General features: G+C 39.6%; 7 protein-coding genes across 10 annotated transcripts; 4 read left to right on the forward strand and 3 right to left on the reverse strand.

Moving 5' to 3' along the window:
- Positions 1-586: 586 nt before the first annotated feature.
- Positions 587-96,196, forward strand: rngtt (RNA guanylyltransferase and 5'-phosphatase). Its single transcript, XM_034019290.3, has 16 exons — positions 587-1,116; positions 8,649-8,758; positions 9,390-9,493; positions 9,778-9,866; positions 15,139-15,214; positions 16,401-16,653; positions 17,014-17,123; positions 17,545-17,646; positions 34,043-34,178; positions 38,047-38,118; positions 51,479-51,643; positions 69,056-69,124; positions 78,088-78,188; positions 89,373-89,439; positions 95,250-95,373; positions 95,555-96,196. Exons 1-16 carry the CDS (start codon positions 1,053-1,055, stop codon positions 95,719-95,721), a joined length of 1,809 nt encoding a protein of 602 aa, XP_033875181.2. The 5' UTR covers positions 587-1,052; the 3' UTR covers positions 95,722-96,196.
- Positions 96,197-115,017: 18,821 nt separating this feature from the next.
- On the forward strand, positions 115,018-128,050 carry cnr1 (cannabinoid receptor 1). Of its 2 annotated transcripts, none has more exons than XM_034017826.3 (2): positions 115,018-115,507; positions 123,727-128,050. In XM_034017826.3, exon 2 carries the CDS (start codon positions 123,794-123,796, stop codon positions 125,219-125,221), a length of 1,428 nt encoding a protein of 475 aa, XP_033873717.3. In that variant the 5' UTR covers positions 115,018-115,507; positions 123,727-123,793; the 3' UTR covers positions 125,222-128,050. The 2 variants fall into 2 exon arrangements, with proteins under 2 accessions (XP_033873717.3, XP_058881831.1); XM_059025848.1 differs by lacking the exon at positions 115,018-115,507 and adding an exon at positions 119,834-120,103.
- A 682-nt stretch (positions 128,051-128,732) lies between these two features.
- On the reverse strand, positions 128,733-153,236 carry LOC117410472 (lymphocyte activation gene 3 protein-like). 2 transcript variants are annotated; one of them, XM_059025849.1, is made up of 9 exons: positions 152,720-153,236; positions 140,020-140,067; positions 139,096-139,134; positions 136,532-136,612; positions 135,767-135,868; positions 134,516-134,622; positions 133,755-133,890; positions 132,547-132,652; positions 128,733-132,124 (listed from the first exon to the last, which is right to left on the reverse strand). In XM_059025849.1, the coding sequence occupies exons 1-9, from the start codon at positions 152,820-152,822 to the stop codon at positions 131,671-131,673; spliced, it is 1,176 nt and encodes a 391-aa protein (XP_058881832.1). In that variant the 5' UTR covers positions 152,823-153,236; the 3' UTR covers positions 128,733-131,670. The 2 variants fall into 2 exon arrangements, with proteins under 2 accessions (XP_058881832.1, XP_058881833.1); XM_059025850.1 differs by lacking the exon at positions 135,767-135,868.
- A 459-nt stretch (positions 153,237-153,695) lies between these two features.
- Positions 153,696-170,092, forward strand: LOC117410417 (akirin-2-like). The gene is made up of 5 exons (XM_034016939.3): positions 153,696-154,267; positions 156,817-156,960; positions 167,675-167,824; positions 168,645-168,716; positions 169,431-170,092. Exons 1-5 carry the CDS (start codon positions 154,087-154,089, stop codon positions 169,439-169,441), a joined length of 558 nt encoding a protein of 185 aa, XP_033872830.1. The 5' UTR covers positions 153,696-154,086; the 3' UTR covers positions 169,442-170,092.
- Positions 170,093-173,143: 3,051 nt separating this feature from the next.
- Positions 173,144-203,580, reverse strand: orc3 (origin recognition complex, subunit 3). The gene is made up of 20 exons (XM_034017374.3): positions 203,439-203,580; positions 200,806-200,863; positions 199,255-199,352; positions 198,677-198,821; positions 194,443-194,547; positions 193,856-194,028; positions 193,202-193,341; positions 190,968-191,127; positions 189,974-190,087; positions 187,764-187,897; positions 187,190-187,253; positions 184,200-184,316; positions 183,749-183,828; positions 182,626-182,753; positions 182,139-182,236; positions 179,759-179,853; positions 179,015-179,156; positions 177,468-177,584; positions 176,737-176,816; positions 173,144-173,994 (listed from the first exon to the last, which is right to left on the reverse strand). Exons 1-20 carry the CDS (start codon positions 203,460-203,462, stop codon positions 173,889-173,891), a joined length of 2,178 nt encoding a protein of 725 aa, XP_033873265.3. The 5' UTR covers positions 203,463-203,580; the 3' UTR covers positions 173,144-173,888.
- A 73-nt stretch (positions 203,581-203,653) lies between these two features.
- Positions 203,654-228,123, forward strand: rars2 (arginyl-tRNA synthetase 2, mitochondrial). Of its 2 annotated transcripts, XM_059025851.1 has the most exons (20): positions 203,655-203,800; positions 204,413-204,486; positions 205,762-205,864; positions 206,321-206,404; positions 207,004-207,101; positions 209,119-209,174; positions 209,788-209,871; positions 211,016-211,092; positions 211,632-211,790; positions 214,567-214,673; positions 214,991-215,086; positions 215,232-215,292; positions 215,385-215,461; positions 216,155-216,279; positions 216,750-216,817; positions 219,921-220,030; positions 224,809-224,910; positions 225,340-225,414; positions 226,859-226,922; positions 227,791-228,123. In XM_059025851.1, exons 1-20 carry the CDS (start codon positions 203,759-203,761, stop codon positions 227,875-227,877), a joined length of 1,749 nt encoding a protein of 582 aa, XP_058881834.1. In that variant the 5' UTR covers positions 203,655-203,758; the 3' UTR covers positions 227,878-228,123. The 2 variants fall into 2 exon arrangements, with proteins under 2 accessions (XP_058881835.1, XP_058881834.1); XM_059025852.1 differs by lacking the exon at positions 226,859-226,922 and having other exon boundaries at positions 203,654-203,800.
- A 733-nt stretch (positions 228,124-228,856) lies between these two features.
- Positions 228,857-242,316, reverse strand: slc35a1 (solute carrier family 35 member A1). The gene is made up of 8 exons (XM_034017141.3): positions 242,045-242,316; positions 238,951-239,128; positions 235,864-236,023; positions 234,299-234,451; positions 234,009-234,075; positions 233,502-233,678; positions 231,318-231,452; positions 228,857-230,269 (listed from the first exon to the last, which is right to left on the reverse strand). Exons 1-8 carry the CDS (start codon positions 242,052-242,054, stop codon positions 230,139-230,141), a joined length of 1,011 nt encoding a protein of 336 aa, XP_033873032.3. The 5' UTR covers positions 242,055-242,316; the 3' UTR covers positions 228,857-230,138.
- Positions 242,317-250,613: the final 8,297 nt, after the last annotated feature.

The following is a 250,613-nucleotide window of genomic DNA, read 5'->3' on the forward strand; positions in this document are numbered from 1 at the left end:
TAAAATGGACACCGTACATGCTGAATAAGAGGCACTCAAATACAAATACGGCAACACAACTGATACATATGGCACAGAGTTTCTGATACTATATTGCAGCACTCCGGTTCTGATAAAGGCAACGTGGTACTGTCCTGGCTTCCCAGTGTGCGTTCATTCATACTGTAGGTATGAATGTGTTCAAGTATAAAACAATACATGGGTGGGCGCCTAGACAAAGCATTGCTACTCAATGATCCACTCACCTGACTTGGATGAAACTTTGCATGGACATTGTTAGGGGTGCACGAATGATTTCAAAGTGTTTAAATACACTCTACTTCAGAGAAAATACAGGGAAAAAAAATCCCAAACGACTGTTTTGTTGAGTTGATTAATCCTGTACTTATTTAACCTTTTAAACGTGTTCCTCCCTTCAGCTGGCGCTTGGGTTTGTACATAAGCTTAAAAAAACGTAATGTATAAACGGTCTCCTGTTATTTTTTGTGCATTTAACATATCAAATTAATTCTTTACCCAATGATGTACTAACTCAACGGCACTTATATTTACAAACCCAAGCGAGCGAGTCTGCACTTTTCTCGTGGGACGTCATCGCTTAGGGCACTTGCTCACGCAGCCTGAGCCAACTAGGGTTGTATTTATGATCACTGCGTTTGTTGTGGCAGTGGCGCAGTGTATTGTGGGGGAAATGTGGAGGATTTGATTGTTGTAGTTCATTCATGGATTGCGCAGCGACTGCCTGGCGAAACAGAAAACATTTCCGAAAGAGTTAAGATATTAAACTTTAACAACGGACTCTGTGGGAAATCGGGTTCGTTTGACTCTACTGGCCCGTCCGTACAGGGCAGAACATTCACGGATATCGTACAGCACTTTACAACCAGGTACAGGCCCGGAGCCGCGGATCAGTGGAGTGAAATAGCCCGTACTTGGAGGGCTGTTCTCCGGGAGAAACCCTCACCAATGCGGGGCTGACAACGCGGTCTTTGCTGTGAGGTTTGAAACGATTTATCTGGATAGTGGAACGTTTCCTAAATCTTGGAACAAACATGTCACATGGCGCAGTCCCGCCTAGATGGAGGAATTGTCCGAGAAGGGGACAACCTGTGGCAGGTAAGTCAAGCATCCATTGTAATTAAATTGTTACATACGCATCAATCAGAAAGGTGCTGGTTTAACTTCATTTTAATTCTCAAACAGGGCTGTCCTTCTTGCATCTGATAAAGTGTCGATTCTATCAAAAGCTGTGCATTTCATAGGCGGAGGATGTATATATATCACGTGTCTAAACACAGACTGCAATTGCCCTTTATTGTATAAAACCGGGTTAAAGGATTCTTCTTATAGAACTAATTTGTAACCATTGACAATAAGTATGTCAATATTGCACGTTGCCACTGAAAATCCCATTCGTGCTGCCTACATAGTGCTGGATCAAGTCCGCTGTAATTATAGTTTTTAAAGTGCAGTTAGCTTGAATGATGAAAGTGAACTGAGTTGTAATTTGTCAGTGCACTCCCTAGGTTTACAAAACGTGTGGTGCAGTGCTTCTACTATTTCACTCGTGTAACATGCACAAGTTTTGTCTGGCATGAAGCTTATCGGACGGCACGCATTGATCAAACTAGCAAGCAGATGCATGTTTCAGAAACTGATAAAACTGTAACGAAGCTATCTCATTTTCCACAACTAGGAAACTGTAAAAGTTGCATTGGATAAACAGTTCCTGTTTACAACATACATTACACATAGCTGTGTGCTCAGTTTACTATTATAGTTCTTGTATGACTAACCTTGAAACCATAACTGTTTTTAGAATAATGTTTATAGAATACTGTGCATTTTAGATAGGGGACTTGGACAGAATTCAACAAGAACATTGTGCCCTATAACTTAAAATGCAGTTAAACTTACTCGCCATGACAAGTCAAAATATGAACATAAAATAGTATAGTTAAATATTTGGACGTTTGCATCAATTTTCATCCACTGCAATGAGCATTCAGCAAGTGTTGGGTACACAGTTGCAGTTCTCTGTTACTATATCAAAGGATGCTGTGTATGAACAAGAGTATGAACTAACAGCAGACACTGTCCATACTGAGCAGCAGTTTGCTTTGACCAGTTTGTTTAGGTTTGAATAGCGACAAACAAGACCCACTGCTGGGAAACAGTATCCTGATCATGTTGATGCATTGGCAGGCTGCAGTAAAAGAATTCCTTGTATATATAATTAAAATATACAGCCAGTTTCTCCCAGTACAGTAGGTGCCAATTCTTGACAACCCACCACTGCTGTTTTTAATGTTAAATAAGTTGTTTTTTTATTTTTTTTTACTGTGCTTTTACTTTTTTCAACTCCTTGCCATTACTCAAATATGTTTTTAATTCAGTTCTTGATATACCCGTGTTACAGACCACCCTGCAAAGGTCACAAGAAATGCATTTTACCTTTGCTGTGTCATATGTTTGTATCACAGCAGAGAGTCAATTATCTGAACTAAATGGGACAGATACTAGTTTGCATAACTGATTTGTATGGGTAATCAAACAGGTATTAATAACAATTACTGTACCTTTAATGTGTAGAATAAAGTTTATTATTATTATTATTTATTTCTTAGCAGACACCCTTATCCAGGGCGACTTACAATTGTTACAAGATATCACATTATTTTTACATAGAATTACCCATTTATACAGTTGGGTTTTTACTGGAGCAATCTAGGTAAAGTACCTTGCTCAAGGGCACAGCAGCAGTGTCCCCCACCTGGGATTGAACCCACGACCCTCCGGTCAACAGTCCAGAACCCTAACCACTACTCCACACTGCTGCCATACACAAGTACTGTACTTAGTACAGAAGTACCTACTGATGATATATAGCTAGTAACCTGTCACATTACGCATACAAAATTACAAAGCTTTACAAATCATTAAATTAATGCAATTCAGTAAAACTAACATCTACAGTTAATGAAATACTGTAATTAAATGTACCATATAACAAACTTTGAAAATCATCAAAGAGTACGATTCAGTACAACTTTGACACAGTACAGAACTTTAGTAATCATTAAACTTCAAAAATTCAGTAAAATGTTTGTATACTTTGATGCTTGCTGTTAAGGCATTGTAACAACGTGCAATTTAAATTAATAAAATAAAAGTTCTTAGCTGTTCAATAACATAGACCGAATCTCCAGCCCTTACTGACGAAACAGAATAAAAATCAAGAACGAGGTGACTGTTTGTTTTAATTTGCTTAACTGCAACAATTTAAAGCACACAATGCTCTGTCTAAGGTTTTGGTGGTCTGAATAATGCTGTAACTTTCATTTGCCTCAGTCTGCTGGACCTTTTTTTGACAGCTAAATCTCTGAGTTGTTTTATTATTATTATTATTATTATTATTATTATTATTATTATTATTATTATTATTATTTCTCAGCAGATGCCCTTGTCCAGGGTGACTTACAGTCGTAAACAAAAATATATTTCAAGAATCACAGTACAAGAAATAATACAATTAAGAGCAAGATAAATACAATGACTTTGGTTTTAGCAAGTACAAGTATGACAAAATACGATTCAGTAACGGAGCAGATAAGTGTCAGTGATAGTTACATCAGGATATAATTAAATACAAAATACTACAGATTAAATAACACTTGACAGATTACAGTACTCTAAAGTACAGGATAAAATGCAGTAAAATAGGGGGCAGATAAGAGCAAGTAAAGCGCATTTAAGGAAGAGTGTCCATAGGGGAAAAAAAAGATGAGTTCTACAGGTGCTGTCTGAAGAGGTGAGTCCTGAGGAGGCGCCGGAAGGTGGTCAGGGACTGGGCAGTCCTGACATCTGTAGGAAGGTCATTCCACCACTGCTGGGCGAGGATGGAGAAGGAGCGGGCTGTGGAGGCAGGGGAGCGTAGAGGAAGTAGAGCCAGTCTTCTAGTGCAGGAGGAGCGGAGAGGTCGAGTGGGGGTGTAGGGAGAGATGAGGGTCTGGAGGTAGCTGGGTGCAGTCTGGTCAAGGCATCTGTAGGCTAGTACAAGAGTCTTGAACTGGATGCGAGTGGTGATCGGGAGCCAGTGGAGTGAGCGGAGCAGTGCAGTTGTGTGGGAGAAGCGAGGCAGAGAGAACACCAGGCGAGCAGTGGAGTTCTGGATGAGCTGGAGCGGATGGGTGGCGGACGCAGGGAGGCCAGCCAGGAGGGTGTTGCAGTAGTCTAGGCGGGAGACTACCAGGGTCTGGACCAGGAGGTGTAGTTGGTGAGGAAGGGTCGGATTCTTCGTATCTTGCTCAGGAGGAATCGGCAAGTGCGTGCCAGAGTGGAGATGTGCTGGGAATAAGAGAGGCAGGGGTCCAGGGTGACTCTGAGGTTCTTAGTTGAGGAGGAGGGAGAGAGTGTGGTAGATTCCTGAGGAACAGAGATAGAGAGATCAGAGGAAGGGAGGAGGGAAAAAAAGGAGGTCAGATTTAGAGAGGTTGAGTTTGAGGTGATACGAGTGCATCCAGGAGGAGATAGCAGACAGACAGGTAGAGATACGGGAGGGGATGGTGGAGTCAGAGGTGTGGAAGGAGAGGAAAATCTGAGCAGGAAGGGTAGGAGGGAGACAGGACGGTAGCTCTGGAGGGAGGTGGGGTCGAGGGTAGGTTTTTTGAGGAGGGGAGTGATAGAGGCTTGTTTGAAGGCAGAGGGAAAGAGACCAGAAAGGAGAGAGGTGTTGAGAAGGGAGGAGATGAAGGGAAGTAGAGCAGGAACAGCAGCTTGAAAGAGGTGGGGGGGTCCAGGGCACACACGGTGGGTTTGTGACCCTGGAGCAGGGAGGAGAGGTCAGAGTCTGAGAGGGGAGAGAAGGTGGAGAAAGATGGTGAGTTAGTAGAGGATGCAGTGGGTGAAGGGGTTGGAGCAGGAGGGGGTGCAGGGGAGGGAGAGGTGTTAAAGAGTTATCTGAGATTTTAGAAGAAAGAGGCAAAGTCATCAGAGGAGATAGAGGAGGGTTTAGGAGGGTTTAGGAGGGAGGAGAAGGTAGAGAATAGTTTACGTGGGTTGTTAGTGGAGGCTTGGATTACAGATTGGAAATAAGTACATTTAGTAGAGGAGAAGGAGGAGAGGAGAGTGCAGTAGAGGTCTAGGGCAGCAGGGAGTTTGGTTCTCTTCCATTTCTTTTTTTTTTAGCAGCAGAAGCTGTGTGCGTAATACACCACACGTAATTCATCATGTGGCTACAGGTGCGTTCGCTTGATTAGACAGTACAGTTTAGGGGTATGCAATTTTTGAAAAGACAAAATGCTATAAAAATGTACTTGTCCTTAAAAATCTACTTGCCCCGTCACACAAAACACATGTAAAAAATTAGAATAACTTGTAGGATTTTGGTTTTATTTAACAGTGAACACAATTAGTCAATTAGTGAATAACAGGGGTGGATCTAGCCTTGTAGCTTGACGGGTTCACTAAATTATTCAAGATACACAAAAGGTTCCCTATGACCCCGCCTCACCTCAACAAATGTATAACATACTTTAAGGAAGTGTTTCTTTCAGTGCACTTTGGAACACATTTGCTAGTACATTCAAGTAACATTCAAGTAACATACTAAGAGTACAACTATAAATGACTTTTAAAAAGGACTTGTGTCTAACCTGTCAAGTTTCTCTGCATTTAATACTGTTTTTCTACCAAAATACATGCAATATTTACAGTAGGCTCCATCAAATTCTGCAAACACAAAATATGTTTTTTCTTTTGTTTATTTCTATTATATACTTATTTTTTTAAACAGTGTACAACATTTTACAGCTGTTTTATCCCATGATGGCTACCTGGAACACTGCTGCAGCAGGATGATCCTGGTTTCATTTCTATCATTATAAACATATTTGACAATTTGACTTCATGTTTTTCTTTAAACATCCCAACAGGTACTGTACATGCTTGTCCACAATGTTTTCCTTTGCGACTGTGGTATTTTTTTTGTTGTAACTTTACTAGATTTGCTGCATTTAGATGTCCGGTTCATGCATTAAGAAAGCAGCATTACTTATTTGCTCATTTACAAAAAACGTAATAATAATACCTTCAGATTAAAAGATAAGTCTGTGCATTGCCAGAGGCTTTCTTGGCAGCCATTTCTGTTTTTATTGTAACCAATAGAAGATCAGCATTTCCCACAGCTAGCCAATCAGAAGTGCTAGAGGTGGGATGTAAACCATTTTTAAAATGTTTGTGTGTAGGTGCTAGACTTCTGCAATTCAGTTTTCAGAAACTTGCGTGGCTCTCTACAAATATACCCGGAGTGTCTTTCTAGCAACAGAACGAACATAGGAAAAATAAATAAATAAATAAATACTACTTGTCTGACAGGCAAAGTGTAACTGCAAAACTTGTTGTCCCTCATACAAATCTTATTGTCCGGGGCATCGGGCGATACGATTTCGTTTTAAATCAACTGGATAATACATTTCTGAAGTTAGTCAGGGAAAACAAATGTCTTTAAGGACCGCAGTGTACTCCAGACCAAGCCCCTTCATGCAGCAGTGCTTCATTTCTCTTCCCACACTATACTGCTGATTTCAATCGGAGCACCAGTAGTGTTGCAGGAGGGGGCATGAACTGGACACTCTGCAGTGTTTAGAAGAAAACATCTTTCTCTTGGTGAACGTTCCTGAGTTAATTACTGCAATACGGCCAACACAGGATACAGTGAAGGTACAGTAATGTGCTTCTTGTCAACACTGCAGGGTGTTCTATAACACTTTAAGGTACTTGGAATTGAGGAGCAGCCCTACAGTTGTTGTTGCCGGACTCTCTCTCACTGTAATCAGTCAATCTGTATTTCTTATATAGCGCCTTTCTTGATAAATCACCTCAAAGTGCTTTACATATAAACATAACAAAAATGAATAATATACAAAACAAGTCAAAGATAAGATGGCAAAATACAAACACCCCTTAAATTACAGTAAAATAAGTAATTTTAATTCTCGCTTTAAAAAGCAGTCAGGGTTAGAAATAAACAGTATTGAGGTACTAGTCCAAAGGACTGGTACCTTTTGAAACTAGTCCTGATGTGAAGTGCCTAAGTCGGAATCATCATCGACAGTTGACACAGATGACACAAATAAAATGTTTATTTTATTGTTCATTACATGTGTTGCTATTTATAAAAAAAGCTGGCTGGTTTGTGGAGTTGGCGGTTACAGCCTGTGAGCGATATGAAAGAACTACGAAGACTGCGAGTGCCAAACTTAAACGTACTGTTGTTTTATAGGTAAGAACTCAACTTTATTATGAATATATTGTATTTTAAACAACATATTACGTTAATGTTCATTATGGTAATTGTTTATTTTTTGACCTCATTAGTACAACCGGCCCCTTTTGCTAATGACATCTTCAGTCTTTTGTGGTGGGGGGGTCGCAACCTGGTAAAAATCTCCACGTTTTTGTAAAATTACTTCAAAGATGCAATGTGCTTCAGTAAAATCAAACGCCCAATAAACTTTGCATCCTGCGCAGAGGGAGAACACAAACGTAAACGCCATATTAAGTGAGGTTGGCAATGCAGGGGAGATGAAGGGAGGTTTCAGTTCTTTTCCAAGTGACTGTTTTGTAAGCATTATGAATGCAATTCACCACTGCTACACCCCGTTAGAAAATTGACTTCTGCATTTTTCAACGCAAGACTGAACGTGAGAGTATATGTGTACATTTGTTTTAAGTACTTGCCCAGAGGACTGCTGAGACACAGAGATCAACTTGTCCTCGCCAGATTTAATTCGCCTCGGGAGAGTGGGAGTTTCTTACCTTGAGCAGTGATACAATTTAGTATAAGAATAAAAATAATAAAAAAAAAAAAAAAAAAGTGTTAATAAAAAGTTTGTAAAATGTATAGCCTTGTAACTCAAACTAGATCAGCAAAGTGTCTGTATAGTTGTAAAAGACAGCGACATCTAGTGAACAGGCGTGCGCATATTGAAAGCAACACAAAAGGAAGCTTGATTCTTTAGACAGCGCTGACTGTTGAACTTAGATGTTATACAGTATCTAAGAATTCTACCATTTGAAGACTAACTCTAAATCATTTTGAAAGTCAACTCTGATAGTAATTTAATTGTTTGAGGATGGTAATATATCATACAGGACTTGTATAGAGGCATGGCTGCTATTGGAGTTTCTTTATTTTTATTAGTCTTGGTCGTTTCAGGGTTAGAAACTCCCACCAGTATTGCACACAAGCCTGGAACTGTGGATATCTATAAGCCAATAAGCTACATTTCTCATATTCGGTAGTTAATATTTTTCTTGCCGGATCTCATTCTTTCAAATCCAGCAACAGAATGTCAGATTCGCACTGCTCCAAGTTATGCAGCATTGCTAAGTAGGTGCAGAGCTTGATCTAATGAAAGTATCCAAAATCAGCTAGTTGCAGGACTAGTGTGAGTTTCTAAAACTTTGTTTTCAGTTATTCTTTTTGTAGACCTGATTGGAGTGTTGAAAGAGTAAATTAAATCAGGAAACTGAACGCCTGGCTGTCACTGCACAGCCTGCAGCACTGTAGTTAAACACCATGGTGGTTTGAGCACTGTACATTCACTGGCTTTGAATCTTGTTTTTTTGTCTTTTTGTTTTCTCAGGAACATTTTTGCCTATGAAGACAATGCTGGGGCCAAAATACGATGACCTGGTCCCGGCAGAGAACCGATTCCATCCCAGCATGCTCTCTAATTATCTAAAGAGTCTCAAGGTACATGATGTGCATTTTGTTTTATGTACATCATACTGAAACCGTTTCATGGTTCAAAACTGTTTTACCGGTGTGTGTGAGATCTTATTAGGGCATGTTTATGTGAGGACTGCTGTCATCAGAAAGCAATCGGCTCTTTCCTTTTCAAGTGGCGAGGTACACTGTGTGGTAATGTAACATCTGAAGTTTACATACATTGCATGCTAAAGAGTTAATTTTGATGCCATTGATTTCTGCCTTTTGCAGCTGCAGTGTTTCATCAAGTAAACAGTCAGTCAGGACTGCAGAATCCCCTTGCACATGGGAACTGTGTGTTCCTGAAGTGCGTCAAGTCCTGCGTAGTTAGACTCTTTATGTGCATTCAAGTGTGTAGCCGTGACAAATGTACTGCATAGTCCTAAAATATGAATCCTATTGCATTATTTAATCATTCTTATACCCAAATTTGATTTACAGTAACATTGTGCTGTTATAACATAAAAGCGTTATGTAGGGCACATTTGTGTAAGCAAACAGAAAACAGCAGTGATTGAATGGCCATTATTTAGATGCAGCTTGGTAATAACAGTTCATTTTTCCACATAGCAATCTATTGTGTGTAAAAGATTATGAATATTTTTTTTCTTTTCAGGTGAAAATGGGATTGCTAGTTGATTTGACCAACACAACACGATTTTACGATCGGAATGAGATCGAACAAGAAGGCATTACATATGTGAAACTTCAATGCAAAGGGTAGGTGTGTAATTGATTGATGTTTGTTCTGTTAACATTTTCAATGCTGTTTGTAGGACTGCCCCAATGTAGATGTTGGTTTTAATTGAAGGAGATCTGTGGTTGTAACTGGAGTTCTTGCTCTGACTAGGTAGCAAACATATTGCTTGTGGGAGTTTGAGATGAAACCTACACGTGTCTCACGTGGTATGGCATCTTTTCTTTACCTGGAATAACCTTTTTCCACATGAATAGCAAACAAGTGCCTCTGTAGTTTCAGTTCTCGGCTGTCTTTTCTGTCACAGGCATGGCGAATGCCCTTCGACAGAACACACTCAGATGTTTATCAGGCTGTGTGAGCACTTCATGGAAAAGACTCCTACTGCACTGATGGGTATGTATCTGTGTAGCGTGTATGTGTAGCAGCACAATGGGGTATGTCTTTGTGAGTTTAATGGCACTTGTTTGTCATCCAGTGTCAGGCCTCACAGGCTTTATCTCAGTAAAGATCCCTAACAAACCTAATATGGGAAATTATTCATGATCTACTGTTTTTATATTCACCATATTGTGTGAGTTAAGTCTCGTGCTAGTTGAAATTAACTTTACAGAGTGCAACAAAATCATGTCCACTTGGCATCCTTACTCAAATCAACCTTGATGTGTGTGCTAAAAATAATATAACTTGCATAGCACACTGATTCATCCTGATTTCAGACTGCTGAGACTGACTCCTGAGATAACATGTCTTGTTTCATGCTGCAGCATGGAGGATTTTTGCTGTTTTCTGGGCTATGCTGCCACCTTGTGGAAAAATTTTCAACCAAAATGATCTTTAATAAAAGTGCACCTTTATCCTGTGCATATGACTGGGTTAAAGTTGATGTTCCATAGTCTGTCATTAGAACATTAACAAGTTAGACAAAATGTTTTTCCAATAAAGTAAAATATGCAGGTGGATTATATTCCTGCAAGAGGAACACACATTATTTTATCGTGTGTCTTATTTTTAGTAATACAGCACAGTTTTGAGTTGGCATTCATCTAGTTTAACTTGGCTGTTATACTTGATCTTTGAGTGCATTGTGAACAGTTTGATATTTAATTAGGAGGTATGACTGTAGTTGTCACTGTGCTAAACCTTAGAAAGGTCAATTTGATTTATAAAGGTTAATTGGTTGCATGTCCCCATGACATGACGTGAATCTGAAAGTCCACTCATCTGCCTATTTGAACTGCACAAAGGACCTATTAATCAAACGAGCAGAAGACTGCACAATTTATCAAATCTAGAAGGGACAGACACTACAGCCTTACAGTTCAGTCTTTGTCATAAGGAGCTCTGGGTCTTCAAGGTGTCCATCAAATTGCCTTGCCAAACCCTTGCATATTTGTGTCTGCTTTGTTGCTGGCATTAGCACCGATAGATTTTCTGTTCTGTGACACATGCTGCCTAAGGTATGCACCTGGAAGCTCATTGTATTGTGATTGGATACACACATGGGCATCCCAGCAGAGAGCTGAGTAGAACTGTCCAATTCTAATGAGCATAGTTTCAGTTGAACCTGAAATCTATAGAGTACAATATACTGGCCAAAGTGACTTGATGTCAGTAACATTAATGCTAATAAAGCCTAAAGGCTGCTACCCACCAGACGCGATGCGACAAAATGAGTAGAACCTATACTTTTGATAAGTATCTTTCACACCACTGGTGATCGGGGGCGGCACTGGAGCGATGCAAAATAAATAGGATTGAATCCAATTTTTTGCGATGTGTCGTGCGACAACTAGGGAATTGAGCAATCAGAGAATAGCTTCAATGCACGTGGTTCAGCCAGGTGAAACAGTATCCAAAATGATGGAGGAAACAATAATACTTTCCCTGGAAAAAATATTCAGAGCTTTGACAAAGGGCATCACAGGTATAAAGATACAGATTTGAACGATAATATATGGGCATCCATTTCGAAGGGACTGGATAAGCCTGGTATGTATGATTTATTACTATGTGTGTTGAAATACCGTCAGAGAAGGCACTCATAATTACTACATCATGTTGACAAATATGTACCAGTCTTGATCATAGTTTTGTCAACAGCAATTTGTAATAGTTTTATAGATCTGGCAGTTTTCAAATCTGTCGCGTTGCCTCTGTGTATTTTCTGGTGTGTGTGGTCATGTTGCTGCGAAAGTGTCTTGTCGCCCAGTGAAAACTTGCATTGCGTCTGGTGTGGCATAAGTGTTACCCACAAATCTAGCAGAATAAAAATGGCAGAAATGCAGATAAATAAGCACATTTATACCCTTCACACTACCTACAGTAAATAAAGTAACTTGGCTTTGAAATTGTGTTTGTGTTAGCCACTAGGTGGACCCTTTGAGCTGTTCTATGTAATTTATGAAAGAATAATGGCTTAGAATTGATACTGAATGAATAATGCACCAGTGGTTACCACCTAATTATTCATATCTTGGCGTTGTGACTGAAGAGTGGAAGGGTTATGACGGTTTATTGGCATCAGATGTTATTCCTCTACGGTTTAGAATTCCCTGCTGCTGAAGTCTTGGATTAGCAGCACATTGAGAGGAAGCAAAATAACAGATTGGTGATCTTTTCAGTGCTCAAAATCTATGGTTGTCTGACACTAATTCATTTCATTTCATTACCCTGGTGTGTGGACATTCAGGAACAAGTGTCTTTTTTAAACTGACTCCTACAGTACTCCTACTTTTGTATTTGTCGTTAAGCCTCCTGGCCGATGCATATTCATCTTGGGTGGAAACCTAGACTGATGATTTATATCACACCCAGCATACCTAGATAGAGAACAACCTGGATTGCACATGCATGTGCATGCTCCAGAGTGTGTGAAATGAAAGGCTTTTAAAGGGTACATAAGGACCTTTTTATTTTATTGTGTTGCATGTTCCCATGTGTTGCTACAACTGTTTACTTAAGGTGTGTATGCATGGACCTCTCAGAACTACATTTCCCATCATCCTCCTGCTCACATATGTAACTGAGATGGATTTACCAGTAAGCAGGTGGATGATGGGAAATGTAGTTCTGAGAGGTCCATGGGGTACATGTGAAAACGTCTTGAGGCAGGGAATGCAATTTAAAAGTGGTCAAAATGTAAAAAAACAAAACAAAAAAAAATACACACGTAAACAGTTGTAACAACACATGGGAATATGTAACACAATAAAATAAACAGGTCCTTATGTAAACTTTAAGTAATACCACCACAGGAAATGCTAATTTGAGAAATGCATATGCACATTGGAAGACAATTGTAAAAGTCTTGCTTAGACAGCATCAGCTTGTTAAAAATAATGCTGAAACTCCTTTTTGTTACTCATGCTTCCTTATTTTAGCAGTGGCACTAAGAATCACTGAGGGAATAAGAGTTTTGCCGAGGAGTTGAGTCACTCCATATTCACCCATCACTCCCAGTCTATTGCTTCTTAACACCACTGCTCATACATAGATGGTTTTAGACACCCAAGGGCATGCTGTACCTGGGAATAACGAGCTTGCCATCTAATAGAGATGTGCTTTCGGGTAATTTTATGAATGTTTAAACTCTTTGCAATGTCAGCGTTTAAACCATATCTACAAACATACACACACACACATACTTTATATAACATTATGATACTGACAGCCCTGGTTAGGATTTTCTAAACAAATAAATCCTAAATCAAATAACGTTTTAACATCGCAAAGACTTAACTACAAAGTGAAAAAAAACATGTCTGCATCAAAGTATATATTGAAATGTTTATATTTATGGTTGTAATTAAAGTTGCTGGTGAAGATATAACTATATACATATTGAACACATTTTCGGATAGTATAATGTTTTTAGAATAGTGTGATTCTTAAAGGTTCATTTAACAACAACAAAACAGGAACCTGTTAGGTTTTTTTGTAGGGTTTTTTCTTGTATGTAACTTTGCCCAAAATTATATGGTTTAAAAAAAAAAAAATGTTAGATGATCATCACCCACTGTACAGCACGAAAGCGAGTTTTTACAATTTAAAAAAAGTAGGAAATGCTTTCACTTCTGGAAAAGGTAATTACCAGGGACAAAATAGCACAATACTTTGGAAATTTTAATATCAGTCACAGTGCTCTTTACAAAGTCTGCCTCAGAGATTTAAATGTTTGCGGTCTTTGACAGTAGCCGTGGGACTTTTGAGATCTATTGTTGTTCAAGACAAGTACTTGAGCATTACAATTTCCGAGTACTCGAATCAAACGCCATTCTCCTCTACATACTGAACTAGTGTACATAAACCTCCCAAACATTGCCACAAGTCCTATTTAAATGCCAAATTAACACACAATCAAGTAATATTAAGTAATTAATATAATGTTTGCCGCCTTGTGAAGTTAATTGTATATGGTCAAGTATTACTAAATAACATATTTAAAGTATTTAAATTCACGTATCCACATAACTTTACATTGTAAAGAGATGCCTGGCCTACCTGTTTGAAGTGTGTCACGGGGTCCTTTACTTTAGAGCAGTAGTTCCAACATACAAATAAAAACTGTACTAAACATAAACGACCGTTCGGTCCAAAAGCTTACAGAACAATTTCAAGTGAAAAAAGCCTTCCACCTGTGGGAAGATTGGGGAATGGGGTCCATGAGTGTGGTAATTTGCGACTTTTGAAAGTTTTGTATGAACAGCTGCAGCACGATTTTCTTTAAGTTTTTCCAGCCTCGCTTTTATGGTTTTATGTGTTGGCACAGTATAGTGATAATCTTACATCGATTTCAAAACTGCTGCATTCACGATTCACACACACTGTCCTCATAGGGGATAACGCCCTGTTCGGCCAAATCTATAGCAAATGTTATGGATTTTTGCTTTTTATTGCCATCAGTAACTCCATCCACAATAATTCTGAATGTTTTCATTTCAGACTGTGAAGCATTGAACGTGTGTTTTTGTGGTACGGCAATTTTGTTTACCATAATTATTTACATACCACGGTTTTCTTGTCTGTTTCTCAAAATACTTCCAAATGTGGCTTCCTTTGTTTAGAGATGCCATTTCAAATATAGAACACTCTCAGAAAAAAACGCTTGTCATTAACGTTATTTAACCCTGCCGTGGAATTGATACCATACCACGCCTACTACAGGCATAAACACACACAGTGCACCAATGAAGCGCCAGATCGACCGAGAATAAAACCCGCCCCAGTGTCAATCTTTCTGTTGCACCTTTTTTCTTTTTTTTTAATAATATCTGCGTTTACTGTGGCACTAGAGCAGTCTCATATACGAGGACTACTGATGATAAATTACTAAAATTAATGCATAAAAAAATATGCGTTCGGTGACATTTGTCACGTGACCGGTTATACGTCTAGCATATTAAACGTTTTACCACTTCTTTAGAGTTTATATGTTTAAACGTTTACAATTCCCATCCCTACCACTTAAATTATTGTTATTCAGATACTGTGTTCACACATTCGTCATTTAGCATCTTTCTTCTTGGATGCACAATTCTAAATAGAAAGTCAATAACTTGCCGTTTCATTTGTTAGTGTAGCTAAGTACTGTACCACTGCAATGAACTGGAATGTAGAAATCTCCTTGTTTTGGTTTGACTTTTGTAATATTGTTTTCCACATACAGGTGTCCACTGTACACACGGGTTCAATCGAACAGGCTTTCTAATCTGTGCCTATCTGATTGAGAAGATGGATTGGAGGTAACATTTATTTAAAAAAAAAAAAAAATAGGTTTGTTACTAGTCTTGCACCAATACCTGTATGTCATATTTGTATATGAGAGAAAAAACAGGTATCTGACTGCCCAAACTCTTGCCTCCTGATCATTTTCATTAGAAATCATGAAGGATAGTTCTGAAGAGCAGGAGTGGGTGCAGCACTAATGTGCATTTCTAACCATGTGACGGTCTGTTATTGTGGACTGTTGGTGAAGTATATCACTGTAACAGACACCAGACTACAAATTGATTCTGACTAAGAGAAGATTACTTACTTACAAATATTTTATAAATGTATGTGTTTTAATTGGGTAGAACTGTCTGTTATTATTACTACAGTCCCTTAGTTACAACCACTGTGACTACTGTACAGCAGCATTGAGCTGTACAAAACTTGAAACAGGTATAGGAGTGTTTGCAGATTGATGGCATTTTATTGTTAGGTTAAACAAAATTCCCCCATTTGAAAATGATCCTGGAATTTGAGGGACGCGCTGTCTTTATTTTCTCACCGATGAGACTGATTGATTTGTTTTTCACATGAAAATGCTAGATCAGAACTTCCCATTGGAAACAAGATTTCTTGGTTCAGGTTCCCAGAGCTGAGTTCGAACTTCCTCTCATGTTACTTCAGTGGCCTGAAGTGTAAGCGAGCCTTTTGGAGATAATAGAATAAAAGATAACTAAATAGCTTTGGCCGCTGGTTGAAAATTGGCAGAAGCAAATGCTAATTTTTCAATTGACACGTACAGTAATGCGCTGTTTATATCGTAGAGCACAGCCTACATGTTTTGTTAAATATTAAGAAGTGACCCCCTAGGAAAGAGGTTGTCTCTGCTGTTTCATTGTTGATGAACAGGGGTTACATGTCTCCCTGTGAGCAACTGGTGAGTAATGACTGCTAGTGCAGCTGAGACTGCAGATTGAGAAAAGGTCACTGAAATCGTGTGCATTGTAGGTAGAGAAGACATTTGCTGGAGCAAGGCTATTTTTTATTATCAGAGCTTAAGAAAAGGTCATCACAACAGTTTGCTTTTAAAATAGGTTAGTTCAGGGACAAACGCCCACATGCCTGTTCATTAATTGAGTTTGTTTTGAATGGCAGCTGGAGGTCAGAGTTCATGCAAAGGTAGGATTTATTGCTTGATTTTCTGTTTGTCATTGCTAGCATCGAAGCGGCTGTGGCTGCTTTTGCTCAGGCGAGACCACCAGGAATTTACAAAGGAGATTACCTGAAAGAGCTGTTCCGTCGCTATGGTGACGTGGAGGATGCCCCTCCTGCCCCCGCTCTGCCGGACTGGTGTTTTGAAGACGATGATGCTGATGATGTGGATGATGAGGGGAACACGATTGGTCAGGACTCGGGACCCAGCTCTTCAGGGTCATTGCCAGGCAAAAAGAAAAAGGAACGGCTCAAACTGGTAAGAACAAAAAGCTTGGAAATACTGTAAACCCTTCTCCCCTCAGCCCATATACTGAATGTTTTGGGAGCACATCTATCCTTTGTCCACAAGGTGGCAACATTGGGCATCCTAATGTTTCAGAGTCCAGTATCTTTACTGGCTTACCTAAAACAGGGTTCCACAATGTTAGGATCCAGGTCCATTCTTCTTAAATGCAGTTACCTAGCTGGGTGTATTAGGCTACATTAGAAGTCCACAAAGGAGAAGAAAAATAAATGTATTGCATGACTTCTTTTGAAAAAAATAGTTTCAAGCAAAAGTGGTTATTTTATAGCTTTTCTGTTTACATTGAAGGAAAGCAACTTGTTTGTTTTGTAGGGAGCTGTGTTCTTGGAAGGAATTCAAGTTAAAGGTGTAACACAAATTACAACACAACCAAAGCTTGGTGAAATCCAGAGGAAATGTCAGCAGTTCTCTGAATGGGAAAGGTAAGTATATCCATCTTTATCAAGACCTGTGTATTTTCAGAAGATGATGTAACTGCTGCTTGTTAACTTGTAAACTTGTTAATAAAGGCTTATTGGCACAGGCACTTATCGGCACAGTATTTTCATTGGTAGTACTTGCATTCAGTTTGCCTTCTGGATTTAGGACTCAAGTTAGCAAATATAATTAATTTAAAAGCTTTGAGGCAGTAATTTACGAAATTACATTGCAGAAATTGCCTTGGTAGAAATTGGTGGAGGGTGAATGGGTTTTTATTTTCATTGACAGTGTCGGTCTGTAAATTGAACTCGTGGTTGAAATGGCTGTGACTGAGGGGAAACCCTGTATCATGTCTGATTGACTTCTGATAGAAGTTTTTTAAAGTCTGACTGCGGTTTTGAAAGGAATGTTTGTAATTTTTAGGTCTGGGTTTCCTGGAGCACAGCCAGTATCCATGGATAGACAGAACCTAAAATTCCTGGAGCAAAAGGCATACAAAGTCAGCTGGAAAGCAGATGGCACTCGGTAAGTCCAAGGGCTTGTGGGGCTATTATGATGGCAAAGTCCCAACACAGTTCTGCATAGTGATCACACGTTGTAATCACAAATCTTAACTGTAAATACATACAAATTGGCATCCAATAAAAGAGGGAAGGTATATCGGAATACATAATTCAGTTCATCATGATCTGGGATGTAATAGTAATTTGTGATTTAGTGTCTCACAAAAGAGAATTGGGGCGGTGGGGTGGAATTTAATAATTTTTTTGAAGTAGAATTTCAAAGCAACTCTCAAGCACTCAGTAAACCAGAGTGTAATGTAACCAATAACCTGTTCCCCAGCAACACCCTTTGTGGATTGAAGAAATGCTTCATGTAAAGAAACAGCACATGAGCAATATAGTACTTCTACATCCACTAGCGGCTGAGCATTTCAGGGGAACATGTTTTGTTTTGTAACTAGTTTTTTTTATTTTAATTTCCCAAAAAACCCTGCATGTATTACTGTTGATGTGTGATCCAGTTTGAAAGTTCAGCTGGATGACACATCCCAGAAGGCCGTTTCCTGTAAAGTAATTTTACATTATGCAGAAACATGCCACAATGGTTCATTTGCTGGCAAATTACACAGAGAACCCATTCTGAGAACTAATGGACACATAACTGTGGGCACACGGCTTGTATCAAGTTGCAAAGCATTTTCTGCTGCTGTTCAAAGCTGTTTCAGAAACTGCTATGTGTTGTGCTTGGTTTAGTGTGTTAGGAATAGATTTAAAGTAACCTGAACACATAAATGCAACACATTTTTTAAAATGACCGAATGACTAAAAAGAAAAAGAGCTAATTTTCCTCTAAAGTAGTTGTCTAGTGTCTGCTTGAAGAAAAGTTTCTTGTTAAATGCCAATATGATTTATTTGCATGTTATTCTAATAGCTACAGTGCAGTGAAAAAGTATTTGCCCCCTGTCTGATTTTCAGCATTTTTGCATATTTTTGACAGTGAATGTTACCAGATCTTCAACCAAAACCTAATATTAGATAAAAGGGACCCTGAGTGAACAAAGAACAAATTTGATACATATTTCATTTATTTATTAAAGAAAGTTATGCAACACCCAATGCCCCCGTGTGAAAAAGTAATCACCCCCCTTAGACTCAATAACGCCACCTTTATTAGCAATAACTGCAACCAAACGCTTCCTGTAGTTATTGATTAGTCTCTCACAGTGCCGTGGAGGAATTTTGGCCCACTCCTCCATGCAGAACTGCTTCAACTCAGTGACGTTTGTGGGTTTTCGAGCATGAACTGCTCGTTTCAGGTCCTGCCACAACATCTCAATAGGGTTTAGGTCTGGACTTTGACTAGGCCATTCCAAAACTTTAAATTTCTTGTTCTTCAACCATTCTGATGTAGACTTGCTTTTGTGTTTCGGATCATTGTCTTGCTGCATGACCCAGCTGTGCTTCAGCTTCAGCTCACGGACGGATGGCCTGACATTCTCCTGTAAAATTCTCTGATACAGAGCAGAATTCATGGTTCCTTCAATGATGGCAAGACGTCCAGGTCCTGATGCAGCAAAGCATCCCCAAACCATGACACTACCACCACCATGCTTGACCGTTGGTATGAGGTTCTTACTGTGGAATGCAGTGTTTGGTTTTCGCCAGACATAACGGCCCATGTCGGCCAAAAAGTTCCACTTTTGACTCATCTGTCCATAGAACATTGTTCCAGAACTCTTGAGGATCATCCAGGTGCTTTTTGGCAAACTTGAGATGAGCATTCATGTTCTTCTTAGTGAGCAATGGTTTCTGCCTTGCTACTCTACCATGAATCCCATTTTTGCCCAGTGTCTTTCTGATGGTGGAGTCATGAACACTGACCTTAGCCGAGGCGAGAGAGGCCTGCAGATCCCTGGATGTTGTTGTAGGGTTCTTTGTGACTTCCTGGACGATTTTACGCCTTGCTCTTGGAGAGATTTTGGCAGGACGGCCACTCCTGGGAAGATTCACTACTGTCCCAAACTTTCTCCATTTGGACAATATGGCTCTGACTGTGGTTTGGTGGAGCCCCAGAGCCTTAGAAATGGCTTTGTAACCCTTTCTAGACTGATAGACATCAACAACTTTCTTTCCAGAGGTCTTCAGGAATTTCTTTTGTTCGTGGCATGATGTGCCTCTAGAACCTGTGTGCTGACAACTTCACTCTGATGGTAAGGGCCAAAGTTAGTCAGATTTATATTGGGCAGGGCTGGCCCAAATCAGGCCTGGTTGTTAACCAAAGTACTCAAACAGCTGACCCTAATTATCCTGTTAATTGGGTTGAGTTAACTAGGGGGGGGGGGGGGGGGGGCAATAACTTTTTCACACCTGAAGATTGCATGTTTGATTACCTTGCACACCAAACAAATGAAAGAAGCACCAAACTTTGGTGTCATTTTTTCTCTGACTCCCTCAATATACTACTACAACCCACAAAAAAATCTGACCAAATACAATGTGAAAAATGTGCAAAAATACAGAAAATCAGACTGGGCAAATACTTTTTCACGACACTGTAACCTTCAGTCTCTGTTGAGAATATAGGTTTCCTAATGATGTAATCATCAGTATGCCAACAAATACGTCTTGCCCTTTTGAATTGTTTACATTGCTATACAATCTTACATAGTGAAAAACAAAACATTCAACTGTCCTTGCCTTTTGCTCCTGTTTTGAGACATTAATCAGGGATAATTTTACACAAAAGACAGGGCATTCAACACAATAAGACAAGCGGTTATTATCCCCCACTTGGGGTAAGTGGTGGACATACATGTGTCACTCTTTAGAGTTCTGCATGCATCTAGAAAACCTCTTATTGTGATAAACCTTGCTAAGGATCTTTTTTCTTTTTTTTGTGTTGAACACCTATACATCAAACAGAACATTTGCAAACATACAGCACTGTACATTTTCCCATTTATGGTCCCCCCTCTATCAACCCCACAGGTGGAAAGGTTACATTCATTGTTGTTCAGCGATAATAAAAGTCCATGTGGCTTTGCACACTGAAAAGGGATGTATTCGTCCTGTAGCTGGGCCACGTCCGTCGTACATGACTTCTTTTGTCTAAAATGATTGTGTGAATTTGCAAGAGCATCTTTAATGTGTGGCTATTTATGAAGAAGCCTGTTGTTGACTTCTTTTAAATCATGCAGTGTTGGATTATTAGAAATGGAAGTAAATGAGTTATGATTCATTGAGAGTGATTTGAGAGGGAATAGACTCTACATGGAACGTACTTAGTTTCAGTAGCGTATGTTTGGAATTATGATGTTTGTGGAGATGTTTGGGTCGGGTATGCAGATATTTCAAAGGTCTCTGTCTCGGGTCATGTTTGAATTTGTTTGGTCGGGTCGTGTTTGGATTGGGTTTTAAATTAAAGCCCGAGTAGACCTCTAATACCCAGGTCCCACTCCCACACTATTTTGGCTCCAGTCAGGTTGGATTTTGAACTTTTACTGATGAAGCCTGGGGCATTTTCAGACCGCTCCCTAACAAACCTCTTAGGCAGTGACGTAGCTACAGGTACCTCCAGAAGTCAGTCCTAGGAATGTTGTATTTATTTTGTAATAATTCAAATGTGTCAACATTTCTTTCTGTGTATAAGTCTTTTATATAATGTATACCCCTTTTTTGCCAATTTCCCCAATTGACACTTTACTTCCTATCTTAATTCTAGGATTTTTCCATATAGGAGAGTCTTGATGCATTCCAGTTGACTCTTTGAAGAATACATGTGTCTGTGCCCAGCCTGAAACAGTATGAGCTATAACAGGATTAGAACGCATTTGCTCAGGCTGTTCCTGTTCCAAGCAATCAATTGGGGAAACGGATATTTGCATGTTCGCTTCAATATTTACCCAATCTGGTCTTTCATTCTCTGTCTTTCTCAAATAAGTTACTTAAGTTAGAGAAGTCAAAATGGTAAGATTTCAAGTTTGGCAATTTAAGACCCCCTTTTTTAACTGGACCTTGTAATTTACTGAACGCAGTAGGGATTCAAGGAAATGCATGCACGTGGATTAGGGAGTGGTTAACATGTAGAAAACAGAAAGTACTGATTAGAGGAGGTACCTCAAAATGGAGCGAGGTAACCAGTGTAGTACCACGGACATCAGTAGTAGGTCCTCTGCTCTTCCTAATCTACATTTAAATTATTACATTTGCAGACGACACAAAAATAGGAGTGGCAAACACTTGCAGCAGCAAAGGTCATTCAAAATTATTTAGACAGCATTCAGAACTGGGCAGACACATGGCAAATTACATTTATTAGAGAAAAGTGTAAGGTACTGGATGCAGGCAATAAAAATGTGTATTATAAATACCATATGGGAGGTACTGAAATTGAAGAATCTAGAAAGAATCTATGAAAAAGACCTAGGAGTTTGTTGACTTAGAAATGTCTGACTTAGAAATGTCTTAGAAATGACATTTCTTGTTGACTTAGAAATGTCTTCATCTAGACAATGAGGGGAAGCTATAAAAAAGGCCAACAAAATGCTTGGATCTATAGTGAAAAGTGTTGAATTTAAATCAAGGAAAGTAATGTTAAAACTTTACAATGCATTAGTAAGACCTCATCTAGAATATTGTGTTCAGTTCTGGTCACCTCGCTACAAAAAGGATATTGCTACTCTAGAAAGAGTGCAAAGAAGAGCGACCAGAATTAGTAAGGCATGTCATATGCAGACAGGCTAAAAGAATTGAATCTATTCAGTCTTGAACAAAGAATACTACACAGCGATCTGATTCAAGCGTTCAGAAATATAAAAGGTATTGATAATGTCGACCCAAGGGACTTTTTCGACCTGAAAAAAGAAACGAGGACCAGGGGTTACAAGTGGAGATTAGATAAAGGGGCATTCAGAACAGAAAATAGAAGGCACTTTTTTTTAACTTTTTTACACAGAGAATTGTGGGTCTGGAACCAACTCCCCAGTAATGTTGTTGAAGCTGACACCCTGGGATCCTTCAAGAAGCTGCTTGATAAAATAAAAAAAATAAATTGTATAATCTATATTTAGTAGAGAAATCTGCCTGTATCTTCTGCATTCCATAATGTCTCTTCCGGGCTTTGGTAGAAGTGTTATTTTTGCACTATTCATGCTAGTGGGTAACATCACTGTATCCCATGCTTCATTGTAAATCTCACACAGGGCTGGAGTAACAAGGTCTCCAGAGCCGCTTATAAAATTTGCCGCCTTCCCCTGGCACCTTTCCTGTTGACATTGATTTTATTGTCTCTATAATCTCCCCTCCTGTTGTTTTTTGTTCTACATTAAGTTTTGGTAATTCAATCTGGTAAAAAAAAAGGTATTATAATCTAGAGTTCCTGCTTTTGATTCTGATTGATATAATTTATGGCAGTATTCTTAAGGTGTTATTAATAGACTTGGTGTCTGTATGTAGCTGTCCAATCTCCTCTCTAATTGCTGGAATACTGGAGTTCATTTCTATGTTAATTTGGCGTGCTAGTAGTTTGCTTGCTTTTTCCATAATTCACAATGGGTTTGTTTTAATCTGTATCGTGGTTATTCTGCTTTTTTATTATAAATTTGAAGTGATCTAAAATTTAGCTTTTGTAAAATTGAATGATGTTTTTCTGCAGAAGGATTACTTCTGTATGTTGTGTGTACTAACTCCTTAATTTCTCTTTCAAGTTTGCGTACCTTTTGTAAATCTTTATTTGTGGATGTCCTTTTAATCAATTCACCCCTTTTTATATATGCTTTAAAAGCTTCCCATATCACTGAGCTGTATTGTGTCAATACTAAAGAATTCAATTTCCTTCTGAAGTCTGGCTGGTTGAGCTGAGTCCTGTAATATACTGGTATTTAATCGCCATTTCTGTTTTTTTTTTTTTTTTTCCTGGCTTCCTCACCACATCCATTATAAGATCGACATTCACTTGGTCAGATATTGCAATAACTCCTATATTACATTTACTGACACCCATAACAAGAGTTTTGGAGATAGTCCAAAAAATAGTCAATTCTAGGTGACACTTTGTGCACTGAGCAATAGAATGTATAATCCTTTTCTGTGGGGTGTATTAATCCTCATATATCTATCAGACTGAGCTCTCTGCTTAGTTCTGCCAGAGCTCATCTAGAGCTCTACATCCCCCCCTATAACAGGCAGGTCTCCCAACTCCAAAATAAGTTTCCCTACATTAGCAAAGAATCCTGGGTCCACCACTTTCGGCGCATATAAGTTTGCAAGAATTAAATGATGGTTGCTTACTGTTGCCAATAACATCAGCACTCTTCCTTTGTTGTTCCTTATTTCCTTAACAATTGCCACAGTTAATGGCTTTGCAAAAAATATTGATGCTCCATGTTTTTTAGACTCCTATGCAGTGCTCCAGATAAGGTTTTGAGTCTGCGAGTAACCTGCCCTCTGTTTTTAACACAGAGAGTAAAATGTATTTTCAGCAGGTTCCCTTGATGTCATGCACATTCTCGATAAATACTGTACAATCTTTAATGGTAATGAGGTAGGCATTGTCGTGCAACTACATGCTTTTTTTTTTTATTGGCAGATAGCAGAAATAGCCTTTCAACATTTTGACTTGAACTTAATGTAACTTAAAAGGTCTCCTTTTTTTCTTCTAGTTCCCCTCCAAAGCCTTGGAGCTGTGCTGATAGACAAACATTCAAATAATGATAAGAAAAGAAATAAATAACCTAAACAGTTTGCCTTCCTTTCAGTCATTTTTCTTTTTTTTTGTATTCTACTAGTATACAAATTTAACTTGCAATTACAAGACACATCCACCAGCAGAACTAGTTTCCAAAAAGATATTGAGTATTTACTGAACTTTCAAAATATTTATTTTAGGGCTGTCAGTTAAGCCTCAAAATTGCAATCGATTAATTGGCACACAAAATATACTGAGCATCAAAAGAAACTTGTCACTTATATTTGAGCATCAAAATAAATGTATCACTTATATTTGAGCATCAAAAGAAACGTATCAATTGTATTTGGATAAAATTCACTAAATGTGATCGAAAAATGACAAACTCTGTTTTAGAGCAGGTGCAGTGACTTTTCATTGTGCTGATTAACAATTGACATCACGAAGATGCTGCAAAATGATCTGTCGATCTTGGGCAGGTGTTGTGACTCTTGGTCTTCCAGATCGTGCCCTATCATTGACAGTGTGTGTCTGGTTATACCATCTTGCCAGGTTTGAAATTGCTGGCTGTGAGCACCCAAGACGACGAGCCACAGTACGCTGCCCTAGTCCAGTCTCCAACATGCCGATTGCACAAAAGCGCTGCTCTCTTGACAGACGTGGCATGTTGTTTTGTTTTTTTTTCTGTGATTTTCTTTATTGCTTTTATTCAAGCTTGCAATTCAACAGCTGAAATCACTCCATACCCAGTGTCCAATCAATTGTCTTACTAATTGGGTGATTAAGTGCATATGCATCAGTCATAGTCACTCAAGCGTGTCATGGTCAAGGATGAATGATCGAGTGATTAAAAAGAAACCAAAAATATTTTGTCAATGTCCATTTATAAATGGACATTGACAAAATATTTTTGGTTTATTTTAGTACTAGTAGAATACCTTACTTTTTTTTTTAAAATAAATGTGTTATAATAGTGATAAGTTTCTTTGGATGCTCGGGATATAATCGTTCGAATAAATATCGAAGATTGTATATCCCACATACATTTTCGCTCCATTCCTCTCACCCCAGCCCCCCCCCCCCCCCCCCCCCCGAAGTGATTATTTTAATATCATTGCAGTTAAGTAAAAGCTTGTGCACAACAATTGCATGCGAGGGGTAATTATTATTATTATTATTATTATTATTATTATTATTATTATTTTTATTTATTTCTTAGCAGACGCCCTTATCCAGGGCGACTTACAATTGTTACAAGATATCACATTATACATTATTTCACATTATACAGATATCACATCATTTTTACATACAATTACCCATTTATACAGTTGGGTTTTTTAACTGGAGCAATCTAGGTAAAGTACCTTGCTCAAGGGTACAGCAGCAGTGTCCCCCACCTGGGATTGAACCCACGACCCTCCGGTCAAGAGTCCAGAGCCCTAACCATTACTCCACACTGCTGCCCCACCACCAATTACACCTTGGTAGTGTCGCATTGCTCCGCTCTTTTACATATTCTTTCGGTTGTGATCTTTAATATTGCTGGGTACAGAGTAGCATATTTAAAGTTCCTTCCTCTGCAAAGCCTCTGAGCTTCATCAAACTTTCTCCTTTTTTCTGTAAGCTCCCACGATAGATCCTGAAAGATCCATGAATTTGTGTCCTCGCCACTTCAAGTTTCCCTTCTCCCTGGACATCTGCATTATTTTTTCTTTTTATATAAGCTTTAATATTTCACGAGTTCTGTAAGAAGGATAGCCAAGAAAGTGTAACACTGTATAGTTAAAATATTACATAAAAAATATTTTACGCTACTGGACGACTTTCATCCTCGTCACAACAGAGGAAATATGCAACATTTACAATCCACTTGGTATGAGTAACTTGTTTGTGTGATTTTACTCTAGTACTGTATGAGCAAGCTGTGATGTGTAATGTATTGAGTATTTGGGTGTTGGTTTTCGCTGATTCTGCAATTAAATTGCATGCACAATTTTTTTTATTGGCCCAGATGATTTGGTGTTGATTGAGAATTTGCCTGCCAATTAGCCTTTGTGGAGAATGACAATCAAGCAACTGTGACAAAGCACACGTTTTATTTCAATTGGAATGGCAGATTAGTGTAGTCAACACCATTGATACTTACCTGGGTGTTCATCTGATCACATGCTTTCTGTGGAGAGTTCAAACCAAATGGTTTGTATAGCACTATACGTCACATTGATCATTAAGAACTAAAGTTTGCCCCATAACAAAATAAAGAAAAATATTGTTAAAATCAACAAAGAATGTAACAGCCTTTTGGCTTTTTAAAATCCGGTTTTGTCTGTCAGTGGTATTCTGGTAGCATCAGTAGCATTGAGCTTTATTGCATTACATGTATTTCCTTTAGTTGTCCTTTGTATTCCTATTTGTATATAGATTTAAAACCATATATTGTATACATTTAAAACCAGTACACACGCATAGAGGGTCCTCATAATCAGTACCTGATTAAAATACTTAGTACCTGTTTAAAAATCAGTACCTGTTTAAAAATACTAGTGTAAAACCAAGGGCTTATCGGATTGTAGCCAAATGCAACCCAAGATGAATATAGGAGGCTAGGAGTGTATGACAAAAGTTTTGTGAAGATTGATACAAAATTTAATGCACCATGTAGTGTGACAGACAGACAGACAGACAGACGGACACGATCAGCGCATACGGGTCTCCACTTTTTGAACGAGGACCTAAAAGCATAATTCTAATAGATTAAGAAAATATTAACATTATCTATGACCAAAATTATTATTTTTAAATGTGTCCCTAAAAGCATAACATCTTCCCCTAATCCTTATGCTAATCACAATAGTAGAGGTCTGCTTCATCATTCTCTCACATTCCTGCCTAGAGAAGAAGACAATATGCTGGCAGTCCAAGAAGCATGTGTTTTAGTTTGGTGTAGAAATGTAATAACCCATACCCCAAACCCCAGTAGAACTGAACTATATGCTCAACCCCTGTCTTAATGATAGTGGCTACAGAAACATAAATTTCAACACAAGTTATTAAAACATCTTGAGTAGCTGTGCATGTTTCTAATATTCAGTATGCGTGGTATGAACTACAACAGACCATTTTAATTCTAGAACCATTATCCTACTCTAAACTGTTTCTGCTTGGAAGTTTCGTTCTTGGCCGTGCTACTTCTTCAGTGACACACTCCCATTGATCTTTGCTCTGTCGATGTGATGTCTAAGTGCAGGTGACACAACACGCTGTCTTTGCCTTTATGTAATTCAGTCAGCTGAGTTTTGTTTTTCCTTTAGGTGTTCATGCAGCTGCTCAGTGTTTATGTTCTTCATACAATGTTGCCCAACAGATGTATTTGTAATTCCCTTTGCTGTCTCTACGGGAAGAATCTGTTGATGGATATTTCTTTTAATGGAGACAGTTTGCAGACCTCTTAAGTGTGTTGGTCATGAAGTTAGTTGTCAAAGTTGGGATAATCTTGTCTTGGTTGTGATTTATGGTCTGAACTGGTATCCTCTGGGTGTGATGGTTTCCTGTGTTCTTGGAGTAATATCATTTTAAATTTTATGAGGCTGCAGTCAGCAGCAACTGTTGAGGTGCATTAACTGAAAACATCTGAGGAAAGTGTGTGTGCTGATGAGAATTATTTTTTAAATTGCACAGCCCCAACCTTTGTACAGTAACTATCCTTTTGAATGGAGGTGATAGGAATATTTTAAGATTTTTTGTAGTTTATTGGTAAACATGCTTTATCCACATTTCCTCTTGGTTTATCATGCATTTCCTTCAGTGCATCCTTCCTGATGCACACAAAATCAAATGGGACTCGTGCAAGTTTTCCACAAGAAAACATTTATTTGTGTTCTGTTTTTTTAAAATAGCAAAACTATGAAGTCAGTCAATGTTGGATCTAAAAAAAAAAAAAAAAAAAGTGAATATGCAGCGTGACGATTTATTATTAAACTAATATTGGATTATTTTATTTTTTTTAAAACCTTTTTCTTGCATAGTTTCAACATTTTTAAGGCTAAAAAAAACCCAAGCGGTTATGCACGTGTTCTGGAAGGTGAGGCGTGATGCTATGGGCATGATTAGGGAGATGTGTCAGTACAACCAATAAAGCCCTGCTGTGTGGTTTTGTCAATTTTTAAGATTTTAACAAAATGTGTTGTAATTTACAGGTCTTAAGTTTTTAATTTGAAATGGATCAACCAACGAATCACTGAACCAATTTTTTATTTGGATTTTAAATTTTATTTGGATCATTTGAATGGCTATTTGAAGCATATATTCTACCGAACTGTCACCTAGATCAAGAAGCAGCATGTAATTTCTTGTTTGCATTTGACAATGACTTCAGCATGTGTGAGATTACAAGTTTGATTAAGCAGCAGGTGCTGCATATTTAGGACACAATACGCTGAAGAGGCTACTTAATATGTTTATCTCTTAGGCTTTAGCTACTGTACTGAATAGTGATTATCTATAAAAAAGAATAAGCAGCTCACTTGTCTTGTAGCAAACAAATCTGAAATGAAACCTGTGACAGATGTTGAACTAATGAGCGGCTAGAGAAACTGGTCTGATTTTAAGATGCAATGCAATGATAAGATAACAGTTTGTACTGTAAGGTTCTGATAAATCTTTGTTAAAACAATATGCTATTTTTAATCTGCACATCATATTGTCTTATTTAAAGAGACCAGATTAATTGTACTAAAAGTGAAAAACACCTTGGAGAATTCCTTCTGCTGTATGTATTCTGATTAGGACTTTGTTGGGGGTATTATTTGTTTGGTAAGCAGTATTGATGTTTAGTAGTACAGTACATCAATTGCATTTGCCTTTCAAATCTGTGCAATTGCATTTGCCTGTTTTTAGACACCCCCCTTCTTTTCATGCAATTTAATAAACCCTCTAGAATGTGGAGATGCATTTATTAATTCATTATTCGTTTATTGATCACTATGGCCATTATTTTGCAAGCCTCAGTTAAACATTAATTAATCAAGTAATCGCCCTGGTATCCTATTTGGAGCTTCACGAAGCTTGAGTGCTTTCCTTGAGCATTGCTGACTAGCTTATCCATTTGAACTCGTTTGTGATGAGAACTGGTAGAATCTGCTTTTTCAAAAATACTATTTTATTCATGCATTTATTACATTACAGTTCAATAATATGCTTTTATTCAAAGTATTAACTGTTTTTTAAATACATAAATTATAAAACCAGGTGTAGCATTTTTAGGATGGGACAGATTACGACCAGTGCTCAAGGCTCTGAGCCTGCTGTATTTAAATATTTTAATTACAACCCATACAACATTGAAACTGCATAGAAATGATGGTATGTTTTCTGAATTTGATTGTCTCTGGTGGGCATCCATTTAAAGTGGTCTTGGTCAAAAAATGCAGGTGGTGGAATTTATTTTAGAATTTAGAGTCCAGTCTACTACAAATTCAATGAATATATTGTAGGTCGAGATACACAAGCAATTTTATTGTCAATTCAACTGAATTGCTGTTGTCAATTGTGTGGCACATTTAGCAATTATTTTAAGCAATTTTAAGAGGGCGTCTGTGTGCAGTAAACGTGTTTCAGCAGCTACTATAGTAATTGGAATAATTTTGAAAATTCGAGTTTGAACCAGAGTGGCTGTGCCGTACAAACTGAGTTCAGAGGTTCTTCACTTTGTTTTTTTACCTCCGCTGGTGATTTCCTGAAAATATTTGCTAATTCCTTAACACTTATATTGGTTGTGTTTTTTTTATTATTGTGGCTTTTATCTTACACACATCTAATATCCCATAAACATTTTCTATCCTGAAATAGATATTTTCTATTTAGCAAAATTGAGAGTGAAATTAGGCAATTTAGAAATTTCAATGTCATTGTCTGAACACAAACAGGCACATTAGAAAGATTGTCAACTGAATTTCAGTGGCCTAGAAAAATAGCTTAAATTGCTTGTGTATCTCCGGCCTAAGTGCTTGGAGCTAGGATGAGTGACACTTACAATTCATTTAAAAACTGTCACGCAGAGCTCTGACTAGGCTTCAGCACGATGTGGCCAACAAGCTTGATCATTCTGTAGGAAAGACAAGAGGCTCACTGTATCTGACCTGCGGGGTAATTTAAATGACTTTAACTGGATGTCGCTTGGGGGTCCCACCAATCCCACTGGCTCTGACACATGCACGGGTTCAGCAGTTGGTGCACTAGCCTAGAACAATGCCTGTCACTGAAGCTTCTGCTTTAAGGACAGGCTGGGGACTGGAGCTGCTGTCAGACATTAAAGATGTATCACAGAGAACGTGCACATGGTGGTTATCGGATACAATAATTCATAATGATTCATTACAAACCTCTACAGGTACATAAAAAAAGACCATGTGATATATGAGGCAATACTGCAAGTTCCTTCAGCATATCCAGGACAGTCAATGTGTCATTAAGCACTGCTATTGGTCGATATGGATGAAGGTGCTGTGCAAAACATGTCTGTCTGACTGTCTGCTTTGTATTTTTTTTTTTTTTTAAGTTATTAAATGTGTAATTAGCTATTTGCTTTAACAATATTAAACAACATTTTATTTAAACATTTAAAGTCTTGTCTATTTTATAGTACAATAAAAATAAACAAAACAAGGAGCTTGTGATATGTTATGTTAATGAAAATAGACAATATTTAATTATTATTATTATTATTGTTGTTATTATTATTTATTTCTTAGCAGACGCCCTTATCAGGGTGACTTACAATTATTACAAGATATTATTTTTACATACAATTACCCATTTATACAGTTGGGTTTTTACTGGAGCAATCTAGGTAAAGTACCTTGTTCAAGGGTACAGCAGCAGTGTCCTTCACCTGGGATTGAACCCACAACCCTCCGGTCAAGAGTCCAGAGCCCTAACCACTACTCCACACTGCTGCCCATTATTACGCCTTACTTATATTTAATATATATTTTAAAACCATGGATTTGATAACATTAGCTTTCATCTGCAATTATAACAACATGTTCTCTAAAATGACTGATTTAAAGACAGCTGTGAAATAAGTGTTTTGATTTGCAAACTTCAGAACTGAAATTCACGTGTTTGAATTTGGAATGGTAGAGCATCTAGCAGATGCTACCATTTTAGCTTTTTTAGCCATTATAACACTTGATGTTTTCGGTGTCTTGGAAACTCCTTGGTCAAAATCTAACAACCTTCCTTTAGACCCAAGAGGGTCACTAGATTGGGGTCATGTGGGGTTTTGCCCCAGTGCTTGGAGAGATTAGCTTCATACTCAAGACTGTGCTCTGTGGTGTTTGATCGAGGGTGTCATACAAGAAAAATGAACCCTTTCAAGCTAGTTCTTTAATAAAACCGCAGCCACCAAAGCCTCAGAGCCTTATATCTCAGAAACCATTTGAGATAGTGACTTCATATTTATATAGATCCTGCATGCTAAATATAATGCTGACCGTGACATTGAGACAATAAAGTTTTGAGTTATCTCACTTGAAGCACCATTTATCTGTCTCTTTTGTAAAATATTGTTTGGGATAGTGTCTTGTGTCCAAATTACTCCGGTACCCTTATTGTTGTATGATTAACAACCTTTGCCTTGTGGAACGATTACAATAAATAGGTCCTTGAGATGGAAGTCTGTTCCTATAGCACTGTAGTTTTACAAGGTCTTTGTCAGAATAATAAAATGGTTGTCTGAACTAGAAATTGTGTTTTGTGACAATGTCAGATTTCAGCTAATATGTGGACTTTGGTGTCTGGTTGTAACTAATTACTAGTCTAAAAGGATTGCAGTTTCTTTGTGTCTCCTTCTTTTTTGGTAGCCAAGGAGCAGCAGGTGCATGGGTTCACTGTAGTATACAGTTGGTCCCTAATGAGATGGAAGATTATAAAGCCAAACATGCAGGCTCAATCCTCCCTCACACTATGGGGAAGCAAAGTAATGTAAGATGTCGGCTGCTTCTGCATATGCATTGATTTACGGCCAAGCAAAGCTTATATGTTTTATCTTGAAAGCAGCACTTTTAGTGAAATGTGCATTTTGTGTTGGTTTTGGCGATTTTTGTTTTATACAGGGCTTGCCTGTTGGCTTGGAATTCCAAGTCGCAATCGGTATGTTTACACGCAGACTAATATTCCATTGCACTTCGTAATTCAGGCATTGCACTTGCCCAGTATATGTAGTATTCTGGATATTTATTATTTTTATGCATGTGAACATGGAACAATAGTGGAATATTCAATCGTAAACAGATTATTCACAATAAATATTTGGTGTGTTACTTATGAGTAATATTTGAGTGATTTATTTTTTGTGTTTGTTGGGTGAGTTCTGAAATGCGTTACATTATGAGGCAATATCCTATGTGAATTTAACGTGTTACACTAAGAATAATTGGGTCTATTAGCAGTTGTATGTGTTTGATGATTTGGAATAATTAACAAATGTGTGTGGAATAAGACAAATGGTTCTAGAACAAAAAAAATAGAATCTTGCATGTCATTTACGGGGGCTGATATAATTACATGTTACAGTAGACCTTTGATAAGATGGCTTCAGTTAGACCTCTTGATTTCAGACCTAGATAATGGTGTATCATTTTACTCTTCAAAGCTTTGGATCCAAGCCTAGTTATGTGGGGTAATCAAGGCCATTGAGAATATAATGATGGATTGTCTGACCCACAGTATTCAATCTACAGACACAGTTACCACAGAGTGTGGCAATTAGCAGAGGGGGTGTAATTGATGCTTCTTTAGTAGGAGAGATGGGATATCGTTCTCGACATTTGTTGACGAGTCCCTGATCTGGTTAATTAGTCATAATGGCCTTCACCCTCCACAGCTTTTAATGAGCTGCTCAAATACACTTCTACCCAACTTTGTTTCTATTTTGAAAGTATTCAGTTGATGTACAGATGTAGAGTAACATTATGTTTCAAGTTAGATACGTTGAAAAAGTAACAACAGCTGCTTATTGCCGCTGGTCACTGAGTGAAAGTCAAGCAACTTCCCTCAAAGATCTCTATCGAACCATCCAAACAAGAAAAGTGCACCCAGAGTGGGATTAGTGTTGTATTGATTTTGTTGTTTGTTCATTTCTTGCTGTAAGGCAGTAAGAACTGAAATCAGTCTATTTCTGTTATAAGACAGCAATCCCTTGAAGCAAGTCAGGAAATAAAAATTGAAGGTTTATAGATTTCTTTCCTATGCAGGCTGGACTGCTTTTTAAAAATATTTGTTAATAAAAAACACATTTTTCAAGATCTGAACATTTGAACAATAGGCAACCAAAAAAGTACCCTTTTAAAAAAAAAAAACATGTGCAGAGACATTAAATATTTTGAGTTTCCAGCTAGAAAGATAAGATAAGGGGCTTAGTTTTCGGCAGTGGAACTGGAGAAAAGTACTATTATGAACAGTCACATGGGAAACTCAAAAAAAAGAAAATTGGCAAGTTATAACATTTATTCATTTTTCTGTTGCTCTCTTATCTCAGTTCAGCAAATGAGAGCAAGTTGGTGGAATGCAAATGGAAAAGATTAAGTACTAATGTGCCAATCTGACACATTTTGGCTGTGCTGTAAATGTCTGTATTAAAAGTTGAATCCTTTGCTTTAGAACATACCACTGTATACTCCCTCTTTGATTTGTGAGAATTAACTTGAAGAAATGCTGTTTTGTTTTTCAGGTATATGATGCTGATTGACGGGAAAAATGAAGTCTATATGATTGACAGAGACAATTCAATATTTCACATAGCCAATTTGGAATTTCCCTTCCGGAAAGATCTCCGTGCCCACCTATCAAACACCCTGTTAGATGGGGTAAGAACCCTTTCCTGCCCAGTACAATGACCAGATATGGGCATAAATATGAATGCCCACAGAAAGGCCTTACGTAGTTGTTTCCAGTCTTTTGTTGTGTAATGTATTTAATTTTTTTCTATGAGCTGCACTCACCCAAAAATATATTTAAAACATTTATATTAATTAATAAAGCATATTTTTAAAAATTGCCAATTTCGACCCCTTTCTAAGTTGGATATAGAAAAAATATTACGATGTTAGTTGCAAAATGTTATGAGGATTTCAAATACAAATCCGATTTCAAATATCTTCTATCGTTGAGATGCTACAAGATTTTGTCCAAGCCAGCGTCTGTATGACAAAAGGCCCTATTTACAGGCGCTGTCAGCTATTTTATGAAAGTAGTCCAGATAAGCAAAATATCACAAAGTACATTGCCAAATCTTGTGTAAAACTTTTTAACCTTGAAATATATGAATAAATAAAAGTAAAAATGCATTTTTTTAAATTAAATTATTCAATAATTTTGCATCATAAAGAGAGAGTTCATATTTCTATACAATGTTATAGAATTCAATATAACCACGAATAGCTAGGGTCCTGCGTTTTATGCAACCTGTTTTTTTTCAATTGTAATTCAACTGCTGTTCCCTAGATGTCCCTGCAACCACTCCAGTTATAGTAATCGAATTCACAATTAATAAATCAACACATTACGCTTTGACCAATTAGAAAAATAAAGGCTAATTATGATGAGTATAAATGGTAATTGAATAAATTGATGCGTTAAAAGAAAAATCGAGAGACCTAAACATGGAGTCAAAGACATCGCAATCAAAAAGCATTTCATTGAGTGAACGCACGCAGCAATATCCACCTGGTGTTCTGTACACCGATGGGTAGAATTGATTTTGCACAACTTGCAATTTATCGTTGGACCACACTCGAAAGTCAGCAATAGACCGACATTTATCATCAGAAAAACACAGAAAACGAAAGGCTGAGATTGACAGCTATGAGGCGACATCCTCCAGAAAAAAAATGTAAGGGGAACGAAAATTATCACTGACGAGATGTTATTTTCGATTTGACAGAGGCATTTGTTTGTGCTAATATTCCCTTGGAAAAAAATTGATAATCCCAAACCATGTTCATGTCTGAACAAACATGTAATAAATGCGGGAGCAATTCCTACAGCAGGTCAACTGAGAAGGGAATATCTACCCCAAATTGCTGAGTTGCACAAGATGAAAATTGTACAACTGGTAAAGATGTCTGACAGTGTCTACAAATGCAAAAGATCAGTATGTTTTTTGCACATTTTGTTTGTTCTCCAAGGACTATCGAATACCTTTGAACTGAAAGTAATATTAGCCGATACAGTTAATCTGCCCTCTGTGAATTACTCATAGGTGGCACAGGGCGTTGTGAAATGTTTAAACGCATTTGAAGTTCATTTTAATAATGTGACTGGATTTGTCTCCGATAATGCCAGTTACATGATCAAGGCATAAAATGACATTCTTCAAGGTTTACTGCCAAATTCAGTACATTTGACTTGTAATGCCCACATAATAGCCCTTGCCAGCAATATCTGGGCAAATAATTTTCCGAAAGCGGACAAGCTGGTTGCAACCGTTAAATTGTTTAAACATTGCCCAAGCAGAAAACTACATTTTAAAGACCACCTGACAGAAGCAATCCAACAAGAAGGCTGTACTTTACCCATAAGGTTGCCACCTGAGCCATGCATAGCACTATGGGGCACTTGGTATTCTGCTGTTGAATATCATTCCAAATACATCCCTTTTTATGCAGGCTTCGTGGAAAAGGAAATGCACATTTCACCAAACACTGTAGTGTTAAAGGACCTCCAGAAATTGCTTGAAGATGTGCAAAGTTTAAAATGTCGACTCTCCCTAATTGCGACGCCAAGGGACTGGTGGATCTGATTCAGTGGTTTGGAAGCTGTGAAGTGAGAGTCCATCAAACATATTATGAAGTTGCAGAATTAATAAATACATACCGAGCAATGGTATGCACTGCAATAAACAAACTTATGTGTAAAAACCTTCCATGACGTTCCTGAAAAACTGACTAATTACTACAACCCAGATCAATGCAAAAAGAAACCACGTTTTTTTCAACCAGCTTATAACTTTCTGATGGCAGTAAGGATATTCGACCCACAACAAGTGTGTAGTTTGGATCTGGAAGCCCTCCCATTATATTCTATTCCAGGATTTGATGCTGACTGTAAATCAGAAATGGACAAATACCTACCATATGCAAAAGAAAATGGCAGTAGAATGACTTTAAATGAATTTTGGATTAAAGCTGAAGAATTATTTCCCAATTTAAAGCGAAAGGCTAAAATATATCTGTCAGTTGTTACCAATTCTGTAGATGCTGAAAGAAGCGTTTCTTCTTACGGCTAAGTTTTTACAGAACAACGTCAATCTATGAAAGAAGGCTGGGTTAACCCAACAGACGATGCTTTAGTTTAATAGCAACATTTAATGCATGGGACATTTTCTTTCATGAAACTGTAAGTGACACAATGTGCTGCTTGCAAACAACCTTGCATTATTATTATTATTATTCTTCTTCTTATTATTATTATTATTATTATTATTATTATTATTATTATTATTATTATTATTACATATATGTTACAGCATTGATGTTATGCGTTCAGTATTTTATATAAATTGTTCCGGGAATTGGTTTTGTTTTTATATTTTGTTGACAAATGATGTATCCCTACTAGTAAACTGAAACATTTAAATTATTTATTTACACATTCTAAGAAATAATATTGAATAAGACGTATTAGTAATAAAGGGGTGCATGACTAAATGTCTGTAGCTGCTGCTGCCGCCTAATCAATGCGCGTTAATAGAATGACTAATTGAAATGATTAAAGGAATCGGGAGATTATTAATAAAGTGGTTTAATTAAGCAGACTACATGACCACCTTGTGGTGGAAGGAATGAAGTGCAGCCTAAGAAAGCAGGTCGTGTAAAACGCAGGGCCCTACGAATAGCAAATAAAAAAGTCGATAGAAAAACAAACTATAACAACAAAAAGTAAGTGGTTAAGTGCCACAATTTTCCATATTTAAGGAATATGCCTACTGTATATGACAACCAATACACCTGGTGTGAGCATCATGTGTGGTACAGTCTGGTACAGTATAGCCACTGTGCACACTGTATCTACCCAAGTTCTTAGTTAATAGATGTGTTACAATTGCATCATCATGTGACACTGCAAAGTTTTTTGTGTCTTTGCATATACGCCATAGAACAGCACTATACAATCAGACTTGCTGGAGGAGCGCTACATACTGTATGTTTTACAATTTTTCAAGTTGCGTTGAATATTTAAAAAAAAACAAAAAAAAAAAACCCTTTTTGCACTACAGTGTATTCACAGTTTTAATTAATGCCCTAACATCAGAGCAATGCGCAAGGTAATTAAAATGTATGCAATATGCTTTACAAACTCCAGTGGAGCACTCTTGAGAGAAATGCTACACTTAAAATAGACCGTGTTTTAAATAGAGTAAGGTTAATTGTCTGCGGGGATGTTTCCACGGAAGGTGGTAGACTGTTCTATTCACTGCAGGAGACTGCCCTGTCTCGAAACACCGCTGGGAGTTGTGTGGCATTTATGAAGTAGGCAAGTGCTAATTAGTATCTTTATTGCCCTTCAAGCAGGAGAATTTTGAAAAACGTACTCTTCTAACACTTATCATCATATGTCCCCTTTGGTCACAGTTTTTAAAAAAAATGTTTTTAGACATTTTTAAAACTGTTTATGTGAACTTAGTGGAGTATGAAAAATTGCCCAGCCAAACTTAACCCATTTTTCTTTCTGTAGGAGATGATCATTGACAAGGTAAATGGACAGCCAGTGCCAAGGTATCTGATCTATGACATAGTGAAATTTAATGTAAGTACAAGCTATTTACTGTGTTTATACCATGTATTTATTTATTTTCAAAGGACAAGTGTCTATGATGGCAATTTTGCCTACGGCCAAAAATGAAATAGTCACTGTGCAAATTGTTTCCCCGTAGGGTATACAGTATATTGCCACGTATTTTTTCCATGTGTATCGAAATGGTATGTAAACCCACTTGTGCTAATTTTTTAGTCATTTTTCGTACTAGGCATGTCTTTTCATGAGTGCCATCTTTAAACAACTCTAGTTTTGTTGTCTAGCATTATGAACCATGATGAATATTAAAAGATGACATTGTTTATACTGTTTTTGATGCTCACATTACAAAAAAAATACGAGGAATGAAAAATGACCTTAATGAACATAACTGTACAAAACTGTTTTTCTGAAAATCTACCCTATGCTTGTTCCAATTAAAGGCGAAAAAACTTCCATAGGAAATGTCTTATTTTTGTTGTAGGCAACATTCCCTTGTGGCAATTTTCATGAAAAGATCAAAATTACCCCTTTTGTCATAGTAATTTTCTGAATCTTCCTCAAGCCTATATATTGGGTATTTTAGGAAATTACTTCATATTTGCAGGGTCTTATAGTGCATGGTATGTGCTTGCAGAGCTTCACATTGACAATATCACGTATGTAGAGACAGTACACTTCTTTCATATTGTCCTAATGTTTGGTACACAGCTCAATTCTGTGATTTTAATTGGTTCCATGACTAGTGCTCAGTCAACATGAAGATTTTTACTGCCTTATTGGTTCAACGTCTTGCACATAAAAAGGTTTTGAGATACAGTAGGGTGTTCACATTTGTTACATTGCTGTATTCTATGATTCTTTCTGTCAAGTCCCATTACCTCCTGGCTATATCGATCATACAGATCTGTTTCATGTATTCCTTTTCATTTGTGTTTACAAACCTCTTGATCAGAAAGGTCATTTCTCTTCCTTCATGGGACTGTTCGCAAAAAAAAAAAACATGCTCTACTTTAATTACCAGTAGCTGAAAATGTATAATATAGCACAGTAAACTACAGAAATAAATTAATAGTCTCTTTAAACGTTACATCTAAAACCAGGTGGCTGAGTCAGGTGCATTTTATTGATCTACTCAAATCTTGTTTATTACTAAACTATTCAATAAAAACGCTAATTACATTAATTCAGTAATACACTAATGGACCTACAGACGTGCTCAAATTTGTTGGTACCCCTCCACAAAAAACGAAGAATGCACAATTTTCTCTGAAATACTTTTGTCAGTTTCAAGTTAATTGGCATCCACCATTGTTTATTCCATATTTAATAGAAATCAGACTTTGCTTTTGATTTTTTATTCAACATAATTTTGTAAATAATAAAACAAATCAAAATGGCATGGACAAAAATGATGGGACCGCTAACCTAATATTTTGTTGCACAACCTTTAGAGGCAATCACTTCAATCAAACGTTTTCTGTAGCTCTCAATGAGACTTCTGCACCTGTTAACAGGTAGTTTGGCCCACTCTTCCTGAGCAAACTGCTCCAGCTGTCTCAGGTTTGATGGGTGCCTTCTCCAGACTGCAAGTTTCAGCTCTTTCCATAGATGTTCGATAGGATTCAGATCAGGACTCATAGAAGGCCACTTCAGAATAGTCCAATGTTTTGTTCTTATCCATTCTTGGGTGCTTTTAGCTGTGTGTTTTGGGTCATTATCCTGTTGGAGGACCCATGACCTGCGACTGAGACAGAGCTTTCTGACACTGGGCAGTACGTTTCGCTCCAGAATGCCTTGATAGTCTTGATTTCATTGTGCCCTGCACAATTTCAAGGCACCTTGTGCCAGGCGCAGCAAAGCAGCCCCAAAACATAACCAAGCCTCCTCCATGTTTCACTGTAGGTATGGTGTTCTTTTCTTTGAAAGCTTCATTTTTTCATCTGTGAACATAGAGCTGATGTGACTTGCCAAAAAGCTCCAGTTTTGACTCATCTGTCCAAAGGACATTCTCCCAGAAGGATTGTGGCTTGTCAATATGCATTTTAGCAAATTCCAGTCTGGCTTTTTTATGTTTTTCTTTCAAAAGTGGAGTCTTCCTGGGTCTTCTTCCATGGAGCCCACTTTCGCTCAAAAAGCGACGGATGGTGCGATCAGAAACTGACGTACCTTCACCTTGGAGTTCAGCTTGTATCTCTTTGGCAGTTATCCTTGGTTCTTTTTCTACCATTCGCACTATCCTTCTGTTCAATCTGAGGTCGATTTTCCTCTTGCGGCCGCGCCCAGGGAGGTTGGCTACAGTTCCATGGACCTTAAACTTCTTAATAATATTTGCAACTGTTGTCACAGGAACATCAAGCTGCTTGGAGATGGTCTTGTAGCCTTTACCTTTACCATGCTTGTCTATTATTTTCTTTCTGATCTCCTCAGACAACTCTCTCCTTTGCTTTCTCTGGCCCATGTTCAATGTGGTGCACACAATGATACCAAACAGCACAGTGACTACTTTTCTCCATTTAAATAGGCTGAATGACTGATTACAAGATTGGAGACATGTGTGATACTAATTAAAGAAACTAATTAGTTTGAAATATCACTATAATCCAATTATTTATGATCTTTTGTAAGGGGTACCAACAAATGTGTCCAGGCCATTTTAGAATATCTTTGTAGAATAAGCAATAATTAATCTCTTTTCACAGCTTCTTTGCTTTATTCTATGACATACCAAAGGCATGCAAGTATACATGATAAAATAGCTTTTAATGTCATCACTTTTGAGGAGGAATGAAGCATTATTTCAATGAGCTGTAAGGGTACCAACAAATTTGAGCACGTCTGTATATAATTAAATATCTGAAGCCCACTGCAAAGAAAGGGGGTGTCATTACTATGATATGGGTGCTACTTTTAGCAGTATTCAGATATCTGAATAAATGTGGTCTTAGTCTGTTTTACATTATGCATTCAATTGTTGCATAAAGTAATATATAACGGATTTAGTGAAATAGAAAAAAAAAGGCTGCTGAGCATTGCTGGAATGAGTACAATATATTAAACTGATTTAAAGTGCTTTGTTTGGCTGAAGAAGCTCAGGGAAACTTGTGTTTTTAATGCATTAGGTTTCTGAACCATTAAGTTGAAGCGGATTCATTAGTTTCAAGTTGTCATTCTGTGACCATTGCTCAAGAGCGTGGCATTTTACAGCTCTTCACTCAAGTTGCTTCAGCAAGTTCATCAGCCTCATGCAAGTTAAAACCTTCACTGTAAGCGAACACAAAAATTCTACACAAATGTTGTTAATCGGCACCTTTGAATATACTAAACCTATGATGTCTGCCAATCTACCGTATCCATCAACTTGTATTAATATTGTAAATGTTTAGCACTCGGTGGGTATCATTCTGTATTTGTCTATTGTAACATGGCCTGCTTATTATTTGTCCTCGTGTATAATCCATAGGGATAAAAGCTGAACAACATAGTGTTTTCAAACGAAAAAACAAAAGTAATCATTGGGTTTCTTGACTTCCATCTATTGACAACCCTCTGCTCTCTTTGACATTGGTAGAGCTATAGCTAGCCTAAATGTTGGTTGTGCGCCACCTGGAAAGGCTCTTCACACATTTCATGCTGTTAGTATCACAGCCTTCCTTTAGAACACTGCCCTCAAAGACTGCATGCTCCAATGTATTGCTTTCCAAACTAATTTAGCGAATTGGATCCTGCTGAATACTTGACTTGGTCTTTTGGTCTGGTTAGGAAATGGAAATCCTTTCGATTTTATGAACAAAAAACCTAGTCATTAAAAGCATTATCTACCATTCTGAAAGGGACAGATGCAACTTAATGGTACCCTCTTAAATGAAAGAAAGGCAGAGGAATACAGTGACACTTCCAGTGTTGGAGGGTGAGAAACTGCTTTTCTGTTCCTTCATGTTGTGAAAAGCAGTGGTGTACAATGAACTACATTTTTACTGTAAAAAATAAATAAATAAAATAATGATGATGGGGGTAAAATGGCAATTAAAACCTATTTTGCACTTCAGAAAGGCAATTGTAGGAAGTGACAAATACTTATGTAAGAAACTGTGTACTCATCTGTTTAAGGACCCTTTACTCATTTACAGCCCTCAGCATTTCTCGGTTTTCTTTAGTAAGTGCTAGTCAGATGGCGAGTGAATCATCCTGCTGTAATTTGTGCAGTCTTGGGTACAGAATCTGCCAACCGACCGCCAACTATCAGAGGCAGGCAGGCAGCTTCACCTTTTAATTGGATGATGTTGTGTTAAATCTGAGTAATCAGGGCCCAGAAGTTTCCAATAGACTATTTTTGACCATGTTCACAGTATGACGGTGTATCAGTGCTGTTTATCTCTCTGTCAATGAATTCTGTGCTTTGCAATTGGAACATTGATAAAGGCATTTCTATTAGGGACTAGAGATACTATTTTGTCCATTTGGGCTACTCTTGATATATGTTGCTGCTGTTGGCAAAAGCTTTACTTTGTATTTAGCCACATACTTTTTGTAATTCGTGTTGGGATGAACACTGGATTTTCATGTTCGGATATTCGCTCATAATTTAAATATTTGTTCGGATATTCGTTGGTTTATCAAAAAGTAATAAAGAACAGCAGTGTGGAGTAGTGGTTAGGGCTCTGGACTCTTGACCGGAGGGTTGTGGGTTCAATCCCCAGTGGGGGACACTGCTGTTGTACCCTTGAGCAAGGTACTTTACTTAGATTGCTCCAGTAAAAACCCAACTGTATAAATGGGTAATTGTATGTAAAATAATGTGATATCTGTATAATGTGAAATAATGTATAATGTGATATCTTGTAACAATTGTAAGTCGCCCTGGATAAGGGCGTCTGCTAAGAAATAAATAATAATAATAATAATAATAATAATAATAATAATAATAATAATAATAATAAAAGCCATTATATTGCTCTGAACGCAGGCAGAGACAGTGTAGCGGCAGGGGGCGTGGCCGTGGCCCCTGTGGGTGTGTCTTTATTTTACAGCAAGACCTTGCAATGTGTAACATGTTAAAATAGAAAAATATCCCAGGAATCAAGAATAAGTTGTGTAGGGCTTACTTTACCCAAGTGAATTAACTACAAAACAAAGGGTGCCAAGTAGCAGTTCAAGTTAAACATTGTTTTGTTTATTCAAGAAATAAGTAGTACATACAGTTGACAATAACATTTTATTTATTTTCATTCCTTGCCATTGCCGTTTCTTCACAGTAAACAGCGGCCATCGACACGTTTTCATAAAGTAATAACATGAGGTTTACTTGTGCCTTTTTGTAGCTGAATAAGCAAACGAAAACTGAAATTTAACTTTAAACACTTCAAATAAAACAAACGTGGAAATGGTGTTGTAAAGTGAAGGGAGAGAAAACTCACCGTTTTGGTTCTCGTTTATTACATTCCAATGACAGAAAGTCGCAACATAATATATATAATATATAGAGTCTATATAAAAATCACTGCACTACATTTTCAGGAAGTTGGGTACTGTTTAAGCGAGGAATTTCAGAATGACTGCTTTCCTTTTTTGTGTCTGATGAAATTTTGGCTCACTCTAAAGCAGCACAAGATTGCTTTCCATAGAGATCACTAAGGGTGCGTGCGCATAATCGTTTGTTTACTTTTTGCTGTCCTAAAACTTTTAAATAGAGGCTCAAGAGCTGCTGTGTTGATCCTGTGTTATATATATATATATATATATATATATATATATATATATATATATATATATATATATATATATATATATATATATATATATATATATTTATAAATGTATGTATTCATCGCACATATCACACAGAGCTCTTTTTCATTTGCCATTTTTTTTTAAACTGTTGCGCAAATTGTTTAGACGGTAAATAAGTGCAAGGTATTTTTGTCATTTGTAGCGAATATCAACATCCGATTTTTGTATCTGAATACATGTCAGATATGTTCGAATATTTGTCTGAGCACTATTTGTAATGTATATGTTTTGCAATTTATATTACAGATCTATTTAATTTTCAAAACCCTTTGCTTTAATGACTGGAAATGCATTAAATCTTCTTTTTTTCTTAATTGGTTGTAAAATAGTTACCGGTAATTAAATAGCCCATTATTTGCACAAGTCCTTTGTTATCAATTTTTAAGTTTGCTTTATTTTAGCACCAAAATAGAACAAAAGCATTTTGAGACACGAAAACAACGAAGCTGCTAAATTAGCTGAGGTTTAACATTCAAATAAGTGCATTTTATTGTGTTAATACATCATTGTGATGATTTATTTATTTATTTATTTATTATTCATAATGGTCTGTATTTGCAGATTGGGGAAAATGATATAAAATCTGTCTGTAGCTGTTTAATGTTCCATTGAATGATGTCTGAAATTGCATTTCTAAGCCTTTGTGCTAGGCTCCATTCCAAGTTTAATGAAACGTTAAAGATTGCTGATTTCTGCAGGGAAGATGTGACATCCTCCTAAGTGTTTTCATACAGCTGGAATTAAAGCGACGCAGAATATAGATTATAGATTACAGGGTTGCTCATAGGAAGTTGGACTGTTTTTTTTGTGAAAGAAGCTTTTTCTTGTTTTTTTTTTCTCTTTATTTGAACACAACAGGATCTTTATTTTGGGGGAAAATAATGTCTTCCTGTTCTAACCTAAATGCTGCACTGCAGTACAGTAGGATACAGTTATTGTCTCAATGGTCTTGTGTTCTCTCTCTCTCTCTCTCTCTCTCTCTCTCTCTCTCTCTCTCTCTCTCTCTTGCACTCTCTCTCTCGCTCTCCACTATTTAAATGGAATTGGAATTACAGGGTGTAGTTATGTTAGTTAGTTAGTTACATTTTTCTCATAAAGTACTTTTTATATAATCACACCTAAAGTGACATATGGCGATTTTTAAGTTTGAGTAAATAACACCACGCCAACCTCACTATCATTTATGCATATGACACATCCCACATTTCAAGAAGTGAAATGAAAACAAACACCAGCTCGCTTCGCCCACGACGCGCCACCAGCCTGTGTTGTCGTTGCATTTCTTTTCTAGGAATGTGATTATTGGCTCTAAAAGACCGTGTATCATCAAAATCTTAGCGGATCAAAATCTTTTAAAGTGGGCTCTTATGAAAAGCAACGTATGTTGTAAAGAGTATAGTCTCTTTGTAGGCAAGGCCCAATTTTTTATAACTTACACTACAGTGGCATGTTAGTCTCTCCACTGTTTATATCATTATAACACAATCTGTTAATTTGAAACCGTACAATGCAGTAGAGAAACCTTCAGCAAGGGCAGCAGAACTACCTCCAAGGCTGTGGCAGTCAAAAGCGCCAAGGCAAAAGATGGTAAAGGATTAGCTGCCAGCAATACCCTGTGAAAGAACTATTCAAAGAGTATAAACAGTGGGGTGGACCAGAGAGAATTCGAAATGTCACAGTGTAATACAAATAAAAAAAAAAAAATCTTCTCCGGGGAATATATATATTGTAGAGATCTCGATTTAACGCAGGCTGGCGCATCACACAAGGTGTGACAATCCACACACAGGCGGAGGGCGGGCGCAAACCCGGGACCTCTCGCACTAAAGCATAGCGCCGATACCGCTGTACAAAAGAGCTGGCTCCCTTGCAAGGAGTGTATATCAGGCTTATGTCTTCGTGTGTGATTACGTCACCTACCAGCCTTGCTGCTGCCTTCCCCCGTGCACGCTAATTATATATATATATATATATATATATAATATATATATATATATATATATATATATATATATATATATTTAGTGCCTTGCAAAAGTATTCAGACCCCTGACCAATTCATATTACTGAATTACAAATGGTACATTGAAATTTCGTTCTGTTTGATATTTTATTTTAAAACACTGAAACTCAAAATCAATTATTGTAAGGTGACATTGGTTTTATATTGGAAAATATTTAAGAAAAATAAAAAACTGAAATATCTTGCTTGCATAAGTTTTCAACCCCTGTGCTGTGGAAGCTCCTAGTTTACACAGATGAAAGAAATTGCCCTAACGAGGACACAATTACCTTACCATTGGCCTCCACCTGTGAACCATTAAAATTGCTGTCACATGTTCTGCATAAAAACCCCACATTCTACAGACATTAGAGATAAAGTAATACAAATGCATAGATTAGGGAAAGGGTACAAAATAATATCCCAAGTGTTTGGATATCCCAGTGAGCACAGTTGGATCAATAATCAGGAAGTGGAAGCTACATCACACCACCCAGGCACTGCCAAGAAAAGGCTGTCCCTCAAAACTCAGCGCTCAAACAAGAAGGAGACTTGTGAGAGAAGCCACAGAGAGGCCAACAATCACTTTGCAGGAGCTACAGAGTTCAGTGGCTGGGAGTGGAGTAATGGTGCACCAGTCAACCATATCAAGAGCTCTGCATAACACTGGCCTGTATGGGAGGGTGGCAAGAAAGAAGCTGTTACTCAAAAAGTACCATCTGAAAGCATGTCTAGAGTTTGCCAGAAAGCATGAGAGTGACCCAGCTGCGATGTGGGAAAAGGTTTTGTGGTCAGATGAGACCAAGATAGAGCTTTTTGGCCAAAACTCAAAGCGCTATGTGTGGCGCAAACCTAACACTACCCATGCCTCAAGACACACCATCCCTACAGTGAAGTATGGTGGTGGCAGCATCATGCTGTGGGGATGCTTCTCAGCAGGGACTGGGCTTCTTGTTAAAATTAAAGGAAGAATGGATGGAGCAAAATACAGGGAAATACTGCAAGAGAACCTGCTTCAGTCTGCTAAAAAACTGAAGCTTGGGAGAAAATTCACCTTTCAGCAGGACAATGATCCCAAGCACAAGGCCAAAGCAACATTGGAGTGGCTCAAGAACAAAAAGGTGAATGTCCTACAGTGGCCCAGTCAAAGTCCTGATCTCAATCCCATTGAGAATCTGTGGCACTACTTGAAAATTGCGGTCCACAAGCGTCGTCCAACCAACCTGAACAACCTGGCGCAAATCTGCCAAGAAGAATGGGCCAAAATCACTCCGACACTGTGTGTAAAGCTGGTACATACTTACCCCAAAAGACTTAAAGCTGTTGCAGCGAAAGGTGGCTCTACCAAATATTAGTGTGTGGGGGTTGAATACTTATGCAAGCAAGATATTTCAGTTTTTTATTTTTCTTAAATATTTCCCAACATAAAACCAATGTCACCTTACAATAATTGATTTTGAGTTTCAGTGTTTTAAAATAAAATATCAAACAGAACGAAATTTCAATGTACCATTTGTAATTCAGTAATATAAGCGAATTGGTCAGGGGTCTGAATACTTTTGCAAGGCACTGTATATTAAAATTATATATATAAAATAACACACACACACAGTCAAACCTGCTCATGCGACCACCTGGTCTAAGTGACCACTTTAAATTCCTCCCAATGATATTTCTGCTTTTATTTAACTGTATTAAGCGACCACGTGTCTAACACAACCAGCGACCACAATCCTCTTACCCAGCTACGGATCAGATCATTACTAACTCTAAATTTCAGGTGTCCTGAGTCACTGAGTGCTGTGGGATTGATCAAAACTGGCAAAACAAATGCGGTTTTTCGGTAACAGTTCTGTCACTGCTGTGAGCAGAAAACCAGTCCTCCTTTATTATTATTATTATTATTCTTTATTTCTTAGCAGACGCCCTTATCCAGGGCGACTTACAATTGTTACAAGATATCACATTATTTTTTTTACACATTATTTTTACATACAATTACCCATTTATACAGTTGGGTTTTTACTGGAGCAATTTAGGTAAAGTACCTTGCTCAAGGGTACAGCAGCAGTGTCCCCACCGGGGATTGAACCTACGACCATCCGGTCAAGAGTCCAGAGCCCTAACCACTACTCCACACTGCTGCCCCTTTAGTACTAGATTTTGCATTGACTGACAAGCTTGATGATAAATTAAAATCAAAGCCCTCCGAGCCATTCCCTTTGTTCAGAGCATTGTGAACAAGCCTGACGTGAGTAAAACAGCAGGTTGTAGTTCTACAGCGTGGCTTCCATAGAAACCATGCGTAACATATTTAAGCATAAAATGTGCTTGTACATTTTGTACTGCTTTGAACTACTGTGATGTTGCACATTAAAGGAGTTTTTAGATGAAGTTATTAAATATGTTGCCATGACTGCCAGTTGCCAGCACAATTAGATAGTCTGTAGAAAAGGTTATTGGTTACCCCATTAGACTTTTAAAACCATCTGTCAGTGATTATTAATTAAATCACAGGTTGCACAATGAATGAAACCCATGAGCAATGCATTCAGCATCCACAAGCATTAATATAGAGGGATCAGACAGACTGATGCTTTTTTGTATTTACATGAATCTTTTAACTCATTCAACACAGCAGACCTGTATACAGGTGTAGGTAAGATCAGCACATCTGTAAACTAATCTACTACACTTAATATCTATATCTATTGGTGCTGGGACAAATATCTGAATATTCAAACAAATAATTTCTGACATGTATTTGGATACAAAAACCAGATGTTTGTATTCGCTACAAATGACAAAAATAACGTGCACTTATTTACTGTCTCAATGAAAATAAATGCGATATGTGAGATATATACAGTACTGTGCAAAAGCTTTAGGCAGGTGTGAAAAAATGCTGTAAAGTAAGAATGCTTTCAAAAATAGACAATAGTTTATATTTATCAGTTAACAAAATGCAAAGTGAACAGAAGAAAAATCTATATCAAATCAATATTTGGTGTGACCACCCTTTGCCTTCAAAACAGCATCAATTCTTCTAGGTACACTTGCACACAGTTTTTGAAGGAACTCGGCAGGTAGGTTGGCCCAAACATCTTGGAGAACTAACCACAGTTCTTCTGTGGATTTAGGCAGCCTCAGTTGCTTCTCTCTCTTCATGTAATCCCAGACAGACTCGATGATGTTGAGATCAGGGCTCTGTGGGGGCCATACCATCACTTCCAGGACTCCTTCTTGTTCTTTACGCTGCAGATAGTTCTTAATGACTTTCGCTGTATGTTTGGGGTCGTTGTCATGCTGCAGAATAAATTTGGGGCCAATCAGATGCCTCCCTGATGGTATTGCATGATGGATAAGTATCTGCCTGTACTTCTCAGCATTGAGGAGACCATTAATTCTGACCAAATCCCCAACTCCATTTGCAGAAATGCAGCCCCAAACTTGCAAGGAACCTCCACCATGCTTCACTGTTGCCTGCAGGCAATCATTCGTGTACCGCTCTCCAGCTCTTTGGCGAACAAACTGCCTTCTGCTACAGCCAAATATTTCAAATTTTGACTCATCAGTCCAGAGCACCTGCTGCCATTTTTCTTCACCCCAGTTCCTGTGTTTTCGTGCATAGTTGAGTCGCTTGGCCTTGTATCCACGTCGGAGGTATGGCTTTTTGGCCGCAAGTCTTCCATGAAAGCCACATCTGACCAGACTTTTCCGGACAGTAGATGGGTGTACCAGGGTCCCACTGTTTTCTGCCAATTCTGTGCTGATGGCACTGCTGGACATATTCTGTTTGCGAAGAGAAGTAAGCATGATGTGTCTTTCATCTTCTGCAGTAAGTTTCCTTGGCCGACCACTGTGTCTACGGTCCTCAACGTTGCCCGTTTCTTTGTGCTTCTTCAAAAGAGCTTGGACAGCACATCTGGAAACCCCTGTCTGCCTTGAAATTTCTGCCTGGGAGAGACCTTGCTGATGCAGTATAACTACCTTGTGTCTTGTTGCTGTGCTCAGTCTTGCCATGGTGTATGACTTTTGACAGTAAACTGTCTTCAGCAACCTCACCTTGTTAGCTGAGTTTGGCTGTTCCTCACCCAGTTTTATTCCTCCTACACAGCTGTTTCTGTTTCAGTTAATGATTGTGTTTCAACCTACATATTGAATTGATGATCATTAGCACCTGTTTGGTATAATTGTTTAATCATACACCTGACTATATGCCTACAAAATCCCTGTGCAAGTGTACCTAGAAGAATTGATGCTGTTTTGAAGGCAAAGGGTGGTCACACCAAATATTGATTTGATGTAGATTTTTCATCTGTTCACTCACTTTGCATTTTGTTAATTGATAAATATAAACTATTAACATGTCTATTTTTGAAAGCATTCTTACTTTACAGCATTTTTAAACACCTGCCTAAAACTTTTGCACAGTACTGTGTGTGTGTGTGTATATATATATATATATATATATATATATATATGTGTATATATATATATATATATATATATATATATATATATATATATATATATATATATATATATATATATATGATTTATTTTGTGTATAAATAAGATTTATTTTGTATATCAAAGTATCTCAACCAGTCATTTAATTCTGCGAACATTTTAAAGCTTTTTAAACATTAAGCACTATCTATCCTCTGTGTTGCTCTTTATGTGCTATATTAGGAGATCATTGCAACATGTATTCTACTCATACGATTCTGAAACAGTTCAATAATAATAAAGTTAGTTTCTTTGGAAAGTGGAGTGATAAACCAGATATGCCCTTTAGCGTGTGTTTATATGGAATCCAGGGATGGAAATAAGACTCCCATTGCATAGCAGTTTGATCAATTCCTGGTGTTACTAATAGCTTATAAAGACACACCTGAGCTTGTTACCTATATACTGTGATTAATCAAGCTTGTAGTAAAACATGGAATGGATCAAACTGCTATGCAATAGGAGCCTCTATTTCCATCCCTGGAATCCCTCCAATCTTCATGTAGGTCGCATCAGTCTGTTTGGTGCTGGGCAGCAGGCTGTCTGTGTGGATCTCAGAAATGGCAAGGCAGGAAGAATCAGCTGGTGGAGCCCTGTTGTGCAAACACAGCAGTGTCATTCCAAGTCACTGACTGTGTGTTTGAGCAATTGTTGTGACTCATCATCTGTCTATTGTGGATTGCTTGCCAATTTGAATTAATTTAGGATACTTCAGATTTGACCATTGAACCTATCAGCAAAATCCTCGTTCCAAACATTTTAAAAAGGATTTCAAATGTTCCTGTTACCTTTCCCCAACAAAGGATTTCATAGCCTGCAAAAAAGGTTGCATTTGTGGTTAAAATCATATTAGGATTTGCTATATTTTATCAGTAGAACATTCGGCAGGTGGAGCATTGCTTTTTTTGTTTCATGTGTAGTATTGTACCTAACAAAGTACAAATATTTTAAAACAGTTTGTACATGTTTTAGTGACACTGTTTTCCATAGGAACTCGATCTTCTATGTGGAGGCAGATGTGCACTGTTTTTTACTTTACTTTTTTCTTTTTTTCTTTTTTTTTTATAGGGGCAGCCTGTTGGTCAGTGTGATTTCAATATTCGACTGATTTGTATAGAAAAGGAAATCATCTTTCCAAGGCTTGAAAAAATGAAGAATGGACAACTTGACAAAACAAAGGAACCTTTCAGCGTCAGAAATAAACCATTTTTTGACATTCATGCATCAAAAAAGGTAATTAAAATGCATTTAATACTGAAACACAATATGGGGTCAAACTGTATATTATTATTATTATTATTATTATTATTATTATTTATTTCTTAGACGCCCTTACCCAGGATGACTTACAATTGTTACAAGATATCACATTATTTTTACATACAATTAACAATTTATACAGTTGGGTTTTTGCTGGAGCAATCTAGGTAAAGTACCTTGCTCAAGAGTACAGCAGCAATGTCCCCCACCTGGGATCGAATCCACGACCCTCTGGTCAAGAGTCCCTAACCACTACTCCACACTGCTGCCCTGCAATATTTGCAAACTGCATCTTGTCCAAAAAAAGCAGAAAGCAACCTTATTTATATACAGTGCCTATAGAAAGTCTACACCCCCTTGAACTTTTTTCACATTTTGTTGTGTCGGTGCCTCAGAGTTTCATGCATTTAAATGAGGATTTTTTTTACACATCTAAACACCATACTCCACACTGTAAGGGGAAAAAACGTTTTTATTGAGAAAAAAAAATTATATCAAATACAAAACTGAAAAATCATAATTGGATGTCTCCACCTCCCTGAGTTAATACCTCTTGCAGCAATCCCTTTGGCAGCCATTACAGCTGTGAGTCTGTTGGGATAGGTCTCTACCAACTTTGCACACCTAGATTTGGCAATATTTGACCATTCGTCTTTACAAAACTGTTCAAGCTCTGTCAAGTTCCTTGGGGAGCGTTGATGGACAGCAATCTTTAAGTCATGCCACAAATTTTCGACAGGATTTAGGTCAGGGTGTTCCTTAGCTACTCCAGTGTAGCTTTGGCTGTGTGCTTTGGGTCGTTGTCATGCTGAAAGGTGAACTTCCATTCCAGTTTCAGCTTTCTTGCAGAGGGCAGCAGGTTTTCCTCAAGGACTTCTCTGTACTTTGCTCCATTCATTTTCCCTTCTATCCTGACCAGTGCCTCAGTCCCTGCCTGAGAAACATCCCCATAACATGATGCTGCCACCACCAGGGTTTCCCCTGGGTTCTAGATTTTTGTAGTCACTAGTAACTAATACTTTCTAAAAACATTAGTCACTGTATTGACCAAAACAATTATTGAATTAAACCATTTTAATAATGCTCTACAGTTTAAATAAATTGGTAATTTACAGCTGTTATGAATTACTTATACCATGTATGTCTTTTTACAATAATAAAAAAAAAAAAACATTGTTAGAGTATTAAATACAACCCATGGAAACAGAGTTTTGCAATAAGGCTGAAACTTTGCTGCTTGTTTTCTTTTTCTTTTATCTGACGCATGTGAGCTTAGTTTGTTCTTTTTTTCTGGTGTTCCGAATCCAAGTCTTCATCTTCTACAACTTGTTGTTCTGTTTGTTCTATTTCACTCTTGCTGAAAAAACGAGTGGATTTTCTTCTGCGACATTTTACAGTATTGGCTAACAGTTTTGTTTTTTAATTCGCGCGCACAAGTTTACCGCAATCATGTATTTATATTGATGATAAAGTTATAGAAAAGAAGGCAAAGAAAAGTTCACTATCCACGCATCTCTACAGCTGACCTCAATACGAAAACATATTACTGGCATTTTTAAATTATTGGTGACTAAAACGTACAGTACTGATGCTAATTAAAAAATAATAATAAAACGCTTACCTAGTATCAGTGTGATGGATGTCCCTGCTTGTTATCACACAAATCACTGATGATGGCAGGGAAATTGGAGAGAGCTTCAGTCGCAAGACATTTTTGGCGTTTTTAATCTTTGATGGTATTTCGTCTTGATCGCCCTTTGCTAGTAATGTACTAGTATTGAGCAAACAATCCACATTTTTTCACTGAATTGAAAGCTAAAAACTCTTAACTCTCACACCAGACGTAACGGCATGTCAAACTAGACCGCATGACAATACTGCGGTTTCTGACTGGCCATACATTCTGTATTTTGAAATGAACCAATAGTACTTAAGTTACAATAAACTTTAATCGAGTCATTGAAACCAATAAATATCGACTTGCAGGCATGAACGCACACAGGAAATAAAATGAGTTAAAGACTAGGCGTTTAGTTTTTTAAAATGTCTTTTTTGTATCCTACACAGACTGCAGTAACCACCCAACTGTTTATATTACATTTAAACAACAGGGCTTATTTAAAATGTACATATTTAATATGTAAATTAGTCGTGTGTGCACTGAACGCTCTGTCACAGCTCGTCAGTCTGGTGTTAGCGATTAAACGTAGCTTACATGACAAAAGTTTGCAATAGATTGGCAAGTGGTACTAAATAAAATGCGTTGTCTGCCATTTCAGAATTTTTCTCGAGTACCCCCAGGGGTACGTGTACCCCAGTTTGAAAACTGCTAGAAGAAACCACATTACCAACAGATACAGTTTAATAGTAGTCGTATTTAAATGCCGTTGTCCTGACTGGTAAATTCTTCCGGCTTCCCCTTTTATTTTGACAATTTCCATATAAAAAACGGCATTTTTATCTTGACATTTTTCATTCTTAGCCACCAAGTAAATATTTTGGACAGTTTTCAAAACAATTGTTGCTTTATTTTTACAACACATGTTGGTGTTGTTGATAAACGCGTATATCTGCTTCAGGTTAAACGATAGGCCCGTGTTACACAGAACACTACAAATAAAATGTCAAATATACAATAAGTATTTCGTTGGTTTTGTGGATTTGATATGTTTTTAACTTATTTTAATACTGCACATAATGATATGGTTTTGAAAATGCTACTTACCAAAACCATGCTGCACGTGAACTGTGTAACATAATAATTTCCTTTATTCCGATTCCAGTGGTGTTTTCTCAATGCAAGATGTATTGTAGGCATATATACAGTGCCGTATAAAACCACATACACTGTGTGTTTGTGTGTGTGTATATATACTCCAGCAGTGTGGAGTAGTGGTTAGGGCTCTGGACTCTTGACCGGAGGGTCGTGGGTTCAAATCCCAGTGGGGACACTGCTGCTGTACCCTTGAGCAAGGTACTTTACCTAGATTGCTCCAGTGAAAACCCAACTGTATAAATGGGTAATTGTATGTAGAAATAATGTGATATCTCGTAACAATTATAAGTCGCCCTGGATAAGGGCGTCAGCTAAGAAATAAATAATAATAATAATAATAATAATATATATATATATATATATATATATATATATATATATATATATATATATATATATATATATATATATAGATTTTTTCTTTGTCGTCACTTTCAAAAAACATTCGCAAATTACGAGAGTGACGAGCGACAGCGAAACCCCTTGCAACCACCATGCTTCACAGTAGGAATGGTGTTCTTCGGGTGATGTGCTGTGTTTTGTTTGCGCAAAACATTACGCTTTGCATTTGGGCCAAAAAGTTCACTTTTAGTTTCGTCAAACCACAAAACTTTTTGCCACATGGCTACAGAATGTTTTTTTGCATACTTCAAATGGGATTCTTGCTGGGCTTTCTTGAGTAATGGCTTCCTTCTTGTCCCCCTACCATACAGGCCAGATTTGTGGAGTGCTTGGGATATTGTTGTCACATGCACGCTTTGACCAGTATTGGCCATAAAAGCCTGTAGATCTTGCAAAGTTGCCATTGGCCTCTTGGTAGCCTCTCTGATCAGTCTCCTTCTCGCTCGGTCATCCAGTTTGGAGGGACGGCCTGATATAGGCAGGGTCTTGGTGGTGCCATACACCTTCCACTTCTTAATAATCGTCTTGACCGTGCTCCAAGGGATATTCAAGGCCTTTGATATTTTTTTTATATTTTATCCACTGATCTGTGCCTTTCAACAACTTTGTCCCGAAGTTCTTTTGAAAGCGCCTTGGTGCTCATGGTTGAGTCTTTGCTTTGAAATGCACTACCCAGCAGAGGGAACCTACAGGAACTGCTGAATTTATCCTGAAATCATGTGAATCACTACAATTTAACACAGGTGGAGGCCACTTAACTTAGTGTATGATTTTGAAGGCGATTGGTTACACCTGAGCTAATTTAGGATTGCTATTACAATTTTTTATGAATTTTCTACAAATTTCTAGAATATTTTTTCACTTGGAAGTTGTGGGGTAGGATGTGTAGATAAATGAAAAAAAAACAGATTTTAATGCATTTTAATTCCAGGCTATAAGGCAACAAAAGGTGAACATTTTGAAAGGGGGTGTAGACTTTCTATAGGCACTGTAAACTGTTCCCTTGCCCAGGCATTAAGAAGTCCAGTAATAGGTTCTGTTTATGCAGAATAAATGTAGTTGGGATACACTTTCTATGCATCGCTTCTTTAAAATAAACACCTAGAAGTTGGTATGAAATTGACTTCTATCCCTGCATTCATGATGGCACACAGACCACAAGAGATTCATTTGAAATGTAAATGCTGTATTTAAACCTGATTTAACTTTGGATGCATTGCTTTCCTGACTTGTGATCAAGAATAATGTTGGACCAAGCTACTACAACTGTATTAGGGGTGATGTTATGACACAGACATTTAGGCTCCATTTGAAACTATTATCCAAAAGTTTCCTTTTTGAAATATCTCTCATGATTGTTAAGTTCTAAATAAGTAAAGAGCTAAAAGGTCTAATTTAGTCCAGTGTATTTGAGATCAGATATAGAAGATGGATCCTCAGATCTTTGTGTTTTGAAAACTGAAGGAATCAGAAAATATCCCATGACTCATACTCTTTACTGCGTGAAATGTCACAGTGTTCCATAATGCAAGTCAGAGTCAGTCTTGCACATCAATAAGTGCTCTGTATATTTCTGGTTACAATTTGACACCTAGGTTTATTTCTGTATTATAGTTGTATTTATGCAAGGTTTTTATCCATGCACACTACAGTACAGCAGTGCTTATTGTATTAAAGAATAAAGATTTCCTGTTGCGTCTGGATAACTTATGGATGTGTGTGCTGGTCTGTTTCCGTAATGAGAACTTTATTATAAATGTGAACATGGATATTAGTGTAATGCATTCACCATTGATTCTCTGCTCTTGAGTTACAATGTGCTATTTTGTGTGACTGAGTCATCCGTAGCATGTTGTTGACTACAAGAACTGTGCAGTTCATTGTGTGATTGGGGGGAGGGGTGGCGACGACGACTACTTTCCCGTTGTTTATCAGATTGTCTGAGTGGATTGTTATGAAATGAGTATGCACTTCTACTAAGTGGAAACAAATCTGTCTTGTCTGGATACTGTGAGGGAGCTAAGTGTTTTGAGTTGCTTTCCATCATTACCCTCTCTTTATTACTATCTCTGATATTTGGTACTAATCTCCTTTTAGCTTTTGCTCCCTCCTGCTTCACTATACTGTCTGCTTTTGTTTACATTGCTGCAAGAACTTGTATGATTCATTTTTTGCATTAAGTGCAGCATTGTGACTATTTCAGAAGACTAAGATAAGAGTAGGATTGCCTTGTTGCCAAATAATGGTTTTATTGTACTTATAACATTTCCGACTGCAGGTCTGTGACGGGGTGCCCTCCCGTTTGTTGTGGTTGTGGTTGTTGTTGTCGTTGTTGTTATTGTCGTTGTTGTTATTGTCGTTCTTGTGATGTTTGAGTGCGGACGGACGAAAGCCACCCGACATGATTATTTATTATTTGAGACTTGCGAAAAGCCGGTCTGTGGCAATGTGCCCCGCCCCTGTGTGCATGTGTGTGTTGTGTTGTATGTTGCGTGTGTTAATGTTGGTGTATAGAGATTGGTACACGGAATATAAACTGGTCTGTGTTTCACGTGTGATTTAAATTGTATATTTGTATTTAGGCACGGGATTGCACATCACTGCACGTGCATTTAAAGTATAGTATGTGAGCACGGGGTTGCACAGAATTAATTCACGTGCTGGGATTCAAGTGAATAATTAATTAGTAATTGAATCCCAGCACAACAGTATATATAGATGCACATTTCTTTCACTCGGGGTTGGGTGTTCAGGGCGAAAGAACGGGAGAGAGGAGGTAAAAATAATAATAACAACAAGAATAATAATAAGTGTTTCTCAACGTGTTTGTCTGTTCACTGTTTAGTCCGTTTTGTTTATATATTTATTTTGGCGTAAGTGCCGTGTCCTGTGTTTTTGTGTTCTCTTATTTTGTTTATTAAATGCTGAGCACAACCAAGTGCTCAGCTTCACCAACCTCACTGTCTCTGTCTTGTGTGTTACTTCCTGTTTCTGGTCTGACGACACCCACTCCGGACGTCTTTGTGACACGTGGTGTCATCGTGGGATAACGGCGCCTCCAAGCGTCAGACCAGAGCAGGAACCGCATTTTTTGGGAAAAAAAAAATATATATATTTTTGATTACAAAAAATATATATATAAATAAATAAAATGGGATGGAAGGAGGATAAAGAGCTGAAGGACAGGGAGGAGGAGTGCCGCCTAAGGGCCAGACATCCACGGCGATTTAACAAGCCAACACCGGGGTGCCTCCTCTGCGACCAGGATCATCTGTTCGCCAGCTGTCCCTTCCGCAGTTATGAGGAGGAGCCCGAGCGTCCACAGCCCGAGCGTCCACAGCCCGAGCGGGAGGAGCCCGAGCGTCCACAGCCCGAGCGGGAGGAGCCCGAGCGTCCACAGCCCGAGCGGGAGGAGCCCGAGCGTCCACAGCCCGAGCGGGAGGAGCCCGAGCGTCCACAGCCCGAGCGGGGGGAGCCCGAGCGTCCACAGCCCGAGCGGGGGGAGCCCGAGCGTCCACAGCCCGAGCGGGGGGAGCCCGAGCGTCCACAGCCCGAGCGGGGGGAGCCCGAGCGTCCACAGCCCGAGCGGGGGGAGCCCGAGCGGGGGGAGCCCGAGCGTCCACAGCCCGAGCGGGGGGAGCCCGAGCGTCCACAGCCCGAGCGGGGGGAGCCCGAGCGTCCACAGCCCGAGCGGGGGGAGCCCGAGCGTCCACAGCCCGAGCGGGGGGAGCCCGAGCGTCCACAGCCCGAGCGGGGGGAGCCCGAGCGTCCACAGCCCGAGCGGGGGGAGCCCGAGCGTCTACAGCCCAAAAGGGAGGAGTCGGTGCGTTCACAGCCCAAAGAGAGGGAAGTCGGGGCTTCCACAGCCCTAGGACCCAAGCTGCCAGCAGAGGGAGAATGCCTGCTGGTCCCACCTCCACCAGCAGAAGAAGAATGCCTGCTGTCCCCATGTCCACCAGCAGAAGGAGAATGCCTGCTGGTTTCCCCTTCAGAGGCAGAGCCGCACCAGTCCCCTGCAAGAGAGGCAGAGCCGCACCAGTCTCCTGCAAGAGAGGCAGAGCAGCACCAGTCCCCTGCAAAAGGGGGAGACTACACGCTGCTCCCACCTCCGTCGCCAGGAGACTACACGCTGCTCCCACCTCCGTCGCCAGGAGACTACACGCTGCTCCCACCTTCGTCGCCAGGAGACTACACGCTGCTCCCACCTTCACCGGCAGGAGCAGAGCAGCCGGAGCTGCCTCTGCTTCCGCCACCTTCACCGGCAGGAGCAGAGCAGCAGGAGCTGCCTCTGCCTCCGCCACCTTCACCGGCAGGAGCAGAGCAGCAGGAGCTGCCTCTGCCTCCGCCATGTCCACCAGCAGAGGGTGAATGCCTGCTGGGTCCCTTTCCACCAGCAGATGAATACCTGCTGGTATCACTTCCCCCACCAGCAGAGGATGAATACCTGCTGGTATCACTTCCCCCACCAGCAGAGGATGAATGCCTGCTGGTATCACTGCCAGTCTGGCATCGCCTGGGGTTGCCAGCCGCTCCGCATCGCCTGGGGTTGCCAGCCGCTCCGCATCGCCTGGGGTTGCCAGCCGCTCCGCATCGCCTGGGGCTGCCAGTTGCTCCGCATCGCAGCAAGAAGTACTGTGGCCGGAACCCCACCAAGGGGAGCTGCCGGCCACGAAGAAGGTGGGGGAGGTCCGGAGACCTGCTCCCACTGCAGCAGTTTTGCTGCCGGAGATCGTGGGGGAGGTCCGGAGACATGCTCCCACTGCAGCTTCTTCGCTGCCGGAAGTACTGTGGTCGGAGCCCCACAAAGGGGAGCTACCGGCTACGAAGAAAAGGGGAGAGGTCAGGAGACCAGCATCCCCCGCAGCAATTTCGCTGCAGGAGTGGACCAGCATGCTGTCAACCGTGCCTCTACTGGCAGGGGTGCTGACAGCATTGCCAGCCATGGGCCCACTGAAGCCTCCCTTCCCAGCCCGAGACTTTGTCCTGGACTGCTGGGTTTTTAAGGGGGGAGGTGGTCGTTGAGGCCATGTGTGCTGCGCACAAGGGGGGGTATATGTGGCAATGTGCCCCGCCCCTGTGTGCATGTGTGTGTTATGTGTTGTATGTTGCGTGTGTTGATGTTGGTGTGTAGAGATTGGTACACGGAATATAAACGGGTCTGTGTTTCACGTGTGATTTAAATTGTATATTTGTATTTAGGCACGGGATTGCACATCACTGCACGTGCATTTAAAGTATAGTATGTGAGCACGGGGTTGCACAGAATTAATTCACGTGCTGGGATTCAAGTGAATAATTAATTAGTAATTGAATCCCAGCACAACAGTATATATAGATGCACATTTCTTTCACCATGGGTTGGGTGTTCAGGGCGAAAGAAGGGGAGAGAGAGGAGGTAAAAATAATAATAAGAAGAAGAATAATAATAAGTGTTTCTCACCGTGTTTGTTCGTCCCTGTTTGTTAGTGTCTGTCCGTTTTGTTTGTCTCTTTATTTTGGCTACCAGTGCCGTGCCCTGTGTTTTTGTATGTTTACAACCTTTTTATTTTCTGTTCTGTTTATTAAATGCTGAGCGAAACCATTTGCTCAGCTCCACCAAACCACACCTCTCTGTTGTTTATTTCCTGGCTCTGGAAATAAAGGCTCTTGAGGGAATGTGGCTGGAGCCTTAAAAGGTAATTATTTGATTAATGGGTAATTAAGGCTCCAGCCACAGAATATAAAAGACACTCTGGGCTCATGGTGGAGAGAATCAGAGGAGAGACAAAACATGAGTCTGTGAAATATAAATCAATTGCAATAAGGGCATAAAGGTACTGTGCGCACAGATCTCGGTGCCATTTTTCCTTTAAAGACTGACCTGACAGGAGAGCCTGTTGTCAGATATGTACTTGTTGCTTATGACTATATACCGTTTCCCAAATTGTGTTTTACATAAGTTTTGCAATATTACATTTATGCTTAGTTTTTTCTAATTACGTATATATTGGGCACTACAGCCTGTTGTTTGTTAGTCCCGCAGCGGCCTTGTGACCCGCATAAAGCCAGCGGCTTGAGTTGCTCCTTCACAGAGATCAAGCAACATAAGTCGGCTGACTTTGTGCTCTACCCCCTGGGCTGCATAGCACTGGATGGAGTTAAATTAAATTCTCGTTTTAAATTACAAGATGTTTATTTTGTGAATTATTTGTATTTTCTGTGTTTTTTTATTTTTTATTTTTACAGAAATACGCACACAGTTGCTGGGCTCAGCAGTGCTGGGCTGGACCAAGATACGCACTTCGGTTGAGATTGCTTGCAATCTCGCCCACGGTATCTTGGCAGACTGTAGGCAGGAGCCAGGCTGCGCTGATAGCTGCACATAGGCAGCTTTGGCTTTTCCAGACGTGCGTGCCTGACAGAGGCAAAGCATAGCTGTTGGATTCCCCTATTACACCAGGGCATACGTTTGGTCCCTCGCGTGGTAATCCACGAAGCAGCTGGTTTGCTTGGTTACCAAGCGACCACCCCAGTGCACAAACCAGCGACAAACTGGCGCCCTAGGCTCCAGCAGCCTCAAAGACTGGCACAGCCGGCTGTGCCTGCTGCCAGAGATGGTGTTTAGAACAGACCAGGAGACTTTAATAGGTTCCGCTGCCTGCCGCAGAGACAGAAGTCTCAGGCTAAGCCACAAGCCGTGCAGCAGCCCTAGGAGTTTGGTGCCTCAGGCCCAGGGCCCCTTTTCAGGAAGTCATCTGGAGTATTGGTGTCAGTGCACCACGGGCATCTGGGTGCTTACTGCCGTTCAGAGCGGCTGCTTCCTAGTGTCCAAGCGGGATGGTGGCCTCAGACCAATCCTCGACCTCAGATAGGTCAACCTGTCCCTGAGCCGAAGGAGGTTCAAAATGTTGACGATGCAACAGCTGTTGCAATCAGTCAAGCCAGGCGACTGGTTCACCGCGGTGGACCTCAAAGACGCCTATTCCATATCCCCATAAAACCAGCGCACAGGAAGTACCTGCAGTTCTTTTTTCAGGGAACAGCGTACAAGTTCCATGTCTTGCCATTTGACCTCTCCCTAGCTTCCCATCTGTTCTCGAACAACTGCCACACACAATCGCCACAAATTCAAACTAGGTACATACTGTACTGTCCTAGCATTAGGCTCATAAGCTTGCTTACTATCCATAATGAAGCGACAGGTGACTTAACCCTTTCAGTCCTGAAATATTTTTGTTGAGCTGAAGAATACACTTCTTTGAGTAATACATGAGAACAGGACCAAATAAAATAATTTGTTTTACATATATTTATACCTCAGACTGGGACCTAGGAGTCCCATGAGGTTCCAGTGTGGTTTCTGACGGTGTATGTTAACATACGGCGCCAAGAAGGTGCAACCTCGAGGTCCTGCCAGGACTGAAAGAGTTAAAGTACAAGAAACTTAACAGGTCATTGAATTTTGGCCTTTTGGATGTAATCTTTTTGCACTTTATTTTTTTAATCTTGTGCTCCAACTTCTAAAGCAGACATGTCTAGCAAAATATCAAGAAATCCCTTAACGCTTTTAAAAAACATTTCAACAGCAATTTTGCCTCTTGTCTGAACCGAAAGGCAAAAACAATATACTGTTAATCTTGTACCCTAGCAGAGAGAGAGAGAGAGAGAGGAAAAAGCCAGAAATATGAATTGTCAGTTTTCTATTTAGGCTGTTAGTCCTTGTCACTAGCTTAGCTGTAGACCTTGAATTGATGTGGTTTGTTACTGTATGCGGTTTTTTGCAAAAGATACAACTAATAACAAAAACAACTTGAACTAATAAGCCAGGAAAAGACATTGACCAAGACTTCTAGTTGAAATGTTTATCTGAGTGGTGAGATGCTGGTGCATGACCATCATTTAGAGAGAAGGCATGCTTGAAAGCATATAAAAAACAATACATCTACAGCCAAAAAGCAATGTTGTTTTAAATAATGTGTTTGAATATGATTTAATCATTATAGTGTTACCAGGATGTGATGACTAAAACACAAAATGGCATACAAGTGATTCTTAACACCAAGAATACATTACTTAAGGCTTTAAAAACATGTCACTTGGTGCCTCTAAATCTCTGCATTACACTATGCAGACATTTTAATCTGCCTCTAGTTAACATGTATTGATATCCGTTTTAAATCTGCACCAGGATTAAATGACCCCTTTGGTAAATGATGAACTCCGCTTTGCCTTTTAATCAATATGTTCCTCAGGTTTGTAAGTTTTACTAAACATCAGTTCTGCTCATTATAAATGTATTGCTATTGACTGAAAAAATAAGCATATTAATAAATATATATATATATATATATATATATATATATATATATATATATATATATATATTAGTAATAAGATGTTCAGATTGAATTACAGTGTGGTGTCTGATATTTAATTTGCAAGAATGAGGCAGTGGAGACTGACACTGACAGCAGGCAGTGACTAATTATGCTACTGTATATTATTTTGCACAATGGATTTTGTCAGCAAACAATATTTACGTCTGTATTAGAAATAAGCAGCAACAGACCAAATGATAAAATACTGGCCAATATTTGCTTCAGAGGTGTTGACATTGAATAAATTTGACCCCAAATCCATTTAAGAGTTTTTTTTACAACTGGCAGTAAGTCAGTGTCAATAAAATCTTAGAGTTTCTCTTTCCTCGGTTGCAGTGTTTTGTGTCCCAGAACAAAAGCAAAAATACACAATAACTGATAAAGGCTCCCATTACATTCTGAGTTGGATAGCAGTCTCTTGGTCACATTAAACTGTTTAATGAAAGGAATACATATTTTAAACTGAGCAAAGATGTTAAATGATAATGGTGCGGCCGGCAGCCCTGATTTTAGTATTTTCTATGCAAAGAAACCCTAAATAAACAAGTAAAGTTTGAACATTGCAAAGACATCGAAAAAAACACGTACTCACCAAATTATATATTGAAATGCTTACATTTAAATGTCCTCTTCAATCAAACAGTGGTTGTAAGTTGTCGGTAGAGATAGAACTATAAACATATTCAACACATTTTTGGATAGTATAATGTTTTTAGGATAGTGTGATCCTTAAAGGTTCATTTTTAAAAAATAAAAAAACAGGAACCTTACATTCAATTCTCTTCTGGTTCAACATTTAAATAAGGAAATGATAAACCTTGTACAGCAGCGCATTCAAACATGATTTTGCAATGCTTTACCACATGGGTACATGCATGACATGTTTTTGGTTCTGCTTGTGGCAGCCCAGTTCTATACTTCTGACATCCACACTGTAAGCTGGGTATTTGCCTGCCTTTTCCTCTTTTACAGAGAGTGTCTCCCACAGGGAGCAATGATTCTGGACTGATACCTATATATTCATGCATTTCATTCTGATCACAGAAGGCTATTTTATTAGGTATCCCCTCCATCCACAATACCTAAGTTGGCCAGAATTAACTATTTTGCATATCAATAGGTTCCCAAGCCTTGTTATCATTTCCATCATCAATGGGGAACCCCCAAGAAATGAAGTTGGTTCTATCGAAGGGCCATAGGCTTTTGCAGCATAAGCTCTCCATTCAAAAGAAGCACACACCTTGTACAAGAGAGACAGGGTTTAGGGTCACTTGTGACACATATGGAAGCAATTACAGCTGCAAATCCTTTTCTATTTATCTTATTTTTAAAAAGACTCTTTTTTTTTTTTTTATTAAGCAAAATCAAGATTATTATTATTTGTATATTTAGCAGACGCCTTTATCCAAGGCGAGTTACAGAGACTTGGGTGTGTGAACTATGCATCAGCTGCAGAGTCACTTACAATTACATCTCACCCGAAAGACAGAGCACAAGGAGTTTAAGTGACTTGCTCAGGGTCTCACAATGAGTCAGTGGCTGAGGTGGGATTTGAACTGGGGACCTCATGGTTACAAGCCCCTTTCTTTAACCACTGGACCACACAGCCTCCTAAGATGAAAGTAATACATATTTTAAGCGGAGCAGAGATACATAATGATAATGATCAGCTGGTGTCATTCATCCCCCGTTATAAAGTGATCAGATGGCTAACTTCCACTGTATGATTTGAGTGACAAGTCAAAGAAACGTATAGGGAGCGATTTTATAAAGTAAGCAGGCATGGCACAGAAGAAAATTCGTGTTTCAAGTGGATTGGTATCAATCTGGGTTCAAAAACAGCATTTCCCACTCCAGGAAGCGCTGCTGTGAGACCACTGTATATGGAACACATCTTTTGCCAGCTGTTCTGTACACATTTGGTGTTTTGACATATTTTGAGGCATGTCTGCTAGAAATTATGATTTGAAACTTGATTAGCATAAGATTGTGTAGCGGTCAGGGACAGCTCTGATATTGTTGCCCTAGGCTGACAATAATAACTGTCAGCTCATCACTTTGTATATGACCTTTTATAACTGTAACATCCATTGGGTATTATGAAGCTGGTCTTTTCAGAGAGCCTCACACAGTGATTCACTGCCTTTTTGTTTTTTTGAAGCCTCTGTGTTGCTTGTTGCTGCTATAGTAGATGTGTCTTGTTCTGTGTGTCATTATTTAAACTTATTTTATATATATATATATATATATATATATATATATATATATATATATAGATATATATATATATATATATATATATATATATATAGATAGATCTATCTAGATAACCTCTTACCTAATTTCTAGTTATTGATAATATCAGATTATATTGAGGGTTCTTTCTGACTGTGGTCAAATATTGTCATTGCCAGAAAGAGAACAACTGAATTATCAGTAAACTTAATTCATTGTTGGCTTTTTACCCTTCTGTAAAACGGGCTGAGATTAGCAATAAATAGTAGCCTTCTGGAGGAACAGACTTCTGAAAAAAAACAAAAAAATGTCAACCTAGGTTGAGAAAGTGTTTATACTCCAGTGCTAATATAGTGTATTCACCAGCATTAGAAGGGATCATGCATCTGCGCATTCCCTAATGTGAGCTGATGACTCATCCATAGTGAAAGGGCAGTCATTTATATTTTCTGTAATAGGTTTTCTGTAAGAACTGTGAGTGCCTTGAAAGAAAAATAGTTTTTGGTAGGTAATGCCTGTCACCAAAGGAATTTATTTAAGCAAAAAAGAATGTTAACCCTAAATATGTTTTAGACTTTAACTTGTCTGCACATATTTAAAAAAAGGGGAAGCTGCTTAGGATTTCTGTAAATGTATAAACATGCACACATATTGTCAACATATGAAAACCTTTAGCTGTTTGTTAAATTTAATACACATTCAATTCAGACAAAGAAACATTTGGTGTGGCGTGGTCTTTAAACGCAGACAGTAATTGTGTTAACAAGAAAACTGAAATCATGCAAGAACAGCAGCTTATTAAAAGCCATTTCAAGAGGCTTGGTCTTTGAGCACTTTGCTGTATAAAACAACGGCTGTCATATTGTAACCTAATTTCAAGTTACTTACTTTCCTTTTTATAGTACAAACAAAACCTGTAATTTTATAAAACATCGTATTATAGTGCAAACATTCATGTACAGTGCATGTCTATGCATCTAAAACAAGAAGACATTAATAATGCTGTTCTCCCTCACATTCTTAACAGCCTGTTCCATAAGGGAATACATTTACCCCCCCTGAATACAACACAACCAAACTGCCGCTACACTGCTGTTAGCACCAAGGCAGCCAAGCACTTGAGTTAACAGGAAAACCGTAGAATATGCAATGCAAGGTTATCACAACATTTATGCTACAAATAAAGTATGGTTCACATTATCCAAGGGTTTTTTTTTTTTTTTTTTTTTACAGTCAATCAAAGCAAAATTAGAGTTGTTAGTATTCAGAGTTTAGTTACACATGTTAGCTTGTATACGTTTATCAACCCACCATCACACTTAATACTGCTAATATCTCATAAATCATTTCAGATGACTTAAGATTATAGTGTGGGCTGGCAAAATCGAACGACATTCTTCACTTAGACCTGTGACCTAAGATGGGAACAATATTGTGACTGCAGATGATAGACCCACCTCTTTCAGATCTTGACTTCCTACTCGCTTCACAGGTGCATTCTGTGATTCTCTAGGTCAATTTCATGGGTGTCGTACAGCTGTATAGACAGAGCATACTTTTGAGTTATTGTCTTAATGTTTGGTACACCCAGCATTCTTTCATTGTCTTACTGAGTGCCTGTCTTATGTATCTTGCGTGACTGTGTGTGTGTGAAGCTGAACTTTGTGAACTCTGCTTGCACTCTGTTTTCCTAACAATATCTAAACGCTGTTGATTTCTTGGCGTGAGTGTTGTTCCAGAACATACATCTCTTCTACACAAGGATAAATTTACCCCACTTTATTGATTACTGGTTCTTCTGTCTCCTGGGTGTTGAGTTGGAAAGCCTTCCTCCCAACTTGCAGCTGAGCTTGAGCACAGTGTTCTCAAGTGTGCTCACAATGTTTGTTTAGCCTTCATTGACCTCTACACAGACCACATGCTTTGACATAGTCTTTATAGTTGGTACACAGTGAAAAATAACTGTTTTGTTCCACATTGTTTTTAACCTCAGGATCTAACCTGGATAGCAATGATACAGGCGTTTTCACATTTCCAGTTTACTATTGTCAGAACCTTGTATGTATGTATTTTTTTTATCATAGAGTTGATAGGAAATGACACAAGGTGCTGGTGAAACTAAAATCTGGGATTTAAAAAAGCAGCAGCTGCTGTGACAGCAGGAACATCTAGTCGGTCTATAAACTCAAGTCTTGTCTTTTAAAGCACTTGATCAGCCAGGGGAAATTAGAAACATTTACACCAGTTGGAATGCTGCAATTTACAAGTTCAGTAATGGTTAATCAACTGTGCCCTGCATCCAGTCCTGTCTGTAAAGTACCTGTAAAATACATTGTAATTGGAGTTAATAAAAAAAATGAACCTAATTAAATTTAATTAATTTTAAGAAACTCTAAGCTTCTTGGGTTGTTGCTATCGCAACCCAATACCGATTCTGTTTTTCTTGACGGATCCATTGATATCTTCCAGAAAGTAATAAATTACTTGTCAAGTGAGTCTAATTGCTAGTTTAATGACTCCTGTAATTCATTTATTAACACAAAAAGTGGCAGTTGCTAAAAACAGGACTGGGTGGGTTTTCCACCATTGGGTTCCATGATTCCAACAAAGGACAGCATGGGGAGGGATTGATTTTATTGGAGCATTGTATGTGATTGCATTACTCCCTATGTATGGTTATCGTGGAAAAATCACTAAAATAGGGGGTTGCTGCTGTAAAATGAAGGTTATTTGTAATCTGAGGAGTAAGATGAGAAATTTGTATAGTTTGAAATGCTGAATTTTTCTTCTGATTTACATTTATAGATTTAGAGAACATTCTACAGGGAGGTGAACATATAAATGAATGTTTTTGTAAACAGGGGACAATGATTCACTTGGTAAAGGAAAGGAAAGCTATTATTAATACCATTGTGAGATACCAAATGCAGTATTTACTTCAACTGTTGGACAGACCCTGCATTTTTCTATTCCCAGGATCTGCCCAGTTAGTACTTCCTTTCAAATGGCTTGTCTTTTCAGTTCCCTGATGAGAATGCTCACACCCCCCAGTCACGAACACACACACAGTGACACCCCCCCAATCACACACACACACACACACACACACACAGATACACATCTATGCTACCAAGTGGGGTCTATGATTCTCCGAGATACTTTGAAGTGAATCAGCTGTGGCTAACAGATCCTTCCCTTTGTACTGTAGTTATTGTAGTAGTTATTTAATTTAGTTATTTAATTTAATTCTGTGAAGCTGTCAGCTTTAAAATTGCAAAGCTTCTATTCATGCAAATAGGAACATCTCACAGAAGAAAAGCATGCATCTTGAGCTGTGAAGATCTTGTTCAAGATTGTGACCTTGACATGAATATGTTCTTAGCTGCAGTACTGATTCTGAGCTGCTTGTGAATTTACAAACAGAAAAACCAATTCGCCAAGTCTTTTGTTGCTTGTACTCCCTGTACTCTTTCATCTGTCAGAATCCTCTTTTCTGATTTAAAGGTTTGAACAATGAAAAGCAGTAAAGTCTAGGTGGTTTGATGCTATGTTGTTTTGAGTGAATTGAATATGACTAGACTCTTGTACTAAAACAAACCTTTTTCTTCTTTTAAGCTTCTTGATGGCAGCTTTACCTCTCAAGTAAGCCATGAAATGGATGGTCTGATTTTTCAGCCCGTAGGGGTAAGTCATGTGAATATATATATATATTTTTTTCCAGGTAATGACAGTCTCCTTAACATTGTATTCCTCATAATACATTTGTACAGTACACCTACACTTAGTTACAGACATTTCAGACTTATGAACACCCCCAATTCCCTAAGGCTTCATTATTAATAATAATAATAATAATAATAATAATAATAATAATAATAATAATAATAATCTTTATTTTTGTATAGCGCCTTTCATAGTGGACCACCATCACAAAGCGCTTTACAAGATACAAGACTAGGGCGTGTGAACTATGCATCAGCTGCAGAGTCACTTATAACAACGTCTCACCTGAAAGACGGGTGAGACGTCCGAGTTCAGCCCCGTCTGCCTGATTCTACCTGGATAGACTTGCAGGTGCAGCAGTTTTTGTTGCAAACACGATATTTTTTAAAGATGTTCCAGTATTATTCTTTGGTAGTGTGACTGATGCATTTGTTTCCACTTTAATAAATGATGCAGTCAGGACAGAACAACCACCATACCACTGGGGCCTACAGGAAAGCATCATTCTTTCTGAACACTTAATGGGGGGTAAATTATTAAATGTTTTAATTTGATATTTTTCATGTTTTGGCTCCTCATGAGAGAGTTCTGATGAGCATATGTTCCTAGAGGTTTTGATAATTGCTACATTACCTCCTCAACACATCTAAGTTTTTGTTTTATAGAACTATAAATATCCATGTTATAACAAATGTTGGGGGAGAAATCATCAAAACCTCCAGTACCATGTGCTTGTCGGACAACTCTGTCTCGTGTGGAGTCTGTGCCAAAGCACGGAAAATATCAAATTAAAATATTAAGTCATCTACACCGCAGTAAGTGTTCAGAATTCCTGGAGCCTCCAGTGGGTATAAGATGAGTCACTCCAGAATAACAAAGAATGGTACTAGAGCAACGTACAAAGTATCCTGTTTCTACAAAGAAATTGCAGGATCTATCCAGGATAACAGGGGTTAACAAACAGATGCAGATAGTAGAACCCCAAAGTTGCAAACCCATAGGGATCTTCAGAAGACTGAAATGTTTGTAACTCTGAAACTGGTGTTATTTCCAATGATTTAATCTATGGGTGTTATAGTAATAAAACCGAGTTTAACTGTCAGAAATCCCAGAGCTGCTTGTCGCGTCTTTCACTGTAACCAGGAGCCCTGTTCCTGGGTTCAAGTGGTGGGTTTGGCTAACCGCTCAGTTTGTAAGTGTGGTGCTCATAACTTTGAGGTTCTGCTGTAATTTAACTCAGCTGGTAGGGTTACAAACTTTACATCCACGTTCATTTCCTTGTACCATCTGCTGATGCTCTCATGAAGGATCCTCATTTCTGATTGCAGTTTGCTTTGCATGGCATAAACAGCTGCTTGCTTTTATTTATTTATTTGCATTTTTTATATATATATATATATATATAAATGGTTTTGTGTTTACTGGCATAATTACTGTGAGTAAAGACTTCTCCTGTTGTAATTTAAAAGTGATTAGGCTGCAGCCAAGTGTGCCTTTCCCACTGTGCTTACACAACAGGCTTCTCTAATCATCCATTTGGAATAGGAAGTTGATTGTCACGACAACCTGTATTCTAACAGGGAAACACATTTTTATCCAGTCTATATTGTTTAAACCTTCTATGTTGGCCCTTGTGCCTTGTTTATTTGTTCCTGTTTGTTTTTGTAAAACTGCAGCTTTCTGCCTCTGGGTCACTTTCCTGCCGTGACGCTACCCTGTCGCATGCGGTGATAGAAGTGGGATAGCGGCCCTTGTGACCCAGAGCAGGACTGCAGTTAAAAATAAATGAATAAATACATGAGCAGATGAGACGGGAAGCTGAAGGGGCTTTAATTTGCGGGGCTTGCCTGGAGATTGGGCACCAAAAAGAGGAGTGCCAAGACCCCTGTTTTCTGGCCCAAGACCAGCTGTCTGCCAGAAAGACAGAAAGCTGCAGTTTTACACGCAATGCACACTGTAATTAATAAAAACAGGCTTGGCATTGGCTTTCTCTATAAAGTTGCAAGTCGGTTTAAAAATCGCAGCATAAATACTCGCCCCCAAACTCCTCCACCAAGCAAAGGATTTCTGGCTCTCTTTGTATATGTGGCCACTCCCCAATTAGCACTCAAATTACCCAATTGGAGAATGGCCACACCTGTGACTGCGGGCAGGGACAGATTTAACCCCATCCCTGCCATCCTTGCATTCCCACACACACTATTTACATTTAGGGCTTTCGCACTGCCACACAACCCAAAGTTGATCTCTCCCGAGCCTGCTTAGGAACCGCAGACGGTTTGTGGAAAGACTGCTGCAATATTAAACTGCATTGTCCTTTCTGACAAGCCACAAGCTGTTAACTTTTATAAGTAAAACACTATAGTTGTTTTTAACAGAACTGAGTGCAACCTGAGCTCTCTGACAGCAGCACTTTGAAGTAATATATATTTCATGTGCCAACTGGACGAATGCGCCGTGCACCTCTACCTCTCTTGTATGAGTGGATTGTTAAAGCATGGGATTCCATAAAAACAGACACTGTGGTGCACTCCTTTAAAAAATGTTCCATATCTAACCAATATGCCTAATAGACGAGTAGGTAGCATTTTATTGCAACAAATATAGTATTCCTTTGTATAAATGGCTCTATATGCGTAATTGAGGTTGTATCTTTGTAAATGCATCTTTATTTGATTTATTTATTCCACAAATTGAGGGTGGGAAATTCGAAGGAATACGGTACTATAAAATGGCAGTTTGGGGAATGCAATACAAAGTGTCTGTCTGACAGGGCTTATCGTAAATTTGTATTTGTGTATTTCTCACACACTCTAGAAGCACGGGTCAGGTGAAATAGAGGCATGACTAACAGGGTGATGGCCCACACGTTTCAAGATGGCTGTCTTACTCTTTAGAGCAGTCTGCGTTTTGTGTACACTGTGACACTGCTTGCAAACAGAGCTTCCTGAATAGTGGATTTATATGCAGCCTGTTTTTACATCCCGGGAGTGACATTTGAGAAGAAGCTTCTTGACTTTGTTGTGTTTGCTCTTCAACATTAACCTTTAACATTGCATTCTTACTGTACACATTAAAAAGGTTATGGTGTGCTGTGTTTGTGTCATTTGAGTTGGTAATTTTAATATTCGTTTTTCAAGCATATTTAATTGCTTCACTGTCGGATTATTGTATTTCAATTTGCTGCTTCACAGCAATGGGTTGGTGATTATTAAAAGAACTGTCAGGATTGGTAAAAATGCACGAGATATGATTCATTGAAGATCACACCCAAGTTTAAAAAATGTACATTTTCTTCATTCACTGAAATGGTGTAATAGGTTCGCATTTCTTTACTGCAGTTTCACACATTGTGCATGTGTGTTTTCCAAATGTTTAATCTTTTAATCTAGATTTTAATTTGTATTGCTAATAAACAGTACCAGCTTGGGCAGATCAGAAATGCTCATCAGACCCCCGTATTTTTCGACATGCCAAGCAATACCACAGTTCACAGAAAGGGAGAAAAGCAGGTGTGTGTAATCACGACTGGAAATGAGAAGCAGCGCATAACTGTAATGCTCTGTGTGACAGCAGATGGCTGCAGACTGCCTCCATATGCGTAATTGAGGATGTATCTTTGTAACTGCATATTTATTTGAACTTTTATCCACTGAGGGTGGGAAATGTGGGTTGCATCTTAAATTCGAAGGACTACGGTATGTTGCAGGGTACAATCTGGTGGTGCGGGTGCTCAGATACAGTACAACCAGTAATTTAAACAGAAAAAGGATAATCTGTTTTGAGTGTTCTTGTGGCATTATGAATTCACTTGCAAATGCTAAAGAGTGTGAGGATATTTTATTCTGCTCATTTCAAAATACTGAAAAGCATAAAAAATCCTATCTGTATGAATTAGCAGGACATTGTGTGCAAACAGCAGTTTATTGCTTCAGCAACTGACTGGGGCTTTAATTCATCAGTGACTGTAAAACAATAACTGAGCATACATATTGTGCTCACAAATTGGCTGTTTCACTTTTTGCAGTTCAATATGAAATTATCGGGTGCAATACCATGCTAATTATATTTGCTGTTTCCCATTTATTTTTATTGATTTAACCCAACGTCCCTCTGCATGGCTTCAGATTTATGTAAGAGGCAAACATGTAATTATTTTATAGAGGACTACTTGGTTTTGTTCACAAACATGTCTCGTTCAGTGACGATAACCATCTCTTATGCTGATCTGTAGCTTTCAAAGCAACTATTTATGCAGTGACCTTAAAAGGCCAAAAAAAGGGCACAGTGTGGCCAATTTCCATTCAGAAGGATTAGAAAGAACATGGATTGCATCCATAAATCTGTAAGGTTAGTCTGTGCAGAAACTGATAAGTTTTCTTTGTCCTGCATTAAAGCCTTTAGCCCGGTTTGTTATGCTTCCACACTCCTCTCTTTTTATCCCTCCTCTTTGCTTTGTTATTTACTATCCTGTGTTGAACCTACATTGACACATACAAGACAAAGCCGTTTACTGTGGTAGGAAAAAAGGATGGACAATTTATTTTTTATTTTTTATTGAAGCAATATTGAATTGTAATTTCTGTCTTGGATTGCTGAAACATTGTGAGAATCTGGAATTATCCATTTTTTCCCCCGGCAACATTGAGTCACAGTGAATCTCATAACAATAGTATAGATTTCTTTTAGTATGAATCCAGTTGGGGACTAACAAACAGGAACACGTCAATCTCCTGCCTTTCCCACACGGTGTAGCCACAAAAGGGATTTTCAAGGAGGTTACGGCTGCCGAAGTCCTTGTTTTATTTATGTAAGCTGGATTGTGTGTACATACAGCTACTAAGGATGGCAGCAGTGTGCTCACGGTATGCTTCAGAAGAGAAATGGTCAGGTTAATTTCAACAGAATGAAGTTGTGAATGTACTCTCTGATATGGTATGTTCAATATTTGTTTCTAAACAGCAGGAAGCAAGACTAACAGATAATGATACTGTTCTTATTGAAGGAAATCCATCTCTTGCTATTGCTGAGCTGTAAGAAAGGAGTTTTGTATTTCCATCCTATTGTTGAGTCACAACAGCATCAGCAACAACAGCAACATTGAGGTTTGCCAACATACAAGTAGCAAATACGATTGATAGATTACCATCCATATCTTCTTCTCTGCACAGTGATCTTCAACAGGAATTCATTCATAAGTGACAGCATCAGCATTTGGCACAAACTCTTGGATTATGCTGGCAGACTGAATTCACACTTTTTTAGACTGGGTTTGTTTTATCTCCAGAGCCCCTGGAATGTTGCTGAAGCACTTACTAAATGTCATGTCCCATCTTTCTGACTGTATGTTTGATCTCATTGCAATTGACGAAAGTTATTCAATCGAAAAGAACAATGTACAGTCGATTTACTGAGAATTGAATATTTAAATGGGCATACCCAATACTGGTAAAAGTGATTTTCTTTAGTGACACTACCAATAAAAGTACAGTGGTTAGTTTCTATAAAGATTTGCCCACTTCCCTTGTTAAAAGGTGACAGACCCATTAAATGTTGTAAAGACATGGCTACACAATATGTTTACCAATTTGCGCAGCATGGGTGAACCACATGGGCGCAGTGCATGGAAATTGTGCACTCCATAAAGCAGCATGGGTGAACCTCATGGGCGCTGTGCATGGAAATTGTGCACTCCATAAAGCAGCATGGGTGAACCGCATGGGCACAGTGCATGGAAATTGTGCACTCCATAAAGCAGCATGGGTGAACCGCATGGGCACAGTGCATGGAAATTGTGCACTCCATAAAGCAGCATGGGTGAACCGCATGGGCGCTGTGCATGGAAATTGTGCACTCCATAAAGCAGCATGGGTGAACCTCATGGGCGCTGTGCATGGAAATTGTGCACTCCATAAAGCAGCATGGGTGAACCGCATGGGCGCTGTGCATGGAAATTGTGCACTCCATAAAGCAGCATGGGTGAACCGCATGGGCACAGTGCATGGAAATTGTGCACTCCATAAAGCAGCATGGGTGAACCGCATGGGCACAGTGCATGGAAATTGTGCACTCCATAAAGCAGCATGGGTGAACCGCATGGGCGCTGTGCATGGAAATTGTGCACTCCATAAAGCAGCATGGGTGAACCTCATGGGCGCTGTGCATGGAAATTGTGCACTCCATAAAGCAGCATGGGTGAACCACATGGGCGCAGTGCATGGAAATTGTGCACTCCATAAAGCAGCATGGGTGAACCGCATGGGCGCAGTGCATGGAAATTGTGCACTCCATAAAGCAGCATGGGTGAACCTCATGGGCGCTGTGCATGGAAATTGTGCACTCCATAAAGCAGCATGGGTGAACCGCATGGGCACAGTGCATGGAAATTGTGCACTCCATAAAGCAGCATGGGTGAACCGCATGGGCACAGTGCATGGAAATTGTGCACTCCATAAAGCAGCATGGGTGAACCTCATGGGCGCTGTGCATGGAAATTGTGCACTCCATAAAGCAGCATGGGTGAACCGCATGGGCGCAGTGCGTGGAAAGCGTGCACTCCATAACATGATGCCTGCCAGTCAGGTTCAGATATTGAACTCAGTGCTAATATTGGTGCTTGATCTCATGCATACCAACCCTGATTGTTTGGCTGCAGTCTGCCTCTATCATCATAGCTGGCACATGCATTGAGCAGCAGGTATTCTCCAGGTGTTTTGCAGGGCACAATTGTACAAAGGGGACTGGGCTTCATTCTGCTATCTGCAGTTACCTAGGCCCATAGACATGTAATGTGCTGAACTGGTTCCTCATTTCACATGTGTACTGGTGCAGATAGTTATGGAATCTTAACCATAGTCTTCTTTATCATGTAGATATTTCTGTACTTAAGGTAATTATGTCCTGCCACAGTGTTGTAAGCATAATTACATATAGGGAAAATAGTCGTTTTATTATCAAGTTAAGCATTCTCGCTTGAATTAAAGCAGAAGATTCGTATAAACTGTCTGCTGTAAATATTTTCCATTCCTAGATGCTTGAGTCGGCATAAAAATTACATTTTGAAGTCTCATTACCCTTCTGTCCATTAGTCAGTGTGGGTTTTGGTGCCACTTTTGAAGATGTATTGTTTACATTTTTTGGGCTTGCACATCAGTGCATGTAGTTTTGTTGGTAATCTTGGAGGCTCTGCAGTGATTTGAGTGCAGTGCATCCCAAACATGAGTGACTCACTTTTAGCACCAATGCTGCAGCAGCAGTCAGAAAGTACCAACTTTGATTAAACATTTCCAGCCGTCCAGTTTACTCTAGAGTTGAATCCGTTTCATATTTTATTTTTTAATAATAATATATCTCAACGGTAAGATGTCTTTCTTGTAAATGTACTCAACATTCCTCGCCTGGGCTTGAGTACATCTACAGAGTCCCTAAATGCTTCTGAAGCGTGTGTTAAAAAATTTAGTAAAGACCATCTTGGGATACATTTTATTGAGGGAGATACTGTCTCATGAACAACTCCGTCCAAGCTGCTTTCCAGGTCTTTGCTTTTGTTTCTATTAATTTTGAATAGGCTTGAATACCTTTTTGTTGTGGTCTAACCTATAGTGTAAGGTTAGATTTGTATATTTAAGGGCCATTGCTTTCTTAGCCAGGGTATTATGCAAATCGGGATCTGCGCTTATTGTAAAAGTATGGGTTTACTTGTCCAGCAGTGACCTTTTTTAAAGGTAATTCTTTAAACAGCTTTAATAAGTTTGCTTGCTGTTTTTAGGGTTATTTTTAGGTGCTTGTCTGAATGCAGAACATCCTGTGCATGCTCAAAGAATTGTTGTCTTATAAGTGTGTTTCTTGATATCACTGTGTGTATATACCGGCTTTATTGGTATTGACAATTGAAAATTTAAAATATTACATTGTTGTAAAGGGAACAGAAAAGAGAACATTTTACGTTGTACCAGTGGACTTGTATGTGCATAGTCTCAGGACTAGTGTTGAGAAGAAAAGGAATGAAATTCAAGTTGTTGTGCATTATGCAAGCTGCCTTGGTGTTGTGCAAACAATTTAAAATCAGAACTGATACCTGTTCACAGTACGCAAAAAAAAGCAGTTTTAGCCCATTCAGTCCATCATTTTTGACCACTTTTTACACTACATGCAGCACATTTTGTTTTGACATCGTAGCAGGATTTCTGAGAACTGCCTGCTGTAGAGTGGTGTTTCTTTCCAGTGTGTCTTTTTTTGCATATACGGTATACGATCGTTCGTTGTGATCACTTCAGCTTCCTCTGCTGGCACATGTGTGATCGAGGAAGTTTTCCTAAAAGGAATAAGGTTTAAAAACATTTAGCAGTAAACTTTCCTTTCAGTCTGGGCGCTGACATCTTCACACGCTGTCAGAAGTGCCGTAAATGATACCAAACATGACGCAAAATGGTAATGAGTCATCAAGTACACATGGTCTTTCCTTAGCCCTACCATAAGTAAATAATATCTAGCAGTAAATCAAGATGATTTGTTTTGAAATGATTTGCATATGAACGTAATTGCTGCCTAATGCTCGTTTCTTCTAATCCACTGCATTCTTTGGACGGTGGCTAGTTCTGCATTGTAACTCAAAAGCAGTTAAATTAGTACATGTTTAGTTATTGATTGACAAATAAAGATGCTTCGCTTTTATGCTTTGCTTCTCCTTGAAGTATCAAAAGAATTATGAAAAAAAAGCTACTGTTCTATTGTGACAAAGCATGCTGTGTTACTGTCACTTACAGGAGCACAGCAGGACCCACCTGATGGTTCAACATGCTTTTTATCTTCTGTGTAACACAGACTGATATTTTTGTAACAGATTAGAGCAGCGGTTGAGCTATTTCTCCTATTATGTCATGTAAAGGATACACAATTGAAACTGATTTTCTGGTTTCTTTTAGAAATACAAGCCTGGCAGATGTGATGATATATTGAAATGGAAACCTCCTAGCCTCAACTCTGTGGATTTCCGGCTTAAAATAACCAAAGTAGGAGGCGAGGGGTAAGTACTGCGCTAAAGAGTGTTAATATCAGCTAACTTATCTTAAGTTTTCCTGTTAATGCAAATCTTTATTTCAGATACATTTAATAAGAGGATCAAGTACAACAGATTTAATATAATTAAATAAAATTAATCTGTATTTAAACGGTACTAAACACATATGGTTTAATAGCTCCAAATTAGTTTATGCGATGATTAAAAAAAAAAAAAAAAAAAACTACAGCTGGCATATAAGAAATCATTAAAATATTGTTCAGACTTCTGAGAGTCTTGCTTTATGGCTTTGCCTTTGTTGCAGCACTGTATCATTATTCATGCTTATATGACGTGGCATCTTATTAGTGATTAACTGTCCTGTTTAGCCCAGCTGTTCATTATACACTGTTCAGCCTGTGGCACTGATGGCAAGCCCAAAGGCTTCTGAATGAGACACAACACCTTTTTGCCTCTTCGACCTTCCTTATTAGTACCGAAGTGCCTCATCCAGTTTAATCTAACTAATTAGAAGGTAATGGATGTGCTTGGCTGCAAGCGACATAGCGGGAACTACTACAAAGTGTGTTTCAATACATTGTCCGCATACAGTGATTTATAAGTGCATTACTCCTTATGGAGTATGCCTGTGCAGTGCACCTACTGCTGTGACATACAGTACAAACTTATTATTATACTACTAAGTGTTTAAAAAAAATATATATATATAATATATTGGAGACCTATGCACTTTCATCCACCATTGCAGGGCTCTACCATATATTTAGAAAATGGATCAGAGACTTCCTTTAATCTTATTGGTCTATATGAGATCTCTAATGTCTTGTAAATGCCCTCCAATGTTATCATTCAAACTATGTGTAATCTCTGTTCCAAATCAATCCGCCGGAAAATACATAAATACAGTAACCGCAACAGCAATAGCAACTAGTCTACGGTTTGGATAACAAAGTGTAGAAATTAAACAACTGGATGTAGACCGATTTTTACTTTCAGGAACTTTATCATAATAATAACAGGCACTGTGCTCTCTCCTCTAACAAAGGCACAAGACTTTGAATACACTTATTGAACACAAGCCCTAAACAAACAACCCGATCAGCATTAACACATGTAGTCTACTAGATAATTTTAATTACTGGAAAAAAAACAAAACACTATTTTTCACTTTTGCTAATATCAGGACAATATCAAATGCTGAATCTTACAGAAACGTGGACTCAAGCTGAAGTCTACCAGATCACGTATGGAATTCTGAGAAAACCTCATTACTCATCCAATATTGAGGAAAACCGTTTGTATTTATTAGCAACCAAAACTAGTGCTGCAGCCATTTTCTAATAGCAATAGAGCCCTCATAAGGGGGCTTTTACTATCTGGTAAAGCCCTCTTTGGGTTCTGTTGCTAAGAAGAGATGCAATGTCTAGCTTTTCAAAAAGAAAAATGTTCGTCAGCCAGCACATGGTAGTGCCCTACAACCTGGGTTATAGTGCTTAAATGTTCTTTGCTAGAATGCTTCACAAACAAATGCATTTTAAGAAATGTTTATTTTCTCTCACTGAATTGCAGATTTCAAAGAACAATCAATTAATTAATTAATTAATTAATTAATTAATTAATTAATTAATGTATGTTTTATTCCTGTTGGAGTACAGAATCGTTTTCAAACAGTTTGTTTTATTGAAATCTTGGGTATGACCGCCACTGTGTGTTTTTAAACCAGAGTAATACAGACTATATGTTGTTGATTTTCTCATGAGATGCAAACCGATAACAAAGATAACTGGCACATTAGACTGGAAATGAACAGTCGGTTTTAACGAAGTAAGGAGAGGTGAATATGGGCATTGCCATATACCTGCTCCTATGAATATCGGCATTGCCATAGACCTGCTTCTATGAATATGGGCATTGCCATAGACGTGTTCCAAATGCTTTTGAATTGTAATCCATAACAGTACCTAACTTTAAACCAAATACCAAATTATCTTTTGGGTATTATGTAAATGTGTAGTAGAGTAGCTGCTGGAAATCAAACCCACATTTTTTCTTAAATTAATTAGGTGTTATTATTCACGTTATTCAATACAGCTAAGCTACAACATAAGTAGCTGTCCCTTTGGACCATTTTAATAATTGTCATTCTTTTATTATATTTCACCTAGCTTATAATTGATCATTTTTTATTATTTCAGATTTAACAAGGCCTACTTTTATTCCTATCCCCCCCCAAGCAATTCTAATATTTTATGTTTTTAATAGTCTACTAAACAGTACTTCTAGCCTCATGTATTTCATATCTGAAATGAAGGCTATAATGAAATTACAAGCAGCAGATAAAATATTGAGAGAGATTACTTTCAGCCTGATGTATTTCATATCTGAAATTAAGGCTATAATGGTTTTCCTCAAGGATTTGCATGTATTTAGCTCCATCCATTTTGCCCTCTACCCTGACAAGCTTCTCAGTCCCTGCCGATTGAAAAGCATCCACATAGCATGATGCTGCTGCCACCATTATTTGTTTCACTAGCCTAGGCATATCACTAGGCATATACAGTGCTCCCTCGCTATAAGGCTCTTGGTTATACTACACCTCGGATATAACGCTCCTACAGCATGTCCCCTAATTCCTTATACTAGTATTTCTACACTAAATACAGTACCGGTGTTGTTCAAACTGTAAACAACTTCCCAGTCTAACTTCTGTTTCTGTCTCTCCCTTTTGATACAGTGTCTGAACTGAAGAAAAGCTGCACTGGCACTTTATAACAGACATCTTATTCAGCATTCATTTTATAACTAAATAAATATCAGGCCTATTATGTGGTTATCTTTCCTAATGTATATACTTTTTTGATGCGAGAGGAGCTGCAGCTTTCTCCGGGAGACGAGACACTTCACCCCCCCTCCGGCAGCCGAACCTGGAGCGAGCCCATTCCCTCTGTCCCCTCTCCCAACCCGCTCTACTTCTCGCACTTGGTTTGCTTGACGGTTGTTTCGAACTGAACCCCTGACCGACGTTTAGCCAGGCTATTTATAGTTGAAAAACTGCTAATTAAAATGATCCACGAGTGGGAATGTCTATTTTTAAAAAAAAAAATAGCATTTATTACATGGTGCTTTATGCATGGTTAATTCACGGAAAGTTCCATTTTTGCTTCAATATGTGTATAGAGATGGAGTTACTTTATTTTGTATTTGTCAGATGTGTGTTGTGTTCCGCGGCGCCCCCCACCCCGTCTCCTGCTTATAGCGCTCTTCGGTTACAACGCTCACACTGTGTGTCCCCCGAGACCCGTGTGATACTGTGGGAGCACTGTATATTAATCTCACATATCACACAGAGATCTTTTTCATTTGTCATTTTTTGAAACTGTCGTGCAACATCTTGTAAAAGTGTTGTTATTTTTTAAACAGATTGGCCCACTCATTCTAAAGCCCATTAATCATTCACTAGAGTTTGGATCTTTCCACAGAGACCAGAAATCTGCGTTGATCTCTCTTCTTTTGAAAAAGGGGAAAGATCCTTTTAGAATGTTCTAGCTATCGCCCCCTGTCACTCTTGAATGCAGATATAAAGGTGTACGCTGAGTGTTTATTTGTGGGCTGTATTACGTTGCTTTGGCTTTTGGTACTCCCTTCATCAATATGATTCGCAGGTTGTATAGCGCTCCAGCTGCTAGTGTAGTAACTGGAGCTGCGATGTCTGCTCAATTTCCGCTGAAGAGGAACCAGACAGGGCTGTCCTCTTAGTCCTCTTCTATTTGCCATCTCGCTGGAACCTCTGGCACAAGCGGTCAGGCAAAGCACAGTGATCACTCCTATTGATACTCAGGGCACTAAGCATCATATATCTCTCTATGCAGATGATGTGTTGTTATATTTGGCAGATATATCTAATTCCCTCCCTAATGCATTACAATTGTTTAATTGTATTTGGTTCTTTTTCCAGTTACAAAATTAATTGGTCCAAATCTGTTCTGCCCCCTTCAAATTTGACAGCTACAGATCCATTACTTATAACTCTGGCACCCACACTTACATGTGCAGATAGTTTTACATATTTGGGCATTAAATTAAATTTACAATACTTTGTCATTAATCATGTTATCTAAAATACAGTCAGACTTGAATAGATGGTTACCACTTCAGATTACTGTTCATGGCAGACTATCTGTAATTAAAATGATTGTGCTGCCGCGTATTACTTTTTTATTCTCTATGCTGCCTCTGTCACTTCCCCCCAAATTTATTGCAGAGGTTAATTCGTTGTGCTCCAAATTTATCTGGAACAATAATTTAATCCAGAATCCGCTTAACCACTTTGCAGCGCCCCAAATCCGCTGGGGGTCTTGCCTTACCGAATTTTCAATTTTATTATTGGACTTTCCAGCTCAGGGCTTTGAAGTTGTGGTTGCTGCATTCAAATGATCTTAATTCAGTTGCCTTTCAGTGTTGCATAAAGTTCTATATACAGTATAATCATCCATTCCTTTGTACTGTAAACAGAAGCGCATTAAAACGCATTTGAATCAGTGTTGTCATCAGTCAGTTGTTAAATTGCTGTATTAGAATGACGGTATCATTATACTACTGTAGGTAGCTGCCCTTCTACCCTTAGTATTGAAGCATGGCATTGGAAATGTTGTTACACGACACTGTTGTGATTGTTGTTAAGGTGATTTATCAAGGCTGTTGGAACTTGTGGAGGAAGGGTCTACAGAGTGTACTATGAGAATACACAGTGCATGCATCTCATTAGGTTTTCTATCCTGTCTTGCCAATTGCAATTCTGTGTTTGGGCTACAAAGTATCTAGTAATATGCTTCAGTAGAAATATAACACCTCTCCATTGACACAATCTATAGGCATTGTATTTAATACTGACAAGGTTAAAGAGCATGTAATGATACTGGCATTTTTGTTATTACTGTTTGTGTTTCAGACATTTGTTTTCTCATCTTGTCAAACTCCAGTCTTGTTTAGTATGTCTGTGGAGCTTGGGGCACATTATCCAGTCCAGTGAGCGCTGTTAGGAATTGATCTGTCCAGAGGCAGAGTGCTAACAGAGGGATGTTTTCTCTCCAGTTTCACGAGCTGTAGCGCTCTTCACTTCATCACAGTCACTACATCCAGACACTCATTATTGGAGGTGATACCTGTAAAGCACGCTGTCAGAGAAGTACATATTGGCAATGCCTTTAACGCTTTCCTGGTCTCAAGTGTGGATCCAAAATGGTATCATTGGCAACAATAGCTTAAGGGGATATGCAGCTTGTGGATAGCCTACATCATGTAAAGCAGAACAAACTTTTTTTTTTTTTTTTTTTTTGTAAAGCTAATTTCTTAATCAGTTGGTGCATTGAAAGATCAGTAAAGATTTTTAGACATTATTAAATCATCTTAGGAAAGACTAAGTCTAATCGAAACACACCATAATCAAGAAAACTAACTTACACATGTATTTATTTATTTTCCCAGCTACATGTATAATAATCTGTCATATATTATTTTGTTTTATTAAATACTTAGTACTTTCTAATACTTTGCATGCATAGGACCTTCCTGAAGTTATATTCCATGTTTTTATTCAAATCGTACGTCCGACATGTTCAATCCTTGATTATGCATCCATTTTCGGAAAACACTGTTCCTAGTTCTAATAAACAAGGGAACTGGGACAGACAATTACAGAGTATTTCTATGCTGTTCCAACACTAAAAAGATGTTTTACTGGGCTCCCGAGTGGCGCATCTGGTAAATGATGCGCCCTATATCCTGGAGGGCGCCGGTTCGAGTCCAGGCTATTCCACTGCCGACCGTGGACGAGAGCTCCCAAGGGGCGGCACACAATTGGCCGAGCGTCGCCCGGGGGGAGGGAGGGCTTAGGTCGGCCAGGGTGTCCTCGGCTCACCAGCAACCCCTGTAGACTGGCCAGGCACCAGCAGGCTTGCCTGTAAGCTGCCCAGAGCTGCGTTGTGCTTCGACGCTGTAGCTCTGATGTTGCTGCATGGCGGGCCTGCAGAGTGGGGGAAAAAAGCGGTCGGCTGATGGCACACGTTTTGGAGGACAGCTTGTGTTCATCTTCGCCGCTCCCGAGTCAGCGCGGAGGTGGTAGTGGTGAGCTGAACCTAAAATAATACAATTGTCTATTTCAAATTGGGAGAAAAATGGGGTAAAAATCAATTGGAGACTACTAAATAAATTTTACTTTAAATTGCGCATGCGTAGATCATAAGAATATAATACAATAATTGGAAACTCCTGCTGCTGCTGCTGCTGTATATCTGCTGCCAGTGTGGAGGGCAGGGTTGTGCTAAGGATCCTCATGGGCAGTAATGAGTATTGGTTTTCTTATCCGAATGATTCCATAGAGAATCCACTGTCTAGTAATGTTCTGCCACTGGTTCTTTAGATTAAGGTCTTTTCAGCTGTAATGTATATCCTGAAGGATTCAAGGTCATGCATCAGCTGGAACAGGAGTGCACTTAGTGTTTGTTTGTGAGTTTGTTTCTGTGAAATCTTGTTTCTCTTATAACTTGTGAACAGCATGTTGCATTGATTGAAAATCAATCCGCATCCGCCTTTGTAATGATGTGGGGGACAAAACACGCACAATGGCAGATTGTTCTAACAAAGCTATTAGTAAATCTGAGCGGAATGGTTTGTGAGAGCCCATTGCCATGATTTGCCATGTGAGTTTAAATAGACGCAGTACAGTATCTGAAAGAAAAGAAACATGGGCACTGGAAAATTGCTGTCATATGTCATTTAACAGGCTTATCTTTTACTCCAGAGGGATGGTACTGCAATTTGTATGCACATTTTTAACTGGTAGGCTTATAAAGATAAGCTTGAAAAAAAAAAAAATGTTTTTATGAATTTACATAAATTAGTTTCACAAAACTGCCATGCCCGCATAAGACTACAAATATAGTGAAATGAGAAATGTTAATTTCCATAGGCTTGATCAATTTCAAATATCCAGAACAAACTGATTGGCACATTAAATTTACTCGTCGTTATGGTAAGAAATTAAAATATTTATAAATGGGTAAATTGAGTCAGAATGTGGGTTACATTTAGCACATTGTATTCACTTTCAGTATTCGCTCTCAGCACCTCCGCATTCTCACAGCCTCTCACAAGCAGCTTGGGTCTCCCATCTGTATCAAAGCAGAAGCACATATCAGGGTGCTCTCGCCCACTCTGTCCGTCACACATCTGTCATTGTAACAGCACACACCAATAAAATCGAATATGTTTCAAATTTAAATAGAGATAGCTAAATGAACAAATAAAAGCAGCATTTCTTGTGGACTGGAAGTGTTCCTTTGTGTAACACGATTCGAGGAATTACAGATGCAAACTGAAATGATTGGCCTACTTAGAAAAGTAGGTTTTCGGGATGCCCCTGAAATTGAGTCTATGTGATGCCACTGCAGGTCCAGAAATGGTCTTATCTTGTAAGACCATTGATGCTGACAGAGTGATTTGTCTATAACTAGGGCTTGTGATTTTCGGTTTTAGCCGATAAAACACCCCCGATACAAAAAAAATGAAATGGTGGATAGCCAATAAACACCGGAAAAACTGTGGAAATGGTTAATCAATTCACGTTGACTTTACCCTTTTCCCATTAAAAAAATAAAACCTACTACAAAAAAATAATAATAAATACATTTCCCAGTGCTGCTGAGCAATGTCCCGCCTTCCTGACTTGCATCTATCATTGATTTGTTCTCAATACTTTAAACCCGCCCCAACTACTGAGTGGCAGCACATTCCTACATTTCTGTTGGAGACTCCGCTTGCGAGATTTAAAACGAGATTACAATCAAGATGGAGGCTTGTTAGCAGGATTTCAAGCTGTATTACAGTTAAGATACGGAGGATTTATAACAGAATTGTGGCGAAATGTACAAAAATGCCTACACATAAAAACCCCAGAAGAATGTGCCTGTGACCATAAGGATTTTGTTGTGGAAGACAGCAATGGAAAGAAAGGACAACTTAAGTGTGCAAGTACTGTCGATTTAACATAGTGTCTTTTGAGCATAGAGTCCAGTAAATTTGCATAAATAGAAGATTATTGCAACTCTATCTTACCGCAGTTCTGCGGTTCCAGCTTGCTTGTAGCAAAGAAGTCATGTGGTTGTCACAGCCTGGATGTACCCCCAGGGTTATGTGTTCCCCCTGGTTGAAAACCTCTGCTCTAAATGATCAATTCCAGTTCCTTCGAAGGAATCAAAACTGGAATCTGGAATTGATTTTAAAAAGGAAAAACAGGAATGTACCCCAACCCTGGCTCCACACTTATTAAGCATGATGCACTTGCCTGCCTACACAATCTACAAGTGAAGTGCAATTTATTTTCAATTTAGAAGTGATAATTATTCCACTTTGAAATATAAGTCATAAATGTTAGGTCGTTTGCCCTTATCCTAAGTTGTGACAGATTTTAACAGAAATTTGAGTCATTTTTGTGATGATTTCTGCCAAGGTGGAGTTTGAAACATTATTTCTGGGTGGATTTTTTTCCGGTTGGGAAAGAAAAAAAAAAAAGAAATTGTTTTCCTGTCAGACTTCTGATTATTGGGTAGGAAACACATGCACTGGGAATCCCATGATTTATACCCTTCCCAGTTCTCTGCAGTGATAAAAGGGGCTTTTATTATATGACTGCTGTGCTGTGCTTTGGTGTATTGAAGGGCGTATGTATAGTAGGGTTTTTGTCATTTGTTTAGACCATTTATTTTGGCCATTGCGCCTTTTTGTTCGTTTTTGTAATAAACATGCCCAATAGCACTTACACCTGCAGCCTCTTGTGTCTGCGTCTCTCTCCCTGATGAATCAGCCTTGCCAGTGACGCTACCCTGTCACACGTGGTGTGAGGGCAGAATAGCGCCCCTGGAGACTCAGAGACAGAACTGCAGGTTTATTAAAAAGAAAAAAGAGGAGACAAAAATGGACAGGAAGGAAAATGTGGATGAGCAGCAGCGCTGGTTTGAGGCAGAAGGGGCTCCTATGTATAAGAAATGTGGCGACTTTGGGCACGTCTACAAGGAGTGCCCATGGGCAGACCCCCTCTTCAAGGTCTACTTTTGCTGTGAGGTGGAGTTGTAAGGAATGGCTCAGCCTGAAGGCTCTCCAAACGCTGGCTGGGCAAACGCCGAAGGTGGCTCCCCACTCCTTCCCAGTTCTGTGGGATGGCGACTTTGACACCTACCTCATCACTCTCAGGCTGGTGCCTCGCCTGTGGGGTCTTGCTGCTACCACAGTGCCCCGCACCACTGCCAGCGTTGCCACTGTTGGCGTGCCCTGCAACACTGCCAGCTACATGTCTGGAGGGGCCAGCGTTGCCGCTGTCAGCGTTGCCATTGTTGGAATGCCCTGGGCCACTGCCAGTGCCACTACTGGAATGCTCCTGCCACTTGCCACTACTGGAATGCTCCTGACCACTGCTGGAGTGCCCTGCACTGTTGCCACTGCCAGCATTTCCGCTGCCGGAGTGCCTTGTGTCACTGTCATTGTTGCCACTGTCAAAGGAGGAGCCGAGGGGACCACAATCAACCACAGCCCCGACCACCACCCCTATTTCCCGACCCGGTGCTGATGGGTCAGAGCCCTCGATCCGGGCTCCCAAACACCCGGCATTTGTGTCTGCACTTCTGGTCGTTGGGCCCATCTTGTGGATCGCTGCATCACCATGCACAATTGGTCGCCTGGTCTCCTGCTTTGCTTCCTCTAGTGACCCAGACGTTGGTCCACGGTTATCGAGGCCCGCACCTCTGCTGGCTGCTGCACCTGCCCGGTTGCCCACCTGTGCTTCTGACACCTTGTCCACATCACCTGGGTCCCCTGTCGCTGGTTCTCGGTCTCCAAGGGGAGTCACTGGGTTTGGGACCAACCCACCCACAAGAATCCACATTGGGAAAGATGGACATGAGGGGAGCGAGTTGGTGTTTCAAGGGGGGGAGGTGGCCGATTGCGGACAGGTGTGTTGTGCACATGAGGGGAGGTATCTTGGTGTAATGTGTGGGGAATATTGGGTTGGTAGGGAGGGGGTTAAATTCCTCACGTAAGAATGTGGCTGGGGCCATAATGGAATAATTGATGATTAATTAGGCTCCAGCCACAGGTGTATAAAAAGAGAAATCACGGGTGTTAATGTTGGTGATGTGTGCTGTGCTGTGCTGTGCTTTGGTGTATTGAAAGGCGTATGTACAGTAGGGTTTTTGTCGTTTGCTTAGACCATTCATTTTGGCGACTGCGCCATTTTGCAATAGCGGTTAAACCTGCAGCCTCTTGTGTCTGCATCTCTCTCCCTGATGAAAAAGCCTTGCCAGTGATGCTACCCTGTCACAGTTAGGTTTTGAGTTTCTTTGTTAGTATGTTTTTGTTTGTTACAAGCGTTTAAACTGTAGCTTCTCGTGTCTCTCTCTCCCTGATGAAACAGCCTTGCCAGTGATGCTACCCTGACACGTTGACAAATCATGGCATGCCTTGCCTTGGTTTGGAACAACCCTCTGTAATAAAAATGTTAGAAGCTGTGTGTTTGTAGACCAGCCAACATCAAACTTGTTGGGTTTTACTGAAATCCTTCAATTGCCTCCTGTTGGAGATCATTACATTAGAGTGCAATGTCGATTTATTTGTTTTAACACATTTTTAAAAATAGATTCACGGTTTAAAAAAGAAAAAACTGTCCTTTTTTGGTTTGTTTGTTTTGCTCTAAAAGAATTTACAAAGGACATTTGTCGGTCAGTGTTTTGGATGCTATAATCACATTCATCGGGACAATCACATACCGAGACATTTTCTAAACTCCTAGTGTTTATTTTTTTAAAACTACTTTTTATGGTGTATAGTCACAAATTAGTGCTAACCAAGGCATTCAAAGAAGGGCCAGCATGTTAACTTCCTAATAAAGGAACACCTGTTAATCATTATATTATAGAGGCTGATGAGTTTATAATACTAACATCTGCATAAGACAGGTACTTGCCTCTGCACTTCAGAGCTTGCTCTACAGTTGAATGGTAAGACCTTCCTCTTTTGAAGAGTTCACATCCAGCTCTTGCCTTTCCAGTCAGTTCAGGAGGCTGAGATTCATTACAATGTGTGTGTGTTCAATCAACCCGCTAGTGAAAGCTAGCCTGTGACTCTAATTCTTTCTGTTTGCAGGTTGCTGACACAGACCGTAGGACTACTCTATGTTGGCAACTATGAAAGACCTTTTGCTCAGATGAAGGTAAGCCAGTTAAATATACACCACGTATGAACAAATTCATCACTTTAATGTGTGTACTTCAGGGCTGATTAAACTAGACCTGGATATTGATATGCCTGGGTGTGCTTTAGGTCCGATTTCAGCAACACTCGTGGAAGATTAATTAAAGGACAGCACTACTGGACTTTTTAACCCTAGATACACCTGCAATTGTAGGGGGTGGTACAGCTTTTTGAAAACCATGCAATTTAACAGCCAGCTTACGTAGGTTTATAAGATGGATATAGCAACATCTGCCACTGAGTAAATCAAGTGTTGACCTATGGGAGGCAGCTCTGTTACACTTCATGCAATTTAAACATCACATAATTAGTCAGACACTGTCTCCCAGTCTACTTTTGCTAATTTGTTATTTTCTCCCAGTATTCTACAGCACTCTTCTGCTCTGCGTCTGAAACCTGTTAATCCTGTTTCATAACCCTAACTGCCTTATCATAATTTATATTTTCAGACTGTCAATGTGCTCCCCATGGACTATTTATTCACAGTAATATCCTTCTTTTTATACTTTAGAATCAAAATCCTCCATAATAATAATAATAATTTTATTTATTAATTTTTTAATCAGGGCTACGTGAATGCATAGTAATGGTGGCTCAGGTTAGTGGAGCTCCCAAAGTTAAAATTCTCATGTGTTCCGGTGCTTTATAACCTTTCACTTGGTATTTCAGCGCAAGTAAAAGAAAACCCCTGGGAACTGAGGATTATTTGTAAAACATTTAATCATCTAACATTCCTAAGCACTGAGCGTTTTAATGGGACCGGTAACAAACAGTGATCCAGTTAACCTCTGCACATCCCAATCTTACTGCATTCTTTCTACATGCAAATAAAATCCTACCCCACTAATGGGAATTCAATAGAAATGAAAGAGTAAGCCCTGCTTCAATCTCAAGTCAAATGTGCATTTTATTGTAGTGTTTTTATCTTGCAGATGTATTTCAACATATTTTACGAGGAGAGCACAAAGAGATAAGAACATTTAATTTCGCTGTCATCCCTGTCATAATTCAGATTTCCATACTCTCACTGCATGCTTTTTTTGTAGCAATATATTTTATGACTTTATTATTTGTTAGAATTCTAAGTGCAAAATAGGTTTCCTTTGTTCGTAGCTCCAAAATAATGAGGCATACACGTAAATAATTCACTGACTGCATACCATTATTCCAGTGTGTTGGTAATCTACTTTTAATTAACATGGAAATTAAAATGAAGGCCAGCATATACCATGAATTTAATGAACAGCTCACTTTATATGACATTTATTAGGCTTCATTGCCCCTGTTTGCACAGGTGTTAGGGGTTTGCATTCTGGCTTACTTCAGCTCATAGCCATCTTACAGGTCAAATTATTATTATTATTATTATTATTATTATTATTATTATTATTATTATTGGTTTCCCCTTCCATTTACAGTTTATTGAACTAACATCCCAAAACGTTGGAATAACTTTAACAAGCAATGACAGATAGAACCTCTGTATATCCCCTTCTATATACTGTAATCTTCCTGTATGCAAAAATAGTCCATGCTGAATAACAACATTGTTGTAGCCTGCCTTTATTAATAGGTATTTATCTGTTTTAATATCTTTGTTAAAGTTACAAAAAGCATGCATTTGCAGGGTCGGTTTTTTTCTTTCTTTAGGTAACTGCACTTTTGACATTTTAAATCTAAATGACTTTAGAATTCCCTTTCTTAATGTTACAGGAATGGTAGTCAATGCAGTACTGTAATAAGAAGGCTGAAATGGGTGCAGTTGTACCAGTCATTTCGGAATGGCAAGCTCTACTGTGGCCATGTAAACACAGTACATGAAGGTTTCTTTCCTCATAAAATTCCAAAATCAGGGTATTTATTATTTAAAAAAAGAAAAAAAAAACTAAAATTGACCATGCACCGTGCAAAAGTAATGTGAAAAAAATTTAAATTCAGAACTGTACCTTTTAAAAAGGAATGTAAAAACTTGAGCTTGATAGAAATGGCACAGTACAGAGACATAAAAACAACTAATCAAGTAGACATAAAAATCAATACATCCGATGCCTCATCTTTTTTTTGTTGTTTTGTTTTTTATGTTTTATGTTGTTTTTATTCCAGTCAGGTAGCAGTTGAGTGTTTTTTAGAGAAGACCTCTTAGTATTCAGCACAGATGGGTTGTATTGTACTGAAGGCCCTGATTTTAAAATCATGTCACTGAAAATGACCTGCACTAAAATAAAATAAGGGGGTGCTTCAGAGAACACATTTTTTGAAATTCTGAAATCATTTTATCATATACTTTAACATTTTTGCAGCATTTCTTTTGAACGTTCTTGTCTTTTTCATGTTTTTTTTTTTTTTACTATGATACATAATTACTCGGCACTAGCCACAGAAGAGTTTATCTGTGTGAACATCTTTGAATGAATAGAAGCAGGCTTTCATCTTTTAGACATCAGTATTTCATGGAAATAAATACAAAAGAACAACGGGTCTTTAAGGAAAGAAATGTTGATTTAGAACCAGGCACAATCAATTCACTGTTATACAGAAGCCTGCCAGAATAATTTTGCACAGTCCAGTTTGAAGACCCTTTTACTGATGCTGGAGAAGTGACAACATTCTGCAGTGCTTAGCTTCAAAGAACAGAATAGAAAACATGCTGCAGTGTATGCAGTGCTTAGCTTCAAAGAACAGAATGGAAAACATGCTGCAGTGTATGCAGTGCTTAGCTTCAAAGAACAGAATGGAAAACATGCTGCAGTGTATGCAGTGCTGAGCTTCAAAGAACAAAATGGAAAACATGCTGCAGTGTATGCAGTGCTTAGCTGTAAAAAAGAGAAATGACAACATACTGCAGTGTATGCAGTGCTGAGCTTCAAAGAAGAGATTGGAAAACATGCTGCAGTGTATGCAGTGCTGAGCTTCAGAAAAGAGATTAGAAAACATACTGCAGTGTATGCAGTGCTGAGCTTCAGAAAAGAGATTGGAAAACCATGCTGCAGCCACCAATCTGCCCAACTGGTCATTAATCCCCAGGAAATAATGATAATTCTAACAAATGCTAAACTTTTAAATGTTGGTGGAGAATTGTTTATTTGTACTGAACTATTATATAGTAATACAGAATATTATACAATTGATACTAATGGATTTTAGATTTAATTAAGAGTTTAATTAAGATTTTACTACAAAAGCAGGCATTTGAGAACATTGATATAGTCGGTATTGACTAGGTGAACTTATATAGGTCAACTAACAGTAGAAAGTGTAACCATGACAGTTCAGTACTGTTTCCCATCTCATTTCCATGGTGGTGTTTATAAGAACTCCCAGCTAGCCAGCCAGCCCCAATAGGTTGTAATAAAATGGCTCATACTCTACCTGATAGTCTTTACAGGCATAGAAGAGGAAGCCTGATTTCATATCTAGTTATTAAAGAATAAATGCCCTTTTTAAAATGAGAAATTAAGAATTCATGAAGTATTTGGATATCGATCTTTCTTTTTTGTAAGGACATTAAAGTCCTTACATTAATAATGCACCTCTTTAATGGCTTCATCTCTGAACAACAGTGAAAGGATTTTTAACATTCAGGGTAAGCCTTTTTCTCTAGCAATAAATGAATGCATTGAAATACACAGGTGTAATTGAAGCCTGGGAAAGGGAGGATTTTATTTCCAGCAGATTGACCTGAAATTGCAGGTGCAACTCTTAATAATGAATTGTGAGCTACCATTCTTAAAGTTCTTCAGTTCTTAAAGGTCTTTCTTTTCTACAAGCAAGGGTAGCGTCAAGCACGGTACAGTACCTGTGTGCACTTGGTATTGGGATTTTAAGTAGTTTGTTCAGTCAATCAGTGACTCAAGGGTAACAAACAGACAGAATACCTGATATTTGTAGACGCAATACTATATGTCCATCTGGTGCGGCCACGTACAGCCAGTCACATTCGTGCTAATACACATGGAAGCAACGGAGGCAGACCGGTTAGAAAGATAGCGGCTTCTGGACAATTCTAATTTAGAAGGTTTCCCCTTCTAAATCAAACCCAGCAGCACAGGGTAAGAGAAAAGCCAAATGGAACTCCATGTCTTTATCCTAATTAGAATAGAAAAGGGTTGTCAATATCAATTGCCTTCTCATAGCAGTACAGTAACACAGTACCGCTATTTTTATTATTATTTATTTCTTAGCAGACGCCCTTATCCAGGGCGACTTACAAGATATCACATTATTTTTACATACAATTACCCATTTATACAGTTGGGTTTTTACTGGAGCAATCTAGGGAAAAGTACCTTGCTCAAGGGTACAGCAGCATTGTCCCCCACCTGGGAATGAACCCACAACCCTCCGGTCAAGAGTCCAGAGCCCTAACCACTACTCCACACTGCTGCCCTACCTGTCATTACAGGCATTAGTGACTGGAGCATCAATGCACACAAGTTGTTTTACTGATTTAAATGCCTCAATAAGTCGGCCAGTCAGCAGTTATTAATGTTTGCGTACTGGAATGATACTGTTGAGCTGAACCCTGCTGTGATGTCTTGCTGAGAATAGTTAGAGCTACACGTAAGAATTAATTGGTTATTGCTCTAAAGTCATGCTGAGCTCATTTCCTTTTCTGGATGGATTTATATTTTTAGAAATGTATATGTTTTTAAGCTGCTTATGATCTTTCACGTTGCTTTTCAGTCAAAACAAATTCCTTTTTACCCCTTGAGTGTCAGTTAGGATGCTATTACTGTATTGCAAATATTTAAGTCTTAACATGTCTAAGTGAGATGTGTTTAATATTGATAGAAGAAAACCAAATACACATAATCAACAATAAAAAATACGATTATGGTATTTAACGCATCAGAAAGTCTCGCAACATGCTGTGTCATGTAGACAAATGACTACCTCTTGTATTGATATTGTCAACACCGATGCAAAAGGGGACCTTGGTTTATGTCTGCAAAGCGGTCCGCTTGACACGTTGTGAAAGCACTTTCCAGAGAACAGGCATTCACATTGCAGGTGTAGGGAATTGTGGTAACTTGATCATTTATTATAATGAATCAGACAATTCACCTAGCTTGCAGTCATAGTAATAGTAATTAGCCATTTTCAACTGGGAATGCCTTTTCAGACCACTTCACCCGAGCAATTCATTTGTGTGCAGTCTTAGTTAACCCTATATAGTACCCTTCATTTGGCTGTGCACATGCGCAGCCTTAGTCCCTACAGATTCTATATTCTAAACATCTGTTTCAAATTATGCTGAAACAGCACTTTCACAAATAGCATGGACCTTTTACAATGGGAGAGACTTGTATCCCCTTTATCCACTCTTAACAGTGCACTCCTTTTGGACCTTTGTTGTTTCCCATATTCCAAACTCATTCTAATACACAATATGAAATGTTAATTTTATCTTTACACAGGTACAGTACGTCACTGTTGACAAGAGTGTGACCAATTTTCTTTAATTAAAAGAGCAGGACATTTCTGTGTAATAAAATAATTTGATTTTATAATATTCTCCCTTTCCTTTGAGGAAGTGTCTTGAATTCTGTTTTCAGTTTTCCCTGGAAAGGAATTGATAACAATAACTAACTGGTCGAAGGCATGAGCATTTCTGGGAATCATTCATTCTTATTGGCTGTTTTATCATAGAAAATAAATCTGATGAGTTACATGTTTTACATTTTATACGTTTGCAAACCTGCACTAAATACAGACTGTAAAATCAAATTGTATGATTAGACTGTTCTTCTCTTTGTTTCCTTTGGTTAGGTGTCAAAAGATCTGAAACAGTATGACAACAAAATCATTGAATGCACCTTTGTGAACAACACCTGGGTATTCATGCGGCAGAGAATAGACAAGAGCTTCCCAAACGCCTACGAAACAGCCATGGGTAAGCATTTACAGAGCAGGAAGCCGACCTCACAGGAACAGGGCGACTATATACTCAGGATGAGCTTGACCATCATTTAAAATACATGGGATAGACCACTTTAGTTCGGAGGGGGGCTAATTTCTAATAATGGGTGGACATGGGTAAATGTTATTAACATGTCATTTGGTTTCTCTTCCAGCTGTTTGCAACAGCATTCAGCATCCAGTCACAAAGGAAATCCTGCTGGAGTTCATCGATAGGTGTGCGCTCCCAGCTCAAGGACAAACACGCAAACACCCCCTGGATCCAGACTCGGAGCTGATGCCACCCCCTCCCCCAAAGAGACCGAACCGAGCTATACCATAGCGCCGGGGCCGGGGGCAGCTCACATCCCTTCACTAACGCTGCTACTGTGCGGTGTCAGCTCACCTGCACAGAGCACCCCCACGTTTACTGACAAATAGAACATGCACCTCTGTGGAATTGATGATGCAGAAACATTTCTTCTTAGGGCTATGTGTCTCTTTAAAATGGATTTGCTCCCCTGCCCCTTTCCCCCTTGCCTGTACAGGAATCCGATACATTGAAGTCTTGGAAACCCTGTTTATTAGATAAGAGAATTACTCATTTTCTGTTTTGTGTTTAGTTTTGATCATTCCAAGTACTGTATCATGGTTTTCTTATTTTGCCTCGGACATTTTTACTAAACAATCCGTCGTATGCAATATATCCTCATTTTACATGCAAGTAAGAAGGTGTGGTTTGGTTTAATTATTTTAAAATAATATTTTACTGCATTCAGTGTTTGGTGTGAAACATTAAAGCAATATGTTTCAACTTGTTTTTGTATTTTACTGTGTTTTACATGAGTTTTATTTCAGTTTCAACCATTTGGATTAAAGGAAAAAAGTATATTTCAGGAACACATTCAATTACCATTGTATGCGCCTTCCTTTCTGCTAAATTGTACCTTTTGAAATTTGTGTGCGGATCATTGAACTTGAATTTCTAAATGTTTTTATCCAGTGCTTCAAGGAAGACGTGAACTTTATAACACAGGCCTCTTATTGCTTTTAATCAGGGTGGGTATGTTAAAGAAATGCACAGAGACGAACAATAATTCAAACTCCTGATGCAAATTTCTCTCGTTCTCCTAAGACATGGAATTTAACTCCAGAGCTTTCCAGCTCAGTAACCTTCAATAGGATGTTGTGTTAAAGGTAGCTGGTAGGGCTGCTTGTGCAGTAGCTATGTTCATTTCAAATAGGTAAGATATATTAGCACAACTTTATCTTCTAAAAGATCAGCTCAGATATTTCAAAGCACCTTATCTGTCTTCTGCTCACTGTTAATGTGTGCTTAGTTTACCGGGGGCAATGAAATCTGAATTGCAATCCAAAGGGATTGTATCTGTACTAGAGAAGTGGGCGGCTTATATTACAAGCTCTCTGCAAATGCAGTGTCAATGTTAATATTGAAGAGTGCTTTGGGGTTCAGAGGCAGTATCACTGCTTTCGATTCCAGCTAGCCAGTCTACATCCATTACATTTCTGTGTTACATTTCTGACCCTAAGGATCTCATGAAGGATTGCTTTTTAACCCAGTCAAGCAAGTTTTCCATCTTTTTTTCTATCTCTATCTTCATGTTTGTTAATATTTTTAAAACCCGCCTGAAGCTTTTTGCTGTCATCTGCCTTTTCCTTCTGCTAGCGTTAATTTCACACTGTAGATTGCATTAAACAACCCAGCAAGTCAATTTGCTGTTTGAACAAGATTTGTATAACACTGCAATTCTTGCCCTGTTTTCTTTAATCAAAACCCTTTTTTTCATTGATCACCAGAGAATGCTTTGCATTCACTAATAGAAACAATATAAAATATTTCCTGTCACCAATTGGAATTCAAAAACTCATTACCTTTTACTGGTAAAGGCATCCGGTTCTACAGCGTGATACACAAACAACCCACCACATGAAAAACACATATCACGGAATTGAGCTTCACCTTTTGCCTGGCAGGTGATAGGCCATTGTCTGAACAGTGGTCCTCAAAGTGGTGCCTGCGATCGTGCCCACGGCAGCTGTTCTTAAATTATGGGTCGTGAACACATTTCTGGTTGGTTGTAGCGTTGGAAAATAAATAAAACTTTAAACATTTTTTCCAATAAAAGCGTCACAGCAGTCTTTTGACAGTGCTGCTCGCTTATGATGTGCTTGTATGTACTCGACATTTTTTTTTTTTTTTTCTGAAGGGCCTTTGCGAGATGATCAACCAATTGAATATCTGCATTTTCTCTGCAGAAGCCCAATCATAAGTTAGCTGGGTGGGACATAAACTGTGTCTGTTTCAGTTGCAGGTACCGACAGTAAGTTTAACCAATGGGAGAGTCAAATATCTGCCAGGTTTTATGCAGCTGTCCAATCATAAGCAAGCAGAGGCTGTTCACGGTATTCTGAGTAAAAATTGAAGGCGAGTGAATAGCCAATTGGAAAGCTCTGACAGCCGTCCAATCATTCGTGAGCAGAGGCGGGGTGTTAATATTATTATTTATTTCTTAGCAGACGCCCTTATCCAGGGCAACTTACAATTGTTACAAGATATCACATTATTTTTACGTACAATTATCCATTTATACAGCAATCTACGTAAAGTACCTTGCTCAAGGGTACAGCAGCAGTGTCCCCCACCTGGGATTGAACCCACAACCCTCCGGTCAAGAGTCCAGATAATATGCCGGGTAAGCACTGAATTTCGCCAACTGTTATTGAGAAAAATAATACATTTCAGTATTTAGAATTTAATTTTCTCTCTGTGTATTTTTTTTAAATTTCACCAGACAAGGGAAACACCATAGTAGATTTAGTTACGAATCCACTTTCTCTGAATAATTGTACTAGAGATGAGCGATCTTTAAAACAGAGATTTGCCAAACTGAAACAAAGTGAGATGCTAGCTATCCTTTTTTATTTTAGTTTATTCATGGTTATCTGTGTAACCATTCTATTTAAAATATTTGCATTGCGTATTTTATATAAATTATTTAAAGAATAAGTGCAGCATGGACAATTACTGCCTGAGACTTGGCCTTATCAGAGTGAGCCAAGAATAACTCCCACTAAAACTCTTATATAAAAAAAAATATATATATATATATATATATATATATATATATATATATATATATATATATATATATATATATATATATACAGTGCCTTGCATTGTATTCATATTCACCCCCCTTGGACTCTTGCACATTTTGTAGTGTTACAACCTGGAATTAAAATGGATTTAATTAGGATTTTTTGTCACTGATCTACACAGATTAGTCAATAATGTCGAAGTGGGGAAAAAAATCTACATATTTTTCAAAATTATTTACAAATAAAAAACTGAAAAGTCTTGATTGCATAAGTATTCACCCCCTTTGCTGTGACACCCCTAAATACGCTCTGGTGCAACCAATTGCCTTCAGAAGTCACATAATTAGTTGAATGGTGTCCACCTGTGTGCAATTAAAGTGTCACATGATCTCAGATTAAATACACCTGTTTCTGGAAGGCCCCAGAGTTTGTTAGAGAGCATATCTAAACAAACAGCATCATGAAGACCAAGGAGCTATCAAAACAAATCTGGGATAAAGTTCTGGAGACGCACCAATCAGGGCTGGGTTATAAAAAAATATCCCAAACTTTGAACATCCCCCGGAGCACCGTTAAATCCATTATTAAAAAATGGAAAGAATATGGCACAACCGCGACTCTGCCTAGAGAAGGCCGTCCAGCAAAACTCAGTGACCAGGTAAGGAGGGCATTAGTCAGAGAAGCAACCAAGAGGCCAATGGTAACTCTGAAGGAGCTGGAGAGATCCACAGCTGAGATGGGAGAAACCGTCCATGGGACAACTATAACCCAGACGCTCCACAAAGCTGGGTTTTATGGAAGAGTGGCGAGAAGAAAGCCATTGCTGAAAAAAAACCCATATCAAATCCTGTTTGGATTTTGCCAAAAGGCATGTGGGAGACACAGCAAACGTGGAAAAAGGTCTGGTCTGATGAGACCAAAATTGGACTTTTTGGCCTTAGCGCAAAACGCTATGTGTGGCGCAAAGCCAACTCTGCTCATCACGCTGAGAACACCATCCCCAAGGTGAAGCATGGTGGTGGCAGCATCATGTTATGGGGATGCTTTTCATCAGCAGGGACTGGGAAACTGGTCAGGATTGAGGGCAAGATAGATGGAGCCAAATATAGGGAAATTCTAGAGGAAAACCTGTTTCAGTCTGCAAGAGACCTGGGACTGGGGCAGAGGTTCACCTTCCAGCAGGACAATGACCCTAAACACACAGCCAAAGCTACACTGGAGTGGTTTAAAAACAAGAACCTGAATGTCTTAGAATGGCCCAGTCAAAGCCCAGACCTCAATCCGATTGAGAATCTGTGGCAAGACTTGAAAATTGCTGTTCACCAACGGTCCCCATCCAAGTTGACAGAGCTTGAGCAATTTTGCCAAGAAGAATGGGCAAAAATTGCAGGATCCAGATGTGCAAAGCTGGTAGAGACTTACCCAAAAAGACTCACAGCTGTAATTGCTGCCAAAGGTGCTTCTACCAAGTATTGACTCGGGGGTGAATAGTTATGCAACCAACAAATGTCTTTTTTTTGTTTAATTAACTTTTGTGTCACAATAAAAAATATTTTGCACCTTCAAAGTGTTAAGTATGTTGTGTAAATCATATGGTAAAAATCCCAATTAAATCCATTTTAATTCCAGGCTGTAACACTACAAAATGTGGTAAAGTCCAAGGGGGGTGAATACTTATGCAAGGCACTGTATATATATATATATATATATATATATCTAATCGCGAGAAGACAGTGTTTAAGATAAGAACCTATGCAGTAGTCAGCATGCTTGCAAGTGAGTCAAGTGAGATCAATGCCTGTGCCCAAATTACTTTGAGGACCACTGGTCTAGAATGTCGGGTGTGATGATTGCACAGATGACTGCACATTCTGGCTCAGTTTTGACCTGTAATTCAGCAGTGTTCTTTGGTTTGTCAGTGCACTACTGTCTTTAGGTGGCTCCACAGGGCCTCTGCAATCTAGTCAGCATCCTGCATGTTGAGTAATAATGTCAATGTAAATGCTCTTCTGAGATTCACAAGATGTTGGCCTTCCTTGTGTTAGTGTTGTTTTTCACTGTTGGAAGAACTTTACATGCCTTCTATATAGAGATTTACTTGTCTGTTAGACATGCAGCAAATAAACATTCATTGGATTCAGGGTGGTATTTTTGCATAGACATCAAAACGTGTCCCACAGAGAAGAAGGTTTGTTTAGGGGTTTTTTTCAACTGAAAAGTTTTTGGTTAACTAACCACGTGCAACATCTGGGCCAAGTTCTCTTTTTTTCATTTAGCCCATTCTTTCAATTACATTTCAAACCTTTAATGCGTGCAGCATTTTACACATTTTAAAATAAACTAGAAATAGTCCAAAGCGTTTATGTTTTTTTTTAGCAGGTGCACAACATTGGCTGCTTACCATTTCTTTCAGAATCAAACACACTTGTAGGACACACTGGAAAAATGCTGGCCTCCTCTGAGCCCTTTTGGAAATGAGTATAAAGTCTCAACTATATCTAAGTACATCTCTACATCTAATGAGTGATTGTCTGTACCATCCAAACTCACCTTGTATATTGTGTTTTCAGATGACACTCCAATGTTTTAATATTTGTAGCTAATAGCATGTGACTGGTGATAGTGTGAGGTTCCCTATCGAGTACGAAATGTAACCATTATCATATGGGTGTTTTACCTTGTGAAGACCCCGAACCTGGATAAATTATACCAGAGCTGCGCGCCAGCGCCTGTGATGCCCTCATGTGCGCCCCTGAGGGTGTAAGAAGATGCCTGCACAGATGCTAGCATCATTTTTCCTTTCACAGGACTGAACCTAGATAAGGAGAGCCATAGACAGATAACTTGTTACTTTATCTGCATCTATATTTCGCTAATTGTGTATTACACTAATTAACGCAATAATTATTTATTTACATTGTTTAGTTTTAATTTTTTGCACATAGCCTGTTGTTTGTGACGTCCCGCAGCGGCCTTGTGCCCCACGTGAAGCCAGTGGCTATTGTCGCCCCTTCCAAGGGATCAAACAACTTGAGTCTTAACTTGTGCTCTCCTTAAAGACAGTCTATTTTTTTTTAATACCAATTTTATTATTATTTGAATTTAATATTGTTATTACTGTTTTCTGTGACCGTTTTTCTCTTGTGTGTTTTTTCCTTTTTTTTTTTTTTTTTTTTTTATATACTGAAACACGAATACAGAAGCTGTGCTTTTACCGGGATACGCACTTTGGCTCAGGCTGCTTGCAGTCTGTGCCGCAGTATCTCGCTGCTTACAACACCATTACGAAGGCTGTTAGGGCTCTAACAGAAGGCAACACTCAGTCTTGTATTTGTTCTGACTGTTTGGGTTTGCCAGAAGCTATGTAGGTGGGCATCCCTATGCGACCCAGTATCCACCAAAAAGGAAGTGAGGTTACCGCACCGGTACAGTACCGACCCGCTGCAAGCCGTCCCATGTATACTGTACCAAGGTTACCGTACCGACCGGTACCATCTCGGTTACATACCGTTCCGACTTGGTGCAAAGTTCATGCCATCCCTGGTCCAGTACCAGAGGACTTGGTTCGGGTCTTGACCCGCCCTGTTACAGTTTTTACAGTACTGTATACTACATCCACCCTGTTACATTACTGTACCCCCTTGAGGGCAGCAACAGTAATGTACACTACTGTACTGACCCGGTGCTACATGCACCAAACCAGTACCGTCCTGGTTCCAACCACTACTGACCGGGGATTACATCCCCAATCTCGTACCAAACAGGCCTTGTTGACAGTCCTGTTGCTGCCTTTAGCAGCTGAGGCAGCAACTGTACAGTCTTACTGTACATTGCTTGCTATTTGCATAATGCCTGGGTTTTATCCATGTGTCAGGAGCCTCGGACCGGCAAAAGCCTCAGGCCAAGCCACAAGCTGAGCAGCGGTCCAAGGGGTTTGCTGCCATAGGCCCAGGGCCCCTTCTTAGGGAGCCATCTGGAGTATTGGCATCAGTGCACAACAGACATCCGGGTGCTAACTACCATTCAGACTGGCTACTCACTGCAGTTCAAACATGGTCCCCCTCCCTTTCGGAGCGTGACTGCAACATCAGTCATGGACCAACAGGACGCCGCTGTGGTATCTCAGGAGATAGCAGCTCTGCTGCAAAAACTTCCTATTTGTATGGTACACCCCATTTTGTTGAAGGACAGGTTCTATTCCATGCCCAAGGAATATGGTGGCCTCAGACCAATCCTCGACCTCAGGCAGGTCAACCTGTTTCTGAGCCGAAGGATGTTCAAAATGTTGACGATGCAACAGCTGCTGCAGTCATTCAGGCCAGGCGACTGGTTTACCATGGTGGAACTCAAAGATGTCTATTTCCATAAAAACTGGCACAGTTCTGTTCCTGCGGTTCGCCTTTCAGTGAGCGGCGTATGAGTTCAGGGTCTTGGCCTCTCTCGGCACCCCATGCCTTTTCAAAGTGCAGGGAAGGTATACTGGCCCCATTGAAACTCAAAAAGGTATCGGAGTACTCTATTAAGACCGTGAAGGCGGCTTTCTGCGTGGGCGGTTTTCTCGGTTGCGTCGTTCCCTTGGCACAGAGCCATGGGGCGAGGACTTAGTCACCTCTCTACCAAAGGGTGATGGGGAAGAGTGCTGTGCAGGAGTGAGGGACGCAGAGTGCTCTGTAGAGCTGCGGGAGAGACATTTCACCAGCATGCGCTTTTTTCTAGAAATACGCACAACATTCACAAAAACTGCGATTCACCAGTGCCTCCTTTTGCGGGCTTTGGCTCCAGGCAGGAAGAGCATCTGCTGTGCTTGTCTTCAATAGATAGACAGGCCTTGCATGTCTCACAGGGCTAAGACCCAGGCATCATGCAGATAGCAATACAGTGTACAGTAATACTGTACAGGTGCTGACTCAGCTGCTTAAAGTACAGTAACCGTGCTGTTCAAGCCTGAACAAGACCGGCTTGGTACCAGACCAGGGATGTAATCCCTTGTCAGAACTGGAACGGTACCTGGTCTGTGACTTTAGTAACCTCAGTACCGGTACGGTACAGGTCCACTCGGTTCCCAGTTACCGTGGGTAGTACTGTACAGGGATGCCCATCAGTCAAAGCCACTCGGCCAGTACCGACACAAGACTGAGGGAAGCCCTCGTAATGGAGATGTGAAAGCTGCTGTGGGAGGGATTGCAAGCAACCACCCCTGAAGCAGACTCTTGGTCCTGCGCAGCGCTGCTGAACCCAGCAGCTGCTATCACTACAAGTGTGCCGCAGACAGGCCTGCACATAGTCTATGTGAAAACAGAAAAATATAATGAGAAAAGGAAAATATTTCTCTCCTACGGTAATACAATTACTTAAATTATCCAAACCGTCTTGTAATTTTGGCCAAAGCCAAAATGAGAATAGAATAACTCCAGCCGGAGCTATTGCAGCTTGGGGGGAGAGCAGAAAGTCGTCCGACTTGTGTTGCTTGATTCCTTGGAAAGGGTGACTCAAGCCGCTGGCTTCATGTGGGGCACAAGGCCGCAAATACATGTAATCAGTAAAACTAATACAGAGATTAATTTTTAATATCGCATAGAATTTGTGTAAAACACATTAAATATGAACATTTATAACAGAAAAGGTAACAAGAACTTATCTGAATTGGCTCTCCTGTTAGGTCAGTTCTTGAAAGGAAAAATGGCGCTGAGATCTGTGCATGCAGTCCTTTAAACACTCGGGGGAGGGCATGACTGCCTCACAGAGGCTCAGATGAGCAGCTTTGTTCAGGTTTCGCATCTTAGAGGTTAATACCCATTCGGTAATCATTACATTTCCTACTTGAAAGGGAACCACACATCAGGATTCTTCCACTTGATATAGTCTGACCCATCACAGTGTGTGGGGGGCATATACAGTATATTGGAAGATCAACAGTTATATGTCTAGATTTAACAAAAAAGTATTTGTTGTAGTATAACATCAGTTAATTGTTGTTAATGCAATGAAGGGAACTGTTTAGAATCACTGGCTTAATTTTACTTTTAAACATTTTCCCTGGAGTGGAATAGGTTTCGACGATTTTAGAAGTACCAGCAGACTATATGTATTGATGCCTTCAGAACTGTCTTCCATTTCCCTAGAGATAGTGCCCACATTGCAGCCGCTCTCTTCTGTTTTTATGTGCTCACTTTTATCCTCATTGCAGCCGCAGGCTGGGAGGCATCCTGATTCTCCACCTCCCAGACGGCTACTCCCTATTCTTGGTTTGCCTGGAGGAAAGGTTGAAAACCTTGAAATCCTTGAGGTTGTCTGCATCGATTTCCACTCTATCAATCTTGCAAACCATTCTTGGTGATGAGAGATCATTTCCACATTGGTTTTATGTCAGCTTTGAGGGTTATTTCTGATGTGCTACGAGTTGAGCATTTGGAATGCAGTGCTGATATGACAGTGTTCCTGTGAAGCATAGAATCAAGCCTAATAGCAATATGCAGGTGCCCTGGTCCTGCCAGGTCATCTTCTGTGCTTTTATACAAACCAGGTAGCACCTGCTACTGGGGCTCTTTCGGTTATCTCAACCTCTGAAACAAGTGTGGATTTTTTTTAAGCCTTTTGAAGTTTACCCTACATTTTGATAATAGTAATATACTTAATGTACCATGTTGACAGCCTCTTCCAGATGTACTGCCCCCTACGGCCAGGGTCTGTATACAATGGGAAGGTTGCCCTCAAGTGACATCTTCTTTGGAAGGCCCCAAGCCAGTATCAATATCCAACTTTTATAAATTGTACAAGGGATTTTTCTGACATTAAGTATGTCCTTGTTTTACTTGAATGCATTGCATGCTCTTATTGAGCCTGGCTTTGATGAATAGAAACCCAGATCAAGAAGCTTTATAAGCAGTGCTTATAGTCTGGCTCCATTTTTTAAGTAAGTCTTTTTATTTTTTGCTCTGTTTCCTTTTTGTTGAATGAGTGTTAACATATTGCTCTTAAGTTTGCTTGCTGTATAATGGGGATCTGGTGTTACAGCTGGTGTAAGACACAATGCATACATCCCATTAATAGATCAAATTAATGAACTGAAAAGCACATGACATAAAAACAAATGAAATAAGAACAACTAAGCAGCTGCCAGATTACTTTATTAGAGAAGAACAGCTTTAGTCACGACCCAAGACTATATTGTGAGTGGCTCTGATTTTAGTAAGTACCAAGTATAGGAATTCAAAACGCACCATATTCAGCACTACCACAAGGAAAACATACAAAGTTTTTTGTAACAACCTAGTAAAATAGCTGCAAAAGACGTACACTTAGAATATAAATTAGATCATCGCTATGAATTATTTATATTTATTAAATATACGTTGACTTTAACAAAACAACAAAGAAACAATATTTAAAATAAATGTTTTACCAAAACAAAATAAATAAATATCTACATAAATAAGCGATTTAGGTAAATTACTGATTAAATCGCCCAACTCTTATATATTACACTCAGGGCCGTACCAAGGTGGGTGGGAGCAGTGCGGCCGCACAGGGCGCTAACCTGAGGGGGGCGCCTAGTGGCTGACAAATAATAAGTAAAAAAAAAAAAAAAAATGATAACAATTCAAAACAAAAATAACACGACGAAAGAAATGAAAGCGCTTTATTATTCGTCAGCCCATCGGTGCCCCCCTCAAGTCAGCGGCTGACACACCCCTGCCTGCTCGATCAATCGCTTGCTCGCTTTACACAGGGGAAATAGTAAAAAGATACTGTATGTATATGTCTTACTTCAGCACAACCTCTCCCCGCTAGCGCTCGACGGAATACAGTAAAAAAAAGATACTGTATGTATATATTTTAATTCAGTACCAGCACCCCCCCCCCCACTGCCGCCCCCCAAAAATCTCCCTATTTTGTATTTTCAAAAGTTGGCAGGTATGCTAAACTGAAGTGAAAAAGAGAAATAATTTACGAACATCTATATTAACCATGCTTTAAATGAAACATATAAATCAACAAATGAATAAATTACAAACATACTTTAACGTAGCCTAAAGTTAAAAAATATGTTACCGTACATTGCAAAATAATCCAAATAAACAACACTAGTCTGCATGAAATAAAACTGTTGGGAGTTAGTAAATTCCGTTTTTTCCTGCTTTGGTACAGAAATAAGAAATCACACACAATGCTGCTTTGCTTGTAAGCCATAGAACAACAACAACAGAGGGGGGGGGAGGGGTGCTATCAAGAATCGGTACGACTGATTACACTGAATTGTTTTGAATACCTGACTCGAACACGACGCTAGAGTTGATAATCAACCTTGTGTATTGATACTGTCGAACATGGAGTCCATCCAAATGTCATTGACCTCTCCTAAAGGTCAAATGTAAAACTGGCTTATTACTCCATAGAGAGTGCAGATAGTATCCTAGTTGCTCTGGAACACATAGAGGAACACATATATGCTCTATCAAAAAATGTTGCTCACAACTAGATAGAACTCATTGCTCAGAGATGGGCAATAGTGCCATTTTGCTTAAATCTTTACATGGCCTGTAACACAAACACTGCTGCATGTAAACTCTTCAAACTTCACAGAGTTCTACAGACCTACTATGGACAATGCCCACAATTGAATGAAGCTGATTGGTCTCATGAATTTCACGATAAAAGCTAGGAAGCTGTTAAGTTGCTTTCAACTCGTTATTATTTTTTTTCCTTCTGCCAAGAAAACCTTGTTGCATAAAAAGAAAACTGTTGCACGAAAACTCACGAAACGGTAGGGTGGTAGAGGCCTTTGGGAGGTTGTCTCAGAGCGAAAACAAAGGTCATAGGTCACATGGTTGGGCAGCCATATTGGATTTTTTCAAGATTTTTGACCAATTTTAAAAAATCTTCTCTGAAACTGTTTACCGCAGAGATCTGAAATTTGGGGCACATACTACCCTTAGGCGCTATATTTACATTTGTTCAACAGAAGTTGACTGGTCACGTGGTTCAGCGGCCATATTAGAATTTGTCAAAAATATTCAAACGTCTTCTCTGAAACCGTTATGCCGACTGAAGCGAAACTTTGCATACGTAGCCTTGGCAAGGTTGTCTATGAAGTTTGTTCAAGGCAAGTCGCTACATAAAAAAACATGGCTGCAGCAAGCCAATCAATTTTCAGCTATGGTCACTGCACATAGTTGCACATATTACAGTATTTATCTAAAGTAGAATGTTGTAGACTCATGAATCTTCACACAGTAGTGGAAGCCTATGGGAATTAATGTATGCTCTATTCAAAAATTGCCTTGACCATGACCTTTGACTTCTCCTAAAGTGGCTCATAACTGCTTAGTGGGTGCAGGTAGGGTCATGGTTACTATGGAACACAGATAGGAACAAGAATGCCTTGGAAGCCGTCAAGTTGCTTGCAACTTCTAGTTATCACTTGAGTTTGCACTGGCTCTTCTAACATGTCACATGCAGACTGGGGTTTACTTTGCAAAGGCGTACCCCGTCTGTCGTTTCAACTAGGAGTTAAAATTAAGAGTCATCGAGAATGTTTGTGCAGTCACTATGAGAAAACAAACTACGCTGCAGACAGCTTGTTAATATGCCTGCTGGACTCCCCTGGTCTCCCGCTGTTGCTATTAGAACGACCTGCTGTCTGAAAGAGGGTCAATTCTTTTTCATACCGATTGCCATTGCATGTATTTCTCTCGGCGGGGAGTCTGTACAACAGCTGGCAGACTGCATTCATTAGGTTGCACTGGTTTGAGTAGGAAGAGATTATTAATTCTGGTTATTGGTTTAAATTTAAAGCACATGTGTAAAAGTGATTGTAGGTCTAATGTATGAGACTGTATAGATGTATGTTTAACTGTGGTTTATAATCTGATGGGTTATTGTTTAACAAGGGGGCCTATTAGCAGGTTGCTTCATATCGTTGTTCCTTATTAGCTTATCTATAGGGAGACCAGATGTCACGGTTTAGCCGAGACAGTCCTGGGTTTCCATCAATGTAAACAATCGCTTTAGTTTATAGCACCTGCATTGAAAACAAACTAAAATTAAAAAAAACCAAGGTAAGTAGTCTTATTTTTAAAAGTAATTAGCACAGGCGTACATGCTTAAGTGACTTGCTCAGGGTCACACAATGAGTCAGTGGTTGAGATGGGATTTGAACCAGGGACCTCCTGGTTACAAGCCCTTTTCTTTAACCAGTGGACCACACACCCTCCTATAATCACACCTCACACAACTGTTTAAAGTGGTCAAACCTTCACCCTATTAATCTAGGTTTAGCAAAGGTATTGTTTACCACTGCTGCAATATTGAGATGTTGAGGCAGGAAAACAGGGACATGTCTGGGGCAGGACGGCATGGCGAATCCTCAGGTAATGCTAATTGTGAAATACCAGATTACTGCAATGTGGACTGCCAAGACTGATACAACATCCAAACACCCCAGCACCACACACCAACACATTTTTGGTGGGGTAAGGTATGTACGTGCAGGCTACTAATAACGTTTCTATATGAAATGTGCTTCTAGAAAAGATTGGTAACTCTTTGCTATATAAAGTTCATAAATGCAAATTGATGTCTTCCACCTGTATAAATCAAGCCACATGAAATCATCTGCTAAAGCCTTTTCCCGCTAAACATATTAGACTCTACGACTGTTTAATATTTCATGCTGAATGAATTTATGAAAAGGGAAAGTGAAATGGTCCCACCACCACCACCAGACTATCAAGAGGTCAATCAGATTGCTTTGCTCCAAGTAAAACAAAAGCATTTTATTATAAATTATGTTTGGAAAGGAGATCCAATTACGTTGCTAGTGCTTAAGGGAACTTCTGTCAACAAAACCAGTAATTCTCCTCCAATTGTTTTTGGTTTTCGCACCAAGAACACAAAATATAACACTGCTATGAAAGAACAGTCATGAAGATGCCAGGTATGAAGGAAGTGATACAAAAATCAATGGCATCATTTAAATTCTTAGTAGATTTTTTTTTTTTTAAACCGTTGTTTCTGAGGAGATTCAAGTGTCATTCATCATCTTGAGTTAGATAAACAGTCGACTTCAGATGTCATTTTATTTAATGTAGAATCTTAGCTGTCCTCTTCTTCTGAGTACTTTGCTGTGGCTTAGTATCTCAGCCCGTTGAATTGCATTGAGAGGGAAGGGCTGTACCTGAACCACTAACCTCACGGTTCTGAGGAATGTTTTGCCATTCACCCAGAGAACGAGCTCTGCCATTCACCCAGAGAACGAGCTCTGCCATTCACATAGAGAGAGAGAGCTCTGCCATTCACCCAAAGAACGAGCTCTGCCATTCACATAGAGAGCTCTGCCATTCACATAGAGAGCGAGAGAGAGTTCTGCCATTCACATAGAGAGCGAGAGAGAGCTCTGCCATTCACATAGAGAGAGAGAGCTCTGCCATTCACATAGATAGCAAGCTCTTCCATTTACATAGAGAGAGAGAGAGAGCTCGGCCATTCACAGAGATAGAGCTCTGCCATTCACATAGAGAGCAAGCTCTGCCATTCACAGAGAGAGAAAGCTCTGCCATTCACATAGAGAGCAAGCTCTGCCATTCACAGAGAGAGCTCTGCCATTTACATAGAGAGCAAGCTCTTCCATTCACAGAGAGAGAGCTCTTCCATTTACATAGAGAGCAAGCTCTTCCATTCACAGAGAGAGAGCTCTTCCATTCACAGAGAGAGAGCTCTTCCATTCACAGAGAGAGAGCTCTGCCATTCACATAGAGAGAGAGCTCTGCCATTCACATAGAGAGTGAGAGAGAGCTCTGCTATTCACATAGAGAGCGGCAGGCCACTGAAATTCAAGTTGTTTTTAAATAGTTACGGATAAATGCTCTTGATCAAAAGAGTAATTAGACCAAAATCAGTGGCAATAAAACTACAACAGCACAACTGGATTGGGAGAGGAATAGAAAGAGTACTACAGTTAAAATATTAAGGAACATGGAATTAATGGTTAGTAAATCGGTTACCTCAGTCAGTTTTTATCATCTACTGGGTAAAATCAAATTATATGTGGCGGATATTCAGATGCTCTGGTTCTTTTATTATGAGCCAGTACAGCAGATACTTATTTTGCTGAAGCTATTACTGAACATAATACATATACAATAAAAGTAAAACTGTTTAAGAAAATGTACCCTTTTAGAAACTGACAATTCGAATTCCGCTCACAGCGATGCAACCTGCTCCCCTTCTCCTCTTTTCAACCATCAACCCTGAGCAGCAGATGCTGCCCAGCTAACCCTCTGCCAAGATTGGATACTCAGCATGACAGTGATGCCCTAATTGCATGACTCACCCAGCACCCCACTGGCTATGCAACTGGGCACCTGCTCTGGAATAACTGGTGAAATAACTTTTATTTACTGTTTAGGCATCACACACAATACAAAGTACCCCACTATGATAATATCAACTGTTGCCTCATTGCCTCCAGTAACAGTAGGGACAGGCATCGTACTGCACATCCACTTTTCTCGTCAATGTTGTGAATCTCTCTCTATATGTGCTAATGTAAGCTGTTGAGCAGATTTGCATTTAGTACAAGCCTTTGGCACTGCAAGTATCTGAAGAGTAGATTAACACGCATCAGCTGTGACTGATTATTAGGTTTTGAACAATTCTTTCTCTTAGGGCAAACCTCATAGATTAGACAGCTGTCAGATAGGGTTATTTGCAGCTGTTTATTTACTTTCCTTGAATAACACCCGTTTCACATGTGCAGTTAACGTGATTCTGCAGATCCAGCCCTGCATGCATTCAAGTAAAGCACAGAGAACTCCAAAGTGTTGCAGTGAGGCATGATAATAACTGGGTATTATTTCAGCACCGATTCAGAACTTATTTATGAGATGTTCAAAGCACGGTATGATTGAGATATTGTATTTATAACTAGTGAATGCTCTTGGTGCTGACACTTCCCTTGCCAAAGCTTTATCTGCAGCACTCCATATACCTGCAATGTGTTCGTAAATACTGGGGGCAGCTAAAGCCAAAGACTAGGACCCAAAGTATGTGCAAATGATGACAGTTGTTTAGCAAGGACAATATTCTACTGGCAGTGACCACAACTGTGTGGGTTACTGCTGAACTTGTGAGTGCATGTGAGTGCTGGCCAGGGAAGAGGAAGTGTGCAGTGAATAACAACAAATGAAAAAATGAAAAAGTCACGTATCTTTTTTTTTTTTTTTTGCCGCAGCAAACTAGTGTCTGGAATGAAATAGTTTTCAGAAGCTAATACTTCATCGTCCGTACCATTTTCTTATCTCTCTTTAAAGAAATGTCTAAAATATAGGAGAGCAGAAGTAAGATGTCACCATCCCATCCTCTACAATTGCAGAACACATAGACTAATCCATACTGAAATACCATTTACATATTCATTGGACAATAGCGAATTAACTGTTTAGTGGTCTGCAAAAAAAAAAAAAAAAGAGTCATTTTCAGCTTGCTAGGGCTGTAATCCCGAAGGCTGGTCCTGCTTGAAATGCCTGCAGGTGACCTCACAGGAACGAACCAGAGATTGGGAGCCAGAGACCCTTCTGCCTATTTTAAACAAAATGAGAAGCACGTCGGAGAAGGACTGTGTAACTCACAAAAACACCAAACCCCAGTTCATGTACCATTAACACAACAATGTTGACTAAATGATTAATCAAAGAAATAAAATTATCAATTTCAAAATCCATCTAGCAGGTAATGTGAACTCTACAGCACGCTTTCCTAGCACATTATCTGTTTATTATTCGAGTTTGTAGCTCTCTTCCTCATTATTTTTAACCTTTCTTATCTAACTAGTTCTTGATGGACACCTCATATACACCTTGTATAATGACAATCCCTTGGACAGTAATTATAACTGCACACCAGATCAGTCCGCACCGAATCACACAGCGAGCCAGCTTCTCCATGCAATGATTCTGCAATGGATTTCACACCTCATTTCGAAATCTGAAATAGGCACCTCTGTTTGTTTTTTTTACTATTATTTACCACCAGCTGCATTATCTTGCAAACCCCCACGTCCCTGTGCCCTTTTGCAGTTTTCAGTGCATGGACTGACAATGGCCACTTCTTTTTTGTTATTCTTCACTGGCCGCCTCTTTTTTGGTATTCTTAAAAGATGTGTAATAAGAAAACCTCTCCTGGGCCACTGCAGCTAACTAATATAGGTTCCACACTCTCTCATACTGTCCCTTAGTTCCACACTGTGCCATACTGTAAACTGGTACCACACTATCCCATGCTGTAGACTGGTTCCACACTGTACCATGCTTCCACACTGTCCCATGCTGTAGACTGGTTCCACACTGTCTCATACTGTAGATCGGTTTTACACTGTCACCCTCTGTAGACTGGTTCCACACTGTCTCATACTGTAGACCGGTTTTACACTGTCACCCTCTGTAGACTGGTTCCACACTGTCTAATACTGTAGACTGGTTCCACACTGTCTAATACTGTAGACTGGTTCCACACTGTCTCATACTGTAGACTGGTTCCACAATTCCCCCTTAGTGTAGACTGATTAGCTTGAGGAATCCTTCCATCTCACCTGGAAATTGGAAACAGCTACACAGTAATATAAAGAAAATATTAGCCTCTCTCAAGTGAACACCCTGGACAATAGCAGGGAAACGTGCTTCCAGAAATGTACAATCAATTCTCTTGATGTATCCTGTTAGCAGTTAGCTGGTAATTTGAAAAACAAAATGTTCAGTTCAGTCCACCCACAGATAAATAGTACGTTAAGCAATTTGGCGTCCCTTATCATGGTCTCATCATCTTCGTTGTATATTGAAGTAGAATGTTGCTAGCATTGACCTTTTCCCTGTTATTCTGTGTTTTCTATACTATGAGTTACAGTTTGTCTGCTGCGGAGGCATAGCAAGATTCTGCATTAAGTGATGTATTAGACTATTACAACAACCAGAATTATTTCACAATCTCTGTTGTTAACATCATAACAATAATCTGAATAATCAATTACCTGAGCCAATAAGAGCCAATGAGCCAATAAGAACCCTGATTGTCCATGTCGCAGCCAATCCCTGATACTGGAGGGGATTGGAGACGTGTGCGATGCTTTACTGTTGTGTGTGGATGTGTAGCATGCACTGCACATGTCCTTTATTGTTATAGTATACCAGGGGCTCAGAATGGGATTTAAATGTCTTAGTTAATCCAGTCTGGCCAGAAGATCTGGACACAAGTAACATTTTCACAAGGTCTTGGGATACATTTAGGACAAGGCTGTTTATTTTAAAAACCTAATGATGACAAGAGATGATTCACACTACTTGGGAGTGTATCTGCAGGGTAAATGCATTTGCTCCAGTATTGTCCACCTGGACTTGCTGCTCATTTCAAAGCTACAGATTTATAGAACCTTTCGGTCCCTCGGATACCTCCCTGGGGACACCTAGGAGGATACATGGAGTGAAAAGGTTGTGCCTTGTTTAGTGCATGAATCCAGTTAATTTATTAGAGCATTTCAACCACATACAAAAGCCTATGGCAAGGACTGCTCAGCTGCTTGAGGAATGTTAACTGGTGCTTTCTTTCTTTGCCCCTTACAATATGATCGGACGTGTTTTAGACACGGCTGTTCAGAGCTGGGTGGATTTAAACCACAGTGAGTATACTGTTAAAACATTTACAGACAGCAGAGAACTAAATGGCCATACGCAAATTAATTTATCTGAAGTTACCGTTCATACAGAGATAAAAGACCAAGTACAAGAACATTTCATGCTTGAACAAGCTTAATATATTAGCATGTGTAGCTCGTTGTCAGCACATTCTCATTTGGCAAGAACCTGTGCTTTCACTGTACAATGTTTTTGTACAGTGAATAGGCAACAGGAGATTTACAGAAACATAAACTCCTTTTGAGGTGCTTAATCACACAATTCTGCAAAACTGTATTAATTGAAGCTACATGCAGAATGCATGTTTTGTTACGTGTTCTTCATCTGTGTCCAAAATATGAATTTAAAATGCTGCTCAAAGACACTCACTCCAAGTCAGATTGATCGCCTATTTACTCTCTGTTAGATGATATTTCTACCAGGTACCAGAGACAAAACCAAGTGCAGATAATCATATACAACGGAATAACATAATGTATGCATATATATATATATATATATATATATATATATATATATATATATATATATATATATATATATATAAACATGTGTATTTATATAATATATACACACACTACAGACTGAAATACGGTATTATTATTCTGCCTGCAACAATCTTTTTATTTTCAATGTCGGATCTAGCCGTGGCGTGTGTGTTGCACGCACCATTATCCTTCGAATGGTGTGAGGCCCCTCACTTTGCATCCAGATATTGCTGGCGTGCTGCTGACTCACTGAACACAGGAACTCTGCATGCCACTCCTACCTTCGCCTGTTATTACTGATTTAGCAAAGCCTTCCAAGATTAACAGAGCCACTTGAAAAAGTGTAACTGCTTGATAGGGAGCCATGCTTTATGAAAAAAAAAAAATACATTTAAATATTTAAAGACCTTGTGTTGATGTACAGGTATATTACTGCTATTACAGTAGCCGACGCAGACAATTAGAAACAGACAAGAGCCAGGAATAAAACGCTTAAAAATGGAATTATTCATATGTGGGATTTCGATTCAGTGCTGGTATCTTCACTGCTGATGTGTGCAATCTGTCTCAATATAAATTGCATTGGCTGGAGGGGTTGTAACACGTGATGCTACGAGTTGCGCTTGTAAATATGCAGAAGCATGATTTGAGAGGCGCCTCACAACAGTCACATCACACTTTCTTCACATCACAAAGACAAGGGAGGCAATAACCAGAGAAAGAGCGTGGACTAAATTCAACACAGCAGGTTTCCTCACAACAGTTTACATCAACAACTGGACTTCAGCAAGACGATCGTCCAACTGCAAGAATTAATCCACTAACAAACTATGCGAAGGTATTGTAGCATATTGTCCCGGGGGGGTTTTGATGTAGCCTGTAATTGGAAAATGGTACACAATGTTTTTTTTTTTTGTTTTTTTTTTAATGATCTGGCTGGTGTGCAGAACGCATTTTGAATGTTTATCTATAAAATAAATACATTGATCAAGTACCTGAGTTGAAAATTCCATAACTATGCATTTCATTTACGACATACCATTTAATTGAGCGAATGCATAATTCTACACCCAAATGGTCAAATTAAATGAGGTGCAGTTAAATGGTGCATAAATCCATCAATCAGTTATATAAGTTCGTTATAATGCAGAGTAGTTTAACCTTTTTTTTATATCATTTTAGTCAGAACTACTGACTTTATGAATGTCGTTTTTACCAATGCATCAAAACGACCGAGCCGCTATTAACATTTGATGTATCTTCGATGTCAAAGATACTTGAGCATTGGGTTTTAAGTATCCGAGTAAAGTACTAGCCTATATCAGATCCATTCCAAGCTTTTAGTCTGAGACTAGGTGAGCGAACCCGGCACACACATCATTCCTCCCGGTGTAAATTATCAATAGAACGCATTTGTGTTGATCTTTGCCGATTATATTTTTCTTAACATCTTAAAAAAAATGTTCCCCATATCAAAAGTAAGTAGTGTAGGCTTTTCCAAAAGTCTTTTGCCCATTGTATGATATACAAAAAAGAAAAACTCTACACCTTTTTATTTCAAGTTCAAAGCAATGGACCGTGCCATATATAACGCAGCAAAGCTTTTCAATGAAAGTATTAGGAAAACAAATCATGGAAGAAATTGCCCAAACCGATGGTCAGAAGTGAATGTTTGTAGCGTGCTATGAATTCATGTTTGGGGTATGACACATATCCCTCTTGCTGTAAAGTAAGCTGCGATTATCCCAATTATTTTAGCACATCGTCTTTATGTCTCCGCACACATACATATAAGACGATTTAACTGCTGTTAAAAAAAGGGGAGGGGGAGAGTACATTCTAAAATATCCAGGTATACCATAAATATTATCGATATTCTGGCTGTGTCGGACAATAGTCCCTGATGTCATAATAAATACAATTCAAATATTATATATATATATATATATATATATATATATATATATATATATATATATATATATATATATATATATATAAACTACTGCACTGCCTACAGTTGAAGGATACGTTGTCCGAAACTTTGATAGTAAATTAGTAAATCAATTTTTGTACATTTTAAACTTATATTACAATAAAAAATGTACAGTTTAATAATGGCTGTTATAATAAAATATGTACTGTATTACAATCTTACATTGCCCATATAATCAAGGCCTAAATTACATTGTTCCATAATATGCACGTCCATGCGCTTTCATATATATATATATATGTACCGCAATGATATATTACTTTTTTACAGACTAATTTCTATGGAAGAATTGTCAAAAGCCTATATAAAAGCAATAATCCATTTAAAGACAGTGCATTTGTGTTTCAACAAGACACCAGAAGTGAAAACTACACAGAAAGTACAGGGTCATTATTATTTTGCGCTTTACTTTGTCAAATGATCTAATTTTGAGCTGCGATACATGTCTCCAAAAGTATTTTAATGATTAAAAGTAAATAAATAAAAAGGCTAAATAAAAACTTTCAAAACAGCATTGTAGTGAGCAGGTATACAAAACCTAAGGTTAGTGTAATTTTATCATAGCAAATAAAATACGGTTATATTATAAAATACGTTTTTTTGAAATGATAAATCCCTTTCATGCAGTTTTGTAAGTTGCGATTTTTTAAAATCATATTCAGTGTTTAATTTAAAAAATATTATGAAACCTCAACTCTTTTCAAATAGTCTCTTAACCAGATTATTGCCTTCTGAAATCGAATGGCAGTACAACGCCTCAGCTTGGTTTGTACAGACTACAATGCCTCAGCTGCGTTTGTACAGACTACAACGCCTCAGCTTGGTTTGTACAGACTACAACGCCTCAGCTGCGTTTGTACAGACTACAACGCCTCAGCTTGGTTTGTACAGTCTACAACGCCTCAGCTGCGTTTGTACAGTCTACAACGCCTCAGCTTGGTTTGTACAGTCTACAACGCCTCAGCTACGTTTGTACAGTCTACAACGCCTCAGCTGCGTTTGTACAGACTACAACGCCTCAGCTGCGTTTGTACAGACTACAACGCCTCAGCTGCGTTTGTACAGACTACAACGCCTCAGCTGCATTTGTACAGTCTACAACGCCTCAGCTTGGTTTGTACAGTCTACAATGCCTCAGCTTGGTTTGTACAGTCTACAACGCCTCAGCTGCGTTTGTACAGACTACAACGCCTCAGCTTGGTTTGTACAGTCTACAACGCCTCAGCTGCGTTTGTACAGTCTACAACGCCTCAGCTTGGTTTGTACAGTCTACAACGCCTCAGCTGCGTTTGTACAGACTACAACGCCTCAGCTGCGTTTGTACAGACTACAACGCCTCAGCTTGGTTTGTACAGTCTACAACGCCTCAGCTGCGTTTGTACAGACTACAACGCCTCAGCTGCGTTTGTACAGTCTACAACGCCTCAGCTGCGTTTGTACAGACTACAACGCCTCAGCTGCGTTTGTACAGACTACAACGCCTCAGCTGCGTTTGTACAGACTACAACGCCTCAGCTGCGTTTGTACAGACTACAACGCCTCAGCTGCGTTTGTACAGACTACAACGCCTCAGCTGCGTTTGTACAGTCTACAACGCCTCAGCTTGGTTTGTACAGTCTACAACGCCTCAGCTGCGTTTGTACAGTCTACAACGCCTCAGCTTGGTTTGTACAGTCTACAACGCCTCAGCTGCGTTTGTACAGACTACAACGCCTCAGCTGCGTTTGTACAGACTACAACGCCTCAGCTTGGTTTGTACAGTCTACAACGCCTCAGCTGCGTTTGTACAGACTACAACGCCTCAGCTGCGTTTGTACAGTCTACAACGCCTCAGCTGCGTTTGTACAGACTACAACGCCTCAGCTTGGTTTGTACAGACTACAACGCCTCAGCTGCGTTTGTACAGACTACAACGCCTCAGCTGCGTTTGTACAGACTACAACGCCTCAGCTGCATTTGTACAGACTACAACGCCTCAGCTGCATTTGTACAGTCTACAACGCCTCAGCTTGGTTTGTACAGTCTACAACGCCTCAGCTTGGTTTGTACAGACTACAACGCCTCAGCTGCGTTTGTACAGTCTACAACGCCTCAGCTGCGTTTGTACAGTCTACAACGCCTCAGCTGCGTTTGTACAGACTACAACGCCTCAGCTGCGTTTGCACGATCTAAGGTAGCCTACCACGCATGGTGATGTGATTTATATACTTCTGTTGTCTGTTGATTGCAAATAAAGATCATAAACCACTTCTCAGTTGCAAACCAATACTGCACCTTTGAATTGAGATCATTAAAAACAGCGACAGCAGAAAAATAATTCCAATGCAATGATTTCTCACCGTGAAGAGAAATCGAAATGTGGACACAGCACACTGTTAACGCCAGCAACCCTGGTAACGTCCTCACACCCTTAATGAGACGAAGCTGATGGATTTAGTTTCACACAGCCTAGGGTCTAGGTTAGGGAATGCCTAGGTAATCTGATCTATATTGACTAAGAGGCAGGTGAAGAAATACGAAATGTGGTATCCTCAGAGAGGTGAAAGTAAACCTGTACGGCCCGGTAAAAACATTCTGTCAAGGTACTTATATATTTAGACTGATCAAAACGATTGTTTAGGCTACATCAGTTTTTCTTTGTATTTTAAGTACTTTCCCACCTCCTGGCTTCTTGGTTGTTCGGTTACTATTGAAGTTTAAGCAAAAGAACGCGAAGTCACTGAGGTCCCGTTCACGTGACTTGTGACGCTGATTCTTTTTATTGCTTTTAAAAATCAAAAATATAAAACAGAAAAACAATCATGAGATGCTTCACAATCAAAACGAACTATAACGGCACTCGGAAGTAAACAATTCACGCCTAGTTTAGTTCTGCGGCAAAAAGGGGAGCAAAAACAGCCTCCTTTTGTGTCCCGGTCAGAAACAGTACAGTTGTTTGTTAATTCCCAGTTTGCTAATGTATTAACTTTTTTTTTTAAAGTACAAAACTGCATCAGTGTGCTCAGCAAGATAATGGCAGAGTGACGTTTTTGGTGGTGTTAGCGCTATTCAAAAACAAAAAAAAACATCTTATGGATTATTTGTTTAATCATTCTAATTACCATAAAACTTCAAATAATCGCCGGACTCCAATACTCGCTGGGGCTGTAATAAGCGCCAGGTTTCTGGGAAATGTGGTAAATAAAAGCCGGGTTATGAATAATAATATAATGCGGATCATACTGAATGTTGCAGCCAATACACACACATGGCTGTACAGCGAGCTTACCCGTTTGTTTTTCAACAGTGATGTAGAGACCCTGAGGCTCAGGATGAATGATAAGAAAGCTGAATTTAACTTATTTTAATAAGTTAAATTAATGCATTTTGTTTTGTTTTGTTTTATGTGACGTTATTCATTTTAAAACCTGTTGTGAAGCTTTTCTGAGCGTGCTGAAAGTAAGTAAAATACAAACTTGTTTTCTGATATTAACAGGGTTGCCTTTTAGTGTATTTGTACGTGTTTTATTTATTTATTTATTTATTTCTTTGTATTAACAGTATTTCGTGCATTTGAGTCTTGCAATGAATATTCGTATTTTGCGCCTTTTCCAGCGTTCTTCAATGTACACGTTATAAAAACAAATTAGTCAATTTTGCTTTGATTTTGTTATAAAACTGGTACTTGTATTGATTTTATTGTGAATCTTTAAACAGTTTGAAGCATGCTTTTATTCATTTTAAAACCATGTTTGTTTTTTTATTGTGTTGCAAGCTTACCTTAATACACGCTTGTGTTCCGATATTTACAGGGCTGTCTATAGTGGATTTTACTGTTTTTATTATTATTACAATACAAACTGTTATTACCCACTGACACAACCTTTAATGACGTTGCTGGAATGTTGTAATTTACTTATGTCGTTTCTATAAGGTTGTGTACAGGCAGCTTTTTCATGATTGCATCTGAAGTATTTGCAGATGTAATAGTGATCTTACATAATAAACGCCGAGTCTCAAATAGTCGCCGGTCTCCAATAGCCATCCGGGTTGCTGGCAAATATTAAATAAACGGTGCGTTTATTTGAAGTTTTACGGTATGTGTTTATCACGTTTACATGGTAATATTCATAGCTGATCTCTTTTTAAAATCTGGCTTTTTTGTTCATTTAACATGTTTTGAGATGACAGTATAAAGAAATAATGAGTTGTTATCATCTGCAATAAACACACCCGAGATGTTTAATTGTTTAACTATTATTGTGTTAAATACTGCTATTTCAACAGCTTCGGAGTTGGTACTGCGTCAGTGAGAAAACACAACGTCCTAGTTTTTCACTCTGCAGATCTGGTAACCCTGATTACATGAACAGTGCGAGAGACTAAAGCGCTGATATCAATTTGGTCAGTCACCCAAAAAGAGTAAAATATAAACATAGTTTTTTTTTCCTATTAAGTGCTGTTGTGATAATCTGTATATTTAAAGTTTAAAATTAATAATTCAAAATGAAACATAACCTTAATTGATACAACATGTTGATTTGTAAACCATTGTTTACAAAAAGGTTTGGTTGGGGGTGAACAATTATACAGTACCGGTAAGAAATGGAAGTTACTTTCACCTCTGGGTATCCTCAATGTCACACCGCCATTACACTGACCTCTTTAATGAAAACGTCTTTTAAAATCAATACTTTATCACAAGTAATCAATAAACACCACTATGTATGTAGTAGATTCACATATGAAAAATAGTTATAGCGGGGTCGATATTTCTAAAATATATGTAAAGAATAACGTACATGCGAAAGAAAACCTTTTCCTTTTTTCTTTTTATGAATGTACACAACTTGTATACCTGAAATTGTTCATGTTGCATATTTGGAACTTTGTAAACATTGGCCTCTAGTGGTCTATTTGAATATTACAGCTACTGTTGTATATGAGCAAAGGAAGCTACAGGACATGTGTGTTATACCTGTGTCACATCAACCTCCAGTACACATTTATAAAATTGTTTTGCAACGGTAGCATACTTCTGATTGTTATTAGTAGCAGGAGGAGGAGGAGGAAAGTGTGTATGTCCTGTTGCTACTATATGTTATGTGTGTTTTACAATAGGGCTGTGATCCGTCCTTCGGATGAGACGTAAAACCGAGGTTCAGTAAGTGACTCTGCAGCAGCAATTGTAGATGCATAATCCACTCTTTAGTTTCTGTAGGTCGCATTTGGATACAAGCGTCTGCTAAATATATATATACAGTCCACACACACCCATCACATTTTGCTACCTTCAATAAAGAACATTATCAAAGTCTGATAATATTTAGCCATCTATCAGTTGGTAGACCCAGAACAATTACTTAAATACTGCATTACATTTTCACAACACACAGGATTGGGTATATATGGGAACTATATTAATTTATATATTATTATTATTATTATTATCATTATTATTATTATTATTATTATTACCGCTATTGGCCTGATGTGATTTCCGATACTATTTGTCATGTTGTTGATATTAGTTTGAAAATAAGTAATGTTAATTATATTACACTATTTTAGTTATGCTATTACATTTTTAGAATCTTTTTAAATTACTCTATATAACCACCAAGATGAATTGTTGGATTGTTTTAACTAGACCAAAAAAAAAGTTTATAGCTACAGATTACATTTTGGTACAGGTAGCAGATTTTGACAAAACGCTTATACATATTTTGCTACCAGTAGCAAAAATTAACGTTACACCAGTACTTATTGCAAATCCTCTTTTGTTTGCTTTTTTCTTTTTCAAGCATCACGGCTGCTTAGAGTGTCTTACATTAAACTTTTTTGGCTTATATACAGATATAAAAACAACACTCTCCATGAAATATATTTAGTAATAAAATATTGATTTTTTTGTTTTATCTCAAGATAGCAAGAACTGAAAAGGGGATTGTAGAATTGACATAAAAACAGCCTAATATAACTTCACTTTATATGATATATGACGATGGAAGCAATTACGTTTTCTGAATAGTTTGGGTATTTCTGCATATGTTGACGTAAGGTAAACTCTATACATTGTCTTTCTTATACCAAGTATAATTGCATTAGTATTATTATAATTCTAAAGCCTTTTTTATGATTGTACATTTTTATTGAAGAGCCATTGTTTTCATGGCCAAGTAAAAGGCTCCAGGGCATTTTTATAGGACCACAAGTTTGGAAATTTGTGCACACCAGCCCAGATCTGAACCACATAGCCAGGCTTGTGCACGCCAGCCCAGATCTGAACCACATAGCCAGGCTTGTGCACACCAGCCCAGATCTGAACCACATAGCCAGGCTTGTGCACACCAGCCCAGATCTGAACCACATAGCCAGGCTTGTGCTCGCCAGCCCAGATCTGAACCACATAGCCAGGCTTGTGCACACCAGCCCAGATATGAACCACATAGCCAGGCTTGTGCACGCCAGCCCAGATCTGAACCACATAGCCAGGCTTGTGCACGCCAGCCCAGATCTGAACCACATAGCCAGGCTTGTGCACACCAGCCCAGATCTGAACCACATAGCCAGGCTTGTGCACACCAGCCCAGATCTGAACCACATAGCCAGGCTTGTGCACGCCAGCCCAGATCTGAACCACATAGCCAGGCTTGTGCACGCCAGCCCAGATCTGAACCACATAGCCAGGCTTGTGTACGCCAGCCCAGATCTGAACCACATAGCCAGGCTTGTGCACACCAGCCCAGATCTGAACCACATAGCCAGGCTTGTTTGTAAGGACAGTTATAGACTTCATGTAGTTCCTTGTCATTTACACACCAGGGGTCAGTCTTGTACAGACTCCCTATCTTTTACCCTGAACCTCAGCCCCCCATCCCTATCCCCATCCCCATCCCCATCCCTATCCCCATCCCTCTCTCCTTTGGTCTCCCATCCCAGTCCTCTCTCCTCTGTTGTCTGGCATGTAAGAAGTGTTCACATCATCAATTTGACATTATTATAAAGACCTTGCAATGACTGACATGCAACTTGAACAGCACAGTTATTATTTTATTTATTTGTTTATTTTTTCTCCATAGGCTTCCTTAAGATCTCCCAAGTGTTTTCCCACTGCTTTTCTACTACACATCTAAGACAGGACCAGCCATGAAGTCAGTACTGGATGGTATAGCGGATACCACGTTTCGGACAATAACGACAGGACTGGAATACTTTGGTTCCAATGACGTCCATTATGATGACTCCAGTGTTGATGCGGACTTCACCAAGGGGGGCCACTCTTCACAAAAACTGCCTTTCTCTGCTTTCAAAAGCGGCTCATTCCAGGGGAAAGCATCGGCAGAAGAGGATCTCTTTTTAAAAGGCATTCCGTTCTACCCCACAAACATTACCGATCTGTACACAAACAGAACTACCCCCAGCTACAGGGATGAGGAAGGCACTATACAATGTGGGGAGAACTTCGTGGACATGGAGTGTTTTATGATCCTGACTCCCAGTCAGCAGTTGGCGGTCGCTGTCCTGGCACTGATCCTGGGGACGTTCACAGTTCTTGAGAATTTAGTGGTGCTGTGTGTGATCCTGCACTCTCGCAGCCTCAGAAACAGACCGTCTTACCACTTCATAGGAAGCCTGGCAGTGGCTGACCTGCTGGGCAGTGTCATATTCGTTTACAGTTTTGTTGACTTCCATGTTTTCCATCGTAAGGACAGCCCCAATGTGTTCCTGTTCAAGCTGGGAGGAGTTACCGCCTCCTTCACAGCCTCGGTGGGGAGCCTCTTCCTCACTGCTATTGACAGGTACATCTCCATACACAAGCCAATGGCTTACAAACGCATTGTGACCAAGACGAAGGCAGTCATTGCCTTTTGCATGATGTGGATCATCTCAATCATCATAGCGGTCCTCCCTCTGCTGGGTTGGAACTGCAAGAAGCTGAACTCTGTTTGCTCGGACATCTTCCCGCTGATAGATGAGAATTACTTGATGTTCTGGATCGGAGTCACCAGTGTTTTACTGATGTTCATCATTTATGCTTACATGTACATTATGTGGAAGGCGCATTCCCATGCAGTTCGGATGCTGAGCCGCGGGACTCAGAAAAGCGTGATGGTGCATTCCTCAGACGGCACCAAAGTGCTGCTTACGAGGCCAGATCAAACACGAATGGACATCAGGTTAGCAAAGACACTGGTCCTCATTCTAGTGGTTCTCATCATCTGCTGGGGCCCAGTCTTGGGTATCATGGTGTATGATCTCTTCTGGAAGATGAATGACTTTACCAAGACCATCTTTGCCTTCTGCAGCATGCTATGTCTGATGAACTCAACAGTGAACCCCATCATCTATGCCCTTAGAAGCAAAGATCTTAGGCACGCTTTCCGGACCACGTTCCAGTTCTGCAAAGGGACGACCCAGCCCCTTGATAATAGTGTGGAGTCCGATTGCCAGAACAAGCATGCAAACAATACTGGCAGTGCCAACAAAGCTGCAGAGAACTGTGCCAAGAGCACTGTGAAAATTGCCAAAGTGACCATGTCTGTCTCTACAGAGACATCTGCTGAAGCCGTCTGAACTGCCTTTTCAGGATGTTGATGGACGAAGCTGTGACATACGAGTCTCATACAGCACTTACTGTTAAATGTTCACACAAGTAAACCCTCATAACCTACAGATTGCATTGCAGTGAAAACACAACAATGCTTCTACCTGTTGTTCAGCTGAAGTGTTTGCTCCATTCTGTCTCCAGCTTCAGTGTATGACTTCGGGAGAACTCTGTCGTTTATACAAAAAGGATCAAGCAACATGTAAATAAAGGGTTAAAGATTAGTTCAATTGTGAACATCATTCAATTGGATAAAACAAAGTTATAGTTTAATTTGATACTATTTGCCAACGTGTATCAACATAAACAACCACATCTGGTGACTGCAAATTCAGGTCTGAAGAATGTATATCTTTAACTTTGTAACTGTGGTAAATGGGCTATAGTTGTCTTTAGCTAGGTGTGAACAGGATGGCTTCAGTGATGACGTCAGACCAGAAACACAGACTCGGGAAGTAGCGGGTGAGAGCTGAAACGCTACGGCGTTCAGCTTCTTTTATTAAAAATAAACAAAAACAAAAGGTTTAAACAAAACAAACACCAAACAAACAAAAGGACACGTTGGCCAAACAAATAAACAAGTAAGTATCGTGCTGGTAAAAACCAGCACGCTTAGCAGTTGTTTTTAACAGTTGTTTTTAGCTCTCCTTGCTCGCTCTCCCGTACTCTCCTCTGTACACTCTCCGCTTTAACGCGGACAGCTGGAGGCTTGTATATTCTGGCTGAGAGGTTAACTAGCTGTTAATTATCTTATTACCCCTCGGCCACAGTCTGCACAAGTTTAGTAAGGATGCGTGACTGTCAGCTAGTTAAATAATCAGTAGCTGATTAGTCACGCATCCTCACGAGGTTTATAAACACAAAAACAATAACAAAAAACAAATCGGCTTTCGCCGTAATAAACATAAATCAAAATAAATAAATAATAAACAAAGGGGCAGGACACTCCGCCACACAAGGTTATATAGCAAACATGTTGATATGTATATTTCAATAAAATGTTTTTTGTACATACTCAACTTACAGCCATGGCTACAGTATATAAACCCAGTTCTGCATTTGTACAACCCTCCCCATCTGTGTACTTGGGTTGTTAAATGGCTTCATGTAATTTTACTCAGTCTTACTTTATAACAATTGGATGTGGTTGTTCTTCAAATTATTCCTCAGTTGTAAATACAGCATTAACATGACATAGCCTGACAGTTTACGTGTTAACCCTATGTTGCATTGCATGCATTACAGTGGATATTGAATATTATTGCATATTATTGGTCAGAACGAATATTTACATTAAGATGTGCTTGAAGTGTTTTCATGTTCATCATCAAATTATGTTTTACTTTCAATGTATGTGTACTTGTGTCCAGTTACTGGATACTCCAGCTGGATAGATGACTAGTTTGATATGCTTTGCTGGCTTTGTATAATAGCGTACAACATAGCTTTAATTTTGTAATGACAGATATCTACCATCTTACACAAAACTGCAGTGCTGAAATCAGAATGAATTATATTACACGAAACGCAACCATTCTTGGTAGTCTTGACCTGTTTTGTAAGACTTCCAGGTGGTTGTGTGCATGCCTTCTTTCCATCTCAGCGTGCTGTCAAGACAGCCCGTCCTAAACCCATCGCTTCTCAGGCACCTTTCTTTAAATGGTGACAAAGAAAGTACAGTATCAAGTAAAAAAAAAAAAAGAAAATAATAGTAATAAAAAAAAACATCTGTTGTGTTTTGCAGTTAACATGCTTTTGGCAGGACCAGATCAATATTTAGAAAACTGTTTCCTTTGTCACATTGAAGAATGTGAGGCAAAATGCTTCTAAGAGGGAATTTAAACCCAACGATGTCAGATGTTCTACACAACCCTGATGTATCTCTGGTGGATGCCACACTCGGGAGAAAGTACTTGGCATATTTCAGTAAAACTGAAGAGACCCCTTAGTCTAGCAGACAACCATTATGCTTAAAACACACACATTCATAAAGCAAAAGCGAGTAACACTTTGAACCTGAAGAGACTCCCAAAAGCGAGTAACACTTTAAAACCGAAGAGACTCCTTAGTCTAGCAGACAACCATTATGCTTAATACACAGTCATAAAGCAGAAGCGAGTAACACTTATGTAGTAAAATCCTGTGTGAAAACAGAATGAGAAGTTTCTTTGCTTTTACTCACATTTTATGATTAGGTGTTTAAGGTTATAGTTGAATTATTTTGCACATTTATTGAAACTGTTGCCCTTCCCCCAATCCATCTCTGCAGCATTATGTAAATCACTGTGCAAAACAGTTTGAGCCAATTTACATCACAAATGAATAGTATTAAACAGGCATGTGAGGAAGCTAATGAGCTGTTAAGAGTGTACTTACACAGATGATAAATGTGTAAAATCCATTGAACCAATCCAGACTTGTCAATAGGTTAGTTTCATTATTGTTGAGTTACTAAGTCAACACATATATATATATATATATATATATATATATATATATATATATATATATATATATATATATATATATATATATATATATATATGACACACACACACACACAAAATGAACTGATTTGGGGTTAGTCCTTTACTAGTGTTTTGAGCTTAAATTGTAAAGCAGATAAAGCATAGAATATCTCATAGTGAATACACCATGTTGGTGTGCTGGTCACACCAATGTACTAAGAAAACAAACATTTAATAATGTTAATCTTAAAGTAGAGCACAGTATTTCCATTTATAATTAACAGGTTAACACACATGCCTTTTGGTCATTTCATATTTTATTATTATATTGCGGTAATGTACAGTAAAGTATTTAATAATAATAATAATAATAATAATAATAATAATAATAATAATAATAATAAAAGTTTCATTTGCTGAAATATTTATTTTATTTCCTCTTTTTAAGCCACAAAATCAAGTTTGGGGTGATTTTTAGTGTACATGAGAAAACAAAACCCAGTATTATAGGCTGCTTGGGTGCTGGGTCAAGGTACTGGTGCTTGAAACTTCAGTTTGGACTTCATATATTTAATGGGTCATTCACCCCAAAATGACATTTTAGATGACCTGAAGAACTAGGTTAGAACCTCTTGGTCTGTATTTAATTCAGTGTGACCATTGCTTTTCAATCACCCTTTTATGCTCCTGTTATTGTCTTAAGTCTTCAGCTGGCTTCTGTATTAAGGCTGCATGTAAAGAATTAGTCAGAAAATAATTACATCCCAGGCCATTGCCCAGAGGTGTTTGACATATATAAAATGTAGTCTGTAACTAAACCTATGAATAAAGTCGCTCCTGTTAAACATCTGAGATCATCTTGTTTGTTTTGTGCAAAGAGTACGTGTCCTTTAATTAAACACCACTAAAATACTTATTTTCTTAAATATTTTATTTGTAAACTTAACTTCTAGTAACACATACTGTTTAATAGGTAACACATTTATCTAATTTCTACACGTTTACATAAAGTGTCTTTCTCCATCTTGTCAGAATGCTTTACATTATTTATGTGTGTGTGTGTGTGTGCCCACAGTAGTCGATGGACTGTTGCTGTCGCCTTCGTCAGCAGTTTTAGCCTTCTTATGCAAGTTCTTGCTCGACTGCACCACTATGGATCTAGTTAATTTAAAACACCCTGGAAATGAGGCATAAACAAGAAAAAGCTATGAATTTGAATCCTGAACAGGGACTTTAATCCTGCTTGATGATCAATTATAAATATTATTATTATTATTTTTTTTTAAAGTTCTAATCAAAGGCATTTTGGAGACAATAATTAAAAAGAACCCACACTGCCCCCCCCTAATCAATGCACTGCTTATAAAAGACCATCTATCTTTAAAAATGGTCCGACATGCAGGTTTTTTATTTCAATTTCTTTATATATTTACTGTTCTATTATCAAGGAAATATGGTTATATAGAATTATTTCAGCCACTCTTAACATTCAGGTGATGGAGAAGTATCTTCCGCAGTTGCAAGATGGAGCATAGATTGTTTCTAGTTGAAAATGGGCTCTGAAACATTATCGGTCTCTGGTGCTCTTTCAGGCTCCGGTGCATATCGAGACACTGCTTGCTTTTCCAGCAGTGGTTGTGATTGTTGTTGGGCATGAGTTTCTGGAAGAGTTCTGGCTTGATCTGATTTCTGTGGTGTAGCTTGTTGCTGTGGAGTTGTAGTCTTTGCTGGTAGTGGTTGTGATTGTTGTTGGGCATGAGTTTCTAGAAGAGTTCTGGCTTGATCTGATTTCTGTGGTGTAGCTTGTTGCTGTGGAGTTGTAGTCTTTGCTGGTAGTGGTTGTCATTGTTGTTGGGCATGAGTTTCTAGAAGAGTTCTGGCTTGATCTGATTTATGTGGTGTAGCTTGTTGCTGTGGAGTTGTATTCTTTGCTTTATTTTAAAGCTAACAAGAGACCACCATATTGGGAATGGCAAATGGTTTGTAAACACTAAGCAAAACTGGTAAGAGTTTGCAAAGTGAATAAAGTACATCTGAACTGTATATAAATGTATTGATAAGGGTTTCTCATATATGACAAGAGTTTGAAATAAAGATAATAACATCTGGTCTTCTTGGTAATACCAAAGAAAGGTACCCACATTCATTAAAAAAGAAAAACAAAATGCATTAATACTTTTAAACACCAGGATAAAACAGAGTGATGCATTACATTTTATATTTGATGTTCAAGAAATGCACTGGAATATAAAAATAAAGGAAAAGCAATGTGGAAATAATAAAGATAGACGCAAGAATGAGAAGCAGCCTCAGCCCCTGCAGCTCTACAGTTTACTATACACATGCTGACCCACAACAGCTTAGCATCAGTTTCATAACCATGGACTAATACAAAATACAAGATTTTTTTTGTGCATGAAAGGACAAGATTTATGAAGGTCTATATACTAAAACAAACTTGGCATCATTTATTGTTGAAAGAAAATCAAACTGTTAATCTTAGGGGTCATCCAAAATTGTCATCATCAAATAAGCAAGCTTGCACAGCATGCTCTTTTTCAAGCTCCCCGCCATCTCACCCCCCCAGTACCAGATATATATACCACAAGTAGCATCCACAATAAACCTGATCGTGCTCAATCAGAAACCGCTATTTCGACTGTCTTCTTCATCGTTTATTTTATCTAAAACACTGTATACAGCAACATAGTTTAGTCGTTCCATCACCCTCGTACTCCATTGATTCCTTTCAAATTAACCGCTGAGCTGTAGGGAGTTGTGTTTAAAATCTCTCTGCTTCCATTGGATTAAACGCAGCTTCGTTCCTGATTTCTTATTGGTTAGCTGCGGAGTGACCACATCTTAGTGGGTGTATACTAGAGCATGTTCTACTACGTGGGGAAGCAGCCAATCGCCTACAAGAGCTGCGCAGGACTGTGCAAAAAGCGCACACACGATGTATACAGTTGTAACTTTCTATAGAACCTAATACGCTTTACGTATTCTTGTGGATTTTAAAATGCAAATGCGGGTCAAGATTTGGAGTACAGAAAACGGGCCTGAACTGTGAAATGAGGGTCATTTGAAGTGTCTGTTTATTTAGTTGTACAGCACTATCCGCTGGCTACCCTAGTCTATCATGTGGAAAGTGTTACATTTCCAGATTCTAGTCCTGTTTGGTTGTTGTGAATGACATGCCCACTGTGAGCAAATTAGTGTTGGATTAGAACAGCTAGTTTATACATTTAAAACAGAAGAGCATTTCATTCGTGAGTTATATCATTCAATATATTTTAAAATACATACACTACACAAAAATAGGAAGGTATTCTATTAGACGTTCCATTTTTGCAACTTCCAGGGACAATCCATCTCAATCTAGGGTTTAGAAAACAACAACAACCTCAATTAACTGCTCTCTACACACATGTCCAGGTAGGGCCCGTACAAGACACATGTTTTTAATGTATTGTTCTTATTCCTTGTCAAAGGCAATATCTGAATCGGCATACAAAAACCCGTTCAAAGCAGACAGTGTGGAACACTGCCACATGTAGAAAACCAATATGAAGTATGATGCATATGCAGAACATAAATGCACCTATTTCAACATTTCCATCTGCACCATGAAATGAGCCTGTAAAACTCAACCTAATCTCGTTGCAATGTCAAACTGCGTTAGTAAGAGGACCTATATTTAAATGAGGCACATATACATGTGATATCTGTTAAAGACCAAGCAAAGTCATCAGTAAAAACTGTGCATATATTTATCTCTCTCTCACATTCTTTATCAGTTCTTCAGAACGTCTTAAAGTACTTTCAATATGATAGCTGGAGAAGCAGATCAAGCAGTAACTACAGTATGCTTTTTTTTGGTTACATGTATATTTGGTTTGAAATATGTAGAGGATATATGGAAGTCCATAATCAGTACTTCAGACACTTTTCTATGTGTCAGACACTTCTGCTTGAGCAGGCTCATGTTCTGCTTCTGGTGTCGGTTCATTCTCTGGTTCTGGTTCCAGTTCCGGCTCATTCTCTGGTTCTGGTTCCGGTTCCGGCTCATTCTCTGGTTCTGGCTCAGGTTCTGGTTCCGGTTCATTCTCCGGTTCTCGCTCTGGTTCCGGTTCCGGCTCAGGTTCTGGTTCCGGTTCATTCTCTGGTTCTCGCTCTGGTTCCGGTTCCGGCTCATTCTCTGGTTCTGGCTCAGGTTCTGGTTCCGGTTCATTCTCTGGTTCTTGCTCTGGTTCCGGTTCCGGCTCATTCTCTGGTTCTGGCTCAGGTTCTGGTTCCGGTTCTGGCTCAGGTTGAGGCTGTGGTGCCAGGGTTGGAGAAGGATCTGCAGATGGGCCTTGGCAGTTCTCTGCATCTATTTCCTTGAAGCGTTTCGATATAATTTTACTAAATTTAAAGTGGAAGACAAAAGGAATCATGGAGAAGGTTTTGATTACACGCTGCCAGCTCTGTCTGAGATTTAACTTAACTGGTTTATATAAATTACCTGGAATGACAGGGGAATCAAGGACTGGTGTTGATAACCAGTGCTTTTGTTAGATGATAGGTTCCATAGTCTAAAGATTGTATAGGCTGGGATAAATACTGTGAAATTCTTAGAAAGACTGCAGTCTGCTACCACCAAAAATGTAGAACATTTCAACTTTTGTTAGACTGGGGAAATATTTCAGTGGATAAGGGATGAATAATTACATTTCTGTGGCTGCCACCATTAATTGATTTAGATTAGTCCTCTGAGGACGTAGCAGCTCAGTTCAAAAATGTGTTTTTCACATAATTACATTTAAGACAACAGTAATTTTACATACCTGTACAATTCATATACAAGGAAACTGCAACACAAAATGGTCAGAACTCCTACACTGATGAAAAGGGGTTGTGAGCCTTTTTTTGAATAAGCATGTTCATCTAACCCTGAAAACAATACACATTGCTTGTTTAGGGAAAAAAAAGCATGTCAGTAGTTAGAAATCAGTTATTGTAAATTATACATTGATTAGATTCATTTGTGTTTTTTTGTCTTGCAGTCATTACAGCCTCAAAAACTCTAAAGCCACCTTATGGCTTCAAAAGATCTCACAGAAATCATGAACTGGGACACAAAAGAGAAACCACAAACCTACCCCCCGTGCATCACTCTTAGAATAGAATTGAGAAATAAATCAGCAATGCCACATAGAGGGCTATTGAGACCTTGAGTCCTATCGCAAAGCCTCCGAGAGGAAAAGCAATGACAAACGTATATGTACTGTTGCTGTGCATATAGACCGCTGTTTGGGACATCAGGGGCTAGTGCCAACTATAAACAGTCATGTGATGGTGTTTTAACAAATCAAAGCTCTTCAGGGGCTAGTGCCAACTATACCCGGTCATGTGATGGTGTTTTAAGAAATCAAAGCTCTTCTTCAGGGGCTAGTGCCAACTATAACTGGTCATGTGATGGTGTTTTAACAAATCAAAGCTCTTCAGGTAGCAGACAGATGTTGTAAACAATAATCACTGTACGGAAGGAGCTGTGGCCAAAAATACAGGACTTTACCAAAAAACAATTTAGTATCAGCCCCTGGTCACTGTGTACTGTTTGAAGGAATGTTTCTAATCAATGAAATGAAGTGTCCATTTCATGAAACCTTTTAGAGAGATAAACAGTATTTAAAAAAGATAATATTGCTATGAGTTTTTAAAGGGCATATTAAAATCGGGTTAAAGCTGTAGACCTTTTATATTATTAAACATGCTTTGACATGCTGATGTATTGAAGATACTGAGGAAGACTTCTAGTCCAAACGTTTGTCCAAGGTATACGTTTCTTTTTTCTAATACAACTTCATATCGCACTATATACAGTAGTTATAGATGAAAGACATTTTATTAACACAGTACACTTCAGGCAGCAAAGGAAAACGAAGACCAGGAGCTTAATACTGCAAACCCTATTAAAGCACCACATGTACGCAATGGCACTGAAATTGTGCTGTTACTCAACATTGAGTATACACATACCAAGTATACATACCAAGAGATTCATGCACAGTAAATCGTACTGTGCTAGTGAGCGAATCGTTTTCATAAGCGTCACACTGGTAATCCACAGGATAATTCTTTCGTCTCACTTCAATGACAGAACGAGTATTTTCTAGAGTTAACGGCTCCTGTTAAGGCAACAGAATGCTTAATTAATTGGATTCATTTTTATTATTATTACAGAAAGAACATTAAATAAAATAGTTTTCACAATCAAGAATAAAACTAGTGTTAAAAAAAAATATATGGAAAAAGACTACATCCCAGTAACCCAGGAAAAAAGAGCGATTGAGAAGGGAAGAATGTTTGAGCTGGTTCTCACTGGCACATTTTCAGACCCAGAATGGATTGTTCAATACGTCTGCTGTGAACACCTTTTCAAAGCAATGCATTTCTAGTACGGTTACTATGATGCATGACATCCAAAATGTTAGCATAGCCCTCCTTACTGATATTTTGAAGTCTGTTGTAAACCCATGTGATGGGTATCAGTCTATCATAGTGTGCTACCTCTGTTTTCGTTGTAAACAAAGCCAATGACCATCACACATTGTGAACTCTACGTTCATTTTAAAACATTCAATTGAATTTTGCCAATGTGAGCCACCAAAATGACTTTTACTCCATATATGCAATCATAATCAAATGCATGCAGAGAGCAGCAGTACAAGATAGAATCTGGAAACATTATGAAAAATTCAAGTACTTTCAAGATGTATCCTACAAGAAGAAAAAAAAGAAAAAACAACTCACCTTATTATCTTCAATTCGTTGCCACCTGTATGTAAACCTGAATGCTGATTTGATGGTGGCACAATAAAGCAAAGCTTTGGTACGGCCACGTGGTACAACCGAACCGTCTGGATAATGGAAAAGTAGTTACAAAGCTGAAACTAAAATGTGATCCCCAGTCTGGACAGTTGGACAATGTGAGGGAGGGAGTGACACTGAGAGGGAGTGACACTGGGAGGGAGTGCTACATACTGGGAGACAGGGTGTGATACTGGGAGGGAGGGAGTGACACGGGGAGGGAGACAGTGATACTGGGAGGGAGGGAGCACTACATACTGGGAGAGAGGGTGTGATACTGGGAGGGAGGGAGTGGGTAACCAGGCTGACCTGCAGGATAACAAGTGATAAGGAACAAGGAAACTTTCTACATATAAAAGTTGCTACTTTGAAAGATCTGCAAACATATCAATGAAGTGAAGAGCCCTCTCCACAAGACATATCAATGAAGTGAAGAGCCCTCTCCACAAGACATATCAATGAAATGAAGAGCCCTATCCACAAGACATATCAATGAAGTGAAGAGCCCTCTCCACAAGACATATCAATGAAGTGAAGAGCCCTCTCCACAAGACATATCAATGAAGTGAAGAGCCCTATCCACAAGACATATCAATGGAGTGAAGAGCCCTATCCACAAGACATATCAATGGAGTGAAGAGCCCTATCCTCAAGACATATCAATGAAGTGAAGAGCCCTATCCACAAGACATATCAATGGAGTGAAGAGCCCTCTCCACAAGACATATCAATGAAGTGAAGAGCCCTCTCCTCAAGACATATCAATGAAGTGAAGAGCCCTCTCCACAAGACATATCAATGAAGTGAACAGCCCTATCCACAAGACATATCAATGAAGTGAAGAGCCCTATCCACAAGACATATCAATGAAGTGAAGAGCCCTCTCCACAAGACATATCAATGAAGTGAAGAGCCCTCTCCACAAGACATATCAATGAAGTGAAGAGCCCTATCCACAAGACATATCAATGAAGTGAAGAGCCCTATCCACAAGACATATCAATGAAGTGAAGAGCCCTATCCACAAGACATATCAATGAAGTGAAAAGTCCTATCCACAAGACATATCAATGAAGTGAAGAGCCCTAGCCAGAAGACATACCAATAAAGTGAGGGGCCCTATTCAATATTTTGGACATCCTTTCATCACCTACTGTTATGCCAGTTTCTTGAAATCATGCTTTCAATACTTACAGCCGCAATCTGGGTCCCTTTTACACTCATTTACGCCTAAAACACATTGTTTGTGATTTCCAGGGCAGCCCTTAGTTCTTAGAGTTTGTTGAACTCCAATTCCTAGTGAAATACAACAGTTTACAAAAGACTTGATAGGATTTCTTGTACTGTGATTCTTGAAATGTATTTTTGTTTACGACTGTAAGTCGCCCTGGATAAGGGAGTCTGCTAAGAAATAAATAATAATAATAAATAAAATACACTGATAGTAAAGCGAATGACAATGTATAAAATACATTGTCATTCGCTTTACTATCATTAACAGGCAGGGTCTTGACACCGAACCAGTGATCCAACAAGCAGGCTTCACAGCCAAGTGGTTATAACTATGCACCCCAGTGACACTGAGGACTGTCAGCTTGAACATGCCAGCACTAGCCCACTGATACGGCTTGCTACTGGCTGACCAGATATCACTATGCACAGCTGCTTGGGAGAACCCATTAAACTGTAGTGACCAAACATGTAAACACAGAAATAAATCTACATCTTGATATTTTATTTTAGAAACAGGAAATATATTTGACAATCTTTCAAAATCCAATCACTGCCAGTAAAGGAGGGTATATTGTTTCTCTTTGTTAGCAGGCAATAAATATAAAATGTCTTAAAATCAATCAAAATAGGGTCCTATCTTAAGGGTATGTTTCGTAGGCAGTAATTGAATCTGTATTTAATCTGAGACTAGATCAATTGTATATGGTCCCTGTGCTTTGTACTTACCACAGGTAACACTACAGGGTCCAATCACGGTGTCTGCTGGATTCAAATGTTCTTCAAATTGAGTAGACATTGCAGGAGTCCCTAAACCATGTAAATACAATTATATACAGGTCACAGACTGAAGTATCTGAGGAGTTCATTTTTTAGAAAAATTAACTCCTATTGTTCTACTGAAAGATATAAATTAAAGTAGAGATTCAGCTTCATAATAAAACAACAAATTATTACATGATAATTGACAAAAGTATTTGGGCCATCAACATATTTCGTATGAAACCCATTTGTTGCTAATTATTGTCAATTATCATGATTGAAAACCAACACCTGCTGAAAAATAAATTAGAAATTGGTGATTAAAAAAAGCAACAAAAATGGTTAAAACTAAAGAGTACAGCAACAATCTCAAAATGGCAAAAATACAATTAAACGAAAATGGTAAAACTACCAGAATAGCAGAAAGACTTGGTTTACCGAAAAGCACTTTGTGGGCTATTACTGACAAACAAAGGAGAACAGGAACTACTGCAACTAGCTCCAGGTGTGGAAGACCAAGAAAGATTTCTGCAAAATGTGGAAGAAGAATCGTTCAAGCAGCCTGGCAAAATCCTCAGATTACTGCAAAAGATCTGACACGAGAATTGAGAGAAATTCACGAGCAAACAATTCAACAATACCTTAACAATATGAATGCCCAAGGGTGAAAACCAAGATGCAAACCTTTGTTTAACAATACAGAAAAGAAAGTGAGTTGGAGGTTGAAGTGATAGTATGGGCTTGTTTGTCTTCGTCAGGCACTGGTGACCTTTGTATTGTAGAAGGATCAATGAATGCTGCAAAATATCAATACATTTTGCATTCTCATTTGTTACCCAGTGCTAGAAGGCTTATTGGACGGAAGTTTGTATTCCAGCAGGATAATGACCCTAAGCATTCTGCAAAGTCTACAAAAGGAATTTTTGAAAAAAAAAAAAGATTACAGTTATAGATTGGCCATCTCAGTCCCCAGACTTGAATCCCATCGAGATGTTGTGGATTGGCTTGAAGGCTGTTGTTGCAAAAAGGAAACTAAAGTCGACTGCAGAACTAAAAAAAATGTATGTGTTGAAGAATGGGCAAAAATATCTCCGGAAAGATGCCAGGAACTGGTTTCAAAATACAAAAAAAGACTGCAAGCTGTAAAGGAAGCAAAGGGTGGGCACACAAAATACCAATGTAAGGGCGCCCAAATACTTGTCAAAGTATGAAATTAGTTTTTGCATGTTATTTTTTATTTTATGCATGTTATGTAATAATTTATTGTTTTATTATAAAGCTGAAACTCTACTTTCAATAGAACTAGAAATTATAGAAATCAATTTTTGTGGTTTTTCCTCTTTTTTTTTTTTTTTTTTTAAACTGCCCAAATACTGTTGTCTTGACTGTGTATATATACAGTAGAGAGTCAATTATCTGAACAAATAGGGACCGATACTAGTTTGCATAATCGATTTGTATGGATACTCGAACAGGTATTAATAACAATTACTGTACCTTTAATTTATAGAATAAAATACGCACACAAGTACTGTACTTAGTACACAAGTACCTACCGATGATATATAGCTAGTAACCTATCACATTACGCATACAAAATGACAAAGCTTTACAAATCATTAAATCAAGGTACCGGTAATGAAATACTGCAATTAAACGTACCATATATCAAACTTTGAAAATCAAAGAATACAATTCAGTACAACTTTGACACATTACAGAACTTTAGGAATCATTAAACTTAAACAATTCAGTAAAATGTTTCTATACTTTGATGCTTGCTGTTTAGGCATTGTAACATGCAATTGAAATGAATAAAAGCTCTTAGCTGTTCAATAACATAGACAGGATCTCCAGTCCTTACTGATGAAACAGAATAAAAATCAAGAACGAGGTGACTGTTTTAATTTGCTTAACTGCAACAGTTTTAGCACACAATGCTCCATCAAAGGTTTTGAATAATTCATTTGCCTCAGTCTGCTGGTCCTTTTTTTGGCAGCTAAATCTCGTAGTCGTTTTTGCAGCAGAAGCTGTGTACGTAATTCATATCGCGATTACAGGTGCGTTCAGTTGATTAGACAGTAGGGTTGATCAAAGATCACATAATTGACTCTCTACTGTATAAATGTTAGCATCCACAGGATTAGTATATCTATCCCAAGAGAGCACAAAACAAAGAAAAAAAACCTCACCTGCCCTCATTTCATTTCTATATTCATTGTCATTATCCACAGAGCCTTATGGAAGAGAGAATACTTATACATGGATAAGATTTTTTAAATGGATTACAAAAACATGATTACAATAGGTTTCAATATGCTGAAATATATTGTATATAGAGGCTCAGTTTATCTATTTCATACATAGAAACAGCACATGCAAAAAGGTACAATAAGAAACTGCTAATAATCTTTAAAAGCAGAGTACACCATAACTGTGTACCGCAATAATGGAGTGTTTATCTTTTTTATAGTTATGAACAGATTACATCTGTTTCCATATTTCTGGTATAAGAATTGAAAAGAACTCACCTGGTGTTACAGCAGTTGAGTAATAATTATCTGCAGACCCTTTTTGAAAATAAATATATATTTTTAAAAGCATATCACAAAAGACCAATAGTACAAGGTCACGAGCATTAGCCTGCCTCAGGCTGCCAATCCCGACATACATGCAGCACCAATATTAAAAACTAAATCACAAATGTATTTCTCCTTGTTGTAATTCTCCCCACAGAAGCTATGCAAGTATAATTTTAGAGCAGAATGTCCTTAACCCTTGAGACATTGAAAGACGTGAGAATGTATTGTAAACGGATACAGAAGGCAGCCCTGGGCAGGTCGGGGGTATCTACAGTCAAGGGCTGGGATGAGCAAATGCATTGCCTAGACAGTTTGGATCTTTACAGTTTCAAACGGCTTATACCTGTGTCACCAGCCAGCAATAATATACAATTGTATTTATTGTTTTTTAGCATGCAAGGGCTTCTAGCATCACTAAAATTATTTATGGAACATTATTTTCCTTTCAGTTTGAAAGAGTCCAATACTGTTCAATTTCAATCAATTTCTGAAATGCTAATGCATTATTTTGCAAACATAATGTTGGTACCTGACTGAGGTGAGTGAGATAAAATCATCTAGAACTGCTTCACAAATAAAGCCACGAAGCTTTGGTATAGTGAACAGCGCATTGGTCAATAAGCCTGGACACCAGAGTCTGATTCTAATAACTTGAGCTAAAGAGGGATCTTAGCAAAATGTAATCAATATTACACAAGTTTACAATGTTCATGTAAAACAGACAGACAGACAGCCTCTCAATCATGTGTGTCTTGGATTTATGCTAAAGAAAGATTTAAGTCCTTAAGAAAAGTTGTATCACAATTGGACAAGCCATTCTATAGATGCATGCTACAATACAAGTGTGACGTACATACAGACAATCGAGCTCACCTGGTAGTTTGGTAACTGGATTATCATTGTTGTGAGCAGCTACAGACTCTGGTGAAAAAGAAATATCCTGGTTAATATACATTTTATTTTAGTCAGTCTAGTCGACGACAACCTATGGACTTTCATTCTAGTCAGTCTGAAGATTTATTTAGTCATTCTCTTTGTCTAGTCAACTAAAGCAGTCAAAAATGTAGCCACTCTTAGTAATTAGATGTTGATTAGTCAGTCTATAGCCAAGAATTTTGTCAACTTAGTCCACTGTTAGTCAAAGTACTGTTAGTCAAGGTACTGGCAGATACCCCTGACCCAGGAATCCAGAGAGAGAATGGCGTTTTTGACTCCCTTTGGACTGTACCAATTCAGGACCATGCACTTTGGGTTGCACGGCGCGCCAGCCTGATCAGCAGTACGTTGCTGCTTATATAGATGACGTGGTTATCCACAGTGAGGATTGGCTGAGTCATCTGTGTAAAGTAATGGCGGTGCTGCAATCCTTGCGGGAGGCTGGGCTCACTTCTAACCCAAAGAAATGTGCAATTGGGAAGAGTGAGTCGGAGTGTTTGGGGTATCGAGTAGGGAGTGGCCAGATCAGACCGCTGATTGCTAAGGTGAAAGCCTTGGCTGACTGGCCGGTCCCTACGACCAAAACCCAGATGCGCTCTTTCCTGTGACTAGCGGGCTATTATACGTTCATACGTTCATCCCGAGCTTCGTCACGGTCACTGCTCCCTTGACAGACCTCACCCGGAAGGCTGCCCCAAATACAGTTCAGTGGACGGAGCCATGCCAGAGGGCCTTTCTCGCTCTGAAGCGAAGGCTGTGTAGCAAGTCAGTGCTGTGCAGTCCGAATGTCAGTAAGAGGTTCACCCTGCAGACGGATGCGTCAGAGACAGGTCTCAGGGCAGTTTTGTCTCAGGAGGTCCAGGGAAGCGAGCACCCAGTCTTGTACATCAGCAGGAAGCTCCTTCCCCGCGAGAAAAACTATAGTACCATCGAGAAGGAGTGTCTCGTGGTAACATGGGCAGTCGAGTCAGTCCGGTACTACCTCCTGGGGTGACACTTCACCCAGTTACAGATCATGCCCCCTTAGCATGGCTTCACCGAATGAAGGATAGCAATGCCAGAATCATGCGGTGGTACTTGGCCCTGCAGCCCTATGCCTTCAGGTGAAGAGGAAAATTATTGAATTCTAACAAACTTTATATCTTATGTGTTATGTGTGTATCTTGTATTTCTATATATACATTTGATTGAAAGTGAGGTGCCTTTGAGACTGTAGCAAGCAGTGATTGCATCAGCTGCAGCTGGCCGTTTGGGCTTGTGAACAACAGGTCTGCCCCTGTAAGACAAATTAACAAGCTAGCGGAAACGGCCGGGAAAAGAAAAACAAAAGAACCCAAAGAAAAGAAAAATATCGATAGTGGGGAAACCTTGGGCAGACCCCATAAGTGTATAGCAAGCAGGCTGAGGGAGCGGTGAAGTGTAGCATGGGGACCCGGGCCACGTGGGTAGCGACAGTCAGAGTAACGCTGCCGAGTGCAGCACCTTTTCTTTGTAGTTTTGATTACTGTGTTTTATTTTCTCTTTTTGATTTCGCCTTTTGTTATTATTTGAGAGCACCTGTGAGTGCGCCAGCGGGTCTGTTTACCTTTGGGTATTTCTGTGGTCCTGTCTACTATCGCTAGTATTCAGGCCATGGACAACAGCGCCCTCTGCGGGCTGAACTAAGAAAAAAACAAAAGTATTAAATAAAACTGGGCACCTGTGCGGTGTTGTCAAATACACTTCTGTCTCCCGTATCAGTGAATACCCACACCCTTCCACATTGCGGCATGTTATAGGTCGCCAAATTCAGATACTGAGCAAAATAATCTGCTATACAATGACATTAGAAATGCGTGTAGCAAAGAAGAAAGAAGCCATACTAATGGGGGATTTCAACTAACCTCATATAAAATGGGAAAACCAGGTGGGGAGCATGACAGCCGAAATTGAAATGGTAGAAATGACAAATGACTGCTTCCTAACGCAATTTGTCAAGGCACCAACCAGGGGGGCATGACTTGATTTAGTCTTTTCAAATAACGAATAACAAATAACTAAAACAGAGAACCATTGGCAAACTCAGATCACAACATGGTCTCATTTGAAGTGCTTTTTAAAACCCCAAAAGCAACGACGAAAGCTAAGGTTTACAATTTTAAAAAGACAAACTATGAAGGAATGAAACAGAGACTAACAGAAGTAGATTGGAGTAAAATAGAGAAAACATCCACAGAGAAAGGATGGCTATTTTTTAAAAAATGTAGTACTAGAGGCACAAAACAAATACATCCCAAAAATAGACAAATCAAAATCTAAAACAAAATGGTCACAATGGTTTAATAGATCAATTAAAAAAATATTCAGAGAAAAAAGACACTTTACAGAGTGTTTAAAAGGGACCAAGAACAAAGTATACAGAAAGAGTACTTGAAACTGCAAGTGCAATTAAAAAAGTTCGAAAGGCCAAGCAAGAGAGATAGAAATGAACATTGCCAAGGGGGCTAACACCAATTCCAAAAAGCTTTTCCAATATTATAACAGCAAAAGAACACTGAAGGAGGAAGTAAAAAGTCTCAAATGGCAATATCATAGATGAAGAGAAAAAAATAGCAAATATATTAAATTATTACTTTTTACAAGTTTTTACAAAGGAGGATACAGACAACATGCCCCACATGTCGACATGCTCCTATCCAGTTTTAAATAACTTTAGCATAACAGAGGCAGAAGTGTTAAAGGGACTAGGAGCTTTTAAAATAAACAAATACCCTGGGCCAGATCATGCAACAGTCTCTTGAGACAGAGGTTGTACCGACAGACTGGAGAATTACAAACGTAATACCGATCCACAAAAAGGGAGCCAAAACCGAACCAGGTAACTACAGACCAATAAGCCTGACTTCTATTATATCTAAACTATAATGAGATTCAATATGGAAAATTACCTATATGTTAAAAGTATCCTGGGAGACAGTCAGCATGGTTTTAGGAAAGGGAGATCGTGTCTAACTAACCTGTTTGATTTTTTGAGGATGCACCATCAACAATGGATAATTGCAAAGCATATGACATGTCTTATTTAGATTTCAAGAAAGCTTCTGACAAAGTCCCTCATAAAAAGATTAATTCTGAAACTGAGGACAGTAGGGATTCAAGTAGGCATGCACATGGATTAGGGAGTGGTTAACATGTAGAAAACATAAAGTACTGATTAGAAGAAAAATCTCAAAATGGAGCGAGGTAACCAGTGGTGTACCACAGGGATCCGTATTAGGTCCTCTACTCTTCCTAATCTACATTAGACTTAGATTCTGGTATAGTAAGCAAACTTGTTAAATTTGCAGATGACACAAAAACACCGTTGCAGCAGCAAAGGTCATTCAAAACTGGGCAGACACATGGCAAATGACAGTTAACACAGAAAAGTGTATTAAAGGTACTGCACGCAGGCAATAAAAATGTGCATTATAAATACCATATGGGAGATAATGAAATTGAAGTAGGAATCTATGAAAAATATCTAGGAGTTTATGTTGACTTAGAAATGTTTTCATCTAGACAATGTGGGGAAGCTACAAAAAAGGCCAACAAAATGCTCGGATATATTGTGAAAAGTGTTAAATTTAAATCAAGGAAAGTAATGTTAAAACTTTACAATGCATTAGTAAGACCTCATCTAGAATATTGTGCTCAGTTCTGGTCACCTCGCTACAAAAAGGATATTGCTGCTCTAGAAAGAGTGCAAAGAAGAGCAACCAGAATTATCCCGGGTTTAAAAGGCATGTCGTATGCAGACAGGCTAAAATAATTGAATCTATTCAGTCTTGAACAAGAAGACTACACGGCGATCTGATTCAAGCATTCAGAATTCTAAAAAGTATTGACAATGTCAACCAAGTGGACTTTTTTGACCTGAAAAAAGGAACAAAGGACCAGTGGCCAGAAATGGAGATTAGATTAGGGGGCATTCAGAACAGAAAATAGGAGACACTTTTTTACACAGATAATTGTGGGAGTCTGGAACCAACTCCCCAGTAACGTTGTTGAAGCCGACACCCTGGGATCCTGCAAGAAGCTGCTTGATGAGATTCTGATGTCCTCTGAAACGTGCTGTCAGCCGACCGCTTCTTTTCACACTGCAGACCCACCATGCAGCCACCTCAGAGCTACAGCGTCGGAGGACAACGCAGCTGTGGGCAGCTTACAGGCAAGCCCGCAGGCGCCTGGCCAAACTACAGGGGTTGCTGATGGGCGTTAAGCCGAGGACACCCTGGCCGACCTAAGCCCCCCCGGGCGGCACTCGGCCAATTGTGCACCCTGGGAGGTCCCGTCCACGGTCGGCAGTGGAATAGCCTGGAGTCGAACCGGCAACATCCAGACTATAGGGTGCACCCTGCACTCCATGCGGAGCACCTTTACCGGATGCGCCACTCAGGAGCCCCTCTAAAGTAGGTTATTTTGAAAATAAATAAATAAATAAAAAGTGCAAAATTTCATTTTATACAAAACTGCACGCACAGTCTTAACAGTAAAACAAACGTGGTCATGCAAACCCTTACAGGCTACTTACTCTGGCTGTTTAAATCTGAATAGATTAGTATTTGCTTCTCATAATGATTATCCATCCACTTTGTCATGCAGATCGGTATAAATATAAATCTGGTGACATGGAGCAATGAACTTGTTAGAGCGATGAACTATGCCTTACCCTAGCTTGCCTGCTGTGTGAATTAGTTAATCAAATCAATAGGGTTTTTGTTCCTCGCTCAGTTCGCCTTCTGTGTGCATTCACCCTTAGTCTGCGTCTTCGTCCTTTAGTTAATTTCATCAGTCATGCTTAGCATTTTGGCAGGCAGTCCTAGTCCTCGTCATGCTTGATGATTTTCGTCCACTGTGGCAATGATGGCTTTGAGTGGCGTGGGTGGTGACGTCAGCGTCCAGAAAGCAGCACACATGCACCCAGAGGCACAGGGCTGAAACGGCCATAGCTATAAGTTTATCAAATAATAAATAAAAAAACACTTTTACAAAACACAAACAAAAGGGCATGCAGGCCAAAACAAAAGGTTGACAAAAACTAAATACAAAATGAACAAACGAGTACCTTTGTAACTATTTCACAAACTTAGTAGCAATCGTCTGTTTGGCACTCTGCCTCTATGAGTCTCTCTCCTTCTCCAACCAAGGGGTAGAGTTTTTACCCACTAGGGTGACCACCAGTGCCTAATTGGATGTGACAGTCCCTAAATGTAAAGATCAAAGGTCTGATTACACTGTGAGCGGTAAGTGATAAACCGTGCAGTTTTTCATTACACTGGTGGCGGGAAACCTCGTGGCATATGTAAATTTATTACCAAATAATGTTGAGAAAAAATGTTGTTTTTTTTTTAAACTCACGTCTGAATCAAACAATGTTATTCAGCACCATATAAAGATAGTGTGCATTGCATGGTTGAACTGTTTACCTGGCATGGCGAATCCAAGAGTTTTGTAACAATATAATTTAAAAACCTGTAAAAAAAAAAAAAAAAAAAAAAAAACACTCCATGAAATACTGCCCATCATTTTTTAGACCTGGGCAATTCCACAATGTCGGACGTACGCTTTGGACACTTTGCAGAACTGTAGCTTCTTAACTGACATAACTTGCTTGGTTTCTTTTATGGCATGGTAGATGCCCCTATTAGTATAGTTGTTCCATCATATCAAAATTGTCAAATACTAAATATCCTATCTAGGGGGGGTAAAAAACAGTCAGTGTCGGACATAATCAGAGAAGTGTATTTTTCCAGCATTGGTCAGAAACATTCAGATCGCTCTGAATTAGGAGGACTCTGGTAATACACTCTATGCTGATCTTTTAGGTAAGACTTATTAAAGTAGTGAATTGTATATTAAGTATTTCAAATTGCATGCATTATTTCTGGAATAGGAACAGTTTTCTTCAGTGTCGGACGTACAGTTTTAAGTGTCGGACGTACATTTGTGAAAGTGTCGGACGTACAAACACTATTTTAATTTAAAAAAAAACATTTGTTTCCAAATATCATCAATTTACAAAAGCTGTTAATGGAAGGTTTAACTTTTAGGAATATTGATAAATGATAAATGCTAGTTGACCCCCATCCCCCATCCATCCTTTTTCATAACCGCTTAATCCTCCATAGGGTGGCAGTGAGCACCATCCACACACACACACACACACACACAGAGGGCAATTTAGAGTGACCAATCAACCTGAACAGCATGTCTTTGGTCTGTGGAAGGAAACACAAGTACCTGGAGAAAACCCATGTGAACATGGGGAGAACATGCAAACTCCACATAGACCAGAATCAAACCCAGGCCCCTGCAGCGCTAACCGCTAACCTCTAGCAGACTTTATTTACTTAATCTGCTCACCACAATCTTAACTGAAATGAGGTGTAACAACTAAAGCTAGAAATGAAAACTCACAAGATGTATTTAAATGCCCAAAATTCACCATTTTATTCTGAACTATTATTACATGCAGGATACATGAACAATATAGTGACCTGATGTAATATTAAGTGTTTTGAGAGAAAAACAACACACATTAATATAGGAAAAAGCCTACAACACACAGAAACATCAATATGAACACTAATCTCTAAAGTGTACTCTGGATAACAAAACTGCAATGCACCCTTATGACTAACATGCTAACCAAGAACCAAGAATGGGGTAGAGAGAGAACTTTCCCTGATTTACTGCAACTACTGGAGTACTGTAATCTAAATCAAAATACAAAACTACAGTATGTATAGAGCCTAGAATTGGGTAACAAAAATGAACTGTCCAGTTTCCTGCAACTACCGGAGCTTCAATCTTTCTAATGACATCCTTTTCAAAGTACATAATGTGGTCAGGAGTTTCAGGCCATTTCCATTTTGTTCCAGATGGGCACATGGCATTCACATTGTAGATTTGCTGACCATCCTCTTTACTCTGTTTGGTGATCTCTCCTGGAAATATGTTGCCATCATACTTAACAAGGACCCAATCCCCTACCAAGAAGACTTCTCTACCAGAGATATCCTCTTCTTGATTTGGTTGACTGGACTCATCGAGGGTCTCATCTAGATCTTTGTCTTTAATTGGCACTTCCATGAAATGAGGGGAGTCAGAAGTTTCAGCTACAATCAAAGCAAACTTTCCCTTTGGCCTAACGCTGTGAACTTGGTGTGTATTTGGAATTGCTAGTGTGCCTTCCCAGTGAGTCTCAAGCATATTCCTCTCCTTTTCAATTTGTTCTCTTGAGACATACAGGATATTTATTCCTGGATTTCTCTCCTTAGCTACTCTGTAGAAGTCAAATGGTGTTGCTGTTTGACCCTTTCCACTACGAACATACCGCCAAACTGATCTTTTAACTGTTCCTCCAATCCCGTCAACAACTCTTCCATGTGATGTTGCAAAAAAATGCCAGCTAACTTTGAAGCTGAACTTCTCCTCCCACAAATGCAGGTTTGAGAAGAGGAACCGTTGTTTGAATTGTGAGCTGGCTCCATCTGAACAGATCTTAACTTCTGTGATTGCAGGGTATTTGTTCTTCAATGATTCAAGGATATGGGTCATGAAGGTGTATTCTTGGATGAATGCGGATTATCACACCACCTGTTCAACCATGTGCTTAAACCAGGAAAGTATGATTGCTGTTATGATACAAAAGGAAGTTATGATTGCAGTTATGATACAACAGGAAGTTATGATTGCATATGACCAACAGGTGGCAGGACTTAAAACATGGTGTCGGACGTACGGGTGTCGGACGTGCACAAAAATGTACGTCCGACACCAGGATTTCTGCTAAACTGTAGATTGTGGTGAGCAATCAATATGGTAAATATGTTAGGGGGACCCCTTGTGCAGAGAATCTATGGTATGAAATAATTTCAAAACTCAAAGCGGGAGCAAACTAAAAAAATATGAAATTTCGGTGTCAGACGTACTGGGAGTCAGTGACTTTATTAACATTATTAATTTTACAAAATTGAGTGATGATGAAATTTGCAGTTTGCCCTCATAATTAAGCTAACACAGTATGTTTTAGAAAGAAATATTAAAATGAATGTATTATTCTTTAGTAACCTGTACAAATTTTAATGACTCCATACGTTTCGCATCAAGTTTTGTAACTGCCGAATAGACTACTGCCAAAAAAAGTAGTTTTACTCCTATAATCCAAACTTTTTTTTGGCAATGCCTTATAAATCCTAAAAGTTGACAAAATTTCCTGTAAAATGAGTGTAAGCTCATCATGATAGGATGATTTTTATTATTATTATTATTATTATTATTTGTTTATTTAGCAGACGCCTTTATCCAAGGCGACTTACAGAGACTAGGGTGTGTGAACTAAGCATCAGCTGCAAAGTCACTTACAATTACGTCTCACCTGAAAGACGGAGCACAAGGAGGTTAAGTGACTTGCTCAGGGTCACACAATGAGTCAGTGGCTGAGGTGGGATTTGAACCGGGGACCTCCTGGTTACAAGCCCTTTTCTTTAACCACTGGACCACACAGCCTCCAAAATTACCCACCTCTTTTTTTTCAACTTTGAAGTGTTTTGCTTGGAGGCCTGTGGCATACAGTACCCTATATTGTGTATGTTTTCTGTTGCTTTTCAATTGCAAATATTTTTACCTGGCATGTCCAGTTTGGCCGATATGGTGTCCGACGTGTCTTACTTCTTTAGCGTATCCTTATAATCTGGACTGGGCGTATCATACAGTTGAGGGCATTTTTACACCGTGAAAACCAGTTTTTCGTTCGCCATCTCTCACTGTACATAGTGCAGATAACGTCACACAACAACACTTCAGTTGATTGGTCTAGATGGAAATTTGGCGCGCGGTATAGTCAAAAAATCGCTCTGGTTTCTATTCTGTGCGGTTTTCCGCAATGCCGCTTTTCCGTTCCGCGCTCAGTGTAATTGCACCCATTCAAACAGTAGATTATATATTTTTTGGCCGCACGGTTTACCGCTTTCCGCTACAGCTCCCAGTGTAATCAGACCTTCGCAGAATGATTGACACATTGTACAGAATGACTGACACATTGTACAGCCAATCGAAAACATAAACTACAGTATAGAGCCTAGAAACCCACTGTCATGTGACTTGTTACACTCACACATTTTTTTTGCAACGGCCTGACACTGATGTGCTTTGGCGACAGCAAAAAAATAAAATAATAATTATTTGTAGAATATTATTTTAATTTCAATCTAGACAGATTTGCCTTTGTTTATGTGAAATGGCTCATTCTAAAAGTCGAAGTGACAGTAGTTTTTAAATATTAAACATAGAGTATAAAATATACAACACCCCATCCCACCCCTAAAATAAAAAGGCCCTACCCCCCAACTAAGAACTTGAATTTCAGAAAAACAAGGGAAGCTGATTTAGTCAAACAGTTAACATTGGGAGCTAAAAGTGGCCAGTTATCGTGTGCGTTTAGGGTCAAGCATGCGAAGGGATATCTGTCGTGCGCATCAGTGCAGCAGAGTTTCACTACTGGGGTAAACGGCAGCGGGAGATGTTTGTTGATGAGGCACGAAGTGTGTAGAGAGAGGTAAGAGACAAGTCTACTGTTCACAAATCTACATTTTCTAGTCATTGCCCAAACTATAGGTTTTCTGTCAATTTTTTCTTAAGAGCCCTTATTGTGTTTCTGTATTTTCTTTGTATTTTTGTTGCTTGGTTACTGTGTTGGTTTTAAGATATTTAACCTTAATATTTAACCTTGCTAGGCTTGGATACAAAAGATATTATATGAGGCAGTCTGATTGACAGACAGACAACCCCCAGATGTTATACTCAATAACCTGTGCTAAAGAATGTGCCTAGCAACGTTTCAACCTGCACAAATAATGAGCTGCAATCATGATAATGAGGGTTGCAATGAGTGCCGCCTGTGCATCGGGGTATATATTGGCTGCACTTACAGCCTAGAGGTGAGGTGAGTTAGGAGTGCAGAGAGCAGTAGGCGCTGTATGGGATTTGTGGAGCACGAAAGTCAAACCAAACAAAAAAATAAGTCACGGGAAGGGCAGCAAAGTCCTCTTGGAGCACGGAAAAGAAAAGGAAAGTCCTTACAGCTGAGATTACTCAGAATGAAACTGAGTTATTTGGAAAAGCCCCAGCCAACCTCAGTTATGCTACCAGAGGCCACATGGTCCTCTATAGTGGAGAAAGTCAGTCCAGGAGGGCAGTCAACCAGGTGATGAAAAGGTGAAATTCAGTTATTAGGTCTAAGATGACCTGCGGAGTGAGACGATAACACCTTACCACTGCATCCTCTGGCATCCCAAACAAAGTGACCCTGGGTTTGAATATGCAGGGTCTTCTCTGTCTTGCCCTTCTCTGAAGGTTTTCCTGCCTGTCCTCAACAAGAGCCAAGCATCGCCGCATCAGGAAGTGTACAGCAGCCATCCTGGCGCCAATGACAGGTGTCTGCAGGTGTGTGCTTTTATACAGCACTCACTTCTATAATGGGCAGCAGTGTGGAGTAGTGGTTAGGGCTCTGGACTCTTGACCGGAGGGTTGTGGGTTCAATCCCAGGTGGGTGACACTGCTGCTGTACCCTTGAGCAAGGTACTTTACCTAGATTGCACCAGTAAAAACCCCACTGAATAAATGGGTAATTGTATGTAAAAAAAAAAATAATGTGATATATGTATAATGTGATATCTTGTAAGTCGCCCTGGATAAGGGCAGCTGCTAAGAAATAAATAAAGGTTTGCAATTGCCCAAGTGCAAGACAAAATCCTTATATGCACCCGCTTAGTATTCCAGATCCCATGCTCTTTTCTTCATTTGAATACATTTCAATATCATTTAAATGGATTAATGATGGCATTTGATAGCGGGTGCAGAATGGCAGGTGAAAACCATTCTTTATGTAAGCCGCGTTTTTAGTGATTTACAAAGTGATTTACAGCAAAGTGATTTACTGCAAAGTGATTTACAGCCGCTAAACACAGTTTGCGCATGCAGTATGGGTGTTTTGCAGCCGCAAATCACTTTGCACGTATCCTTACATCAGCCCCTATATATTAATACTATAAGATAACATTTTCTTAAGAATACAGTTCCTCCTGGGGAAACTCATGTGGAATCCGGCACTTTAATAGGGGCACTTCTTTAGCCACTAATTGACTTTTAAGTGGGGAGGGTAGCCTGGCATAGGCTTCCCCCAAGCTCAAGCTGACCTAGTTATGCAACATGCTTACAGAACAGGAAAGCACACCTATTAGCTTCCTGTTTTGTTCATTGCGAAGCCTTCATTTCATGATCAACGTGTATTCTATATTGGTATTAAGAGGACGGAGGGTTGAGGTACAAGTGCTACTACAGGGTGATGTACCAGAGGACACTAGTGACTAAAAGAGTGACTGTAGACTCGTTTTGTAGGCAATGGCATACATTGTTATACCCTTGAGACTCATAACCCTATTGGATGATACAGTGTCACATGGTCAAAAAATAGTGCTATTGCCCACAAAGCGGCCAATAGTTAAAGAACTACTGCCCTCTGACGTCACACACTAGCTCAGTTCAGCACTCCAGAACCTAATGCGGTCGGCTTTTACACTAGCATACAAAAGACTTGGGTCAAAACATTGCTCATGAGCCATAAAATGAGATGTGAAAACAGAGGAGTGGCATCTAGTGAAGAAACGAACTTGTGCAAAATATGTGAGTTTATTTCTCTTTATAATGGCTGAGCATCATGTTCCATTGCTAAAGGCAACACATTCTCAAGGTGTTTTTTTTCTCCATGGAGGTCAATAGTATACAGACATTACAATAGTATACAGTCATTACAATTGTGATCGTGAGTTGCAATAGTCAGTATATCGTCTGACTCCGGGTCACATGTGATGCCCTTTTCAAAAATACACAAATCTACCGTTTCAACATCATTTAAAAGTACCCCGGTGTCTAAATGCAATAAAAAGGACACTCGTCACCTGAGCACTTGTGGAATAGACACATATGCTAAGTTTAAATATATTTACTGGCCTACCAAAACATTTAAAACATGTTAATTTGGTGTGGTAGCTGCAGCACTTGCTCCTTGTTTTGTACCCACTTACTTTCCCTGAAAAAAATAATGTGATGGTTGCAAACCAGAACACAGCAAACCGTAGCGCCAACGCCAACACACCAGCAACGTAAATAACCGCGACAGTTTGGTTAAGTGCTAAATTACCGTGCAAATGTTCATGCACCTGGAAGCGTTTATATGTGGTGCTCAATATCATAACCCAACGAGTAAATTATTTAAAATAGCAACCGGCGTTTACTAGTAACGCATCAAAATAGCAACCAGTGTTTACTACAGCGGACAGCTGTCAAGTGGCAGCTGGGCAACCCAGCGAAGAGACTGCTCTCTACGTCACAGAAGACATGATGCCGCCAAGCAACCGTTACTTAGATTTTATGAAGTGTATTTGACTTGGCGTTTATATGTGGTGCTCAGTCTTCGTGAGGTTCACATTATGCGTAACCCAACAAGGAACTATCTAACACGAGGTATGCTCTAAAACATGACACAACCTCAAGATGTACGGGTATCCCATGAACACACTCCTCCACAAAAACTAGAAAAAACGAAATAACCCACCTGCTTTCGTGTCAGTTGATTGATAGGCATCATCTGATTCGGCATTTTTGAAAATAAAAAATAGAAGCGCGTAGCTTATTGTCGGTTTTGATATAAATAACATTATTTGTTACTATCAGTTCCATGAGAAATATGACCCATCAAAATAGCACCCAGCGTTTACTACATCTGGTAGCTGTCAAGTGGCAGCTGGGCAACCCTGCCGCAAAAGAGACTGCCCCACGTCACAGAAGATGACCTGTTCCCGGCCAGACGCTGATGATTAATATTTTCATCATGGAGTTCACGCAAAGGCAGCGTTTTAATTAAACGGATGTAATGATCTTGGTAACTGGTCAAGTTTTGTAAATCAATGTGCATATCTCGTGACTGAGAGGATGTTATGTGGCCTATAATGTAATGTATCTCAAGATGCTACGGGTGTGTCTCATTGAGATTAAGCGGTGATGCTAACCTTGTTTGCTAGACTGTTTGCAAATCCACCCAACGTTAATCCACCCATTTTAATGACAGTATGTAAATGGGACACTTGTACTCCATTACTGAAATAAATATATATATATATATATATATATATATATATATATATATATATATATATATATATATATATATATAGTTTTCAATCTTAATTTAAAAGCAACAAGAGGTGGTGCACCCTTATATAGGTGGTAGATAATTGCACAAATTTGGTGCTCTGTGCTGAACACCTGCCACCAAATAATGTTTCAGTCTTATTGCGAAAAAACATCTGACACGAATCCAACGCTTTCTGTGACACAGTCTTCCTATCGATAGTATTGGTAAACTTCTCAATTGCTGTATTCAAATCTACGTGACCGCTCTTAAACATACTAATGCGGGCATTTAAATCGAATCTCGGAAAACGCTTTTTGTCTAGTTACGGGAAATGTAGTCTTTCGTACTGTGCATGCCTATACAACTGATGACTAGAAAAACTACAAGTCCCTCTGGACAACGGGCTCTTGCGCCTGCTCAGTAGTGAGTTGCAGAAGCTTGACGTTATTGTTGACGCCATGTCGATTGCAAGGGGAAGTAAACGCGAGTATTGAAGAAAGGTTTCAGTTTAAATCCGTCTTCATCGGTCGTTGTTGTATGTCCTACAGCAAGAAGAACCACAGCTAGCAAATCTACGGCGTTTGACTGTCAACAGCATTTCAGTAGTAGGAGACGAAGGCCTGTATAAAGGCGAGAAAAACCCTACAATCTTGCTTGAAAACAGAACTCTCCCGAGAGAAGTTTGAGGAAAGACACAGGAGAGGCTCATTTTTTTCCAGCTACGAAACTGAGTTCACGTCGTTCTCCTTTTTTTTCGCCTTTGTTCTGGTTGTTAATATCTTTACATCATGGCTTGTGGTGCCACTTTAAAAAGGACTATGGATTTCGACCCGCTCATGAGCCAGGCGTCCCCGAAAAGGAGGAGATGCGCCCCAATGTCGTCCCCGTCAGCTTCCACTTCATCCCCGCAGAAATATCTGCGTATGGAGCCATCTCCGTTCGGAGAGGTGTCGTCCAGACTCACAACAGGTGTGTACTAAGAGCTTTGTAAAAATACATCTTGAAAATAAAACAAAAGCAATTGAAACTCTTAAGATGAACAACAAAAGGTCCTTTGAACGGTATCTTTCCTTCTCGCCTTTGGTGCAGTCGGGGCGTTTTCCGTTCCAATACCTGCAGTTGAACAATCACATATGATTTCGGGGGGGGGGGGTTGGGGGTGCGTGTTTGAAAGAGGGAAGGTTTCGGTACTTTAAAGATTGTGTTTTGAAAAAGGGGAACAGTAACTATTAAACACAAGGCAGACGTATCCAGGCTGAGGCCCAGTGTGGCCTGAAATTGAAAAGGGTGTCCAGTTTCATTTCTTTTTTTTTTTGTTTTGGCCTACACGATGCTAAGAGTACTGCAAAAGGATATTAAAAAATAATGCTTCATAAATAAGTGCGTTCGTTGTTTGGCAAAGTAGGAATAAACGCTTGGCGCATAAAGGTCTTTAAACACGGGATATATATATATATATATATATATATATATATATATATATATAATATGGTGTTATGCGAAATAGAACAGTTGTTCAAGTACCGGTAAATGGCTCCGTATCTTTGAAAGTACGATGGGTTTATGTCTCAACATGGCCACGCTAGAAATGTGACGATTCGGATTAATGTATATTGTAAATATGGCGGAAGAGCATTTTGGAGATAGGGCTTTGTTGGGGTGGGGGTGTAGAGCCATTTTCACAACCAGTTGGAATCGGCCCACCGCTTAGCTGTTTATTTTAAGAAATATTAATAGGATTGCAAGTAACATTAAACACTCTTTCACAACTTGCTCCTATGTTTGAGATTCTGGATCTTAAAATGTTTATATATATATATATATATATATATATATATATATATATATATATGAGACAAGCTCTTGATTTTGAAACTTAAGAATAATCGGTTGTCTAAGGTGATTGTTGCAGCAATCGATTACATTTCTTAAAATAAATACCGGTACAGTTGCTAGGCTGTTTCAAAACCAACAATTAAGCAATTTGCGACATTTGTGTTTTGCAGGAGTATTTAAGGGACTAAAATGGTGTTTGTAGCATTTAAAATGGAGGTTTGTATTTGGGGGTTGGGGGTTGAAATGAGCTTGGATCATGTATCCAAATCGCCAGTTGGTTGTCCCTGGTGTATGATTTTGATTCAGTCATTTACAGTACATTTTGCAGACTGTAAATTTAAAACCGTTGTGCAGTACCAGCTGGAATGTGGATCACACTGTGGGCCCTCATTAGAAAGTTTGTGCAATCCAGACACTTTTTTTGTTTAAATGTGTGTGGTTTTTTTGTAAACTTTTTTTTATGCCTTTTGCTTTAACAGATAATAACACCAAACCAAAAGACAATAAACAACAATAAAACAATAGGTATTTGGACCAATGCACATATAAGCAAAACCATTACATACCATAGGAATTGTAGTACAATAACATGTTTAACATTTCCAAAAAGAGGAACACAGCAAAAGTCAAAGAGAAGATAAAACCTGTATTTGTCCACTTTTTTTTTTTTTTTTTAAACTAAGAATCAGAGAGCCGTAGGTCCTCCAACATCTTGCCCCAGATCCTTTCAAATTGAGCTATTTTGTTTTTACCTTCTGCCAAGCACATTTTTCAATGTTTAAATAGTAAAGCATTAAGTTAACATTGCTGGCTTTTAGGAGCAGAGCTTGACTTCCAGTTTTGCAGGATTGGCTTCTTTAAAACAATTGAAGATAATAACATCACTATCCAGCCAAAAGGATGCCTCAGGTTAGAGTCATGAATTGAATCATGGAGCAGGCAGAGGGAGAGGATCAAATGTAAAGTGGAGGACAGCCAGTTTGATTGCTGTTTTGATTCAGATTTCCATTCCGTTGTCTGCTTACTATGTGCATTAGTTGTGTTTGGTGGTAAAAGTGAACTTCTGAATTCTTGTCCAACTAGAACCCTGCTGTGACACGTCAACCCTTCTTTCAGTGTTTACTTGAGTATTGTGAACATGACCATATGTGTCATTCTTTGGTTAAATGAAAAGGTTGATGGCCCTTACTGCTACCAGTTAATGTGTCTGCTTTCTGTAAAATCCAGCCCAATGCACTATTCTATTCAGACCACAGGTGAAGGAGACGCTGTGTAAGGAAGAACTTTGTTCATCCTACCTTTTGTAGGTTACATTTAATTATCTTTAAACCACTGTTGTGTGGCTGCTTAACCAGTTAGAAGTGGTTTGCAATGGACTGCAAAAGGGGGACATTTAAAGAGCTGAAGTGTGTTTGCATTGTACTATCTTCAGGTTTTTCTTTTTTTTTTGTCAGCCCACAGTGCAGAATTGTCTATGGAAAGCTTTCCTTTTTATACCACATGTAGATTAACATTTCCACAGTTTGTTTGTGGTCAAACAGTCCTGGATGTGTGTGTGAATCGTAACTTGTACTAACCCGCTTTTCTTGTATCACAATCTGTCACAATGAGCCACTTATTTTTACTTAAAATGCATTAAGATTAGACCAACTTTATCTAAAACTCCCATCCTTCTCTTTCAGAACAAATCCTCTACAACATAAAACAGGAGTATAAGCGCATGCAGAAGAGGAGACACTTGGAGAGCAGCTTCCAGCAGACAGAAGCTTGCTGTTCCACTGATGCACAGCCTCCTGCCTCCATTCTCGGTGGATCCACTCTGCCAGGTAAATCCAACAAAATGCATGAGATGCATCTAGTGGTTTATGACTATCTAGTCAGAATGTATTGGTGGCTGATGGTGGCTTCTTTATGCACTATGACACCTAAATTTGACTAGCTTTGTAAATCTGTGCTCCAAGTTTTCATGTTGTATTTCAGTGACTTGATACAAAAGGTAAGAGGATGTCCTTCCGTCCTGCTGTGAGATATTCGCATAACCTTTTGGGAAGAAATGTCAATTTGTTTAATTGTAATATCAACTCTGACCCCTTTCTGCTAATGGGTTGTAATAAATCAGACTTTTAGGCACTACATGCTACTGTGTTCTTCTGTGTCACTAAACTAGGTGAACTGTCTGCTTTGTCGTTGTATCCATTTCAGAAATGTATGCCTGGGAATCTTTAAAATGTTCACCTGTAGTAAACTTTTTTTTTTTGTTTAAATGATGAACTGTGACTGGCAAACTAGTGGGTTGTTGCAGTTTTAGAATGGGATCCGAATTCTTTTTTGGCCGTTCTTATGCCTCACCAGCAGGGCGAGAAATAACCAATGGTTCTGGCAGCATCAGCTGGCCCGTTCTGATGCAATTCAATTTAATTCTGTCTAATCTTGTCCTGCGAGAGTGACTCTATCATAATTATTATTATAGTTACTGTTGCAATTTTTTTTACTGTGCACATCCCAGCACTAAGCCATGAGAAAGACGTACTGTATCATTGGTTAATGAAGGGCAAACAGGGAGGGACGCTATTAGACTGAGCTGAATATGACCGCGCTTCCAGGAATTCAATCGCACGTGTTCTCTGGGAGTGTCATTGGTTTTTCCGTCTCTGAACCGCATGCCAACTCAAATGTTTAAAAAGGAAGAAGAGCTGTCTAAAGCAGCAGCGAAGTGTTCTAGAATTTACCTGATCAGGTAAGCAATAGGTGCACAACAATTCGTCCCCGACAATAATAATGTTAATGTGAACTTACAGTTGTCCAGTACTGTTCATCGTGTGATGCAGAACACTCGCCATTGCCATTGCCATCTCCCAAAGCAGACACTGCAGACTGAACAACTCAATTGACCACTATTGTTATTACACTCCAGCCATGGGTGAATCTTCAGCCAGTTTGCCTGTTTTGTTGTTTTTATGAAGCTGCCTTGGTGCCCTTGGGTTGGATTTATGTTTTGCCTTTTTGCCCCCTAGAACTGCCTTTGTGCCCCTGAATCTTCACGCCCAACAAAGGCAGCATTGCCTTGCCCTTCATGACCTTAACTTCATACTCTGCACCAGTGATGCAGGTCCTTGCTGGAGGATGGATAGAATGGGGGTGGATGTATGTCCCAACCATACATCTGATTTGTGTGTCTGAGGAAGTGCTCATCCTATTGAATGAAATGTGCCAAAGACCATCTTTAGATCAGGTCATTGATACTGTCTGAATATAGTCTGTCACACTTGTATTAACATGTCTAGAGACATGTCAACCTAGTTTGTTAAATGTTTGATGATGATTATTATTATTATTATTATTATTTAGCAGACGCCTTTATCCAAGGCGACTTACAGACTAGGGTGTGTGAACTATGCATCAGCTGCAGAGTCACTTACAACTACATCTCACCTGAAAGACGGAGCACAAGGAGGTTAAGTGACTTGCTCAGGGTCACACAATGAGTCAGTGGCTGAGGGGGGATTTGAACCGGGGACCTCCTGGTTACAAGTCCTTTTCTTTAACCACTGGACCACACAGCCTCCTCCTAGTTTGTTAAATTTGCAGACAACACAAAATTAGGAGGAGTGGCCAACACTGTTACAGCAGCAAAGGTCATTCAAAATGATCTAGACAGCATTCAGAACTGGGCAGACACATGGCAAATGACATTTAATAGAGAAAAAGTGTAAAGTATTGCATGCAGGCAATAAAAATGTGCATTATAAATATCATATGGGAGATACTGAAATTGAAGAAGGGAACTATGAAAACGACCTAGGAGTTTATGTTGACTCAGAAATGTCTTCATATAGACAATGTGGGGAAGTTATAAAAAAGGCCAACAAGATGCTCGGATATATTGTGAGAAGTGTTGAATTTAAATCAAGGGAAGTAATGTCAAAACTTTACAATGCATTAGTAAGACCTCACCTAGAATATTGTGTTCAGTTCTGGTCACCTCGTTACAAAAAGGATATTAGTGCTGTAGAAAGAGTGCAAAGAAGAGCAACCAGAATATCCTGGGTTTAAAAGGCATGTCGTATGCAGACAGGCTAAAATAATTGAATTTATTCAGTCTTGAACAAAGAAGACTATGCGGCGATCCGATTCAAACATTCAAAATCCTAAAAGGTATAGACAATGTCGACCCAGGGGACTTTTTTGACTTGAAAAAAGAAACAAGGACCAGGTGTCACAAATGGAGATTAGATAAAAGGGCATTCAGAACAGAAGATAGGAGGCACTTTTTTACATAGAGAATTGTGAGGGTCTGGAACCAACTCCCCAGTAATGTTGTTGAAGCTGACACCCTGGGATCCTTCAGGAAGCTGCTTGATGAGATTCTGGGATCGATAGGCTACTAACAACCAAACAAGCAAGATGGGCTGAATGGCCTCCTCTCGTTTGTAAACTTTCTTATGTTCTTATTGATTTGCAGAATATTGTAAATGGAGGCTGTCCATGCAACTGTGCCTCCTCTAGATATAGGAATATAAATCTAGAAAATTGCTGTTGTGTTGATGGAACTTGCCAACGATCACCTTTTAGTACACGTTTTTGGGTGAAGCAATCTGATGGTGTATAGGGGCTGTGTCACACTTCTATTCTTACATGTCTAGAGAAGTGCTTATTTCAAAGTGGTCTGGACATTTTCAGGTTATCTGTCTAGGGCAGGGGTTTTCAAACTTGTCTTGAAACTGTACCCCTTCTGTCAGGAGGTTTCAACTAAAGTACCCTTTACTATTTTCACTCACTGAATGCAGTAAAAGGCAGACTAATCAGATTTTACCCCCCCCCCCCCCCCCCCCCCCGTTTTATATAATATATACTGATGCACAATGAAGAGGCAGCAGTCTTAAGTTTTACAGTGGAGACACGGTCACGAATCCCAGCAGTGAATGCTCCTTGTGTAAGTGGTGAATTATACAGTAACAGTAGTGCAGTCCGGGATTGATGCTGGCTGAATATTCTATGAATTATAAGGGTGACAGTTAATAGACAGACAGCTACAACACGACAAAAACTCATGGTTACTTTTGGCTTTTACCGTCCTTTTACAGGTCTTTCACAACCATAACAAAGGAACAGATCGCTCGGCCACATTCCCTCATATACTTTCAGTCATGTCCCCTTCGGTAGTGTGTTCAGTCATGTCTCCTCTAATCCATGACTGACACATCGCCTACCGCAGTAAGGCGCTAACGTCTAGTATTGTGGCTTCGCCCCCTTTTTGGATGGCCTACTTCTGACTGACCCTGGAATGAACTGCCAAACCATGTAGTCTGGGGCACTCTGTTCCTGTTATACAGCGCCCTCGCAGGTCAGGAGGGAGATTGTTGACTAAAATATATTCGCTCTCTGTCACAGGCACATACATAATGTTATTTACATTTGAAACGGTGAGCTCATAGGTTTGTTGATTGTTTTGAGTAGTATTGTTCCTTGGGATAACAAAATAGTGAGCTCAAGTCATGTGATTGCATGAAAATGCCAGATGTTCAGTGTTTGGTATTTGAGTTATTTTAAAATTGCCAAAATGAGTTGATTTAAGAATCTGTATAAAAAGCCATGATTTTAATTAACGCAAGAACAGCAAAAAATCCGACCATGCCTTAATTGAGTAATGAAGATCACCTGGTTGCTATCGGCATGTTTGAAGGCAGCCTGTCTGTGAGAGAAGTTACCCGGAGAATGAGATGTTCTGTTTCAACTGTAACAACCAGACTTAAGGACACAAGCCAAAACTAACTGATTTCAAAAAACAGATAATTAAAGACTGATTGACAGCGAATAATGTGACCAAAAGTTTGTGGGTAAGAGTGTTTTAGTCTTCAGTAACCTTTTTACAGTGGCAAAAAACTGTAGAACAGTACAATGTCAATACAAAGGAAGCAAAATATGCCTTCAACATTGCTCTAAGAAACCTCATAGCACAATAAAATGCATAGTGTATACACTGATAAATATTTTGGAAATGAAACAGCAAGTAATACAGCAGACCACTCAAAATGACCCTGTTAACCCTGGATATTGCTGGTAAGAACGGTACACAAAACAGTTTGAAACACAATCAAAAAGTATTAACAAAAAGAAAACCAGTCCATGTAAATTAATGCAGTTACAAAGTTCCTTCTTGCAGAACAAAAAAACGATGAACAAGACAAAGTCAATCGTGCTTCGAGACGAAACAAACTTGCAAAAAAACATTTTCCAAAGAAAAATAAAGTATCAAAACAAAAGCCCATTGTACTATAAAAAACAATTGTAATCCAGCATTGTCCAGCACAAAAAAGGAAAAGTCTAACAGACCGTCTCACCCCTTCCTGCCGTGTGTCCGAGGACCGGCTGCGCGTTATTCCTGGGTTGCAAATCGATCTCCGTTTTTCTTCAGTTTCAAATCATCCATATTTATAAAACGAACAGCATTCCAGAGCTGTATGCTTGACAGTTAGCTCAGTACTACTTCAGAAAGAATGTTACATCGTTTCTAGATAAGCTTAAATAATTTAAAAAGCAAAAAAGAAACCGCAACAAACTCTAGCCGTTTCCCGCTTCCTGCAAACCCAGCTCAGCTCTCCTTTCAGGCCATCGCCACCATTTCTCATAATACTCTCTTTATCAATGAAACCCAGTTGGCTTTAATTAAAACAATTACCGTAACTGGCATAATAGAAGAGCCTTCACATAGAAAAAATAAATACAATGAACCCTGATAAATCCCCCTCAAGCCTGGACAACTAAGCCAAACGGGAGATAAGTTAATAAATAAGGCAGAGAAGAACAAATTATTTTAACCTGGCCAGGTTTAATCCATTCTAATTAAAGAACAGATAATGATGTATTTTTAACATCATTTATGTGGTGGTCGCCACACAACAATGAGCAGATTAGTCCAGAGAAACCAGGAAACCGGCTCTGTGCCTTCCAGGGCGTGGCCTGTCCCTCAGAGGTTCACCACACCGGCCCAGGACCATCACATCCGACTGATCCATCTGCGTAATTGTTTTCAGACTGCAGTGGCTACAGCACGAGAAATTCCAGGAAGAAATAACCCGCACATCAGCAGAATGACTGTAGCTCGCCGTCTGCATGAATGATGTGCAGGCCATAGGCCGGATTTGATTCGGAGTACGTTCAGGGGTAACATGTTGATAGCTGAGGGATGAAATCGCCATCTGCTGTGGGCAAGAGAACATCTGAGGTGGCGGCAGAGCGAGTGGTGGTTTTATTCACTGATGAATGCTGTTTTGCCCTTGAAGACAACATGTGTGGAGATGTCGTGGTGAGTGTTTTGCTGATTGTGTTGTTCAAGCCAACCAGTGGGGTGGTGGAAGTGTGATGTGGGGAGGAATCTCCTTTAACACAAGAACACCTTTGGTGCAGATTGAGGGCAACCTTACTGCTCAGCGATACATTGACCAAGTCTTTGAGGCAACAGTTTTTCCGTTCCTGCAAGCCAGTCCAGAGGGGTTGATTTTCCAGCAAGACAATTATTTTTTATATATTTCTTAGCAGTCACCCTTACCCAGGGTGACTTGGTCGTAAACAAAAAATACATTCCAAGAATCACAGTACAAGTATTAATACAATTAAGAGCAAAATAAAAGTGACTTCAGTTCTAGTAAGTACAAGTATATGACAAAATACAATTCAATATCGGAGCAGATTAGTGTCAGTGATAGTTGCATCAGGACCACACAGTGCTAGGATTACAATTGCACGACTTCAAGAAAACAATGTGGAGGTCTTGCCATGGCCAGCTTTTTCTCCTGACCGGAGTCCACCAGAACATCTGTGGGACTAAATTGCCAGTGCCATCCACAGGAGACAACCACGACCAGCCAACCTTCGCCAGCTGGCTGCAGCTGCATAGGAACATCCCACAGGAGTCTAACCAGAGGCTGATCGGGTCTATGTGTCAACTCTGCCAGGATTGTGTTAATGCTCAGGGAGGTCATACCTGATACTAACTTTGTAATGTTTTCATTTAAACAGTGTGTCACGTTTCATACTGAAAACCTATCGGTGTTTTTGTTCACATTTTGTTTGATATCTGTGTTTAAAACATTTGATTAAATCCATTAACCTGGACTGTGACGTTTCTTTTGTGCGTCAATATATAATTTTGCAAAACAGTTTGGGACGGACAAGCTGCTGGTTTAGGACAGAATACCAAACTGTAGGCTTAATTCTTAAAACTTGCACAGAATTAAGATGGTGTTTAGGAATCTTTTTTTGGAAACACCCATATTCAGTTTCTGTTGGACAAAGTTATAATACAAAATAGTCTGCCCTCTAAATGCTTCATGTTACTTCCCATCAACATAATTGTGCCATTTTAAAATGTTTACAATATCAAAAACAGTAACCTCAAGATAAAACTATAAGTAACTAACATTTTTTAAAGCCAGCATAAAAAATTATCCGAAGGGATTCTGTATAACTTTCTGCCACTTTTGCAAGCAAGAAATGTATCCATTTCAAACACTGAAAACAAATTCAACCAGTTGCTATTGCTGTTACTAAAATGCAGCCGTGCCTAATAAATGAAACAAAAACCATCAAAGTATGAGTACTGTAATTATGTATGTTTACCAGAGCCTTTATACTTCTAAAAAAAAAATGCAGAACCATTGTGCTTCACTGGTTGACAACAGCAAAGTTCATGAGCAGTTCAGAGGGCTCCCCATAGGCAGAATTGCCAGATGCCCGCTTCACCCACCAATTATATCTCTCTATATATATATATTTCTCTCTCTCTCTCTCTCTCTCAAGATAGATAGTTAGATAGATATATCGGACCTGGTCCGACATTGCAATTTTCCCATTCCGGTCCAACGTCGGACCCTGTCCGACATCATCAAAGAGACGCAAAAAACAGGTCTCTAGTCATTTTTTCTCCGGAAAAAGCCAAGAAAAACATTCAATGGCCGAGTGAGACTGATAGGAGCCGGAAAAAAAAAGGGGCGTATCTCATGAATACTGATGGCCCCGACACCACATAGATAACACGGACATAAACAAACAAGATAGCTGCTTCCGCATCCAGCGCTCAAAGAACATCACAGACATTTTCAGAGCTTTTTTTTTTTTTTGATATTGTAGTAATAAAATAACGACTTGGATCGCATTATTCAGGAGTTTGGTGATAAAACGAGTGATCAAGAGATGATTTTTCGGTATGTACTATTAAGAGGTATTTGAAAAATATAGAGAACAAGGGGTGGGGCGGGGCTGGAGATGCAGTACTGAATGTTCTGTTGATATGCAGTGCCTTTTAAACCTGTTCTACTGTGGGGGGAAAAAAAAAATACTTTTAAACAGCGCGTCTAAAATAAACTGCGTGTGAAAATAAATTGGACCTGACGCGCTGAATAAATGGACCGCTAAGGGTTAATAGATGATAGGGTTCAAATTACCCGGGGGGTTGGGTAGGTTGAACCCCCTCACCTAAAACTCGGAACCCCCCTTGCTAATTGGATGGGACAGTCCCTAAATGTAAAGATCAAGTCCCAGTCCCAGGCTAACTGACTCCGGGACGAAATTTTGGCCAGGATAACTAGACACAGTGCAATCTTATCGTTTAGTGCCACAGTCAAACCATAGCATAGCTGTTTAGAGCAAATCCCCGACCCTGCAGCATCACTTGGCAATGCCTTACATAGCCCCAGAGTGATTGACACATTTGTACAACCAATCTGGGATATAAACTACAGTCTCTCTGTCCTGTGACTTGTTACGCTCACACATGTTGTTGTTATTATTATTAATTATTATTAAGTTCTTAGCAGACGCCCTTATTCAGGGCGACTTACAAGTTCCCCAACGACCTGACACTGATCTGCTTTGGCAACAGCAAATAAAAAAATAAAAAAATTGTAGAATATTTTAATTAAGCTAGACAGATTTGACTTTGTTTGTGAAATGGCTCCCTCTAAAAGTTGAAGTGACAGCACTGACAGTGATACGCTGGTAAAGGATTTTAAATATTAAACATAGAGTATAAAATATGTAAATATACAACACCCCTTCTCATCTCCCTGGGGGAAAAAAAGGCAGCTGTCTGGCAGCTGTAAACAGATTTTTTCTTAAGACCCGTATTCTGTTTCTGTATTTTCTTTGTATTTTTGTTTGCTTGGTTACTAGTTTTAAGATATTTAATTTTGCAAGGCTTGGAAACAAAATGTTATATTTGGACCCCCCACCAAAATGTTTAAATTGTATCCTGCTTATATATGAGACTGTGTACAGTATTTCATGGCAGTGTGTATAAAAACTGAAAGAACGTCAAGAAAACTCAGAATTCCACAAAGCAGCAGTAATAGTTGGCAATGATTTTGTATCTGTGATGCAACAAACTAAAACGCCTGCACATCAGGAGCTGAATTCCGCTTATAGAGAAAGAGTGGAAAAAACAGGCAGAAGCTATTTTTATATTTGAGTAACTCCCAAGTATTGCTTATTATAGTTGTACTCTTAGTATGTTACTTAAATGTGTGTCTTAGTGTGTTCCAGACTGCACTGAAAGAAACATTTCCTTAAAGTATGTTATACAGACGTGCTCAAATTTGTTGGTACCCCTCCACAAAAAACGAAGAATGCACAATTTTCTCTGAAATAACTTGAAACTGACTAAAGTAATTGGCATCCACCATTGTTTATTCCATATTTAATAGAAATCAGACTTTGCTTTTGATTTTTTATTCAACATAATATTGTAAATAATAAAACAAATGAAAATGGCATGGACACAAATGATGGGACCGCTAACCTAATATTTTGTTGCACAACCTTTAGAGGCAATCACTGCAATCAAACGTTTTCTGTAGCTCTCAATGAGACTTCTGCACCTGTTAACAGGTAGTTTGGCCCACTCTTCCTGAGCAAACTGCTCCAGCTGTCTCAGGTTTGATGGGTGCCTTCTCCAGACTGCAAGTTTCAGCTCTTTCCATAGATGTTCGATAGAATTCAGATCAGGACTCATAGAAGGCCACTTCAGAATAGTCCAATGTTTTGTTCTTATCCATTCTTGGGTGCTTTTAGCTGTGTGTTTTGGGTCATTATCCTGTTGGAGGACCCATGACCTGCGACTGAGACAGAGCTTCCTGACACTGGGCAGTACGTTTCGCTCCAGAATGCCTTGATAGTCTTGAGATTTCATTGTGCCCTGCACAGATTCAAGGCACCCTGTGCCAGGCGCAGCAAAGCAGCCCCAAAACACAACCGAGCCTCCTCCATGTTTCACTGTAGGTATGGTGTTCTTTTCTTTGAAAGCTTCATTTTTTCGTCTGTGAACATAGAGCTGATGTGACTTGCCAAAAAGCTCCAGTTTTGACTCATCTGTCCAAAGGACATTCTCCCAGAAGGATTGTGGCTTGTCAATATGCATTTTAGCAAATTCCAGTTTGGCTTTTTTATGTTTTTCTTTCAAAAGTGGAGTCCTCCTGGGTCTTCTTCCATGGAGCCCACTTTCGCTCAAAAAGCGACGGATGGTGCGATCAGAAACTGACGTACCTTCACCTTGGAGTTCAGCTTGTATCTCTTTGGCAGTTATCCTTGGTTCTTTTTCTACCATTCGCACTATCCTTCTGTTCAATCTGGGGTCGATTTTCCTCTTGCGGCCACGCCCAGGGAGGTTGGCTACAGTTCCATGGACCTTAAACTTCTTAATATTTGCAACTGTTGTCACAGGAACATCAAGATGCTTGGAGATGGTCTTGTAGCCTTTACCATGCTTGTCTATTATTTTCTTTCTGATCTCCTCAGACAACTCTCTCCTTTGCTTTCTCTGGTCCATGTTCAGTGTGGTGCACACAATGATACCAAACAGCACCGTGACTACTTTTCTCCATTTAAATAGGCTGAATGACTGATTACAAGATTTGAGACATGTGTGATACTAATTAAAGAAACTAATTAGTTTGAAATCACTATAATCCAATTTATGATCTTTTGTAAGGGGTACCAACAAATGTGTCCAGGCCATTTTAGAATATCTTTGTAGAATAAGCAATAATTCATCTCTTTTCACAGCTTCTTTGCTTTATTCTATGACATACCAAAGGCATGCAAGTATACATGATAAAATAGCTTTTAATTTCATCACTTTTCAGGAGGAATGAAGCATTATTTCAATGATCTGTAAGGGTACCAACAAATTTGAGCACGTCTGTAAATTGGTTGAGGCGAGGTGGGGTCACAGGGAACCTTTTGTGTATCTTGAATTTAGTAAACCCGTCAAGCTACAAGACTAGATCCGCCCCTGTTAATCACTAATTGATAGGCCTGTGATAAAATCAAAATCCTACAAGTTGTATTCTACTTCATGTGTGTTGTGCGACGGGGAGGGGGCACACAGGAGGGAAGTGCGGAAGTCCTGCGGACCCCCTATGACCCTTGAGTACCCCCGGTTGAAAACCTCTGTTCTAGGGGATAAATGAAGGCATCTAACCATGTCAAAATGATACTTTTTCATACTTACTGATTTGTTAAATTGTCTATCTTTTTCCCTTTTAGGCACATCATCAGGGCCATTATCACCCGCTAAAAAAGAACAGCCTTTATTTACTTTAAGACAAGTTGGAATGATTTGTGAACGATTATTAAAAGAGCGTGAAGACAAAATTCGAGAGGAGTATGACGAGATTTTGACAACAAAACTGGCAGGTAAGCAAGCTTTTTGGTGCGTTTCATTTTGGTAACAATAAGACCAGTCTGGAAATTTCAGAGCAAACCTGTGCCAGAACTGTACGTTCTGGACTGTGAAGACATAACTCTAAATGTGTGCATCTATATCTGTATGATAACACATTGTCCTGTGGGCATAACTACACCTTTTAAAATGAAACGTTCAGAATAACACGGTTCTGTTTCTGTAGTATTGTATGTCCGAATACTGTTGGCACCAAATAAATCTTGCTGTTTGTCAATTCAAGGGAAAGTAGCTTAAGTTTATACTTTTGTGTTTTGGATGGATAAAACTTGCATTCTGTATACTGTAAAGCCATAAATATTTAAGTCTTATGCGTTCGTGTATGGGGGTGGGGGAGGGAACGCAAACATCTGGCACGAATATCACATTCCACTATCAATACATACTTCATATATTGCAACAGGTCGCCAACATTTCTGGAGCAAAATTTGTGGGTGTGATTCTCCAAATATTTTGGTCCCAAATATTTATGGCTTTACAGTATTGGCTGGCAATATTGATTGTTTTAACCAGTTATGTTGCATATACAGGGGATGGACAGAGCCACCTGTTAAGAATTGGTCCGAATCCTAGGTGTGATTTGGAGTACAGTACTATATAGGTTATTCCAAATTGACATGAGCGAAATACTTAAGTCTAATCTGAAAACTAGACAAAGTGCATGTGTAAAAGTACTGTTTGACATTCCTACCCAGTGACATTTTTTTTAAATAATTTTTTTAGCACTTGCCAGATTCCTCTGCAGAGTCTTATTCAATTGTTATATCTTTTTAGAGCAGTATGATGCATTTGTGAAATTTACACATGACCAGCTAATGCGACGGTTTGGAGAACAACCCTCCAGTTGTAAGTACCAGTTTTGTTACTTTGTGTGTTCACCTTGTGACCTTGACTTTCATCCATGATTTTGTAAATCTTTCCTCACTCTGGAAATACAAATAATGTTGTCTTTTTTGAAGTGTTTCAGTAATTTATTTTTATTATTGCCTCCAACATTTTAAAAAGTGCACATTTTTCAAATTGAACTGCTTTCCTGTCAGAGGCACTGTGATTCGCTAACCCAATACAAGACTGTTGAATCTGCACTGAACTATGATTGAAAATGTTCATGGAGGGCTGTAGTTCAACTGCACACATTGCCTATCCGCCACAGAGGTGTGCTATGCTAGCACAGGTGTGCTTTGGTCTTGCTACCCCCCCTATCTGTTACAGAGGTGTGCTATGGTCTTGCAGTTCTTATTAAAAGGAAGTTATTTTGAGGCATCTACAGTACATTGCTCACCTTGTTTTTCCACACTTTTTTTTTATTTTATTCTCACTACTACATTTTAAAACCACTCTTAAATGCCATTTATTTGGTTGTATTTTCAGCAGTTTAGTCTTTGTAACGTTGGTGACCCATGAACCTCCCAGTTTTACACTACAATATAATTCCAAGGTGTTTCAGCTACAGTGTTCTGTAGTAACTGTAGCTGCCTCTTAATGTTTTGAATGTAATGTTTGGTTTGTGTAAGTTTTTAAACTTGATTTACAGTTTTTCATGTCTTTTCTCCCTCACAGATGTCTCCTGAAAGAGACCCTGCTTGTATTGTTCTGCCAGTTCTCTTGATTGCTGCAAGCTGGGCGTTGTTTGACTCTCAGCAGTGCCATATTTCCCCTGTGGGCACACACGGGCTGTTTCAAGCTTTTGTCAGTGGTAACCACTTTTTCTTCAGCAACTGGTTTTGGAGTGCTCCCTGATGTTAAACTGTGTATATGGACCTCTGCTACTATTACTCTACCAGTGGCCTCCTATGTTTCATTTGCTGTATAAAGATTGATTAGGCTTTTTTCAGATTCCTCTTACAAAAACAGCTGGCATTCCAGACTGTGCCCTTCATTGATCTTGTGTATGATAAAAGCAGTGTAGAATGCCAAGTCATTGTGCAAATCGATCCTATGTATTTAGACCGGGAAAGGGATGGGGGTTGGAGGACAAATGGATAATTCCTTGTGTTGCAGGTGCCTGATCTTATTTTGGACTTGGATTAAGGATGGCATTTTTGTGTCCCAGGACATTTATGAGTTTCACTATAGGTTAACTGATTTACATTTTTTTAAATTTATTTATTCTAGCATACTTTAACATATTTTTTATTTTCTCTGCATTTTTTTTTGACTGTAATTGTTTACTACCCATGTAGCGTAATTGACTTCAGTTGAAATAAAATGTTTACATCTGATTGTGTTCCAAGTCTTTATTTTTTATTTTTTAGGGGGGGTGGAGGGGTTGTAAACTAAAGCCATTGGGTTAGGAGAAGACCTCACTGAAATCCTGTACAGGCCTCTTGGATCTTGATCCGATCCTGCAGCGTGCTGGAAGAATGCCTGCTGTTGGAGGCTTGCTATGCAGATATGATATATCTACACAGTTCAGCTGCAGAGTGCTCTCTGTGAAATGGCATGATCTCTCCTTGTGATTCACCATTCAAAGATATTTCCTATAACAAACAGTATTGGCCTGGAGTCCTTTGCAAACAAAATGAAATCTTCCCACTTGAAACCTGCTGACGGCCTTCTTTAGCACAAGTTATTCAGTGTCGTACTCTGGGGGTATGTGGATGGACCTTGCCATATTTACATGTATTTAGATTTTGTCAGTAATGCCGTGATGGTGTATCAACAAGTAATTCAACAACAGTAATTTAGTTATGAATAGAAATACTTTGAGGTAATTGATATTTTTGCATATACTTCTCAAAGATTTTTTAACGGTTAGAATCCCCTGCTATCCCATTAACATAACCTCATCTGATCAGGTTTTATAGCAAAACCCTCATTTTGTTAATATGTGAACATAAGGTATGTATTGGCAGTTTCCTGCACTTGATAATCCCAGTTTGAATTCTATATCATAACTGTAAACAAAGAATTAACTCCTTGTCCACAGACTAAAGCAAGTAAAAACACTATGCTAAAACACCTTACACTTTTCTATAGCAAATGACATTTAATAGAGAAGTGTAAGGTACTGCGCGCAGGCAATAAAAATGTGCATTATAAATACCGTATGGGAGATAATGAAATTGAAGAAGAAATCTATGAGAAAGACCTAGGAGTTTATGTTGACTCAGAAATGTCTTCATCTAAACAATGTGGGGAAGCTATAAAAAAGGCCAACAAGATGCTCGGATATATTGTGAAAAGTGTTTAAATCAAGGGAAGTAATGTTAATACTTTACAATGCATTAGTAAGACCTCATTTAGAATATTGTGTTCACTTCTGGTCACCTCGTTACAAAAAGGATATTGCTGCTCTAGAAAGAGTGCAAAGAAGAGCGCCCAGAATTACCCCGTGTTTAAAAGGCATGTCGTATGCAGACAGGCTAAAATAATTGAATCTATTCAGTCTTGAACAAAGAAAACTACGCGGCAAGCTGATTCATGCATTGAAAATTCTAAAAGGTATTGAAAAAAGAAACAAGGACCAGGGGTCACAAATGGAGATTAGATAAAGGGGCATTCAGAACAGAAAATAGGCAGTTTTTTACACAGATAATTGTGAAGGTCTGGAACCAACTACCCAGTAATGTTGTTGAAGCTGACACCCTGTGATCCTTCAAAAAGCTGCTTGATGAGATTCTGGGATCAATAAGCTACTAAAAACCAAACGAGCAAGATGGGCTGAATGGCCTCCTCTCGTTTGTAAACTTTTTTTATGTTCTTATGTCTTGCTTACTCTACTTGAGGAGGGAAGGGGGTATTTAACTTATGGCTGTAATTAGCAAAAACACAGATTTAAACGTCCAGGAAAGTAGTGCTTGTTGTTTCATTTTGAAATTGCCCGTGCTTCTTTTGAAATGTGCTTTACCGTTGTCTGGGTGCATTTGTCGGTACAGCCATTGTACCAGCACACTGCTTATAGGAGCACCTATGATTGCATTGAACGCATGGTCGAGTGATTGCAATCTTCTGTTTAAAAGTCGGATGTTGGGTTGAGTGGTCAGTTTGTAACTCAGGTTCTACTGTGTTAATAATTGGGATAATGGGCACTACATGTGCTTGATGGGATTGCATTTTGACATTGCTAGTTGGTGATTTGATAATTTAAATGTTATACAAATGTATCCACTTTAAATGTTATGTTCTCAAATAATATTCAACTCCACATCAAGTAATTCATGTTGTTGTAGCAGCTATAATTTATGCTACATTTTGTTCAACATTGTGTGACCCCTGGGAACTGTGCAGACTTGGATCAAAGGATGAATGCCAAGGCGGCCTGGATTTTCTCCAAAATAATAGTGATGAAAAATAGTCTGGAAATTCCAGAGTAGTACAAAGTGAGGCTTTAGGTACTACCATTACATTTACATGGGTGAAAGTTTTCTGTCTGTAGAAATAAATTCTCATGAAAAACTGTAAAATGTTTTCGCACGTACTTAAGAACATAAGAAAGTTTACAAACGAGAGGAGGCTGTTCGGCCCATCTTGCTCGTTTGGTTTTTTAGTAGCTTATTGATCACAGAATCTCATCAAGCAGCTTCTTGAAGGATCCCAGGGTGTCAGCTTCAACAACATTACAGGGGAGTTGGTCCAGACCCTCACAATTCTCTCTGTAAAAAAAGTGCCTCCTATTTTCTGTTCTGAATGCCCCTTTATCTGATCTCCATTTGTGACCCCTGGTCCTTGTTTATTTTTTCAGGTCAAAAAAGTCCCCTGGGTCGACATTGTCAATACCTTTTAGGATTTTGAATGCTTGAATCAGCTTGCCGCATAATATTCTTTGTTCAAGACCGAATAGATTCAATTCTTTTAGCCTGTCTGCATATGACATGCCTTATAAACTCAGAATAATTCTGGTCGCTCTTCTTGGCACTCTTTCTAGAGCAGCAATATCCTTTTTGTAACAAGTTTTAACATTACTTCCCTCGATTTAAATTCAACACTTTTCACAATATATTAAAAAAAGCAGGCATACGTTTAAATAGGTTACTTTTGATAACTTTGCGTACAGATTGTTGGAATATTCAGATTTTAGTTTTCATCAATACTGTGGGCCTGCCAGCAACTCCATGCCAGTTGACGAGTTTTACTGTGTCTTCAACAAATAGCATGATTGGTGATACCTAGTCTCTAAACAAATACATTCAAATCATCGCTAAGCTGACATATTCACCCCACAGAATCACAAGGGTAGGTCTGGTATTTGCTATCATCAGATACACACCCTGTTTAGTCACAAAACCAAATCTCATAAAAATGATTAAACATACTTTGACCAATAAAGCTGGTAAAATGTAAAAAATGGTATTTATGGCAGTTATAGAAGGAGACCGATGACTTTTTTTGAGCCCACAGAAAGTCAATATTACAAAGAAATGTGGCTATAAACACAGTACATCCGTATCTATAAGCTATCAAAATCCAGCTGTGCTAGAATTTCTCCAGACACTCTTGTTTTTCACTGTATGAAATGCTTTAGAAAATGTTAAATTGTATTTAAATACATTTCTGAGTTTGACATAATCTAACCGTACAGGAAATGACTGAAATATGTTTGGGGTCTTCAGTGTTAGATTCAGTATCATACATAGAAAACAATAACCCTGAACACTTTTCTGGGGAATGCTCAAGCTTCCCACATAAAAATAAGAGAAAGCTATGTGCCATTCTCCAATCAATTATTCATACACAAGTCTCTAGATTTCATACTGCATTGTACACGTCTGCAAAGACCTGTTGAGAACGATTCATGACTGGAGACAAAGGTGATACTGACTTCTTGGTTGTCTAATTTTATTTTTAGTAGCACTGTAAATCTTATGATTTATTAGTCATGGACGAATATGCAGACCATAATACATTAGTACCATTTTAAAATTGACAGTTTGTAAAACAAACACAAAAGAAGCAAACAAAGGCATTTGTACTAGTAGGACAGAAAAGTATCAAAATACACAATGCATCTTTTTTTTGGTGTGTGTGTTTTGGTCTTTCACAGCGTCGTTCTTCTCGAGTTTGCTGCGGTAGTAACGCTCAGCAGCCTCCCCAGGTCAGGCGAGCCACGTGGTCAGTCTTCTGTTTGGTTGGTTTTATGAAGCCCAGAAACTCCAGCTCTGAAACGGCTCTAATAAAACGAGCACTGTAATCGTTAAGGAAGCTGCAGTCTGAAGAGAATCCACAAGAAACAAGAACAAAGCATCCCCGGGGAACATGGTGTAAAATAGATGTGTGGAAAAAAGACTGTACTTGTCAGAAAGACTAACACAAAGCAGCTGTGTGGCACCTGTAAAGATAGTGTCTGAAAGTGTACAGCCAGGCAGCTGTGTAGCACCTGTAAAGACAGTGTCTGAAAGTGTACAGCCAGGCAGCTGTGTGGCACCTGTAAAGACAGTGTCAAAGTGTACAGGCAGGCAGCTGTGTGGCACCTGTAAAGACAGTGTCTGAAAGTGTACAGCCAGGCAGCTGTGTGGCACCTGTAAAGACAGTGTCTGAAAGTGTACAGCAGGGCAGCTGTGTGGCACCTGTAAAGACAGTGTCTGAAAGTGTACAGCCAGGAAGCTGTGTGGCACCTGTAAAGACAGTGTCTGAAAGTGTACAGCCAGGCAGCTGTGTGGCACCTGTAAAGACAGTGTCTGAAAGTGTACAGCCAGGCAGCTGTGTGGCACCTGTAAAGACAGTGTCTGAAAGTGTACAGCCAGGCAGCTGTGTGGCACCTGTAAAGACAGTGGTTAAAACTGTTAACTGTTAATGGCAGAGTTCAGTGTCATGCTTACCAACACATTTAGCAAAGTGTTTATATAACCCTGCAAATACAGGTAAGTGGCAATGCAGCAGCAGCTTTGTAAAATGAGACTTTCTTGGATGTTACCAATGATCAAAGTCAACCTGGAGAATCATAGAATACAGTAGTGTACAACGTGTGAAGCCAATATCTCAAAAGTATTAGGTCTTTGTAATACAAAACCAAACAAAACAAAACAGACTGTCCACAATATGACAGCCATCTTGGGTCGCAGAAATATGAAGCCAGCATCTCACTTGATTCCTAAAGTTAGTAGTTAGAACAGCAAATTAAAGTTACAAAAATAACACATTTAAAAGTAGTCTCAGGTTTCCCAGTGCAGCCAGGGCACGTTCAGTAGACCGAGCCCAGTTCTCTGCACAAATAACTAATCTGAAAAGAGTGCAGTTTTTTATTTTTTTTATTTATTTTTTATTTTTTTAACTTGTCATTGCCAATTATTTTCTCCCCAATTTGGAATGGCCAATTATTTTTAGGCTCAGCTCACCGCTACCACCCCTGCGCTGACTCGGGAGGGCGAAGACGAACACACGCTGTCCTCCGAAGCGTGTGCCGTCAGCTGACCGCTTTTTTTCACACTGCGGACTCACCATGCAGCCACCCCAAGAACTACAGCGTTGGAGGACAACGCAGCTCTCGGGCAGCTTACAGGCAAGCCCGCAGGCGCCCGGCCAGACTACAGGGGTCGCTGGTGCGCGGTGAGCCGAGGACACCCTGGCCGACCTAGCCCTCCCTCCCCCCCCAGGGCAGCGCGCCACTCGTGAGCCCCTAAAAGAGTGCAGTCTTAACTGGGTGAGACAGTCTACTGCAATTCACCTTTACTTTGATTCTGACCATAGTTAATAATTGCATGCGAGGACCTGCGGCCTTCATTACCCTCATGTGGTCTTTTTGAGGAAATTACTGGCAAACTTGCTGTGTGGGTGGAGTGATCCTGAATGCTGACAGCACTACAGCAAAGTGATTTTAATACAAATCCTACTGAAAAACCTGTCCACGTATGCACCATGAAAATGAGTAGATTTTTGTAGACAGGCAGGAAACCTCAGTTTTAAGTCAGTATAAAGTTTGCTTAAAAAAAGTAATTAAAAAAAGAGGGCTATAAGAAGCAATGCTGAATAACGCACAGGACAGCTGTAAAGTTGTCAAACTAAAAACCCTGATACAACCTGCTCCACAAACGCCTCCCTGCGGGGAATAATCATCACAGATCCCTTTTAAGCCATTTCAACACATTGCTGTCAAGAGGAGCACAAAGCCACAGCACTATGCCAAAAGCCCATCATCCTCACACAGCACATACTGTTCTGGGAAGAGAATGCATGTCTGTCTCATGAATATGAATGCGTCTTTTCAACAGTATGTACAGAATGGGAAATGCTTGTGAAAAGCACATTAATCACTGACACGTATGGAGTAGTCCATGCAAGCAAGCAGCCACTAAACAGAACCCTGCTCTGTAATTGATTACACTTGACAGACGAGCGGGAGCATGGATGGTAATAATGAGGATTCTGCCACTGGTACTGAAAATCCAGCTTCCTCAGCCCCACTTAACTCCATTAAGCCTCCATCTGACAAGTTTGTGCCCTGATATTTAAAAAGTGACAGAGTTTCTTCATTGCATTATTGTACTGTGCTTTCATGGCATGATTTTATAACAGTAATCAAGAGTGAACTGCATTAGCCCAGCTAGAAGCCAGCAAGCCGCAATACAAAGAGGCATACCTTTTCCGTTTCGTTTCTTTGTTACAGATTTCAATAGGTAACATGCACATACTGAGGTTTCCTTTATGAAGAAAGGTGAAAGCCCAGGGTTTACAAAGACTCCCTTTGTAATGCTCACATGACACAGCACTGAGCTACACGGCAGAAATCTTGTCCATAAAGCATTTGGATTATCTCATGATACTGTTCCCGAATCAGTCTCATGAATCCGGATGCTAAAACTCTTGGTGTTTCAAGTACTGCATTCTTACCAAGACATGAATGTGCAACATGGGTATTTTTATTTTCTCTCCTGGGATTAAAATTAGACCCCCCCACCCTTCCAGACATTTCTTTTGCCTCAAAGGATACTGTTTCACATCATCTAATTGGGCAGCAGCAGCCGAATCAGGGTCCTTGCCTTCAGCAGCAGCAACAACAGTAGCATAGGCCTGAACACACACACACACATGAGGGTATGTGAAAACACCAGCAGCAGACTATAGAAGTGTTAAGAGACTACACAGATTATATACTTAGATAGTCATTTTAATAGCTGCTTCCTTTCCTGATCTCTCAGACAGATACAGACAGGAGAATAACTTCTAGGCTACACACCCTTCACAATAACATTATTATTAGTTGTTGTATTGTTATTACTTCTTTTTTTTAAATCCTGCGAGCAGGCTTATCAAACGATCACAAAAAACACTCATGCATGCTGATCGGGAGTCCAGTTTCTTCTTGTTACAAACTGAAATGTTTTTTGTGTGTATTTCAGTGCAGCCATACCTATGGCATATCCAAATCCCAGGAAAGATAGTCCATTAATTGCAAACAGATCATATGAGGATCAGGATGACTGTAAGTAACAGTGTAGGTAACAGTGCTAACATTCATGTCTAACTTGGGACATACTGAGCAATGCTGAGATTTGCATCATTAAATACTGAGGCCCACGTTCGTTTTTCCCTGACGGAGGTTTGAACTGTTTTCATTAGGATATATGTATTACCATATCTATAGGCCTTTAGTTAGTGAGAGTATGCTATAGAAATACGTTTTTTCTTTTTTGTTTTAATGATACGCCCCTAACTGCTTACCTCCAGCCAGTCATACAGGTTGATCAGCCTCCCACACTCCAGGTGCAGCTTATAGACAATGCAGATATCTGGAGCTGCATTTGAAATGGCCCCTCCTTCACTCTTCAGTGCTTCACTCTGTGACCAAAGTCAAATTGGAAGAAGCTAAAACATGTATTTTGTTTACCGTCTTACTGACTAACTAATCAGTCTGTGTGCTGTTTTGAAAAGCGCTCTCCTCCATTTCACATGCCAATACACTGTCCTGTCTCATAAATTCTACTGTGCTGAAACAGGCCTTTCATCTCTTATCAAGTGTGCTGTAACAGGATTCTTTGGGCTTGGTAAAACTATTCAACTACTCTGTGCGCACCTGTGTACCCCAGAGGAACAAAGCACATTGTTCACATGTCCAATGCACGCTGACACAATTTGCATTCGATATTTCTGTTTATCAGAAACCTCACAACTTTCATCTATCAACCAGGAAGCTTCATTCCAGGCCCTGTCACATGGTAGATGATTGTGGAACATTGAGAAATCGTTTCTGTTTTTAATAAACTCAAGTAAATGAAAGGTCTGTGGCGCGCCGTGTCATGACATGGGCATCTAGCAGACAGCAAAACCCTGGAATCACTACTCCATAATCTAAATTATAATTCGTTATGATGTAGGGCTACCAGATTTACAGAGTGAAAAACCAGGACATTTTTAGATCAGCTATTACCATTTAAGCATGTGATAGATATCTAACTTAAAAGGCAAACTTGGTTGGTGGCACTTGCAAGATAAAATAAAAAAAACTAGACATGGTCTAGGAAGTTAAACAGAAGATTAATTATTAAAACTCAATCAAAAAGATTGTTAATTTTATTTTTAAATGGCGCCAACACAACCTAATAAATCACTGTTAACTTGCTTAGCACACCGATAGTTTTGTACTTTAAAGAAAAAGAAAATTAAAAAGGAAATTAAGGCTGAAAACTGACAATCCCAGTTTTCCTGGACATCTGGTAACCCTATTATTATGAGTCATGTTTGATGAAATGTTTCTCATATTTTTTTGGTACCAGTACTGTATATTGGTCCTTCCAGTCCTCTCAAAATGTTTGCATCATGACCTCTAATTTCCAAGCTTATGTTTTACTGCTAGATGTAAAAACTGACAGCAAATTATGTCAATAAGCCAATTCGGGTCTGTAGCTTTGCTTGTGTAAGCAGTATGTGTTTTTAACTCTGAAAGTCTGCTCTGCCCCTCAGTAAATTGTTATGTGAGTGAAGCAGCTCAGACATGCCTAAAACAGCACACTTACTAATTCCAGCAGTTAATAACTACATAACATTTTCAGACAGGCATCCTTCAAGTGGTTTCCATTTCAAACCAGAATCCGCCATCAAGTCAAGATTCTGGAAGCAGACATTTCTTTCATTGTGGCCCCTGTGTTAGTCATGTGCAGTGCGCTTTATTTACAAGACCACGAGCACTGCCTGAGGAAGTCCTTGGAGGCCCACCAAGACTAACCTTAAATAAATTGGTCTCACATAATGCCTAAATTGTAATGTGTTACCTGGAGGTAGCAGTAGGGGTTGTTGAGGGCGGTCTGGATGGCAGTGCGTGGCGCAGCGTTTAAGTGTCTGCGCAGGGTCCCGGCTGAACTGTAATAGAACACCTCATGCAGGGGCTGTGACTCAGGAGGCAGGAGATGCTTCCTTAGAGAACACGAAACAAAAAGGAAGCTATGCAGCCCTCACAATCACACAAGATCGTTCAATAATACAGAAAGACTGTCCAGATCACCGGCCAGAAATCAAACAATCAGAGAAATGAAATAATTCACACATTTATAAATAAGCATTTCGTTTTTATAGCTTGTGTGTGAAATGGGAGGCATCTTGGAACAGGCAGCTCACAGACACAATGGAAGGGACCAGCTTGCAGCTCTGAGCACTCCTCAATCAGTAATACTTCAAGCAGACAATGCCAATTGTGCTACATGTATGCAACCTGGGCTCAGGGATGGTAATGAGACTCTTGCACAGCAGTTTCACCCGTTTTACTAGGATCCTGATTAGCCACAGAGTATGGGTAACAGGCTCAGGTGCGTCGTATTGAACTCATATTAAAACCAGGAATGTTTCAAACTCTATGCAATGGGAGTCTCATTTCCATCCCTGCAGTCTACTGTCCACTAGGGGTTAAGTTGAGAGACAACCAGACTCATTTAACAGGCGGATCTTACCCAGGTCTATACTGAGCCACCTATTCACAGAGTTTAATGACATGCATGAAATATTCTGCGTGGCTGACTTACTTGACAATGCTGTCAATACAATCCAGGACGGCAAGCCTCAGCAGCTCAAACTTGCTCAGTTTTTTGGTTCTTCTGGACTCTCTCTCCAACAAAGACTAAAAGCAAGTAAGTTTGTTTGTAAAGTGCATTGGTTTTAACATAAATAGGGAGCATATTGTTAATTCACTGGAGCCAGTAAAAAGGGCACTGTGCTTCAGTTCTGTATGCAACACACTGTATCCAACGCTGCACATAAAAAAAGATCTAAAGCAAAAACAGCAGACAGAAACATGTGGCAAGGGCCAGGGAGCCTGGAAACAAGTGACCCTTTGTGTTCTCTGCAATGCCAGCACACCTCATCTCCTCTTCCCTCAGCCGTTCCCACACACTGCTGTATCCTTGACAACCTAGCCCTGCATGGAACTGCCGTCTTGTTTGTGTCACCCAGTATCATTTTCTTTCTGGCCTCTATTTTGTAGACGTCTTTATCCTGTAGCCAAGATATTTGTAACTGTTTTCAATCACAATCTTGTCCTGCATTCTTTGCCACCCCTGGTTTCCTCCAATGGCCCAGCAGCGAGGCTTGTCCTGCAAAGAGTCTGTGCTAACCAGGCAGATAACTGTTGTCTCCATGGCAATGCTTAGCTTCTCTCTGTCTCCCACTCCCCACAGACAGCTGCTGAGCATAATATCTTCCCTGCATGTCTCATCTACTTGATCTGCTGTTCAATATACTTTGTCCTTGTGAACTGGTCAAGAGGATTTTGACACTAGATAAAACTGCTGCCTAATGTGATGCGTTCATCAACAGACAGAAAGACTGACCTCTGATACTTCATGTCTTCATTCATAAAAATACTTAGCAGTCCAAAAGTTTGTCAAAAGATGTTACTCGTTTATTTCAGTATCGCTACATATCAAATGATTACTTTATATGGGCAGGGATGCTTGACACACTATTGCCATTGAACGATGAAAGATATGTCACAAAGCACTTCAGTTATTGTCAAATGCACATTACCATGTCCTAGAAAACAACTGTACAGTATTTTGCATTAAAGGGCCATAAAGGTCCACCCAATGCATTTCATTTTTAAAAGCTGGAGCCTTAACCTCTAACACAGAATCCTGACCCCTGCTTGTGCCTATCATTATGGATGGTCCCTTAACCACATACTCATCTATGTATTGTGGTTTCTGCATGCATCTGCTCACTGGATAGCACCTTTGCTCATTCACTTGTGCACATGCACCGATGTGCACACACACACACACACATATATATAAATACATACACATGCATGCACGCACGCACGCACGCACGCAGACAGACAGACAGACGCACGCACGGTTGATAAGGCAGGATTGACTGTCAAGGTGCAAAATCGCACAGTAAAGCAAAGCAGTGAACCCCACACATTCACTGTATGTAAAGGTGGTTGCACATCAGTGCTTTCTCAAAGATTCAGATGCAGCATTTATCCTGTGCAGTGACGTGAACATGATGCAAGTATGTGTACAAGAAACCCTGTTTTAGATATAGGGGAGCTATGGAACAACATTGCTCAGAGTATATGGACAATTGATAAAAATGTTTCCATGCAAGCAATACAGATATCTGTGTCACTACTGATACTGTAAATATTTGTGTAGTGAATTTAGCACTCAAGACGTGTGTTTACTGTACTTAAAGATTTTTTTTTTTTTTTTTCTTTTCTTTTTTTAAAATTTAGTCGTCGCCAATTTTTTATTTTTTTTACCCCGGTTTTTCTCCCCAATTTAGTATGCCCAATTATTATCTGTATCCTCGGCTCACCGCTCGCAACCCCCCCCCGCCGACTCGGGAAACGGCGGCTGGAGCACGCGTCCTCCGAAACGTGCTCCTGCCAAGCCGTCATTTTTCGCACTGCAGATCCACAGCAATGCCGCCAGACCTATAGTGCCGGAGGACAACACAGATCTGGCGGCTCCACTGCAGAACCACAGACGCCCTATCAGCCACAGGGGTCGCTGATGCGCGGTGAGCCGTGGATTCCCCTGCCGACCTAAGCCCTCCCTACCCGGGCAGCGCTCAGCCAATTGTGCGCCGCCTCCTAGGAACTCCCGGTCACAGTCGGCTGTGACATAGCCTGGATTTGAACCTGCGATCTCCAGACTATAGGGCACATCCGCGCGGAGCGCCTTTACTGGATGCGCCACTCGGGAGCCCCTACTGTACTTAAGATTAATGAGTAAGGGAATCATTGTATAAAAAGTAGGTTCAGATTGCTCACCACCACAGGGGAATTTCTGTTAAGTCTTAAAACTCCTTGTTTTACCAAAAATAAAACCCTGAATTGTAGATTTGTTTTACACACGTTATAAGTTCACGCTACATTATGTGACTCGTCATCAACATTACCTTCTGAAGTTGAAACAGATCAGTCTTCTTCTGCAGACCTTTCTGTGGTGGGAGCTCTTCCTCTCCCTCCTGCCCCATCTCAACCACAGCAGAGCACCCTGAAGAGACACAGAAGAAGCACAGCGCTTCAATTTAAGATGCACAACATGTTCGAAAAGAACAAATTGGTTTAAAATGTGTGTCTTAAATTGGAAGAAATCCAGTAATTCAGAAGGGCAGGTCCCTGGTCTCAGATACACAATTACATTTACCATACTAAAATATGAATTATTAGAAGATCAGCATGGAAAAGCAAACAATATCAAACTAGTTCATTTTATGTTATGCTTCATCAATAACTTATCTGTAAGACTTGATCATAAAACCCTCAGATAAAACTATAAGAAACCAAGTCTAGAAGATCAACATTTCGGCTAAAAACGTCTTCAGTGTGAACACATGCGACCGTCTACTTTGCTCTTTCAATAGTTTGACTTAAATAACTTACTGTCCAGCAGCTCAAATCTTTCAATGAACTCTTCCAGTTTTTCTACAGCATCGCCCAGCTTCTTGGCACATTTTAAAATCTCAGTACATGTGCGCAAGGCTGCCACCAGTTCATCTTTGGCCAGCATCCTGAAAGACAGAATCATGTAAAATGAAGGTCTTTGTATCTGCTGAAGGAAAGACATCCCTGTCACAATGTGACATTTCCACATGGCAACATCTTATTTAGTATGCAATGTATTCAAATGTATGTGGTGAGAAGGCTTGTCAATCTGCTATAAGAGGTGTGAGAGTTGTGAGCACCTCTTCAGCACCAGGGTATGCAGTGAGAGTGCAGGACTGTCACTGACTCTGCACTCATCACAATGGCTGCCTTGACCAGCTGGTCCATCAAGATGCCTCCGTGGAGGTCCTGGAACAGCAACATTGGTAGAAACCCATCCCTGGGAATCACAACTCCGCTGATGTGTACAACATACAGTGAGGAGCATCAGGAGGAGCTACTGTACTGCAGCCCCAATCACAGACACCTTCAACACTGCACAAGACACAGTGCTTCACACTTGTCCAGTCAGTGGAGGTGTTTACAGAGAACTAGCGTTGTACAAATGCCTCCAGTATATATATATATATATATATATATATATATATATATATATATATATATATTTTTTTTTTAGCAGACGCCCTTATCCAGGGCGACTTACAATTGTTACAAGATATCACATTATTTGTACACACAATTACCCATTTATACAGTTGGGTTATTACTGGAGCAATCTAGGTAAAGTACCTTGCTCAAGGGTACAGCAGCAGTGTCCCCCGCCTGGGATTGAACCCACGACCCTCCGGTCAACAGTCCAGAGCCATAACCACTACTCCAGACTGCTGCCCCATTTAGATGGGGATATTTAGATCCGTCTCCTGTCTGGTAAAGCAAGTCCTTTTGCCGAACACTTGTTTAAGAGTTTAAGAAGTGGAGGCACTCTGCGAAGTGCCTAGTGGTCAGGGCTGGGGTCAATTCCAATGCCATTTCTTTAAATTCTTTTAAAGGAATTGGAATGGATTAAAAGGGAATGTAGATTAAAAAAAGACAAAATTGACCCCAATATGCACACAATTACCTCAGTAACTGAAATGCAGATTCATACTCTTCAGTTTCCCACACGTTCTTCTCCAGGCAAATCCCGTGCAGCTCCCTGATCTAAGAACGAAGAAGAGGCCGTGTTACTGTAGCTTAGAGAAAGACCTCAACGAAGTGCCCAATACTGTACATCCTCTTTCACAATGAGGACTGGTTAGAGAATCAGGTAAACATGCAGCAATCTCATCTACATTACCTATAGCAGTGTGGCGTGCAGCAATCTCATCTACATTACCTATAGCAGTGTGGCGTGCAGCAATCTCATCTACATTATCTATAGCAGTGTGGTGTGCAGCAATCTCATCTTTATTACCTATAGCAATGTGGCGTGCAGCAATCTTGTCTAGGATTACCCATGGGAATGTGGCGGGTGGGAGATATGTGCAGGAAGATAGGCACACTGAGCCTCATTGCAAGACCGGATCGCTCACCTGTTTGCCCAGGGGATACTTGGGAAGGGAAGACGTCAGTGCATGTAGGCATCTCAGAACAGGATAGTAGTTTTTGTGGTAAGCGTGAAGCTCTTTCAGCAAACTCTGGGTCACGTCCTGCAGCAATAGGCAAAACAAAAGCTTTTAAATGCTGGTGGCTGCGTATGACAAATACACTTCATTTGCACTAACACCTAACCCAACACTCACATACTTTACTACCTTGGTCACAAGCTAGCAACACTGGACAAGACTTTCCACAAGAACATTTAGCTGCATAGATTCTGGGAGGACTCTGGGAACTTATATTGGTTAATACTTTTGCACATATGTTTCTGGGGCCCCTGATTCTGCAATCATTTGCTCTTTTGCTTAGGCGTGTTAGGTGTGTGTATACAAGAAAACCCCTATGTTTACTAGGTGATCATATACAAGAAAACCCCTATGTTTACTAGGTGATCATATACAAGAAAACCCCTATGTTTACAAGGTGATCATATACAAGAAAACCTCTATGTTTACAAGGTGATCATATACAAGAAAACCTCTATGTTTACTAGGTGATCATATACAAGAAAACCCCTATGTTTACTAGGTGATCATATACAAGAAAACCCCTATGTTTACTAGGTGATCATATACAAGAAAACCTCTATGTTTACTAGGTGATCATATACAAGAAAACCCCTATGTTTACAAGGTGATCATATACAAGAAAACCTCTATGTTTACAAGGTGATCATATACAAGAAAACCTCTATGTTTACTAGGTGATCATATACAAGAAAACCCCTATGTTTACTAGGTGATCATATACAAGAAAACCCCTATGTTTACTAGGTGATCATATACAAGAAAACCTCTATGTTTACTAGGTGATCATATACAAGAAAACCCCTATGTTTACAAGGTGATCATATACAAGAAAACCTCTATGTTTACAAGGTGATCATATACAAGAAAACCTCTATGTTTACTAGGTGATCATATACAAGAAAACCCCTATGTTTACTAGGTGATCATATACAAGAAAACCCCTATGTTTACTAGGTGATCATATACAAGAAAACCTCTATGTTTACTAGGTGATCATATACAAGAAAACCCCTATGTTTACTAGGTGATCATATACAAGAAAACCCCTATGTTTACTAGGTGATCATATACAAGAAAACCCCTATGTTTACAAGGTGATCATATACAAGAAAACCTCTATGTTTACTAGGTGATCATATACAAGAAAACCCCTATGTTTACTAGGTGATCATATACAAGAAAACCCCTATGTTTACTAGGTGATCATATACAAGAAAACCCCTATGTTTACAAGGTGATCATATACAAGAAAACCCCTATGTTTACAAGGTGATCATATACAAGAAAACCCCTATGTTTACTAGGTGATCATATACAAGAAAACCCCTATGTTTACTAGGTGATCATATACAAGAAAACCCCTATGTTTACAAGGTGATCATATACAAGAAAACCTCTATGTTTACTAGGTGATCATATACAAGAAAACCCCTATGTTTACTAGGTGATCATATACAAGAAAACCTCTATGTTTACTAGGTGATCATATACAAGAAAACCCCTATGTTTACTAGGTGATCATATACAAGAAAACCCCTATGTTTACTAGGTGATCATATACAAGAAAACCTCTATGTTTACTAGGTGATCATATACAAGAAAACCCCTATGTTTACTAGGTGATCATATACAAGAAAACCCCTATGTTTACTAGGTGATCATATACAAGAAAACCCCTATGTTTACTAGGTGATCATATACAAGAAAACCTCTATGTTTACTAGGTGATCATATACAAGAAAACCCCTATGTTTACTAGGTGATCATATACAAGAAAACCCCTATGTTTACTAGGTGATCATATACAAGAAAACCCCTATGTTTACTAGGTGATCATATACAAGAAAACCCCTATGTTTACTAGGTGATCATATACAAGAAAACCCCTATGTTTACTAGGTGATCATATACAAGAAAACCCCTATGTTTACTAGGTGATCATATACAAGAAAACCTCTATGTTTACTAGGTGATCATATACAAGAAAACCTCTATGTTTACAAGGTGATCATATACAAGAAAACCCCTATGTTTACTAGGTGATCATATACAAGAAAACCCCTATGTTTACTAGGTGATCATATACAAGAAAACCCCTATGTTTACTAGGTGATCATATACAAGAAAACCCCTATGTTTACTAGGTGATCATATACAAGAAAACCCCTATGTTTACTAGGTGATCATATACAAGAAAACCTCTATGTTTACTAGGTGATCATATACAAGAAAACCCCTATGTTTACTAGGTGATCATATACAAGAAAACCCCTATGTTTACTAGGTGATCATATACAAGAAAACCCCTATGTTTACTAGGTGATCATATACAAGAAAACCCCTATGTTTACTAGGTGATCATATACAAGAAAACCCCTATGTTTACTAGGTGATCATATACAAGAAAACCCCTATGTTTACTAGGTGATCATATACAAGAAAACCCCTATGTTTACTAGGTGATCATATACAAGAAAACCCCTATGTTTACAAGGTGATCATATACAAGAAAACCTCTATGTTTACTAGGTGATCATATACAAGAAAACCCCTATGTTTACTAGGTGATCATATACAAGAAAACCTCTATGTTTACTAGGTGATCATATACAAGAAAACCCCTATGTTTACTAGGTGATCATATACAAGAAAACCCCTATGTTTACTAGGTGATCATATACAAGAAAACCTCTATGTTTACAAGGTGATCATATACAAGAAAACCCCTATGTTTACAAGGTGATCATATACAAGAAAACCTCTATGTTTACTAGGTGATCATATACAAGAAAACCTCTATGTTTACTAGGTGATCATATACAAGAAAACCCCTATGTTTACTAGGTCATCATCTGCTACTGAAAATGTGGACATATTGCTATCTGTTCCATCACCTTTACACGTTTATCACAGGTCAGCAGCTGAACTTGGATTTCTGGCTCCTGCTTCTCAACATACCTGACAAAAAAGGAAAAAAGTAAAACACAAAGAAATAGGAATAGGAATGACTCTTCCCTAATTCACAATGGTGAGCCAGTATATACAGAACAAAGGATGGAGAAAAACTGCTGCGGCCAACTACAGGTCTAAACTTGACAGGGTTTCTTAGACAGATACTCTAACATCGTTGATGCCTTTTACACTGCTGAAGGCATTAGCCAAAACTTTTGCCTACTGGGCATTAGGGTGCCCTCATGACTAATACAAGAAAAAAATTTAATCTTTATTCATGCTGTGTATTTTTTAGTATTCTCCCATTACGCAACTGTTTATAGTACTGGCGTCTTCAATAAGCTTATTTTTCTGGAATTACACAAATATCTATGGAATGGATGTTACCATATTTTTTTTCAATATTCTTACATTAACAGCATTACATAAATATCTAACAGTAGGGCCAGGCTTCACTGGTCCTAGTCACGAGGTGAATCCAAATTAAGCAAGGGTGGGCTGTGTGCTCTTGCGTACCTCATGAAGGATGGAAGCTGCCGGATGTTTTCGCAGTCCTCGTGGCTCAGCTCCTTTGCGCGGGACCTGGCCTCTTGTTTGTCACAGCACAGCATGCTGAGAGGCTGGCTGTAGAAGTGATCCAGCAGAGACAGCTGCAGAAAGAACAAACCCACCGCAGACAAGCACACAGTCAGGGGCTGAGCCGACCCTTCACAGCACACCCACCGCAGACATGCACACAGTCAGCCGACCCTTCACAGCACACCCACCGCAGACACGCACACAGTCAGGGGCTGAGCCGAGCCTTCACAGCACACCCAGCGCAGACACGCACACAGTCAGGGGCTGAGCCGAGCCTTCACAGCATACCCACCGCAGACACGCACACAGTCAGGGGCTGAGCCGACCCTTCACAGCACACCCAGCGCAGACACGCACACAGTCAGGGGCTGAGCCGAGCCTTCACAGCACACCCACCGCAGACACGCACACAGTCAGGGGCTGAGCCGAGCCTTCACAGCATACCCACCGCAGACACGCACACAGTCAGGGGCTGAGCCGACCCTTCACACCCACCGCAGACACGCACACGGTCAGGGGCTGAGCCGACCCTTCACAGCACACCCACCGCAGACACGCACACAGTCAGGGGCTGAGCCGAGCCTTCACAGCATACCCACCGCAGACACGCACACAGTCAGGGGCTGAGCCGACCCTTCACACCCACCGCAGACACGCACACGGTCAGGGGCTGAGCCGACCCTTCACAGCACACCCACCGCAGACACGCACACAGTCAGGGGCTGAGCCGACCCTTCACAGCACACCCACCGCAGACACGCACACAGTCAGGGGCTGAGCCGACCCTTCACAGCACACCCACCGCAGACACGCACACAGTCAGGGGCTGAGCCGACCCTTCACAGCACACCCACCGCAGACACGCACACAGTCAGGGGCTGAGCCGAGCCTTCACAGCATACCCACAGTCAGGGGCTGAGCCGACCCTTCACACCCACCGCAGACACGCACACGGTCAGGGGCTGAGCCGACCCTTCACAGCACACCCACCGCAGACACGCACACAGTCAGGGGCTGAGCCGACCCTTCACAGCACACCCACCGCAGACACGCACACAGTCAGGGGCTGAGCCGACCCTTCACAGCACACCCACCGCAGACACGCACACAGTCAGGGGCTGAGCCGACCCTTCACAGCACACCCACCGCAGACACGCACACAGTCAGGGGCTGAGCCGAGCCTTCACAGCATACCCACCGCAGACACGCACACAGTCAGGGGCTGAGCCGACCCTTCACACCCACCGCAGACACGCACACGGTCAGGGGCTGAGCCGACCCTTCACAGCACACCCACCGCAGACACGCACACAGTCAGGGGCTGAGCCGACCCTTCACAGCACACCCACCGCAGACACGCACACAGTCAGGGGCTGAGCCGACCCTTCACAGCACACCCACCGCAGACACGCACACAGTCAGGGGCTGAGCCGACCCTTCACAGCACACCCACCGCAGACACGCACACAGTCAGGGGCTGAGCCGACCCTTCACAGCATACCCACCGCAGACAAGCACAGAGTCAGGGGCTGAGCCGAGCCTTCACACCCACCGCAGACACGCACACAGTCAGGGGCTGAGCCGAGCCTTCACAGCACACCCACCGCAGACACGCACACAGTCAGGGGCCGAGCCGAGCCTTCACAGCACACCCACCGCAGACACGCACACAGTCAGGGGCTGAGCCGACCCTTCACAGCACACACCGGGATTTATTGCAACAGACAACAGGAAACAGAAATATTTTCCTCTGCTGCTAGAGATTTAACATAGAAGGTCGAACAGCATTTTGAGATGTGACACTTCATTGGAATTTTGAATATTGGATAAATCACAATATAAGGAAATTCCAGATGTTTTGAAGACTTGTGATTACTTACACTGCTGGCCATCAACCAAGTCTCCCAACTGCTCTTTATATATCTACAGTCCACAAATGACTTGATACACATTTTATTATTCCCCACATAACAATCTTACCCTTTACCCTAAAAAAAAAACAACAACAACTCTCCTCAGAACAACTGTTCCAAATCAAAGCTGACCTCTCAGTTCTTAACAAAAGCCCCGATTCTGATTAATACTGCAGCTAAACCAACACACACACACACACACACACATACACCTCTCCCTGGCCTTCAACTCACCTGAAGTCCTTTAATGAAGTTCCTCACTGAGAAGTCATGGTACAGGAAGATACTGATAAGTACCTGCAGCACCTTCCCACTCAGCTTGAATGGGAATGTTGTGGTCAGCACCAGCTGTTGGGGGAGGGGGACACATTCAAGGAGAAAGTTAGTCTCTTTACACCACAACAAGCCACACTTCTAGTGATGAGACAAACATTAGGGTTTTTGTGTTCAGATATTTTTAGAAAATATGAACAAAAACTATTTGTTTTAATTGTTTAATGTGTAATTGAACCTGTGTACAATTAAATGCAATTAAACCTATGTAGAAATCACAAATGTAGCCTGTACTGTATATTTTGTACAACGTAGGAGAATGCTTTAAAAATCAGTAAAACGGTCCACCAATCTCTTGTTTGTTTCTTCTCTAGAAAATGTGAAATTAATCTCCAGGAGCTTTTTCACTAGTGTAGAGCATTACCAATTAGTTATTCCTTTTAAAACGGGTGTAAACTCTTCCCAAGAGCACATTCTCAGTTGATACAGACTATTGTGTTTTGTTCTGTCACACTGCAGAGGTAGTACAATAAAAAATAAAGTTGGTTTTGGTCCATTTGATAAACAATGCTTTCTAAACCATCTTTAATTCAGGATTTTTCTTACAAAGAAACTTAAAGTACTTTAAGAAATGTAAGAAACGATTAGCTGACAATTGGTTCTACCCGGTATACAGCCAGATACACCAGGGCAGGGCAGAGCAGATCTCATAATATTAAATCACTTTTAATTAGGAATAAGTATTTTTTCTAATCGGTTTAATGAGCTCAAACAGGCTATTTGTGGTTATTTATAGACAGACCACTGTCTGAGCTTGTCATAGTTTTTCTTCTTCTAAATTGTAATGCAGTAAGTCCCATTGCACTGCTGAAGAACTGCTCAAATACAGAATGCATAAAGCCATTTGTTTCTTTAGTTGTGTGTTTAACACTGAGATGGAGGTCAGAAGCAGTACCTTGTCAATGACAGTGGCCAGGTGCTGTGTGCAGGAGAGGGACTGGAAGAGCTGGATGCAGAGCAGGGAGGAGACCGAGTGAGGAAGCATTCCATGGATAGTGATCGGAGACGTTGCAATCCCAAAGATGAAAATAAGGGGAAGCTGCTGAATGTACTGACTTAAAACAGAAAAAAAACACGTCATGTTGTGGAAGGGTGCATTATACACACTGGAGCACAGTTTTGATTGCACAGAAATCCTGACCACCACCATCACATTTATTACAACATAAAGCGGTTACAGTATACAGCAAGTCATTTTTCCTATTTTTGTCAATTTTTAATGTGAGGGCCATCCTTTAGTCTGTTGAGATGTGACACTTCTGGATGTTTTGAAGACTCGTGATTAATTGCTGACTGCTAGGACACTAATGCCGTCAACCAAGGCTCCCAGCTGCTCCCCTCACAAAAACCTCCCGACCTGTGAAGTATGTGATGACAGAGAGGGGGCGACATACCCAGCTGCTCTGTCACCTTGTCAAGACCACATCCTCAGTGAAGACCGACTTCTGGCCAGTCACACACTGCACAGTTCAGCTTCCAGCCAAGGGAATATCCAGCAGCACACAGGGAGGCCAAAACAAACACACACACACACACACACACACACACACACACACCAGCCCTTTGTTCTACTGGTAGAGTCTCACATTAATGGTCTGGCACAGAACAGACTCATGCAGTTACAGGTGCTGTTCTTTGATACTTTTAGCTGCAACATGAAAAGCACACCCTCACCCCACTGTGATGTACATACATACATACATACATACATACATACATACATAAGGGTTGTCAAGCGCTTAAAAATTATAACGCAATTAATCTTGCGATTAATTTATTTATCTTAGTTAATCTTGGTTTTAATCGCATATATAATTGATATAATTACTGCATCCATCGCATTCATTTGTTTTATTACTGATGCTATTATTATTATTACAACAGAACCTCATTTAGCTGCGGCTCCCTGACGAGTTTTATCTTGGAAACATTACTGCCCCACCGTGCACACACACACACACACACAAAGACGCATGCGTCAGTCTAAATGCTGTGGAGTCGACGTCAGACAGCAGCGCTACAGATGCCAGGATTCATGTCTCGGTATGAACAGCTGAAGGATTCTGTAAAATTAATTCTGCTGAGAACTGAAACAAAAGACTATGATGGACTTTGTCAAGGTTCAAAAGAACGACTTACAGCAGTGAATTAATTGTTTAAAAAAGCTGTTACAAAAAAAAAAAAAATTCTGTTGGTACGTATTTTGTTGAAATGTAAAACAAGTTAATTACACAGCAGGCTTGTTTATTTAGTTTTAAAATAAAAAAAAAATTGTAGAAAATTGTATTTGTTTGAAATCCCAGAAAACTAGCAACACTTAGCTACCATTATTTAATATGCATGCGTGGAATACATTATCAAATACCTTGTGATATTTTTAGCTGCTAGACATACGACTTAATTTACAGGGAAATTGTTAGCTCTGATAGGCTAAATAGCTTATTCCCATCATAAAATGTCTTATGATCTTGTAGCTTTGCAGTATATTTATTTTTTATTAGTATTTTAAAAACAGAAAAAGCTAGGGTAACGGGGCTGGAGGTGTATTGCATTTTGAAAAGATTTTGCTAGGGGTATCACTGTCAAAGTAAACTCATTTTAAACATTCTTCTGTCTTTGTAATGTATTGTATTGCACATCTCCAGTAAACGCTAATTTGGTTTACATTACGTTTCTGTATTTTTTTCATGCATTCTAGTCACACACAATTACACCTCATTTATCCATGGATTTCACACATCCGTGGACCTATGTCCCCCCATTAAAACATTTCATGTGCATGTGCCTTCAGACTCCAGAAGCCACAAATAAACACTGCATAACCAGTGTTTTTAAATAAATTGATAACAATTTTTATGATGAATCTAAAAGTACTCTATGTTTGATGTTAGGTTTTTATCTATCATTTCTTTTGGGTTCTGTCAGTACCCTAATCACTGTGGAGCTCAGGGTCTCTGCGCGTGTGCACGTGCGTGTCTGTGTTGCACAAAGCATGTGTAAGAGCTTCTCTCCCCCTCTCTTCTTGACTGAATCTCTATAGTCCTTTCTGTGTAGTATGTAAACAGTTCAGAGGCAATGCTAAAGGCTAGTTTTGATCTAACATGGCGTGTCTAAACCGTGTCCATTCACCTGCTGATCACTATGAACTCCTGCAGTACTCTGGGGGTGAAGCTCTCCAGGTCTTTAAAAATCACCACCACCGGAGGGCGCTGTCCACAACCCTTACTGGAGGAGAGACGCTTCTTCCCTGGAGAAGGGGAAGCAGATTTCTGAAAAATAAAAACAAACAAGGTACGTCAGCCAAGCTCAATGAATACAGTCCCAGTGACAGCAACCAGACTGACATCTATACTATAGAGATCCATCCATCACTGCCAGACTGACATCTATACTATAGAGATCCATCCATCACTGCCAGACTGACATCTATACTATAGAGATCCATCCATCACTGCCAGACTGACATCTATACTGGAGAGATCCATCCATCACTACCAGACTGACATCTATACTGGAGAGATCCATCCATCACCAGGAAACATGCCTCACCAAACTGTGCTGAAGATATTTAGGTTCTTAGCTTGTTTTTGTTTTTTTACACCTGATTTTGGGGTCTAGCTCATTTCTTGTATAGGAACATGAGAGACATAAATAATGGTAATAATACAGAGTACGGCTTACTGGAATGATTCATCAGCTGTAGGGCCTTGGACCGAGGAGTCTGTGTCTGAACTCTATACTGCCTTCTTGCCTGGATTCACATCATGACAAGTGGAGTCTGACCTGTGTAACAGCCGTGTACCAGCCACAGAGTGTGGCCATGGAGCAGAGCATCTTCCTGGAGGGGATCCCTGTGGGGCGTGGGCCAGACTGGTCCTCCTCATCATCGTCATCCTCCACACACACACTGTGGCCCATCAGCTGCACCAGCACCTTCTGCAGGACCTGCTTCAGGGCTTCATGCCCCAGAGAGAGGACAGGCAGAGTGAGAACACACAGCATCACTAATCACACAGCTTCTTTATTTATTTATTTTGTATTTCTCAAATTTGACATTCCCTTGAAGCTCAAGGCTTCCTAAATGTTGCTCCAGCCAGACACTGTGCAGCAACAGGGCGTTCTGTCCCTACTGCTTTTGCTTGATGGAGATTCTTTATGAGATCCCTGCTATAGGAGAATCATCAAACTCATCCTGTGGACAACAACAGACTGGGCCTTGTCTCCATGTCCCCCCCAGCACGACAGCATCAATAACTATACAGCTGTGCTGCCTATTGGAGCGTGTCCTCTAATTGTTATCTGTCACATCCTGGCAATTCTGACAAATGTACTGGATACAGACTCCTGGAGGAGTGCAAACCAGCACATACCCGAGCACTCCTTCGACTGCAAGCAGACCACATAGGGGGTAACAGACTCCTGGAGGAGTGCAGACAAGCTCTGGAAGGTCATGGCATGGTCCGGCACATTAACCCCTGCAGGGAAAAACAGGAAAATAATTGATCGACTGATCCCCATGTGCGAGATAACTGATTGACTCATACCCAAGAGCTAGTGTTACACCTCAATTATTCAAATAGGCGAAAAACTCTATTTAAATAATACCACCACACCCTTAAAGTTAATGGCAGGAAGATTTTATTTAAGCAAATCCTTTTAAGAATGTATCACAGTATCTTTGCATGGCATTTTTACTCTGCTTTTCCCATGGTTATACTCTGCATTTACCATAGTTTACCCTGGTTTGCAATGTTTATTAATATGCTTTACCATGCTTTCACCGTGCTTTATTACACTTTGCTATGCTTTTACTAGGAGAAACTTTTATAAGGGAATAGTCCAAATCAGACTCAGCCAGAAAACCCTGTGTATTTCTGAAGTCAGCCTTTATGCAAATCTCTGTGGGCTGGGTAGGTCATGCACATTAATATGACCTTCTTCACTCCCACATATGCAGCTTTAGTTGAGACTAGTATTATTGTGGGGTTTGACTGGTTCAGGTGGTAATGATATGGTCTTAGCTAGAATTTGCATTCTACTCCATGCACATTGCCAATCAGCTTTGTCTTTTTCAGTGGGAGGGACAGTGTATAGAATGTGTGTGTGTGTATATATATATATATATATATATATATATATATATATTACACACACACATATATATTATATATATATATACACACACACAGTGGCTCTCAAAAGTATTCACCCCCCTTGGACTTTTGCACATTTTATTGTGTTACAACATGGAATCAAAATGGATTTAATTAGGAGTTTTTGCCACTGATCAACACAAAAAAAGTCCATAATGTCGAAGTGAAAAATAAAATCTACAAATTGTTCTAAATTAATTACAAATATAAAACAGAAAATAATTGATTGCATAAGTATTCACCCCCTTTGCTATGACACACCTAAATAAGCTCTGGTGCAACCAATTGTCTTTAGAAATCACATAATTAGTTGAATGGAGTCTACCTGTGTGCAATTAAGGTGTTTCACATGATTTCAGGTTAAATACACCTGTCTCTGGGAGGTCCCACAGTTGGTTAGTACATTTCCTAACAAAAACTACATCATGAAGACGAAGGAACATTCAAAGCAAATCCGGAATAAGGTTCTTCAAAAGCACCAATCAGGGGTAGGATATAAGAACATTTCCAAGGCACTGAATATTCCACGGAGCACAGTAAAGTCCATTATTAAGAAATTGAGAGAATATGGCACAACTGTGAATCTGTCTAGAACAGGCCGTCCTCAAAAACTGAGTATCCGGGCAAGAAGGGCAATAGTCAGGGAGGCCACCAAGAGGCCTATGGCAACTCTAAAGGAGTTACAGTCTTCCACGGCTGAGCTGGGAGACACTGTGCTTACGGCAACAATAGCCCGGGTGCTTCACAAAACTGGCCTTTATGGGAGAGTGGCAAAAAGAAAGCCATTGTTGAAAAAAAACTCACATCAAATCTCGGCTAGAGTTTGCCAGAAGGCATGTGGGAGACTCTGAGACCAAGTGGAAGAAGATTCTATGGTCTGATGAGACCAAAATAGAGCTTTTTGGCCTCAACGCTAAGAGCTATGTTTGGCGCAAGCCTAACACCGCACATCATCCCTGAGAACACCATCCCTACCGTGAAGCATGGTGGTGGCAGCATCATGCTATGGGGATGCTTCTTTGCGTCAGGGCCTGGAAAGCTTGTGAAGATAGAGGGCAAAATGGATGCAGCAAAGTACAGAGAAATCCTGGAGGAAAACCTGCTGAAGTCTGCAAGAGACCTGGGACTTGGGAGAAGATTCATCTTCCAGCAGGACAATGACCCCAAACATACAGCCAAAGCCACACTGGAGTGGCTTAAAAACAAAACGGTCAATGTCCTGGAGTGGCCCAGTCAAAGCCCGGACCTCAATCCAATTGAGAATATGTGGAAAGAGTTGAAAATTGCTGTTCACCAAAGGTCCCCATCCAACTTGATGAAGCTTGAGCAATTTTGCAAAGAAGAATAGGCAAAAATTGCAGTGTCCAGATGTGCAAAGCTGGTAGAGACTTATCCAAATAGACATCTATCATGGCTGTAATTGCTGCCAAAGGTGCCTCTACCAAATATTGACTCAAGGAGGTGAATACTTATGCAATCAATTATTTTTCTGTTTTGTGTTTGTAATTAATTTAGAACAATTTGTAGATTTTATTTTTCACTTTGACATTATGGACTTTTTTGTGTTGATCAGTGGTTCCATGTTGTAACACAATAAAATGTGGAAAAGTCCAAGGGGGGTGAATACTTTTGAGAGCCACTGTGTGCGTGTATTATATATATTATATTAGACACACACGCACACGCACACACATACAGTGCTCCCTCACTATAAGGCTCTCGGTTATAAGACGCCTCGGATATAAAGCTCCTACAGCATGTCCCCGAGTTCCCTATACTCAGGGCCGGATTAACTCATCACGGGGCCCTAGGCAAGCATACACTTGCGGGCCCCCTACCTCTGAACAAACAGCTACACACACTTAAACATACAAACATTCATACATATATACACACACACCTCTATATTTATTATAGCCTTTATAACTAGCACTCCACCCTTTTACAACAGGTATAATTCTCAGTTTGACGTTATTATGAACGTCTGAATGAATCTGACAGAAAATTAAACTGCAGGGGATGTGCTAAATACATTTCAGAATAAAACCAGAAAAAACTGAAACCTACGTTAAATCCTGTAGCGCAGCACGACAACGACTTTTAACCCCTTAAATACACTGTTACTATTCAACTAGAATACATACATTGTGTGCCATGTTCACCAGCTGTTACGACCCTGAAATCAGTGTCGTATAAGGTTACTTTAATCAAGGGTTTCATGTATTGAACAACGCAGGAGGCTGAATGTACGTATGTCTAGAAAATCAGTGGTGTTAAATGTGCTATTTCATTTTGCCACAATTAGTTTCGTCTTGTTTACAATATTTGTTGCAAGCTGCAGCAGAACTCAATGGCAGTGCCTGAGAACACAGCGGAGCTCGGGCACAGGAATATCATGTGTGCACGTCCAGCGATCTTTTAAAAACGGCATCTGCACAAACATGGAAAATGTGCGGACACAGAATTCTATGGGGTAATGTTACAGAAATCTGCTTAACACCTGGCAGAACAATTTGAATTTGAGATACATGCCTCGGTTTGAATGTCAGTGAGTGACGTTTTTCCAGTCAAATGGAAAAAAAAAAAATCATATCCGTTTTGGGCCCCCCCTTGAGTTCAGGCCCTAGGCAAATGCCTAGTTTGACTATGCGTTAATCCAGCCCCGACTATACTAGTGATTCATGCAATATTTCTACAGTAAATACAGTACCGGTGTTGTTCAAACTGTAAACAACTTCTCAGTCTAACTTCCATTTCTGTCTCTCCCTTTTGATACAGTATCTGAACTGAAGAAAAGCTGCGCTGGCACTTTATAACACAGACATCTTATTCACCATTAATTTTATAACTAAATAAATATTAGGCCTATTACTGCAGCTTTCTCCGGGAGACGAGACACTTCAGCCCCGCTCCGGCAACCGAACCTGGAGCGAGCCCATTCCCTCTTCCCCTCTCCCGACCCGCTCTACTTCTCGCACATGGTTTGCTTGACGGTTGTTTCGAACTGAACTCCTGACTGCCGTTTAGCCAGGCTATTTATAGTTTAAAAATTGCTAATTAAAATGATCCACGAGTGGGAATGTTACCTTTTTTTTTTTTGTAAAAAATATAGCGTTGATTACATGGTTCTTTATGCATGGTTAATTCACAGAAAGTTACATTTTTCCTTCACTATATGTGCATTACAGAGATGGAGTTATTTTATTTTGTATTTTAGTCAGATGTGTGTTGTGTGTACCGCGGCGACCCACACCCCCTCCCCCGTTTATAACGCTCTTCAGTTACAACGCCCATATTAGTGTGTCCCCCGAGACCTGCATAATAGCGAGGGAGCACTGTAACAGATAGACAGATATATAGATATATGAATAAATATCATTTTCTTAATGCTTGGTGTGTGACTATGATTAGCCTCCTGCACAATAAAACCGTGATCATTTCCAGGGCTGACCCAGAACAAGAGCTGCAGTGGGGATCTCGCTGGCTCTCATTCGGGAGGCCCAGTCGTCTGTTTTCGACTGGAAGCTGGCTGTGGATTTCCTTGCAAACTCCAGTAAGCTGTCCAGGATATTTGTGTTTAGGTCCTCTTGAACTCTCTACACAGAATACAGAAAAAAACAAAATAAAAAAAAAAAAAACCCACTTTTGTTTCATCGATATATTTTGGTCCACAGTAAACAAACAGATCATAGACATATTAAAAGGTCATTAAAACATGCAAGAGCACATGTAAAGTGTACAAATATCTTGGTAAAGATGAAAGTGAAACAGAAAAAATAGATACAGTCATAAGAAAACCGTCATACAACACTAGCAACCTTGTTTATGGTGTACTTTGCCAAAAATGTAACAAAATATGGAGAAGAGACAGGTACAACATTATACAAACACATACAGAATCGCATCTCAAACATAAGAAATAAAGTAAATTAACCAATATTTCAACACTCAATTAAAAAATTATTTTTTTTCAGTAAAAAAAAAAAATATACCAGTACAATAGTGTGGGAGAGATGCAGTGGACTTTACCTCAGTTTCAGCCTTCATCCGTTGCCATAGTGATTGGCAGGTTTCAAAGCGTGACTCGCTGTTCTGGGAATCTGCTTTCCCATCATGAAAATAATCACCTAGGAGTGAAATACCAGCCCTTTATAAACACATCTCCATGGGTAAGGTTTAAAAAAAACTGTGACAAAGGCAATCAATGGTGTTGGCAAGTTGAAACTAAAGGGAGAGCAAATATCTTTCAGACACGCCCCTTTGTCTTTCAGACACGCCCCTTTGTCTTTCAGACACGCCCCTTTATTCCAGACACGCTCCTTTATCCCAGACATGCTCCTTTATCTTTCAGCAGCACAACCACATCCTCTTAAATCCTTTGTAACTTGGCTCTTATCCTGTTCAGTGTTCTAGACTTTGACTCTGTGATCAGTAATGGTGTTGGACTTCCCTGATGTTGGTAGATTAGAGCTGCCTGTGGCCTGTGAAAACAGCTGTATAAGTGTCCTTCCTGTACCACAGATACATGCACCAGGACCCAGGTGAACCTCCTTGTCACCCACTGTGCTTCACACAGGACTCTCTGTGGGTTCAGTAGGTAACACTGTGTGTTCTATGGCAGGAGAGTCAAAGTAAATGAAATGATAGAACAGTAAGGGGGACGTATGATATCGAGGTGTAAGGAAATGGATTCTGCCTTTAGGACAGTGCTGTATATTCAGTAACAGTACCCTTCACTATATGAGCTGTGCAGAGCTGCAGAATAGTACCCAAACTGTCATTTGCAGGTTGCTAACATTTTTTCATAACGCATCATTACTGGCAAGACAGCAAAACAGGTCAGTTGTGAAATGAGCTTCTCCTACACAGGAAATTACCATTTCCATCCATCACACAAACTCACATTTCTTATTTTTTACTGTAACATAACACCCTGGCAAACGGGAGGTTGTTTCCTGTCTAATGTAGTATTCAAGTCTTTACACAAGTGTTCTGGGACCCAGCATGACTCTACATTAGACGTCCATTGGCCAGCACGGAAGACACACTCAATCAATCTGCATTAATGAACACGCAGCAGGAAACGGGGCGTTTCAGTTTTTGTTTCATTGTACGGAGAGCTGGGAGGTCCCTAATCTGAATATTTAAAAAGTGCAATTGTAAATATTGATACTATACTTCAGAACCAGTCAGATGAGCAATAGCAACAGCTCCATGCATGCAACACTTTAATCTGAAAACAAAATCTACAACAATGCTCACATACTGGGAAAAAAAAAAAGGCTGGGATTGATGCAGTCTTGTCTTATATTAGCCAGACAATCATTTACAATGGAATACAAGGTTAAGGTTAGAGTTGTCTTGGGTAATAAAATGAATCAACGCAAAGTGACTTGTTATTATGACGTCTTTTACCAGTTAGAATTGCAGATTTCCCCAGACTGCAAACACCGATCTTAATGACTTGCCTCCACCCAAACACTAGAGACACACAGCTAGGCATGTCTCGGTGTAAAACAGACCCTGAACTGGACTAGCAGCTCAGTTTAAGAGAGGTCCTGGGAGGCAGCCCTCACTTACTTGCTTTTAAGGAAGTCGTCTTCTTTTTCTTTGAACTTGGCTTGAACACAAAGCAGCCCTAAAAATAAAGGGAAATTAGAATTATCAGATTGCTTTGTATTACACATGCTTTTTTTTTTAATGGAGTGACCAATTATTATTTTTCCCTTCAATTTAGAATGTCCAATTATGTTTGTTCCCCACACAGCACAGATGTTCTGAGGGCGTGTGAGCGTCCTCCGATCTCAGAAGCCTAAAGCCAGAATCGCTTTTACGCCGAGCAATCCAGAGCAGAGGTGGGCGGGCTGCCAATCCTAGAGATCAGGCCTGCTTTTTATCCATTCTGAATGTGCTCTGTGTTTGGCCAGTAGGGGTCGCTGTTGTGCGATGAGGAGGAGTCCCTGCTGGTTTCCCATCCCCACCCTGGGAGTGTCGGAGCCAATGTGACGCCCCCCTCGGGGTCCCCAGCAAAGTTCGGCCTCTTTGCACAGCCTGGACACGAACTGGCGCCGTCCAAGCTGTGTGACTCACCCTGCGCTCCAAGTGGCAGCGCTTTAACTGGATGAGCCACTCGCGGACTACACATGCTTTTTTATAGTGGTATTTTTCATTTGATGTATTTTTCACATGAACACACTTCTAATAATTCATAGAAATGCACCACTATTGTAGCCTTCATTCGTGACAATTGTGAATATGATTTTATTTATTTTACCATCAACATAATTTCATGATTTAAAGCAGCTTTTTTCAACATGGTGACTACAATAATGCCTTGTTGTGTGTTTAATACATTCTTCCATAGCCTAGCATTCCAAGCACGCCACTACCCAGTGCTGCGGTATTTCCACTCAGGCCTACTCGTGTACAAAGGGAGATGTGAACTGCCTGCAGGACACAGTAAGCTTGACGATTTGCTGTTTAAACACTGTATGTAGGCAAGACCCTGCTGCACCTCGAATCAGTACAAGGTTATACATGTACACAAATAATCAGTATAGGCAGACTTCACAAGCGCACAGAGGGGAGACAGACAGCACAGCAAAATAGCCAGTGATGAAATCCCAGTGTTAACCGGTAGTGTTGATTTTAGATGTTACATTTTCATTTTGACACCACGCGGTGTTGTTTCATATCCTAACCATGGTATACTTCACAGTGTAAAATAAAGTACACTAATCCAGAGTAATAATATACGGCTGGACTCACTCGCCGTTGCCACCTGCTGGCGGATATGTTAATGAGCAGCAGAGGACGCTGGGCGTGGGAAATAGGATAAGGGTAACACTGTTGTTATAAATGTTGTGATTATTGGAAGTGACCTATTAGTTTGTTTTTTTTTGCCATACCCTTGTAACTGTTGAACCCTTCTTGTGTTGTTTTATGTACTATGTGAATGACACCGTGCGCGGCGGGGTAGTGCTGTGTTCATTGCGTAAACAAACCACATTGTACCTGTGCGCCTTGGTGAATTATTCTCGTGCTCGCTACAATATTTACTTTTGTGACAATGAAACAATATTTGACAAGTTACGAAGTTCATAGTTTATATAGAGAGTATACTTGTCATTACAGCAGTGTTAATATCCAACACTTAAGAAGTTAATTTACAATAAAGGGTGCTAGTTCTACACTGAAAGAGATGTACATTTAACTCCCATTGTGTCACATGTTTTACACTATGGAAGGTTTTTATTTATTTATTGTTACTTTTTCAAAAGTGTGGAGTGTGCCATATGTACACTAGAAAAGTGGCCAATTTGCTGTGAGGAGATGCGCGATGGAATCTGCAATCCGAGTATCTTAACATACCAAGAACATAATGCAGAGTTACTGCCTGTATCTTAAAATCTCTAACATAAATCTTAAAACCATGTACTACACTAGTAACAGGTACACTAATACTAATATAAGATATATTTAAGATGTATCCAAGATTCATTCTGGGCTTTTAAAGATTCAAGCTGTCGTTTCCTTATGTTTGTATAATTGGAATACCTTTTCGGTATTCCAGGACTTTCATTCCATGGAAAACGTCAATTCCACTTTTATTTTGTATATTACTATACAGTATATTTCACCAGAGGAATAATGATGTTTACAATTAAATTAGCATTTGGGATTTTCAAGATATAAGCGGTCATTCTTTGTTCTCCAATATTTTAATGAGCATTCTTTCTTCTGTCACTCGTTTTAGTATGTGCCTATATGCCATACTGTAATATGTTCGAAAAGTTTACATAATTTGTCATTCAAAATTAACCGCATGCGATCGAGAATCCGAAAAATTCTAGAATGTTTCAGGTGTACCCAACTCATTCTACAACTGTGCAATCATTTTCTTTGTGGTTTTAATATGAATTTATTAGCAAATAATTACAAAATGCGTGTTACCATTACTCGATGCTTGTACCACAGTTATAAACAGACGTTTCTGATCAATTAATTGCATTTTTTTACTTTAGGAGTATAATCATAATACATGGATAAATCCATCTTTCATTCTTTAAAAAGCTTTTTTTTTTTTTTTAGCAGCACATTCAGAAAAGCAACTGGCGTGGTGCAGTTGTACAATGAAAGTTACTCTGCATCTAGTGAAACTAAAAAAGCACAAGCCGCATCAATCGCTAAACAACCCTTTTGCCAGCTCCTACCTTTGATACAGACGAGGTGGTCATCTGTTCTCGGGTAGATGGTTGATGCAAGTTATGAACTTTTAAAACTTATGCAGAAAAAAACACTCGAATTACGAAGCCCCTAAACACAGGTCTTTCCCGCGGTAGTGACGTATTAATGTCAAACGCGGGTGATACCAAGAGTGAGCATTCTCATTGGTTCAGTATGAGAAGCTTGGAGTTCGGAGGTCAGTGAATGTCATCAGAAAGAGCCGCGACAGAAGCAACGTGTTTGGAAAGTGAAACAGGCACTATACTGTGAACGTTATGCAATTGTATAAATATCTGTGGGACGCTGTATGCAAATGGCTTGTTATTTCCGAAGGGCAATAGCATCGCAGGTAATTTCTACATTGAAAATATATTGCTACAGTATGCTAATAAACTATAAATGCACTCCAAATAATAATATCAATGTTACGACGTTTTAAACTTAACTAGACGCGGCTGTATTTTATGTTCTGCAGTGCATGCCCTGACTATTAACGATCTGATTTTGCAATTAAGATTTGCAAGACTGCCAAAGTAGAATGACAAAGTAGCATCAAGCAAGTTCAGTGGGAAGAGGTGCTTGTGTCCCTTTAGGGAATGTATCTGATTGCAAATTGAGAATCGAACCTGCTCTGGAACGGTTCAGGTGTAACCAACTGGTCTAGAACTGTGCAGGTTTGTAATAGTCCAGAACGTGTCAACCACTTTAAAGTTCTCGTTTGGATTCAGAAGAGATTTCTTTGCCGCAGACCAACGTTTTGGAATGTACGGGTCAATAATTATAAAATGCATGTGATTCATTTTGCAGTGTGCATGCAACATACATGCGAAGTGTATACTAAGCACTATGACACAAGGAATAAGGTAGAGGCCCTGTGGTAGAATAGCTTTGATTGGGGTTGTGGGTAATTGCATACTGTATATGTGAAATATCAAATCGATGTTCTGTTTTTCTGCCCAAGCTCTCCCGGGTTTTGGGACCACCAGAGGAGACGTTTATTACAGCAGTGTCAGCTGTCCCTGTCTCCAAAAAACGGTAAAGTATTATAGAAACCTTGAGTCAAGATTGTGCTCCAGGGAAAAGTTTAACTTTGGAGTAAAAATAATGGCATTCATAAAGACTTAACTAGTGATTTATTTTTGAAAGTATGTTGTTATGAAATAATATATACCCTGGGCCTATGAGATATAAGGTTTGATGTTTATGAAATTGCTATAGACTGTTGTGGGTTTCCCAGATGTTTAATTTTTCTTTTTTTTGTTTGATATGAATAAAACAGCTGAGTGAATCTGGTAGAGTGTATATGTTACAGGATGGCATTACAAGAACATTTACACAATAGGGAGAGCTACAGGTGGCGCTTTTTTATTTTTATTTCAGGCCAGGCCAGTTCCATTTTTTGGCTTTCACATTTGGACAAAAAATAACATGAATCACTTATTTATTCATGCATCACTTATTTATTCACGAATCACTTATTTATTAACAAATCACTTATTTATTCATGCATCACTTATTTATTCATGCATCACTTATTTATTCATGCATCACTTATTTATTCATGCACCACTTATTTATTCATGCATCACTTATTTATTCACGAATCACTTATTTATTAACAAATCACTTATTTATTCATGCATCACTTATTTATTCATGCATCACTTATTTATTCATGCATCACTTATTTATTCATGCATCACTTATTTATTCATGCATCACTTATTTATTCACGAATCACTTATTTATTAACAAATCACTTATTTATTCATGCATCACTTATTTATTCATGCATCACTTATTTATTCATGCATCACTTATTTATTCATGCATCACTTATTTATTCACGGATCACTTATTTATTCACAAATCACTTATTTATTCATGCATCACTTATTTATTCATGCATCACTTATTTATTCATGCATCACTTATTTATTCATGCATCACTTATTTATTCACGGATCACTTATTTATTCATGCATCACTTATTTATTCATGCATCACTTATTTATTCATGCATCACTTATTTATTCATGCATCACTTATTTATTCATGCATCACTTATTTATTCATGCATCACTTATTTATTCACGGATCACTTATTTATTCACAAATCACTTATTTATTCATGCATCACTTATTTATTCATGCATCACTTATTTATTCATGCACCACTTATTTATTCATGCATCACTTATTTATTCACAAATCACTTATTTATTCACGGATCACTTATTTATTCACAAATCACTTATTTATTCTCTATTTGCCTTCATTGAAAAGCCCTCGTTGACACTGTGTTCCCAGGCAATCTGCTGACTTCCGAGTGTCCGTGAGCTCCCTCATAGAGAACGGCTGTATCGAGTCCTCAGCAGATATCCAGGCTCAAACAGCAGAGCTGGCTCACCAGGTACCTTATGAATTGTAACAGCAGTGCCAGGTCAGTGCTGAGGGGACTGTGAAACAGACATCATCGCCTGCGGGGCACATTTGAATTGTTGCTTGTTTATGTTGTATTCACAAAGAAGAGATGCATAGAGACGGACATTTTCTGAAGCTTTAACCAGCAATCATTTCTTCTTGACTTCTAGCTGGAAGGAGTAATGCTTTCAGTGCTGTCAGTGTAAAAATATAATAACATCTGCTTTACTTATTGACTCAAGGCGTAGCAGCCTTTCACATGTATGAGAGCCCTTTTCAGCAGGGACAAGCAGCCCACCCTCAGAAATGACCTTTACTTTCTATAGTAAAGCTGTGGTTAGAAAGTAAGACATGGAGTTAGAAGAGGTGCAGAATGACGCACAGTAAGATGCGTATTGCACATTCATTTTTAGTTTTAGTATTAACCCCTTCTCTTTGATTTCAGCTGAAATGTGACACTGTGGTGGATGAGATTGGCGTTGGCCACGGAACAATACATTTTAAAATAAACAGAAGTCTCCTGGCAGAAGTGAGTATTGTCACAATTGTGTACTTTATCTATGTTTTACTAAATAATATGAGTGCATGTCCTCAATGTTCTCTCAGCTAAGTTAATATAACATTCAGCAAAGTAATTGTCAAAGAGAAAAGGTCTGTTCTCACTTTTCTGATATATACATATACTGTATATATATATATACTGTATATATATATATATATATACTGTATATGTGTGTGTGTGTGTGTAATACCACAGTAACTATAAGGTCATCTCTGGAATTCTGAGGAAACAATATATTGCCAAATAATTATCTGAAAGTGGTTAAGCTGGGCTATCAAGAAATGAAGATATGGAACTGCATTCCTCCCACAGCGCTCTCAGAATTGAGATCCGACGTGTTTAGCTCAGGGCCTGTGGCTTTGTTACTAAGCAGCAGGGTGCAACAGGGAGCCGTTGAATTGCATGTAAAGAATGTCACCAGCCTCACATAACTCTTTGTATTGTAAAGGGCACATTCATTGCCAGCAGTAACACCTTCTGTCTTCACTATGGCTTGAACTATTATTACCAAAATGTAACATGGAATACTTTATTTAAAAATGCATTTGAAATATTGTGTTTATCAGAGAGTTCTGCAGAAAGTCTTTAACGATGGTCCACATTTTGGGGTCAAAAGTGAACTTTTCCATCAGCGTCCGAAAGGAAGAACTGTGGTGGAATTTAGGTAAGACTCCAAGCCTTGGATTTATTTCTATTATGCTGTACATGCCAGCTGTCACATCCACAGAATGACAGCACTGTCACAGAGCACACACACACACAATGACAGCACTGTCACAGAGCACACACACACACAATGACAGCACTGTCACAGAGCACACACACACACAATGACAGCACTGTCATAGAGCACACACACACAATGACAGCACTGTCACAGAGCACACACACACACACAATGACAGCACTGTCACAGAGCACACACACACACACAATGACAGCACTGTCACAGAGCACACACACACACACAATGACAGCACTGTCACAGAGCACACACACACACACAATGACAGCACTGTCACAGAGCACACACACACACACAATGACAGCACTGTCACAGAGCACACACACACACACAATGACAGCACTGTCACAGAGCACACACACACACCATGACAGCACTGTCACAGAGCACACACACACACACAATGACAGCACTGTCACAGAGCACACACACACACAATGACAGCACTGTCACAGAGCACACACACACACAATGACAGCACTGTCACAGAGCACACACACACACAATGACAGCACTGTCACAGAGCACACACACACACAATGACAGCACTGTCACAGAGCACACACACACACAATGACAGCACTGTCACAGAGCACACACACACACACACACAATGACAGCACTGTCACAGAGCACACACACAATGACAGCACTGTCACAGAGCACACACACACACCATGACAGCACTGTCACAGAGCACACACACACACAATGACAGCACTGTCACAGAGCACACACACACACACAATGACAGCACTGTCACAGAGCACACACACACACCATGACAGCACTGTCACAGAGCACACACACACACAATGACAGCACTGTCACAGAGCACACACACAATGACAGCACTGTCACAGAGCACACACACACACACAATGACAGCACTGTCACAGAGCACACACACACAATGACAGCACTGTCACAGAGCACACACACACAATGACAGCACTGTCACAGAGCACACACACACAATGACAGCACTGTCACAGAGCACACACACACAATGACAGCACTGTCACAGAGCACGCACACACACACAATGACAGCACTGTCACAGAGCACACACACACAATGACAGCACTGTCACAGAGCACACACACACAATGACAGCACTGTCACAGAGCACACACACACACAATGACAGCACTGTCACAGAGCACACACACACAATGACAGCACTGTCACAGAGCACACACACACAATGACAGCACTGTCACAGAGCACACACACACACAATGACAGCACTGTCACAGAGCACACACACACAATGACAGCACTGTCACAGAGCACACACACACAATGACAGCACTGTCACAGAGCACACACACACAATGACAGCACTGTCACAGAGCACACACACACAATGACAGCACTGTCACAGAGCACACACACACACAATGACAGCACTGTCACAGAGCACACACACACACAATGACAGCACTGTCACAGAGCACACACACACAATGACAGCACTGTCACAGAGCACACACACACAATGACAGCACTGTCACAGAGCACACACACACAATGACAGCACTGTCACAGAGCACACACACACAATGACAGCACTGTCACAGAGCACACACACACACAATGACAGCACTGTCACAGAGCACACACACACAATGACAGCACTGTCACAGAGCACACACACACAATGACAGCACTGTCACAGAGCACACACACACAATGACAGCACTGTCACAGAGCACACACACACACAATGACAGCACTGTCACAGAGCACACACACACACAATGACAGCACTGTCACAGAGCACACACACACAATGACAGCACTGTCACAGAGCACACACACACAATGACAGCACTGTCACAGAGGTCTGCTGCCTGGGGAGTTTTTCACTTCTGTGTATGACAAGCTGTACCTGCAACGTAATACTGTGCCTTATGTTTCATTATGTCAACAGCTCACCGAATATTGCGAAAAAATTTCATGTGGGCCACTTACGCTCCACTATCATTGGTAAGTGCTGTTTAAAGCAATGTGATTTGTGTTAAGCTGGCTTGCATTGTCAAGCCCCATTAGTTTATATTTACATTCAATAGGTAGTTGTACACTGCGTTCTTCCCTAACATTAGCAGTACAAGGATCTCCAGATGTGGAGTCTTCTGGCAGCAGTGTCTGATGGTATTGCAGTGGAATGTTTCAAGGTGTTGATGTGACCAGTGCTCTGTGCTCACTGACTGCCTCCTCTAATTCCTTTAGTGGAAATCTGAATTGAAGTCTGTTCACCAGAACAGTCGCCTCTGTGCAGTTTGTGTAGTTTGTGTCTTTTCCATTACTCTCAGGAATAATGGCTCTACAGGCATGCTGTGCTGCATCTATTGCTGTTGTAAACATAGTCGCTTCTGATGCTTGTCACAGTGCCTTTAACACACCAATGGTCTCTTCACTGCACTCAGTTACCAGCTAGTCAAGTTGTTCATTTGAAAATAATAATAATAAAAAAGTTAAACTTTTTTTAGGTGGTTAAAATGTTGTCAGCATTGTGTAGCTGAATTGTTTTCTCATGCAAATTTAGATAACATTTCTTATCTTTTGTTATCTTTTCTGATGCCTATGTTTTTCTGGCCAGGTAACTTCATAGCTAACCTAAAAGAAGCTCTGGGCAATTCTGTAACAAGGATCAATTATCTTGGTGACTGGGGCATGCAGTTTGGTAAGTGCAAACAAAAATGTATGTTGCTTTTCTTTGTTAAACCCTTCTAATGTTTGTACACCTTCAGTTTGATCACGTCATTCAATAAAGCGGTAGATTGTGTATTAAACAGCAAAGACCATTGTTGAATACAATATACTGTTGGTTCAATTAACCACTGATCCTATAAAGTGTCTTTCCGTGTAACCAGGATGTAAAAGTGTGCTGAACATTCCCCTGTGGAATTGTTCTGCAAGGTTCTTGACAGTGACTTGTTTTAAACAGGGATTGCGAAGGAGACGCAAGGATGTTGTGTAGGTTATTACCAGGTCACGCTGTTCTCAGAAGCGGAGCAGATATTGTTGCACAACAACTTGAACAATAGTCCCATTACGCCTCCAGGATATTTACATGTAAACTCGGGTGTCACAACTACACAGATTCATTATAAAGCCTTCAGTTATTCAAATAAGTTTTTTTTTTGTTGAAGATATGTTGTAATACTAAAGATAATGTCATTCTTTGAAACATGTTTCCACTAGAAGTCTTTCTTTACAGACAATGGGAAAGACTTCTAGTCAAAGCAAATAATTCTACTACCTTCCTTTTAGTTTTACTGCATGAACATTTGAACCTACCATTTTACCGTGGTAGAGTTTTATATTTACCATGGAGTGTTTTTGGATAAAGCTCTAGGAATAAAATGTGTTTTCATAACCCATCAGAACAGACTTTTCTTTATGTAATGAATGAAGGAGTAAGCCTATTCCTTAATGATTGGCGTTCTGCTGTTCAGAGGATTATGCCAATACCGTCTACCATGAAATAATAATACAATGCTATAGGAGATTTCCCAGGGTTATATGAAACAATAATACAATGCTATAGGAGATTTCCCAGGGTTATATCTTTTACATTTTCATTAGTTTGACCAACGGGTCATTACCATGGTTACATTTCTAAGGAAAACTGCTGCTGTTACAGTTTCACCAGTTTCAGTGGGTTTCATTTTGATAGGTAGATAGATAGATAGATGTTTGAATTTCCATGTAGGATATGTTTTTCTTTTTTTTTCTTAAGCAGTTGGGTTAGTGTGATGCGACGAGGTCATGTGTTACTTGCTTTACAGTGCCCTGTCTATTTTAAGCTGTTGTTATGATTGTAGGTTTGCTGGGAGCTGGCTTTCAGCAGTTTGGCTCAGAAGAACAGTTGAAAGCAAATCCCCTACAGCACCTTTTTGATGTAGGTATTAGTCTTGTGAAGTGCACTAAAGGGTAAAAGCTTTAGATCAAATGGTCTGATTTGACATGAATGAACAACTTGTTAAGCTACTCGCTGATCAAAACATTGAATAGTTACAAACTGCCGTCTAAACATTCAGCAAAATGATGAAAGAAAAAAGGGTATAGACTGTAAAACCAACAAATCCATGTAAGCCACTCAATCTATGAATAGGATTGTCAAATACAGCAGGAGACCATAACTTATATTCAAGAGGATTCTTCGTTCATTCGGAACGCTGTTAGTATTCACACAGTGATTCAGAAATGTCTTTGGCGAAAGAAAAAGGGTGTTTTACAATGGAGTTATTTGCTGTCTTGGAAGGGTCTAGGTTGATTGGCCTAGTGCTAAGAGAGATTCTTTAAGCAAAACCACTTTTTGTTTTACTATTTGAAATAGTCTATTCTGCATTAGCCTTGCATGCTTCAGAAAAATATTTTTAGAAATCAATGACTAAATAAATACACAAAATGTATCCATGTTTTCTATGTGTTTTCTAGGTCTATGTGCAAGTCAATAAGGCAGCTGAAGACGATGAGAATGTAAAGAATAATGCACAGGAATTCTTTAGGAGGCTTGAAAATGGGAACAGCCAGGCTTTATCACTCTGGCGACACTTCAGAGAAATCAGTATTGAAGAGTATGCAAGAATCTACAAGGTGTGGAAAGTACTGCAGAGATGAATTAGAAGGGTCCTCGAGCGGCCGTGTGGTAAAAGCACAGTCGCGTGGTGTGCAGGGTGAGTCATACAGTCAGGGGAGCGCAGGGGTCCCTGAGTGTCTCCCCTGGTAAAAGCACAGCATCTTGGTGTGCAGGGTGAGTCATACAGTCAGGGGAGCGCAGGGGTCCCTGAGTGTCTCCCCTGGTAAAAGCACAGCATCTTGGTGTGCAGGGTGAGTCATACAGTCAGGGGACCGCAGGGGTCCCTGAGTGTCTCCCCTGGTAAAAGCACAGCATCTTGGTGTGCAGGGTGAGTCATACAGTCAGGGGAGCGCAGGGGTCCCTGAGTGTCTCCCCTGGTAAAAGCACAGCCTCTTGGTGTGCAGGGTGAGTCATACAGTCAGGGGAGCGCAGTGATCCCTGAGTGTCTCCCCTGGTAAAAGCACAGTCGCGTGGTGTGCAGGGTGAGTCATACAGTCAGGGGACCGCAGGGGTCCCTGAGTGTCTCCCCTGGTAAAAGCACAGCCTCTTGGTGTGCAGGGTGAGTCATACAGTCAGGGAGCGCAGGGGTCCCTGAGTGTCTCTCCTGGTAAAAGCACAGCCGCATGGTGTGCAGGGTGAGTCATATAGTCGGGAGTGCAGGTTTGCGTCCTGGCTGTGCAAAGTCTCTGGTCTTCGCTGGGGGATTCAAGAGGCCTTGGTGCTCCCACTGATTAGGGAGACAAAACCGGCAAGGATTGTCTCTCCTCATCGCGCTACAGGGAACCCTGCTGGCCAGGCGCCCATTGAGCTCAAAGGCTGACACCTACTACAGGGCTGGCCTTTGTCCTCCAGAGGCCGGTAGCTCGCTGACATCTGCTCCGAGTTCTTAGGTGTAGAAGAGGAAGCTGGCTCGGTCGTGTGGTCACAGGACGCACTGAACCTTCAGTTCTCCTGAGCTGAGTGGGGAATTAAAAAAAATAAAAATGGTTCCCTGTTGCCCTATGATACAGTTGGTTCAGTGAGGTTTGAAATGAGTTTTCGAAGTTCCTAAGATTTGCAGCAGAAGGGATAGCATACCGATTCAAAGCAATGCTTATCAGCATTAGTGCAGCACTAAAGGTTTTCCAGCAAGGTTTTGTCCAGCATAGACGGTGGTGCAAGAAGGCAATCTTTTTAAAGGGGATTTCTCGCACTGTTCCTGCACTGGTAGCTAGATGCCTCTCTGCAAGGTGGCGGTTCCTGTCGCTAGCGGCAGTCAGTGGCAGGTATGTGGTCACCAGTCTGAAAGCTATAGCAAACCAACTGGTGCATCTGTGGCCATTCCCAATCCAATTGTCATTTGAGATGTTCACATTCCCAGGTAGCCAGTGTCTCAGCAGGGAAAGAAATTTGGTTACTTTTGGGCAGAAGCTTTTAGCCTTCCATAAAAGGATGTTATTATTATTTATTATTATTTGTTTATTTAGCAGACGCCTTTATCCGAGGCGACTTACAGAGACTAGGGTGTGTGAACTTTGCATCAGCTGCAGAGTCACTTACAATTACGTCTCACCCGAAAGACGGAGCACAAGGAGGTTAAGTGACTTGCTCAGGGTCACACAATGAGTCAGTGGCTGAGGTGGGATTTGAACCGGGGACCTCCTAGTTACAAGCCCTTTTCTTTAACCACTGGACCACATAGCCACTGTGTTTATCTCTGCAACCACATCATATTTGCATTAATTTGTTAAAAAGAATGTGTGTTCATCGCTAAACTGAAGCACACCCTCAGGCACACCAGACTGCTGTTGCTTCCTCAGGAGCAAGCATTTGCTGCTTGATTGGTTTTTCCCACAGTTTTGTCTGCCAGGAGCTTGCATACAAGCGATTTTAATCACAGACATTGTGTAGATGTATTCGTGGTGCACAAATAAAGGTTGTGATCATTGACAGCCCTAATTAATCTTTGTATTTGTTTAAAGAATTTTGTGTGTATGGTGTGCCCTTTCCAAAGCAAAGAATCCAGCAATTTTTAAATATGTTTTCAGCTTTTTATTTGTTGAAGTAATGGGTGTAAAACTGTTTATTTAACCCAAGGCCATGAAAATGGTTCTTTTACAAGCACAACATGAAAAAGTCTACAAATGTCAATGGAATGAATGTTTGCTAGTAAGCCATAAAAACAATTTTGTCATTGAGTGTTTTGTTTGCCTGAAATATCTTTCAGTGTTTGTCTATATATGTACAATGTCAGTCTTAATACTGAATACTGACAGCCGGGTGCCTTCACTAATTTAACTCATTTTGTCTTTTAAAAGAAAATAACCTAATGTGGCTGAAATATGCTTACATTGCTTAATAAAACTCCACACAAGCTTGCATTGTTTTACTGAAGCAATACATTTGAACATTTATAGAGGTTTGGGCTTTAAGCACATAAGCCTACATTTGAACTGTGCATGCTGTCCATGTATGTGTAAAATGCCAGGGGGTGGTGTATATAGTGATTTAAACAGTGACAGTATTTAGATCTGCACTGTATTTAAACAGTGACAGTGTTTAGAGCTGAATCTGTATTTAAACAGTGACAGTATTTAGATCTGAATCTGTATTTAAACAGTGACAGTATTTAGATCTGCACTGTATTTAAACGGTGACAGTATTTAGATCTGAATCTGTATTGCTGGATGGATACATGACTACTCCAATTCTACCAGACAAGGCTCTAGAATGGCCCATAAAGTTGTCGCTTTTGAAACTGCTCCTGGTGAAACCGTGTCCCCAGTCCTTTACCCAGTCTGTGTTTTTGTTCAGCGTCTAGGTGTGCACTTTGGGCAGTACTCTGGAGAATCTCTATACCGGGGGAAATCTCAGGAGGTGTTAAACCAGCTGGAAGCGCAGGGACTCCTGAAGAAAACCGAGTATGAGAGCTCAAACACCCCAGTGCTGTAAAAGAGGGACGGCTCAGTTCAATGAAACACGCTGCGCACTGTGGCATTCACATAGTCCCCCAATACATAATGCAGTGTGTACGTTTTATTAGACATTAGAAATAGATGCACAAGCCTTCTTCAATTCATGCAGTGCTTTACATTGCCATGGTAAATACTAAATACCTTCCCAGTAGTTAGACGCAGTAAATGTAGCTTTTGTGTGTTAGTAAATGTGTCCCCAACATGTTTAAGACCTATGTATGTACTGTAACTAGCATTGATTTATATTGGCTGTTTTATGTCAGGAGAGGTACTGGTGTGGTTGATCTCTCCCCAGCCAGCAACATGTCGTTCTATGTCACTGTGGTGCGAAGTGATGGGACGTCTCTTTACATAACCAGGCAAGTAAAGTGAGAGAATGATAAGCTCAAGTACAGTTTATTGTTCAGTGCCTTTATTGGAAACAACCTCCATAACTTCATCATGTAGCTAGATAGGTAGTTACCTTTCCAAAGCTGTATGTGTAATGGGGTGCACATTTTACAGGGATATTGCAGCTGCTATTGATCGAATGAATGCATGGAATTTTGACGAGATGATTTATGTGGTAAGTTTGCACATACCGTATAGTTTTATCATTGACACGTAAAAGACCGGACATGCTCTTGCATATTTCATTTGTTTAATTTTGTTTTTAAGACGGATAAAGGTCAGCAAACTCATTTCCAGCAGCTGTTTCAAGTCCTGAAGGTGATGGGATATCAGTGGGCTGAACGGTGAGTGCAAGGAATGTACCGGGGGATTCATTTTGCTGTTGATTCATCGTCTACTTTTTTTTTATGTTACAGAATAATCGATGGCAGGCAGTGTGTTAACGCTGTGTAATTGGATCTCTAGCAAACCCTCAAGATCCTATGCACTATTAAAAATATTGTGTAATGTGGATTTTATAACATATGCTCTTTACCTTTAGAAACATTTGATTTTATGAATTAAAAAAAACAAAACATTATGATATAGTAATGCAGTTTCTGACTTAAAATGCACATTTCTCAAATATATTCCGGCAATTAAGCTTCAGCGTGCTTTGTAGTCTGCTACTTCTGTTTGGTGGACATTTTCATTCTTTAAGTAACCCAGACCGTGCACTAGCATGGACACTTTCTGTTGTCAATGCAAACAGATACTCCACATACATAAAGTTTACCATTGTAAAAGCATATCAAAATGTAATAAATCAAAGTGAAAGCATAGGTAAGCATGGTAAAGCACAGGGAGGTATGGTGAAATATGGCAAATGCATAGTATAACCATGGGAAAAGCATGGGGAATTATCATGCAAATGTACTGTGGTAAACACTCAAGGGTGGCAGCACAGTGCATGAAACTCAAGCCTCTGAAAGTAAAGCATTAGAAACCTCCGCTGGCAGTTTTATAGCCTGAAATCAATGTGTTTGGTCCCGTTACAGCTGCCAGCATGTCCCCTTTGGGCTGGTTGAAGGGATGAAGACCCGGAGAGGTGATGTTGTCTTCCTGGAGGATGTGTTAGAGGAGGCTCGCTCCAGAATGCTGCAAAACATGAGCCTCTCCACAAGTAAGGCAGGGCAAGACCCCAACAACCTCCATATATCAGACCCAAAGAAGGGTGCCTTAACATTGAGAACTTGCACAATTCGAATAGAAGGAAAAGACCGAGCACAGCAACACAGAAATTAGAAAACATCTTCTCTTCTAACCCCAGTACAGAATAACCCTTTCTCATGGGTGTAACCACTAGCCTCCACATGTACATTTCAGTTCATGTTACAAACCATTCCCTGCCATTCCCTGTAATTCTGCTCCTGTGGATTTCTCTTAAAGTTCAACTCAGTTACTTACATGAACCCTTTTTTTCCTCTTCACTGGGTATTATTGAGGTTCATGATGAAGATTAATATGTTGTAATCTGTGTTTTTCATTAACTCTGATATTATGAGAAAGGTCTAAATAGACTGTGCAATAAATGCAAACCGTCTATATTTGAGCTCTTCTACTGTAATCATTATTTCTCATGATTTTGATCAGCAACCAAAGACTTGGAGGACCCAGAAGACACTGCAGAAAAGGTGGGAATCAGCGCCCTTATTATCCAGGTAAGAATTCATTTACTACAATCAAATTATAAACACATAGGGCCCGATTTTGGAAAGAGTTTTCATTTTCGGTGGAAACGGCAAAATAAGCTGAATTTTTCTACCGGTTAATCCGTTAAAAAATAGCCTCCTATTTTCTAAAGTTGTCCTCCGTTTTACCTGCTGGTGGATCACATTTCCTGCATCATTTCTGTGGTTCCGAGGAGCTTTAAAAGAATAAATAATAGGTATTTAAGCACTGTAATCCACCAAAAACAATTATTCCAGTTCAGATGTGTTACCAATGCTATATAAACACAATCGAAATCTGTCCCAAAACAGCTGGGAAATAAACTGCAAACCTATATATTTTATTTTTGTGTTGTTCTTTTCTTGTGTAGGCTACACTGTTAAAAAATCTGTAGAATTGCAGGACAGTGCAACAGTGTAATCTTAGCAGATTGTTTGTATTAAATGTAAATTGTCATTAAACATACTTCAGTACTGGCAAATGTACTGACATTTACCAATCAAAATGTGTGTGTGCCATTCATTACTCTGGCAGCCAGAAGCAATATCGCTATCCACATTGACAATTACAATACAGTTACAGTATTTTGATCAAATGAAGGAGTATGAATCATGAAGCAATATTTGTCTATGTATAAAAGATTCAGGTCATTAACTGTGCAATATTTCAAATTAAAAGTGCGATCGTAAAGCAGCTGCTTTCATTCATTCCTATCATTGCATCTTGTTCACGAGTAGCAATTGTTTTCTTTTGGTTTTTACTCTCTCTCTCAATTCAAAGATGCTTTATTGGCATGACTATAGCAGAAGTATTGTCAAAGCAATTACAAAATAAATAATAATATACAAAATTAATAAAAACAGCATACCAAATGATTACAGAAAATAAATCTGTAATAAAAAGATATTTCAACAGACACATAAAAAGATTGATACGCCCATGTGTAATGGAAGGGAGTTTCTGTAAGGGAAGTGTGATGGGAGCAGATAGCCCCTAGTGGAGTCTGGTGCAGTGTTGCTGTTCACACCCTGAATAATTACCATCTTATCCTCATCCTTCGGTGTCCTAAAGTTAGAGATATTTTGGGAGCTCTCTGTAAAGAGCTGGTTTCTTATCTTGGTATATTTTGAGTAGTAGTGAAGGAAGTGCTCCTTGTCTTCAGTTCGATTCGTGTCACACTGGACACGCAGTCTTTTCTCCAGAGGTTTCCAGCTCTGTTGGTGTCAGCCTGTTTCTATTTCCAGGTTGTGGTCACTGACTCTTTATTTGGTCATTGTTTGTCTGTGTGTTTGGCTTTTGACCTTTCCTAAATAGTCTGCGATTTATATAATGTCTATGCAGTGCCCTTTAGCATTTACATTTTTTGTGCTTGTTGATCTGTGTAGTCCAGTGTGCCATGAATCGATTTTTAGATTCCTTGCTGATCAGCCTCTTTTGGGAGTTTCTGTTTTTGCTGTTCCAGTTTGTTATGTCCCTCCTGCTCTGCTGTAAAATCTTTTTTACAAGGTGACTCACTGTGTCGGATTGCTCCTGGCTATGGACTGGAATGATTTTGGGTTGCTCTGTTTCAGGTGTAACCACAACCCCACGGCTCGTCTCTCAATGTGGAGCAGTAGTGGGTATCGCCCGAGCTCAGCTCTACATTGTTTGAAGCACTTCTGTGCACTTTGAGCACATTTTTACACAATAGCACATGCATACTTTCTGTTGGGGGTTTTATCCCAGTTATTGTAATTCAGGCTCAAGGTTGGACCCCAGACTTCGCTCCCATAGAGGAGAATAGGCAGAATAACACAGTCAAAGAGTTTGTTCCAGATTTTGACCGGTGGATTGATTGTAAAGAATTTGGTCTTTACGGCGTGGAATGTCTGCAGTGCTTTTTGTTGCAGTGACTGTTCTGCTTGTTTGAAGCTTCCTGAAGCATGCAGCACTATTCCTAGATAGCTGTAGCTGGTTGTTGCTATAGTAGTTCCCCACTGAAATCATTTTTATATTTTTTTAATGTCATTTCAGCGCCCATGTTTTGCTGTATTGGTCTAACATGTTTAAAGCTCTGTTGTAAGCCCCCATCTGTTGGTGATGGAAGACATACGTTGCCAGCATGAAGCAGACAGTTGATGTTGGTGTCTCTCCGAGCTGTAGACCTGGGAGTGAGGGAGAGTCCAGCCTGTTAGACAGGTCATTGATGTACAGGTTAAAGAGGACGTCTCAGGCAGCAGTCCTGTCTCGCTCTTCTGTTCTGTCTGAAAGCAGCTGTTCTTTTGTCTTTGACTTTGACCTTGCAGTCAATACTGGATGGAGTACATCCTCTTGGTCAGGTCATACACCTTTCCTCCTAGTCCATTCTGCAGCAGTTTCAATAGCAGACTTTTTTGTAGTATCTTTAAGGAACTGTAATATTCTTTTGCTTATGATGGCACAATATAATCTGCCCATGTTGCTGTTGACACACACACACCTCTGGAATTGTTTGGGTCTAATTGATTACCACTCTTGTATATTGCTGTTATGAGACCATCAGACTATATTTTGGGAAAGTGTCCAGATTGGAAAACTACATTGAATATTTGTATCCATGCTGCTGTAGTCTGGGAGTGCTGTATTTCAGCATCTCATTTAGGATCATGTCTGTCCCACAGGATTTCCCTGGCTGTAGTTTATGTAGCTGTTCTTTGATCTCTTGCAGTGTTGTAGGAGTGTACAGAGGTGACTGGTAGTCTTTGATGGTTGGTTCTAGTGTGTGTAGTTTGTCTACGAAGGCTGTTTGTTCTTCTGAGAGCTCTGCTTTGGGAATTGCTCTGAACAGTTGTTTAAAAAGAAGTGGAGCCACAGTGGATAGGTGGGTCAATAAATGGTTTTGTGTTGTGGAGTTTGTTCCACTTGCTCCAGAAAGAGTTACTTTGCCCTGCCCCACTAATTGCACACAGGGCTGTCTTTTGCCCTGCCACATATCTACGTGCTGGGCTCTTCTGCCCTGCCACACTTCCCAAAAGACTTCAGACTTGATTGGATACGGACTGCATCCTAGAAAACAATCTAGAAAATGAGGATCACCATAACCTGTTCCTTTTCTTTTTTCACGCTCTTTTTCAGGATTTTAAAGGACCTCTTCTCTCTGATTACAAGTTTGACTGGGACAGGGTACTGCAAAGCCAAGGAGATACAGGGGTGTTCTTGCAGTACACACACGCCAGACTGTGCAGGTGCTAATAATGTCCTCAGTAGTTTACTGTGATATATCAAGGTCAAAGCATAGCAAAGGGCAAGTTGGGGTTGCAGCATATACAGTAGGTTTATTAATATTGGATTTATTTCTTCAACCCAATTGTAGCAGCGCTTCGTAACTCCAGGCTGTCAAAGCACAAGTGTGTAGAACAGAGGCATCTTTCTTTCACAGTGTCTGTTGAACACTCACCACCCAGCCTGTACTGAACTAGTTGTATTGTTCAGCCCTGCATCTGCACATGACTTTCTCTCTGCTCATGTTAACAGTGGCTCTACTGTTCTGATGCATGGGAATGTAATTGATTACTTTTTAATAATCTGAGTTCATCTGCTTGACTTGTATCACAAAAAAATAATAAATACCCCGGAAACCATTTGAAAAAAAAAAAAACCCCGGAAACCATTTGAAAAAAAAAAAAACCCCGGAAACCATTTGAAAAAAAAACAAACCCCGGAAACCATTTGAAAAAATAATAAATACCCCGGAAACCATTTGAAAAAAAATAATACCCCGGAAACCATTTGAAAAAATAATAAATACCCCGGAAACCATTTGAAAAAAAATAATACCCCGGAAACCATTTGAAAAAATAATAAATACCCCGGAAACCATTTGAAAAAAAAAAATACCCCGGAAACCATTTGAAAAAAAAAAAAACCCCGGAAACCATTTGAAAAAAAAAAAACCCCGGAAACCATTTGAAAAAATAATAAATACCCCGGAAACCATTTGAAAAAAAATAATACCCCGGAAACCATTTGAAAAAATAATAAATACCCCGGAAACCATTTGAAAAAAAATAATACCCCGGAAACCATTTGAAAAAATAATAAATACCCCGGGAACCATTTGAAAAAAAATAATACCCCGGAAACCATTTGAAAAAATAATAAATACCCCGGAAACCATTTGAAAAAAAAAAATACCCCGGAAACCATTTGAAAAAATAATAAATACCCCGGAAACCATTTGAAAAAAAATAATACCCCGGAAACCATTTGAAAAAATAATAAATACCCCAGAAACCATTTGAAAAAAAAAAATACCCCGGAAACCATTTGAAAAAATAATAAATACCCCGGAAACCATTTGAAAAAAAAAATACCCCGGAAACCATTTGAAAAAATAATAAATACCCCGGAAACCATTTGAAAAAAAAACAAACCCCGGAAACAATAATAATAAAAAAAAAACCCTGGAAACCATTTGAAAAAATAATAAATACCCCGGAAACAATTAAAAAAAAAAAAACCCTGGAAACCATTTGAAAAAATAATAAATACCCCGGAAACAATTAAAAAAAAAAAAAAAAATTTTTTTTTTTATATATTTATGAACATAAAGTAGATCTTTTATTTAACATCATGTAATCAAAGAACCAATAAAATGATATCACATAAGTCTACCGGAAGCCATCATAGTACAGCATTTCATGTTATATTTTTTTAAATGTCACATTTTTCAATTTGTCAGTTTTTAGTTAAAGATGTAGGTTTTTTATGTTTGTGTAAGAAACTTCACAAAGTCTTTTACTTCAATTGACTTTCAGCATAGTAGTTTTTGTTGAAGCAGAAATTGGAGCACGTTGGGCATAACATGCTGGATAAACTCCACGGTACAGAGGATTGCAAAGGATTTACCTTTACAGTTTATATAGTGGAAGCAAAGCAAGCATTTATTAACATACAGCCTGTCAGATTCCACATACTTTTATTTATATATATTTATGCTCTGAGCACACTCTTAAACTCAGGGGAGACGTTTAAGGAGGACACAGAGATGTAAGTGAATTGTTCGTGACATTGACTTACAGATATTAGTATATCCAGACAACTTTTAAGTAATCAAGAACAATCACACACCCATTCAAATTTGAAGTGTTAACGAATCAGAGTAATATTAGTACTCCTTCAGTTTATTCAATGCTTAATAATGGATTGAGCAGTTTACAGACCACTTCGGATCCCAGCTAATAGGCAGTCTGGACGTTCCAATGCCTTCACAGGATATAATGTAAAAACAAGCGCTGTCTTAAAGGCAGACTTCTGAATACGACCAAACAGCAACCAGCTTTTTCAGAGATCTTCAGAGTATGGACCACGCAACTTGTAGTTAGCAAGTCGAGTGATGCTTGACTCAAGTCTTGCCTCAACTTTTATAGATTTTTTTTTAATTCTACTGTCAGCGCTTTTCCAAATTCACCGCATGAAGCCATGCTGGTATCTCTACAGAGAAGAGGTCCCCATCTCAATTTCTATAATATAATGAAGTAATGGACAGTACACCATCACCTCCTTTTTCTGTTACCAAAAGGTACTTTTCGTTAGTTAATATGAGAAAATCACTCATTATAGAGACCTTGGATTCAAACTGCTGACAACCAGTGAGTCTCGCTTCAATTGCCAGGACTCTCTTTGTTCACGCTTGGCACCGCATTGCTGTAAGGAAGCAAAGGCAAGGTTAACAATCAATTCTATTCTTTCAGTAAGTCTACTGGGTACTAAAGTTATTAAATACAGTCTACACTATATTGTCTTATTTTCAAACTTAACAGATCATCTGTTATAGTAAAACATTTACACTTATATTCTGTTTGAGGCAATTAAACTAGAGGCTCATTCTCTGCCTTTTCAGTCTTCCTGTAACAAGGCTTCTATGTTTTATTTCAGTAAAATCTTATTCAAATAAAACACTTATTTTTATTTTAACTTTACTCACACACATTGGCTCTTTTGATAGAGTTTCTTATTCTTAAAGAGGCTCTGCGTTTAGTTTAAAACCTGTTTCTAAACGGGTTTTTTTCTGTTCATCTAGTTGCCTCGCTCATGCATTAATTTGTTAGTATAACAGTTTATACATAGGCAAGGTCTTGATAGGAGACACAGCTGACCAGCAAACCAGCTTTGAATGTCTAATACTGTGTTACTCATGCAAGCAGAGCCCTGCAGTAAATCTACTTACAAAAAGCTTGTAGCTTTATGCATGAGCCCAAGTTAATAAACTAGGTTACAGCTTTGTATTACATTGTTTCACTTTTAAACTTAACAGTTCCTCTGTAATACATACTTCTGTTTTCCATCACAGTAAAACTTCAATACATGCAACACTTCTTTTTAGTTTTAAATGTAATTCTGTCCAAAAGTTGCTTTTTCTTTTGTAATACAAAAGACTCTGTGTTTTTTGGCTCACAAACATCATCCCAATTAAAGTCGCTACCTTCCTAATAAGAACTTACACTGTAGACAACTAATTTAATTAATGAAATGCTCACTTGTGCCTTTTCTTTCAAGGCTATGCCTTTTGGCACTGGTAGCTCTCAGTTAATGAGTGTTTAGCCGATTTCACAGGTATTTCTGGTCAACCCAGCTTCTCCTTTACTCAGACTTACAATGATTTCTATAATAATAATTTCTACTGTTATACTAGAATAAACAGGAATATAATATTCTCATAGACTAATGCAGAGTACATTAAAACATTTTTCTGAAGTGTGTTTTAACAATTCATTTAGTATTTCTGCTGGCTTTATATTCGTTAAAACATAGTACAGTTATTACAACATTTTAACACTGTTAAAGTTTCACAAATGTTCAATTTGTATCCCAAAGATCAGTCTGCTTCCAATAGCGGTGACAGTCTTGGGTCAGTTTCTGCTCTCAGCGAGTCTGTTAAAGCCACCACAGGTGTGGGTGACAGTCTTTAAAAGCCTGATACCTGCAAAAAACTGAAATTTTGTTAGCTGGGCTCCCAGCCTTCCATTCTCATTCACATCATCGGTGGAAAAACGTCAAAGAAATGAAGCTGTTTCTATCAAAGAGCCATGCAACTCTGCCGCATCCACCTTTCACTCAAAAAAGCTGCACCTTGTACAAGGGAGGACAGGTTTTAGGAGCACTAGTGACAAGCCAGTCACTTACCACCGCCACCCCAGACTTACCCAATAACAGCAAAAACATTTTTCTTACCCTCAGCTATTTTTATTACCCAAGACTAGCCTTTTAAACCGATTCTAACTGATTCCAGTTTTGAGCAACTTAAAACACAGATCATATCTTTTTGAACATAGCTTTGTTATCTTTATGGCATCACACACCCCCCACTCTCGGGCTGCTGCCAAGTGACACGCATGCACTAACTTCAACAGCTTCATTTTCACCAACAAAGGATATGGAAAACTACAAAGCGCTGTGTAATTCAGCATGTTAACGTAGCATTATTCAGCAGGTTTCATTCGACTTTATGAAGCAAAATTAGTTCATTCTATAAGGTGATGCTAAACTTTTTGGCCAGAGCTGTACAATAAATGGCAATCTAGAACAGATAATTTATATTAAAATATACATAATGAATGGCAGAATGGGATGGAAAGTAGCTTTATTCATCACTAAATTATTTGATGTGTCCTTGGCAGACCAGCTGCAGACTAGAGATAGTGTACAAGAAGGGATCAGTACAGGGTATGGTCAAACCCTTTCCTAACACCTACTACTGTCTTGAACCATCAATGCAAACATTGGGCAATGCTTTTTAAAAATGCATCATAGTGTGCTATGGCTCACTGATGGGATTATATACCGCTTCAGTCATTTCAATAGGTAGTAGTGCTTCTCATGTAGCAGACAAAAAGCAAAACTAAGAGGTGTTACCATTGAACTCAATAAAATAGCAGATGGTGTGTTTTGGCCATAGCTGTAGGTAAGGGTTGTGTTTTATTGTCTGTGAGGACGAGGAATGATGGTGTTTTGTTTCATGCAGTTTGGAGCGCCTGTGCGGGGCTGGAGGTGGGGATGAGAAGTCTCTCAGAGCAGCTTGTTTGCAGGATCCTCCCGCTACGGCAATACTACAGCACCTTCTCCGGTAAGCTGCGATTGTTAGCTGAGAGCACACCTGCGAGCTAGCTATTTATTTTATTTTCCTTGCCAGGGTGTGAATACTTTTGAATTAGCATTTTTGTAGTTTTGAAAAAAAAAAATAATTGCTGAAATAAATAATTGTAAACATTTATTTCTTGTAACTTTTTCTCCTCATCTTCAAAAGCAAAACTTTTGCTTCAAAAGATTTTTCCTATAATTTGTTTTCGAGAAAATTTCTAGAAATGATGCATTTCCATTGGGGTATGTAAACTTTTGACTATTTTTTTTATTTTTTTTAACCCAGGATTTTTTTTTGGTAAAAACCTGAATATAACGGGACATCTGTACAATATTAGTTAAGTAGAACATTTGTGAATGTTGTAGTTCACACTGGCGTGCGGATAGTGCAGAGTTTCTGTGTTTCTGATTGCAGGTATGATGAGGTGCTGTACCAGTCCTCTAAAGACCTTCAGCCCAAACACCTTGTCAACTTTCTCTTAACACTCTGGTAAGAAATGTTTGCTCAGATTACAAACATTACAGCAATGTTTTAAAATTAAGATTCTCTTTCTCTCTCTCTCTCTCTCTCTCTCTCTCTCTCTCTCTCTCTCTCTCTCTCTCTCTCTCTCTCTCTCTCTCTCTCTCTCTCTCTCTCTCTCTCTCTCTCTCTCTCTCTCTCTCTCTCTCTCTCTCTCTCTCTCTCTCTCTCTCTCTCTCTCTCTCTCTATATATATATATATATATATATATATATATATATATATATATACTTGTAGTCAAGTCCTTGAAACAAACTCAAATCAATTTTCATTAAACTAGTGGTAGTAGTGGGGGAACAGTTTACCTGCACAAATACTAAAAATAAAATTCAAAAAGAAATATTTTGATTGATTTTTTCTAGCTTGATTATTCTATTTGCATGCCTTTTTCAACTTGTCTGTCACTATCTTCTTTTCTTTTGGAATTGGAATTTAAATACTGTTTGAATGTATCTGCTGTTGTTCTTCAGTTTGATAGAAGCTGTGATCTGGACTATAGAGCCAGTGTAGTGTGACAAAGTGGTACATCGTCAGAATGTGGTACGCGTACCTAAACTTGACCGGTGTAATGTCAGAAAGTGGTACACTGTCAGATTTTGGTACATGTGCAATTATAATTATACATTATTCTTTTGCAAACTTAAACTGGAAACAATCAATTTCTCTAAAAAGAAAAAACAATTCATGACAAGTCCACCGCAAAGGTGCACAAGTAAAAAAAATTTACAAGACCCAATGTTTTGTATATGATAAATGTTCATATACAATTTTCATAATGGTGGAAAAATATGATAAAAAATTACATAAAAAGGAAAATATGATCAATTAAATTGAAAAAGATGTAAAAGACCGAAAACAGCATAACGTACCAGAGTTGTTTAGGCATGCATGAGCAAGCACAGTGCGCCGGGTACCTCTTTTTAACACGTACCTGAAAATAACACTACACTGGTAAGAAATGAAAGTTACTTTGACTTCAATTCTTGTAAAATCTGCCAATCTGATTTAGACATTGCCGGAACTGTATATATACTGTTTTCTTAAATAGTAAATTTATTGGAATAACTTTTTCACACCTGAAGATTGCATGTTTGATTACCTTGCACACCAAACAAATGAAAGAAGCACCAAACTTTGGTGTCATTTTTTCTCTCAGACTCCCTCTATATACTACTACAACCCACAAAAAAATCTGACCAAATACAATGTGGAAAATGTGCAAAAATGTAGAAAATCAGACAGGGGGCAAATACTTTTTCATGGCACTGTGTGTGTATATATCTATATATAATACATAATTTGCAAATAGTATTTTCAAACCCACCTTTCCTTTAAGAAACACACTCATTAATAGAAATACAAATGGGAAGGTGCTTGTTTCTGATAAGTCTGCTGTTCTGTCTTATGTTGTAGTCACCTGGCAGCTGTTGCTCATAAAACTCTACCTGTGAAGGGCAGCTCCTCTGAAGTAGCACAGGTACAGTAATTACAATCTGGAAAATCAGCATTTTCTGGAAGCGTACAATGGATCCTGTTAGCACACATTTCATTCACACGGAGCACAGGGGAGTAAAGAATTTAAACAGCAAATGGTTTATATTATCACTTGCCATTAAATGAAAATACTAGTCTTGCTGTATTTGATAAACATGTTTGACTGCCCCTAAATTGCATGGTGGTTTATGGGTTTTAAAACTAGTTTCTATAGCAACAAGGGCAGGAAGGAAATCAGTTTCTTAAAGCCAACATCACTATCAAACCGTTTTTCACCCACTCGATAAATGGAACCATAAAATCATTGAGTCATAAAGTCACCATTGGCTAATCATCTGTAATTATCCAGTATAAGAAGTCTAACCAAGAAGCCAAGAAGGCAACACTCCTACTACTCTGCTGCTGCCCTCTCCTCACTCACATTCATGTCCCCCCCCACACACACAATAGAAATGGTCAGTTAGCTGGGGTCGGTGCTTAAGGGGGATCAGCTGATCCCAAACTTCGTTCCGTGTGTTTTAATGCAATTTATCTGCACGTAGAACCATACTAGCCAGTACTCGCCATAGTCCAGAAGCAAGGACCCCATTCATTTGCAATTAGTTGGTTGCAATTAACCAATAGGGTTTTATATGTAGGTGCTTTGTGGTTTTGTAAGGCTCTGTTGATTAAGTACAAGTTACAGTATTTGAATCCTGTTTAAAATAACAAGGAGGTTGTGTTCTCCTTTTCAAACTAATGCTTGAGCAGATTTGATGTGCTCTGTGTCCCAGTCTTCAGAGCTACCTGCTCCAGCACTATACACCCCCTCCCTTTGCAGGGCAGTAACACCAGTGTTTATTGTTCTACAGGCGAGACTGCAGCTGTTCAAGGGTACCTGTGGTGTTCTGGCCAATGGTATGAGACTCCTCGGCATTACACCGGTTGAGAAGATGTGAACCAGAGATGCCAGTTTCAAGTTCAGTCATTTAAACCCAGTTTTACAAATGGGAGGAAGCACGTTGCCTTTATGAAGACCTTACAATATGTAGCACGTTCAAAAAATATCTCAGGAGTAAAGAATAAGTTGTGTAGGACTTACTTTACCCCAGTGAATTAACTACAAAACAAAGGATGCCAAATAGCAGTTCAAGTTAAACGTTGTTTTGTTTATTCCCAAAATAAATAGTACGTAAAGTTGACAACACATTTTATTTATTTTTTTTCATTCCTTGCCATTGCCGTTTCTTCACAGTAAACAGTGGCCATCGACACGTTTTCATAAAGTAATAACATGAGGTTTACTTGTGCCTTTTTGTAGCTGAGCAAGCAAATGAAAACTGAAATTGAACTTTAAACACTTCAAATAAAACAAAACCTGGAAATGGTGTTGTAAAGTGAAGGGAGAGAAAACTCACCGTTTTGGTTCACGTTTATTACATTCCAATGACAGAAAGTCACAACAAAAAATATATATATGGTCTATATAAAACTGAGGCATTTCTGTCCCATGAGATTCTGACTCGCTCTAAAGCAGCACAACGCATTTTTGTCCCAGATTGCTTTCTATAGAGTTCACTAAGGGTATGCACGCATAAACTGGTTTGTTTACTTTTTGCTGTCTAAAACTTTTAAATAGAGGCTCAAGAGCTGCTGTGTTGAGTCTGTGTTTTTATATATATATATTAATTTCACCTATCACATGGGGCTCTTTTTCAGTTGCCATTTTTTTAAACTGTCGCACAAATTCTGGTGAGACGGTAAATAAGTGCAAGGTGTTTTTGTCATTTGTAGCAAATATGAACATCTGATTTTTGTATCCGAATACATGCCAAAAAATACTCGTTCTAATATTCGGATATTTGTCCCAGCACTAAGAGCAAATGAACAGGTCTTCATACACAGATTTTGCATAATGAAATTTAGGAGCAGACACAGTTTGGAGGAGGAACACAAATATTTATTTTAAACCACGTCATCAAGCTTCCTTCTGGGATAAAGAAAAGAGCGCTCCATTTACAAAGCTTTGTAAATAGTACCTTGTTATTCAACTTTTCATAAATTACAGTTTGAGGCTTTACAAATCAATCCATAACAATTAAAATAACATTCTCAAATGTGTGCAAAACAGAACATGAAATGTAAACACAAGCCCTGGCCCTGTACCATGGAGGCGAGGATCGGGCTGTATTTCTTCGCTCCATATCTTGACACATTCAGTTTTTCTTTCCCTCTCTGCACCAGCTTGTATCATTACCAAGCTGGTGTGCTGTAGTTTAAAACAATTTCAAATTTAATGTGAATAATTTTATTGTTATTGACAGTACAGTTTCTGGCCCATTTTCTGCAAAGCACAACACATGCAGAATGATTCCAGGTCCACCACACATAGACAGTAAGCAGCTCTTTTCCAACTTGCTTGTCTGCAATTGTGACACCATTTAATGAAAAAAAATGTTTTCCAGAGGTATTGGGGGGCTGCCTCTTAAAATCACAGCCACGGCGTGACGTTATGCACAATCCACACAGCTGCAGACTGCATTACTCAGACTGTGTCAATCACACCCCCTAGGTTTGTCTTAATGCTTTCATGCAACGTTTTAAAGTAAAAAATACTGAAATAGTTAATACATGTAAACGCGCATGAATATATATTTTTTTAACATTAAATTGCCACATGAAACCATATCAGTGACTACACCTTTGTTTTGTAATAAAAAAAAAACATTCTCTGTAGTGCTTGTGTTTTTAATCTTACCTGTCTACAGGAAACAGGTTGGATGTGGGTATGCGTTTTTAAAATGCTCTTACATGCTTCTCTCTTCTGGCAAGGAATTCAGGTATTACTTTTAGTCTAATCAGAAATGGCAAAAACAAGTTTTTTTTTTTTTTTTTTTTAAAGTGGCATGTTTAAAACAAATTTAAACTCCTGGACCATTCGTGCAGCTGATCTTTTCACCTTCATATTTAAAAAAATAATAATTAAAAAAAAATCATAATATGAATATTTCTTGACATATTATGGCAATCACCGTTATGTCCCCAACACAGGAAACTTTTTCAGCCTTTATCCAGAGAACAAAAGTCTAATGATTCTGTTGAAGACCACTGCACTGCCACAATGCTGTGCCCTCTGCAGTTTGTAAAGAGAAAAACGTTCCTGCTGGAGACTCCCGAGCGCCTGACTCATGGATCCGCTCCCCCAGCGCTCCGGATGAGCTCACACAGCTAGCAGCTTCTCCTTGGATTTACTGGAGCTTTCAGTTCCAAGATTTGTTGTGTCTCGCTTCGGTAAGCCATACATGTATATAGAAACACACACAAGCAAGGCACCAGTAGCAAAGCTGACAGCTGAAATAGAAAGAGCAAAAGGATATGCATGGATAAAACCAAAAGGTGCAATTATTAAGCATCCCTGTGCAAGGAGCTTCTAGAAGTTTGTAAAGACCCATCAGAACACATTGGATGTCATTGCTTCGTATTTGCAGGGTTATAGTGCATGCTAAATGTGTTGTTGACCATGACATCTGACCACAGATGGCTGCCGTATTGCAGTCCTGTAGAAATGAACCATCTCAATGCCACATGGTTTCAAAGGAACAGATCTTTTTCATTATGTTTACAAACTGTTCCATCCTACAGGACCTTCCCATGGGGCTGCTTTTTTTGGTAACAAGAACTCCCATTGATGTATGTGTGAGTTTTTCTTTTCCTGAAAACCTTTAATTGTGCCTAATTAAAAAAGCTTGTGCCTGTTGCCTCTAAAGTGTAACTAATTAAAGCTAATTAATCTAATTACACTGGAATGCGTGAGAGTGTTTGCTATCCGGGTTAAGACAAAACCAAATACATACTGAAACTGATATGCAACAATGAATTTGTCTTATTTTCAGTGGAGCAACCATGTAGGAGAAAACATTTGACTGACTTTTGTCTGGTTTCAGAGACCGATTAGCACTAATCTTGGTTTACCTTACCTAAATTAACATTAGGTAGTTCAGGACTAGTCCTAATCAGGGTCTGTGAAACCAGCCATTAATGATTCAGTGACGGGGACACAGGTTTTTTTCATACAGTTCCCTTAAAAAGCATGCATATAAACTATGTTCATATCAGTTATGGACAGTCTTCCACAAGCAAAAAAAACCACACACAACACATTCTCCCTCAATCGTTTGGTAAATGCTTGTGGTGTAGTTTTAACAATTCAGTAGATTTGTTTTTAACTGCATTAAGAAATAAGACAATTCAAGCACCCAAACTACAGGATATCCGATTGCTTGTTATGCATTGGCTCCAGCATGTGCCCTGTTCAGTGCTTGTTATATATTGGCTTTAGCATGTACCCTATTCAGTGCTTGTTATATATTGGCTTTAGCCCTGTTCAGTTTGGACTTACTGATTTGTAAACCGAAGAGGATCACAGATGCAATGGTAGAAAGAATGATGGCAGCTGCAGCAGAAAACCCTTTCATAATATTATCGGTGTACTTCACAACCACCGATGTGTACAAACCACCAACACTGGCCAAAGCTGCAAGAAAAGAAATAAAAAACAGAAACCGTTCAACAGGGAATAAGGGGATATTAAATGAAAATGAATGGGACGCATGGAACGAGAACATGGTTAATTTAGACATCCATTAGCACTCGCCTTGGGCAGCCTTATCGTCGGTAGCATTAAGTAGTCAAGATTTGTGCTAATCAGGGTCTGAAACCAGCCACTGTGCTTTTGAGGATTACTAGCTGTAAAACATGCACATGCATATACAGGACATAACTAGAGAATCGCAATGGCTAGCACTTCAGTTTACACCACCCACCGATTCCAGTTGAGGAGCAGTTTTTGATACTCTAATGCCCAAAACAGGAGTGTCACGTGTATTTAGTTTTTGGCTTTATCACTAGTTAGCAGTGCTTATGCTGGGACTAATACAAATGTTTCTGACTTCATCTTATTTCCAAACACATGCTTTCTATTTCATTTAAAACGACTAATGCAGTGTTTCCCAACCTTTTTCAATGTAGGGACCACCTTGGTGTTTGGGTTTTGTACATAACTTGTAGGCTTATATGTGCAAGTACATGTAGAAAGTAAAGTATTTATATAACGTACCTAACTTAACGAAATCCCTGGGCTTGAATTTTCGCTACCAGTTCATCAAGAAATGTTTTTATTTTGCGCATTGAAAGTTGGTGATGGCAAAGTACCCTTTTGTTAGAAAGGTAATTTTTTTTCACATTCTGAATGTAGATAAATGGTGTCTCAATGTTGCAGGTTTAAGTTTAGTTTGACAAAACCTCCTGAGAAATAATGCACTGGTTGGGTCGGGTCATCCTCGGATCCAGCAAATGTAAGTACGTGCTGGTCCCGTAACATTTCTAACGCAATTTGCTGAGCTGCCAACTTTGATGTACATATAAAAACACCCCGGAATACGAAGACGAGGTGGGCAGGAAGCAGTTAGAAAAACTAAAACGTGACTGGACAGCGTTTCCAGAAGTAGTGTTAACAGAATTTGCTTGTGGCATCTAGTCTTGTGAGATATGAAACCTGGCTGAATAAACCCATATAATAACATCAAGCTCAAATCGATCATTCACACTACGGTACAGTTCACAAGTCAGGCTACAAATATAGCCTCTTTTTGTTTCACATTAACTTCTGTTACTATATGCAGCTAACCTCAACGTAAAACATGGAAATAGGGATATTTCTATCCCAGGCAACACTGTAGCACATAGTTTATATTGTTGAAAATGAAGAGTACTACAACTGTGGTTTTAATGGGTTTGTATGTTTTAAATTTAGTCATTCCATCACGCTGATAGTCGTTACATTTGGAGAAAGTCTGGTGAGGCGTACATAGAAAAGAACACCATACCTACTGTCAAGCATGGAGGTGCTAATATCCTTCTATGGGGCTGTTTTTCCTCTAATGGCACAGGAAATGTAGTTCCAATACATGGTAAAATGGATTCCATAGTATACCAAAAGATGTTGGCCAATCATCTGAAACCCTCCACTAAAAAACTTGGTTTAATGGGCAAATGGACGTTCCAACACAACAATGATCAAAACCACACATCAAAATCTACTTCAGAATGGTTAAGAAGAATACAATCAAGGTTCTGGAATGGCCGAGTCAAAGTCCCGATCTAAACCCGATTGAGAATCTTTGGTATGAATTGAAGAAGGCTGTGCACAAGAGAAGTCCTCGGAATTTGAATGAAATTGAACAATTTTGCGTTGAAGAATGGTCAAAAATCACGAAAGAATCATACCAAAAGCTCATTGACAAATATCCTAATCGTTTAAAAGAGGTTATTCTTGCTAAAGGTGCCTCAACTAGCTATTAATTTCATTTTCCTTTTGAATTTGCATTTTTGCAAAAAAAAAAAAATATTTCTTGTAACTTGTTTTCCTCATCCACAAAAGCAAAACTGCTACAAAAGATTTTTCCTAGAATTATTTGCTTGAGAAATTTCTAGATATCATAGATTTCCACTGGGGTACGTAAACTTTTGACTACAACTGTATATAATAATTTATGTTACAAAAGAGAAGCAAAAAGCTACTTACAGATGACAAAGCAGACCCACGGCGTGTAGCCGTAGAAAAAGCCCTTTTCAATCACCTGGGCGCCATCAGTCATATAGACTCCTGCCAGCGTCACCGCAATCCCAGACAGGTACATCTGAATGTTCCGCACCCACAGAGACGTGTCGGAACTCTTCAGGACTTTCTCAAAGTAGACGCCTTGCAGCGAGGTCAAAAAGAAACAAGCAGAGCTTTCATTCCAGTTTAAAATGTTATTTCAACTAAGAGCTGGGGTATAGAAACAATGCTTTGATACAAAATGTGCTTTGTAATAGTAAAGGGTGTCTGCCTGTGAACTTTTCCCTATTACATCAAACAAGAAACCGTGTCTATTCCCAAGGAGTAATAAATCAAACAGGCAACTATGTAAAACACCAGCCAACTTATGAACCATTAACATTATAAACAATATATTTTAACCAAGTTAATTCCCCAGTCTGCATGCATGTGGAATTCTAAATATCAATTGTCAGATGTCAATCAACTCACCTGCAAATCCAGAGCACAAAACAGCAATTGCAATAGCGGCAAAACCTAATAAGGGGTTCTGTTCAACCTGCAAACAGTGAACACAGATTAATGAGCAGAACAATAGATGTGTGGTTCTCAATAGATAAAGCTCAAATGAAAGTGTGACATTTGAACAGACAGGCATCTCTCCACTATATTCCTGTGGCTGGCATAATACACAGTAGGAATAATACATTCACAAGTAGGTCTGAAGAGAAACACTGGTGAAGACCTTTTCGTTTCCAGTTGAATTAGAAACTGCTTTTCACCTGAATATTGGATGCCTCTGCAGGTTTCCACTGGACTAATGTGACCCCTCCACACAACATGAAGACAGAAAACCACTGCAGCTTGCTGAGAGACCTGTTCAACATGAGCACAGTGCAGAGAGCCGTGCACGGGATCTTCAGCTGGTACGTCACCTGAGAGGAACAGAGGGGGCAGGAGCACCTGTCAAACTCTGAATGTACTGGAGCAATACTCACCAGATTCCGGTACAAGAAGCTGTTTTAATGATTTAGAGATTAATTATTTTAACGCACGTTAATCGCACTGCTGTGTTTTGAGCCTTTTGGCACACCGTACTTCAATCCCGGCTGCCGCAACATTGGATTGAGTGTCTGAGTGCAGTTATTGTTTAAACAGAAAGTTACTGAACCGCGTAATAGAGCAAAGCACTAAAACTGAATGGGAGGTTTATTTATTTTTTTCTTTTTTTAAACATTCTGCCGGCTCATTGGACAGAAAAACGCTTACTTGTCTACTGTTAAAGTGAGTTCCAGTATCACACTTGCAGCATGATTTACAAAAGGGGCAAATAAGAACTAGGTCGCAAAGTGATTTCTAAAAGCTGATTTGGGTCACTAAGTACATGGCTTTCAAGGGGTTTAGATTAAATGAGTCGTGTATTCACTTGTTGATGCTTTTAAAATATAAATCAAGTGACGTGGTTACATTAATCAGGCTTTAAAAATCATGTTGCGACCTCGTTTTTATTTTGCCCCTTTTGAAAATCATGCTGACAGTACATCTCGTCTGCTGCGTGCTGAACATGCCTTCACTTCTCAAAATAGACCAGCAGCTCTTCTGCTACAGACAACAACAATACAACAAATTAAACCCACCAGTTTCGACAGAAATTCAGGATCGCTGAAAGCCCATGAATCAAAAGAGGCTGCGTTGCAGCTTTTTTTTTTTTTTTTTTGCGTGTTCTATGTAAAGCCTAACAATTGTTCTTGTTAGTTTACAGTTTTTGGATATGATGACACTTTTTTTATGTTCTCTTTACAATGAACAGTTCATTTCCTAGAACTGCTTACTGTAGCTACATATGTATAATTTTATTAAAAAAATAAAAATAAAAAATCAGTCCACAATCACATTTAAAAATAGATATCCTATGTATTATGTTTTCTGATCTCTGTGTGCTGCTGATCAAGCTTGAACCGCACATTTTATTGTGTTGGTTGTATTTGTAATTTCTAAATTATTGCCCCTAGTACATTTTGGTCACGGTCTCAATGAGTAAATTTACTGGTTAAATAAATAAATACAAATACAATTGTATTTACAGTCAAGAATAATAATAATAACAGCATCAGAAATAAAACTAATTTAAATTAGATGGATGTAGTAATTGTATCAATTGAATATGCAATAGCAATTCCGCATGCAGTATATATTCACAATTGACCACTGAGACAAAGAAGTACTGCACCAAAATTGCTATGCACTCGTTACACATTCAATTTAAATATCAGGTGTAAAACACCCTTTCCGCAGTTTATCTGGAGTGCTGATCACACCTGAAAACAGAGCAAGTGCAGTTACCCACCTGGTACACAGCTGCGTCGAGATTGCTTAGTGCCACGAAGGCCATATTGTTCTGAATGCCATATACTAGAGATGGGACACTCAGCTTGAGCAGCTCTTTGGGGCTTCCAAATACATGTTCTCTGATTGAGGACAGCATTCTGCCAACACTTCCAGTTTCTCTGTGAAGAACAACAACAGTTAATGCGTCAATGAGTACGGACAATGCAGTTCTCACCTTGAAATTAAAAAAGAGAAGATTAAAAATCAAACTGTGGTTAATCAACGTACCGTCATAGTATCTGAAAGTAGATTCTAATATTTCCTACCCTCACCACTCTCCATGTAATAAAGTAGCTCCTACCCTCTGTTCTAAGTCTGTTTCCACATCATTTCCACCTGTCTGCTCCTGGTTTCTGTGCTTGGGTTAACTTTATCAATTCTTTCTGAAGTACAGTACATGGTGCTAACAAAAACAACTCCAGTAAATCTTACCTAATATATATTGCTATAATTTCACTGGTTTGCAATTTTCCTATAGTAAAAATGCACATGTTATGGTAAAGGTGTTTTTGATTTTTTAATAAGATATTTGAAGCTGTTAGAAAAGAATATTTACAGAAAGCTCCGTGCTGTCAGCTTCCTAGAGTCACATGAAGGAATGCAGTCGCCATTGAAAAGCAGGAAAAGCAGTGATTGGTACTGAAACAGGAGCTGATACATCTAGTTTCTGGGACTTTGAGGTCATCATCTAAAAATACGATATGATGAGGATTTATTTTTTCTACAAGGACTCAAACTCCCAAAAGCAACTCCTGTGTGCCGAATGCGTTCCTGAACGGGAAGTACAGCATGGAAAAAGAGTGTAAGATATGTTCAGTACTTTCATAGTTTATAAATGGTATGAAAAAAATACCATTCAGAAGAATCAAAGCGTGCGCTGCTTTCATATCTCCAAAGTGAGGGTAATACATATCAGGTAAGATTTACAGGAATGACGTAATTTCGATTTGAACTAGTCACCCCTAGTTCTTCTTTGTTCTATACATGAATCCCCTTCCCTGAACCTGTCTTCGTAGCTCATTGCTGTGAGCCCTGGGATTAGTCTGCTTGCTCTGTGTTGTACTCTCTCCACGGTCACCATGTCCTTTTGGTAATCTGGGAATCACCGTATTCAACGCTTTTACCACGGTGTTATAAAACCACCAATTATAACTGTGTCAGTAATCCAGCAAGAGAAAAAAAGAAGTACTGTATAAACCTAGCAAACACAATGCGATACAAGAAGTACTGCATAAACCTAGCAAACACAATGCAGTACAAGTACTGTATAAACCTAGCAAACACAATGCAATACAAGAAGTACTGTATAAACCTAGCAAACACAATGCGATACAAGAAGTACTGCATAAACCTAGCAAACACAATGCGATACAAGAAGTACTGCATAAACCTAGCAAACACAATGCAGTACAAGTACTGTATAAACCTAGCAAACACAATGCGATACAAGAAGTACTGCATAAACCTAGCAAACACAATGCAATACAATACAAGAAGTACTGTATAAACCTAGCAAACGCAATGCAATACAAGAAGTACTGTATAAACCTAGCAAACACAATGCAATACAAGAAGTACTGTATAAACCTAGCAAACACAATGCAATACAAGAAGTACTGTATAAACCTAGCAAACACAATGCGATACAAGAAGTACTGCATAAACCTAGCAAACACAATGCGATACAAGAAGTACTGCATAAACCTAGCAAACACAATGCAGTACAAGTACTGTATAAACCTAGCAAACACAATGCGATACAAGAAGTACTGCATAAACCTAGCAAACACAATGCGATACAAGAAGTACTGCATAAACCTAGCAAACACAATGCGATACAAGAAGTACTGCATAAACCTAGCAAACACAATGCAATACAATACAAGAAGTACTGTATAAACCTAGCAAACGCAATGCAATACAAGAAGTACTGTATAAACCTAGCAAACACAATGCAATACAAGAAGTACTGTATAAACCTAGCAAACACAATGCGATACAAGAAGTACTGCATAAACCTAGCAAACACAATGCGATACAAGAAGTACTGCATAAACCTAGCAAACACAATGCGATACAAGAAGTACTGCATAAACCTAGCAAACACAATGCGATACAAGAAGTACTGCATAAACCTAGCAAACACAATGCGATACAAGAAGTACTGCATAAACCTAGCAAACACAATGCAATACAATACAAGAAGTACTGTATAAACCTAGCAAACGCAATGCAATACAAGAAGTACTGTATAAACCTAGCAAACACAATGCAATACAAGAAGTACTGTATAAACCTAGCAAACACAATGCAATACAAGAAGTACTGTATAAACCTAGCAAACACAATGCGATACAAGAAGTACTGTATAAACCTAGCAAACACAATGCGATACAAGAAGTACTGCATAAACCTAGCAAACGCAATGCAGTACAAGAAGTACTGTATAAACCTAGCAAACACAATGCGATACAAGAAGTACTGCATAAACCTAGCAAACACAATGCGATACAAGAAGTACTGCATAAACCTAGCAAACACAATGCGATACAAGAAGTACTGCATAAACCTAGCAAACACAATGCGATACAAGAAGTACTGCATAAACCTAGCAAACACAATGCAATACAAGAAGTACTGTATAAACCTAGCAAACGCAATGCAATACAAGAAGTACTGTATAAACCTAGCAAACACAATGCAGTACAAGAAGTACTGTATAAACCTAGCAAACACAATGCAATACAAGAAGTACTGTATAAACCTAGCAAACACAATGCAATACAAGAAGTACTGTATAAACCTAGCAAACGCAATGCAATACAAGAAGTACTGTATAAACCTAGCAAACGCAATGCAATACAAGAAGTACTGTATAAACCTAGCAAACACAATGCGATACAAGAAGTACTGTATAAACCTAGCAAACACAATGCAGTACAAGAAGTACTGTATAAACCTAGCAAACACAATGCAATACAAAAAGTACTGTATAAACCTAGCAAACACAATGCAATACAATACAAGAAGGAGGTGGTGTACGTACTTGACTAGAAGCCCAATACTTATGAAGAGCTTAATAATTTCAGTGATACACACTGCGGTGGTGGAGAAGTACAATTGCGATGAAACTGTTCTTGTGTAACGCAATGCCACAGTGTAGGTCGCTGCCACCAGTGTCATCACTGTCAGGCAATACAGCTTGAACAGGATGCTCGCATGTTCTGAAAGAAGTAAAGCAAAGATGTATTAAAACAGTGTACTGTATGCTGTACATCAGCACTTCTCAAACTGCACTTAAACTGGGACCCCACTGAAGTGACTTGGATCTACTAGCTAATAATACAACTCATTTTTAATAATAAGTTTTCCAATCCCCTAACTACAGAGACAATGGTCTCATGTATATGCACAGGGACGGATGAAGGCAAGTATCTCGGAACAGTGTTTACATGAACTATTATGAAACAAAGAAAACACATACGCACATCCAAAGTCTTTCAAGGTGCAGGGTAGAAAGATTTTAAAAGTTAAACAAACATAGTACCCGCACACTTATATATTATGCTCCAAAGTGTTTATATTTTATTATACCCAACCCAAAATCAACGTTTCGACCTGCAAGAGATCTTCATAAGGACAAAGCATAACAAACACCACAGTATACATACAATTGGTTAAATAATTATAGTCAATAACCAACAGACGAGTAAAAGATATTAGCATCAATTAACAAAAGCCAATTACATTGTAGCCAATTACGTAAAACATCAAATTAAGTATCTAAATTAGCAAAACTAGAATATATCATTAACTCAAAGATAAGAACTGTCAAGGCAGATTGATGATCAGATATTTAATTGGGACTCCTGATGTATTCAGTGAAGGGAAATCCTATAAAAACCAAGGTAAAACCCCAGTCAAGTATCGCTCAACTTGTTAACTACAAGTTGTGTGCTCCATGCGCTGAGGATCTCTGAAAAACTGATTGCTGTTTGGTCAAAGTCAAGTCTTTTAAAGACAGTTCTTATTTTTCAATATATCCTACACTACACTTCCATATACTGGAAGGTAAGCATATATTTGAATGTAATATCTCTTTTATATTGATGCATTGCTATAAGGTATAGGATTTACATTTTGCTATGGTGGGTGCTTTAGCTTTTTGCATTTTATAGCCTGATGGCTAAGCATATGATAACCATTTGTATTACTGCACTAATGCTGTTAAACCTGTAAAGGCACTGGAAACGCCCAGGCTGCATATTAGCAGGGATCCAAAGTGGCTTGCAACCACCCGATCCACTTAAAGCATTTAATAAACTGAAAAGAGCACTTGTACTGCTCTGGTTTGTTAAAACTTCAAATTAAATGAGCGTGTGATATATATATATATATATTTTTTTTTTAAATGTCATCTGGATACGTTGCAAGTCCAGTGCACGAACAATCCACTTTACAGGAGTCCTAAACATCTCTATGTCCTCCTAAATGTCTCCCCTGAGTTTAAGAGTGTGCTCAGAGCATTTTATTTATATATATATTATATATATATATATATATATATATAAATAATAAAAATAAAGAGTATGTGTGAATCTGACAGTATAAATCCAAGGAGGCTGTGTGGTCCAGTGGTTAAAGAAAAGGGCTTGTAACCAGAAGGTCCCCGGTTCAAATCCCACCTCAGCCACTGACTCATTGTGTGACCCTGAGCAAGTCACTTAACCTCCTTGTGCTCCGTCTTTCAGGTGAGACGTAATTGTAAGTGACTCTGCAGCTGATGCATAGTTCACACACCCGGGTCTCTGTAAGTCGCCTTAGATAAAGGCGTCTGCTAAATAAACAAATAATAAAAAATGTTTCCCTTTGAAGTAATAGTGTGTACTCTTTCAATACTAATACACTTGAGAGGATATATTATGGTTTTCTCTTAGGAAATGTACAGCTACCAGATCTCATATCCTTTGTCCTGATGCCACTCCTATGTCTTTAAACATCATTGTTTTCCCGACATACACTAAACCAGTGAAATCAGATTTACCTCCCATTGCACACAGAGCATTCTTCAATAAATGCTTAAATGTCCATGTGGTTTGGTGTACCTCGGGAAAACAAAGAGATGTTTAAAGACCACAATTCGTGAACACAGGAGTGGCATCAGGACAAAGGATATGAAAAACCAGGCTGAATTTTGACAATGGTAACTCCTGGTCACAACACAATGGGCCATATTTTCAAAGGATTTTAATTAACTTGCATTAACAAAGTAATAGCAGCGATGGCCACAAGTTTTGCATCACTCAGGGTTTCCCAATCCTGAGGGACTACTGTGTCTGCTGGTTTTCATTCCAACTGAGCTCTCAATTACTTAATCAAACCCTTAATTTAACTGATATTTTGCTTATTAGACCTTTTTTTTTTAAAACAATAAAAAAAGGTCTAATAAGCACATTATTAGTTCAATTAAATGATCAGTTAAGTAATTAAGCACTCAGTTGGAATGAACACTAGAAGACACAGGGGTCTCCTCCAGGATGATTGGGAAACCTTGCTCTATAGAATTAATTGATTTTGCTTCATAAAGTCGTATGAAACCTCCTGAATAGCTTTGTAGTTTTCCATTGACTTAACGAAATCTAACATTAAATACTAATATTAGACTTTCGGTAGACTTTTGCGATTTCATTTTGTAGTTTCTTTGATTACGTGATGTTAAATAAAAAAAAAAAAAAAAAAAGTGTTTCTCATTTTGTAATTAACATTTTTTTTTTCAGCTTAAAAAAAACCACATGACAAACAATGAATGCGTGTTAACCCTTGCTGGTCAAAATTAAATTGAATACTACTGATCACAGTATAACCCGGTATTCTGATTCAAGAGAAGGTCAAGCCATATACAAATAGAGATTTTTAATTTGAATTTCATAAAAATAATACCTTAGCCCATTCATCTTTTAAAATAAGGCAATATTATATTTTATTAAAGTACCGTACTGCCAGTTACAAATCTTAATAACATATGAATCATTTCAGCACAGGTACCATATCGCTAAAACCAACTCGGAAGATTTCACTCAAACAAATAAGATCAATACAGTACAACAACAAATAAAAAAGTAAATAGCGGTATTTCTCACCGTTCGCCATGGTTGTGTATATTTTATATCACGTCTTTAAGATACTAAGCAGCGAAGAGATCTTCAGTGAAACCTGTGCAATATTTGCATTTCGACTGGTTTTCCCAGGTAATGTGGCAAACGCCCGTAGACCACTGGTAATAACAGAAGAATGTCAACATGCTCGCATCTTACACAGTTCACTGAAATTCATACAGTTCCGCATGCCCGAACACCATTCCCGGCATGCTTTGCTCCCAGCAGAAGCGACGTTCTGAAGCTGTGTCTTGATGCGGTGTCTCCCTCTTTTGGCTGAAACAGTCGCTCGCTTATTTTTTGTCAAATACTAGTTGTGTTATCCTCCAGGTGCTTAACATTCCATTTAAAATGTAAAAAAATAGTGCAACAGAGTTCAAACAAATTGCATTTCATAATATTATAGCTGTCTCTATGCAGAGTTTCGTAAATATTCATTCAGTTTCTACTGTATGTGTCACCCTTGTGACTCATGTGCTTATTAATTTTTGTGTGCAAGGTTGTTTTAAGACACTTTAGAAAGTTTTTTAAGCACTTTATTATTGTGACCACTTTTTATAATTTTTTCTGCACGTTTTCTATTTTCTTTGTTTATTTAGATAAGTTATTTTCCTTATATGGGCATAGCTTCCATTTTTTGTTGTAGTTTAAGTGTTAAATAGTTCCCTTTCAATTCGAAGACGACCACCAACGAACATTATGTATGGGATATGCCTGCCCATTGGGTAGGTATCGCTGAACTCTCTATACCAGACCTGCCAATAGGCCCCTTCCTGGGATGATGCACTCGGTCCCGCCCACTGAGGGGATAAAACTGTCATCCTGAGGAAGCCATTCCTCTTTTTCCTTCTCAAGACGGTATGGTAAGACCTCTGTGTTGAGCTGAGCGTGTTGATAGAAAAGAGCTTCCTTGCATTCGTGCTGAAAGCTGGCTCACCACTTTCCCGGAATCATCGACTTTTAAAAGACCAAGCCTTAAGCCTTTCTGCCTTTCAGTGGCCTCCTCGCTTGCGTAGTAGGCTGCTCTTCCTTATCTGTCTGTCGTGGGTGAGTGACTGCCTGTGCAGTCACCCGTGAGTGGTTGTCTCTTTCTTTCTTGAGAGGTACACAGTTCGTCCACGGGGCTAGGCCTTGCTGCATCCCCGCTGTGGAGTAGACCTCGTCGGCTGCGTAAACAAACAGGGTGCTCTCCCCTATCTATACTATTCTACCACGGTTTTTTGCTGTCTGCTTCAACTCGCCCACTGCGGCTCCGGCCCTTGTGTCCCCCTGATGCATGCTACGCGCTGTCCAGGTGTGTATGACCACACGGTTAGGGTAGGCACAATTGCGTAGGGACGTGGCCTGCAGCATCTGGGCGGCTTTTCAGCCCCGGATGAAGGAAAATAGGTTGAAGTCCTACTATGGTTTGAAAATTTTGAAATCTTGTTTTTGGACTCCAATATTTTAACTTTTTTTTTTTTTAAATTTGAGATGCATATCTTTGTCCTGCAAATATAATAGAAACAATAAAAGCTTCCTTAATATTTAATACTTACCTGTTGGTGTGCTTCCTTGCTGTGCATCTGGTGTGTGGACCCCCGGATCAAAACGAACCTGTGCAAAGAGTTTAAAATAAATTGACACTTACGTCAGTGGGAGTAACCTCCGAGTGACTCCTGGTGCTCACTAGCCCCCACCATGTGGCATAGTCTAGGATACCAGTAATATACGGTGACACATGTTTTGCTTAACAAGGAGAACAGGAAAAGCAAGATAGTTCTGACTGAGATGACATGTTGTGTAAAGAATGTCTACGTGCGTTCAGAAACTCGGGTAGATCAAACAATGTAGATAGTTGTGGCAAAAGCACCTTCCTTTTCATCTTAAGTTTGTATAGTCTCAATTGCTGCCTGTCTAGTTGTGATGAAACTTGAATAATGACAGTATTTAGCAGAAGTTGTTGAGTACGTGTCACAGATGGCTTGTGTGGGGTGTGGGTGGTGACGTCAGGTTCAGGAAGCAGTATTTACTGAAACTGAAGCGCTGTGGCTGCGCTCAGTGTTTTATTAAATAATAAAACAAAAGATTTAAACAGAACACCAAACAAAAGGGCACAAGGGCCAAACAAACAAACAAACAATAACATGACAAGTATATTGTATATAGCAATTGCTTCTCTCTCTTACTTTGCAAAACACATCTCGCCTCTGACACTCTCCCCCTTCTGAGTCGAGGGTGGGTCTTTTATATTCGTGGCTGGAGCCTTAATTACCTATTAATAAATGACCTTATTAATGCTCCAGCCACATTCCCACGAGAGTTCTAGGGAAGGGGTTTAGCGTTGGCACATGGCAACACTAAACCAGCCTAGATTTGTTAATTTTAGCACCTTGAATCTGTACTTTGAATTAAAATATATATATATATATATATATATATATATATATATATATATATATATATATATATATATATATATATATATATAATATGATTTTGGAAACAGTGTATTCAGTGTTTGGTGTGGATGTGCATAGGCCTACTGGAAATACTTTGAACCCGATAAGCTCATGAGCCCGTTAATAAAACCAAACGCTTAAGTATTATGTATATTTAGACGTGTTTAGATTTTAGTCGGCTGGTCGCATTATATTTACTCAATACTAGGAATGGACGTTTTAATTTCCTGAAATATCACTCTGGAAAATCTCCCACAACTCTGGATTCTACTGAAAAAGGAGTATACTGTGGTATCATTGCAGTTGGTCTAGTGCAGTCTAGTTGGAGTAAGTTGGAGTAAGACATTTTTAAATCTGCATAAAAATATTGCACCTGTGTTTTACATCCATTTTTTTATGCGCTAAAACTATGTGTATAATTTCGGATGGAAACAGGCGAAATACAGAGACTGAACAAAAAAATTAAAAAGTTCGATAGGGGTGGATAAACATATATCCTATGACAAAAAAATAAATGACGCGCACAATGCAGTGGAATGCTTTCTGAACTTATGAGCTAGCGCATACTTTTTTCAGCCATATGGTGGTATTTACGTGGTCAACACAGCACATCTGTACCCAGATGGGGCACGAAATTAAAACTTAATGACACATCATATGTCAATCAAATCTACAGTTATTGCCAAAAGTTTTGCATCACCTAGAATTTTAGGACATAATTTAAAAAAAAAAAAAAAACTACACGAACACAATGTATACTTTATTTAACCATTTAAAATAAAGAAACGATAGGTTACGGATGTAACCCCGGTTACCAAAGCTGTCGCTAGGGAGAAAGAGCGGACAGCATATGAGGGACATCTCACTACCGCCATCTAGTGTTGGTGGTGTGAGCGTGCAACCTCAAGGATCCTAGTGAGTATTGAAGTCATAGAGGGATCTACGACATTAAGTCGGTAGAACCCAGCTAGCCGCAGTACAAATATTGGTCAACGAGGCATCTCTAAAGAGGGCCCAAGACTTAGCCACACCTCTGGTTGAGTGCGCAGCCCCCCACCCAGGTGGGGGTAGGCCGGCATTAGTATACGCAGTTGAAACCGTGTCCACAATCCAATGGGACAGTCTGAGGTGCAATTGTGCCAGTATTGCAGCCGGTGTTGTGGAAATGGGTGGGTCTGAGGCTGCAAGCCTTCAGGGCCCCTGCTGGGGCTGCTGAGGCTGGGCCGGAGACTGCCTTGGAGGCTGCCTGGGGTGGTTCCGTTGGAACTGTCTCCCTGGTCGCTGGTACGCTGGATAAGCTGCCGTGGAGGCCTCAGGTCGCCCCGTAGGGATTGGAATAGTCCAGGTTACCGTAGTAACTGACGGACACCATCGCCTCCCCCTTCCCTGTGCCGGGGCATGGGAGGGGAGCATTGCAGCCACCTGTCGGGACGCCTCTCGTTCTCTGTGATAGCGCTGCAGGATCTCCTCTACTGCTGGTCCAAAAGCATGGCCTGGGGAGATAGGCGCATCCAGTAAGGGTCTGCATCTGGAACCCTCACCTGAGACAGCCACAGTTGTCTGCGCGCCACCACTAAGCCTGCCAGGCTTCTGCCCAGGGTTTGCCCTCGGAAACCCGAAATCTGTAACAAAGTGCCCGAGACCGTGGGTAGCTCTGAAGCTAGTGGCTTGGGGAGGGTTACAGAGTTCAGCATGCCATCCAGGTAGGCCGTCAAGAGGCCTCCTGTTATAGCAAGGCGTGTCACCTGAGCTTCAGCTGCGTAAGCCTTTTTCAGGTGGGCTTCCGTGATCCTGCATTGGCTGTTAGGGCATACAGGATCTTTGGACAGGCACCTACTGGGGGGCTTGCACTAGGGCTGCTATGGTGGAGTCCACTGGCGGAAACTGTGCCAGCCCTACCGCCTCTGCACCTTCCATGGAGGCAAGTGCGGCCGCACTCTGGACCTCCTCCGGAAAGTCCGAGAACACTGGAAAAGGCTGGGGGGGGGGGGGGGTCAGAGACTGCCTTCCAGGGAACCTGGAGGAAGTTGGTGGCTCGTTCCATAAGCGCTGGAACCTCAGGCTCCGAGGCAAGCTCAGAGCTGGAGACCATTACTTGGGTCAGGCCTGGATCTTGAGTCTTACCCTGTAGGAAGGACTCCTCATCCTAGGAAGTGGCGTCCTGTTCCTCCTTGATCAGGCTCCGAAACGTCTGGAGCGACCACTGGCGAAGCCGGAGTCTGCTCTGGGGCAGGCGCTGGTGGTGAAGCTGAGGCAGGCACAGGGGGGAGTCTGCTGCCTGCTTAAATGCTCGAGTATTTGTGTGATCTGGTGATTCGCATTCCTCGCTCCTTTTCTACCCCTCGAGGGATATCTAGAGCGGTTGCAGGACAAACGAGCTAGAGCCTGTGTGCAAGATATACTCTGCACTGGGCTCGAGGGCAGGCGAAGGGGTGAGACCTGGGATACCGAGGCTCTCCCAGGCTAGCCGCAAGGGTCTCGCCTGTGAACTGTGCCATTCTGTTCTGCAAGGACTTTTTCTTGGATCCGGCGCAAACAGTGCAGAACGCCCAATCTGCCAAAGCAGCAGAGGCATGCTCTATGCCCAGGCACTTGACACACAAAGTGTGTTTGTCCTGCAGGTGCAGATTCTGCCTGCAGGACGTGCACAGGTGAAAGTTTGACATTGGGGCTGACAAATGCCGAAGCGTCGAAACTCTGGAGCGTCGACGGAGCCGAAGCACCGAGGCACCAAAAACCTTGAGGGGATCGAGTGCACTGGTGCAATATGTGATTTTGGACCGAGAGCGTGGAGGCCCTGGGGCACCGAGGACACCGCTGCAGGGAGCTGTGAAGTGCCGCAAGCGACGAGTCCTTGAAGCACCGAGGTACTGAGGCTATGGAGCACCAGGGACCCGAGGATACTGGAGCACAAGGCTTAGAAAGCCTCGAAGCGCTGAGGCGTATAGTCCGAGGCACCGAGGCTATGGGGCATCGATGCGCAGAGCTTACAAGCCTCGAAGGTGTCGAAGCACCGAGGCGTTAAGTCCTCAAGGCACCAAGGGTATCAAAGCACCGAGGTACCGAGACTATGGAGCCCTGGGGCACCGAGGCCGCTGATACGCAGGGCTTAAAAGCCTCAAAGGTATCCAGGCACCGAGGCGTGGAGTCCTCGAGGCACTGAGGGTGTCGAAGCACCAAGGTACCAAGGCTCTGGGGCAGCATGGCACCGAAGGAGCCGCTGCACAGGCTTGAAAAAGCCTTGAGGCATCGAAGCGCCAAGGCATATAGTCTTTGAGGCACACGGCACGAAGCCACCGATGTCAGGGAACACTTGCACACCGAGGGTGCCTGTAACAACTGTAATAGTGGGCAGGATATATATTTGTAATTAAAATAAATCACGCAAACAATTATAGATATATGCTATTTGAAAGAAAAAAAAGTACACCACCACAGAAAGCCCATTTTTACATTTGTGCATAACATAATTTATATAAAGTAATTGTCACCCATAGTTTGTTATAGTAGTACAACATAATACCATATTATATTTTAATTGAAAGGTTCCGGAAAGCAGATCTCTCCCTCTCTCTCCGATTACAATGTTCAAAATGCCTCCAAGCTTTTCCACTCGTGGTAACATCATATTCCTCCAACAGACAAGTACCAATCAAAATGCGAGACTGTTATGCGGTTCCATCACAAAAAATGGGCCTGTGTCATACCTCCCTATCTGCTGTAATCACACAGGACTAGCAAATGGCAGATGATGTAATCTGATCCCTGGTTATAATTGGAGGAGCAACTCAAACCCTGCATCATACCTCCAATTAGGAGTTTAGGCTTGTCTCCTCTGATGGAAAAAATACTATATATATATATATATATATATATATATATATATATATATATATATATAATCTGGATCCCTCCAATTAAAACCCGTGCCCAGATCACGTGCTCTGATAGTGCTTCTAGCCTGAACTGTTGTTACTATAGAAATGTTGAATCTAGGGTTCAGGTTAAAATGTCATTTTTTTCTTGCATTTTAGACAATATTTTAGTTTTTGTTTTATCGAACATCATTATATTATAATGTTACACACTAACAATAACAAGTCATTGCCATGCCATCAAAACCCTATAAATACCTCCAATGTTTTGATTCAAACACATGCTCCCTTGAGAAAGATATGTACAACATATCAAAATGTTGGGCAGCTGGCTCTTTGAGCTAATTATATATATACAGTGCCTTGCAAAAGTATTCAGACCCCTGACCAATTCTCTCATATTACTGAATTACAAATGGTACATTGAAATTTCGTTCTGTTTGATATTTTATTTTAAAACACTGAAACTCAAAATCAATTATTGTAAGGTGACATTGGTTTTATGTTGGGAAATATTTTTAAGAAAAATAAAAAACTGAAATATCTTGCTGGCATAAGTATTCAACCCCTGTGCTGTGGAAGCTCCTAGTTTACACCGATGAAAGAAATTGCCCTAACGAGGACACAATTACCTTACCATTGGCCTCCACCTGTGAACCATTAAAGTTGCTGTCACATTTTCTGGATAAAAACCCCACTGTTGAAGGATCATTGGTCAGGCTGTGAATATGAAGGAAAATGAAGACCAAAGAGCATTCTACAGAAGTTAGAGATAAAGTAATACAAATGCATAGATTAGGGAAAGGGTACAAAATAATATCCAAGTGTTTGGATATCCCAGTGAGCACAGTTGGATCAATAATCAGGAAGTGGAAGCTGCATCACACCACCCAGGCACTGCCAAGAAAAGGCCGTCCCTCAAAACTCAGCGCTCAAACAAGGAGACTTGTGAGAGAAGCCAACAATCACTTTGCAGGAGCTACAGAGTTCAGTGGCTGGGAGTGGAGTAATGGTGCACTAGTCAACCATATCAAGAGCTCTGCATTACACTGGCCTGTATGGGAGGGTGGCAAGAAAGAAGCCGTTACTCAAAAAGTACCATCTCAAAGCACGTCTGGAGTTTGCCAGAAAGCATGAGATTGACACAGCCAAAACTCAAAGCGCTATGTGTGGTGCAAACCTAACACTGCCCATGCCTCAAGACACACCATCCCTACTGTGAAGTATGGTGGTGGCAGCATCATGCTGTGGGGATGCTTCTCATCAGCAGGGACTGGGCATCTTGTTAAAATTGAAGGAAGAATGGATGGAGCAAAATACAGGGAAATACTGCAAGAGAACCTGCTTCAGTCCGCTAAAAAACTGAAGCTTGGGAGGAAATTCACCTTTCAGCAGGACAATGATCCCAAGCACAAAGCAACATTGGCCAAAGCAACATTGGAGTGGCTCAAGAACAAAAAGGTGAATGTTCTACAGTGGCCCAGTGAAAGTCCTGATCTCAATCCCATTCAGAATCTGTGGCACTATTTGAAAATTGTGGCATGAATCAAGCCAAGTACAATGTTGTCCTGGAAGAAAACTTGCTATCCTTCTGCTCTGACAATGTTCTCCAACTCTGAGGATTGGTTTTTCCAGCAGGACAATGCTCCATGCCACACAGCCAGGTCAATCAAGGTGTGGATGGAGGACCATCAGATCAAGACCCTGTCATGGCCAGCCCAATCGCCAGACCTGAACCCCATTGAAAACCTCTGGAATGTGATCAAGAGGAAGATGGATGGTCACAAGCCATCAAACAAAGCCGAGCTGCTTGAATTTTTGCGCCAGGAGTGGCATAAAGTCACCCAACATCAATGTGAAAGACTGGTGGAGAGCATGCCAAGACGCATGAAAGCTGTGCTTGAAAATCAGGGTTATTCCACCAAATATTGATTTCTGAACTCTTCCCAAGTTAAAACATTAGTATTGTGTTTAAAAATGAATATGAACTTATTTTCTTTGCATTATTCGAGGTCTGACAACACTGCATCTTTTTTGTTATTTTGACCAGTTGTCGTTTTCTGCAAATAAATGCTCTAAATGACAATATTTTTATTTGGAATTTGGGAGAAATGTTGTCAGTAGTTTCTAGAATAAAACAAAAATGTTCATTTTACCCAAACACAGCAGTGGTCTCAATTTTTTCCAGAGCTATATATATATATATATATATATATATATATATATATATATATATAT

This window comes from Acipenser ruthenus, chromosome 6 (genome assembly GCF_902713425.1).
Source record: "Acipenser ruthenus chromosome 6, fAciRut3.2 maternal haplotype, whole genome shotgun sequence".
In the NCBI taxonomy this organism is placed as follows: domain Eukaryota; kingdom Metazoa; phylum Chordata; class Actinopteri; order Acipenseriformes; family Acipenseridae; genus Acipenser; species Acipenser ruthenus.

Bases quoted from the DNA above. Each gene is read 5' to 3' on its own strand.
- rngtt (XM_034019290.3), top strand. From the start codon at position 1,053: ATGTCACATGGCGCAGTCCCGCCTAGATGGAGGAATTGTCCGAGAAGG. The intron at 17,124-17,544 runs GTAAGTATATCC...TGTAATTTTTAG, and splicing joins CAGTTCTCTGAATGGGAAAG to GTCTGGGTTTCCTGGAGCAC. The intron at 34,179-38,046 runs GTAAGAACCCTT...TTCTTTCTGTAG, and splicing joins CAAACACCCTGTTAGATGGG to GAGATGATCATTGACAAGGT.
- cnr1 (XM_034017826.3), top strand. From the start codon at position 123,794: ATGAAGTCAGTACTGGATGGTATAGCGGATACCACGTTTCGGACAATA.
- LOC117410472 (XM_059025849.1), bottom strand. From the start codon at position 152,822: ATGTTATTTATATCAAAACCGACAATAAGCTACGCGCTTCTATTTTTT. The intron at 140,068-152,719 runs GTGGGTTATTTC...CTTTTTCACCAG, and splicing joins ATCAACTGACACGAAAGCAG to AGTCTGTAGCTGCTCACAAC. The intron at 132,125-132,546 runs GTATGTAAAATT...CTTTAAATTTAG, and splicing joins CTTGTATATGAATTGTACAG to TAAAATTATATCGAAACGCT.
- LOC117410417 (XM_034016939.3), top strand. From the start codon at position 154,087: ATGGCTTGTGGTGCCACTTTAAAAAGGACTATGGATTTCGACCCGCTC. The intron at 156,961-167,674 runs GTAAATCCAACA...TTTCCCTTTTAG, and splicing joins CGGTGGATCCACTCTGCCAG to GCACATCATCAGGGCCATTA. The intron at 167,825-168,644 runs GTAAGCAAGCTT...ATATCTTTTTAG, and splicing joins TTTGACAACAAAACTGGCAG to AGCAGTATGATGCATTTGTG.
- orc3 (XM_034017374.3), bottom strand. From the start codon at position 203,462: ATGACCACCTCGTCTGTATCAAAG. The intron at 194,548-198,676 runs GTCAGCCCTGGA...TTTTCCCTGCAG, and splicing joins CACTGCAGCTCTTGTTCTGG to GGGTTAATGTGCCGGACCAT. The intron at 194,029-194,442 runs GTATGTGCTGGT...TGGGGCATGAAG, and splicing joins GCAGTCGAAGGAGTGCTCGG to CCCTGAAGCAGGTCCTGCAG.
- rars2 (XM_059025851.1), top strand. From the start codon at position 203,759: ATGCAAATGGCTTGTTATTTCCGAAGGGCAATAGCATCGCAG. The intron at 211,093-211,631 runs GTAGGTATTAGT...TGTGTTTTCTAG, and splicing joins CCCTACAGCACCTTTTTGAT to GTCTATGTGCAAGTCAATAA. The intron at 211,791-214,566 runs GTGTGGAAAGTA...GTTTTTGTTCAG, and splicing joins AGTATGCAAGAATCTACAAG to CGTCTAGGTGTGCACTTTGG.
- slc35a1 (XM_034017141.3), bottom strand. The intron at 231,453-233,501 runs GTAAGTAGCTTT...CTTTTCTTGCAG, and splicing joins GTGGGTCTGCTTTGTCATCT to CTTTGGCCAGTGTTGGTGGT. The intron at 230,270-231,317 runs GTAAGTCCAAAC...TTTCTATTTCAG, and splicing joins CCTCTTCGGTTTACAAATCA to CTGTCAGCTTTGCTACTGGT.